The sequence below is a fragment of the Kogia breviceps genome, chromosome 3, assembly GCF_026419965.1.
Source record: "Kogia breviceps isolate mKogBre1 chromosome 3, mKogBre1 haplotype 1, whole genome shotgun sequence".
NCBI classification, from domain to species: domain Eukaryota; kingdom Metazoa; phylum Chordata; class Mammalia; order Artiodactyla; family Physeteridae; genus Kogia; species Kogia breviceps.
The window spans coordinates 84,710,312-84,991,286 of NC_081312.1; the positions used below are offsets into that span (position 1 = coordinate 84,710,312).

Here is a 280,975-nt window from a genome sequence, read left to right on the forward strand (position 1 = left end):
GGGTTCGTGCCCCGGTCCGGGAAAATCCCACATGCCGCGGAGCGGCTGGGCCCGTGAGCCGTGGCCACTGAGCCTGCGCGTCCGGAGCCTGTGCTCCGCGACGGGAGAGGCCACAACGGTGAGAGGCCCGCGTACCGCAAAAAAAATAAAAATAAAAGATCAAATCTTGGCTTTGCAGTTTTCCAGTTTACTAGTCCTTGATTATATCTTTATTTTGTCTGTCCTACTATTTTTAGGTTTATTTTGCTGTTCTTTTTCCAACTTCTTGCGATGGTAGATATCTAGCTCAATTTTTAGTCTTCTTTTCTACTATGTACTTAAGACTACATATTTCCTTTTTAAAATTATTTATTTATTTGTTTGTTTGTTTGGCTGTACCGGGTCTTAGTTGTGACACACGGGATCTTCATTGCCGCTTGCGAGATCTTTGTTGTGGCATGCCGGATTTTTTAATTGCGGCATGCGAACTCTTAGTTGTGGCATGTGGGATCCAGTTCCCTGACCAGGGATCAAATCCAGGCCCCCTGCATTGGGAGCGTGGAGTTTTAGCCACTGGACCGCCAGGGAAGTCCGTATATATTGATTTCTAAGTAACATTTTTGTTATCACTTAGCTCTTCTACATGATGTTTTAAATATATATTATGTTTCTATATCATATTAATATATACCATATATTTGTCTTTTGTGGTCAGTAAGAAAAAGAGATCACTATTGTACTTCATAACAGAACTCAGTCCCAAGGTTACAGATTGGACTTGGAAAACAGATGAAATTTTGAAGGTGGGTGTTTCCACAAGTGAAGAATACCTAAATTGACTTGCAATACTGATATATTTGCTCTTAAAATATTCATATCGGGCTTCCCTGGTGGCGCAGTGGTTGAGAGTCCGCCTGCCGATGCAGGGGACACGGGTTCGTGCCGCAGTCCGGGAGGATCCCACGTGCCGCGGAGCAGCTGGGCCCGTGAGCCATGGCCGCTGCGCCTGCGCGTCCGGAGCCTGTGCTCCGCAACGAGAGAGGCCACAAGAATGAGAGGCCCGCGTACCGCAAAAAAAAAAAAAAAAAAAAAATGTTCATATCTTCAGTTTCAAAGTTTATGAAAATGAACAATGAATAACGTATCAGACTGAGCCCAGAGCCCAGGTAGGACCTATATAGCTGAGAGTAATTACACTCACAGCTGAGGAAAGTCAAGATGTTTAGACTGAAAATGGTATAAATCCCAAGTGGCACAAATATATATATATGTATATATATATATATGTATGTGTATATATATATGTATATATATATATGTATATCTATATATTCCAACTCTTTAAAAATATTTCACTAGAGGGAATTCCCTGGCGGTCCAGTGGTTAAGACTCTGCACTTCCAGTGCAGGGGGCATGAGTTGGATCCCTGGTCAGGTAACTGAGATCCCACATGCCGTGGTGCACCCACAAAAAAAAAAAAAAAATTCACTAGAAATATTTAACAAGGGCAAAAAAGTAATAAGGTAGAAAATTTTAATCACTACGGTATCACTTCCTTGGAAAGAACCTCAAAATCCAGAGCATCTGATGCTCAGATTTGCAAGTACACGAATTACCTTTACTGGAACTCAGCAAGATATTTTGACTCACACTAACCAAATTCACAAGAGATTTTTTTCATAGCAGCTATTATCCAGTGTAACATACACCATCCCAGAAGACCTTAATGGTTATTAACAAAATGTTAAGTTTATGTTTCCATGTACTTCAGTGTAAACTGCTGAGGAGGAAAATTTTTTTCTCTACCCTGCTAGGTTTGTTAGCAAGACAGTAATAAGGAAGGGCTGGGGTTAAAGCAGAGTATGTCATACCTTGCAGAAGTAGAATACCATACCAGGCAATAACAGAAATTGTAACATGTACTGGACAAGCTTAAGTTAAGAACCAGAGTGTGAATTTCAGAAACCTCCTTGTTTTCTCTTTACTGATGATTGGGAGGAAGGAGAACTATGGCCTCCTAGGTTTTCATGTGGAACAAAGAATGGGTCTCACTAATTAATGATTTTAAAAGGTCAAAGAGGGCTTCCATGGTGGTGCAGTGGTTAAGAAACCCACAGGGGACACAAGTTTGAGCCCTGGTCCCGGAAGATCCCACATGCCACGGAGCAACTAAGCCTGTGCGCCACAACTACTGAGCCTGCACTCCAGAGCCCACGAGCTACAACTATTGGGCCCACATGCCACAACTACTGAAGCCCATGCACCTAGAGCCCATGCTCCGCAACAAGAGAAGCCACTGCAATGAGAAGCCTGCACACCACAACGAAGAGTAGCCCTGGCTCGCCGCAGTTAGAGAAAGCCCATGCACAGCAACAAAGACCCAATGGGGCCAAAAATAAATAATAAAATAAAATAAATAAATTTATTTTTTAAAAAATCAAAGAATGCAGGAATTATTATTGGGCAAGAGAAGTAATCATAGCAGATACAATAAATCAGTCACAAAATCTGCCAGTTCCATATCAAAGGTAAAGACCAGCCATAAGCACATCCTTGAGCTGTTTTTGCAGAATCTAAACCCCCTTGAACACTCAGCCACTAAACTAACTGGAGCTTAAGGATTGATTACGCTGACCTTTGCTGACCCTCTTGACTTCACTCAACTAGGTGCCTGGATTTTGTTAACCTAGAGTAAACTTTGCCTCATTTTAAGACTAAAATGTCCACCCCAAGGTCAGCGATTGCTACCATTTTTTAACATGCAAGTATGTTTGAACATGTTGTGCTGCTCAACTAGAACTCCACCTCTATGTGGAAGATCACACTCACCTTTTCATGAATATGCATGCACCCTTAGCTTAACACTTCCCTGATCTTGCTGTGCTGGGAGACAGTGTTTTGAGAGCTATCTCCCTGTCTCCTTAGTTGTCACAAGTAAAAAACACCTCTGCTTTGATCAGAAGTACTTGGCTTGTTCATTGGCTATGCACCCCAAGCCACAGACCCATTGAGGCTGGTAACAATTTCTGGCGACGCTGGTGGGTCCTGATCAGGGACTAGGGTGGCCGGCCACACTGGGGTGAAGCAGTTGGTGGGGGCAACTCCTCCAAGGCTTACCTCCGCTACTGATCAGGCCGCCTGGGGTCTCTTGGTCGGTCAGAGGTCTCCTTGGTACCTACCAGCTCAGAGACTGCTCACAGGCTGATCTCTGTGGGTGGAGTACCCACCTGAACAACTATTCAGTGCCAGCAGACTTCAGAGGGTGAGTAGAATTCAGAACTGGTGCTATAATTAAGTGCAAGTGTTGGGATAATTTCACTTTTGATTAAAGCAGAATTTCAGGAACGTGCAATTGGGGTTTCAGGTGGGACAAATTAAACCTTGGGTTTCTGTAACTCTGGGAGATTGTGTTCTTCCTGGTAAGGAACCAGAAACCTCTGTGAGTGGGAACTTTGTTCCTACTGCTCTGGGGTGTTGCATTCCTCCTGTGGGAGAGTAGAGACCTCTGGGTTTAGAAGCCATGTTTTCTGTGACTTGGGGATGTTAAGTTCATTTTTTAATAAACAAGCGACCTCTGGGTTCAGGGAACACAGACCTGGATAGGGTCCCTATCAAGTTTCTGGGACACTGGAGACTGGGCAACTTGTCGCAGTTTTTGGGGGATCAACAGAAAACTTGCCACGACTTAGGAGTTGCCACCTGAGATCAGTTGGGCCAGTTACTCAACCACATCAGGTTTTTTGTTTGTTTTAATTTATTTATTTTGGGCTGCGTTGGGTCTTCGTTGCTGCGCGCGGACTTTCTAGTTGCGGGGAGCGGGGGCTACTCTTCGTTGCGGTGCGGGGGCTACTCTTCGTTGCGGTGCGCGGGCTTCTCATTGCGGTGGCTTTTCTTGTTGTGGAGCACGGGCTCTAGGGCGCGCAGGCTTCAGTAGTTGTGGTACACGGGCTCAGTAGTTGTAGCTCGCAGGCTCTAGAGCGCAGGCTCGGTAGTTGTGGCACACGGGCTTAGTTGCTCCATGGCATGTGGGATCCTCCTGGACCAGGGCTTGAACCCGTCTCCCCCGCATTGGCAGGCGGATTCTTAACCCCTGTGCCACCAGGTAAGTCCCCCACATCAGGTTTTTCTTTTCTTTTCTTTTTTTGGTTGCGTTGGGCCTTTCTCTAGTTGATGTGTGCGGGCTTTCTTCAGTTGCGGTGAGCAGGGGCTACTCTTCGTTACGGTGCGCGGTCTTCTCATTGAGGTGGCTTCTCTTGTGGAGCATGGGCTCTAGGCATGTGGGCTTCAGTAGTTGTGGCTCATAGGCTCTAGAGCGCAGGCTCAGTAGTTGTGGCGCACAGGCTTAGTTGCTCCGTGGCATGTGGGATCTTCCCGGATGAGGGATCGAACCTGTGTCCCCTGCCTTGGCAGGCGAATTCTTAACCACTGCGCCACCAGAGAAGTCCCAGGTTTTTCAATCAGGAGGATGAGAGGTGGGAAACTACTTTCAGACTCGTGAGGAACAGACTCTGATGTCTGTAAATTGTAACAGTCAGCCCCTGAGAATGACTGCTTCCCTGTGGTACATCAGAATGGGAAACATTTCTGTTGCCAATTGTAGTCTGTTGAGATGTATTATAAGTAATTGTAAATCTTTTGGGTAACAAACCATGACAAACAGATAGTGATCTTCTGTAATGTTGTCTGGCCCCAATGCTTATTAGGAAGCCAAGACAAATGACCAGAGAATGGATCTCCCAATCACAATATCATCCTATAGTTAGTTCTTTACTGCAAAAGGTTAGAAAAATGGGTCGAAATGCCACATATACAGTGCTTTATGGCCCTTTGTAAAGTGACAGCAATACAAAAGCCAGGAAGCATTGGGAAACCGATTCTGCCAATCATAGAGGGCCTATATATCAGAGGGCCCTGTAGATTCAGGACTTCCCATGGGAAGGGCCCAACCTTTGTACCACCCCCTTACCCGGCACCTCTTTTTTTTTTTTTTCTTTTGGCCACGCCACCATGCGGCTTGTGGTATCCTATTTCCCTGACCAGGGATTGAACCCGTGCCCCCTGCAGTGGAAGTGCCAAGTCCTAACCACTGGACTGCCATGGAATTCCCTACCGGGTCCCTCTTAACGGGTCCCTCTTAACGGGTACCAACCCCTGACCCTGTTCCGCCTTCCCTGTCAGCACCACCTCCTGCAGAAGTGAAGAAGGACCTGACCGTTCCATCTCAAGATTTTTGCCTGCCCCTTCATCCTGGGCCCTCTGTTTCAGGGGGAACCACCTAAAGTGGGGCTAATTATCAACTTGGGGTTTCTGTTTGCCGCCTTAGGCAGGACCCTAATGGTGAGGGGGGCTTACAACCATCTATGTCCCCCTCTCTACCTCAGACCTCTATAATTGGAAAGAACATACTAGAAGCCTGAGAGAGGATCCAGAGAGATTCATAGATTTAATTAGTGGAATATTGACGACTCATAACTCTAATTGGGCAGATCTTCAGTCCCTCTCAACCTCCTTACAGCTGAGGAAGACCAGTGTCCTGTCGAAGGCTGGGGAAGAGGCAGATAAGCAGCACTTAACTCAGCCAACCACCAGATCTGGAGACCAGAAGCGAAAGCAGTCCCTGCCATTGACCCTACATGGGATCCTGTGTTTCAGTGAATATGACCTGGCTTGAGAATTACCTAAGTCTCCCACTTAAGGGGATAAAGCCTTCTTGCTGGAGACCCATTAATTGGGGAAAAGTCATAAATATTCAGCAAGAGGCTGAAAACCCATCAGCATTCCTAGAGAGGACTAGAAAATATCTCCAACAGTATACAGCTCTTGATCTAGATGCCCCTGAGAGTAACCCAGTGGTCAATACTTATTATATCTCAGAGTGCCCCCAACATATGAAGGAAGCTGCAGAAAGTAGCAATGGGCCCAAACTCCCAGCTGGTATAGACATTGCTTTTGGGGTGTTCAACAACCGAGATATGGCTGAGGAAGAAAAGGGGGACAAGAAGCTGAAAAGGCAAGGCACCCTCCCGGCTGTTGCTCTCCAGTTCACCTCAGATAAGCCATGGGCATCGGATGGACCAATGTGGGTGAGTAACCCTGGCCCCCACTGAGGGACCAAAGTGGGGCCACCTGTGAAGTTGGGGCCCAATCAATGTGCTTTCTATAAGAAGGAAGGGCATTTGAAGAGGGAATGTCCTGACCATCCTCAGAGCAGGAGGGCCACAGAAATCCCAAAGCTCATGATACCCCAAGTAGAGGAGGACTGACAGGGCCTTATAAACCTGATAATATATAATCCCAACCTCCCCAAAGGAGCACCAGGTTGTCTTAGAACTAGAGGGGAGAAAGTAGAATTTTTAATAGATACTGGAGTCACTTAACGCAGTCTGGACCACCCTGAGAGGAAGACTGTCCAAATGGGAGTATACTATTAAAGAGGTATTAGGCAACTTTACTAGGAGGTTATTTTTAGAACCATTAACATGCAAAATAGGACCCTCCACACTACTGGACTCCTTCCTATATGTCCCAGAGTGTCCCATCCCTCTGTTGGGATGGGACCTGCTCTCAAAGTTAAAAGCCTCTGTAAGTGTTGACCTAATGGAAAGGCATATCTCTCAGTGGGGAAAAACAGCTTTTACTATCCCTGGGAGAGGATATAAGAAAGTCTGAGAACGTACCCGCCCACATCTTAGAGAAGGTGAACCCAGCTGTATGGGCTCAGGGTTGAGTCGGAAGAGCTAAAAATATACAGCTGATTAGGATCATCTTAAGGAATTCTGATCAATATCCTCGAGGAAAGCAGTATCCCCTTAAGCCTGAGGCAATCAAGGATGAGTTACATAGGACTGAGTGAACTGGTGAATATGGTTGTAATATTTATGATTTTGTCTGAAATATTACTGGCTTTTAATCTGTGTTTTCCAGATATAAGGAAACATTTCCACTTAAGCTAATTGTGATTGACAGCAACTTGGTAAATTATACCTATGTAAGCAGAATTGAAACACTTTTCTTTCTACCTAATCCCTCCAGAAACTGGAAACTCTTAGGTTCCCAGCAGCCTGTCAGGTGAACAAGGAAGGTCACCTCCCAACAGGTGCAGAAATCTCAAGGTATTTTGTGACTTCAAGAAGAGTGGAATTCATCCAAATCTGTAGATATCATAGGCAGAATCTGTGGCAAGCTCTTGATGTGGCTTTTCTGGCCTTGAGAGGCCTTTTAAAGATTCAATCTGAGATTCCTTATGAAAAGTTCCAGCACAGCTAATTGAAAAGACCCTATATAATCAGTTAGACTTATGTAAATAATCAGGCCAACTTTATTGAAATTAGATTTATGTAGCAAACAAATTAGTCTTAATTTGGCTATACTGTTTTCCATAGTGGCTGTACCAACTTACATTCCCACTGAATGTAGGAGGGTTCCCAACTGTAAAGTTTAATTAAATTATTAAAAGTACACTCTAAGTTTGTTTCTAAAGCTTATCACAGCAGTCTATCTTTAGATGAAGATCAGATGCCCAAGACCTGCAACCAGGAGATTAGGCATCTATCTCCAATCTAGATAAAAGGATCCTTACCAGGTACCCTTAACTAGCTCATGTGCAGTGAAACTGAAGGGAACTGACTCTTGAGTTCATATTTCCCACTTAAGAAAGGCCTCTGCACTGGACTGGTCTATAGAAAGAACTGCTGACCCCAAACAACATCCACACCAGGATGACAAGAAGACAGCAACAATGGTAGGCAGCTGACCCAAGAATCTGGACTAGGCCTGTAAGACCCATCCTACTAATTTAATCAAACTCTTTAACAAATGTTTGTAACTGCCTATTAATATTGAAAGTTATTGTTTTATTTCTAACCATACTGGTGGCCCCAATGTTTAGAATGGAAAGAAAATTCTCTAGTGAAGTTGTCACAAAGCCTAACTACTCATGACATGTATCATTGCTTGCTTTAAGTCTACTGTTAAAAGCACATGTACAATGTTTGTGTAACAATTAGGTATAATTGATAAATGTATAGCCTATAAAAAGTTTTCCCATTAGCATACCTCTGAGCTTGTTCTCTGTGGTCTGATTAGTTTTCCCCCAAAGTGGATAACTAGGCAAATATCTATATAAACAAAAAGGAGACCTAGCACTGAGTGACATGATGGACCAGGGTGAGGCAGCAACCTCACTGGCACTGAAGGACAAATATTTTGATCTAGACAAAGATTTGCAAACAAAAGGGGAAATGATAGAAGAAATCTTCACACTGAAGTATGGGTAAGTCATTCTGGCTAATACATAATTAACCTGAACTTTATGCTGACCAGAACCGCCTGTTTTGTGACCTATCAAACATGTATCATATAACTGCTTTGACCACTAAGGAGGGAAATCATTTGAAAATCCAGATGGAGTAGCTGTAGTTCAGGCATCCAAGGTGGAGCTGGATGGCCATTGTGAATGTGATTTTTATTCTTTTTTTCTTTTTGCCTTGCCACATGGCATGTGGGATCTTAGTTCCCCAACCAGGGATTGAACCTGTGCCCCCTGCAGTGGGAGTCTTAACCACTGGACCATCAGGGAATTCACCAATTTTTATTCATTTTTGTTTGTTTGTTTTTGTTTTTTGGATGTGATTTTTAGACACATTCCTGTATTGCTGTATTTTCTGAACTGTGTCAAGGACACTCACTGGTTCTCAAGACAGTGTCTGCTGGCAGTTGCTAGCTGGAGACCATCCTTGTGGTCTCCTCTTGTAACTATTAAATTTTTTCTTATTTTGGAAATAGTAACAAATGAGACAGTTCAAGCCATAGCCTCCCAGCAGAAGACACTAGATTCTTTTTTTTTTTAATATTTTGTTTCCTGTTCTAAGTTTTTCCTCCACAATTTAAATTAGCTAGAGCACTTTTATTTATTTATTTGTTTTGTTTTTGTTTTGTGTGTACGTGTGTGTGTTTATGTGTGTGGTACACGGGCCTCTCACTGTTGTGGCCTCTCCCGTTGCGGAGCACAGGCTCCGGACGCGCAGGCTCAGCGGCCATGGCTCACGGGCCCAGCCGCTCTGCAGCATGTGGGATCCTCCCAGACCGGGGCACGAACCCGTGTCCCCTGCATCGGCAGGCAGACTCTCAACCACTGCACTACCAGGGAAGCCTGACACTAGATTCTTTAGGCAGAGTAGTACTGGACAATAAAATTGCTTTAGATTTTAACAGAAAAAGGAGACATATGTGTTGTGGCCAATAGCTCCTGTTATGTGTATGTTAATAACACATCAGAAGTTAAAGCCTCCTTAAATAACATTAGGAAACTGGTTACCTGGCTACAAGTCTCCCCAGAAGTGACAGGTCAGACTGGTTTTCAGGCTTATTCTCCTGAATTCCTCAAAGAATGAGATCTACTTTTCAAAGTTTATTAAAGTTCAGGTTGTCACTCCTCCTCCTACTTCTAACTGGGACTATTACACTAAAATGGTGGACCAAGGAACTAATATCTTCATCATGCAAGACTAGGTTCCAAGACCTGGAACTTGGGAATATTTCCATCTTGGTGTCCATTCCACAGCTGAGGCAGGACTACACCCCATTTTAGTAGGAAGTATCCAGAGTGGTTATTGCCCCATTCCTTCGAAGATGTGGGGAAGGTTAAAACAGGAGTGGAGATTGAAACTGAGTCCCCCTAAAACTGAGTTCCACTGCCAAGTTTATGATTAACCTCTCTATCTAAAACTATTCCCTTTTTTGTCATGCCCCTGTTACCCTCAGGATTGAGGAGTATCAAAGAAATGGGGGGATTAAAACTGAGCAGGTTATGACATAGTATGAGTGTGTTTCATGTTTGGTAATTGCAATCATTATTGCTTTTGTTGTGGTCATCCATTTACAATGTTTGGTGTCAGTCTATTTATCTCTTGTAAAAATAAAATACAGCGTGTGTGTGTGAAAAAAAAATCCATATATATATATATATATATAGGCTTCTCCCCTACCTCTTCTGGGCAGTTTATTCAGAGGTACTGAGTGGCTGTCTCTCAAGCTATAGTCCACAATAAGACCCTGAATAAAACTTAAACTCAGAACTCTCAAAAACAAAACAAAAAAAACTGAGCAGGACCCTGTGAGGCCCTCCTAGGTACAAAAGCCCCTTGAGTCCCCCATTTCTGATTTGTAGAAAAAGACTATGCTTTCTCTGAATCCCAAACAGCAGACTCAAGCAGTTACTAATTAGGGGAATGCAGAAGCACAGGAAAAGCAGTCAAGAAACAATAGTTCAGTGATAAAACAGAGTCCTAGTTCTTCCTCAAGGGATAACAATATGTTGACTATATTTGAGTTGTTATGCAGAAACTAAGGCCCCCTGCCCAGGTGGAAATGGTGACTATGTGCTGACCACAAGTGTGTAGACCCCAGACTGATTAGAACCAGGTTGATGATTGAGATTTCTGAAACACCACCTTGTTACCTTACCACCAACCAGTCAGAAGAAAGTCTATGACCTGATCATGCATGCTGCAACCCTTACCCCAAGTGTTGCCTTTAGAAACACTTTCCTGAGGGACTTACCTGGTGGTCCATTGGTTAAGACTCTGCCCTTCCAGTGCAAGGGATGTGAGTTCGATCCCTAGTTGGGGAACTAAGATCCCACATGCCAAAAAAACCAAAAAACAAAAAGCCCCACACTTCCCTGTTTGGGTCTTTTGAGCATGAGTTACCTGTTCTCCTTCCTTGGTGCCTTGCGATAAACACTGTTCCTTCCTTCACCACACCCCAGTGTCAGTAAATTGACTTTGCTGCACAGCAGGCAAGTGGACCCTAGTTTGGTTTGGTAACAATAGTACCTCATATAAACGGATACATACATTTTAAATTCATAGGTGTGTTAACCAAGGTTCAGCTGGGCTGTTTTCATGGGAAAACTGGATGCCTATGAGTTTACTGGCTGAGACATTGATTGAAATTCACATCTGATTGAATCTTAAGAAATCATAGCAAAACTGTATTCAGCTGAATCTTGGGGAAATATACTTGTTGAAAGGTGTTTTTTATTCACAACGCATGTCTGCTGCCCAAGAACTCCTTCCATTTTGTCAGAGTACTAGGACATTGAATTAGTAAGGAGGAAATGAGATTGCTTGATATACATCACCTATATAGTATTCTGATTTATTTTAAATGCTTAACCTGAATCTAATCATGAGGAAGTAAATAAACAAATCCGGATTCTCTGGACAACTGGCTTTAACTCTTTAATAAAAAGTGTCAACGTTGTTGACCTAAAACACACTGCCAGATATTTTTCCAGCAAAAATGGGTTTATTCTGGATCAGCAGAGAACTGCAGTTCAAGATTTGCAACCATGGTGGGCCACATGCAAGTCCCCACACTATAAGGGAAGGAGAACACATTTATAGAGAGGAAAAGGAAGCCGGGAGGGCTGCAGTAAACAAGGAGTTCATGGCTTTTTGTTGGCTGAGTCCTTGCCAGGAAAGAAGAGGAGTCTTCTGCTTTTTGCTGGGCTCTGCTATCAATGCAAGGTTTGAGAGCTCCCCCTTCTGGTCTCCTGACTCTACTTAACTGAGTTTTCTGTTTATTAATTTTTTTAAATGTCATGAAATCAAAACAAAAAGGCAGGGGAATTCTCCTAGAACACAGGAGACTAAAGAGCCTTTGGAAAGGCAATGCCTGATCCCTGATTGAAGTCTGTATTTTTAAAAAAATTCATAGGGCTTCCCTGGTGGCGCACTGGTTGGGAGTCCGCCTGCCGATGCAGGGGACATGGGTTCGTGCCCCGGGCCGGGAGGATCCCGCATGCCGCGGAGCGGCTGGGCCCGTGAGCCATGGCCGCTGAGCCTGCGCATCCGGAGCCTGTGCTCCGCAACGGGAGAGGCCACAACAGTGAGAGGCCCGCGTACCGCAAAACAAACAAAATTCATGAAGGATATTTTGGGGACACTTGGAAATTTGATTATTAACTATATATTAGATAATATTCTTTTATCAATGTTAAATTTCTTGACTGTGATAATAGTATTATGTAGGAGAATGTCCTTATTAGGAAATACATGTCTGCAACTTACTTTCAAATGGCTTTTTAAAAGTATATATGTGGGCGGGACTTTCCTGGCAGTCAAGCGGTTAATACTCCCTGCTTCCACTGTAGGGGGCGCAGGTTCCATCCCTGGTCTTCAAAATAAGATCCCGCATACCGTGCGGTGCGGCCAAAAATTTTAAAAATATATGTATATGTGGGTATGTGTATATATGCATGTGAGAGGAAACAGAGAAAACAAATACAGCAACATGTGCATAGGTGTTTAAATGCACCGTTCTTTCAACATTTCTGTAAGCTTTTTTCTTTGGCAAACAAATGGCATGCGAGATCTTAATTCCCCAACCAGGGATCCAAGCCTGCCCCTGCAGTGAAAGTGCAGGAGTCTTAACCACTGGACCACCAGGGAATTTCGAGGCTTTAATTTATTTTTATTTCTTTTTTGAAGTATGGTTGACTTACATAGCCACTGTGTTATTCATTTATTTATTTTTTGGCCACACTGTGCTGCATGCAGGATCCTAGTTCTCCAACCAGGGATTGAACCCATGCCCCCTGCATTGGGAGCTCGGAGTCTTAAACACTGGACCACCAGGGAAGTCCCTTCCCAGGCTTTAATTTTTTCAAAATGAAAAATTGCAAATGAAAAGAGGTTTGCTTGGTGGCCAAGTAACTAGAGGTAGTATAGTTCTGAGAGAGGTTTCATCCAGGCTTTAGGGAAGCCTGATGAATCGCTTTTGTTCCATAAGGAAGTATATCTTCCTGCAACTGTTTCTGATGCCAAATTTTGTTTCTTTCCTCCCTAGACTATGCCAAATTCTTGCTGGTGATGTATCCCCATCCTTAAAAATTTTTCCAAAATGAAAAATTGTATTTTGTTTATTTTTAAAAATCAGACTTAAATCTGTATTATTTTTAATTTTTGAGTGGGTAATACATTCATATGGCCCAAAATTTTTAAAGTACTGAAAGGAAAGTAAACATGTCTCTTTTAGTCAGCCCCCAGACACCCAGTTTCCCTTCTTGGAGACAACTAATGTTACCAGATTCTTGTCCATCATTTCAAAGCTATCTTGAATACAAAAGCAAACATGTATGTAAGTAGGAATGAGTGTGTAAATATATATTTCTTCTCTCCTTCTTTTTACACAAATAGCACAGCAATACACACTGTCCTTCACTTTGCCTTTTTCACTTAACGACATATCTTGATAGGTTCAGATCAATACATAAAGAGATTTCAACCCATATTTTTCCTTTTTATTAAATCATAATCCACTGGATGGATGTACGATATCTCTATTGATAAACATGTAGGTTGTTTATCACCTTTTGCTACTGCAAACTATGCTGAAACTTTGCATACGTGTAAGTTTATCTACAGGATATTTTCCTAGAAATGGAGCTGTTGGGTCAAAGTCTAGTTGCATTTGTAACCTTAATAGATGTCACCAAATTGCCCTTTAAAATAGTCAAATCAATCCTACTAGCAATGAGTGCCACAAACTTGCTAATACAGTACATTCCAAACTTTTTGGTGGTATCTCAGTATGGTTTTAATTTATATTTCTCTCATTATATATGAGGTTGAGCTTCTTTATATATGCTTTAGAGGAATTTTTATGTCCTTTTCTGGGTACTGTTGATAATCTTTGCCCACTTTTCTGAGTTATCTTTCTCATTGACTTGTAGAATGTCTTCAAATATAAAAGAACTCATTGTGATATAGGTTGCCAAATTTCCCTCCTGTTTGTTGGTTTATTTGACTTTATTTATGATGGGTTTTGCCACTTAGAAATTTAAAGATATATAGTGATGAAATAAAATTCATATTTTAAGGCAAGACAAAAATTTAAACATAAAATTTTTCTCTGCCCTTTTGGGCCTCCAGTGTGCATTGTGCATCTGTATTATGTATTAACCAGTCCCCAACAGCAGAAATACCTGCTTAACCATAAAGATCAATTTTTCTTTTTCTGGCAACAGCCATATAATCCTTAGAAGAAATCATTCCTTTCTCAATCCTGTAAGGGATCATGATGAACCACTACCCACATTGTATGTGTAGACGTCTTTGGTGAACTTAATGAATAGAGATTGGTCCAGAACAGACTGTGTCAGATGACCTGGGGAGATACTGGGAGATACTAATGGAAATTCTTAGCTTAAATATTTACTTACTTTATTAATGTTACTAGCTATATTACTTGTGTTCTGCCTGTTTTACAAGATTATTGTTTTTTGCACTACCAAATGTGTGACTAAGCCTTCAGTAAAATAATAATTACTAGGGAACTTGAAACGATTGACCAAATATATAGGTCTATAAGAGCAATGATTGTAATAGTGTTAACTCTAGATATGGGAAGAAGCCATTTCCCGGACCATAACAGACTAGTAAGACAGGCAGTCCAGAGGCTTTGGGCTACTGTTAATAGGGCTGAGTCCCGTAATAGCACAATGAGTGGCCTATCAATGAAATCCTCGCCTGACCTGAGAATGAGTATTCCTAGTGCTGTGGGACAAATTGGTCATGAAATGCCTCTCATCCTTGGTCGAAATTAAGACACAAAGGGAGTGTTTTGTAAGATAAAGAATGGTGGTCAGGGACTTCCCTGGTGGTCCAATGGTTAAGAATCTGTCTTGCAATGCAGGGTATGCCGGTTGAAGCCCTGGTCGGGGAACTAAGATCCCACATGCCGCAGGGCAACTAAGCCTGCGCACCACAACTAGAGAGCCCAAGTGCTGCAACTACAGAGCCCACACGCTCTCTGGAGCCCATGGGCCACAACTAGAGAGAAGCCTGTGCGCCGCAATGAAGAGCCCACGCTCCACAATGAAAGATCTTGTGTGCCACAACTAAGAACCGATGCAGCCAAAAAATAAATAAATAAATAATTTTTTTTTTTTTTTAAAGAATGTTGGCCACCACCCAGTTCTATAAGATTTCAGTCGTTAGCAGTGCAGTCACTGACCTACAGTACACCCGAAAAAGGAATTCAGGGCAAAGAGCAGGACGAGGCATTTCCTGCTCTGGGAAAACTGGCAGAACTGGCCCTCAGAAAGATATTTTCAGGAGAAAATTTTATGAACCCAGTTTCTTGCATCTTCCCATACTTAGAAAAGCACTAACACCATTAACTAAGATATCCATTCCTTTCAAATAGCAGTAACCTTCTACAAAGATGTGTGCTTGTTTGCACATACCCCTTTGTTAAAATCACGTACATACTGGCCTCCCCCTTTACTTCTTTGGAACAGCCCTCAGAGCTTCTGAAAGACTGTCTCCTGGGTTATAATCTTCAGCTTAGCTCAAATAAAATTTTCTGTTTCTTTCTTAGACTATTGATTTTCCATCGACAATAGTCAAATGTTTCAATATTTTCCTTTATAGCTTTTGTAAGGCCCATGGTTTCTCTTAGAACTTTTATGGTTTAACACTTTATATCTTTGATCCATTTAGAAATTTATCCTAACATAAAGTATGAGATAAGGATCAAAATTAATTTTTTCAGATGGCTATGTGGTTATCCCAACACCATTTAATAAACCCTCTATATTTTTTCCCTCTGATTCAAAATTCCTCTTTTATCATATACTAAATTTCTCTGTATATTCATATCTATAACTGAGAGTGATAGACAGAACAATAGGCCCCCAAAGATGTCCACATCCTTTAAAAAAAATTATTTATTTATTTGGCTGCACCGGGTCTTCGCTGTGGCATGCGGGATCTTTTAGTTGTGGCATGCAGGATCCAGTTCCCTGTCCAGGGATTGAACCCGGGCCCACTGCATTGGGAGCATGGAAGCATAACAACTGGACCGCCAGGGAAGTCCCAAGATGTCCACATCCTAATTCCTGAAAACTGTGAATGTTACCTTACATGGCAATAGGGACTTTGCAGATGTTTTGAAGGATCTTGACATTGGGAGAGTATCCTGGATTAGCTGGGTGGGACCAGTGTAATCACAGGATCCTCATAAGAGGGAATCAGGATGTCAGAGTCAGAGAAGGAGATGTGATGAGGGAAGCCAAGGTCAAAGTGATTGTTGGCTTTGAAGATGGAAGAAGGGGCCTCAAAGCAAAGAATGCAGATGCCTCTAAAAACTGGAAAAAGCAAGGAAATAGACTCTTTCCTAGGACCTCCAGAAGGAACACAATTCTGCCAACACCTTGATTTTAGCCCAGTAAACTCAGAATTTAGGATTTCTGACTTCCAGAATTGTAAGATAATACATCTTTGTTGTTTTAAGCCACTAAATTTGTGGTAATTTGTTACTAGCAGTGATAGGAAACTATGACACTGGGATAACTAGTCTGTGCCATTGACCTATCTTTTTAGCACAAGTACATTTTAATTATTGTAATTTTATAAGTTGTTTTAATAGCTGGTCAGTTCAGGCCCTTTTATTTCAGGATTTTCATGGCTCTTCTTGCTTTTTATTTTACCATATAAACGTGAGAACTAGCTTGTTCAGTTCCAAAATAAAAACCTTGTTGGTATTTTTACTGAGATCATGTTGTATTAAATTTAAAGATCAACTAATGGAGGCCTGCTATCTTTAAGATGTTGAGTCTTGAACGTCCCTGGTGTTCAGTAGTTAAGAATCCCCCTGCCAATGCAGGGGACACAGGTTCAAGCCCTGCTCCAGGAAGATCCCACATGCAGCGGAACAACTAAGCTTGTGCGCCACAACTACTGAGCCTGTGCTTTAGAGTCCATGAGCCACAACTACTGAGCCTGCGTGCCACAACTACTGAAGCCTGCATGCCTAGAGCCTGTGCTCTGCAACGAGAAGCCACCACAATGAGAAGCCCATGCACTGCAACCAATAGTAGCCCCCACTCGCCACAACTAGAGAAAGCCCGCGCATAGCAACGAAGACCCAGTGCAGCCAAATAATTAATTAATTAATTAATTAAAAAAGAAAGATGTTGAGTCTTCCATTACAAGTAGATAGTATGCTTTTCTGTTTTGTGTCCTTCTTGAATATCTTTTTAATTTATTTTTTTAAATTTTTTAAATTTTTGGCTGCGTTGGGTCTTTATGGGTTTTGTTGTTACTTTGAATGGGATCTTTTTTTCTATTACATTATCTGGTTATTGTTAGCACTTAATAAAGCTCTGATCCTTTTATATTTTGTAATTAGCTACACTAATGTACTCCCTTATTGTCCCTTAAACTATCCAGGTATATAATCATATCTGTAAATCTTTTCCAAGATTTGCATCTTTTATTATTTGCTTTTTATCTTTTATTATTTCATTCTTTTGTTATTGCACTTAGTAGCACTTTTTGCACAGTAAATAATAGTAGCAATAGATAATTTTGTTCTTGATTTTAATGAAAGTGTATCTAACATTTCATTAGCAAAGAGATGATGGCAGCTTGTTTGGGATATCTGTATCTATATATTACTGATCATGTTAAGCAAATATCTAATTCCTTTTTACCGTTTTTTCCCCTTAATCAGGAATTTATGTTGAATTTTATTGGATATGTAGGGGAGCAAAACTTGGCACACCAAAATGTCTCTTTGGTTTGTGGGTTATTTCCAGTTGAAAACAATCAAGGCCCAATCAAGGTCAGGAAATAACTTTGACCTTCCCCCTAATTGCCTAAAACAAGTCCACTCTGTGTTCCATTGTCTCTGCATGACCAAACAAACATTTATTTGCCAAACGTTTGCTTTTCTATCTGCTTGTGAATTGCCTTCCTCTCTTTTGAAGTCGTAAACCACTACCCCCAACATCCTCTTTTGTCCTTACTGAAGACAGTATTTAAGGTGAGGGTTTCTGCTGTTTTGAGGAGTAATTCAGTTTTGCTGGGTCACTCCCAGGTATACATGTTATTCAAATTTTGTTTGATTTTCTTGTCTTACATCAATTTAATTCTTAGATCAGCCAGAAGAACTTAGGAGGGTAGAGGAAAATTTCTTCCTCCCTGACAGATGCTTTTCCAAAATGATGAAATTAACCATTTGGTTTTTCTCCTTGACCTATTAATATAGCCAATTATAACTGACTTCCTAATATTGAATCGTCCTTGCACTACTCAAATAGATCACTTGGATGTGACACAGGGTTTCCCTTTCTGGATTTCCCTTTCTATACTCCAGGGTGACTATACTGATGAGATCACTTTTTCTTGAGACGAATTATCAAATTTCTGCTGATTAAGTTTTGGTCTTATTAGAAGTTGCCTCCTTGAGATTTCAGATAGGTCACTTACATTGTAACTTAGGATATATTCAAAACTTTTCAATTACACATTTATAAGTATTCTCATGGATTGCTAATTTAACTGATATCAAGAAATCTATTTTGTCTCATTTCCGACTTCTTAGTGGGTTGTCTTGGAGGAAAAGACATATTTGTTTAAGCAGAAAAAAATGGGAGATCATTGGAACATAGGGGTATTCTCACGGACCTCAAGAGCATTAAGTGCTGCTGGGCCCCTGAGAAATTGGAAAGATATGGAAAGCAGTCAGAATTCAAAACTGTTTCTTTCTCTATGACTCTCTCCCACTTTTAGTCTCTAAACTTCTTAATCTTTCCGCAGATGGGGTTTCTCTGGTTTGACATCCACACAAACAAAGGCATTCCATTTTAATGAAAGGTCAAAGTCATGTGTCTTCACTCAGCCAAGAGGGGCTGTGGGTTTGCAGGTGCTCTCAGGAGGAAAGTATGTGAAGAATAGGAGGTGAAAGTGGGTATCTCTGGTATGGAAGGCAGTTCACTATTATCCCCAGGTATCATCTATAACCACTAAGTTAGGTTGATTCTACCTCCAGAATGCTTCCTGAATCTGTTCTCTCTGTCACTGCTCTAGCTCAGGCCTTCCTCTCTTGCCTGAAATATTGCAAGAGCTTCCTAACAGTTTTTGTAGTCTTTACTCTCACTCTCCTGAAATCTACCCTTCAATGCCACAAGGTAACAGTGTGAGAATTAAATAAAAATTTTACGAATTTTAAAGCACTCCACAAATATAAAGTGGTGGGGAACAAAAAAACAGGTCTAAGCACATCACTCATCAGGTTAAAAACTTTGTTATTTCCCCATTACCTAAAGAATAAAGGCCAAAGCTCTATAATGGTCTTAAGCCTCTTCATAACCTGAAATAAACGTAATTTAACAGTCACAGCACCTGTTACGATCCTTCTTCTGCCTCATCAGACAACAGTATTCCTTGACCACACTGTTAATTTCCATACCCATGCTGCTCTATCCGCTTACAATGTTTTCCATCTCCTCTTCTTCGCCCAGGAAACCCTACCCAACCTTTAGAACCGTAATCAACTTTTAACCACGATAAGATTTACATTCTCAAAATCAATGTCTCCTTCCTCTGGAGTCCCTCAAATCTCCAGTAAAGTACCACAGCTGTACTGATATTTCAGTCCTTTCTTCCTCTCCTCCATTAGCTCTCTGTTCCAGCCTCATCCATCTACTCAAGCGTCCTCAGCTCCACCACCTACAAGGGCCTAGAAAGCCCCTGGCTCCAGAATTTGACTGAGTCGGATGTTCAAAGCAACCTGAAGGGCCAAATACCCCAGTTCAGATGCTTAAGAAACAAATCACGAGATCCGAAAACGCTAGCTATTCCCTACAGGTGGTGAGGAGCTAAAGCTGCGTCGCCCTCCCGCGGTGCATACTGGGAGATGTAGTCTCGGGCCGGCCTACTACCTCTTGGGAGTTGTAGTCCCCGATCTGGTAAAGGGAAGAAGGACGCAACTTCCAAATTTTGAGTTAGTCCTAAGGGAGAAAAACAAGAGGGGAACCTAAAACATCCTGCGAAGTCCAGTTCTTTCGGCTTATCTTGGCCTCACGAGTAGCCGAAGTGGCGGGGAGGCGGACCCCAGAAGGGAGGGGAGACGTTACGTTGACGCAGGCGTGACCCTGCCCAATAGGATTTGGCGGGATTTCCGAAAGCGGCAGATGGAGAGGGCGCTTCCGCCTGAGACCGAGGCCTGAAAAGAGCTGAGACGCGCACGTCCCAGGAACGCAATTAGGAGCTGAAATTCGCCTGGGTTTCGTGCAGAAGGCCGGAGCAAGGGCGTAGAGAAGTGGGGCGCAGGTGAGAGGGTCTGCAGTCCGTCCGGGGTCGGGCGTGCGCGGGTCCGGCGGACTGTAGTCGGAGCGCGCAGCCCGCCCAGGCGAGTTACGCTGCAGGCGGAGGTGAGTGTGAGGCGCAGACCCGGCCCCTTGCCACCTCGTAAGCCAGACCCGTACCCAGACCCATACTTGGGCCCCAGCTCCCTCAGCGGGCTTAGGGGCCCCTCCACGCCAAGTGAGAAGCTCGGATATGGCGGGGCGGGGCGGAGCAGGGATGTGCCCGGGCTCGTCCGACCCTCGGAGCTCATTGTGGCGAAAATAGAAACGCATTCTAGAGCTGGGAGGAACCTTACCGGCCTTCACTTGCAATATCCACTTTAAGGGCGTGGGCGAGGAAGCCCAAGATCCAGAGAGGTGTAGTGACTTAAAAGTCACAGCTCTTAAGCCAGAGCCAGGGTTTCCGGATTTTTGGTTAGTGCCCTTTCCATTACACAAAGTTTGGCTTACAAAGTACCCACCTCCAGTTGTCAATAAGGTATTTGCGTTTTTTAATGCGGAAGACAGTTCAAGTGATGCCTAGGGAATGATCTCTAGTGAGATTTGTTGTTTTTTCTTAACTTCTGAAGTGAAGTGTAATATACAAATAGAAAAATGCACAGATCAAAAGTGTTTACAGCTCCATGAATCATTACAAAATGAATATATCTGTGTAATCACCACTCAGGTCAAGAAATAGAATGCTGTTAGCACCCCAGAAGCCTCCCTTGTGCCCCATTCTCTAATACTCTCCCATCTCCCCAGAGGTAACCACAGTGTTGACTACTAACACCATTGTCTAATTTTGCCCGTTGTTGAATTTTGTATAAAGGAAGACTATATATTTTTGTGTCTGCCTTTGCTCAACATTTTGTCTGCAGGTTTGTAAATGTCTTTGCATTTAGCAGTTCTTTCTTGTTCCTATGTTGTATTCCTTATTCATTACACCTGTGGCGGATATTGGGATTGTTTCTAGTTTAACTTGTATGAGAAAGGCTGCTGAGAAAGAATATTTCTGCATACATTTTGGTGCACACGTGTATGCTTTTCAGTGGGTTAATAATAGAGTAGTGAGGGCTTCCCTGGTGGCGCAGTGGTTGAGAGTCCGCCTGCCGATGCAGGAGACATGGGTTCGTGCCCCGGTCTGGGAAGATCCCACATGCCGCGGAGCGGCTAGGCCCGTGAACCATGGGCAATGAGCCTGCGCGTCCGGAGCCTGTGCCCCGCAACGGGAGAGGCCACAACAGTGAGAGGCCGTCATACCGCAAAAAAAAAAAAAAAAAAAAAAAAGAGTAGTGAAATTCCTGGGTGATAGCATTTGCCTGTCTTCACCTTCCATATTTAATACCAGTTTTCTAAAATTGTCCAATTTACACTCAAACCAGCAGTGAATGAGTGTTTAGTTGTTCCACACGTTTGCTAATACTTAGTATTGTCGATCTTTTAAATTTTAGCTATTACCTTGTGGGTTTTTTGTTTTTTAATTATTTAATTATTTATTTCTATTTGGCTGTGTTGGGTCTGCGTTTCTGTGCGAGGGCTTTCTCTAGTTGCTGCAAGTGGGGGCCACTCTTCATCGCGGTGCGCGGGCCTCTCACTGTCGCAGCCTCTCTTGTTGCAGAGCACAGGCTCCAGACGCGCAGGCTCAGTAGTTGTGGCTCACGGGCCTAGTTTCTCCGCGGCATGCGGGATCTTCCCAGACCAGGGCTCGAACCCGTGTCCCCTGCATTGGCAGGCAGATTCTCAACCACTGTGCCACCAGGGAAGCCCTACCTTGTGGTTTTAATTTTAATTTTCCTGATCATTAATGAAGTTGAGCATTTGTTGATATGTTTATTAGCCATTTGGGTATCTTCTGTTGTGCAGTGCTTGTTCATATCTCTTGCCTATTTTTCTGTTGGGTTGTTTGTCTTGCTGATTTGAAGGAATTCTTTATATATTCTGGTTACCAGTTATATTTGTGGTAAATATTTTCTCCCCTCACTATCATTTGACTTCATACTCACAATGTTGTCTTTTGATGAATAGAAATTCTAAATTTAAATACAGTCTAGTTTTTCAGTCCTCTGCTTTTTGGTTATTGCTGTATGAATACAGTTCAAGCCATCTTTTTCATAAATTATGAAGGAAGACACTTAAATTTAAGCTACATTCAGGTGATTCTGATATTTGGAATTATCATAAACTCACATTATGCCAAACATGCCATCTAAGAGCTACACCTGAACCAATCAAGAACAAATGGTTATCTTCTGTCAGGTTTCTAAGAATGGAGATTTCTTCTTTTTTTTTTTTTTTTTTTTTTTAAATTTTATTTATTTATTTTTGGCTGCGTTGGGTCTTTGTTGCTGCACACAGCCTTTCTCTAGTTGTGGCGAGCGGGGGCTGCTCTTCATTGTAGTGCGTGGGCTTCTCACTGTGGTGGCTTCTCGTTGTGGAGCCTGGGCTCTAGGTGCGCAAGCTTCAGTAATTGTGGCATGCAGGCTCAGTAGTTTTGGCACACATGCTTCGTTGCTCTATGGCATGTGGGATCTTCCCAGACCAGGACTCGAACCCGTGTCCTCTGCATTGGCAGGCGGATTCTTAACCACTGTGCCACCAGGGAAGCCCTTATCTGTTGTCTTTTGAGTTAAATTTATCTTGCTTGTTAAATTGTCCAGATTGTTTTGGTGTGATTTAAGTACATTTATTCTTGTGGCCATCAAGACTTGTTTGCTTTTACTAATACCTCATAATAGAAATCTTTTTGTTCTTCATTCTTTTCAACCTGAGCAGTCTTAACTCTATCAAAATAATCTGACTTTTGGTATAGGCCTTATATTTATATGGAAGATTTCAAACTGAGCAGGGTAATTCCATGTTATTTATTCATTTGTGCATTCAGTGAGGTCTGGAATTGATTAAAATGGTGATCTTTATGGGACTTCCTGGTGGTCCCGTGGTTAAGACTGTGCTTTTAATGCAGGGAGTGCGGGTTTGATCCCTTATTGGGGAATTAAGATCCCACATGCCGCACAGCCCCCTGCCAAAAAAATGGTGATCTTTAAATTTCATACACTTCTATTAGAAGTAAACTGTGTGACTACAAACCATCCTTGCCTAAGGTGGGATTACTTCTCTTAGTCCATTGTTTCTCTATCAGGAATGGAGGCTTCTGGCAATTATTCTGTACCTTTGTTTCACTCCTGTCCCACCACCCCAAAACCCTGCTTTCTGGAAGGGAACAATGGAACTGAAACAGTTTAACCTTTCATCGATTTTTTTTTTTTTTTAAGTAGAGTTCTGGAAAGTCTGCATTACTTGCCAAATATTTACCAAACACCTAAGATTTACCTAAGATTTATAATGTATCTGGGGTGTATACAAATAAATGAGACTTGGCCCCTATCCTTAAATATGAAGCAGGGGAACAGAGGGATATAGTTGATCTAATTAAGCTGTTCATCTTTTTTTTTTTTTTTTTAATTTTATTTTTTGGCTGCGTTGGGTCTCCGTTGCTGCACGCAGGCTTCTCTTGTGCAGAGCATGGGCTCTAGGTGCGTGGCCTTCAGTAGTTGCGGCACATGGGCTCTAGGGCACCCGAGCTACAGTAGTTGTGGTGACAGGCTTAGTTGCTTCACGGCATGTGGGATGTTCCCGGACCAGGGATGGAACCCGTGTCCTCTGCATTGGCAGGTGGATTCTTAACCACTGGACCACCAGGGGAGTCCAAGCTGTTCTACTCTAAGAAGCAAGATAGTCGTGGCTCCTCCTAAAGTCTTTCTGATACAGCTATCTAGGTGGAAGGGAAGGCTGGTGAGAGATCTTTTTTCTTTTTCCTGCCATGGGTATGTCAGTGATTAAGCCAAAAGCCTAGCAAGTAATTCTTAAACAGATTTATTGTAAAACTATGTTTGCATCTCTGTACTTTCTCTAGTGTCCTTCCTGATGGCCATCTGTACTTTTCAGTATTGAACACTAAGTAATGGCTATGCAGATGCAGCTTGAAGCAAATGCAGATACTTCAGTGGAAGAAGAGAGCTTTGGCCCACAACCTATTTCTCGATTAGAGGTATGTGGTTGGTTGCTAATTTTAGAATTATAATGCTGGACAAGATTGTTCTACCTATTGGGAGAAATCACAACCTTTACATTAACCACTGGTTTACTACTTAAGGTCAAAATCCAAATTAGAGTTTTCAGGAAGGTTGTCAAGGATTCTGTGGAAAGGCTTAAGACAGTTGCTAAACACATCTGGCCAGATCTCTTTTTTTGTCAAGAATTCTTCTACTACATTATCATTTTTCTTTCTTAGAGCTGGATGTCAGAAACTAAGAAGCCCTATGATCCCATGGTAGAGTCTCTGCTGTTTGTACTAAGTATGAAATTACTGTCCAGGGTATTACAGTGGCCTGGGCCAGCTATGCAGGAAGGGGAGAGGAACAATGTCTCTCCACTGACCTCGATCTGTACTGAAGTTACTAGGAAGACAGCTGTCATAGGCAGAGAGAAGGACTTGGATTACATTGTGAGAGTTCAAGACTCTGCACAAGAACATCAAGCACCAGAGCTGGGGCCTTGCACTATTTCTGTGCATTGTACAAAAGCCCCAGGGTGAGTGCAGTTGACTTGGGCTAAAAGAAGCAGGAGAAAATGCTGAGAAAGCCTTCATTCTTCTGTCTTTTTATGCATATTCCTCCCATTGCCCCCTAAGCTTCCACTCTCTGGAAGTTAACTTAAACAGGTTTGAGATAAACATTGGAAAATTCAGAGTCATAACTTTTGGTTTCAGTGAGCATCCTTATGCCTACACATGTGTATTGCTTTTTGCTTAAATGTTAATAACAGACCAGTTTCTATGGGCACGTACTATTCTCTCCCCTCTCCCAAACCTTCCCTGACTCCCAGATACATACACATTCTCCTAATAATTCATGCTGTCCTAGAAGTCATGGTTTTGGTGGCTAATAAAATCAAAGCTGACTTTGTATATAGGGAGAAAGAAGTGCCTTTGGGTGGTTTGTTTTTGAGAAGTGGTATATAAATCCCTGACCAAAAGTAGTTTTCTCCATCTTTAATATCAGTTGTTAAAACAGAGCTTTCCAGTCATTGTGCTACAAAAAGGTTATGCTAAGATATGCTTCCCTTAGCTCTGGGGCAGTCTTAGCTGTTTATCCCAGCTTAGTGTAAAACATATTTATGTGTGCTTGATGTGGAAAACATTGGGAAATGTTTAAAGTGGGCTTTTAGGGCCCAGGGTGTCAAAGTTCATTTAGAATCCTAGTCATAAAAGGTTTAGAGTTACAGGTTTAATCCAATTCATGACTAGAGTCTTTTAATATACATAGTGCTAGTTTAAAACTACTGGTTTTGCTCTCCAGAAAGTGGGCATAGAGGGAACCTACCTCAACATAATAAAGGCCATATATGACAAACCCACAGCAAACATCATTCTCAATGGTGAAAAACTGAAATTATTTCCTGTAAGATCAGGAACAAGACAAGGATGTCCACTCTTGCCACTATTATTCAACATAGTTTTGGAAGTCCTAGCCACGGCAGTCAGAGAAGAAAAAGAAATAAAAGGAATGCAAATTGGATAAGAAGAAGTAAAACTGTCACTGTTTGCAGGTGACATGGTACTATACATAGAGAATCCTAAAGATGCCACCAGAAAACTACTAGAGCTAATCAATGAATTTGGTAAAGTTGCAGGATACAAAAGTTATGCACAGAAATCTCTTGCATTCCTATGCACTAACAATGAAAGATCAGAAAGAGAAATTAAGGAAACAATCCCATTCACCATTGCAACAAAAAGAATAAAATACCTAGGAATAAACCTACCTGAGGAGGTAAAAGACCTCTACTCAGAAAACTATAAGACACTGATGAAAGAAATCAAAGATGACACAAACAGATGGAGAGACATACCATGTTCTTGGATTGGAAGAATCAATATTATGAAAATGACTATACTACCCAAAGTAATCTACAGATATAATGCAATCCCTATCAAATTACCAGTGGCATTTTTTACAGAACTAGAACAAAAAATCTTAAAATTTGTATGGAGACACAAAAGACCCCGAATAGCCAAAGCAGTCTTGAGGGAAAAAAACGGAGCTGGAGGAATCAGACTCCCTGACTTCAGACTATACTACAAAGCTACAGTAATCAAGACAATATGGTACCGGCATAAAAACAGAAATATAGATCAATGGAACAGGATAGAAAGCCCAGAGATAAACCCACGCACCTATGGTCAACTAATCTATGACAAAGGAGGCAAGGATATACAGTGGAGGAAAGACAGTCTCTTCAATAATCAGTGCTGGGAAAAATGGACAGCTACATGTAAAAGATTGAAATTAAAACACTCCCTAACACCATACACAAAAATAAACTCAAACTGGATTAGAGACCTAAATGTAAGACCGGACACTATAAAAAACTCTTAGAGGAAAACATAGGAAGAACACTCTTTGACATAAATCACAGCAAGATCTTTTTTGATCCACCTCCTAGAGTAATGGAAATAAAAACAAAAATAAACAAATGGAACCTAATGAAACTTAAAAGCTTTTGCAAAGCAAAGGAAGCTACAAACAGGACGAAAAGACAATCCTCAAAATGGGAGAAAATATTTGCAAACGAATCAACAGACAAAGGATTAATCTCCAAAATATATAAACAGCTCATGCAGCTCAGTTTTTTTTTTTTTTTTGCGGTACGCGGGCCTCTCACTGGCGTGGCCTCTCCCGTTGCGGAGCGCAGGCTCCGGACGCACAGGCTCAGTGGCCATGGCCCACGGGCCCAGCCGCTCCGCGGCATGTGGGATCCTCCCGGACCGGGGCACGAACCCGCGTCCCCTGAATCAGCAGGCGGACTCCCAACCACTGCGCCACCAGGGAAGCCCCAGCTCAATATTTTAAAAAAACAACCCAATCCAAAAATGGCAGAAGACCTAAATAGACATTTCTCCAGAGAAGACATACAGATGGCCAAAAAGCACATGAAAAGCTGCTCAATATCACTAATTATTAGAAAAATGGAAATCAAAACTACAATGAGGTATCACCTCACACTGGTTAGAATAGGCGTCATCAGAAAATCTACAAACAACAAATGCTGGAGAGGGTGTGGAGAAAAGGGAACCCTCTTGCACTGTTGGTGGGAATGTAAATTGATACAGCCACTATGGAGAACAGTATGGAGGTTCCTTAAAAAACTAAGAATAGGGCTTCCCTGGTGGCGCAGTGGTTGAGAGTCCGCCTGCCGATGCAGGGGACATGGGTTCGTGCCCCGGTCCGGGAGGATCCCACATGCCGCGGAGCAGCTGGGCCCGTGGGCCATGGCCGCTGAGCCTGCGCGTCCGGAGCCTGTGCTCCGCGACAGGAGAGGCCACAGCAATGAGAGGCCCGCGTACCGCAAAAAAAAAAAAAAAAAAAAAAAAACTAAGAATAGAATTACCATATGATCCAGCAATCCCACTACTGGGCATATACCCAGAGAAAACCGTAATTCTAAAAGACACATGCACCCCAAAGTTCGTTGCAGCACTATTTACAATAGCCAGGTCATGGAAGCAACCTAAATGCCCATCAGCAGATGAATGGATAAAGAATATGTGGGGGCTTCCCTGGTGGCACAGTGGTTAGGAATCTGCCTGCCAACGCAGGGGACACGGATTCGAGCCCTGGTCTGGGAAGATCCCACATGCCACGGAGCAACTGAGCCCATGCGCCCCAATTACTGAGCCTGCACTCTAGAGCCCATGAGCCACAACTACTGAGCCCATGTGCCACAACTACTGAAGCCTGTGTGCCTAGAGCCCTGCTCCACAACAAGAGAAGCCATGAGGAACCTGCGCACTACAACAAAGAGTAGCCCCCGCTCGCCGCAACCAGAGAAAAGCTCACGCACAGCAACGAAGACCCATCGCAGCCAAAGATAAAAGAATATCTTTTAATTTAAAAAAAAGAAAAAGATGTACATATATACCATGGAATATTACTCGGCCATAAAAAGGAATGAAATTGGGTCATTTGTAGAGACATGGATGGATCCTAGAGACTGTCATACAGGTATAGAGAACAAACATGGACACCAAAGAGGGAAAGTGGTGGTGGTGGTGGGATGAATTGGGAGATTCGGATTGACATATATACACTAATATGTATAAAATAGATAACTAATAAGAACCTGCTGTATAAAAAATAAATAAAATTCAAAAACCCACTGGTTTTGATAATGGATAGGTTGATAATTTGTTTTTAAATACCTCACATTTTAGGTCATACTTTTCAAAGCTTTTGCATATAATATCACAGTTAAAAAGAGCTCTGTGAAATAGGTAGGACAAATAACCACATTGGATAGATAAGGGAACCAAAGCTTAAATTTATCCATGGTTTTCTTCACTTGCAGCAATGTGGCATACACGCCAATGATGTGAAGAAATTGGAAGAAGCTGGATTCCATACTGTGGAGGCTGTTGCCTATGCACCAAAGAAGGAACTAATAAATATTAAGGGGATTAGTGAAGCCAAAGCTGATAAAATTCTGGTAAGTACTGTTTATGTGACCGAGGGAGGCAGTAGTGGTACGAAAGGGTGTTCAGTGAAAGGCTACGGTCTTCCTCCTTCCACCCGTCCTGTGTCACCCTCTTCCCCTTTCCAGAAGTGACTGCATTACCAGTTGATTATCTTTGTATGTGCCTCCTTGCATAAATTGGGAATTTTCTTAGGGAATTGCAGTATCACGGGTTATGATATAAATACTTCTAAAGTGACTACCAGTTTGCACTCCCACCAGCAGTGAGTGGTATGTACCTTATCGTTCTGGATATTATGATTTCATGCCCTAGAAATATACTCATTAGTATGCAGCCACAAAAAATAGTTTTGAAGAATATCCATTGACATAGGAAAATATTACTGATATAAGAAAGCAGGTTAACAAAACATGTTTGTGTGCATATATGTTTTTGTTTTTAAAAATGTATGTTTTAATATATGTATAGCACATACACTGGGGGTAGATACACTAAAATATCAACATTGTTTCTGGATGGTGAGAATGTGAGCAATTTTTATTTTTGCCTCAATTTTCTGAAGTTTCTACAGTTTCTATGATAAACATGTATTACTTTAAATAGAAAAGCTGTTTTTATTGCTTGAATATTAAAGTCATGTTAATTAGGCTTTCAGGGTGTATAATCTGTTAGTCAACTAGTCATAAGCAAGATTCTTTAATAAGAAAAAAATGTGATTATGAATCATACGCTTGTTTTTTTTAACCTAAATAAATGACATAAAAGTGATTTCACTGGCTTAACCTAAATGAGGTAGTAACTTAATAACCCTTTATATTATATAGCACTTTAACTTTTTTAAACCTTTTTTTAATTGAATTTTTATTTTACATTGGTGTATAGTTGATTTACAATGTTGTGTTAGTTTCAGGTGTACAGCTAAGTGATTCATATACATATATCCACTCTTTCATATTCTTTTTCCATATAGGTTATTATAGAATATTGAGTAGAGTTCCCTTATAGCACTTTAACTTTGAAATCCCATTCCTTTCATATATACAGTATTCTCACTTAGTCTTCATAATGACACTGGGAAAGATAGGACCAGTATTATCTCTGTCTTACAGATAAGGAAACTTAGGCACAGTGATTCAATTATTTATCCAAAGTCATGCAGTTAATCACAGAACTAAGACTAGAATCCAATTATTTTCATCCTGATATACTGTGATCCTTTCTCATTTCTCTCCAAAGTCTTATGGCTACTATTCATTTTTCTTGCTTCATATATTCATTTAGCACTCATAATACCTTGTGATTACATTTTATTTTATGCACTTATCCTTTGGTATTTACAGGCTATACCTTGGAGATGATAGCAGGTTAGGTTCCAGACCACCATAATAAAGCAAATATTGCAGTAAAGTGCCACGAATTTTGTTGTTTCCCAGTGCATATAAGTTGTGTTTATACTGTTCTGTAGTCTGTTAAGTATACAATAGTATTATGTCTACAAAAACAATGTACATACCTTAATTTAAAAATACTTCATTACTAGAAAATGCTAACCATCATCTGAGCCTTCAGTGATTTGTAATCTTTTTGCTGGTGAGGGTCTTGCCTCCATGTCAGTGGCTGCTGACTGATCTGGGTGGTGGTTGCTGAAGGCTGGCGGGGGTTGCAGCAATTTCTTAAAATAAGACAACAGTGAAGTTTGCCATGTAGATTGACTCTTCCTTTCAGGAATGATTTCTCTGTAATATGCAGTGCTATTTGATAGCATTTTACCCACAGTAGAAATTTTTCCAAAACTGGTATCAGTCCACTCAGACCCTGGCACTGCTTTATCAACCAAGTTTATGTCATGTTCTAAATCTTTTGTTGTCATTTCACCAGGGTCTTCACAGCATCTTTACAAGGAGTAGATTCTATATTAAGAAACCTCTCTTTGCTTATCCATAAGAAGAAACTCCTCATCCATGAAAGTTTTATCATGAGTTTGCAGCATTTCAGCCACACCTTCAGGCTCTACTTCTCATTCTTTTGTTACCAACCAGGGTTCTTGGCCTTCTTAATCAATGGAAATTGATCAGAGGCCAGACAAGAAATTCAGGCAAGGCTTTATTGGGGCTCCTGCTGCAGCAGGGGTGAGCAAGAACAAACAACAGGTTCCTTTGCTTGCTGGATCCCTGATTGGGGGAGAGCTTGTTCTTTACGTGGGGTGAGGGTAGGGGTGTGTCCAGGCATCGGGCTGGAGGAGTGGCTTCGGTGGTTTGCCCATCCCTTAGTCCGTGTTTCGTGTAGGGGGCATGGCAGTACCTTCCTTTTGCTCCAGGCTCTTCAGAAGTGACAGTTGGGTTTTTTGGTCTCTTTGTATGTTTTGTCCAGAATTTGCCCTAATTGCGCATGCAGACAGTTATTTTTTGTCCCATACAGTTTCTTTGTATTTTGTTGCTCAAGGAGAGGTGTGTCCAGGTGCAAGCATTGCAGCACTGCACCAAAGGGTCCCAGGTCCCAGCCTGTTTCACTTTTGTTATTTCTACCACATCTGTATTTACTTCCTCTGTTGAAGTCTTGAACCTGTTAGAGTCACCCATGAGGGTGACAATCAACTTCTTCCAGACTCCTGTTTAATGATATTTTGATCTTTTCCCATGAACCACGAATGTTGTTGTTGTTTATATATACCCTTTTTTTTTTTTTTTTGCATTACACGAGCCTCTCACTGTTGTGGTCTCTCCCTTTGCGGAGCACAGGCCCAGCGGCCATGGCTCACGGGCCCAGCCGCTCTGCAGCATGTGGGATCTTCCCAGACGGGGGCGTGAACCCGTGTCCCCTGCATTGGCAGGCGGACTCGCAACCACTGCGCCACCAGGGAAGCCCTACACTTTTTTTTTTAACGAATGTTCTTAATGGCATCTAGAATAGTGAATCCTTTTCAAAAGGTTTTTAACTGACTTTGCCCAGATCCATCAGAGGAATCACTCTCTATGGCTACTATAGCCTTAAGTATTTCTTAATTAGTAAGACTTGAAAGGTGAAATTACTCCTTGATCCAGAGGGTGCAGAATGGATGTTGTGTTAGCAGGCATGAAAACAACATTAAATCTCATTGTACATCTCCATCAGAGCTCCTGGGTGACCTGGTACATTGTCAATGAGCAGTAAAATTTGAAAGGAATCTTTTTTCTAAGCAGTAGGTCTCAGAGTGGGTTTAAGATATTCAGTAAACCATGTTGTAAACCGATGTGCCATCATCCAGACTTTGTAATTGCATTTATAGAGCACAAGCAGAATAGATTTAGCATAATTCTTAAGGGCCCTAGGATTTTCAGAATGGTAAATGAACATTGGCTTCAACTTAAAGTCACCAGTGGCATTAGCCCCTAAAAAGAGAGTCAACTGGTCCATTGAAACTTTGAAGCCAGGCATTGACTTCTGTAGCTATGAAAGTCCTCAATGGCTTCTTCCAATGTAAGACCATTTTATCTACATTGAAAGTCTGTTGTTTAGCTTAGCCAGATTCATTCATTATCTTAGCTAGATCTTGTGGACAACTTGCTGCAGCTTCTACATCAGCATTTGCTGCTTCACCTTGCTCTTGAATGTTATGGAGATGGCTTCTTTCCTTAAACCTCATGAACCAACCTCTGCTAGCTTCACACTTTTCTTCTGCGGCTTCCTCACCTCCCTCAGCCTTCACTGAATTGAAGAGAGTGGGGCCTTGCTCTGGATTAGGCTTTGGCTAAAGGGAATGTTGTGGCTGCTTTGATCTTCTACCCAAACTACTAAAATTTTTTCCATGTCAGTAGTAAGGCTGTTTCTCTTTCTTACCATTTATGTGTTCACTGGAGTAGCACTTTTAATTTCCTACAAGAACTTCCTTTGCATTCACAACTTGGCTAAGGGTTTGGCACAGGATGCCCCGCTTTCAGCCTATTTCAGCTTTCAACGTGCCTTCCTCACCAAGCTTAATCATTTCTAGTTTTTTATTTAAAGTGAGAGATGTGCAACTTCACTTAGAGGCCACTGTAGGGTTATTAATTGGCCTAATTTCAATATTGTTGTGTCTCCAGGAATAGGGAGGCCTGAGGAGAGGGAGAGATGGGGAAATTGCCAGTGGGTGGAGCAGTCAGAACACACACAACATTTATCAATTAAGTTCAGTCTTATATAGGCGTGGTTTGGGGCACCCCAAAACAATTATAGTAACATCAAAGACCACTGACCACAGATCACCATTACAAATGTAATAATAATGAAAAAGTTTGAAATAATGTGAGAATTACCAAAATGTGACACAGAGACATGAAGAGAGCAAATGCTTTTGGAAAAATGGTGTATATAGACTTCCTCAACACAGGGTTGCCACAAACCTTCAATTTGTAAAATGCAGTATCTGTGAAGCACAATAAAATGAAGGGCAATAAAATGAAGTACGCTTGTATGTTGTTACAGAGTTTGATTATCTTTACTCTTGGAGTTTTCTGTAGTGTAAAGCAAGTATTTAATTTATAAAATTATATATTTATAGTTTGTGTTGACTACTGTTATAGTTATACAGAAATTTTCTATGAAAAATAATCTTCAAATGCTAAAGAATCCTCAAAAAATGCATCCTACAGCTTCAGTGCATGTAGTTCTGCCACATAACCTAGTCAGATGGACAATATCTGACATTTATTTAATATCTCATACAATAATATATATACAACCCAGTAAATTGTTTTATTGTGTATTATACTAAGAGCTTTGAATTTTTAAGCACTGTTATTTTATAGTATTAATTCAGTGGGCTCAAAAATTATAAGTAATTCTTACAGGCTCCGGACGCACAGGCTCAGCGGCCATGGCTCACGGGCCCAGCCGCTCCACGGCATATGGGATCTTCCCGGACCGGGGCACGAACCCGTGTCCCCTGCATCGGCAGGCGGATTCTCAACCACTGCGCCACCAGGGAAGCCCCTATAAGTAATTCTTAATTTAAACCCTTAAAGATGTTGCCATCCATGAAGTATGAAGTTGTCATTTATTGGATTGCTCAAATAAATAAATTTGTTGAAGTGGTGACTTAATTGAATAAGTAAGAATTCTGAATACCTAATAATTCTTTGAAAGATTGTGATATTAAGCCAGTAGGTGTCCCTAAAGTCTATATGTTGTTGATTACTGGGCATCAGTTTTTGTGACTGAACAAATCCTGACCTTTACTTATGCCTTGTCAGACATAAAAAACTCCGTGTCAGACATTGAAAACTCCTACAGATAAGACAGATGAAAGCAAGCTTATTATATAAACAAAGAAGTCAAGTTCTGCCAGATTAGGCAGTTGGCATGGTTTTTACATCAAATTTCAATTTGGTTATAATCTGTTCCTTTAAGAGCTCATAGACTAGAAAATGTCAGGGTTAAAATGACAAGAAGGGAAAACATCTTCTATCAGTTTGGTTTTTTTCCTTCACTTTTTTTAATTTTTATTTTTTTTGCGGTACGAGGGCGTCTCCTGTTGTGGAGCACAGGCTCCGGACTCGCAGGCTCAGTGGCCATGGCTCACGGGCCCAGCCGCTCCGCGGCATGTGGGATCTTCCCGGACCAGGGCACGAACCCGTGTCCCCTGCATCGGCAGGCGGATTCTCAACCACTGTGCCACCAGGGAAGCCCTTTCCTTCACATTTTTGATTAAAATTTTTGAACTTACTGCAAAGTTGAAAGATTGTTACAATGAACACTTAATTTATCCACCACCTAGACACTGCTGTTAACATTTTAATATACTTGCTTTATCATCTGTTTATCTCTCTATCCAGCCATTAGTCCATCTGGGATTTTTTTTATGCTTTTCGAAGACAGTTGTAGATGTCAGTACATTTCCCCCTAAATATTTTAGCATATATTAACTAGAGTTAAATATTGGTTTATAGTTCTTCTCCCCTCTCTTTAGTATTTTTATTTTCTAATTTTCATTCATCCTGAAGATTAGTAAAAGTTATAGGAAAAAAAGAAGGAAAGAAAATTCTCAAAGAAATAATACAAGATTTCCCCGAGCTAAAGGGAAGCAGGAGTCTAAGGCCCCACACACAGAGTGTCAAAGATGCACACCTAGACTCCTCAGTGTGAAATTTTCAGTATACCAATTATAAGGAGAAGATTCTGAAAGATTTCATAGAGAACAATGTAAGTGACCTCTAAAGGAACAAAAATCAAAAAGATAGCACATTTCTTATTAGAAATCTGGATGGTAGAAGCTAGTAGAGCAGTGCCTTCAAAATTCTGAGGGTAAATAATTTTAAACCTAGAATTGTTTGTGGCAATATTATTCACCCAGTGTTAGGGCAGAATACAACATTTTCAGAAATACAAGAATTCAGAACATTTTTCTCTCATCCTATTCTTTCTTAGGAAGTTACTTGAGGATATACTTTACTAAAATGAGGGCAGGAAACATAGGATCTAGGTTGAAGAGACTCCAACTCAAATAGTCAGTGAAGGAAAGCCCAGGACAGTAGATAGCCCGGAGAGCAGATAGACCTGTTTGCAGAATAAAAGGATATCTTCAGGGGAAAAAAGGATTAGCAGAATACATAGTAAGATTGAGAGGTTGGAAAATTTGAGAAATGATAAAGTCAGAGAATACTAGAGAAAGAAAGACATGCCTCAGATATAAAATCAAGGTAAAATGGAGCATGATTTTGAAACTAGTGGCATATAAAAAAGAATTCATTTGAATTTGACAGAAACCTTTGAGAGACATCGGTTGTTAACATTGGAACCTTAGTGAAAGAATTGTATTTCCAGCACACCATGTGGTTCTGCAATAACTATAATATAAACATTGTAAGGAGTTTTCAAGTGAAGTATTAAGCATATAGAGAAGTTTAGAGAAAAATGCAAACCCACGATTCAGCTGTTTATTGGTTTTTTTCCCTTTGTGGAAAGTTTTAAAGTTACAAGTTTAATCTCTACTTGCTATATAGATCTATCCAGATTTTCTCCTCCCTCCCTCCCTACCTCCCTTCCTTCCTTCCTTCTGACTCAAACAATTTATTTTAGTGAATTTAGATTCAAGCTCAGCTAATCATTTGGGGCCTGGACTTGGATTCTTTTTTCTACTTCAGTGAGTTTTGATAGTTTGTGTCTTTCTAGGGATTTCTGTATTTCTTACAAGTTAGCTAATCTGTTGGCATATATTTATTTTTGTAATGTTTGTAGGAATGTCCCTTCTTTCATTTCTGATTTTAGTGATTTGAGTCTTTTTTAATCAATTTTGCTTGTTTCTTCAAGGAACCGACTTCTGGTTTCAATGATTTTTCTCTATTGTATTTCTATTCTCTATTTCACTAGTTTCTACTCAAATTTTATCTTCTTCCTTCTTGCTTTATGTTTAGTTTGCTCTTTCTTCAGTAACTTAAGGTGGGAAGGTTAGGTTACTGATTTAAGATCTCTCTAATATAGGCATTTACAGCTATAAATCTCCCTTTAAGCACTGCTTTTGCTGCATCCCATAAGTTTCGGTATGTTTTGTTTTCATTTTCATTCATCTCAATGAATTTACTAAATTCCCTTGTGATTTCTTTGATTCATTGGTTATTTAGGAATGTAATGTTCAATTTCCATGTATTTGTGAATGCATTTATTTTTATTTTTTACTTATTATTTTTTATAAATTTATTTATTTTTGGCTGCATTGGGTCTTCGTTGCTGTGTGCAGGCTTTCTCTAGTTGCAGCGAGCGGGGGCTACTCTTCTTTGCAGTGCATGGGCTTCTCATTGCAGTGGCTCTTGTTGTGGAGCATGGGCTCTAGTCGCCCCGGCTTCAGTAGTTGTGGCTCGTGGGCTCTAGAGCGCAGGCTCAATAGTTGTGGCACATGGTCTTAATTGCTCCGCAGCATATGGGATCTTTCCACACCAGGGCTCAAACCCATTTCCCCTGCATCAGCAGGCAGATTCTTAACCATTGTGCCACCAGGGAAGTCCCCCTATTTAAAAATTTTGGTATCAGCCTATAGACTGATCATTAATGATTTATCATTGACTACAAAGTAGGATTAAATGTTCTCAACCTTGACAGGGTAAAAGAAAATGTACAGCTGACAGAGATGGAAAAGTAGGTGTGGAGGGAGCAAAAATCAAGGACAAATGTCCTCATTTAACAAAGTAGAAAGTTAAGAGATACATTCTGTGGTTGATAGAACAGGAAATGAAAGTTTAAATATGTAGGACTTTGTACTGTATTGTTGGGCAAAGTACATATGTGTTGGTTGGTCTATCATAGTTTTTTATTTTTAACTACATGAATGTATTGGCAATTTAAAAATTAATCTTCTTGGAGTCTCTAAATTAATTCATCCTTTATTTGCCAGAGAGATAAAATAATCCTAGAACTAGAACTACTAGTATTTTGATAACTTTTTTAAAAAATTTATTTATTTATTTTATTTATTTATTTTTGGCTGCATTGGGTCTTCATTGCTGCGCGTGGGCTTTCTCTAGTTGCGGCAAGTGGGGGGCTACTCTTCACAGCGGTGCGTGGGCTTCTCATTGCAGTGCCTTCTCTTGTTGCAGTGCACAGGCTCTAGGTGCGTGGGCTTCAGTAGTTGTGGCATGTGGGCTCAGTAGTTGTGGCTCGCAGGCTCTAGAGCGCAGGCTCAGTAGTTGTGGCGCATGGGCCCAGTTGCTCCGTGGCATGTGGGATCTTCCCGGACCAGGACTTGAACCTGTGTCCCCTGCATTGGCAGGCGGTTCCTTAACCACTGCACCACCAGAGAAGCCTGATAACTTTTTAAAGAGAGATCATTCTGGAAATTTTCTTAGATGTTATCTCTTCCCACTGTATGCCTGGTTTTACTAAGCTTATTTCATCAATTTGGCATTTCTTATTTTTCCCCAGACTGAGGCAGCTAAATTAGTTCCAATGGGTTTCACCACTGCAACTGAGTTCCACCAAAGGCGGTCTGAGATCATACAGATTACTACTGGCTCCAAAGAGCTTGACAAACTACTTCAAGGTATAGTAATCCTTTATCCTATGCTGTGAACTGCAGTTAGCAAAGTATCCAGGTTATAGAACATAACTAAATAAAATATTTGGGTTGGGTTTATGTGTTAGATAGAATTAAGAAATAAAGAGAAGTATTCACATTAAAGAAGGAAGACCGCTGAAGGGTGGTACTTGACTTGAAAAATACTAAAATTATCTGCCAATTAAATAATCTAATCTCCATTTAATATTGCATTCTGAGAGTAAGCTCCCTCTGCCTAAAGAAATAATTATAACCTTTTATCTACCACAAGGTAGAAAATCTGATGACTGGTTAAAACACTCCATGCTTGAATACTACATTGTAGTATCAGTACATTGTAGTGCACACTAACCTTCAGGACTTTATGGAAAGCTGTAAAGTTTTTGAACTTTTGAAAGCACTGCTGTCCTAAATTTTTGCAAAGTTAGATTTGGTCCTTGTTGCTTCCCCAAATATTCGATCATTCAAGTTTCCTTTTTTTTAGGGCACAAAATAGCATGGGTTCAGGAATCACACTCAAATTTGAGCGTTTGCTTTCTCTCCTGTTCCCCCTCTCAGCATTTACTGGCTGTATTACATGGTGCAAACTACTTATTGTGTTCTACGCCTCGGTTTTCTTATCTTCATAATGAGGACAAAAAGACTTTCTACCGGCACTTCCCTGGTGGCACAGTGGTTAAGAATCTGCCTGCCAATGCAGTGGACATGGGTTCAAACCCTCGTCCAGGAAGATCCCACATGCCGTGGAGCAGCTAAGCCCATGGGCCACAACTACTGAGCCTGCGCTCTAGAGCCCATGAGCCACAACTACTGAGCACCCGCGCCTAGATCCCATGCTCCACAGAGAAGCCACTGCAATGAGAAGCCCACACACCACAATGAAGAGTAGCCCCTGCTCGCCACAACTAGAGAAAGCCCATGCACAGCAACGAAGACCCAATACAGCCATAAATAAATAAATTTATTTTTTAAAAAAAAGACTGCCTACCTTATAAGTTACTGGAATTAAATGAATTGATATATATATATAAATAGTGCCAGATACACAAGAGACATTTGGTAAACATTAGATATTATTTATAATTTATTTTTTTTAATGACTGCTTATTGACTTGTGATGGCATAGTTCTTTTTTTTTTAAATTTATTATTTATCTTTGGCTGCATTGGATCTTTGTTGCTGCGCATGGCTTTCTCTAGTTGCATCAAGCGGGAACTTCATTGCGGTGCACGGGCTTCTCGTTGCGGTGGCTTCTCTTGTTGAGGAGCTCGGGCTCTAGGCACGCGGGCTTCAGTAGTTGTGGCTCGTGGGCTCCAGAGTGCAGGCTCAGTAGTTGTGGCACACAGGCTTAGTTGCTCCGTGGCATGTGGGATCTTCCCGGACCAGGGCTCGAACCCATGTCCCCTGCATTGGCAGGCAGATACTTAACCACTGCACCACCAGGGAAGTGTGGCATAGTTCTGTATATTGATTTGTGGTGATAGTGAAATGAAGCTACAGATGTGATAAAATTGCATAGAACTACACACACACAAATGAGTGCATATATACCTAGAGAAATCTGAATAAGCTCTGTGGATTGTATCCATGTCAGTTTTCTGATATTGATACTGTATTATAGTTATGTAAAACGTTAACATTGGGGGAGGCTGGGTGAAGAATTCATGGGCCCTCTCTACATTTCTTTGAAATTTTCTATGAATCTAGAATTATTTCAAAATAAAATATTTTTTAAATTACTGCTTGTTGAAAATTGGGTTTCTAAATTATATAAACGTCTTTCTGATGAGCTCCTAGGACATTCTTTTTTTTATAAATATAAGTTTATTTATTTATTTTTGGCTGCATTGGGTCTTCCTTGCTGCGTGTGGGCTTTCTCTAGTTGGCGGTGAGCGGAGGCTACTCTTCATTGCAGTACGTGGGGTTCTCATTGCTGTGGCTTCTCGTTGCGGAGCATCTGCTCTAGGCACACAGGCTTCAGTAGTTGTGGCATGCAGGCTCAGTAGTTGTGGCTTGTGGGCTCTAGAGTGCAGGTTTAGTAGTTGTGGCGCACAGGCTTAGTTGCTCTGCAGCATGTGGGGTCTTCGCAGACCAGGGATCAAACCCATGTCCCCTGCACTGGCAGGTGGATTCTTGACCACTGCGCCACCAGGGAAGTCCCCCTAGGACATTCTATGATTATTGTTTCTAAATATTTGGATTGTGCTAAGAGGTGTTTCTTATTGCTCTTCTATTAGGAGGAATTGAGACTGGATCCATCACAGAGATGTTTGGAGAATTCCGAACTGGGAAGACCCAGATCTGTCATACGTTGGCTGTAACATGCCAGGTGAGCTGTTGGGGCTCTAACTAATCAGATCAGCAAGAATGTGTTGATTCCTATTATTAGCAAGCATCTGTTAGCATGGACAAAAAATGCACTTTCTCTGTTTTCAAGAATGCTATAGCTAGGGGAACTTCCTGGGCCATCCAGTGGTTAAAACTCTGTGCTTCCACTGCAAGGTTCAATTCCTGGTTGGGGAACTAAGATCCTGCATGCCACATGGCTCGGCCAAAAAAGAAAAAAAAAAAAAAAAGAATACTATAGCTAGTTAAAAGATAGACTGCTACTGCAAGACTTCCACAGCGTAGAAACTTTCAGATTATTAATTTCACATACTTTTTTTTTTTTTTTGCTGTACGCGAGCCTCCCACTGTTGTGGCCTCTCCCGTTGTGGAACACAGGCTCCAGACGCTCAGGCTCAGCGGCCATGGCTCATGGGCCCATGGGCATGTGGGATCCTCCCAGACCGGGGCACGAACCTGTGTCCCCTGCATTGGCAGGTGGACTCTCAACCACTGCGCCACCAGGGAAGCCCTCACATACTTTCTTACCAACCACTAGGCCTCCCCTGGCTTCACCTGCCCTCTTCACTAGTTTATATTGTATGATTCATCATTAAATGATTCATTAAAGCCATTCCTTTACAGATACCCTCAGATTTACATCCCCCATCTGAAGAGATGCCATTCCTAGATAAACCCTATCTGTCTTTTCAGTGCCTGTTCCCAAGTAGCTGATCATACTGGAGAAAAATCCTAACATAAAGGTGATTGGCGTCACTTTAAATTCAAGATGACAGACTTTAAGTTAACATTCAGTACTGCTTGGCAGACCTACTGAATTTCTCCTCTGAAAAAGGTTGAATTCAGGCAAACTTTTTCCCACTCAGTAGGACAGTTATCTCTTATTTTGTCCTTTCTTCTCAAACTTTCATGCTTCTCTTCAGCCCTCACTCTTAGCCAAATGACCTAACCTGTTCTTCACATCAAAACTATAAAACCCACCTACCTTTTTTTAAAAATTGATTTTATGAAGTATAGTTGATTTACAATGTTTTGTTAATTTCTGCTGTATAGCAAATTGATTCAGTTATACTAATATATACATTCTTTTTCATATTATTTTACATTATGGTTTATCACAGGATATTCTTTTTTTAATATTTATTTATTATTAATTTTTATTTTCTTTTTCTTTTTGGCTGTGTTGGGTCTTAGTTGTGTCACACAGGATCTCTTCATTGAGGCATGCGGGATCTTTTGTTGCGGCACGCGGGCTTCTCTCTAGTTGTTGTGCACGGGCTCCAGGGTGCACATGGGTTCTGTAGTTTGTGGCACATGGGCTCTCTCATTGAGGCACGCTAGCTCAGTAGTTGTGGGAGGCGGGCTTAGTTGCCCCGCGGCATGTGAGATCTTAGTTCCCTGACCAGGGATCAAACCCATGTCCCCTTCATTGGAAGGTGGATTCTTTACCACTGGACCACCAGGGAAGTCCCTATCACAGGGTACTGACTGTAGTTCCCTGTGCTATAGAATAGGACCTTGTTGCTTATCCATTCTATATATAATAATTTGCATCTGCTAATCCTAAACTCCCACTCCATCTCCCCCCACCGCCACCCCTCCATTGCTCCCTTCCAGCAACCAGAAGTTGGTTCTCTATGTCTGTGAGTCTATTTCTGTTTCATAGATACGTTCATTTGTGTCATATTTTAGGTTCCACATGTAAGTGATATCATATGGTATGTCTTTCTCTTTCTGACTTATTTCACTTAGTATGATAATCTCCAGGTCCATCCATGTTGCTGCAAATGACAATAAAAAATACCCCTCAGCCCAACAATGTATTGCTTTGGTAAACTGTAAAAAGGATTTCAGAGAGAGAGATAGTTTTATGGAAAGATGAGTTCAAAGTTAGAGATGGTGGGTTTGAGGTGTTTTGAACAAAATAGCATTACAGATCTTCCTTGACATATGATGGGGTAACATCCTGATAAACCCATCGTAAGTTGAAAGTCATAGGTCACAAATGCATTTAATACACCTAACCTACTGAACATTGTAACTTAGCCCAGCCTACCTTAAACATGCTCAGAGCACTTACAGTAGCCTGCAGTTGGGCAAAATCATCTAATACAAAGCCTATTTTATAATAAAGTATTGAATATCTCATATGTAGTTTATTGAATACTATACTGAAAGTGAAAAACAGATGGTTACAAGTGTACCAGCTGTTTACCCTTCGGCTCAGGCAGCTGACTGGGAGCACAGCACACTGCTGCTGCCCAGCGTCACGAAAGTATTGTACAGCATATCACTAGCCTGGGAAAAGATGGAAATTCAAATTTTGAAGTGTGGTTTCTATTGAATTTGTATCACTGTCGCACCATGGTAAAGTTGAAAAATTGTAAGTCGAGCCATAGTTAACTTGGGGACTATCTGTATTTGAATCTAGATAGATTATACTCACTTCTCCCATGGGCAAACTGACTGGTGGAGTTGGAGGATAACTGAAAAGAAATCTGCCTCCTTTTATCATTATGACAGAGGGGGCTTCCTAGTATCTTTCCATTCAATGTGAGTTCTTGTCATCTCAACAAAATAACAGTCATTGTTGGAACTCATTTATAAATTTAAACATCAAATATAAACTGTTCTGTTTTGTGTTTTTTTCCCTTATAAAACAAGTTATGAACTATCCTTCATAATTTATTCTGTATTTAAATAGCACTTTATAAAAATGTTTATTACATCATTGTAATGCAGTGCTATAGTTAAAGATGGTATGTGCCATAAAAAAATATGGATTTTGTTAGGATCCTGTGTCTTGGGTAGGGTTCACATTTTACTGAAACACATATATCTGCAGAGGCTAATATTATGAGACTGATTTTCTGAAGTTACCCAAGAAAATCTGTCTCCTCATTTTTTCATGTTACAGGTATGTCCATCAGTCAATACTTCTGTCTTGAAGTGGTAAATGCCATTTCTTTCTCTCTTTCTTTCTTTCTTTCTTTCTTTCTTTCTTTCTTTCTTTCTTTCTTTCTTTCTTTCTTTCTTTCTTTCTTTTTCTTTCCTTCCTTCCTTCCTTCCTTCCTCCCTTCCTCCTTTCCTTTCCTTTCCTTTCCCTGCCTTTCCTTTCCTTTCCTTTCCTTTCCTTTCCTTTCCACACCAGGTCGTAGTTGTGGCATGTGAACTCTTAGTTGCAGCATGCATGCAGGATCTAGTTCCCTGACCAGGGATCGAAGCTGGGCTCCTTGCATTGGGAGCACAGAGTCTTACCCATTGGACCACTAGGGAAGTCCTGCCATTTCTTGAGATAGGAAAATATTTTGGTTCTTCATGAATAAAAGTTTATCTAATAGCTAGAGGCCCAACTTGATGGTCTCCTGTTTTTCTCATTATTTTCCCTTCTCACTTGTCATTTTAATTGTGTTTCTCTCCTCAGTTGCTCTGATCTTTTCATTGCAACCAAAATGTCACCATATGACAGCCACGTTAGGATTCCAGTATCAAGTAGACCTAAGCCATGTTGGCTCCATCTCATACATAACTCCTAGTAGAAAAAGAGTTAGGGGGATAGGAGAACTTTTAGGATAAGAAGCGAAGCAATGAGAAGAGGAAGAGTGGTATAGTAAGCTGTAGAAGCTATAGCTTATTGCCCAAAGCACCATTAGAAAATTGTTAGCTAAAGGGAAATAGGAATGTTTAAAATATCACCCAGACATGGGTCATTTGACATGATATGTGACCTTTTTAAATAGAAATGATTTCCCCATGTTGTTTTGGGTTTTTTTAATCTTAGGGTTTTTTTAGTTGTTATATTTATTTTATTTTTGGTTGTGTTGGGTCTTTGTTGCTGCGCGCAGGCTTTCTCTAGTTGTGTTGAGTGGGGGCTACTCTTCGTTGCAGTGTGTGGGCTTCTCATTGCAGTGGCTTCTCTTGTTGTGGAGCACAGGCTCTAGGCGCAGGCTTCAGTAGCTGTGGCTCAGGGGCTCTAGAGCGCAGGCTCAGTAGTTGTGGCTCATGGGCTTAGTTGCTTCACGGCATGTGGGATCTTCCCGGACCGGGGCTTGAACCCCTGTCACCTGCATTGGCAGGTGGATTCTTAACCACTGCACCACCAGGGAAGCCCCTCAACCCATGTTGTTTTGACAGGGATTCATGTGGAATACATATTTAAAGTATAGTACACAATATAGTTGCCATGGCAACTCAGCCTATCACGCTGATGCTCTTAAGTTGTACAAACAGACTCCTATATTGGAAATGTTTATTAAGTTGTCAGATAATGCCTATTAATAAACTGAAGCAAAATTCTAAAATAAACATATCCTCTGGGACTCCCTGGTGGTGCAGTGGTTGAGAATCTGCCTGCCGATACAGGGGACAGGGGTTCATGCTCCAGTCTGGGAAGATCCCATATGCCGCGGAGCGGCTGGGCCCGTGAGCCATGGCCGCTGAGCCTGTGCGTCCGGAGCCTGTGCTCCACAACAGGAGAGGCCACAACAGTGAGAGGCCCACGTACCACAAAAAAAAAAAAAAAAAAAAATCCTCTCTATAAAAATAACTGAATATTCACAGTTGGCTGAATAACTACAGATCTTTGATATTTTTTTCAGAGAAAAACAATTCTAATTCATTAATAATAGAAAGGATTACACGTCACCAGCCTAAGAGCTGGAACCAGAGGTATAGAAAGGACGTTAAATTACTATTTAAATCTAAACATTATCACCTCACATTTTTTCAGGTTTTCTCAACTTCATGAAGTAAAACCTCACTATTAGATCTCTGTCTAATAGTGAAGTTATATAAAGTTGGGAGCCATACTTAGGTTATAAAAATGAATAGCCCATGCTTGTTCAAAGTTCTAGAATAATTTTAAAATTCTGAGAAGACAGTGTAACATAAGTGCCAATTTTAAATGCACATGCCCTTGACAGAAAATGTATCTTACAGAACTTTTCACATATAGTCAAGAATAAATGTGTAAAGAATTTACACCATAAAATGGTGAAAGTTCAAAACAACTTGCATCACTACAAAATAGGAAGAAGAGTTAAATTATGGTACTAAGCAGGTATTAAAAATAGCTACTTTGGTGGTGTCCCAGCCCAGTAACACAAGATGGCTGAAGTGGCACTGGGAGGGTGAGGTGGAGGAGACAAAATGCACTGGGGTGCAGAGCATATAGTCCATCCCCTTGTGACTGGCCCAGCAATACCCTGGGACCATGTCCACTTCTCTGCTGTCAGTCAGCCTACCAATGCCATGCCCAGCCACTCATGGCCTCCCTTCTGCCCAAGGAGGTCTATTTAGCTGGAAAAGAACTCCCTCTCATGCTAGCACTAAAGATACAAGAAAGTGAGAGAAGGGAGAACTTCATTCATCTTAATTCCTGGGGACTTAGCCCCATGAATGTGAAGATTTTCTCCTCCCCCCAAACTGAGGCAGCTTCTGCTTTCTGTCCTCTTGGCCAGTGGTTTTAAACATTTCCTCTATCAAGACCCCCTTTTGTTATATACATATCCTTTGCTCCTTTCATGGATTCCTAAGATTTGGAAGATTTTTATCTGCCAACTTGCATAATGATAACATAATCATTTCCCCCTTTGCAAATTAACAAAACCTTCTGTAATTGAGTATATGCTAAAATCAGTGCCCTAAGAAGTGGAGGATATCATAAGTCTTCCAAGTACATTCTGTATGTCAGGCACTGTGCTAAACAATGTACATGAATTATCTAATCTTCAAAACAGTACCATAGGGAGATTTTATCTACATTTTACAAAAAATGTAGAAACTGAGAATTAATGTTCTCAGGTTCACATAGCAAGTGGCAGAATCACATATAAAAAGTGTTTGTTTGAAAATGTATAGAAAGTGATCTGGAAGAGGACTCCTGTGGGAGATGGGAGTGATAAAGAAGAAATTTCAATTTTTTACTTTTTCTATATTGTTTGAATTTTTAATTCAAGCATGTAGTACTTTTGTAATTTTGAAAAAAATACATCTTCTCGGAAATAGGAAAAGAAAATTTTGGCGCTATCAGGCACTTAATGTAAACTGTCCTGAGGGATTTTCCTCAGAATTTAAAGGTGCATTAGGCTCCAAAGTAGATTTCAAGGGTGGAAACTACACTTTAGCAACATACACTTAAAATCTGTAGAACTCAGGGTGTCTGGCATGGGATAGGTAGCCTGAAACAGATTTCCGTGAGGAACTCATAAGACAGTTTTCATGGCATTCCTCCATTTTCTTTCATTTTTAAAAACTCTTTGTATTCTTCCTTTTACACTTTTGTTCATTTTTAACATCTGTGTGTACAGTTGGAGCAAACACCTTTTTATTCTTTCTTGCTCATACTGTAGACGTGCTAGGGATGCCCCTGGGGTATTTCCAGTCTCCCTTAGCAACCCTAAGGAATGAACTCTGTTCAATAAAGTGAAGTGTAAGTGTGGTCTGTATATGCTAAAATTAATTGGGTATTGGATCAGGGTCTCTTACTTATTAAAGCTAAGTAAATGATCTTCCAAATGTTTATTGTCTTGAGAGAATTGATCAGTCGTGTGTTGGTATACAGTCATAGAATTTTTTTTAAAAATTAGAAGTTTTTTTTTTTTAAAAAAAGAATTTTGTTACCTACTTTGGTCTATATTTCCAAGCACTCCAACTCTCGCTAGACTCTAGCCTCACGTGTTATGGGACACAATGAGCTTCATATCTACTACTAACTGTATTTCTATCAGAAGTGAATGCCTCCTCCCTACCTCTGATTGTCACTTTAAAGTGTTTTTTCCTTTTGCTTTATTGGGGGTGGGAGGAATTATAGACCCATCATGAGGAAGTTGGTCAGTTATATTAGAAGTACAATGTCATTTCCACTGTTCTTTTTCTCTCTAGCTTCCCATTGACCAAGGTGGAGGTGAAGGAAAGGCCATGTACATTGACACCGAGGGTACCTTTAGACCAGAACGGCTGCTAGCAGTGGCTGAGAGGTAGGTTACTGGATCAGATGAGAGAAATATGGCTCCATATGTCACTGTAGTGATTGCCAGGGCTAGTCTGGCTGAAGGGTGTCTCTTCTTCTCTCTTATTGCTCTGTATCCCAAAGTTATATGTGTTTCAAAAGAATAACCTTCCTTAGAGAAAAACATGCTTCTTTAGTCAAAAATCTATGAGTTGCTGTCAGACTGGATAAAAAACAAGATCCAACTATATGCTACCTTCCAGAGAACCACTTAGATTCAAAGACACAAATAGGTTGAAACTAAAAGGATGGAAAAAAGATATTGCATGCAAACAGTAACCATAAGAGGGCTGGAGTGGCTGTACTAATTTCAGACAAAATAGACTTTAAGACAAAAAAAAATCAGAGGCAAAGAGTAACGTTTTAGAACTAAAAGGTCAGTTCATCGGGAAGATATAACAAATGTAAACATATACAGACCTAATAGAGCCCCAAGATATGTGAAACACAAATTGATATAATTGAAGGGTGAAATAGACAATTCAAGCATAATCACTGGGGACTAATGCCTCACTTTCAGTAATGGATAGAACATTTATCAGGTGCCCTGATAAAGAGCATCTACAAAAAACCTACAGCTAGCATCATTTTAATGATAAAAATCTGAATATTTTCTCCATAAGATTGGTAATAAGGCAAGGATCTCCACCCTCACTACTTATGTTCCACATTGTACTGTAGATCCTAGCCAGTGCAGTCAGGCAAGAAAATGAAATAAAAGGCATCCAGATTGGAATGGAAGATGTAAACTATCTTTATTCACCAATGATATGATACTGTATGTAGAGAATCCTTAGGAAACTGCACACAAAACACTGCTAGAACTAAATTAGTTTGTCACAGGATGCAATCTCAATATGAAAAATCCATTGTACTTCTCTATACTATAAATGAACAATTCAAGAATTAAGAAAATTCCATTCACAATAGTGTCAAAAAGAATAAAATACTTAGTAATAAAACTTAACAGAAGTTCAAGACTTGTACACTAGGGACTTCCCTGGTGGTCCAGTGGTTAAGACCCCATGCTCCCAGTGCAGGGGGCCCGGGTTCAATCCCTGGTCGGGGAACTAGATCTTGCATGCCACAACTAAGACCTAGTATAGCCAAAATAAATATTAAAAAAAAAAAAGACTAGTACACTGAAAACTAACATTGCTGAGAGAAACTGAAGATCTGCATAGAGAAACATTCCACATTCACGGATTGGAAGATGCAATATTATTAAAATGGTAAGGGAGTTCCCTGGTTGCCTAGTGGTTAAGATTCTGGGCTTTCACTGCTGTGGCCCAGGTTCAGTCCCTGGTCAGGGAACTGAGATCCTTCAAGCCGAGGTGCAGCAAAAAAACAAACAAACAAAAAAAAAACTCCCCTCAAATTGACCTATAAGTTCAACACAATACCTATTGAAATTCACCAAGAGCTTTTTGCTGAAATTGACAAGGTGATTATAAATTAATATGGAAATGTCAAGGACCCAGAATAGCCAAAACATTCTTGGGAAGAAAAAAAGAATAAAATTGGAGGTCTCAGTCTTCCCAATTTTAAAACTTACTATAATCAACAGTAATCAAGACAGTGTGGTGCTGCCATAAGGATAGACATATGGATCAATGGAACAGAATTGAGAGTTCAGAAATAAACTGTTTCGGGACTTCCCTGGTGGTGCAGTGGTTGAGAATCCGCCTTCCAATGCAGGGGACACGGGTTCGATCCCTGGTCCGGGAAGATGCCACATGCCACGGAGCAACTAAGCCCATGCACCACAACTACTGAACCTGCACTCTAGAGCCCGCAAGCCACAACTACTGAGCCTGCGTGCCACAACTAGTGAAGCCCACGCACCTAGAGCCTGTGCTCCGCAACAAGAGAAGGCACCGCAATGAGAAGGCAGCGCACCACAACGAAGAGTAGCCCCTGCTCGCTGCAACTAGAGAAAGCCTGTGTTCAGCAATGAAGACCCAACACAGCCAAATAAATAAATAAATTTATAAGAAAAAAAGAAATAAACTGTTTCACTTATAGTCGATTTTTGACAAAGGTGCAAGACAATTTAGTGGAGGAAATAAGTCTTTTCAATAAATGGTGCTAATGTAGTTGGATATCCACATGCAAAAAAGATAAATTTAGACCCTTACACTGTATATGAAAGTTAACTAAAAATGGATACCATTCTGGTGATTCCTCAGAAAATTAAACATAGAATTACAATATGATTCAGGAATTCCACTTCTGGGTATATACTCAAAAGAATTGAAAGCAGGGACTCAAACAGATAGTTACACGCCAGTATTCATGGCAGCCCTGTTCACAGTAGTCAAAAGGTAGAAACAACCCAAGTATCCAACAGTTGAATGGATAAACTAAATGTCCTATATGCATACAATGGAAAATTATTCTCAAAATGGAAGGAAATGCTCACAGTATGCTACAATATGGATGAACCTTAAAAACATGCTAAGTGAAATAAGCCAGTTGCAAAAGGACAAATGTATGATTCCTCCTATATGAGGTACTTAGAGCAGTCAAATTCATAAAGACAGAAAGTGGAATGGTGGTTGCTAGGGGCAGGGGTGAGGAGAATGGGGGGTTATTGTTTAATGGGTACAGAGTTTCAGTTTGGGATGGTGAAAAAATTCTGGACATGGATGGTAGTGATGGTTGCACAACAATGGGAATGTACTTCCTGCCATTGGACTGTACACTTTAAAAAGATTAAAATGGTGAAATTTATGTTATGTATATTTACTGTATATATATATATTTTAAGAATTATAGGCCTATATTTAGCTAAAATTATAAAACTTTTAGGAAAAAACAGAAAATCTTTGTGACCTTGAAATAGGCAAAGATTTCTTAGATACAACACCAGAAAGCATAGTCTATGAAAGAAAAAAATGATAATACAGAGTCAGTTTTCATTTAATCAAAATTTGAAACTTCTGTGCTTCAAAGAGCACTATCAAGAAAATAAAAAGACAACCCAGGGCTTCCCTGGTGGCGCAGTGGTTGGGGGTCCGCCTGCCGATGCAGGGGATACGGGTTCGTGCCCCGGTCCGGGAGGGTCTCGCGTGCCGCGGAGCGGCTGGGCCCGTGAGCCATGGCCGCTGAGCCTGTGCGTCCGGAGCCTGTGCTCCGCGGCGGGAGAGGCCACAGCAGTGAGAGGCCCGCGTACCACAAAAAAAAAAAAAAAAAAAAAAAAGACAACCCAAAGAATGTGAGAAAATATTTGCAAATCATATATCTGATAAGGTTCTAGTATCAAGAATATATAAAGAACTCTCACAACCCAGCAGTAAGACACCCCAATTAAGAAATGGGCAAAGGACTTGTATAGACATTTCTCCAAAGCAGATGTAAAATGGCCAATAAGCACATGAAGAGATGCTCAACAGTATTAGTCAAGAGGAAATGCAAATTAAAACCACAGTGAGATACCACCACTAGGATGGCTGTAATGAAAAAGATAGTTAACAAGTGTCAGGGAGGATGTGAAGAAACTGGAACCCTAATATATTGCTGGTGAGAATGTAAAATTGTGCAGTCACTTTGGAAAAAAACAATGTGGCAGTTAAACATAAATTTGTCATATAGCCCAGCAATTTCACTCTGGTTATGTACCCAAGAGATATGAAAACATGTCCACAGAGACTTGTTTGTGGATGTTTATAGTATTGTTATGGTAGCCAAAACCTGGAAACAACCCAATTGTCTATCCACTGATGAATGAATAAAACTGGTTGATCCATACAATAGACCACTATTCAACAATTAAAAGGAATGAAGTACTGATACTTGTTACAGCATGGATGACCCTCAAGAAACATGCTAAATGATAGAAGCTAGACATAAAAGACCACATATGATTCCATTTATATGAAATTTCCAGAAAGAAAATCTGTAGCGGGAATTCCCTGGCAGTCCAGTGGTTAGGACTTCGTGCTTCCATTGTAGGGGCATGAGTTCGATCCCTGGTCAGGGAACTAAGATCCTGCATGCCACGAGGCAAGGCCCCCCCCAAAAAAAAAAAAAATCTAGAGAGACAGTAGATTCGTGGTTGCCTGGGACAGGGAGTAGAAACAGAAAGTAACTGCAAATAGACTTGAGAAATCTTTCTGAGTGATGGAAATGTTCTAAAACTGAATTATGAAAGTTATTGAATTTTATACTTAAAACAGGTCAATTTTATGGTATATAAATTATTTCTCAGAAAAGCTGATAAAGAATTTGTTCATTTTTCTACATCCCCTAATATAGCTTTCAAATAAACTCTCAAAACTGTTTTACGTAGTTTTCCCTTGTCTAGGGTCAAATGTGATAATTTGACCCCTATCACACATTTACTGAAACCTAGTGATTAAATGGAATTTAATTGCATGTTGAGATGTCAGATTCATATTGGAACCTGCCTGGCTAAGTTGAGGAGAATTTTCTTTTCTAATTCGTTTATAATTATAACCAAATTCTCTTTCCCAGTTTACAATTTGAGGAATCCAAGTTATCGAATGTTCACCATTGAGGCATAAAATTAGGTCGGAACAGTAATTGTAGCTCTTTGCTTCTGCTTACAAAATCCCTGTCAAGAAGAATTACTTTCTTGCGACCTGATCTTAGTTTTCTAAAGATGAGTATACTAAAATGTATCTTCCCTCCCAAAGTTGTTTTTGATGTTCTACAGAAATCACACTTTTAATTTTTAAGTATGCTGTTTTATTAGTTGAAGAGTTCTTTGGGATAAAGTCGTTAAGATTTTGTCCAGTAATATAAATGGGTGTTCATATAGGATATATGAGACAGTAGAATGTTGGCTATGAGGACTGGGACTTTGTTTTGATCACTTGCTGTATCCCCAAGCCCTTGAACAGAGCATTCATTATTTGTTAGTGAATTAATACTTATTAATTAGAGCCATGTTTATGGCTGTTTTTGTCAACTGAAAGAAAAATGTTTAAATAGAAATTTCATTAATTATTTTAATCACTATCAGGAAAAATTTTTATAACTGAGTTTCTGTTTATGTATATTGCATTTAAATTTATATTTCTGAGAAAGTTACAGGACAGGGCCTCCTCAAGATAATTAATACCTGATTTCCTTTCACAAGAGAACAACCCTCACTGATTAAGTTTTGCCATGTCTATTGAAGAATATTAACCCACATTCAGGTGACTAGCTCAGGGGGTCTAAGACTAGTCCTCAGTATAGCTGCATTAGCATCACCTGAGAAATTGTTCGAAATGCAAATCCTCTGATTCCACTCCAGATCCTACTGAATTAGAAACAATCAAGAGACTCAGGATAGGGTCCAGCAATCTGGTTTTGGTTTTGTTTTGTTTTTTTCTGGCCATGCTGCACGGCATGCCGGATCTTAGTTCCCCAACCAGGGATTGAACCCATGCCCCCTTAAGTGGAAGTGCAGAGTCTTAACCACTGGACCACCAGGGAAGTCCCCAGCAATCTGTTTTAACGAGCTCTCCATGGGATTGGGATGCTTGCTGAAGTTTGAGAACCATGGCTACAATTGCTAGCTACAGTGTCCCTACCTTTTTTGAATGTTCTTTTAAGTACTATGAAAGAGAGAATGCCAGAACCCCCTTGAGGCAATACAGCTTACTTTTTCAAACTTGTATGTTAAGAATCACCTGAGGGGGCTTCCCTGGTGGCACAGTGGTTAAGAATCCGCCTGCCAATGCAGGGGACACTGGTTCGAGCCCTGGTCCGGGAAGATCCCACATGCCCTGTAGCAACCAAGCCCGTGCGCCACAACTACTGAGCCTGCGCTCTAGAGCCCACGAGCCACAACTGCTGGAGACCGTGCTCGGCAACAAGAGAAGCCCACGCACCGCAGAGAAAAGTAGTCCCCCCATGCGCCGCAACTAGACAAAGTCCGTGCGCGGCAAGGAAGACCCAACGCAGCCAAAAAAAAAAAACACCTCAAGTGATTTATTTTTTAAATTTTTGGCTGTGTTGGGTCTTCGTTGCCACGTGCGGGCTTTCTCTAGTTGCGGCGCTTGGGGGGGCTACTCTTCTCTGCGGTGCGCGGGCTTCTCATTGTGGTGGCTTCTCTTGTTGCCGAGCACGGGCTCTAGGCGCACAGGCTTCAGCAGTTGTGGCTCGTGGGCTCAGTAGTTGCAGCACACGGGCTTAGTTGCTCCGTGGCATGTGGGGTTTTCCCGGACCAGGGCTCAAACCGGTGTCCCCTGCATTGGCAGGCAGACTCTTAACCACTGGACCACCAGGGAAGTCCTATTTGTTTTCTTTTTGAGAATAGCCATTCTTACAGGTGTGAGGTAATATATAGCTCATTGTGGATTTAATTTGCATTTCCCTTGTGATTAGTGATATTGAGCATCTTTTCATGTGCCAGGTGTTTGTTAAATACGCAAATTATCACAACTCTTCCCTGAACATTGTGATTCATTAAGTCTGGTTTAGACCTAGGAATTTTTTTTTTTTTTTTTTAACATCTTTATTGGAGTATAATTGTTTTACAATAGTGTGTTAGTTTTCCCTCTACAACAAACTAAATCAGTTATACATACACACATGCTCCCACATCTCCTCCCTCTTGCATCACCCTCTCTCCCACCCTCCCTATCCCACCCCCCCAGGCGGTCACAAAGCACAGAGGTGATCTCCCTGTGCTATGCAGCAGCTTCCCACCAGCTATCTAATTTACATTTGATAGTGTATATATGTCCCTGCCACTCCCCCACTTCGTCACAGCCCACCCCTCCCCCTCCCCATATCCTCAAGTCCATGCTCGAGTAAGTCTGTGTTTTATTCCTGTCCTACCACTAACCTCTTCATGACATTTTTTTCCCTTAGAGTCCATATATATGTGTTAGCATACGGTATTTGTTTTTCTCCTTCTGACTTACTTCACTCTGTATGACAGACTCCAGGTCCATCCACCTCATTATAAATAACTCAGTTTCATTTCTTTTTATGGCTGAGTAATATTCCATTGTATATATGTGCCACATTTTCTTTATCCATTCATCTGTTGATGGACACTTAGGTTGCTTCCATGTCCTGGCTATTGTAAATAGAGCTGCAATGAACATTTTGGTACATGAGTCTTTCTGAATTATAGTTTTCTCAGGGTATATTCCCAGTAGTGGGATTGCTGGGTCGTATGGTAGTTCTATTTGTAGTTTTTTAAGGAACCTCCATACTGTTCTCCATAGCGGCTGTATCAATTTACATTCCCACCAGCAGTGCAAGAGGGTTCCCTTTTCTCCACACCCTCTCCAGCATTTATTGTTTCTAGAGTTTTTGATGATGGCCAATCTGACCGGTGTGAGATGATATCTCATTGTAGTTTTGATTTGCATTTCTCTAATGATTAATGAGGTTGAGCATTCTTTCATGTGTTTGTTAGCAATCTGTATGTATATCTTCTTTGGAGAAATGTCTATTTAGTTCTTCTGCCCATTTTTGGATTGGGTTGTTTGTTTTTTTGTTATTGAGCTGCATGAGTTGCTTATAAATTTTGGAAATTAATCCTTTGTCAGTTGCTTCATTTGCAAATATTTTCTCCCATTCTGAGGGTTGTCTTTTGGTCTTGTTTATGGTATCCTTTGCTGTGCAAAAGCTTTTAAGTTTCATTAGGTCCCATTTGTTTATTTGTGTTTTTATTTCCATTTCTCTAGGAGATGGGTCAAAAAGGATCTTGCTGTGATTTATGTCGTATAGTGTTCTGCCTATATTTTCCTCTAAGAGTTTGATAGTGTCTAGACCTAGGAATTTTTAACAGTATTCTTATCCTTAGGAAGTTCTGGAAGCAGTAAGAGAACTTGCTTATTTCCAACCAACTTCTTCCAAGTTGTGGGAATTGAAAGTTCTATGTGCTGCTTCAGGAATGTAAGCACAGAGATCCCCATAAGTCGTCTTTGTGAACTCTATTGAGAGAAAAGCCAGGATGACTCTGTTTTCCTAGTAAATCTTCCATATTCTGACAGCAAAAGATAATCTCTGTTCCTGATAGTAGATTATATCAATGTTTCTTGAGGCAAGACTAGAAGACTTGTGCAGTACAGTACTTAGGCCTCTTCAGTCTTTTTTTCTGTCTTATAGTCATGATTTAAATAAAGAAAATTTTATCTCCTTATTTCCATTTGGTCAGGATCCCAAGGTAAATCTCTGTCCTCACTTCATTTTCTTATCTCCATGCCCAGACTCAACAAATTCATCATCATCAATCCACTTAATACAAGAGCTAAATTTCCATTCCTGTTGATAATGGTGAAGAATAGCTAGTGAAATGTCCAGGAAAGTGCAAAGACTGCATGTGCCTAATATGATGAATCAATTCATCATAAGATGTGGAAAATTCAGTTGGATAGAGTGGGATCTCCTGATATCAAGGTTCCGCTTATTGCAGTGTTATTTCAAGTGCTAGAACATTCTTTTGTTTTTCTATTTTGGGTAGGAAAAATGAGAGGAAAACTATTTACTAAAGCTAAGTCTCAGAAAAATAGGTTTGACACAGTGTATGCTTTTGTAATGATCAGAATCTACATAGAATAGACTACTTTTATTTATTATTATTTTTTTTTGTGGTACGCGGGCCTCTCACTGTTGTGGCCTCTCCCGTTGCGGAGCACAGGCTCCGGACGCGCAGGCCCAGCGGCCACGGCCCCACGGGCCCAGCCGCTCCGTGGCATGTGGGATCCCCCCGGACCGGGGCACGAACCCGTGTCCCCTGCATCGGCAGGCGGACTCTCAACCACTGCGCCACCAGGGAAGCCCGAATAGACTACTTTTAAAAGACTGATAAAATTTTAAGCATAGAAGTTTTTGGTTCTCAAGGAATTATATATAGCACACTGATTTTGTTTAAACAGATTGTCTTTTGAACTGTTACATAAGGGAGTCAGTATTATACTTTTGGACTATAATGATTTTAGGTAACATTAATATGAAAATATTACTTGAGTTAAAGTGTGATGATATATTTGGTTTGGGTTATAGATAAAAGCTGTATTTAGCAACATTTATTCAGAATGTACTAGGTATTTAAAAAAATGTGCTAGTTGGAAAGGCCTAGTCTTTTTCCCTCAAGGAATTTGTTGTCTAGTAAAAGAATGGCAGGTAGCTCCTCACAAGTGCCATAGAAAAGCCTAAATCAGGTTTTCTGGAAGTGCAGAAGAGAGAGAATCATGTCTATTTGAGAGGTGCAGGGAAGCTTTTATAAAAGTGCAGGTATTTAGTTGTCTTGATAGATGGATAAATCAAACTACCTTTGAAGAAATGGGGTCCCATTAGCATACATTTAATGAGAAGTTGTCTTACTTGGACCACCTTGAGTATTCATGTCTTAGGTAGCAGTTACAAAGGTGAGAAAATATAGATTGTTCTAAGAAAATAGGAAGTATTTTTAAATGCAAAGGGAAGAAAAATCATTATGGAGGTATAAGATGAATTAAGGTATCGCTTATTTAACCATACTAGATACATGTCACATATTCTATAACTGTAACTAGTTACTAGCAAGAAAAAAGGGGAGAATAGATGAAATATACTTATTTCTCTTAAACCTCTTACAGTTTTGAGTCCTTAGAAGGTTTTTCAGCTTAGAAGGTTTTATTCCTATACAACAACCGTTTATATATTTTTTCAATTGATCTTTGAGTGATTCATTGTTTTTGTTTCAGTCCCAGTTCTGTCATGCTGCCCTTTGTTTTTCCAGGAGACCATTGTTTCCTTATATTTGGAAATTTCTCATTCTAGTTCAGGAGTCCTCAAAGAATAAATTTGATTTATTCTGAAGTCCTGCCAGGTAGATCTACTCTAAAGCAGTTGCTGTCATCTCTTTATAGTGTCCCTGGGCTTCCTAATAGAAAGGGAATTATATTCTTTAGCTTTCTTACTATCATTTCTTACCTACCCATCCAGGTAATTTCATTGTTAGAGATGAATTTCTCATCTGCCTTAGTTCTGTGTGCAGCCTCAAAATGTTCTTTCTGGGCTTCCCTGGTGGCGCAGTGGTTGAGAATCCGCCTGCCGATGCAGGGGACACGGGTTCGTGCCCCGGTCTGGGAAGATCCCACATGCCGCGGAGCGGCTGGGCCCGTGAGCCATGGCCGCTGAGCCTGCGCGTCCGGAGCCTGTGCTCCGCAACGGGAGAGGCCACAACAGTGAGGCCCGCATACCACAAAAAAAAAAAAAAAAAAAATGTTCTTTCTTCTAGATATGGCCTCTCTGGCAGTGATGTCCTGGATAATGTAGCATATGCTCGAGGGTTCAACACAGACCACCAGACCCAGCTCCTTTATCAAGCATCAGCCATGATGGTAGAGTCCAGGTATGTGGGCAATAGAAGATACTGAATATGTTCCCAGAGCCCTTACCCTGAATCTTGTACAGGCTGTGGCCAATTTGATAGTAGCTTGAATTAGATACGGGGAGATTTACGTTTTAGTTCCTATTTTGCCATTCTTGCTTTGCCATTTAGGTCAAGTCACTTTTAAAATATGAATATATTTATAATATATAATATATAATCCACCTGAACTTGCTGGAATTTTTTACTTTGTTATAGGGTTATTCAGAAATGGATGCTGTATAAATAAATAATATATAAAAATATACATATATATATTTTATATAATATATAAAAATATATAACTTATAACTATAAATATAAAATTTCAGGGTAATGGGAAAGAGAGCAGAATCTGACATGGGCTAGAAACAGGCTTCAGAGAATCTGTTCCCTGTAGGTATGCACTGCTAATTGTAGACAGTGCCACCGCCCTCTACAGAACAGACTATTCGGGTCGAGGTGAGCTTTCAGCCAGGCAGATGCACTTGGCCAGGTTTCTGCGGATGCTTCTGCGACTTGCTGATGAGGTAAGTTGTAGGGTAGGGACAGAGAATGCCTACTTTCAGGGGCCATGAATTCTAGTAGCCTTGCTGGGAGGCCATGATACCAGGACCTGGTATCATCAAGATATCAGTTAGATATAGAGACTTCAATCATTCATTGCTTTGTGGGGGATAGGGGTGGCAGCAGTAAGTCTCTTGGAATGTCTGACCACAAAAAAATGACATTTATCCTTTCCCTGTCAGTTTGGTGTAGCAGTGGTAATCACCAACCAGGTGGTAGCCCAAGTGGATGGAGCAGCCATGTTTGCTGCAGATCCTAAAAAACCTATCGGAGGAAATATCATTGCTCATGCCTCAACAACAAGGTAAAGTGATGGGAGAGATGGCTTCATCATGGAATGTCATAGTAACTGTGCAATAAACATGAAGATAACATTTCCATTTGAACCTTGTTAACTGCTGCTATTGTGTAATTAGACACAGGAGCCCTTGCTTAACCTAATTGTCATGCTCTGGTTAGAACAGGTGTTTGCTTGTAGTTCATAAAGGAATTAAAAGCTCTCATATGTGGAAGAGTAAATATGAGCAACTGATGTCTCATTATTTTTAAAAAGGTTTCAATATGGGAAATCCACTGGGGGGCAGCAGGTGAGCAGAAATGCATTCCTCTGGATTAGAAGTGCCCTAAGGCAGCGGTCCCCAACCTTTTTGGCACCAGGGACCAGTTTTGTGGAAGACGATTTTTCCACGGACGGGTGGGGGCAGTGGGGTGGGGTGGCCAGGATGGATGGTTCAGGCAGTAGCAAGAGATGGGGAACGGCAGGTGAAGCTTCACTCACTCGCCCTCTGCTCACCTCCTGCTGTGCGGCCCGCTTCCTAACAGGCTGCGGACCAGTACTGGTCCACGGCCGGGGGGTTGGGGACCCCCGCCCTAAGGAATACAGAAAGATCCCCAAAGTCCTTCTAGGAAGTATATATGTCTAAAAAATTTTTAGATCTACCATAAGCAGGAATAGAATGTTTTAATTATAATAACTTCGGTGCTTTGGTCTGTGTCTTTGTCCCAGACTGTACCTGAGAAAAGGAAGAGGGGAGACCAGAATCTGCAAAATCTATGACTCTCCTTGTCTTCCTGAAGCTGAAGCTATGTTTGCCATCAATGCAGATGGAGTAGGAGATGCCAAGGACTGAATCGTTTCTTTTCCTGTGATAAACCTTAAGTGCCGCAGCCTAATGGAGAGTACTGCTCCCTGAGGTTCTTCACGGGCCTCTTCCTGTTGTGACTGCCCGGAAAAGGCTTCCAGGAAAACAGCTATTATATCGGCTTTTCTTATGATGTAAACACGAGACAGGTCAGTAGTCACAAGCTGATCTGAAATGTTTATTCCTTCTAGAGTATATTAATCTCTATGTGAATTCTTTGGTTTGGGGGTGTAGGTATGAAGTACCTTTGACATCATGGTGCTTTGGGGTAGACTCAGGACTAACTGCTATTGGCCAATCTTATGTCTCTAAGAGAACTAACTAAAACTGGAGAGACCTGACTTCTCTCGCTGTCTGAATAATGTTGGGGGAAAAAATGCCTAAGCTATGTGGCAAAGGGAGTGGGTCTCCTCACAGGTTTTTTTTTTTTTTTTCTGTCAGTAAAACTCTTAAATCAGAAGCAGGTAAAGTTTGTGTGTCTGAATTAGCTTATATAACAATGTTTTTTTTAGATAAGGGATATTGAGTAGGCCTGGGCTACCAGCCCTTCACCATCTACTCTTTTTTAATGCTAAGAGCAATTCAAGATAGTTCTGGAATCTAAACATTTCAGAAGCTCTTCAAGTAAGTAGATTCAATGTGGGACTGCTAATAAAGTAGTTATTTGTAGTGAATGTACTGTTTATAGGAGTTATTCTGGTACAAGCTGAATATTTCAGGATAGGGCCGTCAATAATATAGTTTTGACTCAGGGTAGGGTGATCAGTTTCTATTGCTATAAAATTGAAAATTAAAAAAAATAAATAAAATTGAAAAATTTAAAGGGAAGTCCCACATTCAGATGATTCATTTTATACTCCTTTAACCTAATAGAAGATCTCACAAGATGGCTACACCATGGCTTTCCTGTGGCCTTTGTTTTTATTCTTTAAGTTTTGTATTGTATAGGGCTGGTTCTTGCCCACATTATTCTACTTCAGGGGTTTGAGATACTCCTTCCTCTTCAAACTTCTACTCAGGATTGGTTCTAACCAACTCTTCCAGTTTCAAAGGGCCTCTCGGCTAGTATTAGGAGGAGACGCAGTACAAATCTCTGCTGTGGCCTGTGTTGATCCTACTATATGTAGGGAGATAGGAAGACATAATTTAATTCAACTTTGTTTTAAAAACAGTTCTGTTCCCTGACTTTATAGAACAGAGTACCTCCTAGGCCTTCTTTCATTTCTACATTACAGAACAAATCTGGGATGAAATAATAAAGCCACAGTAACAGATTCTGGAATGGAACTTTGGTTCTTAAATAAAAGCACCTCCATCTTTTAGTCCTATAAAGTATTTAAGTGACCTTGACCTAAAAACTTCTCAATTTTTCTTGTAGGGAGGATTTTCTTTTCAAATGGGATTAGGTTTTGTGTTATTGGCCCTGAGAGGGTCAGGGATCACCTGCTTAGTTGGACTAGGCCTTGTTAGGCTAAAAATAGGCTGCTCTTGTGTTTTACATTTAACTAAAATTTTCTCTGGAAGTATTATTAACCAGAGATCTTAAACTATTTGGTACTGTTTTTCTACTTGTCTGCAATAGCCTCATAGTAGAAAACAGTTATGGAAGTGTCAAGCAAGAATAAGGAGCTGATAACAAACATAGAAAGGGGATTATAATCACGTCTACTTAAATTTGGTTTATTTCAGGTTTGTACCAAAATATATTCCAGGCAACTCCTCAGATCTTCATTTTCACAGTCTCATAAGCCTATGCACTGCTGTCATTCCAAAAGCTGCCAGGACTCTGGAGGTCTAGTGGGCCGGCCCTTCGGCCCAGGAGTAGAGTTACAATCCACATGATAGGTTGAGAAGAGGCAATACCCATGGACTCCCCCGACCTTTTATCCTGGTAGGTTAGGGTGTGATTTTAGGACTATATACTTTGGTATTGAATATTAATCAGTGAAAAAGATTAGAAGTTCTATGTTTTGTTCCTATAGCTCTTTGGAGTTTCATCCACCTCGCCAGCAGTTGGAAGACAGCCTTCAGTGCTCTACCCACACTGTACCCTAGGGCAGGTGTTACACTAGTCTTGATTTTTCAAGAATTCACTTTACGGAGAGAGTAACAGAAACCCGGGCCTCAAGTACTTCCCCAATTTCAGATTAGGTAACGGATTAGAATAAGTTAACCAGTAGACAAATAAGAAGAAATTGGGGAATGGTGGCAGGTAGCAGTCAGACCTAGGAGTCAGGACACTCCCTTAACCAGTCTTGCTCAGTTTCCCGATCTAAGCAGAATCTAAGAGAAGAAAGACTTGCTTTTTTTCCCCAAGTCATGAAGGCCATTGAAATGTGATTATTCTCCTAAAATTACTTCCAATTCTTCCAGGTCCTTCTGGAAAGCTGAATCCTAGGGAGACAAGAGAATAAGACTAGGACTCAAAATCTAAGCCAACATTTCCAAAACCATTGGTACCTGAGAATGGGCCCTTTGCTTCCTTGCTAAACTGTTATCATAGTCTTTTTCCTACTTTCCCAGAAGAGCCTGGAACCTCCTGGAACCTATGAAATCTGCCTCCTCCCCTAGGTGAGATGTATACGAAACAGCCCACATGCAAAAGGAGGAAATAAGACCTCAGGGGAAGATATTCTTTCCTGAAAAGGTCACATAATGACTCAGTGAAGGATCCCTGTGTTAGTAAAGGTCTTAAGTATTACCTCTTTAGTGACATTTGGCAGCTCCAGGGCCAGCTTCATCCACCGTTTAGCTTCAGGGTTTTTCCCTAGTTCTCTGTAGCACTGAGAAGAGACAACAGTGAAAACCTGGGAGAAATGCCACCAGGAGACTAGAAGGGGATGAATATGTGTGCCCTCAGGAGTTCCTAGAAATATCAACACACATACGTTCATCTATGTTGAAATAAGCAGGTGAGTTTACCTTGGAAATATATATCCTTCCTGCTTTGGAAAATCCTGGCTGTAGTTCTTCAGCCTGGAGAAGGGAGAACACATTTCAGTAAGGTGTTCCAGAGTCCAGGTCAGGCTATAGTTTATTAGAGTTCCCAGTCCCTAACCTGGAGATTGATTCAGTGAATCTATATTTTTTATAAGCTTTTCTGATGGTTCTGATTTTCCCATAGAACAGGCACACATAAAACTGCCCTCTACTAGAAACCCCTTCCAATTAATGTCCTTAGGAAAAATAAGGTCACCCTGGCCTTTCTGGCTGCTGTCCACCCTTCCCTTCCTTCCCCAATACCTTTAGGAAGCTCTGGAGGGCGTCCTGCACAGTGGCACCGAGAGGACTTTCACACAAGGCTGTCGCAGTTTTTTTTTCCAGCCAGCTTAGGTGAGAGACCTGCCACCAAAAGATCAAGGTCTGACTAAAAACTTAAGTATCTTTAGGAACATTGAATGTTCTGTACTGAAAGCAAACAGGGCCAAATAGGACTGGGTCTAATCACCACTAACGTGACCGCTTAGAGGAAATAACACATGAGCCAGACCAGGCTGAGGACCCTGCTCTTCCTCGCAAGGCGATCAGTGTCTCAGGACAGTTAGTTAGGGCCCTTATGTCAAGCCCTGAAATTGAGCTCACCTGGTAGCACCACCTGCCAAGGAGAAAATATGCCATGGGGTTTTCTGGCTTGAGAGCAATGGCTTTGTCCACATGCTCCTAAGGGGAAAATATAAATATAAGCTAACATCAGATAGCAGAGTTACGAAGGGAACAGAGGCAAGTCACAGAGGCTGTAGGAACACCTTTGCAAGCAGCTAGGACAGAGCAGGGAATCTGGACTAGACCAGCACCAGGGAAGGAGAAGCCTTTCCTCACCTTGAAGCTAAAGCCACTCTGGATGCGCCTCTGGATGCCCTCATGCTCAGCCAGCTGACCACAAAGCACTGCATACCTAGGGGGAAGCAGCAGCAAGCTCAGGGACAAGGACTGAGTACCGTCCCTGCCAGTATTGGGATTCCCACCCATGGGCAATTGCACTGCCCCTGCATCCTTATCCAGAGATGAAAATATCATTTCCATCTGTACATAATTCCTCTTTTCACAGACTTGTGGTCCCAATTCATATTCTTTAGCAGATACAGTGGTAGGCTCACAATTCTCCAAAGTACCCTAGGTACAAAAAAAGGTGGGTCTTCCACAATAATGTTCTCTTACACATAATATTTAGGCAAGGTCTCAGTCCAAATTTCCCCTCATAATGAGTATAGCCATAGCTATCATAAACACTTAAGCAGGTATCTAAAAATCAGCATCAAAGTATAAGAGACCTGAGTACACTGCTTTTTGTCTCCTGAGCAGACATTAAAGAAGAAGGTCTCATTAGCCTTGGAAGGATACAGGTATATCATTGGGAAGCTGTTAGGGAATGGGATTCTCTAGGAATTTCTAATGATAGCTTGGGAACCAACAGAAGCAGAGGAAGAAAAGGCCTCCGGTTTCAGCCCTCTCCTCCACATCCTCCCTCCCAGGAGAGCAAAGGCACCCAGCTTCTTATCTTCTGCCTTCAGAAACAAAGGTCTTATTACCCCCATCCCCTCTGCATTCCTTCTAGAAGCACAGTTGACAAATGAGTGTCTAAAGGCCCAAGTTGCTTTTTTGTGTACTCACTAAATATCTGGGGGTATTTGTATCGGATACTTCCAGAGGCTCATTTCCAGTTTAGTCCAAACAGCTGTTCCCCAGGAAAAGCTAAGAAAGTATGAGGTCAATTTCCATCCTTGGGACCCCAGGAGCCCCAAGAGAGCCCACAGGGAAACAGCACCGGTGACACCCAAGAAACAGTGACCTGGCATCTGAGAAGAGGCGCTGCAACAGATGGAGAAACAGCCTCTCCCAGCTCACAATCTGAGGGCAGAGTTATGGGAAGCAGGGAGGTGGAAAAGGAACATTTTCACTAAAACCGAGGCGCTGGAACCACGCCCCCAGTACACAGGTTGGCCCTGACCCACACGGGTTGGCAGAACTTTGCCTCACATCAGACCACAAACAGGGCTGATGGTTTTGTAATATGAATGACTGCTGAACTTCTGGGGGTGAGCTCACATCTACTTTTCCTCACGCAAGCCAAGCAAAGAAGCCAAAGTCCACCACCAGCCAGGGATCGCAGCTAGGGGAATGAAGAGCTTGTGTGGGAGAGGGGAACTGCCAATGTCCCAGCCTCTCTGAGGAGCCAAGAACCCACAAGTTTTGTAGCCAGGAGTGACTAACAAAGCTACTCGTTTCTCCAAGCTTCACCAGAAAGAAAACTACTATTCCCCCTTGCCTCATCCCCAAGGCACTTCCCAAAGCAAACTCCCCTGGGTCCCTAGCTTGGGGAAGGATGGGACATATGAAAATAAAGGCCAGAGCTCCCTCTCCTGGTGCCTCTAGCAAATGCCTCTGGCCACAGTGCAGAGAAACGAAAGGGCTCTCCACTCTAACCCATGCTGGCTCTTCCTGGGACCCTGTAGGGTGTTATTACCACTGGTGACACTCAGCATTCTCATTCCCCTTCTCCAGAGCGGCCTCCGCTGCTTCTTTTCCTGTAAGACAGAGGTGATCCGGGGTTAACAAGGGCTCCCATGCACCCTTCCACGGGAAAGGCTGTGGGAAGAATGACTGCGCTAGCTCTCACCAACCCCCACCCAAATGGGACTTGTAAATATTTATGCACTTGAGCAGAATAAAGAGCTGCAAATAGCTTTTCAGGGATGACTTCTGCTTCACGTTGCTGTCCCTATCCGTCATCAGCTGCCCCAGCTCCCTTATTTTTATAATACCCACCTGATATGCTTAAAGCATTTCAAATATAAAAGGACTCAAAAGCAATCAGAAACTGTCCCCAATAGACCGTTACCCTGGGGAGTTTTTGATTTGGGGTCTGACTGAAGTTGTACATAATTTTAGGCATATGTGCGCTTTATTGAGGAGAGGGTCCACAGCTTTGATCAAATTCTCAAGAGGGGGACTTCCCTGGTGGCGCAGTTGTTAAGAATCCACTTGCCAATGCAGGGGACACGGGTTCAAGCCCTGGCCGGGGAACTAAGATCCCACGTGCCTCGGAGCAACTAAGCCCGTGTGCCACAACTACTGAAGGCTGCGCACCTACAGCCCATGCGCCACAACAACGAGTAGCCCCCGCTTGCCACAACTAGAGAAAGCCTGCATGCAGCAGTGAAGACCCAGTGCAGCCAAACAAACAAACATTAAAAAAAAAAATTCTCAACAGGATCCATGCTAGGAACATTAATCATGGCCCTAGGCCAGAACTCCTCACCAGAGCCAAATGGACTGGGATCTGCAAAGGTGAGTTTCATGTAATTCTTCCCCAAGTTTTCCAGGCACCAAAACTAACAGAAATCAAGGCCTAAACACATGTAGGCTCTTGACAAGGGTCGCCTAGAATGTCAAGGAGCTGCAGCCCTTCAGATGAGGACCATCATGCCTACACACTGGAGAAAAGAGAACACTGCAAAATGGGAAATCTGATTAGAACAGAGAGGGCTTCCATAAAAACGAATGAAATGCCACCTGTAGCAACATGAATAGACCTAGAGGTTATCATAATAAGTGAAGTAAGAGAAAGACAAATAATCATATGATATCACTTATATGTGGAATGTAAAAAAATGATAGAAATAGGGACTTCCCTGGTGGTGCAGTGGTTGGGAATCCACCTACCTATTCAAGGGACATGGGTTCGAGCCCTGGTCCGGGAAGATCCCACATGCCGAGGAGCAGCTGAGCCCACGCGCCACAACTACTGAGCCCACGTGACACAACTACTGGAGCCCACGCACCTAGAGCCTGTGCTCCGCAACAAGAGAAGCCTGCGCACCACAATGAAGAGGGGCCCCCACTCGCCCCAACTAGAGAAAGCCCACACGCAGCAACAAAGACCCACTGCAGCCAATAAATAAATGAATAAAAAAAATTTTTTTAAATGATACAAATAAACTTATTTACAAAACAGAAACAGACTCATATAGAAAACAAACTGGTTACCAAAGGGGAAAGAAGTGGGGAGGGATAAATTTTGAATTTGAGACTAACAGGTACAGACTACTAAATATTAAATAAACAAGGACCTACTGTATAGCACAGGGAACTATATTCAATATAATAACCTATAATGGAAAAGAATCTGAAAAAGTATATATATGTATAACTGAATCACTTTGCTGTACATCTGAAACACTGTAAGTCAACTATAATAAAATTTAAAAATAATTAAATTTTTTTAAATGGTGAGGACTTGGAAGACAAAAAAAGTAATGGGTTGAGGTGATAGGCTGGCTATTCTGAAATGTTTCCTCGTGTTTAAGTGATAGTAATCATGGTATAATTTTGTATATGCAACAAATACATTTAAAGAGAGCAGATGAGAACCCTATCCAAGCAGAAGAACCATACGGCTCCACCACTGAGGGACATTTTCTCTTAGGGGACTTCTCTCCGCCCCCTTCAAAGCACTATCTCACTAGGCAGATAATGGTGAAGAATGAGGCAACCAGTTCCCGCTGCCTCCTGGTGGTGCAGCTTCTAGAGAAAGAACAAAATGAAGAACTTTAGGTCCAGCAAGGTTGGTCCTAAACAGCTAGAATCCCAAAGCAGAGCCTTCAAAGATACTGCACAGTCCTCTGACCTCCAGGAGGAACAGATTTGTCCAAGGTGCTATGCTCAGGAAGCCAGACCAGACCAGTGTGGGCTTCGCTGGTCCTCTAATCACTGCCCCACCTCCACCTGTACGGTTCATGTTGGCTGTTAGTACTCAGAGATGATCAAAAGGGAAAGGAAAGGTGGTTGTTGCTACCAAGAGTGCAAAAGTCAGCCCCAAAGGCTGATCGGAATCCTCACCTGAAATTTAAGAGGGGAAGCAGAAACTTTTGAAAAGAAGCAAATGGTAATTAAGCAAGCCCCTTTTGTTACAACTTCCAGGGATTTTTTTGAAGATCTATATCAAACATTCAACTCAATTGACCTTTCTATATTGGCAGGATTCTATAACTGTTTAGAATAATGATCTTGAGGTACTGTCACTCTGCATTATCAAAGATTCAATGTCTGCAGGACGGTACTTATAAAAGTGGGAAAGCAGTTCAGTTAACTTCGGATAACAACCACAAAATCTGGAAGTCCACTGACGGTGCCTGACTCCAAGGGTGTGTAGGTAGGCAGGACACATCACCTTCCCCATAAAACCAGTCTCTTTCTAAAGTCCCAGGGTTCTCAATGACCTCATGACAGAGAAGGAGAGGCCTTGAACCTGGCACAAGTCAGATGCACCCTACACCCCCAGGTACAGATTTTGACAACAGAGTTGCTAAGTAGACCCCAGGGACTTCTAACCTAGCACTATTCTCCCAAACTGCTCCTTCTGGGCACTCACCAAACATACTCCACTCATTATATTCTTAAACACCTGCCCCACAGGCTCCATAACTGAACCAGATTCCTAAGCAACAGCAAAAAAACCTCCTCAGATTAAGAAAGGTTGTGCCCTTTGTAGTTGAATGAGAACAGAGAACTGTGCTAATATGATACAACTACAATTGACCTTGAACAACGTGGTGGTTCTGGGCACCAGCCTTCTGCCCTGTCAGAAATCCACATGTAATTTATAGTTGGGTCCAGCCACCCGTGGATTGTGGATTGAAAAAAAAAATCCGCATATGAATGGATGTGTGCTGCTCAAACCTGTTGCTCAAGGTTCAGCTGGACTCCTAGTCGTGTATACCTGTGTGACTCAAGCACCATGCCATGCAGAGAAGGAGAGATTGCTCTCTGTCTCCAGGAGGAAGCAGGGGTCTCTGGGAGCCAGTCTGTCCCTAGTGAGTAGTTGAGCCCCAGCTATACCGACAGCATGCATCTTGGTGGTTCCCCTGGGCCCCAAGCTGATGGGCTGGCTCCACCCTCAGAGTCAGTCAGTGGCCTTCCCACCAGGAACCTGTCAGCACTTACCACTTAGGGCATAGGACCTCTTCTCACCTGCCTCCTCAGCAAGCTCACACATGTCACTGTAGGCCCGGGCCAGGCGCCAGAGAAAGTCCTGCTGGCTTCCATGCTGCAAACCAAACAGAGGGATGAGGCCCCCTTCTCTCAGCTGTAGAGAACTGGGGCTTGACCTTCTCCCCACACCCTACCTTTGAGTGTGTTATAAACACTGACATCAGGCCACCCCACGTGACCTCTCACCTGCAGTTAGCTGATGACATTATCTCTAGTCAATAGATCACACAACCCACAGAGTGAGGGCATTCTGGCCTTCTAATACTGTGAGGAAGAAAGGTCAATTCCAACGTGTAATAAGGCACCACAGAGAAGTCTTGCTAACAATGAAAAATTGTGAAAATGCCCAAGAAAAGGGAAATTCTAACTTTGGGGGCATTTATAGCCAGGTGAGCATAAATTCTGGCAGTGAACCTGAGAAGGGAATTGTGGTTGAATGACCTAGTGACCTAACACTTGTCACTTGTGATGAAAACTTTAAATGGGGTAGGCAGCTGTGGCTCTGCCTCAAGGGAAATAAAAGAGGGAAAGACATTCTAGTTCTTTCCACATTTCTCCTTAAGGTGAGAGGAGGAACTCTTCTGCAGTAGCTCTACAGGAGGCAGCCGACTGCCCTGCGGCTGGCAGAGAAAGCAGCTCTGGGGCAGGCAGCACACAGGGCCGGCGCTCAGCCTCCCAGGAAGAGGATGTACAACCCTGGGTGTAGATGCAGAACTAGCCACCTCACCCTCATTTCCCTTCCCATGTCACCTCGCAGGGTCAGTGACACATTCACGGGGGACAGAGGACAGATGCAGTTGGAGCCTCACCGCCAGCCTGTTGTTGAGCAGCAGCTGCAAGCCCTCCCGCTTGCCCTGCTCGCTGCCCTGGCGTAGCTCGTCTGCCTGCTGCAGGAGGGGCAGCACATCTTCTGGGCCAGGGGAGCCTCCAGCCTCCAGGGCTTCAGGCGCCAGGCCTGCAGCCACCTCCACCTCCAGGTCCAGAGAATCCTTTCTCCCCATCGTCACGGTCTCACAGCTCACTTCATCTTCCCCGTCGTCGTCACTCTCCCTTTCAGAGTCCCGCTCATAGTCAGACTCAGCATTGGCTGTTGTGTAACTGTGGCAGAGAAATGTAAGTGACAAGGTCAAGGGAGGGATTCCTTAGCCTCAGATCCCTGGAGTCTTGCCTCCACACACAAAGAGGCAAGCTCCACGGCACTGTTGTCCAAAGCACCAACTAAGAACCATTTCCCTCCACTTAGGGGCAGGAATTAGTCCTTGAGAGAAAGCTTCCTATGGGAAGTATGGGCTGGGAAAATGATCTGGAAGGGGAAGAGTGAGCAGCTGGGGCCCTGTGACAGTCAGAGGCTAATATGAGAATCCCCTGGCTTAGCTACCACCAAGTCTGCCAGAAAATAGACAAAAAGAGAAAGCCTAGAAAGGTATGTGCCAAAGTGGCAGTAGATCTCTCAGGGTCAAGGAATTAATTTTTCCCCCTATACTTCAGTATTAGATATGATTGCTTTACTGAGCATGTATTCTTCTTATAAAGAAATAAAAGTTTAAGATTAAAAACCTTAAGATGTAGGTGGAGCTGATCTCCTGAGCTAGATGGCTCACCAGGCTAAGGGTCCGCCAATCATTTTTGCTTTATCAGCAAAATGCACCTGCCAGAACCAACATGGGTGGGTGCCAGTCTCTGCGGCCACGGGCGGCCACAGATACCCACATTTTCTTTCTCAGTTCAGTGTAAACCTCTGGTCCCAAGTCAGCAACCAAACCTAAACCACAACAGGAGTAGCCCTTGAAAACCCTGGGAACTTGCCGGGGCTGGGGAGGGGCCCTTTTGCAGCTGCAAGCAGGAAAGGAGAAAGATGCAAACAATCCCTTAGGAAGGCGTCTGTGGGGCCACTATGAGCCAGATGTCTCCTAGGGAGCCCAACCCTGATGCAGCCACTAAAGAGGAAGCCAAGTTTCTCTTGGATCTTGGCCTCCACCAGCAGCTAATTATTGTGTGTTCCCTTATTGCCAACTGCATCAGACAAAAACTGAGTAGAGCAGAAGATAAAGGCTTCCAGGGGTCACAACCAGACACCACAGAGCCCTCCAGACTGAGTGAAGGAGAAGCAAATTCCATCAAAGCCAGAAGGTTCCAAGGCACAGGGAAGATCTGTGAGTCACTTAAGGATAAGCCTTTCTCTGTCCTGGAATGAAAGGGGTAGGACCACTATGACTGGAGCAATCAGACCTGAAGGAGAGACACATACGAATAAAGTCAATACAAGACAGCCTAAGGTCAGGGGCTGAATGCTGTGAGCCTAAGTGCTGTCTTCCTCATCCGGAAAGCCAGAGATGACGAGGGGGCAGGCTCCAGAAGGCAGCAGGTAGAAACCAGACCTGATGCCCAATCCATCCTGCTGTTTCTTTATAGAGGAGCTTTCAGACTCATTTAACAAAGGGGCTCAGTTACATCTATTACAGGAACTTTTGAGGTACTTGTAGGTAACCTGTAACCTTCCTAACCTTGCTTTTTAAGAGGTTTTCCAAGTTATCTCTCCCCTCTAGCAATTTGCAGTAAAAACTTTAGAAATTAAAGGGACAAGGAAAAGTGGTATCAGATTTCACAACCAACCTGGGTGATGATGATGAGCAAGACCACACAGAGACAGCCTAGAGAAACTCGCTACCAATTCCTAGACGCAGACAATAACCTGCCCCAAACGAGAAAGTCAAATCAGCCAGATCAGCATCTACCAGTGCCCTTACCCAGCCCAGCCAGGCCCAAAGGTAAAATGAGTAAGTGGATTTCTCTGGGGTGCCAGCTTGAGTCTCATCATCTCCCACTGCAAAAAGGAGATCCCATTCCCTGTTTAGCTGAAGGCTACCTTGGCAGATCAGGAATCTCCCAGGGAGGGACCCCTGCTCTCATCCCTGCTGGGGTACAGGCATCAGCACAGTCTCTTCAGGGAGCTAGGCCAAGAGGTAGGTCCTGCAATGCTGTGATCCTGCTGGGTCCTAATGGCCAGGGAGCTCACTTGGACAAGGAAAAGGAGAGGTCAGGAGGGGCCTTGTTGCCGCCCAGAGTGAGAGCTGGTAGAGCCCTGTGAGGCAGGGAGGCTCTAGTGAGGCCGGCATGGTGAAGAGACCTTTTATTGCACCTCAGCCCCACTTCAAGGAGCTCTGCCTCACTAATCTGCAACTCCGCTGCCTTACATGCAGTGGGCTGGCAAACACTTGTTGAGTGAATACAGACATCAGCCACCTGGACTTCCATGGGCTTCCAGCCCCATCTCTTCCAAAAGAGATTTTTCACGTGCCAGAGCTCAAGGGCTGCTGTCTTGACATTCACAGCATTCTCTCACATTTCTTGGACCACCAACCCAGCCTCTGGAGAAATCCACCAGAGAAAAAGGGGTGGCACTTTTGTTCAACATGCCCGGCAGCTTTTGAGATGAGTCAGAGACTGCAGAGACCTTTGAAAAGGCCCCTTGGACCTGTGCACTCAGGAGGACACACTGTTCCCACACTGGGGCGAGGACCCAAGGCTCCCTTGAAGCAAGGAGGCCACCTCTACTCCTTGAGGAGAGCCCCCAAGTCAGTGATCAAGAACTCGGTTACAGACACACCCCCTCCTGGCAATTACTTTTCTTTCTTTCAACTCCTAAGCCCCATTAGAGGTGCTGAGCTGAGGCATTCAAAGACAACCAGGCCTGGGCCCTGACCCTGAGAGACTCTCAGTGGTGGGGCAAGATAAGACCAAGCGGAATGAGGTGATAAACGCCCAGGAAGGAGTGGCAATGAGGCTGCAGGCAGTTGCTCTTGGCTGGGATGCCTGGGAAAGCTTGCCAGAGGAGCTGTAGGGCAAGTTAGGTTTTGACAGGGAGGGAACTAAAGCTGTGTCTGGAACAATGCTCTGAAAACATGCTCACGGACCCACCCAGTGATTCTGACTCTACCACATTCAGTTGATCCCCTGGGAGCTCAAAGTTGCTATTTTATTTGGAAGAAAGAGGGAACACAGCTTTCAGTGGAGTATGTAGCCCATCAAATCGTCTTATTCTTTCATCCCTCAAAAAAGCTCTCCTTCCCCAGGGCCCACATGTTTAAAGTCATTCCAGACCCGTCATTCCAGAATTCTGGTCTCCTCCCAGAATTCTCCCTGGACCATGACCATGGCAAAATGAATGATTCACCGTGGCCACTGCTCCAGATAGCAGCCAGCTAAACCAGAGTCTTGAACCACGCACAACCATCGGCTTCCACATGCCTTAGGATCGATCATGGGGCTGAGCCTGCCAGAGCTGTAATTAAGAAAGACACCCTTCCTCTCACACCACTACAGATGGCTGGCAGCCCAGTCCTGCCCTTTATGGCCTTGGGAGCCCCAGTGAACATCCCAAGCTGTGAAGCACCTGCAAGCTTCCCTGGCTAATCACTCTGGCTCTCACTGCCCCCAGAAGTTTGTACAATTCCTAAAGATCATCACTAAGGGGTTTGAGTTATAGTATCCTGGTCTTGGGCAGAGCTGTGACCTCTCCTGTTCTACGCTGTTATAAAGTTCAAATGTCAAGTGATCGGCTTCCTTGGGTTGCACAGAGATGCTCCTTAAGTCTCAGGGCCCACTATCAACTATTTTGTCCTTTTCAATCCAGATGTGTCCATTTTTTTAAAAATTAATTTATTTATTTATGGCTGTGTTGGGTCTTGGTTGATGCACGGGGGCTTTTTCTAGTTGTGCTGAGCGGGGGCTACTCTTCGTTGCGATGCACAGCTTTTCACTGTGGTGGCTTCTCTTATTGCGGAGCATGGGCTCTAGGCATGCAGGCTTCAGTAGTTGTGGCACACTGACTCAGTAGTTGTGGCTCGCAGGCTCTAGAATGCAGGCTCAGTAGCTGTGGCACATAGGCTTAGTTGCTCCACGGCATGTGGGATCTTCCCGGACCAGGGCTCGAACCCGTGTCGCCTGAGTTGGCAGGCAGATTCTTAACCACTGTGCCACCAGGGAAGTTCCCAGATGTGTCAAATTTTAATTTCATTTTTGCCCCCTCTAACACAGCCCTCTGGAAGCATGTTTCAGCCCAGAGGTAAATTGAATAGAAAAGGGCTATGTCTTTGAGCCCTTGAGAATACAGATAATAGGGATCAGACAACCCAGGCAACAATAGTCATGAATGGAGGACCAAAGCTTTTTACCAAGACCTCACTTATTTCAAGAGGCACCTGAGCAATAGTTAAATTCAGCACAGATGCGCAATGGCAGTGACATGGAAAAAGAGAGAAATACTACTCTTAATTTTCTTAGAAAACCAGATGAGGAGAGGCAGGAGAATATAATGGTTCAAACAAGAAAACAAGGCCGAAACTTCTGAAGAAGATGTACTGAACAGACCGTACTGCTCTGAACAGGTCTTTCCTCGGCAGTGAGCCGTGGCAGCTCTTTTTTTTTTTTTAATAAATTTATTTATTTTTGGCTGCATTGGGTCTTCGTTGCTGTGTGTGACCTTTCTCTAGTTGCGGCGAGCGGGAGCTACTCTGTTGCGGTGCACAGGCTTCTCATTACGGTGGCTTCTCTCGTTGTGGAGCACTGGCTCTAGGCACACGGGCTTCAGTAGTTATGGCTCACAGGCTCTAGAGCACAGGCTCAGTAGTTGTGGCGCATGGGCTTAGTTGCTCCGCAGCATGTGGGATCTTCCCGGAACAGGGATCGAACCTGTGTCCCCTGCGTTGGCAGGTGGATTCTTAACCACTGCACCACCAAGGAAGCCCCCGAGGCAGCTCTTAATCAATGGGAAGAACTGCCTGGGGCTGCAGGCGACATGTCTTCCTGTGAAGGCCCTTCTGTGCCCTGATGACCAAGCCATGCCTCAGAAGGCAGATGAGCCTGGCTGAGCCTATGCTTAGGAGCTGTATAACCCTGGGAAAGCACGCATCAAACCTCGCTAAGCCTCAAGTCTCTGTCTGAGAAACAGGGCAAAGAACATCACCTACTTCGTAGGAACCTTGTGAGGATTAAATGAGGAAATACCTCTGAAGTGCATTGCACAGTGTCTGTCACAGAGGAAGAATAAACGGTAGTTAATACTATAAAGTGTTTTCAGCTGAAGAGGGACATGCTGCGAAGATCATCCTGAATGGCTGGTTTTAGCTTTTAGTTTCCGTGTGCATGTTTTTAGCTAAACCAGTCATTCTGACCTGACAGAAGGCTTGACTGTTCACTTCGCCAGGCTCTTCCTTGAGGAGGAAGAAAGATCATCAGAGGCCACCAAGGAGAGACCAGCCTCTAGACCTCACATAGGCCACCTGGATGACTGGACCTCACAGCAGAGAAGGGCAGATGCTGCCACCTACAGCATCGGGCACCCCAACAAAGATGTTCATTCAGACTCCATCCTTGAGACCAAAGTTTCAAAATGGCATTAGTGGTTTAAAATCAAAAAGCCCTTTGCTTGCCCAAGTTTGGGGGTTGTCCACCAGACTCCTGCCTGCGGCCCTGTCTCACACACAGTAAGGCCTATGGTCAGACCTGCTGGGCCACCAATTACTCAGGTGAGTCACCGCCCACCTGTGAAGATGGCAAAGACGCATGAGCAGGCCTCTCCCATGGAAAGAGAACTTCCTGAGGGAGGGAGAATGCTTAGTGCTTAGAGAGCTCTGTAGACCTGGCCCAGCCACTCAGTGAAGGAAACAGTCATAAAACAAAGCTTACAAAGTCCTTGTGATAACACAGGAAAATGCCCAACCAATGTTACAGGAAAACAAAAGTAAAAGATATAAAAACTACATAAAAAACAAACCTACTCAGAGGAAAATAACAGATGCAAGCACTAACCACTGTTAACATTTCAATTTATCTGGAGGACATAAGGTGGATGGTTTTTCTTTTTTCTTTTTTAGGTAAGAAGTAGTGTTTTTGTTTTTGGTGGATGGTTTTTCTTATTTCAACTGTTCTGTATTTCATTTATTTATACCCTTACCTTATTCCAAAAATTATTTACAGCAGCTTGGTGTGAATTTTCCATTATAAACATTACTTTTACAAAACGTAACCTGGCTGAAGCCACAGCTGTCTCCAGGAGAGAAGACTCACCCGCCTTCACTCTCAGCATCTGTGAACGTGGCTCCCGAGGTGGCCATAAAGTAGACAGAGCTGGAGCCGGTGGAGTCACTCCTCTCCCGGGCAAATGGGAACCTTCGCCGCCGGGCCACTTTCTGGCTCTCTTCCAGGTGGGATCTGAAAAGCAGGCTCGTTTCTAGAAGGTGCCATTGGGCCCCATCCAGCCTGCCTTTCCCCTCACCATGAGGGAGCCTCTTACTACCGCTGCTCATTAAAGAGCTAAAAGCAGAGAAAATCCTGGGTCTCTACCCTCAGAAGCAAGCAGGGCAGCTCACTGGCCCCAGCCTGCACGGCAGACCACGTTAGTCAGAACAAAGCATTTCAGCTGCTACAACAGACCATGAGGGCCCAAAAGCAGTAAGAACTTGTGCAAGGCAAGGAATCAAGCACACGGCTTCCCTGCCAATTAGGTGAGAAGCTATCAAACTGGCTTCGTCCTTAGAGATGGACAGCAAAGGCTGAAAAGCTGTAGGGACAGGGAAAAGTTGGGGAGCGGGGGACAAGGCAGTAAAGGAGGCTGCATTACTTACCGGACCTCTCCCACAATCTGCCCAGCAAGCCCCTGCAGGCTGCGCCTCAGCTCCTCCACCTCCCCCCGCAGCGCCAGCAGGCTGGTCAGCACAAACTCCAGACGGCCCAGCACCTCCTCCTGCCCTTCTCGTGGAAGGCTCGGCAGAACCGCAGCATCACCAGCCTCACCTGGAGCTGCCTGCAACAGCCTCACTGCAGGAAGGAGGACAGGAGACATTGATGCCCATGGGAGAGAGTGAGGAAAAGATCTCGCACCCAGAATTCAGGAACACTTGTTTCTCACTGGAGTTCAATTTACAAAGATCTTTGAGGCTCAGAGAGCATATGTTCACAAGTCCCAGGTAATGATTCAGAAAAAAATCAAGGTCCCAACCTCCAAACAAGAGCCCTCTGTTTCAAAAATCTTCCACACCAGGGCCCTTCAGCAGTACTGCATACCATGGCAGATCATGTAAAATGCTCGCAAGAGTGTGGTATCCAGAAGGAAGGACAGCTGTCCTGCTAGAGTAAAAGAAAACCCTTTATCTGACTATATTTCGTGCCCAAATCCCAGACAGTCAATACCACACAGCAAAATTAAAATTGAGCTCACTCAAATTCTGATCTTTCATTTTACAAAGAATGGCAAAGAAAACTCTGAGCTCCTCTCAAGAGCTTCATTTAGTATCATCAGAGAGGGGCAAGGAGAAAAGGGGAAGTTACTGAGAGAAAAGGTACACTGGGAAAAGCCCACCCAAACCCCACTGCCGAGCCCTGAATTGAGCTCTAGGTAAATGCTAACAGTAATGCTAGAAAACTGACAGCTACCTAAGGCAAGTGGACTGGAAAATGTAAAAACAGAGAAGAAACCAGTAAGGCAGGACCCCATAGTCCAAGCAAGCATAAAGCTGTTAAAGGAAATCTAGTAACAATCTAGGCCAGATTACAATACACACCCAACAGTGTTCCGGTACGGAAAGCAAGAAAGATCCCTGGGAATGTGGCCACTTTCTCCCAACCTCAGCATATGAAACACTAGAGCTAAGAAATTACAAACAAACAAAATACAAGGACAAGAAAGGAAGGACAAGCACACTTGCAACACTAGGTTACTACCTAGTGCTATAAAATGCTGACAAATTATTGCAATCTAAGGTGACAACTCTTTGAAGACTTCAAAACCTAACTTTTCCAGACCATCTGGCATTTGGTAATCAGAGGAAACACTTGTTCCCAATTAACACAGGGTGAGATGATTTGAATGCTCCTCTATCACACACACCTGGGAGGGATTTGAACCAGCCCTAGATGCTTTGCTCCAATTGAGTTAACATGGAAGTTTTTACAAAACTGAAAGCACTACCCATTTCAGCCGTGGCTGGCCCCCAGCCATATTCAGCTTCAATTGCAGAAAGTGCACTCCCAGCCCCATGCTGTGGAAAGTCCACAGGAACAGGTGACCAGGCCACTCAGGAGAAAAAGCAGCACAGCTGCCACTTACTTGCTCTGTGACAGCCTCGGAAAAGTTACACAATCTTTTTCAATATCGACTTATAAGAAGAATTTTTAAAACTTGGACTAGGTAGTCTCCAAGGTGCCTGCAAAATTTAACACCTAATTTAATACATAAGGCTCAAAAATTTTTAATTCCTACAAGACTAGTTTTTCCTTTTGCCTTCTTTTGGACTTTTCCTCTACTTATTAAACAGCTCACCCACACTAAGCAAGTGCCTTTAATATATATATAGAACTTCTGTGGCCAGAACTAAACGCGAAAGCTAAGCCTTTTCACAACATACTTTCCTGCGATTAAAGGAGAAAAACGACAGAAGAGGAAGACTGCTTTTCCTTTTCAATAAACTTTCCCCAAACGTGAAACTCTCGGGCCTCGCACCCACCCTCCTATTCCTTCCCCCGTTGTCCTGTCCCACAGGTTCTGCTAAAGGCAGCCCCGACCCCAGGCCCAGCCCTCAGCAGTCACTGAGGCCTCAAGGGACCTTCTCCTACCCTGGCGTCCAGGCTCTGAAGTCTGCATGTAGTCCAGAGAGCTGGGCTGGCTCTGGCTCTGGTTCTGGCTCCGGCTCTGGCTCCGTTTCCACCGCTGGCTGTAAAGGGCACATAGGAATCCAAGGCCCGCGGCGGTGCCTAGCAACAGTCCTAGGCCGGCGCGGGTGCCACCCAAGGCACCCAGGGTAGACATGCTGCACCTGCAGCCCGCGTGAGCCACCGAGAGCAAGCGGGCGAGGGAGGAGGGGAGAGATTAGTGAGCGCGGTCAACCCATCTCCAAGGTCGAACCCCTGGAGATAATCTCCTTGCCCAGACCCTGGGCACCCACCACCCTCACCCTAGTCCCGACCCTAAGGTTTCTGCTAGCCCCGGACCTGGCTACCGCGCGGCTCAGCCGGCCCGGACGCAGCCTCCCCTCCAACACGCCCCCTAACCCTGATTCCGGAGTCAGATTCCTGGGCCTCCAAACTCCTCCCCCAGCCTCACGACACTGCAGACCACAAACCCGCCGCCCTGGCTGCAAACCCCTGGCCTCCCCGCCGCGCCATTTGAAGGCCCCCGGCCTGCCAGGAGCTCAACTCACAATCCTACCCCGCCGCTCACTACTATGGCAGCGGCCGCCGCTTCGCGCTGTCAATGACTGTGACGTCATCAAACGGTGCCGACCGTCAGCCCCGCGCGCCGATAGGAAGGCGGGGTGAGAAGATCACCGAGGGTCCGCCTCCGGTGCAGGGTTTTTTCAGGGGGCGGGGCCACGGGCTCTACCAGAGGGGAGAAGCCTTCAGAGAGTTGGAAGGGGGAACTTAGAATGGGTTAGAAGCCGGAAAGAGAGGGAAAGCTGGGAGACCCCTTGGGCCGGATGCTAGAGCAGTAACCCCCACGGTCTGGCCAGCTGAGGTTCCATTTCCCTCCATTTACACCAGATTACTTAGTGTTCCCGGAATATGCTCCGCGTATTCACCCTTTCTAGCTTTTCGACTGCTGCCTTCTGCCTAGAATGACCCTTTCTCTACCTGGAAAACGCTACCCCCCTCCCACCTTTCCTTAACACTGGGTCATAACTCAGACTTTGTTTGATTTCAGCTTAATTTGTTTATGCATTTTTACTCAAACCATTTACTAAGCACTAGACAATAGTGACTGGAATTTCAGATTAGAACAGATAAATTGTTGGTTATCCACAAGAGGCCCCTGAATCCCCAGGGCTAGCTTCTGCCAGTTGACACCTAAAAACTTATATTGTAGATGCACACCCCATCATTTAAAAAAAAATCTTAAACCTTACATTGTCGTTATCACATTAATCAAGGACAGGGTTATAAAAACTTTTTAAATTTCCAGAATGTAAATGAAATTAATTCCTCTAATGATAATATTTTTTAACATTTGGCTGAGGCTGAAACTTGAGTTTATCTCTGATTACTTAAATTGGTTCAGATACCATTTCAGATTTTTTTGTTTGTTGTGTTTAATCTGTGTTAATCATTTTTTTCTACCTACCTGTGGCCCATAGTTCCTTCTATAATTCTATTTTACTCCTGTGATTTTATGCAACTTGTAATTTTAGAAACTAGAAAGACATGATTTTGTGCACTATGGTTCCAGTTTTATCATCAGCATTCCTTAAAAGTTAAATTTTAGTTTAGTGGGAGCTGAAATATCTAGACCAGTCCTTCCCAAATCCTTGACTAGATATTATTTGTTCACTTTTTAATTGTGTGATATTTTACATATTTAAGAGACACTTTTTTTTTTTTTTTTTTTTGTGGTACGCGGGCTTCTCACTGTCGTGGCCTCTCCCGTTGCGGAGCACAGGCTCCGGACGCGCAGCCTCAGCGGCCATGGCTCACGGGCCCAGCCGCTCCACCGCCTGTGGGATCTTCCCGGACCGGGGCACGAACCCGTGACCCCTGCATCAGCAGGCGGATTCTCAACCACTGCGCCACCAGGGAAGCCTTAAGAGATACTTTTGAGGACTTCCCTGGTGGCACAATGGTTAAGAATCCGCCTGCCAATGCAGGGGACATGGAATCAAGCCCTGGTCAGGGAACTAAGATCCCACATGCCACAGAGCAACTAAGCCCGTGTGCCACAACTACTGAAGCCCGGGTGCCTAGAGCCCGTGCTCTGCAACAAGAGAAGCTACCGCAATGAGAAGCCCGTGCACCACAACAAAGAGTAGCCCCCGCTTACCACAACTAGAGAAAGGTCACACGGAGCAATGAATACCCAACACAGCCAAAATTTAATTAATTAATAATAATAAAAGAGTACATTTGATGCATAGGTACATTGCAATAAATCAGTGAAAAGCAATGAGATACCCATCCCACCGTCTAAGGAATAGAACTTCACCAATACCTCCTACTAATTTTTAAGGACTCGGTTTGATTAGTACCTCTTGTGATACACTAAGAGATTAACTGTTGTCTTGGTGGTGAGAAAGTAATGTTTTTAAATATCTTTTCCATATTTTTCCTCATTTTTCTGAAATAAGCATGTATTTCTTTTCTAATAAGAAAAAATATTAACTTTACTTTAGAGGGAATAAAAACCCATTTCCTCTGGGAAACTTTCCCAGACCACCATCTTAGTGGAATTAATCTTTTTATCTTTCTTTGCTCTTGAGGCTTGTTTACCTCTATTACACTTTGTTCTATGATTATTTGCTTTCTAGTCTGTCTACCCCACTGGACTGCTCACTCTTCCAGGATAGAGTGCATGCCTGATTCATCCCCTATGCCTAGCAGAGCTCTAATGCAAAAGCCATCCATAAAAGTTGAATGGAGAAAAGAAGAAAATAAGGAATGACCAATATCCAGCCCCTGCCACACTGACAATGCTTTTGTTACCAAACCAGGTTTGTTTGCGCAACGTGTGGCAAGCCAAATGCTGAGACACAGAGGTTTGCGGCAGAAAAATAATTTATTCACAAGGCAGCCAAGCCAGGAGACCGGAGAACAAATCTCAGATCTGCCTCTCTGAAGGCTTGAGCTATTTATGGAATAAATAAGTAGTGTAGACTTAGGCATGGGGAAAGGTGATTAGAGGTAGGGAAAGGTGAGGTAAATGGTGTTTTGCGCAGGCGTATCTGGATTATATGCTTCCTCATGGGATGCATGTTCAAAATTGGAGGGGCTTAGTGTGATCTGAGAGTGGACTTTTGGCCCTCTTATGTCAAAAGGTTGTCATTGGACACCTGTGAGGGCCCAGCTTTAGGGTCAGTGGTCCCAACAAGTCTTAGCCAGCTTGAACTGACCAAGAGCTGATTCAAAGTTCTGAAAAAACAACTTAAGCCCCTGTTACTACAGCGACCCATACTTCAGAAGTGTTATCTGTAGGGGTGGTTAAGGAGTCTTGTGATATATTACCCAGGCTGTGGGATGCCTGGAGGGTATGAAATTAAAGAGAGGAAAAAAACAAATTAAAGCTAGCTTAATCAGTGAAGGTAGTTTACAAGCAGAGGGGTTTTTAACAAGCTGTTCCTTATCTGTTGTTCTGTAAAACAGGCTGAAGAATTTCTGCTAGTCACAAACCTCTGTTAACACTGTGGGCACAGTTTCATTTTCATAATGAAAGCTGAGCTGTAGAACAATTTCTTCTCTTTTTACAGGGAAGGGAGATCTGCCAGATAAACTGATTGTAGCAAGGGATGAGGCCAGATGGGAAAACCAAGTAGGGGAATTCATTTCCTCCTGGATATTAGAGATGTTATCTGGTGTGCATGCGTCAGGGGAATCAGCCATGGGCTGGGTGATTCTGGATGGAGCGCTCTATCTTAGGCTGCATCTTCAGACCAGTTTTGCAAATGTTAATAAATCCCTGGCAGTCTGAGATAGGCACTGCCCTCCTGTCTCCTCCCCACCCCTCAACGGCCCAGCCTGAGAGAAGAGAGTAGAGCAGACCCCAAACCCCTGTCCTGCTCTCTGCCCAGAACACGAGAGCCTTATGTACCTAGTTCTTTCAAGAGTGGTGACATATGCCTTGGGATGGTGGCCTTACCTCTTGTGTCTAACCTCTAATACGCTTGACACTTAAAAAAAATTGTTCTTATAAAATATTTAATGGCTACAAAATAATACTTATAATACATGTATAAAAATTGAGTACATTTATAACCCTTTGCATGCCCCTCCTAGTGTAAGAAAGAGAACATCATTTTTGTCTTTTAAGAACCCTGCGTTCATTGTTTTGCGTATATTGAAGAATCCTTGCATCCCTGGGATAAATCCCACTTGATCATGGTGTATGATCTTTTTAATGTGTTGTTGGATTCTGTTTGCTAGTATTTTGCTGAGGATTTTTGTGTCTATGTTCATCAGTGATATTGGTCTGTAATTTTCTTTTTTTGTGATACCTTTGTCTGGTTTTGATATCAGGGTGATGGTGGCCTTGCAGAACGTGTTTGGGAGGGTTCCTCCCTCTGCAATTTTTTGGAAGAGTTTGAGAAAGATAGGTGTTAACTCTTCTCTAAATTTCGAGAGAATTCGCCTGTGAAGCCATCTGGTCCTGGACTTTTGTTTGTTGGAAGATTTTTAATTACAGTTTCAATTTCATTACCTGTGATTGGTCTGTTTACCATATTCACAAATTAAAGAATAAGAACCAGGGGCTTCCCTGGTGGCGCAGTGGTTTGGAGTCCACCTGCCAATGCAGGGGACACGGATTCAAGTCCTGATCTGGGAAGACCCCACATTAGTTGCTGCGGAGCAACTAAGCCCATGCGCTACAACTACTGAGCCTGTGCTCTAGAGCCCGCGAGCTGCAACTTCTGAGACCATGCGCCACAACTACTGAGGCCCGTGCACCTAGAGCCCGTGCTCCACAAGAGAAGCCACCTCAGTGAAAGAAGCCCACACACCACAACGTAGAGGAGCCCCCGCTCGCCACAACTAGAGAAAGCCCACGTGCAGCAACAATAACCCAATGCAGCCAAAAATAAATAAATAAATAATTTAAAAAGAATAAAAACCATATGATCATCTCAATAGATGCAGAAAAAGCTTTTGTAAAAATTCTCCAGAAAGTGGGCATAGAGGGAACCTACCTCAACATAATAAAGGCCACACACAACAAACCCACAGCAAACATCATTCTCAATGGTGAAAAACTGAAAGCATTTCCTCTAAGATCAGGAACAAGACAAGAATGTCCACTCTCACCACTATTATTCAACATAGTATTGGAAGTCCTAGCCATGGCAATCAGAGAAGAAAAAGAAATAAAAGGAATACATATTGGGATAGAAAAAGTAAAATTCACTGTTTGCAGATGACTTGATACCATACATAGAAGATCCTAAAGATGCCACCAGAAAACTACTAGAACTAATCAATGAATTGGGTAAGGTTGCAGGATACAAAATTAATGCACAGAAATCTCTTGCATTCCTATACATTAACAACCAAAAATCAGAAAGAGAAATTAAGGAAACAATCCCATTTACCATCGCAACAAAAAGAATGAAATACCAGGCTTCCCTGGTGGCGCAGTGGTTGAGGGTCCGCCTGCCAATGCAGGGGGCGTGGGTTTGTGCCCCGGTCTGGGGGGATCCCGTGTGCCACGGAGTGGCTGGGCCCATGAGCCATGGCTGCTGGGCCTGTGCGTCCGGAGCCTGTGCTTCATGGCGGGAGAGGCCACGGCAGTGAGAGGCCCACATACCACAAAAAAAAAAAAAAGAAAAAAGAATGAAATACCTAGGAATAAACCTACCTAAGCAGGCAAAAAAACTGTACTCAGAAAACTATAAAACACTGATGAAAGAAATCAAAGATGACACAAACAGATGGAGAGATACCATGCTCCTGGATTGGAAGGACCAATATTGTGAAAATGACTATACTACCCAAAGCAATATACAAGTTCAATGCAATCCCTATCAAATTACCAATGGTATTTTTCACAGAATTAGAAATAAATTATACAATTTGTATGGAAACACAAAAGACCCCGAATAGCCAAAGCAATCTTGAGAAAGAAAAACAGAGCTGGAGGAATCAGGCTCCCTGACTTCAGACTATACTACAAAGCTACAGTAATCAAGACAATATGGTACTGGCACAAAAACAGAAATATAAATCAATGGTACAGGATAGAAAGCCCAGAGATAAACCCACGTACCTATGGTCACCTAATCTATGACAAAGGAGGCAAGAATATACAGTGGAGACAAGACAGTCTCTTCAATAAATGGTGCTGGGAAAACTGGGCAACTACATGTAAAATAATGAAATTAGAACACTACTTAACACCATACACAAAAATAAACTCAAAATGGATTAAAGACCTAAATGCAGGGACTTCCCTGGTGGCGCAGTGGTTGAGAATCTGCTCGCCAATGCAGGGTACACAAGTTCAATCCCTGGTCTGGGAAGATCCCACATGCCGCAGAGCAACTGGGCCCATGTGCCACAACTTCTGAGCCTGCACTCTGAAACCACCGAGCCACAACTACTGAAGCCTGCACGCCTAGAGCCCGTGCCCTGCAGCAAGAGAAGCCACTGCAGTGAGAAGCCCACGCACCGCAATGAAGAGTAGCCCCTACTCGCTGCAACTAGAGAAAGCCCACATGCAGCAACAAAGACCCAATGCGGCCAAAAATAAATAAATAAATAAATAAATAAAAATTTTTAAAAGACCAAATGTAAGACCAGACACCATAAACTCTTAGAGGAAAACACAGGAAAAACACTCTTTGACATAAATCACAGCAAAATCTTTTATGACCCTCCTCCTAGAGTAATGAAAATAAACACAAAAATAAACAAATGGGACCTAATGAAACTTAAAGGCTTTTGCACAGCAAAGGAAACCATACACAAGATGAAAAGACAACCCACAGAATGGGAGAAAATATTTGCAAACGAAGCAAGAGAAAGGATTAATCTCTAAAATATATAAACAGCTCATGCAGCTTAATATCAAAAAAACGAACAACCCAATCAAAAAATGGGCAGAAGACCTCAACAGACAGTTCAGCAAAGAAGATTACAGATGGCCGAGAGGCACATGAGAAGATGCTCAACATCACTAATTATTAGAGAAATACAAATCAAAACTATAGTGAGGTATCACCTCACACCAGTCTGAATGGCCATCATCAAAAAATCTACAAACAAGATTCGTGGGCATTGCTTGATGCTCAGGAATTTCAAAAGAATAAGATTAGATGATTGATGACAAGGATTTCTGCAGAAGAGCTATGCAAATAGACCTCTCAGAATGGGCACAGGGGTGGAAGATGAAATCTATCCCATGCAAAGTCTCACCAAAGGTTATTCAGAGCAGAGGAATCTCAATAATCAAATGGACAGAATGGCCCACTCTACAGATGTTGAGAACATCCCTAACCATCTGCTGCTTGTGCAATGGGTTCATGAACAAAGAGAATCTAATGTCTAAGATGAAGGTCATTCATGGGCTGAATCACATGGACTTTCCCCAACCAAAATGATCTGGTTAATACAACTCCTGAGGGCCCAAACTGCCAACAGCAGAGCCCAATACTGTGTATCTTCCCTGGTACTGCAAACCAGCCAGCTATGTGGAGAAGGATGACTATTTGTGGCTTCCTTCCATCATTGTGAGGCTGTGATACCTACACAGGCATGAACTTTATTCTGAATTTGCATATGATATCCCTGCCTGTCTGCAAATTTACAAATTACTTTAATGCCCAATGATGCACTCCAAAACAATGTCTAAATCTCTTCCTAAAAAAGTGAAACATGGACTGTTGCCTATGGAATTCACTGGCCTATAACACAAAAGCAGCTGCTCTTATAAAATGAATGATAAACTGGACAACTGAAGACCCAATTTAGGAAACAGCAGGGAAATGACTTTTCGAGTTTGGAGTGCTGTCCTACAGAATAACGTTTAAGTTCTGAATCCAAAACAAATTTATATTTTGTTTCTGCCTTATCAGAATACAAGGGTCCTGGAATCATGGGGTGGCATGAGAAAGAAAGGAGGCATGGTCCATTGTATTAATTGACACCAATCACAGACTGTACCTAATGTCTCTTCTGCTCAAATGATCAGAGACTTGAGATGAACAAGATTTGAGGACACTTGCCAAAGAGATTTGGGGAAGAGATGTGGATAAGATCAACTCAGAAGACACCCAGAGCGTGAGAATATTTGCAGCCCTTGTAAATCTCACCAAAAAGGCTGGAATTGTAGGGAAGGCTCTCTGATGAACTATTTCAAACATAAAATGGTGCCATAAAAATATAATAAAAACCTGTGTACCCACTACCCAGATTATGAAATAAAACAGTACCAGTACTATTTAAGGTCCCTGGGTAACCTTCCATGATCTCACCATCCTTACTCTCTATACCCCTCCTAGATGTAACCACTGCCCTGAATTTTGTTTTTTATGTTTCCATTCATGACTTCATAAGTTTATTACACATGTACATATCAACAAAAATATGTCAATTTTCATATTTTTCCATTTTATATACATGGGAGCATACTATCTGGATCCTTCAGCAACTTATTTATTTTTTGCTCAAGATTAGGAAAAGCATCCATATTTAATTTTCAATAATGTATAATTGTCTAGTGAGTGAGTTTATTATGATTGCAGTTAGCAAATACCTTTTGAGTATTATATAAGTTGTTTCTAAATTTCTTTTTGCTATTATAAATAATTCTGTAATTTTTGTACCTGTATTCTTGTACATGGAGTTTATCTTGAGTTTTCTGTATAAGCAATTATATTGTTTGAATAAAAACACTCATTTATGAAAAAAACCCCTAAAAACAATAAATGCTGGAGAGGGTGTGGAGAAAAGGGAACCCTCTTACACTGTTGGTAGGAATATAAGTTGTTACAGCCACTGTGGAGAACAGTATGGAGGTTCCTTAAAAAACTAAAAATAGAACTACCATATGACCCAGCAATCCCACTACTGGGCACATACCCTGAGAAAACCATAATTCAAAAAGACACATGCATTCCAATGTTCATTGGAGCTCTATTTACAATAGCCAAGACATGGAAGCAACGTAAGTGTCCATCGACAGATGAATGGATAAAGAAGATGTGGCACATATATACAATGGAATATTACTCAGCCATAAAAAGAAATGAAACTGAGTTATTTGTAGTGAGATGGATGGACCTGGAGTCTGTCATACAGAGTGAAGTAAGTCAGAAAGAGAAAAACAAATATATATTAACGCATATATGTGGAATCTAGAAAAATGGTACAGATGAACCTATTTACAGAGCAGGAATAGAAAGGCAGACGTAGAGAATGGACATGTGGACATGGGGGGTGGGGAAGGGGAGGGTGGGATGAATTGGAAGATTAGGTTTGACATAAATACACTACCATGTGTAAAATAGATAGCTAGTGGGAGCCTGCTGTATAGCACAGGCAGCTCAGCTCGGTGCTCTGTGATGGCCTACTTGGGTGGGATGCAGGGGGAGAGAGGTCCAAGAGGGAGGGGATGTGTATCTGCGTATGGCTGATTCACTTCACTGTGCAGCAGAAACTAACACAACACTGTAAAGCAATTATACTCCAACCAAAAATAAAAAAACAAAACCCTGCATGTCTGTCTCCACTCCAACCCTTTCCCTTTTCTCAGAGGTAACCACTACCCTGAATATTACATTTATCATTTCCTTTTCTTTTTAATCTGACCACACATGTCTTAATCTCCAAACCATATATTGTTTAATTTTGCATATTTGTGAGCTTTAGGTAAATATAATTATTCTGTATTTTTCCAAGATTTGCTTTTTCATTCAGCATTTTCGTTGCTATAGTTTCCATTGTATGAATCAACCCAAAACTCCACTTTTGTTGGCCATAAAGACTGTTTCCAGGGCTTCCCTGGTGGTGCAGTGGTTGAGAGTCCGCCTGCCGATGCCGGGGACACGGGTTCGTGCCCCGGTCCGGGAAGATCCCACATACCGCGGAGCGGCTGGGCCCGTGAGCCTGTGCTCCGCGGCGGCAGAGGCCACAACGGTGAGAGGCCCGCGTACCGCAAAAAAAAAAAAAAAAGACTGTTTCCAGTTTTTCGCTAATTACAAACAGTGTATGAATATTCTTTTCTTTTTTTTTTTTTAATATTCTTGTATGTGTATCCTGATGCGGTCGGTGAGTTCTCCTAGGTTTATCTAGGAGAGGTTTGGTGGGTCACAGTGATGCATGTCTTAAACTTTATTAGACGATGCCAAATTGCTTTCCAAGGTGATTGTATCAGTCATAACAATTTGCAATCCCAACAGTAATGTTTCAATTGTTAGACATCTTCACCAATACATGATGCTTACACATTTTTATTTTTGCAGATCTGTAAAGCAGTATCTCACTGGTTTAATATGCATTTCTGGGATGTCTAATGATATTGAACATCATGTTATAAGTTTATTGGCCATTTCCACTCTCTCTTTTGAAAAGTGCCTATCTGAGTCATTTGCCCATGTTTCTTCTATTGATTTATCTTTTTCTCCCTGATTTGTAAGAGTTCTTTATATGTTCTGGGCATTAATCGTTTGTCAGTTTAACAAACCCTTTGTTAATCTTGAACATGTCTTATCTTTCTAGCTAAACTGTTAGTCCTGGAGGTTGAGGATAGGGATAGAGAGTACAGAAAAATAAATTACAACTTCCTATTTTCCTTATACCTTTCTCCACATGGGTCAAAGTGCTGGAGGCACAGAGCGTGCCCTTCAGTGAAGTGAAGATTTTTCAAGAGCCTGGGAGGGAAGGTTACAAGCTGGCTTTGTTTTGCTTTCTTTTCCTTTTTCATTTTTTGCTCCAAGTATTTTATTGGGGTATAGTTGTTTTACAATGTTGTGTTAGTTTCTACCGTACCCGTACATTGGAGTTCCCTGTGCTATACAGCAGGTTCTTGTTAGTTATCTATTTTATTTAATGTATGCATGTCAATTCCAGTCTCCCAATTCATCCCACAGTCTTGCTTTTTTTTTTTTTTTTTTTCAGTACGCGGGCCTCTCACTGTTGTGGCCTCTCCCGTTGCGGAGCACAGGCTCCTGACGCGCAGGCTCAGTGGCCATGGCTCACGGGCCCAGCCACTCCGCGGCATGTGGGATCTTCCCGGACCGGGGCACGAACCCGTGTCCCCTGCATCGGCAGGCGGACTCTCAACCACTGCGCCACCAGGGAAGCCCTTGCTTTCTTTTTAAAGAACCAATCACAACAAGGCAGATAAAGAATGTTGAGTTGTCAGATTTTGATACATTCAGGCGCGGACGCGTGGAGGTGAACTCGCTGCATTCTCTTTGGTGGCTGGTGCGCGGAAGTTTCTTTTGCCCCCAGGTGTTGCCTTGTGAGCTCTTAGACACGTGCGCTGAGTCTCTCCGGCTTCGCCGTTAGCTCTCTGAACCGATGGCCAGATTCCGTTGGTTTAAGTCTCTCCAGGCCTGGCACTCAGCCAAGCGCTCAATTCCTTTACTGTTTTACCTACAAGGCCACAGAAATGCACGGTTCCGCCGCTGTACTAGGAATTACGGTCGGGAAGGCGAGAAAGCGCAGTGCACCGAGAGGTCTCCTGCCTGTCTCCCGCGCGCTGAAGGAATCTTTGGAGAATGTGTCTTGGGGCCGGGAAGTGGGGATCCGCTAAACATTTTAGAGGCGTCCCCGGGTGGGGTGGGCAGGAGCTTGGGAGGCCTCAGTGGGGTAGCCGTTTGCACCCTGCTCTGCTTCACAGGGGAGGGGGCGGGGACCAGGAGGACTTTGGAACCTGTTACTGAAGGTGTTGTAGTAACAGGGCGCAAAGTCAAGACACGCGCAGGGCGCCACGACCCGCCGCAGCCGGCAGAGCCCGGCGGGCCACCCCGGTCTCCAGTCTGGGGCTGGGGTAGCGACACCCCGCCCCACCCCCACCCCCGCGCCCAACACAGATCCCGCCTCGCCTCCGGACAACCCGTGAAAGCGGCGGCGGGCACCAAGGGTCCCAGGGCGCTGCCCTAGTGTTGGGGGCGGGTCTCGAATCGCCGAGCTCCGGGGCGGGTCACGGGCGCCAGCTCCTGATTGGCCGGCCGAGGCGGTAACGGGCCAGGAGCTGCTGGATTGGCGCAGCCGGAGGCCAGAGCAGGAGTAACTGGACTCCAGGCGGCCGGTCGCAGTCCCGGAGCCCGAGGGGCTGGCGTCTGCGCCGGGCCCAAAGTCTAGGGAGAGATCCTGACCGGGACGCGCGCACCATGCCCTACCTGCTCATCAGCACCCAGATCCGCATGGTGAGTACCCGCTGGCCATCCCTGGGAGTTGGCGTTCGGCCCCGGTCAGGGGTGGGGGAGCGCTGCAGACCGCATCTCGGCGCCTCCCTCCCGGGCGACGCCCGCGGGTGGCCGGACCCGGAAGCCGCCCAGAACACGCCCCCCTGGGCGGCCGGGAGGGAGGCTGGGTCTTGGACTCAGCCTGATCCAGGGACTCGGAGAGCTCTGGCGGCCCGGCGACTACAGCGCCGCGAAGGGGGCCAGGTGAGTGCGTCCCCACCACCCAGCGAGCTCCGGGCGCCTGTGGCTCCGGTCCTTCCTGCCTTCGGGAGGTCGGAGCCTTCGGGAGGGACCCAGGAAGTCCTGGTCTCACATGTGCAGCACCCACTGCCCCACACAGAGCCACTCCGCCGGAGTGGGGAGTGGGAGTGGACTAACCTGAGGGAGAGGGTTGTTAAAGAAAAGGATGTGCTAAGACGCCAAGACCCCTGTGCCGAGTGGCCCACTAGCTGCACCCTTAGGCACTTCCAGGAAGAGCTCTCCTGAGACCTTAGAAAAGGAAGAGAAGAACCCGAGACAGCCCATGGGGTTAGAGATGGGAGAACACCATTCAACAGTGAGAAACCACGCCCCTTTCCCTGGGCACAGTTTCCTCTGCAAAAAGAAGGTGCTGGTTGCTCCATGAGTCCCCATTTGGCTTCAGAATAATATGACCGAGTCCCCAACCTGGGTAGCAGGATGCTCCTCTGCCCCTTCCCACTCCCCAGTGCTTGGGTGATCCATCAGAGAGTACACAGCTCCCTTGGGATGCAGGAAATAACAGATGGGCTCACCACTGGGCAGGAGAGGTCTTGGCAGTGCCACAGGGCAGTGGTTTAAGAACCAGTCAGCTGTGCAGTTGTTACAATGTAGACTCCTGGACCCCTTCCCAGACTTCCGGAAGCACTCTGGAAGCCTGGGGCTTGGGAATTCAGTGCTCCTCAAGCAATTTAAAAAACTAACAGTTTCATTGATGTATTATAATACATATCACCACAGAATTCACCAAAGTGTACAATTCAATGGTGATGGGGTTTTTTTGGTTGTTTTTTTGTTTTTTAGCTTGCTCAGAGTTGTGCATCCATCACCATAGGCAATTTTAGAACATTCGTATCACCTTAAAAAGAAACCCTGTACCCATACCCTGTCCTTAGCAGTCACTCCTCATTTCCCCTGGGCCCCTCAGCCCTAGGTAACCACCCGTCTACTTTTCGTTGTAATATGTGGTCTTTGGCCTCTTTCACTTACGTGATGTTTTCAAGGTTCATCCATATTGTAGCACACATCAATACTCGTTCCTTTTTATTGTCAAATAAAACTCCATTGAATGGCTATACCACATTTTATTTATCCACCGATCAGTTGACAAACATTTAGGTTGTTTCCACTTTCTGGTTATTATGAATAATGCTACTGTGAACATTCGTGTGCAAGTTTTTGTGTGGATATGTTCTCATTTCTCTGTTCTCCAGGTGATTCTGATACACAGATATAGGCGGTGGTGCCTGGCGTGAAGGTGTCAGTAGCTGGGCATTGCCCAGCCGGGCCTAGAGGGTGCAGGGAGGCCCCACATGGCTCAGCCTGATCCCTGATGGACTCCACCCCTTCCCAGCTTGTGTTTAGCCCCCAAGATTCCTTTCATCTCCCTCCAGTCTTTAACTGAAGCGGGCTCAGAGCCAGCAGGCAGGGGAGGAAGGAGAGGCGAGACCACGCATCCCTACCTGGCAGCCAGCCAAGCAGCCACTGTGACTTACCTTGCAGGAGGTGGGCCCCACCATGGTGGGCGATGAGCACTCCGATCCAGAACTGATGCGGCATCTGGGGGCCTCCAAAAGAAGCGTCCTGGGAAACAACTTGTAAGTAGTAGCATTCCTAAGGATCTTCTCCTTGCCAGCCCCTAGACCTGTCTCTGTTCCTTTTACACAACAGGACAATGCCACTGCCTAGCCTCAGGACCCCTCTGCCTGCATCCTGGTGATCTGTCCTCTGTAGGCTTTCTCTGAGAGCTTTCCCACTGGCCCTCCCTTCACAAGGGAGCCCCTGGACAAAGTCCCAGGACAGAATCCGGTTCCCTGAGTATAGGGCTCTGCAAGTGGACTGCTCCTTGCCCTGCCCTCTCATCTCTAAACTGGATCCCATCAAGGCAAAGACAAGCACAGAGAAAGGCTTCTGTCTTGAAGGGATGGCTAAGTAACAAAGCTCAGCCCTAGAAACAGGGAGAAGGGAGCCTGGGTCCTGCTTCTAGTTCAGGTGCTGCCTGGGGACTTAGCCACTTCCCTTGGCATCCTTCACACCAGCCCCAAGTCTAAACAGTGATTAATGCTTCCTTTTCTGCCCCTCACCCTTTCCTGCCATAGGCAGGGAGAACTCTGGCTACACAGGCTCAAACTCCTGAGAAGGGTCACCAGAGTGCACCCCAGTTAAAAGAAGGGAAAGACGTGAGCTGGCCGTAGCCCCCTGGTCAGGGTTGGAGGGCAGAAGCCAACCCCATCCCTTTGCCATAAGGCTTTTGTCTCTGAGATGCCCAGCCTGGGGCTTCAGCCCTTTATCTACCTGATGGCCCTTCAGAATCAATTAACCCTGAAAAAAGGGAAACCAAGCATTCTCCATCCTAGGGAGTGGCACTCAAGAGCCAGGAGCTCTTGGAGGCCAAACTTATTGCTCCATGACTGCAGGACAACCAGGCAGCAAGAGGGCAGAGGCCTGGAGGAGGGTGCCAGGGAGAGCAGGCAGCTCCTGCTGAATGGGCAGTGGCCCAGGGCACATGGAGCTGTTGTCAGACTCATGCCGGTTCTACTCTCTGGATGACATCGGGAAAGCTGCTTTACTCCTCTCTTTTCTCACTTATAAAATGAGAACAGTAACAGTACCTCCCTTAGGTTGTTGGGAGGAATAAATGAGATGATGCAAAGAGCTTAGTAGATGAGGGGCAGGGAATGTGTACTCAGCCTGGCACCCAGAAGGCACCCAGCAAACGTCAGTCCCTGTTAGGAGTATTCCTGACCAGGCCTAGTCTGCAGCAGATACTAGCTTGGTACACGGGGCTGTGCTGTGTACCCCCTCACGCCACCCTCCTTCTCTTCACAGTTGTGAGTACTACGTCAATGACCCTCCTCGAATAGTCCTTGACAAGCTGGAGCGCAGGGGCTTCCGTGTGCTGAGCATGACAGGGGTGGGCCAGACGTTGGTGTGGTGCCTGCACAAGGAGTGACCCTCCCATGCTGAGGAGCCGCAGTCACCCCTTCTCTGGAATGGTTGCCATGGGCCCCAACTCCAGGACCCTGCCTCACTCACCGCCACGCCCATTCTTCCCAAGTCATCATTTTCCTCGGCCCAATACCACTGGGCAATGAACGGCCTTCTCTGAAACCTGCCTCAGCCAGTGGGGAGGCAGGGGCCCTGGCCCTGGTGCCCCCAGCTGCCCCTCCAGCTTCAGGCCTGGCGTGGGCCCTGGAGGAGGCTGTGTTCTGTGGCAGGCTGAGGAGCTGGCAAGAGCCAGGCTGCCCCTGGCAGGGAGCATGGCTCCAGGACTGGGCGCGTGGGTCCTACGTAGCTAGTCCAAGCCAGCAAAGGACCGTGATGAGCAGTTGCTCCTCTGCTCTGCTGGCCACTGACTCTCACCGCGTGGAGCGCCTCCCTGGGGTCTGCCCACTCCCTGGGAGGGAGAGCCAGGCCTGGGTGGAGCCCTCCGAGGCAGAACCCAGAAACCAGGGCCACGCTTGGGCAGGCATACACCCTATACCTATGTATGCAATAGAGGTAGACTCTTTAAAAAAAAAAAAAAAAAAAGTTTATTGGTGATGTTTAAGAAAAGGGCTGTGGGATGGGAGGGCTGGAGGCAGGAAGCTAGGAGGCTACGTGGGCTGCCCAGCCTGGTCTTCCTGCTGCATCTGGGCGATCAGCTGCTGCCTCTCAGCTGCCTGGCGCATGCGCATCATGACGAGACTCTCATAGTCCCTCTCAGACCGCACCGAACCCTGGGGGGACAGAGGGAGGACACGAAGTCATCAGGGTGGCGGGGCACAGCCCCACAGATTCCAGACTCGGAGGACAGGGCCTAGGCAGAGTCACCGCCAAGAGTCAAGGAGGGAGGATGCCCAGGAAGGGAAGGACCCTGGAACATCCTGCAATCCCAACTCACCCAAGTTCCTTCAGGGCAAGCAGGCCTTTGGCCCCAGGCCAGCTTCTCAGCTGGCTCCCGTTCAGCCCATCTCAAGCAGCTATCACCCCACCCCGCCTCCCCTTTCCCAGGTTCTTCACATCTACAGTCAGCTCAGGTGAATCACTTCCTCATGCTCTAGCCAGGCCCTCATCTCCCTTCATTTCCTCCACCCCATGGCTTCTGCTTCTCACAAGCTACCAGTGAAGGGGGGTTGTCAGAGGCTTAGAAATACACTCCACTCTGCCAAGTGGAGGTGAGAGCACTGACCCCTCCCAGCTGCCCACCCTCCCTGTGGTCTGGCTCCTGCTGAAGATGCACAGGGAGTCCTACCCTAGACACAGCCTCACTCAGCCCCACCCTAGAAGGAGAGAGAAACAAGCATGAGGCCAGCTTGCCTCCTAAAAATACACACCAGGGCTCCTGGAGGGCAGGGACCGTGGCTTTTTCTTTTATGATCTTGCCCGCACAGTGTGGGGGACTGAACAGTCCAATATTTTCATAATCAAAAGAATAATAAACGACCACCTCAGTGGGCCAAGGCTGTGGGGTGGAGAGGCAGCTCTACAGGAGAGCCCTGAGCCACCAACGCCATGCCCTGATAAGGTCTCCCTCCGTGCAGCTGAAGCTGCATGAAGAAGTATGAAGCCCACTAGAGTTGGCACAGAAGGGAGCCAGGCCAGGGGGGCTGCACAGTAGAGAGCTGCTGAGGCCTGTTTCGCAGTACCCCAAGCTGATGCACCTTCATGGAACAGGCCAGGAAAAAAGTTCGGTTGTCAGTGACCCAGGAAATTAGAAGGGAGTGGCTGGGGTTAAGATGCCAGGCCCTGGCCAACTGATTTGGAGTCAGGGGCGTAGAGAACCCGGAAGCGTTACCCAGCCCAGATCCCCCTGCTCTTCTCAACAGCCCCACGCCTCCTCCTCTCTCCCAGGCCTCCACAGCTCCTTAGGAGAACTGCCCTCCCAGCCAGGCCCAGCCCCTTCCCCAGAGGCAGGACCCCAAATGAGGCCCAGGCAGCCCCACAGGAAGGCAGGACACTGGCTCTCAAATGTCCTTTCCTTCCCTGAGGCTATCTGGGAAAATCGAGGAAGGCTGAGGAAATGGAGCAGCCAGGCTTGCTGTCAGGCCAAGAGGAGGGCAATTCTCCCCTCCCCAAGGTAATGCTGCTCTGCTGAGAAAACTTGAAGTCACCCTTGGCATGCCCCGAGCCTGGCCCTGGGAGGAGCCAGCCCTATAGGCACAGGACTGCTTCCCGTTAACACACCCTCTGCCTCCTTCCTTCCCCCATCCCTGCAGGCTCTGCTAATGAGGGCCTGTCACCGGGGCCCCAGGGCTGAGTCACCCACACCAGCGACAGGCCTCTTCCTTCCCCAGCAGTCATTCCACACACCTGCCTTTCAATTAGCTCCCACCTCCTGGAGCTCCTCACCCCACACCCACGAGGGCTGGGGCACCAGGCCTCCCTGAAAGGGTGCAGGGCATTGGGCTGTGGAGGAAGAGGCGGCAGCGTGGTGACGTGGTGACACACAAAGCAGGGCTGCGCCTGACGGTCCCCAGAGGAATGTTACGCTCCCCGGTGACCCAGGGCGTTGCCACCGCCCCAATCCCTGCCTGCGGATGCTGCAAATACCTCAGAGCATGAGACCAGCCTCCCACCTGACTGAGTCAGCCGAAGACAACAACACGTCTCCACAGACATGCACTGGCACAAACAGCCAAGCCACTAATCAGCCTGGGAGCCAGCAGCGGAGAGGCCAGCCTCTGGCAGGGCCAGGGAGAGGGCAAGGAGCCACCCCGGATCGCGCCGCAGCTGCCCCCGCTCCGGCTCCACGGAGTGGAGTGCTGTTTCTTCCTCCTGGGGTTTTTCCACTGCCCTATCAAGTAACCAGGCCACTCCTGTCCCTCTGGGAAACTCCCGTCGCCAGCAACTCAGCTTTTTCGGCTCTCCTGGACACGCGGCCGAAGGTCCCCGCTGAGCAGAAACCCGGAGGCCTCTGCTTTTGCCAGCAAAGGCGGCCTCCCTGATTCTCGCCGTTCACTGCTCCAGCGGGACCAGATGGCCCCCAACTGCCCTTGAACCGGGCTTCTGAGGTACCAGGCTTGTCTGCTGGCTCCCCAGGGCCCCATGGAGATCTGGCGGAAAGGCTCCTTTCGCAGCGCCTCCTTCTTCAAGCGGCTGAGCCTGTGGCGGCCGCGGAGACTGCGGCGACAGGGCAGCATGCTCAGCCAGGCCAGCACGGCTGGAGGGGACCACGAGGAGTACAGCAACCGAGAGGTCGTCCGGGAGCTGCGAGGGAGGCCAGATGGCCGGCGCCTGCCACTGTGGGGGGACGAGCAGCCCCGGGCCACCCTGCTGGCCCCGCCCAAACCCCCTCGCCTCTACCGAGAAAGCTCCAGCTGCCCCAACATCCCGGAGTCCTCGTCCACCTGTGCCGCAACCTATTCTGCCACCCTGCCCTCCATGTTCTCCCTGGCGGACGGCCTCCACCAATACTCCGACGAGGACCTTTTGGACACGCCCCCCTTCCAGAGGACACCTGCTCCGGACGTCAGTGATCCCTTCTTCTCCTTCAAAGTGGACCTGGGGATTTCACTTCTTGAGGAAGTTCTACAGATGCTGAGGGACCAATTTCCCAGTGAGCCGAGCTTCTGAATGGGGGGAGGGTGGGCAGATGTGGGTGAAAGAGCCAGAAGCCTGGGGACCCAGAGAAGGAGGGGAGAGTCGTGGATTAAGGTATGGATAGGAATCCAGGTCCCTGCCTTCCCTCTGGGTCCTGAACAGTTCTCTGAGTCACCCCAGAGTGGAGGGACAGAGGTACAGAGGCAAGCTGAAAATGTGAGGGGGGCACCTGCTGGCAGAAGCCCTGAAGGCAGCTAGCTAGGCTGGGAAAGGGAGGCCACGCCTGCAACCACAGAGACCAGGCAGAGGCCAGCAGAGAGGGAGGGAGGCATAAGGGGTGAGTCCAGGAGTGGAGGATGCACAGACTGGGCACGACAGATGGGTGCCCTGCGCCAGCTCCCTCTGAAGCCACTGTCAACAGAACGAGGTTACAGGACAGGTCTGGGCAAAAGTGGTCCAATCCAGGCTGGAGTGGAAAGTGGGAGACCTAAGGGGAGAGGGATGAAACAAGCGTGACCTTGTACAGTATGGTAACCACTAGCTGCACGTGGCTGTTTAATTGAAATTAAATACAATTTAAAATTCAGCCCTCAGTCACACTAGCCACATTTCAGGTGCTCAACAGTTACATATGACTAACAGCTACCACACTGGACAGAGCAGAGTGAACGTTAACATCACTGGAGAAAAGTTCTACTGGGCAGCACGGGCCTAGACCATGGCCTGGGGCCTGGTGTGGGGAGGGGGAAGCATATGGGGCCTGCAAGGGACGGGAGGGGCTGACAGAGTAGGAAGAGTGAGGCAGGTAGAGATACACAGTGTAACTCTGGAAAAATGCCAAACAAATCACTAGCAGAAAAGGGGGCATGAGAGACTCAAAGTGCCAGTACAGCTGCCCAGAGCACGAGCACTCCCTGGTGCCCAAGGAAGGAGGCTCTGGGGACGCCAGGCACAGACAGATTGCGAAAGGGGGCTGTGGGGAGTTCCCAGAATTATTAGTGATGGGAGCCCTTGGGAAATGCAACAAAAAACAGTGGCAGGTTTCCCTCCTTCCTGCGCCCATGAGAATATGGGAGGGAGGACTGGATCAGGGACAGACACGAAGCTCAGAGCTGTTACAATGAAGAGGCAAGCTGGTCTCTAGAATCCTCACCAGGACTGAGGAACTTTGCTTTGCTCAAAACCTCTGACGACGGGGGGGGGTGGGGGGTGGGGGGGACACACGACTCTGACGACGGGACTACAACCCCACCCTGAGGCCTGGCCAAAAGACTTGGAGCCAGAGCCCGGTTGGTCGCATGTGCTTCTGACACCCCAGGCCTTTCCGGGTGTGGCAGAGGGGGAAGTGAAGCCTGGACACACAGCGCCTCCACAACCCAAACCTGTGGCCTCCCCCTTCCCTCCTCTTGTGTGGCTGCGCTGAACTGAAAGCCCCCGTGGGATGGTGATAAAGAGAGCTCTTTGTAACACAGCCTATGGAGTGCCGTCTGGGGCCGTGAAATGCTGGGCCTTAACTGTGGGGAAACGGTCTCTAAAGAAGAGTCCTGAGTCAAGCTCAGACCAGGTCCTTTGCTTCCTCTGTCCAGGGTCTGTGACACACTCCAGAGAGCTCGTCATCCTTACCGCCAGGTGAGGGGCGTGGTAGCGTGGTGCCTGAGGCAATGGGAGCAGAGCCCTTGCTGACCCGAGGAGGGGCATTCTTCCCCACAGAGGGACTGGAACATATCAGCCTGAGGCTCTCACACAGACACCCGGGCACTTCAGAGAAGGGAGAGAGAGCTCTTGTCCCACCTAAGTGGGGGCAAGTGTAACCAGGGCTTTGTGTGTGTGTATACGTGTGTGGTGGGGAGCAGAACATAAGCCTTCATGGAGCTGTCAGGACTAAGAGCCGGTGCTGGGGGTGTGTCAGCTCAAGCGCGTGCTTTACCACAAGTCGGGCACCAGGCAGCACCTCAGTGTCGGCAGGGTAGCCAGTGTTATTTCTAAAGAGGAGATATTGCCTCTTGACATTAAGTCCCCATCTGGGACAGCCATGGACACACCTGGAAGGAAGCTGGGGAAGGAAGCAGCCACCCTCATCACCGGCCCCTCCCCTGAAGCACCAGGTCATCTCAGTGCCAAACGCTTCACATTGTAACCAAGTAACCCGCAGGCCAGGACAATGCCTTTGGGTGATGATGAGAGACCCAAAGGGGACCAGAACATGGAAAATAAGGTCTAAGAGGTCTGCACAGGGTGGGCCCCACTGGCACTCAGAGAGGAAAGGGGATCAGCAAGAAATCTCAGTCCTGCTTGGATTGGCGGACCTGCCAATCTCTCCATATTCCTGATGACTAGGATTTGCGAGGAAAGGGCCCTGAGAAGAGCCCAAACAGGAAGAGGCGCCCCGAAGCCTGAGTAGGCCCGGCTGCGTGAGGCCTGGCTCCTTACCTGGGACAGTCCTGGGTGGTTAGGGCCCATTGTGCTCTGGGGTCGTCCCTCCAACCAGGAAATCTTCAGAGGGTTATCGACTAGGCCCACTTCATTCTGGACAGCCAGCTCCTGTCAAATACGGCATCCAGTCCTGGTCCCATCACTCCAGTCAGCTACAAAGTGGCTCTCTCTACCCCCGCAGAAAGAACCAGAACCAGCACTCTCACCCTCCAAGCAAAGCACAGCAAACTTCACACAATGGTGTGCTGAAGCTCTGACCTTCCTTGTGTGCCACATGAGCTTTCTGACTGGGGAATGGGGGAAGGGGAGAAGGCAGTGCGAGGGCTCCAACCTGGAGGCATGCTGGCTTCCAGGGGAAGGTGGAGGGTGTGGAGCCAGGCAGCAGGAAATAAAGCCATCCCCGGAATATTCTCCTGTCTATTCCTTCACTCACTGTGCCTCTACTCCTGGGAGCTGGAGGGGCTCTGGGGAATCTTGGCTCTGAGCTGGCCCAGAGATGCCCTGGGAGTGTGGACACCTAAGCTCAGAGGGCCCACAGAACTGGATTCCTCCCCTGGAACGGCAGGGCTGTCAGTAGCCCCCAAAGCCCCACATAGTACTCACCGCAGCCCTGATGGTTGCAAACTCCACCACGGCGGTGCCTGCCTTCTTACTGGACAGTACCAGGTTGAGCACCTCTCCGTACTGTGAGGATAAGGGGGTCCTGGTAAGCATGGCTCAGCCTTCAGGATGGCCCAGCTCACACCAGAGACAAGCCTGGGCCACCCAGAGGCCACTAGGCCATTTTTAGCTGGGGTATAACCTCTCATTGCTAGGTTCCCAGAAAGGGGAGATCAGAGATGGGAAAGAAAGGTTCTCCCGCCCCTCGGGAATGCAGAGGACAGCAAAGGAGAGCTTGGCAGACGTGGGAATTTAGACCAGCAGAGACGCACAGCTGCCTCAGCAACTGAAGGAGGTGAAGAGGATGGGGCTTTGGTGCCAGACAACAGCCTCCTCTCTCCCCACACACGCAGCCAAGCCCTTTGCTTCTAAGGATGGCAAGGGAGGGGGCACATGGCAACATGAGTGACTGGAGGGCCATGGCCTGGGGAGAAGGTCTATGACAGAAAAAAAGGCAGCTAGAGGGCTTCCCTGGTGGCGCAGTGGTTGGGAGTCCGCCTGCTGATGCAGGGGATGCGGGTTTGTGCCCTGGTCTGGGAGGATCCCGCATGCTGCGGAGCAGCTGGGCCCGTGAGCCATGGCCGCTGGACCTGCGCGTCCGGAGCCTGTGCTCCGCAACAGGAGAGGCCACAACAGTGAGAGGCCCGTGTACCAAAAAAAAAAAGGCAGGTAGAGATGGGAAGAAGGTTAGGCCTGGAGATTCTGGGGTTTGGGCTAAGGTGGGGCTTAAGGAAGGGGGAGGGAAGCTTAAGCTGGGGAAGGAAGCAGCCACCCTCATCACCGGCCCCTTCCCTGAAGCCCCACCTGAGGCCCCACCTGAGATGATGGGTTAGGGGGAAGTCAGCAGGGCAGACCTTTTGAAAAAGCCGCAGGAGGACATCTCTGGAATAGCCACCTTGTGACTTGGCCTCCTTCTTGCTCTTCCACTTGAGCTGAAAAGACAGCAGTGGGCGTCACCATTAAACACTGACTTCTCAACAGAACCAGACACTACACCTGAGCTTTACAGTCTGAGCAGACACCCCCCCTTCAAAGCACTGGTAATCTAGGGAGCAACCCCAAAATGCATTCCCCTTGAAAACCGACAGGCAGGTGGCCTGCTCACCCACAGCTACGCTTCCAGCCCTATAAGATGCTCTCCTTCGAGGGCCTCAGAGAGGGCTGCCCTGCAGCCTTCAGGGCTAAGAGCAGCCTTTCACGGCCAGCTCTGAGAGGCCATCCTGATGCCCATGCAGTGGGAAGATGGAAGGATGGGATGTGGGTAGTTGTGTGGCTCCCAGAGATCCAGCGTCCCTGCCAGAAGCACCTGTGCCCATGGAAGCATCTGTTCTGCTGAGAGGAGATGGTGTAAGGTGGCCTATAGATCCTCAGGGCTCACCTTTAGCTTGGGGGTTCCTTTGCTTTCAGGATTTTCTGCCATTCCTAGAAAATTTAGGAAAATTAGCAAGGTAGAATATGATGGAGTCAGAGGTTCTCTCTCCCAAAGGAGACACAGCCCAGGGCCAAAGGACCTAGAAAAGATCACTCCTGACCAAGGGCAGTATTTGCCCCGCCCTGCTGTGGAGCCTGGTAGGGCAAGTAGAGGCAATCCCACCCCAACCCTGAGGAGCTGTCACCTTGGGACAGCTGCCCAGCTGCCTGCTGAAGGCCATGGTCAGCACTCTGCCAACAAAGGGCTATGAACCCCTACGGGGGGCAGAAGGTAGAGGTACAGACCACACAATTCTACTGAAACAAAGTACCCCAGGGCATTCCCTGCCCCGCCCTGGTGATCTGCTCCAAAATAGAGCCAGCTCTGCTTGGGACTAAGATAAATGGGGCCAGGAGATCTCAGGTAGAGTGAAAATCTAATAGGCCTCAGAGAACTGGTAAGAAGAGACAGGTGGCATGTGTCCAAGTGGGGTGCCCAGGGGGTTCCAGCAGGTGGAAACTTCCAGAACAACTTCCCTGAGCAGCCAGTGTGGCCACTCTGGGCATCAAGAGCTGCCTCAGAGGGGGAGGCAGGTTTGGGGGACGGACTCTCACCTCTCAACCTCTGTTCCCGTTCCTGGCGTATCTGCTCCTGGATCACCCTCTGCTGCTCCTCCAGCTGTCGGGAACCCTCTTCTCGCAGGCGTTTGATCTGCAGAGTGGGAGTTGGGGAGGGTGACAGTTCTGTGCAGATCCAATTCCAGGTTGGCTCACCTTGCAAAGGTCCCTGGGACATTCCACCTACAAGCTAGGCTCAGCAACCTGCAGGTGGGACAGATTACCCAGATCCCACAGAAGAAAGTGGAAATGGCATGCCCTCTCCAGCCACGGCAACCCCTTTGCTCCACCAGCCTCCTCCCCCTGCAGATGGCCGCAGTGCCTGGACGCTCACCTCTTGCTCTAGTGTCCCGGTGCTCCGGCTCTCCTCCTCCTCCTCCTCCTCATTGCCGCCTTGGGCCTGGGCCTGCCGCTCCCGGGCCTCCAGGTCTATGAACAAGTGTTGAATGACCCAATGTCTGGTCTAAGCAGTTTCTACATGGCCCCAGCCTACCAGGCTCTGGCTGCTTCCCCAAAGTCTCACACAGCATGAACCTATACAGTAACTCTGGCCCCTCCCTCAACACCTATGTGCTCCCAAATTAACTTCCATTGAGAAAAGTCCTAACAAGGAAGAGAATAGGATCCAGCTGAGTGGCTGGGGTCTGGAAAAGTCAAAGCAGCTCACGCTGACCAAGCTGCTTCTCCAAACAGTGAACAAGGTGTGAATGGGTGCTTATGTCAGCAGCCCAGGGCCACGGGTCAGGGCTGCCAGTGGGTGGAGCTCCTGGACTCTGTTCCTGTGGTTTGGCACCACAGCCTGACCTGCGACCTTGCCATGGCTTTGATGCTCTTCCCACCAGTGAGCTTGAGTTCCCACAGAATCTTCTTTTTTTTTTTTTTGATGCGTTAGGTCTTTGTTGTTCTGTGCAGGCTTTCTCTAGTTGTGGTGAGCGGGGGCTACTCTTTGTTGCGGTGCGCAGGCTTCTCATTGCGGTGGCTTCTCTCGTTGCGGAGCGCGGGCTCTAGGTGTGTGGGCTTCAGTAGTTGCAGCACGTGGGCTCTAGAGCGCAGGCTCAGTAGTTGTGACGCATGGGCTTTGTTGCTCTGCGGTATGTGGGATCTTCCTGGACTAGGGATTGAACCCGTGTCCCCTGCATTGGCAGATGGATTCTTAACCACCGCGCCACCAGGGAAGTCCCACGACGGAATCTTCTACCTCCCCCCTCAACTCACATTTACCAAGCCTCACTGTGGACCTGGCTACAATGGCTCCTACAGGGATGGCAGCCTCCATTCAAGAACATCACCCCAGGTCCTGGAGCCTTCCCACCTTCCAAGAGAAACCTGCTTGTGGCCCTGTTCCAGGCCAGCTGCTGTGACAAATGCTTCTTTCAGGTCTCAGACTCACCACTTTGTTTTCTGTTCACTTTACTTACCTAAACTCTTCAGGTTTGTTTGTTTTTGATGGATGTACTGGGATGGTATAGGTACATAATAAATATATGGATGTGAAGCAGGCAAGAGGAAGGGGAGAAAAATCGAGTAAAGAATGCTTGGACCAATCTTATGGGGGTGATGAAAATGTTCTAAAATTGATTTAGAGTCATAGTTGCACCATTTGGTAAATTTACTAAAAATCACTGAATTGTTCACTTGAAATGGGTGGACGATATGATATACAAAATATATGTTAATAAAGTTGTTTTTTAAAAGACAAACGCCTGGATCTCTTTGGATCCTTCTGAGAGGATTTCACAGAGTGAAAGCTCTGTGCAGAGCTGGGACGAATGAAAAAGATCCAAGACAGCATGGCCAACAAGGACACTGACTGTACTCATGTTGTGTGGGTTCAAATCCTGGCTCCAGCAAGTTCTTATCCTTTTGGTGCCTTAGCCTCTTTTGTCTATAAAAAGTGGGTTTCATAACACCCAGCTCCTTGGATAGTTGTAATAATTAAAAGAGGCAGTAAAACATCTGTCACCAGTGCTTAGCTAATAGCACACCTAGTCACTGTTATTATTCCTAAGACTGTCCTTTAGGAGCCACCCCTGAGAACAGGGTTCTGCCCAGAGCCGGGGCCGCAAAGCTCTGAGTTGCTGGAACTGAAGCTGCAGGAGGAAAGGTGGGGGAGCTGCAGGAAAGCGGTCCAGGGAAACTGCAGGCTACCAGCACCACGATGTCACCTACCAAGCTTCACTTTCTTCCTTCTCTCATCAAGTTTCTGGGTTCTCTCTGCTGCCTGCTTCTTGGCTTTCCTGACCTTGTCATATGCAGCCTAGCAGAAGAAAGGAACACGGAGGAGGAGTCAGCCAGGGAACACACACAGAGCCCAGCCACCTCCCTGGCCCTGCCGCTAGCCCTAGAGCCATCAGGAGGCAGTCTGGTGACAGGGTCTCCAGGCTAGGACAGCAAGGACTGTGACACATGGCCAAGTATAGAGGATGAAGCACACAGTGGTCTATAAATGTGGAGTAATTTAGATAGAGAAGGATGAGCTTACCCTGGCAGCAGCATCGGTCAGTACCTCCAAGGCCTGAGAAAGCTGATGGAAGAGTTCAGCTAAACATAGGGATCAAAAAAGAGAGAAGAGAAAAGTAAAGTTAGACTTGATGATGGTGTGCTCCCTCAAAAGAGCACCTCAAAAAAGCCACAGGCTGCTAGAAAAGCAGACATCAGCAGATGATGGACTAGCAAGGAAAGGTGAGCGCATCAGCAATTGACCAGATGCTCCTAACATGCGAAGTGCAGCCTTGGAGCCCAGCGCCCAAAGCCAGGCTGTGTGCATTGGCCTCCCACGGCACTCACACCACGCCCAGGTGGGTTGGCCTCCTTCTCCACATGCCTAGGAGAGGCTCACCTGCTCTGGGATTATCCGGATTTTTGTCTGGGTGGCAGGAGAGGGCCTTCTGCCTATATGCCTTCTTCATCTGGAAGAGTCAAGATTTGGTTATTTACTCTCTTACCCCAGGACAGAAAGGAAAACATTGTTAAAGTGATAAGGGAAATCCAGGGAGTACTCTCCATCGCTAAAAGAAAGGCTGCCACACTGAAACAGTCACCTCACAACCACAGAGGACACCTGCAGTGGAGGCAAAGGCCGTGGAGGGAGCTGACCACTGCCCTGCAGCAGAGGGGCTGGGCCTGCTTCCTCCTGAGCACCCAGTCTTACCACTGTGGATGTCAGAGGGCTCCTGGCAGGGGGCAGATGTCCCTATAGCCACCTGGAAACAGGCACTCTCACACACTCATGGTGTAATGTAATATAAACCAGGGCAACCTTTCTGGAGGGAAATTTAGCCATCAAAATTTAAAATGTACTTTCCCTTTGACTTACTCTGGAATTTGGACTTGTAGAAGCATGCCAAAATAAATATGCAAGGATGTCCACTAAAGCATAGTTTATATTAGCCCCAAAGTGGAGCCAACCAAAATCTCCAACAACGGAGAGACCCATTAAAAAAATTACCATAGACATGTGCTGTCTAGAAAGGTCTTCAAGTCCTCATCACAAGAAAAAAAAATCATAACAATGTATGGTAACAAATAGCAAATCATTATGTTGTACAAAATGTGCCAATTATACCTCAACTTAAAAAAAAGAAAGAAATATCTTCAAGGTAGGGTACATGAAAAAAAACAAGGCTTAGTATATACAATGATCATTTTGGGGTTGAAAATAAACAAGAATATAAAAGAAATGTAAATAGTTAGAGACACTCGGGCATGTGCACAGCCCTTGTTTTCTCTTCTTTCTTCAAAGCAATCATATGAAACTTGTGGTTTCCTTTGGAAAGAAGCTGAAAGTGGAGGGGAAGGAAACATTTACTTCTCATTTTATACTTTTCTGTAGTTCAAATTTTCAAACCTTAAACAAGTCTTACTTTATTATCTTTTTTATTGATAACAGGGGTTACCTTGGTGGCGAGGCTATGGTCCTTTTTTAGTTTTTATCTTTGCACCTCTCTGTATTAAAAAGAAAGTGTTTTATTTCTTACATTAGTAAAAATAAGCAAACATAGCCACCAAGATTCTCATTTATATATTCCCCACACATAAGGGAAAGCAGAATACAAAATCCCAGAAGCTACCCTCTGCTTCCTGAGGCCTTGCTCTCAGTTCTGCCTGCACACCTTACCTACTGCTCAAACCTCCTGGGAGGAGCCTCTAGACCAGAACCTCTACCAGTAGCTAAGAAGACTGGCTTCCCAGGCTTCCCAGAGGGAACCAATAAACACTTCTATCCAAAGTGTGCTAAATAAGGGGCTTTGGAGTCAAGCAGCCAGCGCCTCCAGGGGAGGGCCTGCGGGCAGGTGCCTAACTCCACTCCCACCTCCAGAGCTAACGAGGGCCAGGAGCCACCTAGCCCAGGACCTCTGGGGTGTGCTGCCACCTGCTGGGCCATGGCTAAAACCACACCTTCACCTGCCAGGGCAACCAAGCCCATCTAGCTCTCCTGGCTGAGCCTGAAGAAGCAGGAACTACTCCCAGGACAGGCTTTGAGCCGAGAGGGTGTAGAAGTGCTTCCCTGCTCCCCAACCTTCCCAACTGCCCACCTACATTCACCTCCCACCGCAACTTAGGTCTTCACCATTAAAAAGAAATGACAACAATAACAAAATCTAGCTGTTTTCACTATTAAGAAATAATAATAAGGGAAGGGGAGGTGATAGTTTTATATATAGTCTCACACTTGGAATGTCATCTTTACTCTTTAGGCACCTTATCATTCATCTTTTCTCCCTTTTACTCTTTCTTTTCCTTTCTCCATTATGCCCAGGGCCTTATTTCCTTTTATTTTAAACCAAGCCTTTATTATATATTCTTTATATTTAAGGGTCCTTTAATTGTTTTTTCAAAAAGTAAAACAATACAAAAAATATATAAAGAGAGAGCTAAAAAGCTAATGTTCTGGGCTTCCCTGGTGGCGCAGTGGTTGAGAATCCGCCTGCCGATGCAGGGGACACGGGTTCGTGCCCGGGTCCAGGAAGATCCCACATGCCGCAGAGCGGCTGGGCCCGTGAGCCATGGCCACTGAGCCTGTGCGTCCGGAGCCTGCGCTCCACAATGGGAGAGGCCACAACAGTGAGAGGCCCACGTACCACACACACACACACAAAAAAAGCTAATGTTCTTTCCCCATTTCCCCAGCCCTCTCTCCAAGGTTCCAGTGTTAACTGGATGGTGGGTGTCCTTCTAAACCTTCCCCCTTGATCATTCCAACAAATGATTTGGGGTCTTGTTTTGGGGTCTTTGTGGTCTTGTTTCTGTCTCTCCACCCCAACCTCTCTCTCTCTGATCCCAGGCCCTTTCTCTGAACTGGTTTAGAGGAAGAGGAAGGGAGAAGAGGGTGTCTATTGCCTCAATTTGTAACACCGCCCTCGGAATGAGCTTCCTCAGGACCAGGATTAGCAGGCGTGCACTGATACTGGAGGATTTTGTGGAAGATGGTTTCTTTTATATCATGGGGCTCTTTTAAAGAGTTACATTTTCTTTTTTGTAAATCTAAGAGGGACAGTAAAAGGGAGAGAGGAGCTAAGAAGGAATAGAATGAAAGAAAAATAAAAGAAGCATGGGGGTGCTGGGTAGTAGTACATTCTTCATTTTCTTTCTTTTTTAAAAGAATACTTTACAGATTTTTATTCTAAAGGAATGATATTAAATATTATTTTGTGTTTTATAATTCATTTTAGATGTTCTATATCAGAAGATTGGTGTGGTTTTTTTTCACTTAAACAGGAAAACAAAACTGTTCAAAAAAAACCCTTATTATATAATAATGGGAAATACTCTACATATATTAATTTGCTTCCTTATCAATTCTCTTTCCAGAATGTGTTCCTTTGACATATGTCTTTAACAGTCTCATCAGACTTTATTTGAAGCAATAGTACAACTGGACCTAGGTCACCTCACTCCCTGGCTGGGTGGACTCCCCATCTTACCCCCACCCCTCCAGCCTCCCACACTCCCAACATCTACAACCAAACACAACTGCTCCTATCAACTTGATGTATCCTGGACCCCTATTCCCTCAAGGCCTGACTGGGCCTCTATTTCCAAATCACCCTTTAAAGGTGTAAGGGGTTGAACATTCTGTGTCTCAAGAACCTATTGGAAAAATTTACCAGTCTCATGAGTAGGGGGAGAGGTGAGGCCAGAAGGTCAAGGTCAGGCTGGTATTCATTTTTAGAGAGGAATGTCTAAGGATAGGAGGGGAGCTCTCCCAGAGCCCTTCAGTACAGCACCGAATCTACCCCACCTCCCAGGTCCACTCATGGAGCAGCTAGGATATGGAGGGGCTGAGCTGGAGCTGGGGATACAGAGGAAAATCAGGAATTTCCCTGACACTGAAGAGAAAGGACACTGCTTAGCAAGGAAGATGGCTATGAAAACAATGAATTACACTGAGGTTGTAAAATGCCTGTAAGAGAGGGCCCTAAGAATGGAAAGAAAGAGAAAAGAGTGGCTAATTTTAGCCCTGAGGGCCTCACAGAGGAGGCAATATCTGAGCTGGATCTGAAAGGTGAGTAACAGTTCTCCAAGCAGAGCCAGAAAGGGCATTCAAGACAGAGGATATGGAAGAGCCCAACTTCTCTTCAAGCCCCAGACAAGCTTAGAGAAGAAATATGTTTTCCTTTACTAAGGAATAAGTATGGAGAACAGAAAAAGACATGAAAAAGGAGAGACATGGTTGCAATAAAACATGGGAATAAAAATAATGTTTTTGTCAAAGAATATTTTGGTTAATTAAAAAAAAAATTCAACCAAAGTAAAGTAATAGAAGAAAACCAGGAAAAGAATAAATTCATACCAACAAGTTTTAATGCACAAACTTGGGGTGAAGAAATGCTAGGGAATGAGAGCATACATGTAGGCAAAGAAATGCAAACTGGGCCAAGCAGAGGAGAAAAAGATTAAAGTTAACTCAGGTATGATACTCAAAGTACAAGAAAGTTAATGTGATTCATAAGGTATGTGTGATTCATAAAACAGAGAGTAGAACAATTAGAAGGGAAAGCCCCACAGTGCATATGAGCAGGGCCAGATGTGGAGAGCCTTCTGAGTTCAAAGTAATGAACCAGGATGAATGACTGAGGAGGCATTTGGGGTCTCCAAACCCAAAGAACTTGAACCTCAAAGTTCTCTGTGAGCTAATCAAAGTTTATCATAAAGCACAAAGGCAAGATTAATGGAACATATAAGCATGGCCAAAAAACAAATAGTAATAAATGTAAAAATTCAATGTATAGTAAAAAGTATTACTAAAATCCAATACACTGAGTGAAAAAAAAAAGGTTTTAGCTCTTCATCTCAAACCATACGCCAAAATAATTCCAGATAGATAAAAAAACTAAATATAAAAAAAGACACTAAAAGAACCTAAAGAAAGAAAATGATGGTAAAGAAAGAAAATGATGGGATTTTTAATCTGCTTTTAGGATGGGGAAGAAATTCCTAAGCATTAAAACAAGGGAAGGAATCACACATGCATGCACACACACATGCACACTTACACAAAATGAATGGATTTACAAATGAAAAAATTTTAATTTCTCTAAGTAAAAAACCACAGACAAAATTAAAAGATGAGGGAAATGATAACAGAAAGAAGTATCTGCATGAAATATGACACACAACACAGTCTTCACTATGTAAAGAAATCATGCAGAAAAAGACAAGCAAGAAAAAGACAAACTACAAGAAAATAGAAAGAACATGAAGAGACAATTCATAGAATATAAATGGTTAACAACATGAAAAATGTGCACAGCAAAGGAAACAATAAACAAAATGAAAACCCTCAGAATGGGAGAAAATATTTGCAAACGAAGCAACTGACGAGGGATTAATCCCCAAAATATACAAACAGCTCATGCAGCTCAATATCAAAAAAACAAATGACCCAATCAAAAAATGGGCAGGGGCTTCCCTGGGGGCGCAGTGGTTGAGAGTCCGCCTGCCGATGCAGGGGACACGGGTTCGTGCCCCGGTCCGGGAAGATCTCACATGCTGCAGAGTGGCTAGGCCCATGAGCCATGGCCACTGAGCCTGCGCGTCCAGAGCCTGTGCTTCACAACGGGAGAGGTCACAACAGTGAGAGGCCCACGTACGGCAAAAAAAAAAAACCAAAAAACTACAATAAGGTATCACCTCACATTGGTCAAAATGGCCATCATAAAAAAATCTACAAACAATAAATGCTGGAGAGGGTGTGAAGAAAAGGGAACCCTCTTACACTGTTGGTGGGGATGTAAATTGGTACAACCACTATGGAGAACAACATGGAGGCTCCTTAAAAAACTAAAAATAGAGCTACCATATGACCCAGCAATCCCACTCCTAGGCATATATCCAGAGAAAACCATAATTCGAAAGGATGCATGCACCCCAATGTTCATTGCAGCACTATTTACAATAGCAAGGACACAGAAGCAACCTAAATGTGCATCGACAGAGGAACTGCTAAAGAAGATTTGGTACATATATACAATGGAATATTACTCAGCCATAAAAGGAATGAAATAGTGCCATTTGCAGAGATGTGGATGGACCTAGAGATTGTCATATAGAGTGAAGTAAGTCAGAAAGAGAAAAGTAAATATTGTGTAATATCCCTTGTATGTGGAATCTAGAAAAATGGTAGAGATGAATTTATTTGCAAAGCAGAAATAGAGTCACAGATGTAGGGAATAAAGTAGGGAAAGGAAGGGTGGGATGAATTACAAGATTGACATATATACACTACTATGTATAAAATAGATAACTAATGAAAACCTACTGTGTAGCACAGTGAACTCTACTCAATGCTCTGTGGTGACCTAAATGGGAAGGAAATCTAAAAAAGAGTAGATATATATATGTATGACTGATTCACTTTGCTGTACAGCAAGAAACTAACATAACATTGTAAAGCAACTATACTCCAATAAAAATTAATTAAAAAGAAAAACATGAGGGACTTCCCTGGTGGCACAGTGGTTAAGAATCCGCCTGCCAATGCAGGGGACACAAGTTCAATCCCGGGCCCAGGAAGATCCCACATGCTGCGGAGCAACTAAGCCTATGTGCCACAACTACTGAGCCTGCGTGCCACAACTACTGAGGCCCACACGCCTAGAGTCTGTGCTCTGCAACAAGAGAAGCCACCTCAATGAGAAGCCCATGCACCACAATGAAGAGTAGCCCCTGCTCACCGCAACTAGAGAAAGCCTGAGCACAGCAACAAAGACCCAATGCAGCCTAAATAAATAAATAAATAAATAAATTTTAAAAATAAAATAAAATAATGGTTAAAAATACATGAAAAATTTTCAGCCTCACATGCAAAACTTAAGCCCTTTTCACCTCTCAGTTGACAACAAGGAAAAAAAGGATGGTATTTAATGTTGGTGGCTTTGTGGTGAATATGTAAATTGACACCATGAGCCTGGTTTTTCTTTTTTAAGGGGGGGCTGTACTGCATGGCTTGCAGGATCTTAGTTCCCTGACCAGGAATCGAACCCATGCCCCCTGCAGCGGAAACACGGAGCCCTACCACTGGACTACCAGGGAATTCCCAACACAATGATTCTGGAAAGCAATCAGGCACTATATATCAGGAAGCTTTGAAAAGTGCAGACCCTTTGATTCAGCAAGGCCTCTTCTAAGAGCCTATTCTTTTTTTTTTGGGGGGGGGGGTATGCGGGCCTCTCATTGTTGTGGCCTCTCCCGTTGTGGAGCACAGGCTCTGGACGCGCAGGCTCAGCGGCCATGGCTCATGGGACCAGACACCCCCCAGCATGAGGGATCTTCCCAGACTGGGGCACGAACCTGTGTCCCCTGCATCAGCAGGCAGACACTCAACCACTGCGCCACCAGGGAAGCCCTAACAGCCTATTCTAAAAGAAATACTTAGAAATTTATACAGTATTTACAAACATTGCTGTTCATTTATAGCACTATTTATAAAAGAGAAAGTCAGAAATCATCTACTTTCCAAAACGACAAAAATGGTAGCTAGCACTTACCACATAGCAAGCTGTCTGAAGTGCTTTACTTATAGTAACTTACTTAACTTTTAACACATCCCTATAAGGTAGAAATTATTATCATCCTCATTTTACAAAGGAGGAAATTGTGATATAATGAGGCGTTCATTATGATACTGAAAATGCATTCAATGAAAAACCATGCAATCATTATTTCAGACAATAGTTGCTCTACTCTAGCCATACACCATAGAAAAAACTGTGGCTACCACCCCACCCATGCCATCAAAGGCCAAATAGGGAGTCTAGACTTCCACCCTTACCAGCTGTAACAAAGCACCCCAAACCTTTGCCAGGGTGGTGTCAGAGAAGGCCAAGAAGGGAGTACACCCTCACCAGATGAAAATATAAAATATCCCTGAAAGAGAGGGTTATAGTTGACATTTAGTTTTCACAATGAGCTTGTATTACTTTTCACATGAAGAAAAAGACTGTTAAAAATAATAATAATTAAATTCTCCAATCAAGTGACAGAGTGGCTGGGACTTCCCTGGTGGCCCAGTGGTAAAGAATCTGCCTTACAATGCAGGGGACGCAGGTTTAATCCCTAGTCAGGGAACTAAAATCTCACATGCTGCCGGGCAACTAAGCCCAAGTGCCACAACTACTGAGCTTATGTGCCTTAACTGGAGCCTGTGTGCCACAAACTATAGAGCCCACGCTCTGTGGAACCCGCATGCCACAACTACAGAGCCCACCTGTCCTGGAGCCTGCATGCCACAACTAGAGAAGAGAAAATCCACATGCCACAACTACAGAGAAGCCCACGCACCACAACAAAAAGGCTGCACACTGCAATGAAAGATCCCGCATGCCTCAATGAAGATCCTGTGTGCCACAACTAAGATCCGATGCAGCCAAAAACAAACAAACAAACCCCAAGACCCATCTATATGCTGCCTACAAGAGACTCACTTCAGATGTAAGGACACACACAGACTGAAAGTGAAGGGATGGAAAAAGATATTTCATGCAAATGAAAACCAAAAAAAGCTGGGGCAGCTAAACTTATATCAGACAAAATAGGTTTTAAGACAAAGACTGTAATAAGAGACAAAGAAGGTCATTACATAATGATAAAGGAGTCAACCCATCAGGAGGATATAACATTTGTAAATATTTATGCACGCAACACAGTAGCACTGAAATATATAAAGTAAATATTAACAGACCTAAAGGGAAACATAGACAGCAATACAATGATAGTAGAGGATCTTAATACCCCTTTTTTGTCAATGGATAGATCATCCAGACAGCATATCAATAAGGAAACATCGACCTTAAATGACACATTAGTTCAGATGGACTTAACAGACATATATATAACACTCCACCCAAAAGCAACAGAATAGGGGCTTCCCTGGTGGCGTAGTGGTTAAGAATCCACCTGCCAATGCAGGGGACACAGGTTTGAGCCCTGGTCTGGGAAGATCCCACATGCCACAGAGCAACTAAGCCCATGCACCACAACTACTGAGCCTGCACTCTAGAGCATGTGAGCCCAAACTACTGAGCCTGCATGCTACAACTACTGAAGCCCACATGCCTAGAGCCCATGCTCTGCAACAAGAGAAGCCACTGCAATGAGTAGCCCCCGCTTGCCACAACTAGAGGAAGCCCACACACAGCAACAAAGACCCAATGCAGTCAAAAATAAATTAATTAATTAAAAGAAAAAAAAAGCAACAGAATACACATTCTTCTCAAGCACACATGGAACATTCTGCAGGACAGATCATATATTAAGCCACAAAACAAGTCAATAAATTTAAGAAGACTGAAATCATATCGAGCATCTTTTCTGACCACAATGGCATGAAACTAGAAATCAATTACAAGAAGGGAGCTGGAAAATTCGAATATGTGGAAATTAAACAACATGCTACCAAACAACCAATGGTTCAAAGAAAGATCAATGAAAGCAAGATGTTTTTTTTTGAAAAGATAACAAGACAGACGAACTTTTAGCTAGACTCCCCAAGAAAAAAGAGAGGACTCAAATAAATAAAATCAGAAATGAAAGATGAGCCATTATAATTGACATCACAGAAATACAAAGGATCATGAGACTACTCTGAACAATTATATGCCAAAAAATTGGACAACCTAGAAGAAATGGATAAATTCACAGAAACATACAACCTACCAAGACTGTATAATGAAGAAACATAAAATCTGAACAGACCAATTGACAGTAAGGAGATTGAATCAGCAAATAAAAATCTCCCAATAAACAAAAGTTCAGGACCAGACAGCTTCACTGGTGAATTCTACCAAACATTTAAAGAAGAATTAGGGACTTCCCTGGTGGCGCAGTGGTTAAGAATCTGCCTGCCAATGCAGGGGACATGGGTTCAATCTCTGGTCCAGGAAGATCCCACATGCCACAGAGCAGCTAAGCCCGCGTGCCACAACTACTGAGCCTGCACTCTAGAGTCCATGAGCCACAACTACTGAGCCCGTATGCCACAACTACTGAAGCCTGTGTGCCTAGAGCCCATGTTCCACAAGAGAAGCCACCTCAATGAGAAGCCCGCACACTGCAACGAAGAGCAGCCCCAACTCACCACAACTAAGGAAAGCCCGCGCACAGCAACGAAGACCGAAGACAGCCAAAAATTTAAAAATTAAAATTAAAAAAAAATTTTGTTTAAATAAATTTTTTAAAGTTTTTTAAAAAATAAAGAAGAATTAATACTAATCCTTCTCACTCTTGCAAAGAATAGAAGAGGAGGATACATTTCCAAACTACCTTTGCATGGCCAGCATTATTGCCCTGATACCAAAACCAGACAAGGATGCCACAAGAAAAGAAAATTATAGGCCAACACCCCTGATGAACACTGATGCAAAAATTGTCAACAACATATTAGCAAACAGAATTAAACAATAATATGTACATTAAAGGAGCATACACAATGATCAAGTGGGATTTATTCTAGGGATGCAAGGATAGTTCAACATCCACAAATCAATTAATGTGATACATTATATTAACAAAATGAAAAATAAACATCTTATGATCATCTCAAGAGATGCAGAAAAGGCATTTGACAAAATTCAACATCCATTTATGAAAAAAACTCTCAACAAAGTGGGTATAGAGGGAATATACTTCAACTTAATAAAGGCCATATATGACAAGTCCACAGCTAATATCATACTCCATGGTGAAAAGCTGAAAGCTTTTCCTCTAAGAATCAGAAACAAGACAAGGATGCCTACTCTACCCTCTTTCATTCACCATAGTACTGGAAGTCCTAGCCAGAGCAATTAGGCAAGGAAAAGAAATAAAAGGCATCCAAATCAAAAAGGAAGAAGTAAAACTGTCATTATTTGCAGATGACATATTATATATATAGAAAACCCTAAAGAGTCCACCAAAAAAACTGTTAGAATAAAAGAATTCAGGGCTTCCCTGGTGGCGCAGTGGTTGAGAGTCCGCCTGCCATGCAGGGGACACGGGTTTGGGCCCCGGTCCAGGAAGATCCCGCATGCCGCGGAGCAGCTGGGCCATGGCCGCTGAGCCTGTGCGTCCGGAGCCTGTGCTCTGCAGCCGGAGAGGCCACAACAGTGAGAGGCCCGCGTACCACAAAAAAAAAAAAAAAAAAAAAAAAAAAAGAATCCAGTAAAGTGGCAGGATACAAAATCAATACACAAAAGTCTCTTGCATTTCTAGGCACTAACAATGGATGATCAGAAAGAGAAATTAACAAAACAATCCCATTTACAATTTCATCCAAAGGAATAAAATACCTAAAAACAAATTTAGCCAAGGAGGTGAAAGATCTGTACACTGAAAACAAAAAGACAATGATTAAAGAAGTAGAAGAAGACCAAATAAGAGGAAAGACATTCCATGCTCATGGTGTGGAAGAATTAATATTGTTTAAATGTCTTTACTAACCAAAGCAATCTATGGATTCAATGCAATCCCTATCAAAATTCCAATGGCATTTTCACAGGAAAAAATTTAAAAATCCTAAAATTTGTATGGACCCACAAAAGACCCCAAATAGGCAAAGCAATCTTGAGAAAGAAGAACAAAGCTAGAGGCATCACATGTCCTGATTTCAAACTATTTACAAAGTTACAGTAATCAAAACTGTATGGTATTGGCATAGAAACAGACACCTTGATCAATGGAACAGAATAGCCCAGAAAATAAACCCACAAATACAGTCATACAACAAAGGAGCCAAGACTATATCATGGGGAAAGGACAAAGAAGCCAAGAATATGCAATGGGAAAAGAACAGTCTCTTCAATAAATGGTGTTGCAGGGAGGGGAGGGATAAATTAGGAGCTTGGGATTAACATACACACACTGCTGTATATAAAATAGATAACCAACAAGGACCTACTGTATAGCACAGGGAACTCTACTCAGTATTCTGTAATAACCTATATGGGTAAAGAATCTGAAAAGGAATGAATATATGTATATGTATAACTGAATCACTTTGCTGTACACCTGAAACTAACACAACATTGTAAATCAGCTATACTCCAATAAAAAATTTTCCCCAATAAAATTTTTTTTTTTAATGGTGTTGGGGAAACTGCATTCCCCATTTTGCACTTTGCCACATGCAAAAGAATGAAACTGGATCGCTATCTTACACCATACACAAAAATTAACTCAAAATGGATTAAAGACTTGAATGTAAGACCTGAAATTATAAAACTCCAAAAAGAAAACATAGGGAGTAAGCTCCTTAACATTGGTCCTGGCAATGATTTTTTTGGGGATTTGAGAGCAAAAGCAAAAGCAACAAAAGCAAAAAATAAACAAGTGGAACTACATCAAACTAAAAAGCTTCTGCACAAAAAAGGAAACCATCAACAAAATGAAAAGGCAAATAATGGAATGGGAGAAAATACTTGCAAATCATATATCTGATAAGGGGTTAATATCCAAAATATATAAAGAACTCATACAATTCAATAGCAAACAAACAAACAAAAAACCCAATCTGATTAATAAATGGGCAGAGGATCTGAACAGACATTTTTCCAAAGATATACATATGGCCGACAGGTACATGAAAAGGTGCTCAACACCACTATCCATCAGGCAAATGCAAATCAAAACCACAACAAGATACTACCTTACACCTGTTAGAATAGCTATTATCAAAAAGACAAGAATAAGTGTTGGTAAGGATGTGGAGAACAGGGAACTCACGTGCACTATTAGTGCAGCCACTATGAAAAACTGTATAGAGGTTCCTCAAAAAATTACAAATAGAACTACTGGGAATTCCCTGATAGTCCAGTGGTTAGAACTCTGAACCTTCACTGCCAACAGCCTGGATGGATCCCTGGTAACAGAACTAAGATCCCACAAGCCACACAGCATGGCCTCAATAAATAAAGAAATAAATATTTTAAAATAAAAAATAGAACTACCAAATGATCCAGCAATTCCACTTCTGGGTATTTATCCAAAAGATAAAGTTAGTGAAAACACTAACTTGAAAATATAATGCACCCCATGTTCAATGCAGCATTATTTACAGTAGCCAAGACATGGAAACAACCTAAGTGTCTAATGATGGATGAATGGATAAAGAAGATGTGACATTATACATATACACACACACACACACACACACACACACACATACACACACAGATAGATAGATATACTCATTCAGCCATAAAAAAGGAAATCTTTCCATTAGTGACAATATGGATGGACCTTGAGGGCATTATGCTGAGTGAAATGAGAAAGACAAATATCATATGATCTTATTTACATGTGGAATCTAAAAAACAAACAAACAAGAAACAACTCATAAATACAGAGAACAGATTGGTGGTTGCTAGAGGCAGGCAGTTGGGGGAGGGTGGGGGGAGCAAAATGTCAAAATGTACAGACTCCCAGTTATAAAATAAATAAGCCATGGGGATGTAATGTACAGCATGGCAACTACAGTTAATACTGTACTGTTTATTTGAAAGTTACTAAGAGAATAGATCTTAAAAGTTCTTATCACAAGAAAAAACAAATTTTAACTATGTACAGTGATGGGTGTAATTTACCTAGACTTATTGTGCTGATCATTTCACAATATATACATCAAACATATCAAATCATTATGTTGTATACCTGAAACTAATATGTTGTATGTCAATTATATCTAGAAAAAGAGGGGACTTCCCTGGTGGCACAGTGGTTAAGAATCCGCCTGCCACTGCAGGGGACATGGGTTCGAGACCTGGTCCGGGAAGATCCCACGTGCCGCGGAGCAACTAAGCTCGTGCGCCACAACTACTGAGTCTGTGCTCTAGGGCCCATGAGCCACGACTACTGAAGCCCACGTGCCACAACTACTGAAGCCCCAGTGCCAAGAGCCCGTGCTCCACAACAAGAGAAGCCACAGCAATGAGGAGCCCACACACCACAACGAAGAGGAGCCCCGGCTCGCCGCAACTAGAGAAAGCCCGTGCACAGCAACAAAGACCCAACACAGCCAAAAATAAATAATAAATGAATTTATTTTAAAAAATTAAAAAACAAAACGCAAAAAACCAGGGATGTTGAGCTACTTTCAACTATTCTAAGCTAGGAAGTAGCATGGTTCACTGAAAGAAAGAAGGCTCTGGAGTCTAACATGTGTTTTCAAATTTTGAATCTTCCGCATACTCCTAGCGTGACCTTGGGCAAATTACTGGATCTCACTCAGCCTTAGGGTCTTCAACTACAAAGTGTGGGAAGTATCCCCTACACACAGGGCTGTTGTGAGGATTAAAGAAAATAACTCATGTGAAGTACGTAACAAAAACCAGGCACTCAATATAAGGTCCAAACCTCTTGTTTATCCACTCCTGGGAGGGAGGTAAATTGTGACACCAGACCAGGACAATGCCAACCTGACAGGAATTCCAGGGATGGACACGGGTCCACAATGGGCCCAGGTGAGTCCAGTACGAATTCTTGAGGTGTACAAGGCTGGTTTCAGGTCTTCTGGGGGCAGTTCTAAAATTCTATCCTTGGTTAGCCCCCAGGGGCTCTGAACTACTCTCATTCAAACTGTAGGGGGTATGGGTAGGTAGCCTGAGATCTTCCAGAGTGGCCATGAACCAAAACCCAGCTGGCCTAAGAATGCTGGCCAAGTGTGTCTGTCCTGATTAACTAGTTATTACTATGTTTAGCTGCTAAGCCTGCCCTGGGCAAGGCCCACTGCTGGGTTTTAGCCTCGAAGGCCAGTTCTGACTTTGAACTGGTTGGCCTGGAGTTTGGTGTTTTGTGTTACAAATAGGACTCCCAGCTTTGCCTAGCCCTCCTGGAGTGACTGGTGCCTGAAGAATTTCTCATCATGTAAACACAAATCTCCTACAGCAGGCCTTTGAAAAGCTTCCGTGTCAATATTGTTTATTACGAACTTTCTACCTTATTAGCAGCTCAAGAGGCTGGATTCAGGGCAAAAAGATGCAACAATATTTTTCTTAACTATGATAAGTTGGGAAGGAAGAGGAACTTCCAGAAGAACTAAAAATAGAAGGACCCTACATGTAATGATGTGAGAGAAAGACAGGACCATCTAATCCCAGGTATTCGGGTTGGCAGCTCCTCTATGAAATCGAGTCTGCAAGTGCTGGGACACCTAGGCAAGGTTGAAGCAGCCACTGGAAGGTGCCAAAAGCTACTGAATTGTCTTAACACTTGCAGTTTTCCTTCTTTACCTATAGGTTTCTCCTAAATCCCCAGGTTTCCCTAGCACTTGGAAACATTCATTTGCATTTCCTGAGACTTCACAGAAAAGAGCTAGGTGACAGTTGAGGGGCTTCTCACCCAATGCCCCCTGCCCAGACCATAGTTTTTCAGAGGACCAGGCTGTCTCCAAGGCTCAGCCCCAGAATAACAGAGATCTCAGATGAACATAAGCTCCACAAGGACTTTAAACTCCAATTTGCAGAAGTGTGGTCTCCCTCCTGATGTCTTTCTAAAATATTATTCCCTTTCCCCATCCTAGGACACTACTTGAATTTAATCTGTCTTCCATATCTCAGGATCATCATTCAGAACAGAAAATACTAAACAGTACAACATGTTCAGATGCTACTGAGGGCAGAGACAGGCTTTCCCTACGCTTCCTTAGGTGGTAATGATCTTAAATTCTACTTTTTATAGTTTCTCTATCTCCTCCCCAGTCAGCCTCTACTAGACTATGCCAGATGCCAGCCTGTCTCTGGAAGTGCTTATAATCTGCTGTTTCTTTTCTGGTATGGTCTGGAAAAACAGATAAACTGGTTATGATTGTGCCTCAAATGAGAGCATATGGGTACAGGAAATTATGGGGGTTCTTATGAATAAAGGGAATGTGCTTTAGGGGGCAGGGAGTTTTGCCTATCCCCAGGAGCCAGAACTGTGCACTGGACAGCACCCGGTACTCAGTAGGCACACAGTAAATATTTATTGAATAAAAGGGGCAAAGGTCCATTTGTTCTCAACCAAACACAATTAGGAAGCCTCAACTATGTCAATTACTTCAGGCCTACTGAAGAGCAGAAGGAAGTGAGTGCTATCCCAACCCTAGGAGACCTTCCCACACTATTTCATAATTTCCCCTTCTACCTGCTAACACTTCCTTTTGAGAAACTAAGCCTGGAAAAGGGAAGAAATCACTATAGCAGACTGATAAGAGAACCAGTGGGAACTAAATGTTATCTCCCCAGAGCCCACATCACAGAGGGGAATAATAAGTCATGAATTAGCAGCCACTCACCCAGCCCTTCCCGGGGCCCCATAACTGGTTTCACCACTCACAGCAACCTGAGCCCAGAGCAGGGAAAGGAGCCTGGAGCTGGGTCTCCCGCCATCTCCACTGCTTGGCGCCAGGCACACAACAGGGCCTCTGACAATCCACTTGCCTTCAGTTTCACCTCTTATAAGGAATGAACTCCTGACTCACACAAAAAAGCCAAGCACTAAGGGGTCCAATAAATATAAAATAGCCATCATTAAACTTAAAAGAAAGGTGCCCTACAAAGAAGAGATCATTATTTTTTAAAAGGCTGCTATCCTTTCTTATAATAAAACTTGGAGCCAGGTAAGCAGTACAAGTAATTAGCCCAGTTCTCAAAGCCAGACTCATAGGTCAGACTCAGATACGGAGGACACACAGGGAGGTCACTCTATGTGACAACAGTACTGAATGAACAAACCATGCCAGTGAATCAGCTACGAAGCCATTACAGGTCCAGTTCCAAGAATGGGAACAGTCAGTAATCTAGGCCTTGGCAGTAATTTCTCCCTAAGCCTGGGGGAGGCAGACAGTTCCCCAACCCTGTACTAGCCACATCACCAGAGGTTATGTGACTGCCTGATGTCACAGGCAGGAAGTAAACCACAGAGCTCTAGGCACTTACCTGGAAGTCCCCTCTGCCTAAAAGATTGGCCACTTTCATTCCTTACAGCCTGTGGTCCACACTGCAACAGCACTACATAGAAATTCCCAAATTCCTGTGGAAACTGGACTGCTCCAAAAGCTCTGAGCAAACAGGGTGCCAGCCACCCCTCAGACCAGCACCCTTAGTTCAACATTCCCAAAATGTGGGCCTGCTGGTGGTAACGAGATGCTGGGGACACCTGGACCTCACACCAACATCTCTTGTAGTCTGCTAACCATGGCCCACAGTCCAGACTCAGGACAGTGATCTGTGCAGCCTGAACCAACTGAGACCATGCACAAGTCCTGGGCTGCTTCTCCCCATATGTTGGCCCTATGCACCCTAAAGGATCTGGATCCCCAGCTCATCCCTGAGGTCACTCTTCTGGTCCTCGCACTCCTTGGACTCTCACCTCTGGGTCCCCCTTTAGCACTCCCAGTATCCCTTCCTGGGCCTCAACCCCTTACCTGCCCTCCTTCTCAGCCCACTTCCCCAAGCCAGCTATCCACCGGGAGCACAGTCTACAGCCCTCCTCCTCCTCCGATGCCCCCTTCTCTCAGGCCCCACCTCTCCCTCCCACCCTTACCCTAAGCAGGCTTACATCATGCTCAGACTCACCTGCATTCTTCTATCAGGTTGGAGATTCGCACCCCTCAGATCTGTCAGATACCCTGGGTCTGGCGGCCCCTCACCTTTCCCCACAGCCTGCTGTCACTCTTAACCCCTGGAGACCTGGGTCCCTACCCCCAAAGCCACTCTCCTCTGCCCAGGTACAGAACTCTTTCTCTCTGGGCCCTGGTACTCCCTACATCTCATTCTTTTTTCCCCTTAACGCACTGGTTTCCTTTATAAACAAATTATATTAGTAAAAAGAAGTGAGTCCATTTAAAGAAAAATAATAATAACCAAATAACAGTATTCAGGAACAGCAAAAATAGGGAAAGCAGCTATGCAAATGGTGAATATTTTGAATTCTACCTTAGCTGAAATGAAAACTCCACTGTGGTAGTTTTTTTTTTTTTTTTTTTTTTCCGGTATGCGGGCCTCTCACTGTTGTGGCCTCTCTCCCATTGCGGAGCATAGGCTCCGGACGCACAGGCTCAGCCACTCCGTGACATGTGGGATCTTCCCAGACCGGGGCACGAACCCGTGTCCCCTGCATCGGCAGGCAGACTCTCAACCACTGCGCCGCCAGGGAAGCCCGCACTGTGGTAGTTTTAACACAAATTTTAACATACTTCCTCAAGTTGTCCGGGTCGGCTTAATACCCTTCGAGCTCACCCAGGTCGTTCAGCTTTACTCACAGAGTCAAATCTCTGTGTCACAGATGGGAACACAAGGCTTTCTGGGGCCCACAGACCCATCTCTTGTTACCCTAATTGCTCCTGAGGTGTGGGTCATGGAAAACAGCTCTGAAATAGGAGTAGAAAATGAAGGTTTGGGCAGGAGCTCTGCATTTACTAGCCACCTTATGCTGGGCAAATCAAACTCTGTCAGTGTCAGTCTTCTTACCTACAAATTGGGGCTAATAGTCCTTGCGTACCTCACACTCTTGGTTTTTTTTGTTTTTTCTAAATTTATTTATTTTTGGCTGCATTGGGTCTTCATTGCTGCAGACAGGCTTTCTCTAGTTGCGGCGAGCGGGGACTACTCTTTGTTGCTGTGCGTCGGCTTCTCACTGCGGTGGCTTCTCTTGCTGAGGAGCACGGGCTCTAGGTGCATGAGCTTCAGTAGTTGTGGCACACGGGGTCAGTAGTTATGGCTCACAGGCTCTAGAGCGCAGGCTCAGCAGTTGTGGCGCACGGGCTTAGCTGCTCCACAACATGTGGGATCTTCCCGGACCAGGACTGGAACCCGTGTCCCCTGCATTGGCAGGTGTTCTTAACCACTGTGCCAATAGGGAAGCCCCACACTCTTGGTTTTTTTTTTAAGTTATGTATTATTTTTATGTATGTATTTTATGTATTCTTTTTTAAAAAAAATATTTTATTTATTTTTGGCTAGGATGGGTCTTTGTTGCTGCGCGTGGGCTTTCTCTAGCTGTGGTGAGCGGCGGCTACTCTTCATTGTGGTGTGCGGGCTTCTCATTGCAGTGGCTTCTCTTGTTGCAGAGCACAGGCTCTAGGCGCGTGGGCTTCAGTAGCTGCAGCACACAGGCTCAGTAGTTGTGGCGAGCAGGCTCTAGAGCACCAGCTCAGTAGTTGTGGTGCACGGGCTTAGTTGCTCCATGGCATGTGGGATCTTCCTGGACCAGGGCTCGAACCCATGTGCCCTGCATTGGTAGGCAGATTCTTAACCACTGCACCACCAAGAAAGTCCTCACAGGCTTGTTTTGAAGATCACATCAAATGAGATAATTTATGTGAAAGCACTTTGGTGTCATGTAAATGTGAGGTATTATCTTGAATGCTAATGAATAGCTTACAGCTTACAAACACAAATGAATCATTCCTTTTGACTTAACAGGCAGCCAAGTAACTTCAAAAATTCAGAGTTTCAGCCAGACAGACAAACCCAGGAATGAGTTAACCATCAGAGAAATACAGAGAGGACTTGGAGGCCTGGCTCCTGACCACCCAGCGCTGGTCAGGCCGTTGGTGAATGAACGACAGCTGTCAAGTGAAACCAGGCTCACTGCCCAACCCTGAGGCCTCAGTGCCAGGTCTGGAGGTAAAAGACTTTGACAAAGGCTCCCACTGGAGACAGTGGACTGAGTCAGGCTCACCTCAAATCCAGAAATGGCCCCCAGATGCCCACAGAATCAAGTCCAACCACCCTAGGGCCTAGAGGCCCAGACACACCAAATTTTTCAGATTCAACTCCTGCCACACCCTCAACAGACCCTAGGCAATGTCCTATTCCTTGTCATGCCAGGCACTTTGACTTCTATCCCTTCATGCCATTCCTTCAAGTCCGCCTCTGTCCTCAAAAACTTATTCCTTTTAAATCTGTAAGAAACAATGTCAGTGTATCACATTCTAGGGTATAACAGAAATAAGTGATTTAAATAAAGGTATTAGGGCTTCCCTGGTGGCACAGTGGTTAAGAATCCTCCTGCCAATGCGGGCAGGGGACATGGGTTTGAGCCCTGGTCCGGGAAGATCCCACATGCCACGCAGCAACTAAGCCTGTGCACCACAATTACTGAGCCTGCACTCTAGAGCCTGCGAGCCACAACTACTGAGCCCGTGTGCCTAGAGCCCATGCTCTGCAACAAGAGAAGCCACCTCAGTGAGAAGCCTGCACACCACAACGAAGAGTAGCCCCTGCTCGCCGCAACTAGAGAAAGCCCACACAGCAACGGAGACCCAATGCAGCCAAAAATAAATTAAATAAATAAAAATAAAGTTCACTTTAAAAAATAAATAAATAAAGGTATTAGCGAAAAGGTAAAACAGCCTTTTCCTAAAAGCAATAATAAAATATAAACTGAAAAGGTCAATATTAAGTTTCCATGGTAGTTTTCCTGGTAAATACATTTAAAACTCTAGTCTTCAAACAGTTGATCAAAATGCATTTTCAAGTTTCACCAAGTAATACCTGCCAAGATACAGTGACTTATGTACCCTTCAAAGGGCATCAAATGAAAGGCAAGGCTGCTATAGACAGGAGAGAAATACATGTGTCAACTGCAGAGCAGTGGAAGCAACATTAAACTGGGGCTCCAGTCTGACCCAACACTCACTCACTGGGTGATGTCAGCAAGCTCCATAGCCTCTTTGGACCTCCATCCTCCTGTCTATAAAATGAAGAGAGTAAATGACCATGATGATCCCCTTTATTTATTTATTTATTTATTTATTTATGGCTGTGTTGGGCCTTCGTTTCTATGCGAGGGCTTTCTTTAGTTGTGGCGAGCGGGGGCCACTCTTCATCTCAGTGCACGGGCCTCTCACTGTCACGGCCTCTCTTGTTGCGGAACACACGCTCCAGATGCGCAGGCTCAGTAGGTGTGGCTCATGGGCCCAGTTGCTCTGCGGCATGTGGGATCTTCCCAGATCACCAGACCAGGGCTTGAACCCGTGTCCCCTGCATTGGCAGGCAGATTCTCAACCACTGTGCCACCAGGGAAGCCCCGATGATCCCTTTTAACCCTGCTGTGATATATTCTTTTCTCCTCTCAAGGTCTTGCACCTCCTCAGGGGAAGTCTTCCATGATCCTGCCAATCATATGAATCTTGTCTTCCTCTTTATTCTGACAGCATTTTCCTTATATACTTTTATTCCACCTCTTTCACTCTACCTCAAAATTCATTGTTTACTATATTGTGTGAGCTGTCAGAAAGGAGAAGTGATGTCTTCTTCAGCTCTGAAGTCCCACCATGCCTACACAGTCCCTTTTCCATGGTGACATACTCCATTCATTTGTAGATCTGAACTGAATAGTGAACTCTGCTTATCCTGAATTTTGTTCTACCTGATGCCCCACCTCCTTTCTACCCTGACCACTGCCTTGGTCGAGAATCACTGGTGTAATGTGAGGTGAATCAGCACTGGTCTATCAGGACTGGAATGAGTGAGAAGTTGTGAGAGTGGAGGGCAAACTTAGACATGAGTTTGGGAGATGTGCATTGGACATTAGCACTTACGGTGTAAGGAAGGTGGAGCAACAATGATAATAGCATGAGGGAACTTGCAGTGAGTCTGTACCAAATGCCTTGCCAAGTGCTTTGCCTGGACTGAGCCTCATAACAACGCCAGCGAAGAGGGACTGCCACCATTCCCATTTCACAGACATGGAAACCAAGGCACACAGAGGTTAAATAGTTGCTCAAGGTCACAAACTAGGTAAGTCATGGAGCCAACATCCAGGCAGTCTGCATCTGAAGTCCACTTTCTTAACTGTCACTGGTGATAAGTACAAAGATGATTATAAAGGCACATTTAGAATTCCCAACATTGCTCAAGGCTCTGTATTATGATTTCCATCCACTCTCAACACACGGTAGATGTAACAAACAACGACTCTTGGCCTTACTTGTTAAGATTAGTTATAAAAGCTGTCACTGTCTGCATGAGTTACACTCTCTAGGAAATCACCATCTAATTAGAAAGCATCACCTTCTAGAATTATCAACTTTGACCTCTGCATTTCAAAATGATGGACCACAAAAGCAAGAGACAGAGAGGCTGGAAACAGACACGATGGGGTAACCCTCCAGGAACTGCTCTCTTCACATTTGTATCCCTAGCGCCAGGCTCTGAGACAGGCACACAGTAGGTAGGCACTTAAAAGTTTGTGGGGCTTCCCTGGTGGCGCAGTGGTTGAGAATCCGCCTGCCGATGCAGGAGACACGGGTTCGTGCCCTGGTCCGGGAAGATCCCACATGCCGCGGAGCAACTAAGCCCGTGAGCCATGGCCGCTAGGCCTGCGTGTCCGGAGCCTGTGCTCCGCAACGGGAGAGGCCACAACAGTGAGAGGCCCGCATACCGCAAAAAAAAAAAAAAAAAAAAAAAAGTTTGTGGAATCGAATGGTGTTTGTGGGAAATGTTTCTACCCTCCTCGAAAACACAGATGAAGAAAGAGAAAGAAAAACAAAAGAGGCAGGGAGGACACTGTAAAGTCTGATTTAATGAACTGTGGGACCTGCTGTGTGTGTGTGTGTGTGTGTGTGTGTGTGTGTGTGTGTGCGCGCGCGCGCGCGCGCGCGTGTGCACGCAAGGCACTGGGCACACAGCATGCTGTTTTCGAGAGCCAGGATGGGAGCTGCCAGCTGAGAGATGGGGCAATCTCCTGCCTACCCAGTGGGAGTATAAGATGGCACCACTTTTCTGAAAGATAATTTTGAAAAAGCTTTTAAATACATTTACTTTTGGTAAATATATTTGATTGGTCTAGTAATTTCACGTTGCCGCAAACTATAACTGCATAAGAAAGTAATAATACATATTCAATCATTCAGCAAGGATTGACTGAACACCTATCAAGGGCTAGGCATTATTCTAGGTGCTAGAGACATAGCAGTAAACAAAAAAGAGTAAGTCTCTTCCTTACTGGATTTTTTACATTCTAATGGGGGAGACCAATGGTAAGCAAATGGGCATGTAATACAATGTGTAGTAATTAGATGCACGACTTCTGAAAGGCTTTGAAAGGGTAGGGGGTGATATTTGAATGGAAATCTGAATAAGGTGTGGGAGTAAGATATACAACTACCAGGAAAGAGACGTTCTAAACAGAAGGACTAGCAAATGTAAAGGCCCTGAAGCAGGAATGTGTTAGGTGAGTTTGAAAAAATATCACTGGAGGCCTCTTTCATATCCATTAGGATGCTTATTACCCAAAACACCGAAAATAACAAGTGGTGGGAAGAATGTGGAGAAATTGGAACTACTGAGCATTTCTTGTAGAAATGTGCAATGGTGCAGCTGCTGTGGAAGGCAGTATGGCAGTTCCTCAAAACATTAAACATAGAATTACCATATGAGCCAGCAATTACACTGTGGGATATATACCCAAAAGAACTGAAAGCAGGACTCGAACAGATATTCATACACTCATGTGCCTAATAGTACCATTCACAACAACTAAAAGGTTGAAACAACCCAAATGTCCATCAAAAGATGAATAGATAAACAGAATGTGTATATACATATGGTGAAATATTATTCAGCCTTAAAAAGGAAGGAAATTCTGATCCATTAAACAAAATGGATGAAACCTGAAAACATTACATTAAGTGAAATAAGCCAGATATAAAAAAACACATATTATATATTTGCATGTTCATTTATATGAGGTACATAAAATAGTCAAGTTCATAGAGAAGAAAGGTAAAATAGTAGTTACCAGGGGCTGAGGGGAGAAGAGAATAGGGAGTTAATGTTTAAAGGTATGGAACTTCAGTTTGGGATGATGGAAAAGTTCTGGAGATGGATAGTGGTGATGGTTGCATATCAATGTAAATGTACTTAATGCCACTGAATTGTACACTAAAAAAAAGGTTTAAATGGAAAATTTTATGTATGTATATTTCACCACAATTTTAAAAAAATTATAGGACTGATGTGGCTGGAGCCCAGTGAGCAAGGGAAGAGTGGTAGGGAACATGCAAGAGAGGCATTGAGGGCCCCAAGGGCCAGGGAGGGCCTTCAGGCTTCATTCTAAGACTGATGAGAAGCCCCTGGGGAGCTGGGAGCAGAGGTAACACAATCTGATTTACCATCTAAAGGCTCACTCCGGCTGCTGTGTGAAGAGGCTCAAGGGGCAAGAACAGAACTAGGAAAAGGATTAGAAGGCCATTGCAGTCACCTTAATAATCCCTGAGATTAATTCAGAATCTCTTCAAGGTTTGCAAGTTGCATTAATCCATGACCTACTCTTCATCTTGGCAGGCTCTAGGGCCCGGCCCTGTCCTGTGTGTGTGCGCACATACACGGACACAGGCACATGTGCATTAGCACATAAGAATCTGGGACTTACTGCCTGAGATTCTAGGAGGAGATTGGATTCCTGGGGCGTTATCCTCTCCCCCGGAGCACTTCCACGCCAAACCTGGGTCCTCAACTCAAAGCTTTCACAAGAAAATGATACCTTGCCCCACCTGTCTCCCTTAGGGCTGGATGGGGAACAAAAACGTCTACCTTTGGGACTTGCTGACTCTCTAAATTCCCATATGTTCTTCTTTGTTTTTATTCTGTTTTGGTTGATTGTTTTTATCGTAAAACATATATAAAATAAAATATATATTAACATAAAAGTTACCATTTTAACCGTTTTTTTGTGTGTGTGTGGTACGCGGGCCTCTCACTGTTGTGGCCTCTCCCATTGCGGAGCGCAGGCTCCGGACGCACAGGCTCAGCGGCCATGGCTCACGGCCCCAGCCGCTCTGCAGCATGTGGGATCTTCCCGGACCGGGGCACGAACCTGTGTCCCCTGCATCAGCAGGCGGATTCTCAACCACTGCGCCACCAGGGAAGCCCCCATTTTAACCGTTTTTAAGTGTATGGTTCTATGACATTAAGTACATTAATATTGTGCAACCATTACCGCCGTTAAGTCTCCAGGACGTTTTTCAATCTTGTAAAGCTGAAACTCTGTACCATTTAAACACTAACTCCTCATTCCACACTCACTCTTCTGCCCCCAGAAACTACCACTCTACTTTGTCTCTGTGAATCTGACTACTCTTCGGAATCTTGTACAAGAGGAACCATATAATATTTGTCCATTTGTGACTAGCTTATTTCACTCAACATCATACCCTCAAATTTCATCCATATTGTAGCATGTGTCAGAATGTCCTTCCTTTTCAAGGATGAATAATATTCCATTGTATGTATATACCACATTTTGTTTAACGATTCATTTGTTGATGGCCACTTTGGCTGCTCCCACCTTTTGGCTATTGTGAATTATGCCACTATGAACATGGGTGTACAGATATCTGTTTGAGGGACTTCCCTGGTGGTGCAGTGGTTAAGAATCCACTTGCCGGGCTTCCCTGGTGGCACAGTGGTTGGTAGTCTGCCTGCCGATGCGGGGGACGTGGGTTTGTGTCCCGGTCCAGGAGGATCCCACATGCCGCGAAGCGCCTGGGCCCATGGGCCATGGCCGCTAGGCCTGTGTGTCCGGAGCCTGTGCTCCGCGGCGGGAAAGGCCACAGCGGTGAGAGGCCCGCGTACCACAAAAAAAAAAAAAAGAATCTGCTTGCCAATTCAGGGAAGATCCCACATGCCGCAGAGCAACTAGGCCCGTGCGCCACAACTACTGAGCCTGCGCTCTAGAGCCTGCAAACCACAACTACTGAGCCTGCGTGCCTAGAGCCCATGCTCCAGAACAAGAGAAGCCCACACATTGCAGCAAGAAGCCCACACACCACAGCGAACAGCAGCCCCTGCTCTCCACAACCAGAGAAAGCCCGTGTGCAGCAACTAAGACCCAACACAGCCAAAAGTAAATAAAATAAATTTTAAAAAATATCTGTTTGAGTCCCTACTTTCATTTCTTTTGGGTATATACCCAGAAGTGAAATTGCTGGATCATATGGTAATTCAATGTTTAATTTTCTGAGAAATTGTCACACTGTTTTCCACAGCAGCTGCACTACAAGCAATGTACAAGGGTTCTAATTTCTCCACATCCTCACCAACACTAGCAACTTTCTGTTTTTGTTTTTCTTTAATAGCCATCCTAACGGGTATGAAGTGGTATCTCACTGTGGTTTTGATTTGCGTTTATCTAATGGCCAGTGGTATTGAGCGTCTTTTCATGTATTTATTGGTCATTTATGTATCTTTGAAGAAATGTCTATTCAAGTCTTTTGCCTATTTTTTAATTGAGTTATTCGGTTTTTTGTTGTTGAGTTGTGGTTGTTTTTTTAAAATCGTTTTAACATGAAAAACCATTCTCAGCTCATGGCTCATTAAAAAACCAGGTCATGGGCCATTCAACCCCTGAAATCATAGTTTGCCCAACTCCCTCATTTTACATTTGAGGAAAGTCAGGCTCTGAATGAGGCCCCAGATCTCCTGATTCTCAAGCCAAGTTGTTCCAGTGGGCTCTTAGCTGCTACTTCCTTCATTCAACAAATATTTATTGAGAGCCTACTCTGTGCCAGTCACCCTGCTCCTCAGAGCTAAGAGTACACAGGGGAGTGAGGCATAAGATAAATAATCACACAAATGAATATATACTTGTAAAGTGATATAAGTGCTGGAAAGGAGAAGTGGCTGCTATGAAAGAACAATAGAAAGGCCTCTCTGAGGAAGTGCCATTTAAGCTGAGTTCTGACGGCCAAGTAAAAGTAACCCAGGTTATGGGCTTCCCTGGTGGCGCAGTGGTTGAGAATCCGCCTGCCGATGCAGGAGACACGGGTTCGTGCCCTGGTCCGGGAAGATCCCACATGCCGCGGAGCAACTAAGCCGTGAGCCATGGCCACCAGGCCTGCGCATCCGGAGCCTGTGCTCCGCAACGGGAGAGGCCACAACAGTGAGAGGCCCGCATACCGCAAAAAAAAAAAAAAAAAAAAAAAAAAAAAAAAAAAAAAAGTAACCCAGGTTAATAGAAGGGGAGGAAGAGCATTCTCGGCAGAGGGAAAAGGATGTAAGAAGGGGTAAGAAATTCTATTGCATGTTTTATTAAAAGTGCAATAGGGTTTTAAAGGAGCACCAAGATTATTCCATTTTCTGTGAGTAGAACAGATTGGAAGAGTGCAACAGAGTGGAATAGAATAGACTGGAAGCAGGGAAATGAGTTGGTAGGCCACTCTAATCATTCAGATGCAAGTTGATGGGCATTTGTGCTGGAGCGGTGGTGGTGCAGACAGAGATTAATGAACAGGTTTGGAGATTATTTGAGAAGTGAATTCATTAGGACCTGGTGATGGACTAGATGCAAGAGTGAGAGGATAGGGAGGTATCAAGAATGACTCCAGGGGACTTCCCTGGTGGTCCAGTGGTAAAAAATCCGCCTTCCAATGCAGGGGACGCAGGTTCGATCCCTCGTCAGGGAACTAAGATCCCATATGCCGCAGGGCAGCAAAGCCCGCGCGTCACGACTACTGAGCTCGCGCACCTCAACGAGTTGCAACTACAGAGCCCAAGCGCTCTGGACCCCGCGCACCACAACTAGAGAGAGAAAACCCTCACACCACAACTAGAGAGAAAGCCCATGTGCCACAACTAGAGAGAAAACCCACGCATCTCAATGAAAGATCCCACACTCCTCAGCGAAGACCTCACGTGCCACAACTCAGACCCAACGCAGCCAAAAAAAACAAATAAAATAAATATTTTTAAAATTCTTTAAAAAAAAGTCTTCTCACCTATCCTTATCTCACCTGAGTGAAAACTGAATCCCAACCTCACTGTGCTGCTTAGACCTTGGCCTCTTGCCTAGACAACAGCCCCACCTGACCCCCTAGTGGCAGCTCCTCTACCCACCCCCTACTTGTGTCCTTTCTGCACACTGATGTTGAATATTTTCTTTAAAATCTGATTATGTCACTTCTATGATTAATATATACATCAGTGGCTCGTAATTGCCTTCTTCAGGAGTTCACAACTTCGAGGTTCCAACACACTGGCTAGATCTGGTGTGAAGTGTCCAAAGTAATTTCTCACTATTAACGAAGTACTAATTAAACAATTTACAAATGTAGAACACTTAGAATAGTGTCCAGCACATAGTAAGTATTATATAGGTGTTAGGCATTATTAATAGTGAAAATTTAAGACTTATGAGATAGGTGTAACAGATGCTTTTGGTGCTGTATATACATCCCCATGGCCCACTTCTGATTTCAGCTGCAGCTGCAGGGAACAGTTCTGTACAGGCTGACAGTATCCCCCCTCAAGGGCCCTATGGGTCTCCTGCTTTTCTGCCCCAGAGCTTCCTCTTCTCACAAGCTACGCCGATGAGCAGAGCAGCCTGGAGGTACAGGGGCATCTGCAGGCATTAATTCCTATCTGGTGACTTATCTGCCTCCCCTTCCTACACTGCTACAGCTACCACCATAATCCAGGGGAAAGTAACAGAAATCTTAATTACAGCTTGATCAGTGTCCCACTCCCTGACACATCTATCAACGCCTTCCTGTGAAACTCTAGGTCATCTGCCTTATCCTTCTGATCCTCCTGCTTTTGGCCCACTAGCACACGTAAGAGGGCAACACCTGAGCATCTACTACTTGAAAAGAGTCAAAGGGCTGGGATGTAAAAAGAAAACAGAGATGGCAGAGTCATAGGTCACACTGCCACGGAGGGTATGAAAAAGGAATGGAGGAGCCTTGAGACCTGGCCTTTCTTACGCCCTAGGCTCTAAGCAGAGTTAAATCAGCCAGCAAGAGAGAGACAATGAAGCTCCCCCAGCCACAGCTTAGACAGAAGCGGAATCGGAGGCTGACACTGCGCCGGCGCAGAAAGTAGGCTAGGGTTTTCTCACAGGCTCACCCGCGGCCTCTTCTAGACAAGGGCCACGGGGAGAGCACGGTACAGTTCCCCGCGCTAGAAGACTCCCTCTCGTGCCCCCTCTTCCTCGTGAGGTCCTCAGACCATTCAGGAAAGGTCTGGGAGCCCACCTGAGGCCGTCGGGCCGCCCCTCGTTCCCCACTCAGGGTCCGGCCGAACGTGGAAAGCCGGTGGTGCCAGCCTCGGGCGAGGCGCCAAGACGGGGAAGCCCGCCAGGTCGCTCGGGATCCGCCCTCCTCACCCCAGTTCTCACCTCTTTGTCCGTCGCCTTCTCCTCGATACCTAATAACGCGTACAGGTCCATCTGTAAGAGCTCCTTGGTCACCGCCATGGTGCTAACCGTGACTGGATTAGTACTACAAGTCCCAAGAGCCTAAGCGTGTGGGGATTCCCGGGGACTATCGACCCCAAGCCTGATGAAGGCGCTTAGCCCCCTGGGAAATGTCGTGATCTGAACTAGGCTTGACTGCCTCTGAGGGAAGCGGGCACTATTGAATGAACTACGACTCCCAGCAGCCCTCGCGTCCGCCGCTGATGCTCTCGGGCTGGGGTGACTGTAGTGATTCTCCAGTTGGAGGCCTTGGCTGGCCCGCGCGAGTGGGCGTGGAGACTAAGGGCGGGGGTGCGTGAAGGTGTAAGGGATCCTGGATAAGAGCCGCAAGAGCTCGGCTCCGCTGACCTTGCTGCGCCGCGCCGGCAACCGGGATGGAGAGTAGGTGCTACGGCTGCGCTGTCAAGTTCACTCTCTTCAGGAAGGAGGCGAGTCTTCTCTCCCCGGGGGCTAGAGAGCTAGGGAGGACGCGGAGTAGAGGGAAATGCACAGGACTTGTAGTCCGCAGGCTTGTTTTTACGGGCCCTCTCCAGCTGTGTGGTTTTGATGAAGTCACTGAGCCTCAGTTTCCATTTGTATAAAGTGGGGCTAACACTCCCTCGCTTTCGGGGTTGGTGTGAGGGTCCAGTGAGGTGCTGGAGGTGAGAGTTCCCCATAAACTGTAAATTGGGCTCCTGTCATTTTTGGAAAGCTAGGCTTTTCTGTCTGCCAAGTGTAGGATCCGGCTGTTTCCTTCCCTCCACCATGCTTCTCCACAGCCTACTCTCCATCACACCATGCCCTTTACTCTCTCTGTTCTGAAACCGTCACTAGCAAGCAGCATGCCCTTCCCCGGTTTCTTGAGTTAGATTACCGCCCTTTCTCCTGCCCCAGGGCACCATGGCAAAGTCTCACTTGTCCTCAGGCCAGACCTGCCAAGTTTCCCTGGTAAACTGCAGGCTTCCTCAGCCTCAGTTGTGACCAGGAGATAGGAACCAGATAGGATGAATGACTAGCAGGTAGGGAAGCAGATCCATGTAGCACTTAGAAACCTGGGTTTTGGAGTCAAAGTGGTCAGGATCCAAATTTGAGCTCTGCTGTCATTCATGAGGTGACCTTGGTTTGGGCAAGTCATGTAACCTCTCTGACCCCGTTTAAAATAGGAATAATGATGGTAGTCATCAGGATTAAGTAAGATAGTGTGTATAAATTGTGAGGATTAAATCAGGTGATGAACGTTAAGTACTGAGTTTAGTGCCTGGCACACAGTAAATGCTTAATAAATGGAGACTACTGTTACCATCCCATCCTGAGTCAAGCCTCCTTTCATCTCTGCTAGACCAGAGACGGCATGGGCTCTGCACTGTTTCTCCTTTTTGAAGAGTCAGTGACCTGAAGCATGGGGCTTTGCCTATTTGTCTTTTACACTGCAGTGTCAGGGAATTGAAGACAGAGTAGAAAGCATGGGAATTTTGCATGAAGCTTTACGAGATTTGAATAGAAGACTGAAGACTGAGGAATCGCTTTACTAACCTCCACCCCTGTCTCTCCCCAGTCCTTAAGGGCCCCACTCCTCATCCTCCTCCCAGCAGCTGGTCACAACTCCAGTGTCTGCTCTCTGTGTGTGTTCGGAGAGTCCCAGGGAGGAGGCTGTAGGGGCAGGTGAGAGGTTAGACCCCTTGCTTCATGTTTCTTGTAGTACGGCTGTAAGAACTGTGGCCGGGCCTTCTGTTCCGGCTGCCTTAGCTTCAGTGCAGCGGTTCCCCGGGCTGGAAACACCCAACAGAAAGTCTGCAAGCAGTGCCATGAGGTTCTGACCAGGTGAGAAGCCAATATGGTCGAGGGTTCAGCCAAGCATGGCAGCAGGCAGATGGCCAGGCCTCACAGCCTTGTGCTCTATGTCTAGAGGTCAGCCCAGGAAGTGTTTGGGGTGGGGGACACTGATAGGCAGATGGCAGGTGACTTCTGATACCAGATTTCTTCTCTATAGAGGATCTTCTCCTGCCAATGCCTCCAAGTGGTCACCACCTCAGAATTATAAGAAGTAAGTGCTAAAGGGACAGAGACAAATGGGGATGGGGAAAGGACAAGGGAGCCATAGGGCAGGAGTCTCTTCCCAGCCTACAGATCAAATGAGCACAGGATAAGGAAAATATCTACCTCTCAGGCTCCTGACTGCCCTCCTGGGCTCAGAAAGCAGCTCACCAGTCCTTTCCCCAGAAAAGATTCTTGGTAGACCTCGCCCTCTCATCTGGACTCACCCATCGGTCAGCTGGGTTGGGCTACAGGGTGACATAAGCAAGCACCACAGAAAATTGTCCGTTGGAGGCCTCCCTAGCTGCCTGGAAATGATTTGAATGGGAAACAGTGAGTGCCTTCACCCCTCCCTTCTGCATTCTTTAAGAGCCTCTGTCTCATATCCTGCCAGGCGTGTGGCAGCCTTGGAAGCCAAGCAGAAGCCCAACATTCCCCAGAGCCATGGACTGACCCAGCAAGACCAAGTCATTGCTGAGCGCCTAGCACGGCTTCGCCAGGAGAACAAGCCCAGTGAGTGGGGGCGGACAGGGTGGAAAAGACATTATTCAGGACTCGTGGGACTAGGATTCCTCTGGATCTTACAACGCTTCTCTATGCCAATTGCAGAGTCAGTGCCCTCGCAGGCGGAGATAGAAGCCAGGCTAGTTGCACTGAGGGATGCACCTCAGGGTTCCATCCCTTCCACCCAGGAGATGGAGGCACGGCTTGCTGCACTGCAGGGCAGAGTTCCACCTTCTCAGACCCCCCAGCTGGTGAGTGCTGTGGCTTTGGAGGGATGGAGGTCCTGGGATGAGGACCCAGCAGAAGCCCAGATATGTGTATGCTTAGATACTTTGCAGGAGTACCTCTTGCTCCTGAGGCCTGCTGCTAGACCAAGGAACCAGGGACAGGCAGCAGGATTGGGTGGGGCAGGAAAGAGTGGCCCCTTGGTCCTGCTGGGGACTGCCAGACCTACTTGATTACGTGGGCTCTGGAATTGTCCCCTATCCCTGAGCTTTGGGAACTCCTCAGCATCCACCCCTGACCTAAACTGTTCTGAGACTTATGGTGCGGCTTCCTGCCTACGCTGCTCCCCACTGAGGTTCCCTCCTCTGAGCAGGCACATCAGCCACCAGACACCAGGACCCAGGCCCGGCAGGCACAGGATCTGTTGACAGAGCTAGCAGCGGAGGTGGCTATTGATGAGAGCTGGGAACAAGGAGGCCCAGGTATCTTCTCCACCTGGCTCCCCCAGGGACCTGCCCCTGACTCTTTCCCCAGTGGGGAGAGGCTCTGCTGCCCACGCTCTGAGAGGTGAATATCAGTCAGAGAACAGTCAGCATTACAAAGGCTACCATTTATTGAGTGTTTACTCCAGTGGGAGCCAGTGTAAGCCTAGTGGATAAGCGTGTGGGCTTTAGGCTCAGACAGTGATTCCCTTTTCTGCCACTTACTAGCTGTGTGACCCTTGGCACGTTACTTGACCTAAGTCTCGCTTTCCTCATCTGTAAAATGGAGGAATGTGTGGTAAAATCTACCTCACAGGGAAGTCATGAGGAGGAAATGAGCTAATCCAGTAGTGCTTGGGACCCTGCCTGGCTCATAGTAAATGCTTAGTGAATGTTCTCTACAATGATGATGATGATGATAAGGAGGAGGAGGAGGCTATTTACATTTAGTTGAAATTAAATAAAATTTAAGATTCAGTTCCTCAGTCGTACCAGCCACATTTCAAGTGCTCTGTAGCCACAAGTGGCTCATGGCTACAATCTTGGACAGCACAAATACAGACCATGATATGGAATGATCCCATCATCTTAAAAAATTCTTTTGGACACTGCTGTTCAAAAGCTTCAAAGCAGTGGTTCTCAACCATGGATGATTTTCCCTCCAGGGCCCATTTGGCATGTCTACAGACTTTTAGGGTGTCACAACTCAGAGGGTACCACTGGCATCTAGTGAGCAGAGGCTAAGGATGCTGCTAAACATCGTACATACACAGGACAGCCCCGCAACAAAGAATTACAGGCAGCCTCAGAGATATTGCGGGTTCAGTTGAATACCACTGCAATAAAGTGAGTCACAAATTTTTTGGTTTCCTGGTGCATGTAAAAATTATGTACATGATACTGTAGTCTATTAAGTGTACAATAGCATGTTTAGAAAAACAATGTACATACCTTAATTTTAAAATATTTTATTGCTAACCATCATCTGACAACATAGGGCTGCCACAAACCTTCAATTTGTTAAAAAAAAAAAAAAAAGCAGTATCTGTGAAGCGCAATAAAACAAGGTATGCCTGTATCCTGTCCAAAATGTCAATAGAACCAAGATTAAGAAACCCTGCTTTAGAGATACAATCTCACTGAATAGCCTCAGTAATCCTATAATAACTGTTATTATCCGTATTTAATAAATGAGGAAACTGAGGCCTGGTGAGCTTAAGGAACTTGACCAAGGTCACACAGCTATTAAGTAGCAAAGCTGGGACTTGAACCCAAAGCTGTCTGACTTCAAACATCTTACTCTGAAACTCTGAGCTAAAGGGGACCACGTCAGAGCCACACCCACTATGGTAAAATTCTTCCTGCCTAGTGACGTTCAAGACCTCAGCTTCCCTCATGTCCTCTCTGCACTGCTCCCTGGAAGTGCTGATTCCAGCCTGTAAGGCAGAGAGCCTGGCTGGATCTTGACCTCCCCATATCCTGCTCCTTTTGGGCAGTGATTCTCATACTATGGGGCACCCACCCTAAGGGCAGCATATTAAAATATCAGGTGGGTGGGGATGGATATAATTGAAAAAGGAATGTCTAAGATTACTAGTTTTTTACATTTGGGATAATGGAGGAAATACTAATTTTATTTGTAATATAAACCACAGGAGCTATTGTTGAACAAAAAGCTGATAATCTGTGGGTTTTTTTAAAACATTGAGAAACGGGCTCAGTGGTTTCTGATGAGACATCCTGAAATGTCTGCCTCCCTGAATGCATCACTCTTTCCAGCCGCCTCTATCCAGAACGACCTCAACCAGGGGGGCCCAGGGGCCCAGAGCACCAGCTGCAAGGGACAGGCCACCTGGTCCCTGGAGGAGGAGAAGAGGAGGCTGCTGGCTGAGGCAGCAGTCGCGCTTCAGGAGGAGAACACAAGGCAGGAGCAGATCCTGGCCCTCGCCAAGCGCCTGGCTGTGCTGCAGGGACGGGACCCCAATAGAGGTAGAGTCTGGGGAGCAGCCACTCATTCATGTCCACTGGGCAGTCCTCCCCACTCTCACCCTCAGGCCAAACTGCACAGTGGCTGTACTCCCTGCCAGGCTGAGTTAGGGGCTGTGGGTCCCTGTGCCCAGGGGTCTGTTGAGCTCCACCCAGAACCACAAGGAAGGTGCTGGGGCAAAGCAGTGGATGAGGAACAAGTGGCAGCCATCAGGGGGCAGGGGACCCTGGGTCCCTTCAGGTACGGAGCCTCTGTTCATGCCCTCCAGCCCGGCATGGTGGGGCAGGGTCTGATCAGAGTGGCTGCAAAGGCTGCTCAGTTCTGGAACACATGCCACTGGAAAACAAACCTCTTCTGGGGGCAGAAGTACAGTCAGTCACTCAGGTGAGCTCTCAACCTCACTCCTCTTCCCCTGCTCCTGTCTCTCCCTCTTCAAGTGACCCTACAGGACTACCGCCTTCCAGACAGTGATGATGAAGAGGATGAGGAGACAGCCATCCAGAGAGTCCTTCAGCAGGTCGGCCCTACCTCACCCACCCGACCACCCCTTGTCCTGTCCCTGCCACACTGCCCCACCACCCACCTGGCCCCAATCACTCTGCCTCCGCTCTGGGGCTCGATGGCTAGTCACTGTGCAGCTCCTGTTCTAGCTGGGCCCCCCTGCCTCTGTGACACAGACCTGCCCCTGGGCCCTTGAGATGGGGTATCAGCAGCCACAGACAACATAAAGGAAGATGGGTTGAGAGCTAAGGCCACAGAGCACAGAAATACTGTGTGTTGGCGAGGCTGCCTGGAGCAGGGAGCTGTACCTCTTTGCCCTGTCCACAGCTCACTGAAGAAGCTGCCCTGGATGAGGCAAGTGGCTTTAACATCCCTGCAGAGCCAACTCTCCGACCCCAAGCCCAATCCTGCAGGGCAGAGCCTGAGGTGAGGAAAACCCCAGACACAGACCCCCGGGCAGCCACCACAGCCTCCCTCCCTGCCTGGCCGACTGTTCCTCCAGCCGCCCTCTTAGACCCCATCGGGTACCTTATGTCCCCCATTCCTCCCTGGTCTCCAAAGGTCCAGGCCATGGCTGCCAGGCCTGAGGCTGAGGAAGAGGAGCTCCCCTGGTGCTGCATCTGCAATGAGGATGCCACCCTGCGCTGTGCTAGCTGTGACGGAGACCTCTACTGTGTCCGCTGCTTCCGGTGGGTGCAGGTGGAATGTTCTTTGGGGCTGGGAGAGTTGCAGGGCCGCCTGTGATCCCTGACCTCTATCTATGCTCCACAGGGAAGGCCATGATGCCTTTGAACTTAAAGAGCACCAGACATCTGCCTACCACCCCCAGCATAAAAGCCGAGAGCACTGAGTCCTCCCGGGAAGGCCATCCTACAGGCAATCACACAAGCTGGGGCGCCCTCCAGGGCATCTGATGGGAGAACATGTCAAGCTAGACTGCTTATGAATGCACCCTTTCCTGAGCCTCCGTCCCTGGAAGGAGGAAGGATGCTCCATTGGAGACGATGACTGGAGGAGCCAGAGAGAAGGCAGAAGTCTGGGCCTGCAGCACTGAAGTCTGGACTAGGAGTGAGAGGCATGATGGGGAAAGACCAGCCTGAATCCAGGGAGGAGCCTTGAAACTTGCTCAGGGGTCCAGGGCCCTCCACTGGCACTTAGAGCATTTAATAAAGTATGTTGATTCATTGGACCCAGCATCTTTTATCTATAGAACCCTGTGGGCCCTGAGCCTAGGCCTTGGAGAGGTGGCAAGAGCAGAGTAGGCTGTAAGTCCAGTCCTGTAGAGTGAGGAAAAGACTTGAGCCATCCTGCAAGCTTCTGCAAGCAGGAACAGTCCCACCCATCCTGGTGGCCTCATACGCAGTAGGCATGAATATTCATACTACTGAACTGAACTGAACTGTGCATCCTGCTCTGGGCAGCCCAGCCTAGACCCCAGGCCCCACCACACTCAAACACTGCATGCACAAGCAGTGAATGCATACCCTGCTTCCTGCCTTACTCCCAAAGGATGCCACCTCCAGGGCTCCTGTCCCAACCTACGTGCTATTCAGACCCAGTGTCTGTTCCCACCAACTTCCTTCTGACCTGATCCCTGGCCTCTGAGCCTATACCCTTTACACACCTCTGCTTAGCCCCTGCTTTTTCTCTTTCAGCCTCTGGCTTGGAGCTGGTTCAAGAAAGAGTCCTCAGCCTGAGGTCTCCTGAATCATTTAGTGAGGGAAGAGGGTTTAGCTTTCCCTGAGGCCCCCAAACCCAGCTAGTTTTTTTTCTGTTACCTCTCCTATGGGTCTTTGTCACTTGGGTTCCTATTGGTGATGTCAGGATGTTGTGTCTCAGCCAGGTGCCTTCTGCTTGGCCTCCAGGCCTTGCTTGATGGTGATTTCTCTGACACAGAACTGTGACCTTTATCTTTGAATTCTCAAGCCCTGGGTGGGTGGATGGATGGATGGAGGGACAGATGAGTGAGGTATGTGGATACAGCCTAGTGACTCAGGATGCTGGCCTTATAACTTCAGTCCCTCCCTCCTCCATCCCTCAGCACAGATATGCTCCACACTCCCATTCAGCTGGGGCTCCTGAAGGTTTTATTCACTCGGCTGCCGAGGAAAGCACTGGGCCATAGCCATGACTGGCTCCCAGAAAGCCCAGCTGACAGGAATTAGCTGTGACTGCACATACACAGGGGTGTCCAAATGTCCCTCCTCACTCTCCATGTTCCTTGTCTGTGTCCCAAGGAGCTGTTTCCCTCAGCCCAGGATCCAGGGGTTCAGGGCAGACCTGGCAGTGCTGAAGCTGATGAAGGTAGTCTCACAAGGCTTATTTCTGAGGCCGACTGAGTCTCTGAAGTTTCTTGAGTTGACTGAGCAGCTCAGAGATAAAAGGCTGAGAAAGAAACGGGTGAGTTCAAGGCATGGGGTCACACCCACCCACCACACTGCTCTCCCTAGTCTCCATCTGACCCCATCGCTTCAGAGTCAGGGAAGGGGAGAAGGACCCAGGACCAAGCTTTCCTCTTGGCTAACTGCCGTCCCACTGGGCCTCCTCTTACCCGCAGATTAACAGAGCATCCCTTACCTCTGTGGGGCGGGGGCAGTTTTGGAGAATAGCCTGATGGAAGAAAGCAGAGAGTGGGTCCCCGAGCCACAGCACTTTGTCACGAGTCCCCAGTCAGTCTCCCAGGAATTCTCCCCTCTGAATTGCAGAACCTGGGTTCTTGGGCTCCCCTTGGTCCAAGCCCAGCTCCATCCCCCAACCCCTGGGCCTGGGGCCTGGCCCCCCATTCTACCTCCAACTGAGTCTTCTGTTCCTCTGTGGATAGTTCCATGAGAGCCTCCAGGTCGATCTCAGGCTCAGGAGTTGGTTGATCCTGTTTGGGAATCACACGGGGCTCAGAGGAGCCTGGCTAGCTGGTGCTGGGGTGACAGTTAACTGTCAGGGGTTCACCCATCTCCCACCCTATTTCCCATGTTTAGTTCCTCTCCTCACCTTACTCAAACCACCCCATTCATCCTTTTATTCAACAGTTACTGAATAACTACTATGTTCTACCTGAAACAGTCTAGGGTTCTTTAAAAAGAGTATCTGTTTAATTTCAATAGTTATAAACATTGTTAGTAGGGATGCAAAATGGTGCAGATGCTTTGGAAAATAATTTGGCAGTTCCTTAAAATGTTAAATATAGAGTTATCATCTGACCCAACAATTCCACTCCTAGGTCTATTCTCAAGAGAAGTGAAAACATACTTCCACATATGTCCATATGAATGTTCACAGCAGCATTATTCATATTCAAATGTCCATCAACTGGTGAATGGATAAATAAAATATGATGTAGCCATGCAATATTTTTCAGCAATAAGAAGGAACAAAGTAGTGATTCATGCCACAACATGGATTAACCTTGAAAACATGTTAGTGAAAGAAGCCAGTTACAAAAGGCTTCATATTATATGATTCTATTTGTATGAAATGTCCAGAAGAGGTAAATCTATAGGGACACAAAGTGGATTAGTGGTTGCCTAACGCTGGGAGTGGTGGTGGTAGGGAATGGGGTGTGACCACTAGCGGGTACAGGGTTTCTGTTATAGATTATAAAATGTTCCAAAATAAGGGTCGTCCCTGGTGGTGCAGTGGTTAAGAATCCGCCTGCCAACGCAGGGGACATGGGTTTGAGCCCTGGTCCAGGAAGATCCCACATGCCACGGAGCAACTAAGCCCATGCGCCACAACTACTGAAGCCCACACATGTAGAGCCCATGCTCCAGAACAAGAGAAGCCACCGGAGTGAGAAGCCTGTGCACCGCAAGAAAGAGTAGTCCCCGCTCGCTGCAACTAGAGAAAGCCCACACGCAGCAGCGAAGATCCAATGCAGCCAAAAAATAATTAATTAATTAATTTTTAAAAATAATTTAAAAATTAAAAATAGAACTACCATATAACCCAGCAATTTCACTTCTGGATATTTATCCAAAGAAAATGAAAACACTAATTCAAAAAGATATTTACACCCCCAGACTTCCCTGGTGGCGCAGTGGTTAAGAATCTGCCTGCCAATTCAGGGGACATGGGTTCGAGCCCTGGTCTGGAAAGATCCCACATGCCGCGCAGCAACTAAGCCTGTGCGCCATAGCTACTGAGCCTGTGCTCTGGAGCATGCGAGCCACATCTACTGAGCCTGCGTGCTGCAACTTCTGAAGCCCACGTGCCTACAGCCCGTGCTCTGTAACAAGAGAAGTCACTGCAATGAGAAGCCTGTGCACTGCAACAAAGAGTAGCCCCCGCTCGCCACAACAAGAGAAAGCCCGAGTGCAGCAACGAAGACCCAACGCAGTCAAAAATAAATTAATTAATTTAAAAAAAAAGAGAGAGAGATATACACCCCCATTTTCACTGCAGCATTATTTGCAATAGCCAAGATAGGGAAACCACCCAAGTGTCCATGGATGGGTGAATGGATAAAGAAGATGTGGTGTACGTATATACACTGGAATACTATTCAGCCATCAATTAAAAAAAAGAAATCCTGCCCTGTGCAACAACATGGATGGACCTTGAGAGTATTTCACTGAGTGAAATAAATCAAAGAAAAACAAATACTGTATGATCTCACTTATGTGTGGAATTAAAAAAACAAAACAAAAAATGAACTCATAGATACAGAGAACAGATTGGTGGTTGCCAGAGGCAGGGGTAGGGGTAGGCAAAATGGATAAAGCCGATCAAAAGGTACAAACGTCCAGATATAAAATAATAAGTCCTAGGGATCTAATGTACAGCATGATGACTAGAATTAATAATATTGTACTACATATTTGAAAGTTGCTAAAAGAGTAAATCCTAAAAGTCCTCCTCACAAGAAAACAAAATATTTCTGGAACTGTGTATGATGACAGATGTTAACTAGGCTTATTATGGTGATCATTTTGCAATATACACAAATATCAAATCATTATGTTGTACACCTGAAAAAAATGTCAATTACACTTTAATAAAAATGCTTTTTAAAAATTTAAGATGTAGGGGCTTCCCTGGTGGCGCAGTGGTTGAGAGTCCGCCTGCCGATGCAGGGGACACGGGTTCGTGCCCCGGTCTGGGAAGATCCCACATGCCATGGAGTGGCTGGGCCCGTGAGCCATGGCCGCTGGGCCTGCGCGTCTGGAGCCTGTGCTCCGCAACAAGAGAAGCCACCGCAGTGAGAAGCCCATGCACCACAACAAAGAGTAGCCCCTGCTCACCACAACTAGAGAAAGCCCATGTGCAGCAACAAAGACCCAAAGCAGCCAAAATAAGTTAATTAATTTTTTTTTTTTTAAGTAAATGCTGGGACTTCCTGTCAGTCCAGTGGTTAAGACACCATGCTTCCATTGCAGGGCGCACAGGTTTGATCCATGGTTGGTAAACCAAGATCCCACATGCCACACAGTATGGCCAAATAAAAAAATAATAATAAATAACAAATAATAAAATAAACTTGTTTTTAAAAAAATTCCCTCTCTGTTTAAAAAAAAAACCAAAAACAAGTAAGTGCTATTTGAAGAACATTTTGGATGGTGGAAATGTTCCATATCTTGAAGGGGTAGTGGTTATATATGGCAAAGTGCATTCAAATGTACACTTCAAAAACAGGCAAATTTTGTTGTCTGCCATTAGACTTCAGTAAAGTTGATTTAGAAAAGAAAGAAAGGGCTTCCCTGGTGGCTCAGTGGTTAAGAATCCACCTGCCAATGCAGAGGACACAGGTTCAAGCCCTGGTCAGGGAAGATCCCACATGCTGTGGAGTGGCTAAGTCTGTGCACCACAACTACTGAGCCTGCACTCTAGAGCCCGCGAGCCACAACTACTGTGGCCCGTGCACCTGGAGCCTGTGCTCCGCGAAGAAAGAAGCCACCGTGATGAAAGCCCACGCACAGCAACAAAGACCCAGTGCAGCCATAAATTAATTAATTAATTAAAAAATATTTTTTAAAAAAAAGAAAAGAAAGAGAAAAGATGCCTCACCCTATCATTCCTTCCACTGCCAATGGGTAACCACTGTTAACAGTTTTGGTCCTTCTATACCATTTTAAAAATAAACAGTGCTAGGGTTCTAAGTTACTTCTTTCACCCTAAATTCTAGACTTTCCCCTTTGCTTCCTTGGTTTCTAGCTCATCTGATTTAGCATTCATTCATTAAATGCATATTTATTGAGAGCACGCTATGCACCAAGCATTGTGATGGGGCCATAACAGCAAAGACAGACAGACATGATCTTGCCCTTGAAAAGCTTATAGTCTCCTGAGGGATACAAACAAGTCAAATGGCAGTTATAATACAGGGCAATAAGCACTCTGATGAGACACTATGGTAGCACATGGAAGGGGAACCTAACCAAGCCTGGGGTTTAGGAAGGCTTCCAGGAAGAGGTGACCTCTAATCTGAGACCTGAAGGCTGAACAGGAGCTAACAAGATGTTTATACTTCTGATGATGGAGTAACAGGGACTGGATTTATTCTCTCAACATAAGTAACTAGAAAACTGGACAAAAATATATGAAAAGTGTTTTCAGACTTTACACAACAGGTAACTCAGCACTACCTGGGAAAGAAAGGAAATAAAAGAGATAAATTCTATAATTGTCCTGGATTTCTTCCTGGAGGCAATTTCCAGACCACAGAGCAGAGAGGGAAATCCCAAGCAGAGCACAGTGGTCATACTAAATTGATATGACAGATACTGGAATTCGGGGTTGAGGTGGCTGGAAGTTGCCAGAGTTCTGCAGAGGAGGGAGTTATGAAGAAAGAGACCTCCAGAAATCTGCATAAGGGTTCTCCTGAGTCTTTGCTGAACACAAGATATACATTCACAGTGTAAAACTTCACAAAGCCAGGTACCATGAGGCACTGTGGGCACAGAGATAAACACTTCCCAGACCTCACACAGAGGACTGACACAAATCAATTTCCACTCAGTCAGAGTGGACAGTCATCACCGATCATACAGGAATTCAGGAGAGACCTCAGGAGGGCCCTGCTTTACTTGGGGGGTAAATTATTTCCTAGATTAAAGGCTACTCTATACTCACCCCAACAGAACTTAAAAACAAGCTTCAGAAGGATCAAACTGAACCGCAAGTAGCTAAACTGCATCCTAGGACAAACACTCTAAAGGAAGAAAAAAAATCCAACAACGTAAAATTCACAATGTCCAGCATCCAATCAAAAATCACTAGTCACAGGGCTTCCCTAGTGGCGCAGTCGTTAAGAATCCTCCTGCCAATGCAGGGGACACGGGTTCAATCCCTGGTCCGGGAAGATCCCACATGCCATGGAGCAACTACACCCATGCATCACAACTATTGTGCCCACACTCTAGAGCCTGCAAGCCACAACTACTGAAGCCTGTGTGCCACAACTACTGAAGACTGCGCACCTAGAGCCTGTGCTCCACAACAAGAGAAGCCACCACAATGAGAAGACTGCACACCGCAACGAAGAGTAGGCCCCACTCGCTGCAACTAGAGAAAGCCTGCGCACAGCAACGGAAGACCCAATGCAGCCAATTAATTAATTAATTAATTAATTAAAAATAAATCTATTTTAAAAATCACTAATCATGCCAAGAAGCAGGACATGTGACCTATAAGCAGGAGAAAAAATCAATTAATAGAAGCAGATCAGATATGACAGAGATGATGGAATTATCAAATGAGGAAAACATGAATATAGTAAAGAGAGAAATGGAAGACATGAGAAAGAACCAAGTGAAGCATCTAGAGATGAAAAATAAAATATTTTAAAGAAAAATTTTACTGAATGGAATTAACAACATATTTGACACTACAGAAAAAAATACCATTTAAACTTGAAGAAATAGCAAAAGAAACTAGACAAAATGAAGCATAGAGAGAAAAAAACTGGTAGAAAAGAAAAGAACAGCATAGAGTTTTGGTGACCTGTAGGACCATATCAAGTGGTCTAACATACGTGTAATTGGAATCCCAGAAGGTGGATGCTGGGGCCAAATAATAAAAATACATTCTAATGATTAGAACTCCACCTCTAAAAAAGGATTAGTCCTGCTCCCAAAACCATTTTATATAATTTATGACATTAACTATACGTATATTGAACATAGGGTATGTATATCACTGAGAGTCAGATTGTCACTGCAGTCTGGTATTGAGAATATGGGCTCAAATCATAATACAAAATATTATTTCCCCCAAGTATTTTTTGAATTCTCAGAAAATGAGCAGATATATCAAACAACTCTGACTGAGGTGAACAAGTGTGGTCATCTTGTGACTCTGTATTACATGTGGTGGTTTCCTGACAGATGCTGCCTGATTTGACCCCGTTTTTTGCTCCACTCCATACTCTGTCCCCTTACTCCTGATCTCTCTGCTATAGAAAACAGCAATCGAGTAAAGTTCAGAGATGAGCTAACAAATGTTTGTTTCACGTTTCATTGACCATATATATATAAGTATATATATATATGTATATATATATATATACTTATACACACACACACACACACACATATATATATATATATATATATATATATATATATATATATACTGTTTTTTTTTCCTTTGGCCTCACTGCTTGTGAGATCTTAGTTCCCTGACCAGGGATCGACCCTGGGCCCATGGCAGTGAAAGCTCCGAGTCCTAACCACTGGACCGCCAGGGAATTCCTAACTACATTTTTTAAGTTGTAAGTTTAATAGATTGTTTCTTAAAATGCCATCACATCAAAAGGGATGCATCAAAATGCATGGTATCATGTAAGCTATAGGAAAGGAATGTTTCAAAACTCTAGGGTGGTCAAACGTGTCCCCTGCTGATGTGTACACTAGATTTAGCCCCAAGATGGTGACTGGTGACTTTGCCAAGAGGTCTCAATAGAGTGGTGGGAACAGAAGTCAGAATCCAGTGGTTTGAATGGTGATAGGAAAGGAAAAAGTAAGTAAAGCCTCTGAGTTGGTACAAATCCTTTAAGGAGCCTTTTAAAGGAGATAGGAAATAGGGGATGGTAACAAAAGGGCGGCATATTGTTAAACAAGAGTCTCCTTAAAATAGGAGAAACTCATGAGTGTTTAAATGTCTGCTTAGAAGCCAAATCTATACTCCATTTCTGGACAACAGGAGCTCCAGGCCCCCAAGTCAGTTTGTTTTGTTGAACACAGACTTGGCTTTTCACAAGACCCTAAAGCAGGCTGCACACCCAGTGAGAAGAGGTGGAGTCCTCCAACAAAGGAAGATTGGGTCCCACTAAACTAAACTAAACAAATAGTGATGCAACCCACTCCTGGAACCATTCCCAGTGGTGCTACCCAAGGTGGGCATGTGGTGGGGAGTCCCAGTGGGTGGAGAGGGGATCTATGAAGGAAGAACTGAGGCAGGGTAAGCCTGGAGACTGGGTTGCCTCAATCTCTGCCCAAGATGACCATCCACCTGGGGCTTCCCCAGCCACTTGCCTGCTTCCTGCTGAAAAGGGCAGGGGTCAGAAGAGGAACTGCCACCTGGCACCTTTGGACAATTGCCATGACAACTGTAGACCAGGTATTTTATTACAATCATTGCCTGGGAGTGGTCCTCCCACATGTCCTGTTTTCCAATGGTATAAGCTCATTATTTTACAGCTTTTCACCTGCCTTGATCTCTGCCCTGAGGTGTATGAGATATGAGACTTTTTATGTAAGGGCACAACAGTCTGAAATTGAAACTGATCCAGAGAGGGAGGGTACTGGCAGGAATGAGGGCAGTGGAGATGTCCTGCAAGGTGAGAGTACACATAGGCCAAGAAAGTTTGCCTCTCCTGCTCCCAGTTCTAGGGTATCTCTCTCCCCTCTGCGAGTGGCCCAGGATGCTGCCAGGGACACCGTCAACACCTGGACCAAACCAACACATGACACGGTGAGACTCACAAGACAGACTGGGCCACATGCATCACTCTTCCCCTCCCCCAACCACAGGACCACTGACACAGCCCTTACCTGGAAGAATCACAAGCCCTTGCTGCCCCCAAAAGAAAAGACAGGACCTGAGTAAGGAAGGAGAGAAACAAGGACCATGGCATGTGGACAAGGAGGACTCTGGTCTCTGGCTTGGTGCGTGGCTCTTGCCAGCCACACGCTACAATCAGCAGTGGAGCTTATGAAAAAGACCAGTGCCTGGGCCCCTCCCTAGTAGACTGAAATTCAGTTGAAATGCAGCTGGGGCATCAGATTATTACTGAAGTACTTCAGGTGTGGAGAACCACTAGCAGCTTGAATAAACGCTCAGGCACTACAGGCAGAGTCCCAGCTGCAGCTCCTGTTCCCTGGGCTTCCTAGTGGTGTGACCTTGGGCTAGTTACTCAACATTTCTAAGCCTCCATTTCCTCCACGGTAAACCGTACCTACCTAATGGACTTGTGGGGAGGGCTGCATGAAATAACACAAGTCAGGTGCTGGGCACTGTGTCTAGTGCAGAGTTAAGTGCTCAAAATGTTATTCTTGTTGGAGCAGCATTTGTTACTACACTAGGATCCCAATTAGGAGGTATCTAGGTAAAAAAAAAAAGGACTGCTCTCAGGCTTCCCTGGTGGCGCAGCGGTTGAGAATCCGCCTGCCGATGCAGGGGACATAGGTTCATGTCCTGGTCTGGGAAGATGCCACGTGCCGCGGAGTGGCTGGGCCCATGAGCCATGGCCGCTGAGCCTGCGCGTCTGGAGCCTGTGCTCCGCAATGGGAGAGGCCACAACAGTGAGAGGCCCGCGTACTGCAAAAAGCCAAGCCTAGGTCAGGTGCTGGTATTAGCGTTCACTATTGGTCACTTTGACATTCTAGTCCAGCACTATCTGTTCTGAGAAGATGGAAATGTTCTGTATCTGTGCTGGCAACTTGGTAGCCACTAGCCACCTGGATGTATGGGGCACTTGAAATGTGGCTAGTGTGACTGAAGAACTGAACTTTTAATTTAATTTTCATCAGTTTAAAGTTAAATAGCTACACATGGCTGACAGCTACAGGAATGAACAATGTCGCTCTAGACGTATATGTGTGTTGAGGTTGAAAGTAAATAAAGACATAAAATAAAGAAAAATAACCCCTCTACTATCTCATCTGAGCCTCAAAAAGTCCTATGAAAGTGATATGACAGGCATTGATAGCCCCATTTTATAGATTAGGAAACTAAGTCTCAGGGATGTTAAAAGACCTGCCCCAGATTATGTAGAGAGTGAGAGGCAGAGCCCAGACCAGAGGGAGGCAGATTGCAGGACTGCAAACACATGCTTCACCTGTGGGGAAAAACTGTCTCCATGGGAGCATCTCTCATCTGCCCTCCAGCTCCTCCTGAGCCCTCAGAGCAGTCTCTCTCCCAGTCCCCCAGCCTGCAGTGTCTTACCCACCTGGAAGAGATCCTGAACCTGGGCGTCCATCCACTGCTCCATCTCCAGCCAGCTCTGGAGCTGCCCCCAGTCATACTTCACCGTCAGCCGGCTGAGTTTCCGGGACCTGGACGCTTTGGAGGGGTCGGACTGGGACTTTGAGTCTGTGGATGACGTCCTCCTCCTGCCAGAAGCCCACTGGACCTTCTTACTTGGATTCTCCTTGTCCAGGTTGGGAGATGTGCAGGAAGCAGGGCTTGAAGACAGCATGGAAGGATTAGTTTGGTCAAGGAGCTGGGAAAAACTTCCAGTCAGAGCAAGAGAGCCAGGGAATGAGGAGAAAGAACAGAGGGCGAGGCCAGCAGGGAAGAAAGGAAGGCGGGCAGGAGGGAGGGCCAAGGCTCCTGGAGTGGTGGGGGTCAAAGATCAACAGGCCTTTGTCTAGTGCTGGGAATGCCAGTCTTTTGGCTCCTGGCTGCTGGTGAGTGGCACTCCTGAGCCATGCCCTGGCCTCCCTTTCTGCAGCTGCTGGGACCGAGTGATATACCAAGCAAAGGTCAAGAGGATGCCATGCCTCTGGAGGAGGAAGAGGCCCTTGGGTCCTGAGGGGTGGGGGGCTCTGACCTGAGTCATACTCACCTGAGAGCCTTCAGCATCCCACTTTCCTGGTCTAGATCCACCTGGGCCCCCAGAAGCTGCAGTCCCATGGATCCTGCAGGAGTGGGGTCCCTGGCTGGCAAGGGCTTCTGCTCAGAGTGGTGCTGCTGATGGCAGAGTCACCTCAGGGATAATTAGAGGGGTAGTTATCTCTGGCCATAATGGGGTCAGTATCCTCTTGTGTCTGAGTGTGAGCTGCCTACGGATGTGAGGGAAGAGGCACTACCCTGGCCCTGTGTGTTTGCAAAGGCGAGCTTGTCTCCCAAGCCCACTCCCCAGGGGCAACTGCTTAGGAAGCCATGTTTATCATCACATGACCCTCCCCTGACTCACGTCCTTCCTGACGCAGAGGAACCCTGCAGACCTAACATTTACCCAGGTGTCAAGGACTATTACTTCTAGGCCTACTTGCATTCTAAAGGAAGGGTGTTTTTGGACTTCCCTGGTGGCACAGTGGTTAAGAATCCGCCTGCCGAGGCAGGGGACATGGGTTTGAGCTCTGGTCCGGGAAGATCCTACATGCCGTGGAGCAACTAAGCCCGCATGCCACAACTACTGACCCGTGTGTCACAACTATTGAAGCTTGCTTGCCTAGAGCCCGTGCTCCACAACAAGAGAAGCCACTGCAATAAGTCCACACACTGCAACAAAGAGTAGCTGCCACTCGCCACAACTAGAGAAAGCCTGCACACAGCAACAAAGACCCAACGCAGCCAAAAATCAATAAATTAAAACATAAATAAATAAAGGAAGGGTGTTTTTGTTTGTTTAGTCTTTTGTAACAAAAATTTCAAAACTTTTTAGAAAAGTTACACAACAGAATACTACTATAATTTTTTTTTTTAATGAACAGCTCAGAAGGACAAATGAAAAATGAAAGTGTCTCCCTTCTCCCCAGTTCCACTCCCTAGAGGGAACCCAACCAACAGCTTCTGTTTTTAGTTCTCCTGAGATCACCATTAACCCTTTGTGTAATATCATAAATTTGTCCATTTTAGACAGTATCTCTTCTCTCCTCAGTATGAACCATGAGAGATTTAACTCCCTCACTCATGCTCCCCTTTCCTTTGCACATTCTAATTTTTGTTTATGTATTTCTTTTTTTTTTCCTTTTATGTATTTCTTTTTAGGTCTTGTAGTGGTTGCCTTTATGATTCTGAGTTTCTGTTTCCAAAGTATCAACTTCATACACTGACTCCTAAAAGAGAGTTTTAGACACAGGCCAATGGATGAGTCTTTAATGATGAAATTTTAGGCCCTAAGTTAACAGGGTGAGGGAGATGTTTGAGGGCTGGAGGCCAGGATGGTAGCCTGGAAAAGCCCAGGCTTCAGAGGAAGGCTGACAGATCCCAGTTCAAACCCAGCTTTGCCCTGCATTGGTTTAATAATCAAGTTTCACAACCTGAGTCTGTTTTCTCATCTGCAAAATGGGGTTTTGGAGAGGATTAAATGAGATGATGTATGTAAACATTCAGCCTGATATCCAAAACAGAGTCCCTTCTCAATAGACATCCCTTCCCTTCCTTTCTTTGCCTTCTCATCCTCCCTGCCTTCCTAGTGAGGCTCTGTCCGTCAAAGGCTGGCTCTGGAATTTCTCTGCAGTGGCTTCCTTCCTGGTCCTCTTTGGAAGAAGGTGGCAATGAGAAGGGGGTAGGGAGGCCTCTAAACTACAGCCTGTAGACTCAGCTCTTACCTTGATGACCTGTTACATTCTGTGATAGGCATTATTATGGCTGTCCCCTCCCTCTTCTGTTTCTGTCTTCTGAAGCGTTTGGGAGCCCTTTCAGGAAAAGGAACCAGATTAGAAGAGTCTATGGATTTTGTTGATTCATTAACTCATTCATTTAACAAAGATTTTATGAGCTCTTCTTGTAGGCCAACTATTATACTCAGTACTGGCGATTGGTGATCCAAAAGAGATACAGTCTCTGTTTTCATGGAACTTACAGTCTAGTGTAAAAAAAAACAAACATTAACCAACTAATCAAATAGATGTAAAACTGCAACTGTATTTAATGAACTGAAGAAAAGGTAAGAGGAGATATGGAATGTCCAGTGTGGGTGTGACCTAGCAAGTAGTAACATTTGGACTGAGTTCTGAAGGATGAGTAGGAGTTAACTAGGTACAGGGCCCAACAGGAGTGGAATTGGCAGAAGGCACAGCATATGCAAAGGCCCTGTGACAGGAGTTAGAGGGTGAGTACAAGGGACTAGAGAAGGTCAATGGAGATGGAACAAAGAGATGAGGGAAGCAAAAGCGAACCATGAGACAGACAGGGTGGAGGTATCTACATAGGGCCCTGTCAACCATGTTAAGGAGTTTTGTCTCTATCCTAAGAGCGTTGGGAATAACTGCAAAATCTTAAGCAAGGGTGGTTGGGTAGACTGACGAGTTCAGATTTAAATTTCCAAAATATCACCTTAGCTATTGAATACAGAGAGGATCAGAGGGCACAGAAGTCCTGGAGGTCAGTTGGGAGGCCATTGCTGTAGCTTGACTAGGGGAGGTAGCATTGGTGATAGTGAGAAGTGGACAGATTGGAGAGCTATTTAGGGGGTAATATTTAACAGAACTTGGTGATGGATTCGAATATGCAAACTTCATGAATGCCTACACAGGAACACAGACAGGTTCATGCATGGGGCCTCTCTGAGCATATTTACTCATCTGTAAACTGGGGGTTGGTGAGATTCTGCATGAGCACACAACATGGCACCAGTGAAGCTCGATGGTACACAAACGAGTTATGCCCATTATTTATAGTGTAAGCCTCCTTATTTACATTCTTCCATCTCAGCATTGACCTGCAAGTGTCACTATTCATCAGTAAGTTTGCCCAAGATAAGGGAACTCAAGTTTCAAGATAAGATGTGAAGAAAAACCACCAGGACCACAGGGTCATATCAGGGTGGGGAAATAAAGAAGGTGCAGGCCTGGGCAGAGGCAAGGGTGTCTGCCCTGCTCTCCTGGCCTGGCCTGGGTCCAGTGGTGGGATAAAATAAGCAGCAGGCAGACCCCATCAGAACTAGACAGGATTTTTGTTTTTATTTTTATTTTTAAATTTTTCAGCCACATCGCGCAGCACGTGAGATCTTTCTTCCCCCACCAGGTATCAAACCCGTGCCCCCTGCAGCAGAAGTCTTAACCACTGGACCACCAGGTAAGTCCTTAAACATTTTTATGATAAAAGAAAAGCATGTTCATTTTAGAAACATTTCTAAATTTTCTAAAACATTTAAAAATTCCCATAATCCTACCACACAAAACCACCACTGCTAGCATTCTGGCAAGTCTCTTTCTATTCTCTTTTTTTTTTTTAATGATTTTTTAAAAAATTTTATTTATTTTTGGCTGCTTTGGGTCTTTGTTGCTGCACGTGGGCTTTCTCTAGTTGCGGTGAGCAGGAGCATTCATTGTGGTGCACAGGCTTCTCATTGTGGGCGTCTCTTGTTGCAGAGCATAGGCTCTAGGAACACGGGCTTCAGTAGTTGCAGCATGTGGGCTTCAGTAGTTGTGGCTCACTGGCTTAGTTGCTCCGTGGCATGTGGGATCTTCCCGCACCAGGGCTCGAACCCATGTCCCCTGCATTGGTAGGCGGATTCTTAACCACCGCACTACCAGGCTATGCATATATATTTAACATAGTTGAGAAAATGATATATAATACATAATTATTTAGAAAACTTTAAAAACTATCATTATTATTCAAGAAATAAGTTTTACAGAAACAGACTCACAGATATAACAGACTTGTGGTTGCCAAGGGGAAGTGGGTGTGGGAGAGGAATGGACTGGGAGTATGGGGTTAGTAGATGCAAGCTATTACATATAGAATGGATAAACAACAAGATCCCACTGTATAGCACAGGGAACTATATTCAATATCCTGGGATAAACCATAATGGAAAAGAATATAAAAAAGAATGTATGGGCTTCCCTGGTGGCGCAGTGGTTAAGAATCTGCCTGGCAATGCAGGGGACAGGGGTTCGAGCCCTGGTCTGGGAAGATCCCACATGCCACGGAGCACATAAGCTGGTGAGCCACAACTACTGAGCCTGTGCGTCTAGAGCCTGTGCCCCACAAGAGAAGCCACGACAATGAGAAGCCCATGCACCGTGATGAAGAGTAGACCCCGCTTGCCGCAACTAGAGAAAGCCTGTGCACAGAAACAAAGACCCAACACAGCCATAAATAAATAAATAAATTTATTTTTTTTAAAAAAAGAATATATATATGTGTATAACTGAGTCACTTTACTGTACAGCAGAAATTAACACAACATTGTAAATCAACTATCAACTATACTTTAGGGACTTCCCTAGTGGTCCAGTGGTTAAGAATCCACCTTCCAATGCAGGGGACACTGCAGGTTCAATACCTGATCGGGGAACTAAGATCCCACATGCTGTGGGTCAACTAAGCCTGTGCACTCCATGCGCCACAACTAGAGAAGCCTGTGCACCACAACGAAGAACCCACACACCGCAACGAAGACCCTACTGCAGCCAAATAAATAAATAAATATATATTTTAATTTATTTATTTTATTTATTTTTGGCTGAGTTGGGTCTTTGTTGCTGCACGCAGGCTTTCTCTAGTTGCGGTGAGCAGCAGCTACTCTGTTGTGGTGCGCGGGCTTCTCATTGTGGTGGCTTCTCTTGTTGCAGAGCACGGGCTCTAGGAGCGCAGGCTTCAGTAGTTGCGGCACGCAGGCTCAGTAGTTGCGGTGCACAAGTTTAGTAGCTCCGCAGCATGTGGTATCATCCCCGACCAGGGATCTAACCCGTGTCCCCTGCATTGGCAGGCAGATTCTCAACCACTGCGCTACCAGGGAAGCCCCAAATAAATATTAAAAGAAAAACAAACCTATCGGGACTTCCCTGGTGGCACATTGGTTAAGGCTCCAAGCAGGGGGCCCAGGTTCAATCCCTGGTCAGGGAAATAGCTGCCAGGTGCATGCCACAACTAAGGAGCTGGCGAGCCACACCTAAGGAGCTCACTTGCCACAGCTAAGACCCGTCCCAACCAACCAAATAAATAAATAAATAAAATGTTTTTAAAAAAAACTATCAATACTTCAATAAAAAAAGTTTTTAAAAAGACATGTTCATTGTAGAAAATTCTAAAATATAGATATAAGAAGTATAAACGATATGTTTGGTGTATTTTCCACTTTTTATATAGTTACTTATTTTCAATTTTCACGAAACTGGATCATTTTGTAACATGTGTGCTATTTTGTAACTTATATTTTGAATACTCTTTGTGTCATTAAGTAATTTTATACACATCTTTTTTCAACACTGCAGATTTTCTCAAAATTTGGACCATGACTCAGAGTAAGAAATTCGTTTAACCTCGTGACACACACACATACAAACACGAAATGAAAATTTCTTATGAAGCAAAACTTACCTTTATTTTTTCAAGTGCTGACGGCAAGTCACTTTGCTTTCAAGACTCACTAATAGTTTCCAACCGGTTCTGTTAGAGGCAATTCCATGATCTAGTACTCAATGCCCTGCTGTTAGATATATAGATTGCTACCAATTTTTTTGCCATTACAAATATTGCTGCTCTGAACGTCCTTGTAACTATTCCTTTTTTTCGCATCGCATGCTTCCCACCCTCACTCCCCCCTCCCACACTTTAGCAGATTTTCTAGAGGCAGAACTACAAGGACAAAGGAAGTGTGAACTTGTAGGGGAATTTGATGTTATGGCCATATTAGCTCCCTGAAAGGTTGTACCAAATAAACTGTTTATAGTTTGATATCCTAATTTTTTTAGTATGTTAGTTTTATATTGCTGCATAACAAATTATCCCCAAATTTATCAGCTTAAAACAGTAGGCATTTATTATATCACTGTTTTAGTTGGTGGCTTAGCTGGCTTTTCTGGCTTAGGGATTCTCAGAAGGGTGCAAGCCAGGTGCAGGCCAGGGCTGTTGGCCAGACATCTGTTCCCTGCCATGTGGAGCTCTCTAGAGGGCTACTCACCACATGGCAGCTGGTTTCCACAAGAGCCAGAGCACTGAGGGGTGGGGCGGGGTGGTGGTGGTGGATAGGCAAGATTTTGGTTGTCAAATAACCCTTTATTATTTTTCTTCGCAGTGTTTAACTAGCTGGGCATACCACTGCACCACTGTGGATGTCATCTATGATGTCGTGAGGGTGGCAGCCATCAACATTGCAGCCCACAGACTGGATGGCCCCCAGGATCTCTTCAATGTTCCCAGAGAGTTCTTTAGCTAAAGATTGATGCTGCATCTGCCGGGCAATGCTGACAATCTCATCAAAAGTCAAAAGTCCACTGTACTTAATGTTTTTCTGCTTCTTCCTTTCTCTTGGTGATTCCTTGAGGGCTTTGATGATCAGGGCAGAGGCAGAAGGTATCACCTCAGTCTGGGCCTGTTGGTTCTGAATGGTCAGCTTCACTGTAATCCTCAGACCCTTCCAATCACCAGTTGCCTTGGCGATGTCATCACCAACTTTTTTTGGAGACAGACCCAGGGGGCCAATCTTGGGGGCCAGGGCAGACGTGGCACCGACTGCCCCACCGGTGCACCTCAGGTACACGACTTTGATCTCGTTGGGGTCGAACTTAGGCAGGATGGTGGACGCAGCTGTTGTCGGATTTGGGACGACCAAAGAAAGTTGCACCTTGGCCTCCTCCGATCCAAAAGCCAAAAGCAAGTCACAGTCTTTTTGCAACCTAATCTAGGATGTGACATCCCATGGCTTTTGCTGTATTCTATTCATCAGAAGCCAATCACTAGGTCCAACCGTGCTGAAGGGGAGGAGATTACACACACAACAGCATGAATACCAGCAGGTGTGGACCACTGGTGACCATTTAGAAGCTATCAAACACGCTGAAATATTGTGAGCATTTAAAAAAAAATTTCCCAAGCAGCTATTTCACTTTTTAAATATTTATTTATTTATTTATTTGCTGCTCTGGGTCTTCACTGCAGCACATGGGCTTCTCTAGTTGTGGTGCATGGGCTTAGTTGCGGTATGTGGGATTTTAGCTCCACCACCAGGGATTGAACCCGGGCCCCCTGCCTTGGGAGCAAGTAGTCTTAACCGCTGGACCACCAGGGAAGTCCCATGAGCATTTTGGACATTAGCAAAATTCTTCAAAAATTCCCCTTTGAGGGAATTCCCTGGCAGTTCAGTGGTTAGGACTCTGTGCTTTCACTACCAAGAGCCTGGGTTTGATCCCTGATCGGGGAACAAAGATCCCACAAGCCTCAAGGAGTAGCCAAAAAAAAAAAAAAAAAATTCCCCTTTTAGGGCTGCAGCAGTATGTATCTGAGGGGCCTTGTCGAACCAGTGACAGCAGTCTTGCCTTGAAAAATAGTAATGACTATTTCAAGGGTCATTACTTTCCCCAAAATTCCTTATCAAAAATCCTTGGGCTTCCCTGGTGGCACAGTAGTTGGGAATCTGCCTGCCAATACAGGGGACACGGGTTCGAGCCCTGGCCCGGGAAGGTCCCACGTGCCACAGAGCAATAAAGCCCGTGAGCCACAACTACTGAGCCTGCGCTCTAGAGCCCACAAGGCACAACTACTGAGCCCACCTGCCACAACTACTGAAGCCCACGCGCCTAGAGCCTGTGCTCTGCAACAAGAGAAGCCACTTCAATGAGAAGCCCATGCACCACAACGAAGAGTGGCCCCTGCTCCCCACAACTAGAGAAAGCCTGCGCACAGCACACAGCAAAGAAGACCCAACGCAGCCAAAAATAAATAAATTAATTAATTTTTAAAAAATCCTTGACTCTGCATTATCAAGGGAATTAGAAGGCTTTTATTTAGATAATTAAAACTAAAATTTATAAAATGTATTTATAATCATTAGATAATTAAAACTAAAATTTGTTCTGCAAATACATTATCCTTCTGTTTCAGTTATTATTGCCGCAAAACAGTTACCCAAAAACTGGGTTCGCCTCTTGGTGGGTGTTGAGCCAACAGATACGATCAAGCCAAAGACTGGGAAAAGGAAGGATTCATTATTACTTGCAGTAAGTAAGGAGAACACCAGGGATCTTTCCCAAAGCAGCCTCTCACCGAACAGCAAAACTGGAAGTTCTGAGCTAAGGGTACATGCATATTCATGAAGAGGCTTGAGCAGAGGAGAATTCAGCATAGAATTATGGCAAAGGTTGACAGAGTCCAAGTCTTGGTGGATTGAAGTCAGGAGGGTCAACATCATCATTCCGTCCTCCACCTGGGTGGGGGCCTTAGTTCCTGCTGAACTCAAAGACATATAATTGTGTATTGAATATATCCCTTGAGGAGGAACTAGGACTCTGCTTTATCACTGCACTATTGTTTGACTGCCTTCTCTGTTCTGACATTCCTTTGTTCCCTCAAGATCCTTGTTACTGAGACCTGTTTGAGGGCAAGCATTGTGGCCAGGCTTAGATCACAAAATGGCTTCTCTCTATTTTAAAAATTTGTCCTTGTAGCGCAGCTTTGGGATCTTAGTTCCCTGACCAGGGATCGAACTGAGGCCCCTGGCAGTGAAAGCCTGGAATCCTAACCACTGCACTGCCAGGGACTTCCCCTCAAATGGCTTCTCTTAAGTCAAGAATGCCATTCCTGATTCTCTTTCTCCAGGGACCCGCTAACCTAACTGCTTACGAAATCACACCAAAATTTAAAGGCTTAAAACAAACACATTTGCTCACAATTCTGCAACTTGAGCAGGGCTTCACAGGTGTAGCTAATCTCTGTTGGTACGAGTTGACTAGGGTAAGGATGCAGGATGGCTTCATGAAGCTAGTCAGCTGAGGTGACTGTGAGATAGCCAGATCCCTCTCTCTCCCTTCTCAGTCTCTCATCCTCCAGGGTCTTGCTCTCTTCCCGTGGCCTCTCTCTTCCTCAGGGTAGTCAAACTTTACATCACAACTGGTTCTAAGTGGGGAAAATGCAAGCCACAAGGCTGAGGCCTGAAAGTCATGTGGCACCACTTCTGCTCTGTCCAGAGATAACTTACCCAGACAGCTCTCCTTGGGCCTGCAATGTACAATTAGAAAACAATATCATCTGGAAATGATTTGCAGCAAGTCAGGTCAGAATCACAGAAAGGACCCAAGATTGGCATTCAAGAGACCTGAAGTCTGCAAGTGGCCTCTGCCAAATACTATCTCTGTGTCTCTGAACAAATCAAGGACAAATCTCTGGGCCTCAGTTTCCTATATGTAAGGTAAAGGGCTTTAACTAAGGTCCCCAGTACCTCTGACGCTCTCTACCTCTCCACAAACCAAACTTTATGAATCCATCCAGAGGATAGCTGGTTCTGTATACACTGCTAAAGAGGGTCTTGGGGGTCACTGAGGATCTGAACAGGTGAAGGACAGATAAAGGCAGGGCTGGAGTGTTACCGAGTCCAAGCTCACTCTGCTGACCAAACAACAGGCCAATATATCAGGAGACCAGCTGTTGAGGCAAGGAATACGACTTTATTTGGAAAACAGGCAGACCGAGAAGATGGTGGACTAGGGTCCCCAAAAAACCATCTTATCGGGCTTCCCTGGTGGTGCAGAGATTGAGAGTCTGCCTGCCAATGCAGAGGACACGGGTTCGTGCCCGGTCCGGTAAGATCCCACATGCCGCGGAAAGGCCACAACAGTGAGAGGCCGGCGAACTGCAAAAAAAAAAAAAAAAAAAAAAAAAAAATCTTATCTGGGTCTGGATGCCAGTTTCTTTTATAGAACAGAGAGGGGGAGGAGGTGAGGAAGTAAAGTAAAAAGGCCATTTATCTTGCAAAACATCTCCTCTGGTGGCCTGCAACAGGGAGGGGATGTGTTAATTTCTTCTTTGCAGCCATTCACAGGTGGGCAGGGTCAGATCGTCTCCTTGTGAGCTGAACAAAGGCACTTTAGTTTAACATTCAGGCACAGGGGCAGGGTTCCCTAAGGCAGGCCATTATGTATGATTACAATAAAAAAAACAATGAAAAGCAAAGGTTAAATTCAAAGAAACAAATCCAACATGGAATCAAAAGTGGCTCTTTGCTGGGGCTTCCCTGGTGGCGCAGTGGTTAAGAATCTCCCTGCCATTGCTGGAGACACGGGTTCCAACCCTGGTCTGGGAAGATCTCACATGACGTGGAGCAACTCAGCCCATGTGCCACAACTACTGAGCTCACGTGGCACAACTACTGAAGCCCGTGAGCCTAGAGCCCATGCTCCGCAACGAGAAGCCACAATAAGCATGCACACCACAATGAAGAGTAGCCCACACTCTCCACAACTAGAGAAGGCCCGCGCACACCAATGAAGACCCAGTGCAGCCTAAAATAAATGTTATTTTTTAGAAAAAAGAAAAGGCAGGGGGCACAGATGACTCCAAAGTGACTGGGACAGTGAGATCAGGAGAGAATATGGAGAGAGAAGCATTTTGGGGCTAAATATGATCATTTTGGAGGTTGTGATGGTGTAGTTTTCTCTTCACCATCGAAGCATTCCATGCTCACTGAAGGAAACTTCGGAAATAATTTTTAAGCTAGGAAGAAGAAAATGTTACTTCGAATTCCCATCATTCAAATGCCATCACTTTCACCACTTTGGTGGACTATCTTAGTCTTTTCTTTTTTTTTTTGCGGTACGCGGGCCTCTCACTGTTGTGGCCTCTCCCGTTGCGGAGCACAGGCTCCGGACGCGCAGGCTCAGCGGCCATGGCTCATGGGCCTAGCCGCTCCGCGGCATGTGGGATCATCCCAGACCGGGCACGAACCTGTGTCCCCTGCATCCGCAGGCGGACTCTCAACCACTGTGCCACCAGGGAAGCCCTATCTTAGTCTTTTTTTCCCTCGTGTGTAGGTTTTGTCTTCTGGATGTAAGAAGCAGCATAAGGTAGTGAGAAAAGCGTAGTTTTTGATGTCAGAGAGACTTGAGATAAAATTCTGGCTCTGTCACTTTTTTCAGGTGGCAAATGTTTTATCTGTATTAACTCATTTAACCCTCATACTAACCCTGTGAAGCCCCACTTCACATACAAGGAGGCTAAGGCACAAAGGGGCTAAATAAGTTGCCAAAGTCTACAACTGATAGTAAGTGGCAGATGAAAGAGTTAAACCCAGCAGTCTTGAGTCTGAAGCCCACAAGCTGAACCCCTACACAGTCTTGCCTCCCACTCTTCACTGCGTGACTTTGATGGAGTTTAGTGAGCCTCTCTGCAAAGCAGAAACTATTCTCAGAGCTGTTGTGGGAATCAGAGATCACAGATGTCGAGTGTCTGGCACACAGGAGGCATCTCAAATGGGGGCGGATCATCACTTGAAAGTTTGTGTTTCAGGCGAGTTGAATCTGAGGTGAGGGTAGAATTTCCATATGAAGTCAGAATTGCAAATGCAGTAAAGCAGTGTTTAGGTGCTGAAGCAACAGACTTGGTCTTCCTGGACTCCAATCCCTGCTCTGCCACCTAACTGCCACGTGACCTGACAAGTTCATTCACCTGTCTGAGCCTGTCTGCTCATCTGTAAAAGGGGAATAAAAATAGTACCTACTTTCTTGGTTTGTTTTGAGTATATGGGGCAATGCGTGGAAAATACATAGGGTTTGGGCATTGTCAGGGCTTAACAGATGTAGGTTTTTGTGACAGTGTATATGATGGAATGGAAGTAATATGTAATGGTGTAATGGAAGTAATGATTAATCTGAAGTAATATTACCATAAGGTAACAGTCTCCTGTGTTAGGATTCTTGTATGCATAAGGTATTGACGGAGGCAGGAATCAAACCTCAACAAAATCCTTTCTTTCCAGTAACTGCACAATCATATGCTTCATTCCTGGTGTACCATCATTGCTCTATGTTCCCCACTGTGCCTGGGGCACTGGAAAAACCCAGAAAAATCCAGAGAAGGGAGACAGACCTCAGATTCCTACCTCCAACACTCATAATGTGGGCAGAAAGGGAATGCTGCAGTTTAGCCAGGAAAATGATTGAAGGGTTGGCTGCAGGACCTAGTAGGTAAAGCTGCTCTAGATAAGAAAGTAGGAAGACAGTTCCCATTGGGCTGGGGTTTGTTAAGTCATAATGAGAAGGTGTGGAATCTCTTTTGGGGAAAAGCATTAATAGGACCAATCTTGCTCTGTAAAGAATGGACTTTAGGGCTTCCCTGGTGGCGCAGTGGTTGAGAATCCGCCTGCGGATGCAGGGGACACGGGTTCGTGCCCTGGTCCGGGAAGATCCCACATGCCATGGAGCAGCTGGGCCCGTGAGCCATGACCGCTGAGCCTGCGCATCCGGAGCCTGTGCTCCGCAACGGGAGAGGCCACAACAGTGAGAGGCCCGCGTACCACCAAAAAAAAAAAAAAAAAAAAAGGACTTTAGGGGCTTCCCTGGTGGTGCAGTGGTTAAGAATCTGCCTGCCAATGCAGGGGACACGGGTTCGAGCCCTGGTCCGGGAAGATCCCACATGCCGTGGAGCAACTAAGCCCGTGTGCCACAACTACTGAGCCTGTGCTCTAGAGCCCAGCCTGTGCTCTAGAGCCCACGAGCCACAACTACTGAAGCCCGCGCACCTAAAGCCCATGCTCCGCAACAGGAGAGGCCACTGCAATGAGAAGCCCATGCGCCGCAAGAAGAGTAGCCCCTGCTCACCGCAACTAGAGAAAGCCCGCACACAGCAGCGAAGACCCAACACAGCCAAAAATTTAAAAAATTTAAAAAAACACCCGGCTGACCCGGTGTCTCCTCCTCCGTCCCCTCCCCTCCCTCAGGTCCCTATCACCCTCAGAGCTCAGGGGCACAAACTGTGAAGGTGACCCCCATGGGGAGGAGAGCGACGGTCCCTCCCCGGGGCCCACCTCTCCCAGGCCCAGGACTTTAGGAGGAGTTCTTCTCTCAGGAAATGCAATGAGCCTGGCTTCAAGGAGTCCATGGCTCTGTGAAGGTCATTAACTCAGCTACTTTGCTAAGCTGAAATTTCTAGCTTCCAAGGATGTTATTTCACTGAAAGAAAGCAGCCAGCTACTGACCAGGAGCACCCCATGTGGTGAGAGAGGAGAGGGATTCTGTTGAGAAGGGATCAATCCACCAAGGAGGCTAACAGGGACTCAGCTCCGACAGTGAACTGAATGTAAACGTTAGTACAAGATGAGGAAGGGCCTCAAACCAAAAGGAACCACTGCAGATCACGCAGGGAAGCCTGGCCACTGGAAATCTCCTGTTTCTCACTCTGACAGAAAGGAGGGCTTCCCGAGCTGGCAAAGGTGGTGACCACGGAGCAGGCATCTTGGATTCCAGTTACCAAAGGTACAGCCACGAAGTTTCTGGGATCTCTTCCTGCCACAAGATGGAAATGATTTCCCGAGGGCTAACGACGACAGCGAGATCTTTTGCATAGGACTTTCCCCCATTTCTTCTCCGCCAGCCCCTTTCCAAGCGCCTCAGGCCTGGGTCTGGGAATGCCGGCCCGGACCGGAAAGGGAGGCCGGAGGCAGCCGCCCCAGAGCGCCCGACCCACCCTCGGGTGCCTGACTTCGCTGAAGCGTCTTCCTGACCTGTCCGGGCCTCCGGGAATAGGGGTGTACTTCTGGGGTGCGGGGAACCCCGCGAGGCTGAACTCGGTGGATCCAGCGGCCCGGGGCAGGGCGCCCCGGCCTCTGAGCCCCTTTGGGCACAAGGCTGAGGGAGAAGGGCCGGGAATCCCGGGGATGCGGATAGGCGGTCCGGAAGCTGGGGCTGGACAGGCGCACCGGGCGTGGGCGGAGCCGGCGGCGCTGGGGTTAATGTCCGCCCCGCCCCGGCCGCGCTGACTCAGTTTTACCAGAAACTAGGGGGGAGGAGGTGGCCGATTCCCAGCGCACCAGACACCGGGGCGGAAGCTGCGGCCCGAGCCGCGCAGGAAGCCGGGACCGTAACCTCGGCTGGCCCGGCCCCACCCCACTCACCTGAGCAGGTAACTAGGGCCGAGGTGAGCGAGGAGGAGGTGAAGCGGGTTCTGAGCATGTTTGGCCCTTTGTTCTCTGCTCGTGCGTGTGGCCGGGTACGTAAGCTCCTTAGACGTCCGTCTGGCCGTCCGTAGGGCGGTCGGGTCACCGGAGTGTGCGTGGGAGGACTGGGCCCGCGTGCCCCTCTCTACTCCCGAGGTGCTCGGTGCTTCCCGGTCCTCCCCTTCACTTCCTCCCGGCCCGCCCGCCTACCTTGAACTCTCCCGGCTGATCCGGTGTCTCCTCCTCCGTCCCCTACCCTCCCTCAGGTCGCTATCATCCTCGGAGCTCAGGGGCACGCACTGTGAAGGTGACCCCCGTGGGGAGGAGGGCGACGGTCCCTGGAGGGATGATGGCCGGGGCCCACCTCTCCCAGGCCCGCATCCCAGCGGTCGCCGTGTGGCTCCTTTGCGCGCTTGGCCTCCTGGGCACCGAGGCCGGGCCGCCGCCCGTGACCCCCGGTCTGCTCACGGCCGACAACTGCCTGGACCGCTTTACCCCCGGGGTGCCTGCCTTCGTGCTCGACACCGACGCCTCGGTGAGAAACGGCGCCACCTTCCTGCGCTCCCTCACCGTGCGCCGCGGCCGGGACTGCGTGCACGCCTGCTGCAGCTCCAACGACTGCAATCTGGCGCTGGTGGAGTTGCAGCCCGACGGCGGGGAGGACGCCATCTCCTCCTGCTTCCTCATCAACTGCCTCTACGAGCAGAACTTCGTGTGCAAGTTCGCGCCCAGGGAGGGCTTCATCAACTACCTCACGCGGGAGGTTTACCGCTCCTACCTCGAGCTGCGGACCCAGAGCTTCGGAGGTAAGGACGAGGGTGCCAGGATTCGGGGAGACAGAGAAGGGACTGGTTATGGAGTCCTGCGCGAGGCATCAGAACGCAGTTAGGAGGAGAGCCCCATTCGACCCCAACTCCTCTTTAGAAGTAGGCGATACAAACAGTAAATAAAGGACAGGCTACAGGAGTGGGGAGGGCTAACAGTTACCCTAGAGCCCAGACTGGCTCCTGAATTCAGGATGTTGAGTGGGTTGGTGCTCTGGGTTGTGTGTACAGGAGAGAGGACGCAGCTTCTCCGGACTCTCACTTCTGGCCCCAATAGGCCAAGTAAGGGAGTTAGCGGTCTGGAGGCCACCTGGTGACTAGATAGATAGAAGATATGCCTGGAGCCTTGGCGGAGCGCTGTCCTAGGCACCTTGGTGCCCTGTCAAATGAACCTGGTGAAGGATAGGTTCCTTCTCCACTGCTGGGCTTGGGATTGGTTATAGCATCTCTCTGTACTCTTCCCCCCACGAGCTGATTTTTTGGTGGGCTGGGGGAAACTGCCAGGCCCCCAGAGTCTAAAGAACAAGCCCAGTCTGGGGGTGACCAACTGGGGAGGGGGCGGTATTGAGGGCGCAGTAGCCTAGAGGCTCTGGGGTGGGGATGAGGAGGATTGCTGGGTGAGTCAGCCCACTGGTATGTATACCTGGTAGGGAAGAGAAGTCAGCTGTGCATGCGTGCTGCGTGCGTGTGTGAGAAGAGATGTCAGCTGTCCAGGCAAGTGTGTGTCTGTGTGTGTGTGTGTTTGTGTAAGACAGGCAGGGCTCTCCCTGCTTAGGATCTGTTAACCAAGCTGTCTGCTCACCTTGTTTACTTCTAGAATAAGGGCAAAATCAGGCCCAGGGCTCCTTCTCTTTCCTCCTGGGACTGAGCAGTTAGCTGGGATCAGGGCCCCTCCAGAGACCTTCATTCCCCATTCTCTCCACCTGCTGTTCTGGCCAGGTGGGGCTTTGGGGCAGGGATGGGTCACTCTGATAACCTCTGTTAGCTCTCTACAGTTTGCTGATTGCTATGCCACTCAGCCTCTCACTTAGGCATCATGACAACCACCTCTGAAAAGGGTGCTATTAGTAGTCATCCATCCCACTTTTAGATTAGGAAACTGACTCCCATGTTAAATAATTTGCCCAGGATAACACTGCCCACAAATGGGAGGCCTGGGACTCAACCCCAGGCAGGACCTCCAAAAGTCCTGTGCTGTTCCTCACACAAGACCACCTTTCTGGTAGAAACCTGTCTCTGATCCAGGACAGCTCAGTGGACAACAGAACCAGAGACTGGGGAGCCCAGGGGCTAGGATTGGACTGGAGCTGGGTGGTCTCAGTTCTGGAAAGCAGAAAAGGGACTTTCCTCTCCAGCCTTTCCTCTTCTCCCTATCCTTCCAATAGCTCTGGATGTCTGAGGAGAGGTAGGGTGGAGATTCCGGGAGGGGGACACTGTCTCTGGGCCAGGCTGGGCCACTGAGTCCCATTGGGCCAGGGCCTGAGCCTGTTCCACAAGGAAGCAGCAGAGTGTAGGTGGTGATGACTATAATTGATCTGAGCTGCCTGCCCTCCCTGCTCTGCCAGGACCCCTCACTGTAGGGCTAGCGCCTGAAACTCTGGGGTCTGGTCAGGAAGCTGAGCTGGATGGGGATTTCCTGGGGCCTGTGGGGAGCTAGGTAGAGCTTGGACTTGGTGTGGGCCCCAGGCCATTTCAGGGCACCTCAGCGTTTTGGGGAGTGGGGGATGCCATGTGCATGTCAAGGAGTCCATTCTCAGCTGAGTCCCATTAGAGAGGTTGGAAGTACAAAGAGGGTACAAAGAGGGTCAAGCCACTGTGGCATCCTGGAGGCTAGGCTAGGGTAGACCGAGGCAGGCAAAGTGGGCAAGTGCTCAGGGCTTCTAAAACCTTTCATTTACTGGGGAGAGTCCTCCCCAGGGTGGGTTGATCTGTTCCTCCTTTCCCGGCCTATGGCCAGGCCAGTCCAGTCCAGTCCAGATTGCTGGGGCCTCCTGAGCACCCTGCTCTTTCCTCCTCTCCCCTTCCCCCTCTTTCCCTATGAGGAGTGGCTTAGAAGGTGGAGTCTGTGTTTCTCTTGAGAGTCCTGAGGTCTGGCAGCTGGGGGAGGGGCTGGCTTTATTGCTACTCTGGCCCTTTGCTCTCTTTCAGGATGGGAAAAAGGGAGTGGTAGGGCAGGGCATCTGCCTCTTGCTACTGGGGGCTGGGGCTTGGAGAGGACCAGCTGTGTGTGTGGGTGGACATTGCTGATTTGGCCCAAGGTCTGCCGTGCCACTCAGCTTGCCACTTCCACCCTGGTGGCCAGTCGGGCTAGCCTATCTTTCTGCTAGTAGACTTCCAAGTAGTCTGTCTTCTTTCCCCTTTGCGACTGCTGATTACTTTCTGAAAAATGCAAGGAGGGAGGAACGGGCTCCTCCCAGCTCACTGCCCCCTTGGCTTGGCCTCTCACCTCAGGGCCTGGGGACGGCCCCTGTTGGGCCCTTAAGCCACTGGGCTGGGGCTTCGTTCCAAACAGGTACTTTCCTGCTCTCTCGGTCTTATTTCCCCTCAACCGAGGTTCCCTTTTCTCATTCCCTTAGCCCTCTGCACCATTTGATGTGTTCCTCTGTGGAAGTTCTCCCCTCCCATCCCTTTGCTGTCACTGTGTGTCCTGGTCTTCTCACCTCTGGGACCACCCTCTGAGAGTTCCCTGTTGGCTCTGCTTTCTCTGCCTCATCAAAGAGGAATCTCTGACTCAGCCTCCTACCAGCTGTTCTTATCTCTTTACCTTCTCTTCTTTGAACTCTTAACACTGGATGTAACCCTCTGCAGAGCCTCTGTGGAGGGCAGTGGGGCAATACCCACCCAAAGTGTAAATGCACATAACCCTCAACACGACTCCACTTGCAGGAACTCATCCTGTGGCTATGCTTAAACATGTGTAAAACAATTTACCAGGCAATCAGTCACTGTACCATTGTTTATAAGAGCAAAGAATTGGAAACAATCTCAGTGTGTGTCAACACATCCTATAATTGGATACTGTGGTGCTGTTTTAATCATCATAATAAACCCTGAGGTAGCAAGGATTAGTCCTTCATAGGGAGGGAGGAAAGAAGGAAGGAAGGAAGGAGGAAAGGAAGGAAGGAGGGAGGGAGGAAAGAAAGACCTACATCAAGAGAGACTGATGGACTGGTTAAATGTGTTGTAAATTTTGGTTCATTCATCCAATAAGTACTATGCAACAACAAAAAAAGGGAAGAAGAAGAAGTTCTTTATATATTACTATGACGGATTTCCAGTATATATTAAGGGAAAAGAAAGATGAAGAACTAGCATGCTTGTGAATATTCTGTACACTCTCTTGATACTCACACATATACACACACCTAAACTAGTAATTGAGAATGCCTCTGGAGAGAGGAACCTGGGGGTTTAAGAATTGGGGACTTAATTCTTACTACCCTTTTATATTTTTTGCATATTTCATCATGTACATGTATTACCTAAGCTAAAAACAAAAACAAAACCCAAAGATTATAAAGATTATTTTAAAAAATCACACTTCTAAACACATATGGCCTGCAGCATGGTGTTTTGATGTTTTGGAGAGAGCATGAATCAGACCAGGGTTCAAACCCCAGCTCTGCCGTTTTGAAACTGAGCCACCCTGGGCAAGTCATTTAACCTCTCTGGTGTCAATTTGCTTATCTGGAAAGAGGGGCGAGAATGTAGCTGTGGCAGGATCTGTCCAGCCCAGCCGGTCTCCTTAATGTCCACCAAACCAGTCTTGCAAATTCCTGACTCCTTGCTTTGGCTTATCATGTTTTCTGCTGTCATCAACAACACTGAACATTCTTCCCCACAACCAAACAAATAAAAACTAAAGGATCAAAAAATCCTTTCTCCCTTCTTCACAAAGCCTTGCCTTTTTCCTCTAGCTTGCTATGGTCTTTCCCTTCTCTAAACATCCACTTCCTTTTCTTGTACATGTATCACACATGTGATACATGTGTTGTTGTCATCTTGTTGGGTCTTTCTCCCATTTTGCTTCCTTTTGTTGGGTCTTACCTGCCTCACTGGACCGTAGTACTCTCAAGGGCAGTGTGTCCATTTCCTAGGTCTGCTGTGCCATGTCACTACACCCTGGGTGACTGAAGACACTAGAAATGTACTGTCTCACCGTTCTAGAGGCCAGAAGTCCAAACTCAAGGTGTCAGTAGGGCCACACTCGCTCTGAAGACCCTGGTTGGGGGAGGGTATGGTTGCCTTGCATCCCCTTGTAACTGGAGGCAGAGTCTGTCCGAGGTGGCAGAGGCATCCTGCTCCTGTGCCAATCATGGTGGGACACCAAGCGTTGACGTGGTGCTGCCCGGGGCTCTGCTCAAGGTCTCTGTCCAGATGGGCTTCTTAGCAGTGATATGGGCTGCAGAGCGAGGGGTGATGGTGTTAATTACACATTGACTTATTTGGCTTTTCAAAAGTATCGTTACTCTTAACTTTTTAAAGCAATTAGCACAAGTACCTGTTTATTGTAGAAAACAGGAAAAGTCCCCCTTCCAAATATACGTGCATATATTGATATATATATATATATATAGTGTATATATATATATTGTATACGTATATTGATATATAGATATATATATCAATATATTGATATACTGATATATATCTATATATTTTTTTCTTTTTTTCCTAAATGGGATCAGATGGCAGTGCTGTTTAGTTATTTGCTTCAGAAAGTTGATTTTACAACATAAAAATGTCTTAAGTATAATATATCTAAACAGAGGGCAAGAAGATGGTATAGTTGTGAAATCGCATCTGTGTCTCAGGCAGGCTGCTGAGTCCTAGGTTGGTCTAGACCTATAAGGCACCAGCCCCCCACTCCAGGAGAGATCCTGTCCATTCAGTGAGAGTTGACCTTACCTCACCTTCCTCACAGGGTCCCGGATCCCCAAGGCCTGGGAAGGCACAGACTTGAAGATACAGCCACAGGAACCCCTGGTGCTGAAGGGTGTGGAGAACACAGATTGGCACCTACTGCAGGGTGACACAGACGTCAGGGTAGAGGTGCGACCCTGGGCTGGCTCCCTGACCCCCACCTCAGCTCTCCAGGGCCCCCTTTCTGGGGCCGTAGGCCAAACTGCGGCTCCAGATGGGGTGGGGTGGATAGAAGCTGAGGATCCATTTAATACCAAGTCCCTCGGCTCCCCGCAGTGGGGCATTGGGGCTGACTGGGAGGACCTGGGGCCAACCAGGGGCATCAAGGGGTCCCAGCCTGATGGCCACTCCTGTGTTTAGAGGAATGATCCAGACCAGGTGAAGCTGTGGGGACTCAAGGAAGGCAGCTACCTGTTCCAGCTGACGGTGGCTGGTTCAGACCAGCCAGAGAGCACATCCAACATCACAGTCACCGTGCTGTCCCCCAAGCAGACAGAAGGTGAGGAAGGGGGGCAGGGAGGCAGACCCAGGACTCACCCACCCCCTGCACCCTGCTCCGGCTCTGTTGATCGGCCCTCGGAGCTCCCTCACCAGCTTTCCATCCCCCAGAATATTGCCTCGCCTCCAGCAAGGTGGGCCGCTGCCGTGGATCCTTCCCCCGCTGGTACTACGACCCCACAGAACAGATCTGCAAGAGTTTCGTTTATGGAGGTTGTCTGGGCAACAAGAACAACTACCTTCGGGAAGAAGAGTGCAAGTTCGCCTGCCGCAATGTGCAAGGTGGGCCTTTGTGAAGCAGTGTTGGGGCTCAGGTGACATTCCCCCAGGGTAGGTGTTCTCTCGTCAAGGGTCAGGGAGGTGGGCGTGGGAATCCCCTGTCTGCAGGTCCCCTATCAGCTCATTCCTGCTGGGGCCTGGCCCTGCCTCCTCTCACTTCTCTGTTTTTCTCTCCCAGGCCCCTCAGTGGAAAGGCATCATCCAGGTGAGCTTTGCTCCTGTCCCTATTCCCCTCACCCCTGCTAGCTTTCCAGCCTCTGTCAAGTCCAGGCCCCTGACCACACTGCCCTGGCCCAACAACCCATTCCTACCATCAAGATGAAGGCCCACGAGTGCCCCAGCCCTTGCAGCCCAGGATCCTCCTATCAGCTTCCGCCCGTTTTGTGTGTAGGAGGGTATAAGGGACAGGGGTGGAAAGGGAACCGGGGTTGTGTCATGATGCCACCTTGGGGTAGAGAGGGCCAGGTAGATGATGGACTCTTGGTATTTGCTGGCCGATGCTTGAGCCTGACTTCACCGTCCACCCCGTCCCGCCCCCACCCAGTGTGCTCTGGTACCTGTCACTCCAGCAAGTTCCGCTGCAGTGATGGCTGCTGCATTGACAGCTTCCTGGAGTGTGATGACACTCCCGACTGCCCTGACGCCTCTGATGAGGCCATCTGTGAAAAATGTGAGGCCTGGGGGATGGAGGGCGGTGGGTGCAGCAGGGGAGACTCACCCCACAGCTCTGGGAGACGCTTGTCAGGTCTGCGCCTCTGATCTTTCGTCTTTGCAGATACCAGAGGCTTCGATAAACTTCAGAGGATCCATTTCCCCAGAGACAAAGGTGAGCTCCTGCCCAGGTCCCCTGGGTCAGGGCTAGCACTGCTATCCTCACTCATCCCATCAATGGGCCGAAGGCCTGCTGTGTGTACCAGGCTGTGGGCAGAAAGCTGGGTAGGGGGTGTCCTGGACTTTCCTTCTATGTTTCCCAAGCATCATACATCCTCTTAACACATTCAGAAATTTAGCCATGCCTGCATATCACTGAGATGTTACTGATTTAACTTAATGTATTAAAAAGGAAATTTCATGTCACTACCGTAAATGAAAAGCCACTATTACATGCCACGATCTGAGACTGACTATTAAAATAAGTATAATAGGGGCTTCCCTGGTGGCGCAGTGGTTAAGAATCTGCCTGCCAATGCAGGGGACACGGATTCGATCCCTGGTCCGGGAAGATCCCACATGCCGTGGAGCAACTAAGCCCGTGTGCCACAACAAGAGAAGCCACTGCAATGAGAAGCCCACACACTGCCACGAAGAGTAGCCCCCACTCAACCGCAACTAGAGAAAGCCCGCGCACAGCAATGAAGACCCAACGCAGCCAAAAATAAAAATAAATAAAATTATTTTAAATAAATAAAATAAGTATGATAAAATGTGGTAATAAATCTTAGCTGGACATTGTTGTCTGCCAAGACTCAGACCCTTAGCCTTCTTTGTTAAAAGGTAGACTATCCAGTGCTAGAGAGAAAACCAAGACCTTAATAGAATTGGGAATGCTGAAAGAAAATTGAAAAATAATTATATGAGTCAGTCTAGGGTGATTCTGGGCCTAAGTTTACTCTCCTGTATTTATCTTCCTTGCAACATTTTAGATGAGCCAGATATTTCTGGGGCCCCCAGGCCCTCATTGAGTCACAGCCATCCTCAACATGAGGAGGAGGTTCAGGAGGTGGTAGGCAGCAATGATGTGGAGCCTGGTGGTGGCAGGGAGGCCCCGTGGACACTCACCCCTTTGCCTGCTCCTTACTCCCCAGGCCACTGCGTGGACCTGCCAGACACAGGCCTCTGCTTGGAGAGCATCCCCCGCTGGTACTACAACCCGTTCACTGAACGCTGCGCCCGCTTTACCTATGGCGGTTGCTATGGCAACAAGAACAACTTTGAGGAGGAGGAGCAGTGCCTTGAGTCCTGTCGTGGCATCTCCAGTGAGCAGGGCAGTGGGGGGGCGGAAGATGGGGAGGGGAAAGGCTTAGCTAGAGCATTTGGCTCTGTCCCAAGGCCTGGGCTGGTCACACCTCGTCCTCAGAGCACCTGGAGTAGGGGTGGGAAAGGATGGCACTGGGTCTGGGGCACTGCTGAAGAGCAGCTGTGTCTTTGAACCCTTCGTATTGATTTGTCTCTCCACGACCCCCGCCCTGATCATTTTGTAGAGAAGGATGTGTTTGGTCTGCGGCGGGAAAGCCCCATTCCCAACACAGGTAAGCCCCCATCTGCCCTGTCACCACTGAGTACGTATCAACTCAAGGATCAACTCACACAATTGGTTGTGACTGCCTAAGCCAGCGTTGAGAAGGATCCTGAGGTTGGCTAAAGGGACAGAGTGCCATGATCAATAGTGATATCTGCCAGGGGCAAGGGAGAGAAGCATAAGAATGCATGCCAAGTGTGTGTGCCGTCAGCATCCCGGGCCTTTCCCCACACTACCTGCAAGTAGAGCACCCTGGAGCCGGGACCGGAAGCCCATCAGAATCCCTAGCTGCTCACATGCCCGAGGGCCTTCCACGACCGGCATCCATTTGCCTCCTCCCTTCCATACAGAGTGGGGGTGGGCGTCAGAACTGAGCAGGCCCTGGGAGCACCTCATTCAGCTCCTTCTTCCCCCAGGCTCCGTGGAGGTGGCCATTGCAGTGCTCCTGGGCACCTGCATCGTGGTGGTGGTAGCCGTCCTGGGTTACTGCTTCTTCAAGAACCAGAGGAAGGGCTTCCACAGACACCGCCACCACCACCCCCCACCCTCTACCCCCACCAGCTCCAAGGTATCCACCACTGAGGACATGGAGCATCTGGTCTACTACCAAACAACCCAACCCCTCTGAGCCTGGGGCTCTAGAGGGCTCTCTCGTCAGTTCTCACCGGCCCTGCTTCCTTCTTGCCAAGATGGAGGCCTGGGCTGAGGAAGACTTTGGGACCAGACTCCTCCAGCCTGTTTCCCAGGCTGATCTGCCTCTAGGACCAGGGCTCCAGACCCTCTTGGAGGTGTCTCAGCTAAGCTCAGGCTACTTGTTCCTGAGAAAGCTCAAGGGTCTGCAAGGAGCAGAAAACCTCTGAGCCAGGAGTCCCACGCATGGTTGGACCCGTCTGCCTAGGACTTCAGAGGAAGCTGGAATTTTGCTTCCTGTTCAGAGCTGCCTGCCCCCATCCCATGACCTTGGGAAGGAGCCTGGGGTGGCATCAGAGGCTGGAGGCCCCAACTCCGTCCTCCAGAGCTGCCCCTCCCACCCTGCAAAGTCCAGGGCTGGGGTCGGGGGGAGGAGGTCCCTGTATATTCTGTGTTGTACAGAGCTGCTTTCTGTTTATTTAATGCCATGGCGGGTGGGTGAGAAGAGTGGAAAGCGGCTCTCTGGCTGCTGCCGCCTCTTCCCCTTCCCCGCGGAGTGAACCCCAACCTGGCCTGGCCTGGCACACACAGCCAGATCCTTGGCACCCCCCAGGGCCCTGCAACATCACACTCCCTCCTGCTCCCCTACTTCCCACCAGCCCCAGTCCACCCACAGTGTAATAAAGTGATTTGTCCTGTGAGTCTCCTGCCTCTGCTCTGTGGGCCAGAAGAGGAACAGAGCTGCAGGGGAGATGGGACTGCCCCGTCCTACCGGTTCAGGCTTTGGTCACCCTGTTTAGCAGGTTTTCCCGCCCTTCCCGAAACTGTCCTAGCCCCAGCCCCTGAGGGTGGGGAGAAGTGCCAAGTCTGACCGCCATGGGGTGGGGAGGCGAGAAAGGGCCGTGGGAATAGGGGGCCTAGGGAGGCCACGGAGCACTGTTTCTTCCGGGTTTGAGCCTGCAGTGTGTAGTGGAGGATGGGGTGGCAGGGGACGATGCATAGGCTTGAACCCTGGTTCTTTTTTTTTTTTTCCCCCCACGCGGCCTTTGGGAACCTTAGTTCCCTGACCTGGGATGGAACCCAGGCCCCCTGCAGTGGAATCACGGAGACCTAAACACTGGACCGCCAGGGAAGTCCCCCGAACCCTATCTCTGCTCCCTTTGGTGTGGGTACAGGGGTCCCATGTGGCCACCCACAGAAGCCTCTGCTTCTTTACCGGAGTGTAGTTGATCCCCAGGGTCTGAGGGACAGAGGAGGAAGGAGCCTTTAGCTGAGGTGCTTCTCTCCAACCCACACCCCTGCATTTGTTTGAGCTACCTGCCTCTTGGTGCCGCCCCCCCCCAAATAATCCCTTTAATTCATTTCTTCATTTTCTATTTTAACAAAAATTTTTTTTTTTTTTTTTTGCCACATCACACGACATGTGGGATCTTAGTTCCCCAACCGGGGATCTAACCTGTGCCCCCTACAGTCAAGGCACAGAGTCTGGACCAGCCGGGGAAGCCCCCATTTCTTCATTTATTCAACAAATTATTGAGCTCCTATGTGCCAGGCACCATGAGTCATTAGAAATTTGGTTGTAAGATAAGCACATAGGAAGTACTATGTAAGCGCTTTACATATCTCAAGTGATTGCCTCAGCACACAACCCTGGGATGAAGGTACTATTATTATCCTCATTTTACAGGTGAGGAAACTGACTCAGCAAAGTTCAGTTCCTAAGGTCCTAGAGCTGGTAGCAGAGGACTGATTTAAACCCTTACATTATGGCTCCAGAGTCTAGCCTTACAAAAGAGACACTTTTAAATTGTGATAAATGCTATACAGAAAAATCAAACGGCAGTGTGAGAGGTTGGGGGCTACTTTTAAAGGATTGAAGGGCAACCTAGGTGAATGTCCATATTTGAGTCCTAAGTGCACGGCTCAATGAATTTCTGTAACTGAACACACCCAGGAGCCAAGCACTCAGATCAAGAAGCAGAACCTTATTAGCAGCCCAGGATGGGCCTACTTTTGATGGGTAACTTTCTCACACCTTTGTGTTCGTGTACCTGTTGTCCTCATCCTGGACCACCTCCCCCTTTCTCATCTTTCAACCTAAACTCGAGTTCTCATTCCTGAAATCCTGCATACACACGGCTGGGGGGCACTCCCTACTCTACATCCCTGTGTCGGCTAACAGGACCTTCAGCACATAGCGCCCCCTTTTCCTTTCCATTTACTTATCTGTCTTCCCACTGGGTTGTGGGCTCCTGGAGACACAGATGATATCTTAAGTCACCTCTGGGTCTCCAGCACCCCACACCCCCTCTATGACCTTAGTAAATGGTAGTAGTTCAATAAACATGGAATAGATGGCAGGGGATGGGTCCCATTACGGTCCTGTGGCTATTCCTATTTCATCAGGCACTGTATGTTTTTTTTGGCCGAGACACGCAGCTTGTGGGATTTTAGATCCCCAGCTAGGGATTGAACCTAGGCCCTCGGCACTGAGAGCACAGAGTCCTAACCACTGAACAACCAGGGAATTCCCAGACACAGTATTTTTGCTTCCTACCTTGCCAGCCACTCATCCATCCTTCAGAACTCGAAATGGGCTCTATTCCTCTTCTGGTCTCCCCAGCACTGGGAACAACTTTCATTATCCCTTGGTTCTCTATGAGCACTTCCGGGCTGAGGTCAATTCTGTATCCCAATGCCTAGAAGAGTAATCAACACATAATAAAAGGTTAATAAGTATTTGTTGGGCCAAAGGGAGCATCCTCCTCTTAGGGAGAGGTGGAGATGAAGTGAGATGATGGCAGACAAAGCACTTTCCCTAGGAAGAGCTGCTGGGAGGGAGGGGGGCAGGGCTGAGTCAGCTGGGTGACAGGAGGTGGGAGCGCGGAGGAGCCGCTAGGGGGCGCGCTCACCATTGCTGGGCGCTGTCTTTGCTGCAAGGGTTGGATCCAGAGTACACGGTCCCAGGCAGGTGTCAGGTGTGGAGCAATAAAAGCTGAGACGCAGTGCCTGTTCTTCTGCAGCTTACACTCTGGAGTGCAGGCGGAAGGAATGCAAATACTGTAACAAAACAATATGGCCCCCAAACTACTGAGATGTCCCCAGCTGTTCTCTGCTCCATCCCCAGCCAAATGACTCCCTTTCTCAGGACTTTCATGCCTCCCAGGACTTCCCTGGTGGTCCAGTGGGTGAGACTCCGCACTCCCAATGCAGGGGGCCCGGGTTCGATCCCTGGTCGGGGAAATAAGATCCCACATGCGTGGGGCAACTAAGCCTGCATGCTCTAGAGCCCGCATGCCACACCTAGAGAGCCCGTGTGCCACACTACTGAGCCCGAGTGCTCTGGAGCACCCATGTCACAACTAGAGAGCCCCGCACGCCACAACTCCAGAGGCCGCGTGCTGCAACTACTGAGCCCGAGTGCTCTAGAGCCTGCACACCACAACTAGAGAGAAGCCCATATGCGGCAACGAAGACCCAGCGTGCTGCAACTAAGACCCGATGCAGCCAAATAAATAAATAAATATTAAAAAAAAAAAAAAAAGACCTGGCACAGCCTAAATAAATAAGAACTGTCATGCCTCCTTTCTTTCCATAGGCAGTTGCCTCCACCTCAAATGCCTCTTTACCCCATGGAAAGCTCCTACTTACCTCGTGACCCAGCTCAAAAAGCCTTTGCTGTTTCACAGCTGCCCTCTCCATTCTCTCACAGCTCTGTTGCATACACATGACCCACGTTAGCATAAGTCTACCCTCATAGGGACAAGGCTCGTCGGGGGCAGGGATGGGGACTGGGTCTTATTTATCTCAGTATCAACTGTGCTAGGATCTGCTTGTGCATACAAGGTATCCCACAAATGGCTGTTGAATAAAACAGAGGCTGATCAAGCCATGGAAATTAAGAAAGAGGTTGAGAAATGGCTTCATGAAGTAGGTATAAAATGAGATGAGCAGGTGGGTGTGGGTGTTCCAGGTACAGCAAAATCATAGTGAGCAAAAGCTGGGCAGGGAAGATCATGGGTCTTGTTTTGACTGGGGTCCAGCAAGCTGCTCAGTTTGTCTCAGGCCTTGAGAGGAAAAGCTGGGAGGCTGGTGGGTAGAGGTCACATTGGTGGGCACTTGGGGATTTGAACAGAGGGACAGGGGAAGGGGTAATCCAAACTCGGCTTTAAGGAGTGTAGAGGTAAACAGGCCATATCACTAGAGGTCACAACACAGGGAGAGGGGAAGGAGGAGGAAGCCACACCAAGTAAATCAGGGAGAGTAACCTATGTGAAGTACACAGTAGATGTGCAGTAAAGGCTAGTTGGCAAGATCGCATGCTGACAGCCAGTTGGGCTGTGACCCAAACAGTGGTTTAATTAGTTACTAATGTTTAAAGAGCCAGGAAAGTTTTTTTTTTTTTTTTTAATCCCATATCTCTAGCTTCTTGTGAAAACTTGGGAGACTGGCAATGGGGGGGCCCACATTCCTCCAGCAATTTAGGTCTTAGGTCCTCCTGAGCGCCTCAGGCCCTAACCCTCCCCATCCACCCTGCCACTCCCAAGGTTAGGTGCTTGCCTGGGCCCTCCAGGCATTCAACCTTGGGCCTCCCATCATCTTATCCCTTATAACCCATCCCCCTTTCCTCATATGGGGGAGTTTTATTCAAAACCTATTGGTCCCAACAGTTCAAATAAACACGGACAAAACTGGGTTGTTTCTCCCAAACCCATCCCTGCCCACTTAAACAAAAAGCCCTGAATGAGGAGTGGTTTGCCCTATTGCACAAGACCACTTCCTTCCCCGCTACCGCAGCTAGACTGAAGCCTGGGAAGGCACTGCTCAGCTCCCCCAGCACCCCACTCCAAGGGTTGTGGTCAATGGCACCACCTAGAAACCCCAAACCCGGAAGACTGCCTCAGCCCTGGGAGTGGCCCAGACTCCCCTGCAGGCTCTCCTTCCCCACCTGCAGTAGCTCCTGGGGTTCCATCAGCTGAGCCCAGAACCAAGAACAAGAAAATAGACTGGGAAGGAAACTGAGAAGCCCCCTGTCATGAGGCTAAAAAAAAAAAAACCACTTTTTTTACACAAAACTGGAAAAAAGATATTTACCCAAATGTCCACAGTGTTCTCTTGTCATTGATAAAATTACAGGTGGTTTTTACTGTCTTCTTTTTGTTGACCTGCATTTAAAAAATTTTCTACAATAAATATTTATTGCTTTTGTAATATGAAAAAGGTGTTTTTTGAAGAAGTATTGAGATCTATTTCAGAAAGAAACAAATCATCAGACGAGGAGGCTCCCAGGTGGGATAGAGACCATGGAGCTGGAAAAGGAGAGATAGCATCCTAAGCTCTGGGGAAGGGAGAAGCTCTGAGACCTGGTGACAGACTGGTTCATGAAGAGGGAGAAGCGGAGTCAGTGGGGCCTTCAGGTTTTCTGTCCTGGGAGCCTGGCAGTGCCACCAATAGAAACAGGGCTGAGGGGAGGGGGGCAGCTTCAGGAGAACCAGGCAGAGGGTGAGGGATCATCAGGTACCAGATGGAGGCTAGTTTTATTGATTTTATTGCAGGTTACTTAGTTTTTGTTTGCTTTTGTCTAGCCTTACTGGGGAGGGATTTAAAGGCAGTTTAAAAGCATCTATAAACTATGAGATAACCTGAGTATAAAGTAGGACCAAGATTTTTTTAAAAAGAAGAAGAAGGAACATAAAATAGGGCTAGGAACAGGGCAAAAACACATGTGTCTTGTGGTCTTTGGGCCACACACTTAGCTCTGTGTCCCAGCTTTGGGTGCATCCTGGTGAGGCCCCCGACACTCTGGAGGTGAGCACGTGGGCTTGGTGAAGGGAAAGAGCCATGTGAGCGTGAAACGGAGGAGTGGGGAGATTACTGGAAGAGGGAGAGAGCGGACCCAGAGAGGAGAGCGGAAAGTGAGGACAGAGGCTCTTCTTGGAGGAAGAGGAAGCAGAGGAGGATTAGTTGGAGGGGCGGTGGGAGACCCAGGAAGAGAGAGGCTCAAAGGCGAGGGGTTTCAAAGCCTGCCAGGGTCAGGAAAGGAGGATGCTGGGAATGAGGAGCCAGCTGACCGTCATGAATGGTTGAGGAGCCAGGTGGGAACCTAGCGGGGCAGGGGGCAGAGTTGGGTTGGAGACTGTTGTAGAAGTGGGGAAGGGAAGGAGAGCTGTGGGTAAGGAGAGGCCCATGCTGCATTTCAGGCCTGGAGGGAGAGGTTGAAGGTACAGTGACAATGGAACACTGACGGAGTACAAAGGAATACATTGCTGCCCTACCAGCTCACTTGGGGCTGTCTTCCCAGTGGATTTTCTCTGACCCACATACCCTCTCTTGCTTGATCCTCTTTGCAACCAGTTTATGACCTCAGGTTAACCAGGGTTAGTCTGTGGCCCCCAGAAACCCCATAGTGGTCTATGAAAAGCAAAGGACTTGGACTAGATGGTGAGATTCTTTCTATCCCAAAATTATGGTTACAAGTTACAGGCTCTAGGACCCCCTGAATCCACAGTTGGGGGAGGCTGTCAGAGCCAAGCTGTTGAGGCCCAGAGAGGGGCAGTGACTTGCCCACAGTCACACAGCCGGTGGTTGGGGACAGAGTGGACTGGGAGGCCTGAGTCCCAAACTTTTTGCTCTGACGTCTCATCTTCTTCAGACAACCAGACTCTTGGGTTCAGTTTCTGTCCTTTCTCTGGAAATGGGACAAAGGAGCCAAGAACCAGGCCAAGAAGCTGTCAGGGCTGTTCCCAAACCTCAGGAGGCTGGGATCCCAAGGTCCACACCCAGGTAAACACAGGCCAGCGCTGATACCTCTCGCTTGGCTCTTGATAGTTTCCTCCAAATCAGTTCCCCACTATTATCTTGCTTATCCCTGCAGGCCCCCTGGGAGCCAAGGAGGGGCAGAGAGTACCAGCCCCACTTCACAACCGGGAGAAACTCAGACAAGGAAGAAGGCAATAATTTGCCCAAAGTCGCCCTGCGCCCTGCGAGTCAGGGATAGGACTGGAATAGGAGAACCTGTGGGAGGGATGGTCCAGCGGTTAAGACTCCATGCTCCCCATGCAGGGGGCCTGGGTCCCATCCCTGGTCAGGGAACTAGATCCCGCATGCCAAAACTAAGACCCTGCATGCCGCAGGTAAAAGATCCTGAACGTGGCAACAAAGATCCCATGTGCTGCAACTAAGACCCGGGGCAGCCAAATAAATAAATAAATAAATATTTTTTTAAAGAAAGGAGAACCCATGGGAGGTGGGGTGGTCAACAGAGCACATGGCCTGTTGGGCAGGGGTGGAATGGTGCTATAGGGAGAAAAATGCACACAGCCTCAGGACTCGAGGGTCCCCTGTCTCACCAGGAGAGTGATCTCGCCATCCCAGGAGGGAGACCTCTGAGGACAGGCTCTGCTTGCTCCCCACCCGGTGCGGGGTCCTGGGGGTGGGGAATGGAAGATGGGCAGAGCCAGCGGAACATGGTCACAGAGAATACAGATCTGAGGGAGAAACTAAACATGGGTCAGGCTACTTGCTTCTCTGCCAGATTCAAGGGGCCCCAGGGAATCCCTATGCAGCACAGCACCCAAGGCTCCCCTGCTGGCCCTCACTGCCAAGGGGCCAGGGAGTCATCTGGACACCCGGGGACAGAAGCAGATTGGTGCAGGCAGGGGTCAAGGAAGCCACAGAGCTGGCCAGTTAAGGAGGCCGGTGACTGGCTCTGCCTTCCAGAGGGGTTATGTGTAGGGTGATCATAAACCCAGGTTGTCAACAGAGTTTGCATACAATCTCAAAACTATCCTGAGTCTGACAATGAATTCCATTGTCATGCCAATTAGGGGACAAATCTGTCCAGTGGAGGAAGCCTTGCGAACATTCCACTAGGAGGGCAGGCCTGGTTCAATGCTAATATCTCTCCTCACATCCCACTTCCAGCCCTGTTTCCCCCTGCCCCGCTCCCGAGCCTAGGAAAATTTAATCTGTCCCCTAAACTATGCCTCCTAGCGCTGCCCTCTGAGAGATCCATTTCTAGGGGGCAGAACCCCCCAGGTGACACACCAGAAAGAAGCCTGGACCCAGGGTCAGGACCCAGGTGCAAGGCCCATCTGCTTCACCTTGGTCGTGTGGCTCTGTGCTTCAGTCTCCTCATCTGAAAATTGGAGGTAATTAGAGCCGTCTGGCCCATCTTGAAGATCGGTTGTAAGAATGGAAGGCGATAATGGAGGAGACCAGGCTGCCTAAGGTTTGCCACGTACAGGGACAGAAAGCAGTGGTTTCCTGGGACTGGGAAGTCGCTCCCTACTGTTGCCATAGCGTGACTAATGTGGCTCCTCGGCTGGCTGAGTTCCGCTCACCGGAGGATTTGGCCCAGGCCCAAGGAGGGCGCTGACAGTGCAGCCCTGCTGGGAGCTGGGTTTCCTGGCAGCCAGGCACAGTGGGCAGGTCTGACCTGTGAGAGCCTGGTTCCCGCCTGGGGCATGGGCTGGTTGCAAAAGGGGCCAGTGCTCCTGACGCAGATTGCTCTCGGTCTCACTCACTCTCCCAGGCTGGTTCCCAGGAAAATGAGGAGCTCAGAGGGTGTGTCACCTCTACCCTGGGCACCACTCTGCTCCCAGGGGGAAAGCAAGCCAGGCCCAGCTCCCTCAGGTGTGCACACACTTACACACCAGCCTAGCATGCATGCCCAGAACAAAGATGCACGTGGAGAGAGACCCCCTCACACAGATCCACACAGAACTGAACCTGGGCACACACAGACACATAGACATACAGCCCCCAAGAAACGAGGCCCAACCTAGATGTGCACCCACAGGCACAGAGACCAACTCACACACCCAGACACACACATAGAGTTGTGTATAATACACACTCCTAAGGGCAAACATTGTGTGGATACACAGACGTACACGTTCAGAGCTATACACATCTCACCTAGACACCCACATTTACAGACATGGATACCCAGACTTGCACATATATGGAATGATTCAGAGGTTTGCGCAAAGGTAATACCCACTTGAAATACACAAGAGCAAAAACGGGGACACAGAGGAATGTACATGAACACCAGTATGTTACATATACACACCTTGTCATCATTTAGTATTTATTGAACACCCACAATCTGCTAGTCATGCACCAACAGAAAGAGCCCCCCATGAGTCACGCAGACACAGAAACTCATGTTCCCTCATAAGTGCCACTTGGGATTATATGGGGGCCCTGTCTCCAGGCCAAAGATGAAGGACATTTTTTTCTGTAGATGGTCACCAACCCCTGGTGGAAAAAATAATCTACTGTGGATATAGTCTCATTTATAAAAGAAAAAAACTATTTAAAGGAAAACAACCTAAATGCCCCCAAATGGGGATCTAGTTGAAGAAATTATGGTCAGGATGAAATAGTAAACAAACATACTTATATGGTTACGGATTCTGGTCAGAGTTAATAATGACGTGAAAAAAAGGTTAAAATTTTAAACAAAAAGAAACACCCCAAAATACAAAATTGTATATACAGCATAATCACAAGAAATATTTCCAAAATATGCATAGAAGAAAAGACTGAAAGGAATTACATCAAAATCTTATTACTGGGCTTCCCTGGTGGTGCAGCGGTTAACAATCCGCCTGCCAATGCAGGGGACACAAGTTCAAGCCCTGGTCCAGGAAGATCCCACGTGCCGCGGAGCAACTAAGCCCGTGGACCACAACTACTGAGCCTGCTCTCTAGAGCCCGTGCTCTGCAACAAAAGAAGCCACCGCAATGAGAAACCCGCGCACCGCAATGAAGAGTAGCTTGCGCCCGCGTGCAGCAACGAAGACCCAATGCAGCCAAAAATAAGTAAATAAAATTTTTTAAAAAAGACTATTAGTACATTTTCAAAGTAAATAAAATTTTTTAAAAAAGACTATTAGTACATTTTCAAAGTAAATAAAATTTTTAAAGAAAGACTATTAGTACATTTTCAATCTTCTAGTTCTTCAGATTTTCTAATTTTTCTATAAGCATTTATTATGGAAAAAGAAAATAGACGTTTTAAAAAATCAGCTAAGAGTTGGTTACAGAGATATTAAAAATAATTTACATTAGTTAAGCACTAATTTAAGACTGTATATGTAAGAAACATACACTTTTATCCATTTAATCTAATCAATGTTCCTTTAAATTTAGATTCAAGAGCAGAGATAGCAGGGGAAAAGAGGCAAATGAAAGAGAGATAAAGAGGTAAAAACAGTCCCAGAAAAGTAGAGAGAGGCCACATTATAGAGAGAAACAGAAGCAGAATGAGACAATGGTTTTGGAACCAGAGATAAATCCCTTTTGCTCTGCTCGCGCTTGGGCCCCTGTGCCTCAGAGGGCCTTTCCAGCAAGCCATTGCTCTTTAGGGCTCTCTTCAGGCCTCAGTGACACAAACCTGGAGATGAACTTTATCCTCAGGATCCCCTGCAGGGCTCACTGCTTGCCTCTTTTATCTTAGGCACTTAATGGCCAGCAGCAAACACTACCTGAGCTCAAGACCCTGTGGGAGCACATAGGCATGAGTGGGACTTTTTCTCTGTTTAGCTGGAGAGATGTAGCCTGAGCAAGTGACCAAATTCAGTGTCCCTTCAATGTGCCAAGAGAGCAGTGCGGACAGTAATACAGGTCCTGGAGAAGGGGAGTATTGATTGGAAGATGGTTAAAGGAGAAACAGGGCATCTGGGGGATTGCAGGGGGTGGGGGGAGGTGGGGGAACTTTCTAGAGGATTTGGCAAAAGCAGAGACTTGGAGTCAGAAGTAAAAAGTTATTGGGGATCAGGGAGTGGGGATCACTGGGACAAGATGGGCTTCTCCGGGTTGGTGTCAGATTTGAGGTCCTGAGTGTTGAAATGAGAAGCTGGGAGTTCATTGCAGGCAACGAGAGGCAGTAACAGTCTTGAGGCAGGGAGGTGCCAGAGGATAAGGAAGCAGCGCTATGGGGACTGGAGTGGGAAGTGGCAGTGGCAGAGATGTAGGAGCGAGGCTGACAAGGCTCAGCGACCCAGCAGGAGAGGAGACATAGTGACATGGATGTGCTGGTACCATCAGAGAATTAGGGAAGAAGCTGGAGGTGAGGCGGCCCAAAGATCACCTGATGAGCCTTCCTCCCCTGACCCATGGCACCTCTAAGTCCCCTTGGAGCAGTTTGAAAACCTCTAATACAGAGTCTTCAGTGTTTCATTTTGCAATGAGGAAACTGAGGCACAGAGAAGGAAAAAAAAAATTGCCTAAGGTCATGGTTGATGCTAGAGCCTGAACTTGAACCAGGAAGGGAGTGTGTCGGGCTGGGTTGAGGTAATGACAGGCCACGGAGCAGGGGTGTGAGACGCCCATCAAGACCTGGCTGCAGTGGTGCAGCTCAGCACCTCCACCTGAAGGGGCAACGGGACAAAAGGAGCCAGGTGGCTGGAGTTCTGGGGGGGTGGGCCCAGATGGGACAGAAGCTGGACAGTCTTGGCTAAAACTAAACTTGAGGATTATCTGAGGTTTCACTTGGCTAGGATTTCTGTCCCTCAGCCATACTTTTTCACACACACAACTTCCTGCAGAGGGAGCTGCGCAGGGACAGAGTGCTCACCTAGCCCATTAGTTGCCTAGCTGGTGTTCCAGGTGTCCCAGGAAATACCTCTCCACACGAATAACACTTACCCACGTACCTACTCTGGAGTTTGCAAAGTGCTCTTGTAGCCACTTAGTAATAATATCTCACTTGTGATATTACCGTTTTTCTCTGAGCCTCTTTCCTTATGGGTAAAATAAAGTGGTGCTCCCCCCCCACAAAAAAAAATGTGCCCATTAAAGTTCCTTCCACCTCCAATTCCAGGGAATGTTCTCTGGATCCCTGCTCCTCTCCAAGTCCTCAATCAATGAATGCTCACTCTCAAAGGATTTCTGGGACCAATCTTCTATTTAAGTTGTTGACAGCTGGCATCCTGACCTTCACTGGGTCCTTATGTGGACTTTGAGTGCTAAGGCTGAAGACTGGGTCCAACCAACCCAAGTCCAAGAAGTCTGGCCAGTGGCTGAGGTTTAAGCTGTATATGGGGGTCCCTTCATGCTCAGGGTCTGAACCAGAGGGCCACCCCAACCTGGGACCCTGGGCCCTGTGGACTGTTGGAAGGATCAGAGCAGGAAGGATAGAAGGCTCGGGATTGCCCCAGAGCCCAGCGCTGAGCACTGTGCTCTAGAAGGGAGGGGGAGAGGGGAGGGGCACCACCCGCCTGGTGAGGTCATGGGAAAGCAGCTCTGGCGCTGACACCTGGGGAAACCCGTTTCCAGGCTGCTTCCCACGCTAGCTTTCCTGGGAAACAGCTAAGCCCCAAGCGGGCAGCCCCCAACGTGCCCCCCCAGTCCAGTTCCCATCACACTGTCCCATCTAGTCCAGCCCGCACCTTTCGATCTAGCCTCATTCCTTTGGTACCCAACCTGCCTCCATCCAAACTGTTGGGCCTTGAGGGACCAATGTGCTGACCGCTGCAGGAATTGACACAGAGACAGCAGCTTCAGAAACTTAAGGCTTTATTTGCAGACTCCACACTGCCTTATCTTCTAGGTTGTGACCTTGGAGAAAGCCCCTTCTTCCTTCAGGCTCCAATTTGTAGCTCCTCCCCCTCCTCTTGCTGGGCCTTGTCTTTCACTTCCTGCCCCACTCCTGGCCTAGCCAGTTTGGGCAGTGCCTAGGGAGCACTGAGACCCAGTTCTTCCCAGGGACCAGCCCTACCCTCCCTGGCCTTGGGGGTTGAGGACAGCCCAGGTGGCAGCCTTGCTCCTCAACTGCCCCACTTCTCTGCTCTCCTTCTTTCTCTTCTTCCTTCCAAGCCTAGCCCTCTCGTCTGCCTCCTCCTCCCCAGCCTGCCTCCAGTCCCAAGGCTCCAAGCCTTTACTTTCGGATCCCTCTCAATCTCTCACTGACCTCTGTCTTACCCAATCCATCCTAAACTTCTCTCCGATTCAGGGCCGGATGCCTTCCAGCCCTCCAAGATGCCCAGCTGTTCCCCAGGTTCTTCCTCACCCCTGTGCCAAGGAGCAGGTGGGGACCACCAGGAGTGGTCCTAATTCAGCCAGATTGACCTGAGGGCCCATGATAAGAAACTGGGTATTGGATCCCAAACTGCTTGGAGGCAGCTGACACTGTTAGGATCATCCCATGAAAATCAAAGTACTGGGATTTCTCTGTACTTGACAAATCAAAGTCAGAGAAATCCACAGAAATCCAAGTCAGAGCCTTCCCTCCTCCAGGCCCTAGGCTCACCCTGGCACATAAGAGTGGTCAGTTGGAGAATGTGTTACCACAGTGTTCAGATGGGAACTGAGTCCCATGGAGGTGACCTGGCCCTGCCAGCAGGTCCCTCAAAGGTCCCGTGCCCCAGGTTCTAGAAGTCTGTGGCCATTGGCCTACTGATCATTTTGCTGCTACAGCTCTTCAAACAAAGCAGAAGAACTTCTTCCAGCGGCAGCGGGAGAGGGTGCGCACACCTTTGGCGTTCAGTTTCTTCTCCAGCCGGGCTTTGTGCTCAATGGCACTGAGAATGGCCAAGTCAAACACCTCCTTCAAGTTCTTCTGCGTCAAGGCAGAGCACTCCAGGTAGCAGCAGGCCCGGATCTTCTCGGCCAGGCCCTGAGCCTGGGGTTGAGGCACGGGGCCTTTCCGGCCTCCCTGGTCCAGCTGAATCAGTACATTGACATCGTCCCTCAGGTCGGCCTGGGTGCCCACCAGCAGCACGGGCGCCTGGGGGTTGTGAGTGCGGATCTCTGGCAGCCATTTCTCTGTGATGTTTTGGAAGGAGCTGGGCTGCACCACGCTGAAGCAGGCCAGGAAGACATCCGTGTCCGGGTAGCAGAGGGAGCGAAGGCGATCAAAGTCTTCCTGGGATGGAAAGGCCAGGCCATTAGTAGGCTTATTCCCTGCCCCTGGACGCGGGAATCCGCTTGTCACCTGAGGTTGGAGACTGAGACTCGTAACTAAGGGCCCAAGGCCTTCTCCATTCCTGATGGATCTGGGGTCCTCCCAGCCTCCAGCCCACCTCACCCCAGACCAGCAGAGGCCGCTCCCGAGTCTTCTCACCTGTCCCGCTGTGTCCCAGAGCTCAATGCGCACCGGGGCTCCGTCAACCAGGACTTGCACTGCAGAGGAGGGGCAGCGGAAAGTCTGTTAGAGCGTTCTGGATCCCAACAGGCCTCACCAGCGCCACCTCGGGGCCTGCTCCCGTCAGCCTCCCTGGCGGTTTCCGTGCACTCGCGCCTCGGCGCCAGCCCCAGCCCCCGGTTCACAACCCGACCTCCGGCCACGCGGCCGCCGGGGCCGTTTAACTTACCGGAGAAAGTGTCCAGCGCTGTGGGCCGGTAGCGCGCGGGGTACCCATTGCAGGTGTAGCTGACGATGAGGCTGCTCTTGCCCACGGCGCCGTCGCCCACCAGCACGCACTTGATGCCCAGCTCTGGGGACGCGCTGCCCCGCCGTGACGGAGGGGTCGGGGCCCGGAGCGGGGACGACTCGGCCTCGCTTAGCTCCCGCGGGGGCATGGCCCGCTCCGGGGACAGCCGGGGACCAGGCTCCGCTGTTCTCGGTGAAGCAGGGTCCGTAGGTTACCTCTGACTGAATCTGCCGAGACCCGGCTCAACCGCCAGCAGCTACCCGCGGGTATATGTGGGGGGCCCCGCCTACCTCATCTACATATCCAGTGCGGCCTCGGGCCCCGCCCACCCTCCAGGCCTCCTCCAGGACCTCCCTCTGCAGCGCACCGCAAGAGGTCACGCAATGTCTCACACCCGGACGAAGAGAGGCAGGCCAAAAACTGACCCTCGGAGAATCACACAGGTACGAGGACAAAGACTCGCCCAAATGAGGCAGATCTAGGTATCTTGGCAGAGAAAGATATCCAGGATTTATTGTTAGGAGGAAGAAGCAAATTGCAGAACACATAATGCAGCATGTTCAAATTATATCTTTGTTCAAATTAAAACAAAAAAACTAGACATATGTTTGTAAGAGAAAAAAAGTCTGGATAATAATTTTACTAATTAATGAATTAATTTTTTTAAATATAGAGATCATGAAGAGGCAAAAGATAAACTCAGGCGTGAACTCAGCAGGCAGGAATGTAACGACCCCCTTCCACCAAGAGCTTCCTCTAGACTCAGCCTGAAGGCAGGCTTTAAACACCTTCACTCTACTCCTCTAAAGGAACTCAGGGTGCTGGAGAAGCTAGCTGGGGAGTATCTTCAAGGACAGTCCTCCAATTGAATATTTTCTAAATCCCCAAAGTTCCTAATATTATCTTCATCATCATCATCATCAAAAGCACATAGTAATTACCTATTTGCTGATGCTGTTCTGGGCCGCCCACTGTCCTTGCCTTAGAAGGAGTTTACAGACAGAGACATGATATCCCAGGTAGCACTAAGAAGGTCACCAAGAGAGCAAGTGAAAAATAGCCTGATGCTAATTTCATCTCTTTATTGCAGCCATACCAAGTGACACCAGGCCCAGAATCTTTTCTCTGAATTCCAAGCCTGTACAAAGATCTCAGCCTACACAAAGATCATTGAAAACACCTCATTCATGAGTTGAAGGGAGAGTGTTGGGAGGTGGATAGGGCAGTGAATATGAAAGAAAAGAGATAATCCAATTTCTCAAACAGTTGGTAGTATAAAAATCGCTAAGTCAAAATCTCTAAATCTCTTGAAAAAAGTCTCAGGACCCCTGGTTTTTATTTATTTTTCTTTTTTTCCACCACTGTTGGTCAAAAGTTGAGGACAACTAGAACATTGCTGATTTAACCATTTAAAGCTTGACTGTGGGGAAATGTTAGGATCCCTAGTATCCACTTCTGCATCCCAATGTCTACATCCTACATTCCCTATGTCCGAGTGTCTGGGGATGCGAATAACCCCTAATTATAGCCCCCAATGACTTCTCAGACATATCCACATAAGTTTATTCATCTAGCAAGTGAAAGAAGCCTCAAAGTGTTGTCTTGCCATTGTATCACCCAGGAGGTCTAAAAGCTATTCTTTTTACTCTCCTGGAAAGGGAGGCAAGAATGGGGATTTGAAAAGACCTAGACATCAAGAGACGTGTCCCAGTATTCCTAGTTCTTCAGCTCATTAGCTGTGTGATTCCTGAGAAATCACTTGCTCCATCTCAGCTATAAAATGCCAGGTGAAGCATATTTATTTCTTAAAGTCCTTCTGGTGCTAGCAATCTGTTATTCAGGGAACCTGGGGAAGTTGCCTCAGCTCAGGGGTCTGGGAGAAAGTTAACACACACACACATACACACCCAACACAACACAACACATACACACGCTCTTCTTCACAGCACTATTGTCCTTTTACCCAAGCTTTAATAGTTTTATTGTAGCTGAAATTTAAGGGTAATCCTGTTTAGTTCTTTCTGCAGGTAGAAGGGGTATAAATAATACACAAATACACAAATGGGGGGAGGTATCAGCTGGCTATGGTTAAAGCCCTAACTTGGCCTGCAACAGGGCATTCTTCACTGGCCCCTTGGGTGGGGACACTTTCTAACCTAGGTCACTCTGTAGGAGCTGGTTTAGGGACAGTCTTGTCAGCAAGAGGGGGAGGGAGGAGACAACCTGGGGAGCTGGTGAGTCATCTATTTCTCAGCTAAGGGCTTGTAATTCTGGCTGCTGCTGCTTGGGAGAGTCCCCTTGCCAGGGTGGCTTGAGTCTTATTCCTGCCCACCTGATGGATTGTCTGTCCCAACTTCCAGTCAGATGCACATTTGCTAAGACTAAAACGTCACATTGACTTTCTCCTTGGGGAAATGATTGATTTTAGGATTGGAATAGGAAATATACAAGATGAGCCTGGAACATTTTGTAGCACAGAAATTAAGGAAGTGCTAAACAAACAAAACAACAGGAAGGTGGAGATAAGTTAGAGGACACAGGGGCCAACTGAAAGAGCTTCCAAAAGCCAAATCTGGGACAATTGGAGTGACAAAATAAACCAGTAGGGCTTCCCTGGTGGCGCAGTGGTTGAGAATCCGCCTGCCGATGCAGGGGACACGGGTTCGTGCCCTGGTCCGGGAAGATCCCACATGCCGCGGAGCGGCTGGACCCGTGAGCCATGGCCGCTGAGCCTGCGCGTCCGGAGCCTGTGCTCCGCAACGGGAGAGGCCACGACAGTGAGAGGCCCGCGTACCACAAAAAATAATAATAATAAATAAATAAATAAATAAATAAATAAATAAACCAGTACTGGATTATAACCCCAAGTATAAAATAAAAAGCTGCAAGTCTATTCTGATATAAATGATTGAATACATAAATAAATGGGGGATAATAGCCAAATCTCCTGTGAAGAATTCCAAATAATGTATGTAGATACTCCACCCTGAAGGAGGAGTGTAAACGAGCACTCTTGTGGGCTGTGCATAGTGATTTCCTTGCAAAGAGGACAGTCTGAAAGGGTGGGGAAATAAATAACTTTACAGTGGAGAATCCTGACAAACACTCCCTCAAGCAGGTGATCAAGATTAAGATCAACATTGATAAGTCAAGTTGATAGTATGAACCCTTGATGTGATGTGATGAGAATGACATTTTACCTCTGAAGAACTCCAGCCTAATCATGAGAAAAACATCGGAAAAGTTCCAACTGAGAGACATTCTACACAATGCTGGCCCAGTACTCCTCAAAACTGTCAAGATCATCAAAAACAAGGAAAGTCTGAAAAACTGCCACAGCCAAGAGGAGCCTAAGGAGACATGACAATTAAATGTAATGTGGTATCCTGGGTGGGATCTTGGAAGAAAAAGAGGACATTAGGTAAAAACCAAGGAATTCTGAATAAAATATGAACTTTAGTTAATAATACTATACCAATGCTGGTTCATTAATTGTGACAAACGTATACCATACAATGTAAGATATTTATAATGGGGGAAACTCGGTGTGAGATACAGGGAAACCCTGTGCTATCTTGTCAATTTTTCTGTAAATCTAAACTGTTCCAAAATAAAGTATACTAAAAAACAGAAAAACTGAGCCTCCCTGGTGATGCAGTGGTTAAAAATCCACCTGCTAATGCAGGAGACACGGGTTCGAGCCCTGGTCTAGGAAGATCCCACATGCTGCAGAGCAACTAAGCCTGTGCACCACAGCTACTGAGCCTGTGCTCTGGAGCCAGTGAGCCACAACTACTGAGCCCCTGTGCCACAACTACTGAAGCCCACGTGCCTGGAGCCTGTGGTCTGCAACAAGAGAAGCCACCGCAATGAGAAGCCCGCGCACCACAACAAAGAGTAGCCCCACTTGCTGCAACTAGAGAAAGCCCGCGCGCAGCAACAAAGACCCAACACAGCCAAAAATAAATGATAAATAAATTTTAAAAATTAAAAAAAAAACTAATAAAGAAAAGTATGGTACTGGAACAAAAACAGACACATTGATCAATGGAACAGAGTATATAGAGCCCAGAAATAAACCCTTGCTTATACAATCAATCTACAACAAAGGAGGCAAGAATATACAATGGGGAAAAGACAAGCTTTTCCAAAATGCTGTTGGGAACACTTTCTCACACCATATACAAAATATACTCACAATGGATTAAGACTTAAATATAAGACCTAAACCATAAAACTCCTAGAAGAAAACATGGGCAGTATGCTCTTTGACATAGGTCTTAGTAATATTTTTTTGGATCTGTCTCCTGGAAAGGGAAACAAAAGCAAAAATAAACAAATGGGACTACATCGAACTAAAAAGCTTTTTCACATTGAGAGAAACTATCCACAAAACAAAAAGACAGCCTATTGAATGGGAGAAGATATTTGCAAACAATATATTCGATAAGGGGTTAATATCCAAAATATACAAAGAACTCATACAATTCAACGAAGAAAAAAACCAAAACAAAACAACCCAATTAAAAAATGGGCAGAGTACCTGAATAGACATTTTTCTGAAGAAGACACATGGACGGCCAACAGGCACAAGAAAAGATGCTCAACATCACTCATCATAAGGAAGATACAAATTAAAAGCACAATTGTCAGAATGGCTATCATCAAAAAGACAACAAATAACAAATGTTGGTGAGAATGTGGAGAAAAGAGAACACTTGTGAATTATCAGTTGGATTATAAATTGATGCAGCCACTATGGAAAACAGTATGGAGGTTCCCCCCCAAATTAAAAAAAAACTACCATATGATCCAGCAATTTCACTTCTGGGTATTTACCTGAAGAAAACAAAAACAATAATTCAAAAAGATATATGCACTCCAATGTTCATTGCAGCATTATTTACAGTAGCCAAGATATGGAAACCACCTAAGTGTCCATTGATAGATGAATGGATAAAGATATGGTATATATGTACAAAGGAATATTACTCAGCCATAAAAAGTGAAACCTCGCCATTTGTCACAACATGGATGGATCTACAGGGTATTATGCTAAGTGAAATAAGTCAGACAGAGAAAGACGAATGCTGTATGACCTCACTTATATGTAGAATCTAAAAAACAAAACAAAACGAAATAGGGACTTCCCTGGTAGTCCAGTGGCTAAGACTCCACACTCCCAATGCAGGGGGCCTGAGTTCAATCCCTGGTCAGGGAACTAGATCCCACATGCCGCAGCTAAGACCCAGTGCAGCCAAATAAATAAATATTTTTAAAAATAACAAAAAAAAAAATAACAAGAGAGTCATAATTAAAGAGAACAAACAGGTGGATGCCAGAAGGGAGGAGGGTGGCAGGGAGTGAAATGCTGAGGGGATTAAGAGGTACAAACCTCCAGTTATAAAATAAATAAGCCATGAGGATGTAATATACAGCATAACGAATATGGTCAATAATATTGGAATAACTGTGTGGCAACAGACGGTTACTAGAATTATGGTGATCATTTCCTAACATATGCAAATGTCAAATCACTATGTAGTACATCTGAAACTGATGTAATATTGTATGTCAGCTGTATCAAAAAAACCCAAAAACCTAAGCCCTAAGTTAAAAAAAATTAGCTAGCTTGGGGAGAGTATAAGATTAATAAAATAGTTTTAATTAGCAGAAAAACAAAACAAAACAAAAACAAAACTAAAACGTGGTCCTGCCGTTGAATCACGGCAGTCATAACATTTTGTTTCCAAAGTGTCCAACACAAGGTGTATGGAGCTTTAGACTTGTAAAAGTGCTTTAGTTTGCCCTATCTCACATGATACCCAAGTGCAATTGCTGGGGTGTGTGAGGGGTGTTGGGGGGAGTATACAGGGGCCCAGAGAAGTTAGGGGACTAGCCTCAAGATCAAAGAAGCTAGTAAGTGGCAGACAGTCTCAGAACCAGCAATCCACAGGTTTACACTCAGGTATGGTCAAATTCTTAGGCATTTTTGTTAAGCCCATATCTTATTTAAAATTACTGCATACATTGGAATACCTACAGCAAAACCTCAACTCAATAAGAATAAATGAAAAGAAATATACCCGTACCTCACCATCGTGATTTTCCTATTGCTGAAAAAGGGGTTAACGAAAAAGAAAGAGTTTATTCAAAAAGTTCAACGCACAGGCTCTTTGTGAGTGAAATGCACCTCATGTAGTCTTTTTCTATTTCTTCTGCATACTCTACTCCAAAGCCTCCGAATCAGGCCTGCTACTCAGAAGGAGCCAGAGACTCAATGGGCAGGTCAGAAAGCTTTGAAATAAAAAGAGGATGCACGAAAAAGAATTTTATATCTAACACTTAATTTCTTTGTCCACCATACTTCAATAAACCTGGGAAGAACACTACTTATTTACCAACATACTGATGATAATATAATAATTAGACTGCACACTCACCAAGCTTTCCAGTTAATTAATTGGGATTTTCTCTATTCGGTGTACTTGTGTCCTGGGAGAGAGTTGGCGGCAAAGTCAGCGGCCTGGGCTGAGTCAGACTCCTGGTGCTGGGAACAGGATCTTGCTAGCCAGCCCTCCAGCCCCTCCATGCCATCTGTCTCTAGGATCAGGCTGCCTCTGGGGCTTCGGCCCTGCCCTCCCCACTCCCCAACATCCAGCCTTACTTAGCCTTTGCTTCTCCCTGTCTTTCTCTTCACCCTGTCTCCATCTACCTGATCCCAACTGCTACTGCCCCCCTCAGACAACTCTTTCCTGCCCAGACTTTGCACTCAAGCCTTGGCCAGTATTGTTTTCTTTTTCTTTTCTTTTTTTTAACTGCCTTCAGGAGTTGCCAGCTAAAAACTTTCATGTAAAAGAACTCCCCTCTCCTTTCATTAACAGAGTTCCCCTTCTAACTTCCTTATTTCTGATCACGTAGCACAATTCTCTCAAGCTAATGAATTGGAAGGAGTTGGAGCCGAACAGTCTCCAAACCTCCCAATGCACTTGGACTCCCTCCTCTCCCTCCTCCTCTGTCCTCAGTCCTTTTCGTGAAGTACTTGACGCCCCTCTTCCTTTTGGCATCCCTTGCCCAAAGAACCACCTCCTGCCTGCCTCCCTGGCTTTGTTTTGCTCATTTCTAGTGCGCTCAATCTTCCTAAGACAAGTTTATTCTGTCACCCTCCCACTAAAAAACCTATTGTGAATCCCTGTTTGCCATCAGATAGACTGTACAAGTCCCTGCTGGCATCCCACAGCCTCTAATTACAGTACACCCCCAGGATGGGATAAATAGCCACCGAAGTAATCCTTAAGAGAACTTCCAATGATGTAGAAAATGTTAAAAATAATGTTAAATGATACAGAATTATATAAACAGTTTGAGCCCAAGTATTTTTTTTAAGTGTACAGTTAGAATAAAAGAGAGTCCTATATGAAGGACATAGACCAAAATGTGGAGAGTCATTGCCATTGGGTGGGAAGCCTGATATATAATGAACACTAAACACATGTTAGCAATTAATATTATGTTGCTTTATTGTCATTTTCTCTCCTTTTTCTATAATGAACATGTTATTTTACACCAAAAACAGTTACTGGGCTTTCCTGGTGGCGCAGTGGTTAAGAATCCACCTGCCAATGCAGGGGAAACGGGTTTGATCCCTGGTCCGGGAAGATTCCACATGCCACGAAGCAACTAAGCCCGTGCGCCACAACTACTGAGCCTGCGCTCTAGAGCCCGTGAACAACAACTACTGAAGCCCGTGCGCCTAGAGCCCATGCTCCGCAACAAGAGAACCCACCGGAATGGGAAGCCCGCGCACCGCAACGAAGAGTAGTCCCTGCTCACCGCAACGATAGAGAAAGCCCGTGCACAGCAATGAAGACCCAACACAGCCAAAAATAAATAACTTTTTAAAAGTTACTGAAATTAAAAAATATATTTGTCGTATATTTAGAAAAAAAGAAGAAAAGCACCAACATGTCAGTGACTACCTCTGAATGGCAGAATTATGAAGTTTGTTCTCATTCATTCCTTCATTCCATGAGGTTCTTTTTGAACCCACTGTGGGGCAGGCACTGTGGAAAGTGCTGAGTGTACGTGGATGAACAAAACAGGCCTCATCTCTTCCCCCACCTTGCTCTACCCTACATTAACCTCCCTTCTCTAAACTCATTGTCTGTTTCTCTCACTTTGAGAACATTATGTGTTTCCTGTGTGCATATCATATACTTCAGGCAGCTGGGAACAGGGAAGGTCTCATATAACTTCTGGCTCTTACTGCCCCAGTCCAGTGGCATCCCATTTAGGAGGAGCTTATTAACTCTTTGTGGAATGAATAAATGAATGGTGAGGCATGATTTGCCACATGATAAAGAGACTGATAAGCAGGCAGCCCCACCTTCCCTGATGTCACAAGCACTTGTCCAAATGGCCAAGCCCTGGGTTCAGTCAAATCCTCAGTTACTTCTCCTCAAAGACTGGCTCCACTGGCCCAAAGCCTCCTCTTGAATAGAAGTTGGGGCCTGAGACCACCGAGGTCCACTCAGCTCCCTGGGGTTAACAATACAGTATGTGTTTTCCTTTGATGATGAGGATGATCATTATGAACATTAGCAACTTTACAAAAAGAGGACCCAATAAACAAGCATTCAATTAACAATGATATCCAAATTCTCTTCTTGGCATTGCTTATATAAATTTGCATTTTACATAGTTTTAATCAGGGATGATATTTACATTGTTTAAAAACTGGTATGGCTGCAGAGAGATGCTAGTCCTTGTGCTGGAGCAGCTTTTTAGAAGATCTTTAGTGTGCCTGATATTAACCCTTTAGTGGCTGGCTCCTGGGGAAGAGTGATGGGGAGGGCCACACTGAGGGAAGTGGATTTTTTTTATTTTTTGGCCACATCGTTGCGGCACATGAGCTCTAGAGCACATGAACTTAGCTGCATCATGCATGTGGGATCTTCGTTCCCCGACCAGGGATCGAACCTGCGTCCCCTGCCTTGGAAGGCAGATTCTTAACCACTGGAGCACCAGGGAAGTCCTGGAAGTGGATATTTTAACAACTGGTGTGGCCACATCGGTATGTACCTGCTGAACTTCATCAGTCTGGTTGGGTTTGGAGTGAGTGTGAACCAAGCAAAGAGGGCTTGGAAACAGCCTGAAGAAACAGCAAGAATCAGGCGCAGAAGGGAAAGAGTCTGGAACTAAAACTAGCTCAGCCTGGCCAAGGAAGAGAGTGGTGAGAAATGAGCTGGAGAGGGAGGCAGGAGCCCAATACAGGTCACATCACAGCTTTTCTTTTCCTTCGGGGTTATTTCACTGGGGAACAGCTAGCCTAGGGTGACCAGGACTAGGGGGTATCCTGGGACACAGAACTTTCAGTGCTAAACCCAGGAGGGCTGGTCTCCCTAACTAGATCTCTTTTTCCTCCTGTTAGTAGGTCCAGCCTCCTCTTCAGAAAGACCAGAGCAGTTGAAACTAGAAACAGAGCAGGATTTTCCAAACCAACGTGAAATCACCTTTCACTATTTTTTGTAAAAGTGCTGATAGAAAGGTACTGGGTTTTGTTCACATTTAAGTTTGTATAAAGCTAGTATTTCTCAATCAATTTCCTTTCCCTGCCTTTATTGCAAATTATGCTTTTGTTAACAAGAGACAAGATAGCTTGATGGTTAAGAGCGTGGGCTCTAGGCCGAAGCACCTGGGTTGGTATCCGGGTTGTGTCCCTTAATAACCGTTGTCTTTTCTGGAACTCAGTTTCCTTGTCTGTAAAATGGATTGATTAAAATAGTACCTGCTTCATAGAATGTTGTGAGGATTAAATGAATTATGGAGAATGCTCAGAATAGTGCCGGTACAGAGAGAATGCTCTGCAGGGGTGCACTAGTGTTATAATTATCTTCCTCTGGGACAGGGCAAGTTTTTTCAGATGAAGTCATAGCTCCACCTGAGACTGAACAACACAAATTTATCAGATAAGGTAGACTTGGAATTTTTTCTTCTGTGACCCAGATAGGGAACACAAAAAGTCATCATTCTAATACACTGGTATTGTTATTATATTTATAGGTGAGGAAACTGAGTCTCCATTGAAGTTAAGTGACTTGCCCAAGGCCTCACGGCTAAGACAGAGCCAGGATCGCAGAACCCCGTCTGTTGCTCCACCATCACCCCCTTTTCAGTCCTCCTCTTAAGAATGGTGGGCTACGGGGACTTCCCTGGTGGTCCAGCGGGTAAGACTCTGTGCTCCCAATGCAGGGGGCCCAGGTTTCATCCCTGGTCGGGGAACTAGATCCTGCATGCATGCCACAACTAAGAGTTCACATGCTGCGAAGAAGATCAAGTGTGCCACAACTAAGACCCAGCACAGCCTAAATAAATAAATAAATAAATCTTAGAAAAAAAAGAGTCATGGGCTACACCATCAACGGACATGGTTTAGGAAGACATGATATATGTATACACACACATGCACGCGCGCACACACACACACACACACACACAAATGGAATATTACTCAGCCATAAAATAGAATGAAATATTGCCATTTGCAGCAGCAAATGGATGGACCTAGAGAATATTATACTTGGTGAAGTAAGTCAGACAAAGACAAATATTATTATGAAATCACTTATATGTAGAATCTAAAAAATAGTACAAATGAATCTATATACAAAACAGAAACAGACTTATGGACATAGAAAACAAACTTACAGTTACCAAAAGCGAAGGGGGGGAGGGATAAATTATGAGTATGGGATTAGCAGATACAAACTACTACACATAAAATAGATAGGCAACAAGGATTTACTGTATAGCACAGGGAAATATATTCAATATCTTCTAATAACCTATAATGGAAAGTAATCTGAAGAAAAAACATATATAACTGAATCACTTTGCTGTACACCTGAAACTAACCCAATATTGTAAACCAACTATACTTCAATTTTTAAAAATATATTAAAAAAAATAATTATGTGCTACAAAGCACGTTATCTATTGTTTTATTTTCTTTTGTCTTATAAACTCTAATATCCATTCTGACATTTGGGCAGAGATCTTTTGATTTTTTTAATTTTAATTTTAATTTTTTAATTTTTAATTTTATTTTATTTTTTTGTGGTACTCGGGCCTCTCACTGCTGTGGCCTCTCCCATTGCGGAGCACAGGCTCCAGACGCACAGGCTCAGTGGCCATGGTTCACGGGCCCAGCTACTCCGCAGCATGTGGGATCCTCCCAGACCGGGGCACGAATCTGTGTCCCCTGCATTGGCAGGCGGATTCTCAAGCACTGCGCCACCAGGGAAGCCCTAATTTTTATTTATTTATTTATTTATTTATTTATTTTTTAATTTTTATTTTTTTTTCGGTACGCGGGCCTCTCACTGCTGTGGCCTCTCCCTTTGCGAAGCACAGGCTCCGGACACGCAGGCTCAGCGGCTATGGCCCACGGGCCCAGCCGCTCCGCGGCATGTGGGATCCTCCCAGACCGGGGCACGAACCCGCGTCCCCTGCATCGGCAGGCGGACTCCCAACCACTGCGCCACCAGGGAAGCCCCCTAATTTTTATTTTTTAAAAAATTATTTATTTATCTGTCTATTTTGGTTGCACCAGGTCTTAGTTGTGGCATGCGGGATCTTTAGTTGCGGCATGCAGACTCTCTTAGGTGCAGCATACATGTGGGATCTAGCTCCCCAACCAGGGATCGAACCCGGAACCCCTGCATTGGAAGCGCAGAGTCTTACCCACTGGACCACCAGGGAAGTCCCATGGGCAGAAATCTTTTTAAAATTTGATATCGCAATCAACTCTATTGAGATAACATTTACATCTAAAATGCACCCATTTTTTTTTCTTTTTTTTTTTTCTTGTTATTACTTTTGTTTTTTGACAAACCCTTGTGTCGAGGGCTGACTTTCAATAGATCGCAGCGAGGGAGCTGCTCTGCTACGTACGAAAACCTGACCCAGAAGCAGGTCGTCTACGAATGGTTTAGCACCAGGTTCCCCATGAACGTGCGGTGCGTGACGGTAAAATGCACCCATTTTAAGTGTATAATTTACTGAGGTTTGACCAAAGTATCCACCTACATAATCAACACGACCACAATCAATATACATTTCCATCTCCCCTAAAAAGTTCCTTCTTGCTCCTTTCTAGTCAATCCTCCACCCCCATGCCAGGTCCTAGGCAAACACTGATCAGCTTTCTGTTACTAAGGTTTAGTTTTTGCCTGTTTTAGAATTTCAAATAAACAGAAACATGCTCTGTGTACTCTCTTATGTCTTACTTCTTACACTCGGCCCGTTTTTGAGTTTCATTCATGCTTTTGTATGTAAGGCTAGTTTGTTCTTTTTTATTGCTGAATAGCATTCCATTGTATGGATGTACCACTATTTGTTTATTCCTTCTCTTTTTTTTTTTTTTTGCGGTATGTGGGCCTCTCGCTGTTCGGGTCTCTCGCTGTTCTGGCCTCTCCTGCCACGGAACACAGGCTCTGGACGCACAGGCTCAGTGGCCATGGCTCATGGGCCCAGCTGCTCCGTGGCATGTGGGATCCTCCCAGACTGGGGCATGAACCCGTGTTCCCTGCATCAGCAGGCAGACTCTCAACCACTGCGCCACCAGGGAAGCCCCTGTTTATTCTCTTATTGGCAGACATTAAAAAAAATAAATTTATTTATTTTTTGGCTGCGTTGGGTCTTCGTTGCTGTGCGTGGGCTTCTCATTGCAGTGGCTTCTCTTGTTGCAGGACATGGCTTCTAGGCACGAGGGCTTCAGTAGTTGTGGCGCACAGGCTTAGTTGCTCTGCGGCATGTGGGATCTTCCCGGACCAGGGATCAAACCCATGTCCCCTGCATTGGCAGGAGAATTCTTCTTCTTATTTTTTTTTTGCGTTATGCGGGCCTCTCACCGTTGTGGGCTCTCCCGTTGCGGAGCACAGGCTCCGGACGTGCAGGCTCAGCGGCCATGGCTCATGGGCCCAGCCGCTCAGCAGCACGTGGGATCTTCCCGGACCGGGGCACGAACCCGTGTCCCCTGCATCGGCAGGCAGATTCTCAACCACTGAGCCACCAGGGAAGCCCGGCAGGAGGATTCTTAACCACTGCACCACCAGGGAAGTCCCTCTTATTGAAAGACATTTGAGTTGTTTCCAGTTTGGGGCTATTATTAATAAAGCTGCTATAGACATTCGTGTCCAAATCTTCGTGTGGACATATGTTTTCTTTCTCTCAGGTAAATACCCAGGTATGGAACTGCTGGGTCATAAAGTCAGTGCACGTTAAGTGGCTGTGAGTGGTCACACCATTTTATATTCCCACCAGCAATGGGTTCCAGTTGCTTCACAGCCTCACAACACTACATATTGGTGGTCTTTTTGAACAGTTTGGATTTTACTGTTGTTGTTGTGTTGTTACTCTTGTTCTTAATGTAAAAATCTCATTACTTTTAAAAGTTTGAAAGCAGTTTCTGCAAGAGGCCACGTGGATGAGTACAGAGGCAAGTTTTATTCAGACATATGCAGTGTGACGGCATGATGTAAATGCACATTAACATGTCAAGTCATGCATTAACTCAGCAGGCACTCCCCAAGTACTTACAGTGTGTCAGGTCTTATGATCTAAAAGGTTGGAGGCAGGATGAGGGCTGGTTGTTAGATTTTATTGGGTTTCACATAATCAGAGAAGGCTTCCTGGCTGAGGCATATTTTGAAATGTATCCTAGACTAAGGGTTAGGTAAGGAGCATAGAAACTGGCTTGGAGGCAGTGCCCTGAAAACCATTATTCCCTGGGCGCTGTCCCCAAGTGTCTCTCAATGGACTGTGAGAAGGGTTTGGCTTTCAGAGAACTACAGACTGTTAGAGATGGTCTAGTTCTACCCTCACCGTTTACAACTGAGGAAATGAGAGGAGTTCAGAGGGGCCGGGTGACTCGTTCAGCAGCATCCAGCAGAGTTAGCTTCCATATCCTGAGAAGAAGGGGGTCTGGAGAAACAGCCCAGGAGGGTGGTGGTGGGGAGGGCAACGGTCAGCCTGGGAGGGGTTCCTGGAGAGGTGGTGCTGGTCCAAAGCATGCATCCCACCAAGACTCCAAGACTCCCTAAAAGTATATAAAACTGTAGGTACTGACAACTAAAACTGTTCATCTTAAGACCACATAGCTAGTTTGTTGTAGAGGGAAAACTAACACACTATTGTAAAACAATTATACTCCAATAAAGATGTTAAAAAAAATAAAATAAAATAAAATGCAAAAAAAAAAAAAAAAAAAAAAAAAAAGACCACATAGCTGCAGAGAACGCCACTTGTAGCATACTGTGAATAGTAACGCTTAAATAAAACTATGACCTCATTCTTTTACATATACACATTGAAATCTAGAATACCAAAGGATGGGCTTCCCTGGTGGCGCAGTCTTTGAGAGTCCGCCTGCTGATGCAGAGAACACGGGTTTGTGCCCCGGTCCAGGAAGATCCCGCATGCTGCGGAGCCGCTGGGCCCATGAGCCGTGGCCGCTGAATCTGCGCGTCTGGAGCCTGTGCTCCGCAACGGGAGAGGCCACAACAGTGAGAGGCCCGTATACCACAAAAAAAATAAAAATAAAAAATAAAATACCAAAGGAGTTTGATATTCTAACACATCCATTTAAAATAATGTGAATAAGCTCTACTTTAACAGTTGGAAAGTTTATGTTATTTATTTTCTCTTTCAGTGCTCCCAATCTTACTGTAACGTACGTTAAGATTGAAAGTTTTATTGGTACCTTATCCTAATTGGGTGTAATTAGCATATACATTTTTTAACATTATAATGTTATATATCTGGTGACTTTGAGGCTCTAAGTCTTAACATTGTTTTCTTTTGAATTAATTATTATAATTATTCAACTCATCAAAACATAAATATATTACACATTTTGATATAGTTACACATAAAAAGTAAAATTATACAAGAAATACATTTTTTGATGAGATGCATCAGGCTTTTTTGGTTTTGTTTTCAATCAGTTTATGCATTCATGGATAGAATGCTTGAATGCAACAAAGTTCAGCATCAATTCTCTTACCTTTTTGTTTTATTTCGTTTAATGTAAGTGCAGAGAGACCTTGTTCACATACATCTTTAGACAGGAATGGAAGGAGGTTTGGTATAGCAATGTTACTTGATTATTTGACTCCCTTCCAAATTATATGCCAAAAATGTTAGCAATTATTTTTAATGATGTTTTATTTATTTATTTATTTTGGCTGTGTTGGGTCTTCGTTGCTGTGCGCAGGGCTTTCTCTAGTTGTGGCTAACGGGCGCTACTCTTCATTGTGGTGTGTGGGCTTCTTGTTGCGGTGGCTTCTCTTGTTACAGAGCACCGGCTCTAGGTGCGCTGGCTTCAGTAGTTGTGGCTTGAGGGCTCTAGAGCGCAGGCTCAGTAGTTGTGGTACACGGGCTTAGTTGCTCCACAGCTTGTGGGATCTTCCCAGACCAGGGCTTGAACCCGTGTCCCCTGCATTGGCAGGCGGATTCTTAACCACTGTATCACCAGGGAAGTCCCTGTTAGCAATTTTTTTTCAGTTAGCTAAAGCTTGATTAGGTCCTCAAATGGTATTCGAATTAGCGAATTAGAAACCATTCAATACTTTCTTGTCACCTGGTCTTTATTCTCTTTGTGGGAACACCAACAATAATTCCAGTGGTCTCTTTGCTGGGCTCCTGGCAGATTTTTATGCCCTGAAGCAATGTACCATGGGGTGGGGTGGTTTCCATTTCACCATCCTGGTGGGTGAGTGGTGCACTTTTCTTCTGAAGAGTTAGGAGCAGGGGAGGTAGAAGGGGATATGACCTCGCTCCCAGGGGCCTTCTCCTGCTGGTCACTTTTGGCCCAGGGACACTCTGGACACTTATTCCCTTACAACTATTTGGTGTGCTCTCCTTGGGACCTGTGAACCCCACTGTGAGGACAGCTGACCTGAGGATGCCTTCATTTCCCATGGCCCGTGAGCCATGGCCGCTGAGCCTGCGCGTCCGGAGCCTGTGCTCCGCAACGGGAGAGGCCACAGCAGTGAGAGGCCCGCGTACCGCAAAAAAAAAAAAATTAAATTTATAAACAAATTCATAAATCTCCCACACAGAAGAATTCCAAATGATTTGTACTTCACCCTCAAGTGAGCATAAATCTCCACTCCTTAAGTCTTGTCTGTGCATAGTAACTTCCTTCCAAAGAGTACAGTCTGGAAAGGAGGGGAAGAGTAACTTCACAGTGGAGAAACCTGACAAACCTCAGTCAGGGGATCAAGGTCAACATCAACAGTGATAAGTCATGTTGATGATATGTACCCTTGATATGATGTGATGATAATGGTACTTTACCTCTCAAAACCCCACAACCCCAGTCTAATCACGAAAAAAAGATATCAGACAAATTCCAATAGAGAGCATCCTACCTACCCAGTGTTCCTCAAAATTGTCAAGGTCACCTAAAACAAGGAAAGTCTGAAAAACTGCCACAGTCAAGAAGAGCCTAAGGAGACATGATGACTAAATACAAAGTCATATCCTGGATGGGATACTGGAACAGAAAGAAGATATTAAGTAAAAACTAAGGAAATCTGATTAAAGTATGGACTTTAGTTAAAAATAATGTATCAACTTTGGTTCACGAATTTTAACAAATGTACCATACTAATGGAAGATGTTTATAAGGGAAACGATGTGAAGTTTATGGAAACTCCATTATCTTCTCACTTTTTCTATAAATGTAAAACCGTTCTAAAAAAAGAAAATCTCAACAACGACAACAACAAAATCTCTTTTAAAAAAACTAATTACTGGGCTTCCCTGGTGGCACAGTGGTTAAGAATCCACCTGCCAATGCAGGGGACACGGGTTCGAGCCCTGGTTCGGGAGGATCCCACATGCCGTGGAGTAACTAAGCCCGTGTGCCACAACTACTGAGGCTGCGCTCTAGAGCCTGTGCTCCACAACAAGAGAAGCCACTGCAATGAGAAGACCATGCACCGTAACAAAGTGTATCCCTCTATCGCCACAACTAGAGGAAGCCCCTGCATAGCAACGAAGACCTAACGCAACCAGAAATAAATTAAAACAAACAAACAACTACTTTGCAGCAACATGGATGGACCTAGAGATTATCATACTAAGTGAAGTAAATCAGAGAAAGACAAGTATCATATGATACCAGTTATATGTGGAATCTAAAAAGATGATACAAATGAACTTACTTACAAAACAGAAACAGAGTCACAGGCATAGAAAACAAATTTATGGTTACCAAAGGGGAAATGTAGGGGGGAGGGAAAAATTAGGAATTTGGGATTAACATATACACACTACTATGTATTAAATAGATAAACAACAAGGACCTACTATATAGCACAGGGAACTCTACTCAATACATGGGAAAAGAATCTGAGAAAAAAATATGTATAACTGAATCACTTTGCTGTACACCTGAAACTAACACAACATTGTAAACTGACTATACTTCAATTAAAAAAAAAATCAGATCTACTATCAGCCTAAGGCTTCCTAGTCAGAAACAGTGTCAGACACTCTGAAGTAGAATAAAGAATGTAGACTATTTTTGGGGAATTCCCTGGTGGTCCAGTGATTAGGACTCCAGGGGCACAGGTTCAATCCTTGGTCAGAGAACTAACATCCCACAGGCCGCAGGGCCAAAAAAAAGGAATGTAGACTGTTTTTCAATGAAAAGAAAAAACAAACGAATTACTCTCTTAAGTCAATTAAATCATTTCTTTTGGTCCAAGTCTTCATTCAGTCAACAATTACTACTATAGTTAACTTGTATTGAGCGACTTGCATAGTATCCTATAATACAGTGCTACAAGTTAGATTTTTCTCCTTTTACAGATTAGAAACTGCAGCATGAGAAAGCTCATTCATGCAGTTGTTTAATAAACAATTAGTTAGTGAATTCCTCACAGGTGCTGGGTCTCTTGGCGTAAATACCTGCAGGTGCCTCAAGTGCAACCATCCAGACTGAGCTCAAGCATGTGACCTCTGCTCCACCCCCACCCCACCCCCAGCTCCTCCTCCTCCCAAACTTGTTACTGCACCATCTGCCAGGTGTCTCAAGAGCAGTCCTGCACTGGCCTCCTCCCTGGCCTCCCTCCTCCCAGTGTTTAACTTGACACTGAGCTCAGTGGCCCTTCCTCAGAAATGTCTCCTCAGAGCTCATCCTCTCTGATGTGGACTCCACCCAAGACTCCACCCATCTTTCCAGAACCCACATCAGATGGTTTCATCCCCAGCCAAAACCTTCTGATGGCCATTCAATAGCTTTCACAATGTGGCTACAACCGGTACCATTTCTCCCACTGCCCTACTCCCAATGCTCCAGCTCCCCCCACACCCACCTGCAACATCACACTATTTGCAGGTCTTTGCTCTTGGTTTTCTTGAGACCTGCTTAATGTTTTCCCTTTTTTACCCTTGGAAATCATACATGCACTTCAAGTCTTAACTCAAATTCATCAGCTTTCATACACCAGTCTTCTCCCTCCCTGGCCCAGCAGTCAGCCCTTACCTGTCTCATGGCAACTACTACTTGGGTTTTGAGGGGTCAGAGCTGGTGGATCTGTATCTCCAGCTGTGAGTTCCCTAAGGCATCTCTGTATTCTAGTGCTCAGGAATGTTTGAGTTATTCCCCTCAGTCAGTTTGTTATGTAAAAGCAAAATGCCCGTGCTTCATAATTAGGTGCCAGTAGAGATCTATGCAAGGAAAGCCATGGCAGTTATGAGGGAGAAGTTGTGGTCCGGAGAGCCTTCATGGAGAAGGTGGACTTGAGAGTCCACTGTCAGATTAAAGCCACATTTAGAGTTTATCGAGCACGTGCTCTATGTTGGATTGTGCTATCACAAGGAGCTTTCACCTAGATCACCTCATTTACTCTTCAACACAGACTTACTAGGTATCATTATATCTATTTCCGTAGATGAGGAGACCAAAGCTAAGAGCATCAAATGCACATAGTGTCACAGCTACTGAGTGACTGGGCAGGAATAAGAAGGCTGGTCTCTGACTCTTACTCCAAAGTCCAGCCTAACATTAAAGAATGAGTATGTGGGGGGAAAACTGCTGTAATCAACTCAACAGAGAGTACGTACTGAATCTGTAGCAAGCAAGCCCCACTTAGGCCCCACCCCATACATCCCAGAGAGCAGTGGAACCAAGAGGGAGACTCTGGGGACAGTGAGGAGGTGGCTGGAAGGATGCTATGTCCCTGAGACACCCCTCCTATGCTAACCACTCCATGCAGGGGGGACACTTTCTCTGCACAGTCCAGACCTGAGGATCCAGTTGTATGCCCCTTCCCTCAGCTTGTACTGGCATCATGGAGAGTGTGGTGGTAAACCCTTCAGCATCTGCTTGGATTTGAATATTGCCTCCTGGCTTCCCCACTTCCTGGCCACATGACCCTGGACAAATTGCTCCACCATGTTGAATTTCAGTTTCCGGTTTCATAATGTGGGGAAAAGAGCAGTGCCTATTTCACAGCATTAGTGTGAAGGTAAGATGAAATAACAATGAATATTAGGAACTTAGTGTGGTGCTTGGCAAATCGTCGGTAACTCAGAAAAGGTATTTCTGGTTATTTGACCTCTGTCTGGACCTATTTGTATTTCCCTAAATGCAGCCGGCAGGTGATCTGGGGTGGGGTGGAGCTTAACGCGCGCAAGCAGCTCCCAAGCTGGGATCACTATTCCCAGGGCGGAAACCTCCCTACCTCCCAGCTCGGGCACCCTCCCTCTTCGGACCTAGCCTGCCTCGAAGGGCCCCTGGCGGTACAGCCGCGTCGTGGCCACAGGTTTCGCGCGGGGGAAGCCAACCTGGGAGCAGCGAGAAGTTATGTTGGACCGCGAACCAGGCCGGGGCCACTGCAGGCCCAGAGCCTTCGGTGAGGGCTGGTGAGGGTCCAGTCCTCTGCGCCTATCAGGAAAGTTCGGCAAGAGAAGCATAACCACACATGTACGGTGCACACCTGAACGCTTTTGAGAATACAGGAGGCGCGCTTAGTCATTACTCTCGGGCTACCGGTTAAAGCCAGGACACTGGTGACCCTGGCCTAGAACCTTCACTTTAGCAAGGCAGCAAGGCCCATGGGCCCCAGAAGGGAACAGACTCCGTCTGGGTCGCCTAGGCCGGTGGAAGAGGGAAACTCAACGGCAGTTGCACCCAAACACTCGCTGTTCCGCCGCTCTGGATTCCCCACCCACCTCCAACATCTCTTGTCTCTCGTTCATGCCAGGCTTTTCAGGCATTTCTTACCTGCTCCTGCGTGCTCCCACAGCGCTGTGGCCATGTTCCTGGGTACACGTCACAAGCATGGCTTCCTGCTGGCCAAGCCACCAGCTCTGCCACTTTCTGGAACTGGTGGGCCCCTAGATGTGGGAGAAAAGAGGCCAGTGTCTTGTGAAGGTAGGATTAACATGGCGATTAGACTGAAGAACAGGAGGTTCTCTTGGGGACCTAGGGCAACGGGCTGTTTGTTTACTTATTAAAAAATTTATTTATTTTTTTAAATTTTTGGCAGCACTGGGTCTTCGTTGCTGTGCACGGGCTTTCTCTAGTTGCAGCAAGTGGGGGCTACTCTTCCTTGCAGTATGCGGGCTTCTTATTGTGGTGGCTTCCCTTGCTGAAGAGCAAGGGCTCTAGAGCGCAGGCTCAGTAGTTGTGGCGCATGGTCTTAGTTGCTCCGTGGCATGTATGATCTTGCCGGACCAGGGATCGAACCTGTGTCCTCTGCGTTGGCAGGCAGATTCTTAACAACGGCGCTACCAGGGAAGTCCCCAACAGGCTGTTTTAAAAGGTGGGAGTGGGAGCTGGACAGAGAGGATGAGGAGTCTTCTGAGGGAGAGAAGCCTGGGCCTAAAAGGTGCTGGGGACCCGCTCCTTGTCTGGGGCTGGATTGTGCTGGGCGGGTGGGGGAAGGGGGTTTGAGAAAGCTGGGATTGCCTCCTGGTGTCAAAGCCTGGAACTGCAGCAGGGTCCAGAAGGGAGGGGCTTGTGTTCAGCGGGGCCCACCCACCACCCAGCTCGTCTACAGCTCGGACATGTGCAACGCTCCCCCACCCGACTCCCCTCGAGAGCGGGATAGGCCTTGCCCAGCTCCCCCCCCAACCACCACCCCAGCCCCGCCCTCCCGCCGCAGTCCTCACCGCACCTCCCAGGGGCCGGCCTCGCGACGTTCCTGCGGGAGCAAACGTGGGCTTCTGAGAACCCGGAAGTTACGTTATAGGCGCGCGTCCCCGGGGCGGGAGTCAGCTGAGCTGCTCGGGCGAGGTTGGGATCACCTGAGATCGGCTAGGGGGAGCCGGTGATCTCGTGGGGCCGGGAGTTGGGTGCAGTACTGCGCCAGATTCAAGGGGGAGAGCTCCCCGGTCTTCTCGCTCTATAAGGCGAGAGTGAGAAGATTCTCAGGATTTTGAAGAGGAGTCGGCGGCGGCGGCGGATTGCCAGGATCTGTCAGATCCCTGTAGAGACTGGGGAGTCGCAGCTTCCAATCCGGGGAGACGGGGATCCCTGGGGGGAGCCCTGTTGTAAATCCCTGGGCCCAAGACGGAGGACCCACAGGCCGGGCACCATGGCGTCTATCCTGGATGAATACGAGGACTCCCTCTCCCGCTCGGCCGTCTTGCAGTCCGGCTGCCCCAGCGTCGGCATCCCCCACTCGGGTAAGGGAAGTGGGGGCGCCGCTGCACCTCTTAGCTCTCCTGGCATCTGCAAGAGAGGAGCGGAGGGGGTGGCTCCAGGAGCTCGGGTTCATCTCCTGGCCGTGCAGTCTGGGTCTAGGCCCTTGATTCTCCTCAGGCTCTCATGGCCCCCAGCTGGTGGATGGTCGAAGATTGAAAGAGCAGCAAGAGCAGCCGCGTGATCTAGGCCCTGCCACTAGAGTCCTTCTAAGAGGGAACTGGGACTCAGATAAGGAAGTGTCTTGCTTAGAGGGCCGCAGTTGGGAAAACTGAGAATAGGCTCAGATGAGAATAGGCTTCATCTGATTCAGTGTTTTTCCCACCAGGCCCCTTCTGGAGGTGAGAGGAAGAGAGTGGGCAAAGAACTGGTGAAATGGGAGTGTCGTAGGGGAAGGAGGGATGGTCCTAGAGGGAACTTTGTCACTGAACAGGGGAAAATGAAGTACTTTAGGCTTTTGCTAGAGCTGTGTGCAGCTGGGCATTGAGGGGAAATTTTTGTAGAAAGTAGTACAGAGTTGGCAGAGGTGTCTGAAGCTCTGGAATATTTTGAGCAGTGGTAAAGAGTAAGAGTAAAGACTAGAGAGAAAGCACCAGCAGTTTGTTAACCAACTGATTGGAAGCATTCCCCAAGGATCCGCCCGCCCTCATTCTTCTGGAGACTCACTGAGAGTATTACTGCATGGGCAAGGAGGAGGGGAGAGAGTGGAACTAGACTACTTTAGTTGAGCTGGGATTGCTTGGCCAAAGATTGATAAGGGAGAACACCCAACCCTTCCCCGCCCACCCCATTACCACTGGGAGCAGGTATATCATGGTGTAACAGCATCCCAAGGGTTCAAAGAATCAACCCCTCCCTGCTTTCAGAGGTGTGGGAAGAGCTCAGAACCCCTAATGTAGCCTAGGACTAATGTAGAAGTGCTTAGCAAACTGCTTGATATATTGGTATTCAGGTGTTGGCTAACCAAGGTCCCGGAGTAGCAATATGTTGGGAAGGTGGAGAGGAATATGTTGCCCTTCCTCCCTTTGTTCCATAGCTAACCTTTCCTTGGGTCCTCACCTAGGATATGTGAATGCCCAGCTAGAGAAGGAAGTGCCCATTTTCACGAGGCAGCGCATTGACTTTACCCCTTCTGAGCGTATCACCAGTCTTGTCGTCTCCTGCAATCAGCTCTGCATGAGCCTGGGCAAGGATACACTACTCCGGTAAGTGAGGACCCAAAAGGTTTAAGAGTAGGGAGTGGATTGGTGGTATTTTGGAACTACTGACTGACCGGGCCTTTTTTCCACTCTGGGCAGGTTAAACAGTGGATTTGGAATTTTCAGTAAATATCCTATCCCTTCCTAAAGAGAACCAGTGTAGGGTAGTAGATCCAGACTCTGAGCTCAGCTCTCCCACTTAACAGTGATGGAATCTTGAGCAAGTCACCCAGTCTTTCTGAACACATCCCTTCATCTGTTAAAGACAGTACGAATCCACAAGTTAGTCATGTAGATAAGCGGAACGGTCTAGAGTCCTGAAATAAATCCACTATAAATGGAAATAAAATATCTCAATAAAACTGGAAATAGTATAAGTAAATGGAACTAATATATGACAAAGGTGTCAGCAAAATTGTTTAACTATCCAGAATAACCATCTGGGATGAAACAGAGCTAAACCTCTGTATCATAAAAATGAATTCTAAGTGGAATAATTATTTGAATATAAAAAATAGTGTGAATATCTAAAGAATATTTAATAAATTTCTGTGTTCTTAGGCTGAAGAGAGACCTTCTTACTCAAGCTAGAAAATCCAGAATCCACAAGGGAAAAGGTAGATAGATTTGACCACGTAGTGATTGCTGTTATGACAAAATAAAAAAGCATATGAAGCAGGTCAGGACAAAAGATGGTGGGAAAATAATGTTTTTCTACATATGACTGAATACTTACATTCCTGTTCCTTAAAAAGCCCTTAGAGGGCTTCCCTGGTGGTGCAGTGGTTGAGAATCCGCCTGCCGATGCAGGGGACACGGGTTCGTGTCCCGGTCCGGGAAGATCCCACGTGCCGCAGGGCGGCTGGGCCTGTGAGCCATGGCCACGGAGCCTGTGCTCCACAACGGGAGAGGCCACAGCAGTGAGATGCCCGAGTACCACACACACACAAAAAAAAAGCCCTTAGAAATTAATAAGAAAAAGACAGTCCAGGGAATTCCCTCGTGGTCTAGTGGTTAGGATTTGGTGCTTTCACTGCTGGGGCCCAGGTTCAGTCCCTGGCTGGGGAACTAAGATCCCGCAAGCTGTGAGGTGCAGCCAAAAAAAAAAAAGAAAAAAGACAGTTCATCAGAAAAGGGAGGGTAAACAAGATAAACAAGCAGTTCACAGAAGAGGAACTCCAAATTTTCCAGTAAACATCTGAAAATAATTTTCAACCTGTGGGAAATGCAAATCAAAATCACAGTAAGATACCATTTTTTTTTAACCTATCAGATTAGCAAAAATTTTAAACAGTAATATATGATGCTGGTGAACATACACAGAGATGGACTCTCATACATTGCTGGAAAGAGTATAAATTGCCACCATCTTTTGGAAAAATAATCTGGCAATGTCTGTTAAACACTGAAATATCTATAACTTTGACCTGGCAATCCCACTTTGGGGAATACATACCATAGAAAGAAAAGTGTCAGTTTGCAAAGGTATAGATACAAGGATGTTGATTCCAGCAGTATTTGTGGTAGGAAAAACTGGACCTAAGCTGCATATCCATCAATAGGAAAATGATTAAGTTATAGTTCACCCATAGAAGGGAATATTATGCAGTTATTAAAACAATGAGTTAGCTGTGTCTGACCCAGTGGGATGTTCATGAAATATCATTAAGTGAGAAAAGCAAATTATAAATTAATTTGCATACACACATATATGCAATGTGAAAACATTTTTGTAAAAACTGATAAAATAAGCTTGTTTATTTTATGAACATGGAGAAAGATGTTTATACTATGAACATGGAGAAAGATGTTAACATCAGTTTTTTCCATTGGGAATAATAGGAGTTTGGGAAGAAAATCATTAACTTTTTCTTCATACACTCTTGTATTGATTCTTGAGTTAGAATGAGCATATAATTTGAAAAGAATTTAATAAGGGAAAATACCTTAAATAGGAAATAATCTTAAGGGAGCACCCCTGAAGGTTATTGTGAAGGTTAATTGAGGTCATACTAGCTTAAGCTCTTGGTATGGTGCTCGGTATATAGAAAGTGCTCAGTAACCAATAGCTACTATTTGTTGTTCCCTTTTTACCCCAGCATTCTGGGATACCCCTGCCTATCTTTTTAGATGCACTGGAGGTATGTTGAACAGAAGGAAAAGACTTCTGCTTAGTGACTTCTCAGAATGAAGTGGGGGTGTTCTCGGAGCTGAGCATTCTTAAGGAGGACCCCATATATGTTTCAGAGTTCCCTTGGGATTGTATTCAGAATTTTGTGTGTGTATGTAGATTTCAGGGAAGAAAGGCTGTGCCTTTCATCAGATTATAAAGAGGTCTGTGATTCAACAGAAGGATCTGCCCTTCTCTGGAGTGAGGCTGTGACTCTTGTCCCAACAGCATTGACTTAGGCAAAGCAAATGAACCCAACCACATGGAGCTGGGGCGCAAGGATGATGCGAAAGTTCACAAGATGTTCCTGGACCCTACTGGTAAGTGGTGGTAGAATTCTGAGATGAGGGGTAGGGGGTGGGGGGTGTTGAGGGTAGGTCACTGCCTGGGTGGGTGGGATCTGAGGGTGGAATTGGCAGCATCCTCTAGGGTGCCATGCTCTCCCCCATTCCAGGCTCTCACCTGCTGATCGCTCTGAGCAGCACTGAGGTCCTCTACGTGAACCGTAATGGACAGAAAGTTCGGCCCCTGGCACGCTGGAAGGGGCAGCTGGTGGAGAGTGTGGGCTGGAACAAGGCCCTGGGTACCGAGAGCAGCACAGGCCCCATCCTGGTTGGCACTGCCCAAGGCCAGATCTTTGAAGCAGAGCTCTCGGCCAGCGAGGGTGGGCTTTTCGGCCCTGCCCCGGATCTCTACTTCCGTCCGTTGTATGTGCTAAATGAAGAAGGGGGCCCAGCACCTGTGTGCTCCCTCGAGGCGGAGCGGGGCCCTGAAGGGCGTGGCTTTGTCATCGCCACCACTCGGCAGCGCCTCTTCCAGTTCATAGGCCGAGCAGCCGAGGGAGCTGAGGCCCAAGGCTTCTCGGGGCTCTTTGCTGCCTACACTGACCATCCACCCCCATTCCGTGAGTTCCCCAGCAGTCTGGGCTACAGTGAGTTGGCTTTCTACACCCCCAAGTTGCGCTCTGCGCCCCGGGCCTTCGCCTGGATGATGGGGGATGGCGTGTTGTATGGCTCGTTGGACTGCGGGCGTCCCGACTCCCTGCTGAGCGAGGAGCGGGTCTGGGAGTACCCAGAGGGGGTGGGTCCTGGGGCCAGCCCACCCCTGGCCATCGTCCTGACCCAGTTCCACTTCCTGCTGCTGCTGGTGGACCGGGTGGAGGCGGTGTGCACGCTGACGGGGCAGGTGGTGCTGCGGGACCACTTCCTGGAGAAGTTTGGGCCACTGAAGCACATGGTGAAGGACTCCTCCACGGGCCACCTGTGGGCCCACACCGAGCGGGCCGTCTTCCGCTACCAGGTACAGCGGGAGGCCCGGGATGTCTGGCGCACCTACCTGGACATGAACCGCTTCGACCTGGCCAAAGAGTATTGTCGAGAGCGGCCTGACTGCCTGGACACGGTCCTGGCCCGGGAGGCCGACTTCTGCTTCCGCCAGCATCGTTACCTGGAGAGTGCCCGCTGCTACGCCCTGACTCAGAGCTACTTTGAGGAGATTGCCCTCAAGTTCTTGGAGGCCCACCAGGAGGAGGCGCTGGCCGAGTTCCTGCAGCGAAAACTGGCCAGTTTGAAGCCTGCTGAGCGCACCCAGGCCACGCTGCTTACTGCCTGGCTGACGGAGCTCTACCTGAGCCGACTCGGGGCCCTGCAGGGTGACCCTGAGGCCCTGAACCTCTACCGGGAAACCCGGGAGCGTTTCCGCACCTTCCTAAGCAGCCCCCGCCACAAGGAGTGGCTCTTCGCCAGCCGGGCCTCCATCCATGAGCTGCTCGCCAGCCACGGGGACACAGAGCACATGGTATACTTTGCTGTGATCATGCAGGACTACGAGCGCGTGGTGGCATACCACTGCCAGCATGAGGCCTACGAGGAGGCCCTGGCCGTGCTGGCCCGCCACCGTGACCCCCAGCTCTTCTACAAGTTCTCACCCATCCTCATCCGTCACATCCCTCGCCAGCTGGTGGACGCCTGGATTGAGCTGGGCAGCCGGCTGGATGCCCGGCAGCTCATCCCTGCCCTGGTGAACTACAGCCAGGGTGGCGAGGCCCAGCAGGTGAGCCAGGCCATCCGGTACATGGAGTTCTGCGTGAACGTGCTGGGCGAGACTGAGCAGGCCATTCACAATTACCTGCTGTCGCTCTATGCCCGAGGCCAGCCAGCCTCGCTGCTGGCCTACCTCGAGCAGGCCGGGGCCAGCCCGCACCGGGTGCATTATGACCTCAAGTACGCGCTGCGGCTCTGTGCTGAGCATGGCCACCACCATGCTTGCGTCCATGTCTACAAGGTCCTGGAGCTGTATGAGGAGGCTGTGGACCTGGCCCTGCAGGTGAGCCAATGAGCCTTGACCATGTCCCGGAGAGGGGCCTGGAGAGCAGTAGCTTCAGGTGCTGAAGGGTCGGAGGGACACTGTGGCTAGGGGGTGCTGGCTTCTCTCCCAGAGAGGAACTATAGTACAGAGGTTAAGAACACAGACTCAAGTCAGGGTTTGAATTCTGGTTCTGCCTCTTACTAAGTTGTGTGACATCAGGCTGGTTTCTGAACCTCTCTTTGCCTCAGATTATTCAGACGCAAAATGGGGATGATGTTATAGTACTTCCCTCACAGGTAAGTTCTGCATACCTGCTAGCCACAACTGCAGAAGGGGAAAGTACTGAGTTGCATTGCTCAAATCATGAATTATCACCTGCGTAGGATCGTGTAAAGTGCTATTTAAAATTCGAGGGAATTCCCTGGCGGTCCAGTGGTTAGGACTCTGCACTTTCACTACCAAGGGCGTGGGTTTGATCCCTGGTCGGGGAACCCACAAGCCATGCAGTGAGGCCAAAAAAAAAAAAAGGAATTCCTGGGTCTGAACCCAGGGCTTACTGAATCAAAATGTCTGTGGGTGGAGCCCAGAAATCTGTATTTTGGATATGCTTCCCAGGTGATTTGTAAATTCACTAAAATTGCAGGCCCACCATCATAAGTAGCATTTGCGTAGCTCTGACAGAGGCAGACCCATTACTGAGACAGGTTGCTTCCCAGCCCCGAGAAGCCCCGTCTCACTTGCTGCCAGGAGTGCTGGGCCTCTGTCTTTCCCACAGACCGTGTCCTGAGTGGGACCTGACCCTAACACTCTCAGCCTCCCTACAGGTGGACGTGGACCTGGCCAAGCAGTGTGCTGACCTGCCCGAGGAAGATGAGGAGCTGCGCAAGAAGCTGTGGCTGAAGATTGCTCGGCATGTGGTGCAGGAGGAGGAGGATGTGCAGACGGCCATGGCCTGCCTGGCCAGCTGCCCCCTGCTCAAGATCGAGGACGTGCTGCCTTTCTTCCCTGACTTCGTCACCATCGACCACTTCAAGGAGGCGATCTGCAGCTCGCTGAAGGCTTACAACCACCACATCCAAGAGCTGCAGCAGGAGATGGAAGAGGCCACAGCCAGCGCCCAGCGCATCCGGCGAGACCTGCAGGAGCTGCGGGGCCGCTATGGCACCGTGGAGCCCCAGGACAAATGTGCCACCTGCGACTTCCCCCTGCTCAACCGCCCTTTTTACCTCTTCCTCTGTGGCCACATGTTCCACGCTGACTGCCTGCTGCAGGCCGTGCGGCCTGGCCTGCCGGCCTACAAGCAGGCTCGGCTTGAGGAGCTACAGCGAAAGCTGGGCACTGCTCCACCCCCTGCCAAGGGCTCTGCCCGGGCTAAGGAGGCCGAGGGGGGCGCTGCCACTGGGGGGCCCAGCCGGGAACAGCTCAAGGCTGACCTGGATGAACTGGTGGCCGCTGAGTGCGTGTACTGTGGGGAGCTGATGATCCGCTCTATTGACCGGCCCTTCATCGACCCTCAGCGCTACGAGGAGGAGCACCTCAGTTGGTTGTAGGAATGTGTCAACCCCGATAGGCGGGCAGGCGGTCGGGGGCTGTCCCTTCTTGGGAAGGCCACAGCGTCACCTGTCCTTGGTCTCCTGGAGGCTGCTGGGCTGGGACTGTGGTGGGGGCAGTGGAATTATAGCTGTTGTCCTCGAGGAGTGAGCTATGATTGCATTCTGCCAGCTGCCCGTGCTGTTCTTCAGGGCTGCCTTAGAGCTGCTGTTTTGCCAGGCCATCAGCCTGCTTCCCAACAGAGGGCCTTAGCCTGGAGAAGTCAGAATTCTGACCCCATTACCATCCCCCCTGCATCTAACAGCTCTTTCTTCCTTTTCCCTCCTCACACACGTCATGTTCTCTTTCTGGAGCACTACCTACCATTATTCCTTTTCAGTCTGTGGCTCTTCTTCCTCAGAAGCCCTCTCTTCTGTTGGCTTCTAGGTCCCAGAGGTGAAAAGACAACCCCTCCAAATCCTGGGCATGGGGTGGGGGGAAAGGTGGTGCCGATGGTGGGCATGCTCTTGTGCACACTGTCTGGGGCTCCAGTGTGAAGGGTACCCTGGGGCAGAGGGCCTTACGGAGGACAGTGGGAGATGGTGATGGGGTGGAGAGCATTAAACTGTCTGCGCTGGTGACTGTGGAGTTGATGGCTTTGTGTTGATGCTGGGCAGAGTGGTGTGTGAGTGATCTCCAAGAGGGGCCAGGGTGTCACGGGGAAGCTGCCAGGGCCCTGCATGTTCAACCTTGGCCCTTGCTCCTTTTCCTGGAGATGTGCAGGATGATTTTGCCATTTTCTGCTCACTTCTCTGCCTTCCACTGTATGCATTCTGACTCCAGGCTTCGGTTGGGAATTAGGGCCCACCCTCCCAAGTCTAGGAGCAGGGACTGTTCTTCCCTTTGGCCAGCAGGTGGTGTTGCTCCCCACAGAACCCTCCACACTCAGGCAGCAGGGGGCGCTGATTTCTCAAGTCACTTTCTCCACTGGTCCTTCCTTGGTCTATTCCCTCCCTAGTTGTTCCCAAGAGTTTTCTGGTAATTGCCGCTGCCTAACCATAAATCTAAGCCCCTCATTCTTCCTCCCTCCACTGGCGCTTACGCATGCTAGATTTTGTTTGCCCCTCTCTTGGCCAGCCTGCATGCATCCCTGCATTCTCAACTTCTGCCCAGTTTTGATACTGCCCTACCACTGTCTGGCATTTAACCATGATTTTTTTTTTGTTTTTGGCCAAGCTGTGTGGCATGTGGGATCTTAGTTCCCCGACCAGGAATCAAACCTGTGCCCCCTGCATTGGAAGCGCATAGTCTTAATCACTGGACCGCCAGGGAAGTTAACCATAATGTTGAGGTCCAACATGGAGGCGAGACTACCACTGCCACCATCCATTGCATTTGGCAGATATGTTTTCTCCCCATCTATCTCCTTTGACCTGCCCATCCCACCAGCTTACAGTTCTTTAGTTGTGGCTTGAGGCTAAGCCCTAGGGAGTTCTGAAGCAGGGCCTTCCTGTGACATCAGCTGAGCACCCTTTGCTCCATGGACTGGTGTTCACAGTCCACTGCCCAGGCTTATGGGTGTGGTCTATCAGCTGCCCAGACTGAAACAGAATACCTGGGGTCAGGTCACCTGGCTAGTGACTGCAGGTTTCTCTCTTGCCCCTGCAGCCTAATCCTCTTCCAAGACTTTTATCTTCTGCAGCCCTGGGAGAATCTTGCCCTGCTTATTCTTCTCCAGCCACTAGAACAACGGGGTCTCTTCAGGGCCCCTGCCAAGGGATAGGGCCAGAAGCTGCCCATCTTTGATGAGCCTCAGACTCCCCATCTTGCCCCAGAAGCCAGAGTGGAAGCAAATGGGGGGTAGGGTCCCACTGGGTGAATAGAGGGCATCCTAATCCTGTTCTGTTTCCCCCGTTCCAGGAAGATTTGGAGGGCTCCTGCTCCCATGTGGCCTAAGGCTCCCGTCACACCTAGACATGCCCAGTAGAGGGTTCAGGGTCATATTCCCCACTGTCAGTGAGTACTACGTATAAACCTTGGCCCACCACTGCTGGCATGGTCACTTGCTTACTTGGAACAGCTTGGGGCTTCTGTCATTGCACATAATGGGTGCCTAATACATGTTAGTTAAACAGACACTGCCCTATTGCTCCCTCCTCCCAGAGGACTTGGCTAAGACAGCTTGGGACACCCCTGCCCCTTCTGTCCTATCTTAAGTCTGCCCATCTGGTCCTAGGCTGCTTCCTCTTTCCTGGAAAAAGACTCCAGTCTTCTCTGGCACTGACAGAATGGGGTTCCGTTGAGTCAGGGCAACGGGAAGCCACAGCTCTTAGATCCCTGGAAACCAAGCAAGGCCTGGAGTGGAGGGGAGAGAGACGGCCCTCGGGGCCTTGGCCCTAAGCCTGGGGGAGGGCCAGGAGGGGGTGGGGTGGGGGAGCAGCTACGTGGGTAGGGGCCAAGATGAATGAGCTGCTCCTGGAGCGGTCACTGGAAATAGGAGGAGTGGCCACAGGCAGTGACGCTGGGATCAGGGCAGGAGGCCTGTAAACAAGGAAGCCACCTGGGGGAGATGCAGGGCGGCCACTGGTCCTGGGGAGCAGGTGCTTCCTGAGGCCCGCCCTTGAGAGGGCCCTAGGGGGCCGCCTGGCCGAGTCAGCGGTGGGCACTAGGGGGCGCTGTCTACTGGCTTCCTGAATTCTCCGGCGCCTTTCCTCCGCTCCAGGGGGGAGTGGCCCCCGGAGGGTGTGCCCGCCCTACGTCTGAGGCCCGGGTGACCCGCTCGCCGCCCTTCTCCTGTCCCCGGGGCAGACTGGCCAAAGGCACCAACCCTGGCAGGGAGGGCGCAGGGCTCAGAGCCTGGCCAGCCTGGGTGTGAGCTCATTCCCCCGGGACCACCAACTCCCGCAGTTCCTGCGCAGCGCCCCACTGCCCCGAACTCGGGTCACAGGCCGGGCACCCCAACCCCATTGGTTGTGAGGGGGCCTCCAGGCTCCAGGCTGCCCTTGGCGCTGGCCCCCCTGGCGCCAGGGAAACAAAAGGTTAGGGGGCCGAGAGGGAGTTATCGGGCCCCGCCACTACCACCGGGGGAGGGAGAAGGGGAGGGGGCCACGAGGGGCGCACCTCCTCCGCACTGCCCCAGCTCTGCAGATTCTTCGAGACACTTTCACAGGCGGAAATTCCCAGAGGTCAGAGGAGGGAAACGGTTAATTCCTTTTATTCAATGGGTCCCCCCCTACACGCCTCCCCCCAACTTCCTCCCTCCACTTCCCGCCCCCCCCTGTGTGAACAGGAAGTGGAGAGGAAAAGGCTCTGAGCAGAGCAGCTGGGAGCAGGAGGCAGGGAGTGGGCGGCAGGCTTGGTGCCAGCCCTGCCCCTCACGGTTACTTGCTGGAGGGCCAGACCCACTGTGGCCTGGGAAAGAACCTGCAGTCCCGCTGGCGGGTGGCAGCAGAGCCGGGAAACAGCCTTGTGTCAGAGCCCCCTTCCCTCAGCCTGCTTCCAGGTCAGAGGCTGCTGCACTGAGGGCGCAAAGCATCCTCTGCCCAAGACCCAGCTGCCCTTGCCACTGCAGCCCCACCCCCACTGGAGGCTGGGCATCCCGAGGCTGGCAGGCATCTCTTCAGGCAGCCGCCAGCCCTGGCAGTGGCTCCAGCCACTCAGCCCCTTGGCCCTGCCAGTTCTTTGAAGCTCATGCAGCGCTTCCTGTTTGGGGCAGGCGATGCCAGGGCCCCTCCCCCACCATTGTTCTGTAGAGACCATAGGTCCATCTGTTGCCCCATGGTGGGGCCCCTAGGGAGTGCCACAGGGGAGCAGCCCCACAAAGGACCCTGCTGGCAGCTTTACTTACATGGAGCGAGGCTGGGCCCTGCAGCAGGTTGAGGGTGAATGGTGGTCAGAGTCAGGCCCGGGTTCTAGTCCTTGGGCCACCTTCAGCTTTCTCCTCCACCTGGACCATGGAGATGACGATATTCAGGGAGCTATACATGCTGAAGCCACCAGGAGAGGGACACCATTCTTATGCCCAGCTTCCAAAAGGGAAAACTGAGGCAGAGGGACAAACTTTGGGTGGGGATGGGCCATAAGAAGGGCACAAAGTAGGGTTCTTCTTTCAAGGGGATTAGCCCCTGCTCACTGAATGCCCCCTATAGGGTGCTTTCCTCTCCCTGAGCAGCTTTGCCTTTACTCAGCTTTCACCTTGAAGTAGCCCTTGAGCTGAGCAGTAGAAGCCATGAGGTCATGGGAGGTTAGGGTGGCCCTAGGTTGGTGACCAGCAACGGATGTCCACTGAGAACAAGCCCGGGCAGGCCTGGCAGAAAAGGAGAAAGGGGCATTGGTTTGGCTCCCAGGAAGGTGGGTGCTACTTCTGGTTTCTAGGCTCCCGTGGCCAAAGGTCTATTTGTGTTTCCCAGGTGGAGAGGCAGGTGCCGTGTATCTCCAGCTCACCTCCTCTGCCGAGGCCTGGTCTCATGGCTCTGACCTTGACGTGCTTCCTCCCACAGGGTTAGGACCCCAGACATGGTCTACTCCATTTCCCTCACCAGATCCTCTGGCTTCTCTCCCCAGCCTGGGACCTGAAACTGCCTAGATCACAGCTCCCGGAAGGTCAGAGCTGCAGAGACCTCGGATCGAGGCCATAGAGTGCTGTGGGACCTTTATTCAAATAAAAACATCCCTTATGGATGTCCAATACCTGAAATTGATATGCTGAGCATCCCTGGTGGGAGCTGGGCTGGCAGAGGGTGGGGAACACCTTATTCACTGTCGTTTCCTCCTCCATCCCAATTTCTATGAGATGCCAGGATGCCCAGGAACCAAGTTTGAAAACCACTGAGCTGCTGATCCCACCTCCTGATTTTACAGATGCTGAAGAGAAATTTGTGGCTGACATGAGGCTCCATCCAGGATTCGGTCCCTTCTCCATGAGATTCAGCATCGGTCAGCAACGATCCCACGTCCCCTGGGAGCCAGACACGGTCCTAGACCCTTCATTGTGCTTGCTTTCCATCTCCAGTCAAGTGGGTTGAGCTGAGGGACAGGGAGGTGATCTGGAAAGAGCAGTCTCTGCTCTGTCATTACCAGCTGTCAGTTTAATCACACCCTCAGAACCTCCATTTCTTCACCTGTAAAATGTGAATAAACACAGCAGACCTTGAGAGGCTCACATGAACTTTAGGGAGAGCAGTGCAGCACATCTGTGGTTAGCCCGGGGCCTGGCACCCACACATCCCTGATGGCTTGCTTCTCCTCCACTTTACTCTGTGCCTGTTCCTCTAGGGCTGGGACCCTGTGAGCCCTATCATGGTTCTCTCCTCACAAACCCCTCTGATCTCCTCGTGGGAAATCAGAGTGGAATTGGAAGAAAGAGGCTTACTTGAGAAGGTTTTTCTGGTTTCTCAAAAGGTGGTCGTTCTGGGGAAGAGAGGTTCAGGATGAGTATGAGAGAGGAAGCACTCAGGCATATAGAATGTGGCCACTGAGGTGGGACAGGGGTGCTACCTTGGGGGACAGGGTCCTGGTTTCCTGGAGGAGAGAGGGCACTACTCCAGCTCCAGGGGACAGTTAGGAGAGGCTGAGGGGACTGGTCGAGGCGTGGCTCCTCTGCCAGCCTGACTTTATGGTCCAGCCCAGAGCTTGCACAACAGCCTGGCTGGCTGGCACTCCCCTGAGAGCCTCAGGAAGTCCCCCTTGTCCCCCCCTTGACCTTTGACCCTTTGGGCCTGCTGCAGGCCAGAATTCCAGGCAGCTGTCCTCCCTTTTACCTTCTGTTCCTGGCCATTTCCCTTTAAGGCTGGAACTCAGAGACACCCCAGACCCCCACCTTACAGCTCATCTTTTCACATGCTCTCAGTACAGACCAGCTGGAGCCTCCCCTAGGGCAGCTCCCTCTGTGAGCCAGTGGGGACCCTTGGCCACAAGCCAGCAGGATCCTTGGAGTCCCAAGGGCCCAAGCCTTATAGGAGAGCCCCCCAACAAGTGCTCCTGAACTCCAGACATCCACCCAGGTGCCGTGCCCAACTTTATCCCTGTCTCAAAGTCCAGGTGGTGAAGCCAGCAACAGCAGACAGAGCCCCTCCTCCTCTGCCGCCATCCTCTGAGCAAAGTCAGAAGAGCCCTTGATACTGTTCCACATTAAACCATGCTGCGCCTCACGGCACTCGACTACGCAATCAAATAATTCCCTTTGGTTTTTCTAGTGGACTTTTTGCTTTTATTTTTTAGCGTTTCTCGGCCTTTTTTTTTTTTTTTTTTAAGCAATCAGTCTAAATTTGTCATCGCACATCCCCCATTTCCGCCCCCAATGGCCTCCTTTTCATCCCCTGGAATCTGGAAACCATATGTGTGGGCAGAAAGCCCCCAGCATCCCCCGCAGGCACCCTGGCTCGTCTTGACCTCCTCAGGGGCAGCCTGTTAGCTGCGGGAGAGTCTAGGATCCAGGCTGGGGCTGGAAAGGGAGTTTCTCTTTGGACGTTCCCAGCTCAAGCCATGGAGAAGCCGTGTGGTCTAGTGGTTAGGGCTGGAACACACGGGTTCTGTCCCCAGCAATCTCTTTGACTAACGCTAGAAGCCTGGGAAAGTCCCCTTGGTACCCACGGGACTCAGTTTCCCCACGAGCTGAGAGGCTCAGACCTTCACCTGCTAGCTCATCTCCTATCTGCCTTGGTAAAAGAGTTTTTGATCCAAAACTTTTGCTCTGTCACTTACAAGCTGTGTGACCTTGATAAATGGCTTAATCTTTCTGAACCTCAATTTCCTCATCTATAAATTAGAGATTATTATTCTGCCTATCTCCGGTTTTAGAGCTAAATAAGAAAACATACTCTCAAGGGCCTAGTGTCAGGCATGCTGTAAATAAGAAGCTCAATAAACAGTAGTTGTTATTGTTAACAATAAGTAGACATACATAATGAGATGGGAGTGTGTTCTCAGCAGGCACTGCTCTGAGGCCCAATCTGCCCCTGCCTCTCCTGCTTAGGCTGCCTGTCTGGACCTTCCTCGGGCCTCCTCTGGCTCTAGAAGGGGCAGGGATGCGTTACCAGTAGCTATGGATCAGGGCCGAGGCCCTGCTGCTCTTCCCTGTCTCCATGACAACCCCAGCCCCTCCCCTCCTTCCTTCCTCGGGAGCTTTCTGTTTACTGTAAACAGCTGCCCCAGCTCTGCCCTAGCTGATCCCGCCCAGGGCCAGCCAGACCCTCTCTGAACTGGGCACTGGTTTGATGTGTGAAGGTCTGGGCACAGCGTCTGGGCTCCACACAGCCTTGAACAGGCTCTTCTTTGCCACCTTGACTGGAGGGGAAGGAGGGAGCGGAAGAGCCTGTCACCTCAGACTAGGCCAGCCACAGCCTCAGAGACAAGGAGCAGATAGAGTGTAATTGAGGAGGACCGTGCTGAGAGAGCCTGGTAGAGAGACCTCTGGCTTGGCCTTGGACTGACCTGGGTTCAAATCCTCACCTGGATTTGCTCACTGTGTGACTTCAGGCTGATCATTTAACTTCTCTAAATTTCACTCCGTTTATTGATTTGTAAAATGGAGATTATAACACCTTCCTCAGAGGATTGGTTGCTATGTAGATTGGTGATAATGCATGTACATTATCACAGGCATGTTGCTAGCATTGATGGTGGCTGGATTTATTATTTATTATTTCACCTCTCAGATGCTCTCATGCTCAGGGACCTTGCATGAGTCCGCCGCCTCACACGCTTCAATCACACTAGCCTGCAAGCATGTGTATGTATACATGCAGCAAATGCATACAAACCAGGTAATGAAATGAAACTCACAAGTGTCTGAGGCACAGGAGAATCTTCATGAAAGTGGAGGAAGAGTCTAGCTGTTTCCTAAGCCATTACTTGGGCCTAAGTGAGCCGACACTGGAGCTCGGACATCTGTGTGTACCACCATCACCAGGTCGCCACAACTGTCTAATTCTTTCTCCAAACAGCCACCAGGATCACACCCACCCTCCTTGCCCAGCTGACCACAGTGCAGGAAGACAGGGAATGCTGTTAGGGTATGGCTCCCCTTTCCTGGGGATCAAGCTTTCAGGGCAAGCTGTCTGGGACATGAGGCTCCTGGCTCCCAGCTCCCGAGGGACTCACATTTGTTCCTTTGACTCTCCAGCACCTTTGGAAGTACCAGCCAGTTAGCGGAGCCTTAAAGGGTGAGATTCAGACCTGCCATTCCCCTTACTACCAGAACCAGGAAAGGCTAGGGTTAGGCAGGGGCATTCATTGATTTGAGTCATTCCCCACAGGCCCATGAGTAAGAGTGGCTCTGGATTTCCAGGCCCTACTCCCCACCAAGATGCCTGTCGGGGTCTTCCAAGACTGCGTCCCTGTTGGTCCCAGGTGCAGTCCTGGGGTTCCGCCTTGGGCTTGGCTCCTTCCGGATAAGGGGGTAGCAGCTGGGGAGGCTTGTGGGCTTAGCTGACTCTGCTGCCCTCACACCCCTTTCGCTAAACTGGGCCTAACTCTGGAGTTTCTGTCCTCACCCGGGCATGGGCTGCATGAGAAAGGAGAGGAGCCCCCAGCACTAAGTCAGCCCCGTGGACAGGGCTGGAAATCCCCCACTTCTTACCTTGGCCGGTTGAGGAAACAGCCTCCCGGCAGAGGGCCGCCTCCCGCCAGGGACTTTTCTCCTGGGGGTGACACAGCATACAGGGCAGCTGCAGGGACCCCAGCCACATTTCAGCCAGCCTGGGGTGAGGGGAGCAGCACACAGGACCACTCTCTCCCTTGTGGGAAGCCTGGCAGCCAAAGGTCCTAGAACCCAACTGGGACATAGGCAGGCCCGAGAGGGTAGGCAGGGAGAAGGGAGGCCGCAGGGGTAGTGATGGCCCAGAAAGTCCACGCTGCTGGTGACATCTGGGAGTCTGACTGGGCCTGAGTGGTTCTGCATCCAGAGCTCACCAGCCCCTCCTCCGTAGCTCCCTTCCCTCACCCAGCACCCAATCTGAAACAGGCTTCTGATAGGCTATAAAGCCCTCACTGATCTCCCAGGGTGGTGGTCTCCAAACCTTTTTGATTATGAATATTTATGTATAGATTAAACACTATAGTCAAAACACATATTAAATATTATTAAAGTTCAGTTTACTTTTTAGATAAACAATGAATCTAAATTGAAATTCTCCTATTTCCTCCAGCCCCCAGACAGATGGTCTTGCTCACTCCTGCAGGCAGCCCACTGAAGAGCCCACCACACTGAGAGGTGAAGGTAGGACAGCCCCTCTCAGAGCTCACCATCCACTTTGCAGGAGGGTACAGGGTTGAGGGGGGGCTAGTTTTCTTAATACATTTGCAAACCACAGACAATAGAGTAACTCACAGCTGAAGCCCTTCTATTTGCTGTTGTTGTGAACTTTAAAAGAAACTTGGGGATTTCCTTGGTGGTCCAGTGGCTAAGACCCTGCGCTCCCAGTGCAGGGGGTCTGGGTTCGATCCCTGGTCAGGGAACTAGATCGATCCCACATGCCATAACTAAGAGTTTGCATGCTGCAAGTAGAGATCCTGTCTGCCGCAACTGAAGATCCTGCGTGGGGTGACGAAGACCCCATATGTTGCAACTAAGACCTGGCACAGCCAAATAATAAATAAATAAATAAATAAAAGAAGCAATTGACTGGCTTCAAAAAAATTAAAAAAAAAAAAAAAAAAAAAAGAAAGAAAGAAAAGAAATTTGGTCATCTTAGGTAAGACCCTATTGCTGCAGTCGTGGTTACGCTGCAGCTACCCACCCCAAAGGCCCAGGCAGCCTGTCCCTAGAACCACAGCACCTGATGTAGAAAGTGAGTGTTCATCAAGGAAGAATGCAGAGACCCAGGATGTGTGTGTGTGTTGTGTGTGCATACACGTGCATGCGCGCCTGGGATGTGCCATTCAGACAGAACCTGCCCCCTTGCAGTTGCAGGGTGGCCTGCTCTTTCTGCCCCACTAGAGGGGAGGCAAGCCCAGGACCCTCTCCCTGCCCTTGGATATGTGGCCCAGCCCATGGATCAGCCCTCTTAGCAGGGAGCAGGGGCCCCTGAGGCAGAGGATAGGGGCCTGACTTTTCTGCCAAGGCCAGAGTTGTCACTGGCTCCAACTGGCCTGGCTGGCTCTGGGGCCAGAGCTTCCTCCTTCATTCAAAAGCCCAGCCCTGTAAGGGTGGCAGAGAGGGAGGGTGAAGGGAGGGCTCAACCTCTAGCCCCCTCCCCCCTCACTGACAGCTGTAATCTGCTTGGGAAAATCTCTTTTTTTTCCGCACAGGAAAAAATATTAGTTGTCCCGATAACAAGGAAAACAAAATCCAGCGCAGGGCATCAGAGACTTCCTGAGGCGGGAAACAATGTCCAGGGAGCTCAGTGGAGAAGCCCGAGCTGGAAGGCTGAGGGGGAGCTGAGAGAGGACACTGGTCCAGGCCTATCCGGCCAGCGGGGGAGGGGGATGACAGATCGAGGAACTTGGAAAAAAGATTTCCCCCCCAAAACCTTGAAGTCTGGGCTGTTGAGCTATATCCGGGAAATGATTCAGGACCGGTGCACGTCCCTAAACGGGATCAGGCCCCATCAGCTCAGGTGCTCTGAGTCTACCTCTCTTCCCTCCCAGTCCCCAGCCTGTTCTCCTGGGTGCTGTCCCCCCCATCTGGGGGGCTGGGGATGAGGCAGGAGGGTCCCTTTCTGGGCACCTGGAGTGCCCATGGGCATCCCATGGGTGCGCCTCTCCCAGTCTTCTTGCCTTGTCTGCTCACAGCTGCTTCCCTGGGTAACTTTCCATTGGGGGTGGGGGGTTTCAAGAAGGGGAGGACTTCTCCAAAGGCCCCATCCCCAGGCCTAGGGGACTCTGTTGCCCATTTCCCTCTCGGCCCAGGGCACCTGTACCATTTGGTCCAGTGGGTGTGGCCTCTGAGCACTATAGGCTCTGGGGATGGGCGTGCTCCCAGCGAGCAGTAGTTCTGACTCTGACTGCACACTGGGTCACTTAGAGGCTTTTGGAAAATACCAGTGCCTCCTAGGCCTCATCCCAGACCAATTATATCAGAATCTCTAGGGAGCTGCTCAGGTGATTCTTTTTTTTTTTTTTTTTTAAATATTTATTTATTTATTTTGGCCGTGCTGGGTCTTCGTTGCGGCACGCAGGATCTTCGTTGTGGCATGTGGGATCTGTTTTTAGTTGCGGCATGTGAACTCTTAGCTGTGGCATGTGGGATCTAGTTCCCTGACCAGGGATCGAACCCGGGCCCCCTGCATTGGGAGCGCGGAGTCTTACCCAGTGGACCACCAGGGAAGTCCCTGCTCAGATGATTCTTGTGTGCTTCATGGAGTGGGGGGTTCTTGAGAACGTCCCGCTCCATGAACCTGTGACCCTCTGGTCACTTGCTGGCTGGTCCCCTTCACCTCTGGCATCAGCACTGGCCTCTCAGTTTCAGATTGGAGCCCCTCAGAATTTACCACCTAGCCCGTGGCCTCCAGAGGTGCCTGCAGAGTTCCCTGACCAGCTGGAGGCCAGCTGTCCAGCCCAATAGCAGGTTTTGGGTTACCCCACCCCCTCTCTCTGCTCCTTTTTCTTCCCCCTGGGCAATGACGCTTGGGGCCTTGGTTCTCAGCCAATAAGAGTGTGACCAGAAACCTACCCACAGCTTAATTACAGCTCCATTCACTGGCCATAGGCTGGCCACGGTCCACACTCAACCTGCCCAGCTCTCCCACTCAGCATGCCCCACTCCCCACAGCCTGTAGCCCAGGCAAGCCCAGCGCAGCTCCTCCCCACATCCCAGGGTTATCTCCAGCTTTGTTCTCAGCAGGACCCGAGATTCCTTCCCCCACAATGCCCTTAGCCCTTGCTCTGTACAAAATTTAGGGTCCTCAGGGAGATCTAGGCTCTGAGCCTTTGTGGCTTTCCCCAAAGGCTGAGGGTGCCCCACCAGAGTGCTGCTGCTGTGCCGTGCCACATACTGAGCTTACATGGGCTTACTCTGAAGTCAGACTATTCCTGGTTCTTTTTTTTAAAATTTTCCTGGTTCATTTTTGATTGTTCATAAGCATGTTCCAGTCTCCTACGTGCTATGTCTATAGGGGGATACGTACACGCAGGAGCCACAGTCCCTCCCCTCAAAGGCCTTCTCAATACGGAGGGAAGGACTAATGAGCTATCACAAGGTAGTACCATTTGAATTCCTTGAAACCTCAGGAATTCCCCACCAGCACAGTGCCTGGAGTATTTTGGATACTCCAGAAATGTTTGTTGAATGAATATTTGTTTCTTAAGTAGAGCACAGTATGTCCCTCCCCTAGCAGTACACATAAAAGGAGATATCTCAGGGGTCAGGGATAAGATGGCGTTCCAGTTACATCAAATGGAGGCAAGTGGAGGATAGAATGAGCTGGGGCCTGGGGCCTGGCTGAAGAGAACTCACTAGGGTCCTTTTTTGTTCCTGGCCAGGTTTTTACCAACTGAGGGGCTTGCAGGTCCCCAAGGTCTGTCCAGAGGGCCAGTGGGTTACCAGTCCCTCTACTCAAGTTGTCTTGCCCACCTGGAGAATCACCAAAGATCCTGAGAGGCAGGACCACAGAGCAGGCTTCTCCCTTCTCCTAAGGGGGCCTTCTTGGCCTGAGATTCCCAGGGGTCTCCCCTTTCCCTCTGGAAGAGACCATCCCAGCTCCCAGCCTTCATCACAGCATTTTCCAAACAGGTGGAGGATGCTGTGGACAAGTGACCACCTGGCTACAGGAGAGGGGAAGCCCCATTGCTTGTCCCTGGGGCTTCATCCTCCCCAGGGGGAAACGGTTGGCCAAGAAGCCACTGCCTGCTCCCCAGAAGCTAAGGATCTGACCCCTGGCCTGGGCAGTGGGCAGCAGGCTTCAGGAGCTTGGGGTGAGGGGGCTTAGAAGGGAGGGGCTCCAGTCCCAGCTGCCTAGCTTTGGGTACTAACAGGCCACGCTGGGGGCAACCGAGATTGGGGGGGAGCACCACCACCTGCTTTTCCTTGTTTTGTTTTCAGGGCACTAATTACTGTGCTGAGCTCTGAGCTGCCTAATGAGGCCGTTTGGATTTCCTGTTGTTCTGGCTTCCCAAGACCCTTAAAGGGCCAGCATCACTCTAGGAGCGTGCCGGGTGGGACACCAAGTGCTCTGGTGAGGGCCAGCACAGAGGGGCTATCCCTAGGCTTGGCCTGAATGCCAAGGGCAGTGAGAGGGGCTGGTCCAGTACTTCCCAGCCGCCCTCACGCCCTCCAAGAGGACCTGCTCAGAAGTGCCCGCACCGGAAGCAGGAGCTTCAGAACTGTGTAGCCTGGCCAGAGCATGTGATTGGGGGGAGGGGGAGGCAAGGAGGCCAGGGCTGAGGAAGAAAGGCTGGTGATGTCACCAGTGCCCAGACTGTGAGAACCACTGCAGCACCAGGCAGGAGGGAAACGCCATGACGTCCTGTTCCCTCCTCACCCTGGAAAATAAACACTTGTTGTCTGAGTGGCCAGCGCCACTTCCGAAGGGGCAGGCTGGCTGGGCTAGAGGCTCAGAAATGGGACTGAGCCCAGCTTTGAGCAAAGGCCTTTGCCCAAGATGCATGCAGAAAGGCCTGTGGGTCAGGCCGCCCCGAACTCAGCACCTCTACAGCACACCACCCAAACGGGGCTTACCGGGCGCATTCGCCCCCTCTGCACCTTAGGGCTCATCTTTACACATGAACGAGCTGAGAACAGCTACCGGATGCCAGGGAACCCCTTTCCACACTTGCCGGGGTGGGGGGTGCTGCAGACGGACTGGCAAGGCAGGTGTGGGTGGGGGACGTATGCCTCCTGAGTCTCCCTCAGATGTGAGTCACAGCCTAGGCCCTAGGACCTGTCCTAGGTGCCTCTCAGGCTGTCCCGAACTGTGGGTCCCCTGGGCCTCAGGAGGCCTGGCCTGCAGCGCCCTCCCCCACAGACGGGGTGACGACATTGTTGTTCTTATACGGGGCCTTCCGCCTGGAGTTCCGGCTCCGCTAAATGGTGGGAATGAGGGTCCCAGGGACAAAGCCAGCCTGGTTCCCGCAGCCACCTCAGAATGGACGGAATCCCCATTGTGTGCGGGCGCCCTGTGCCCGCCCTCCCCTTGCCCGCGCCGGACATGCCAACAAACAGCTCATTGAGCCCGGGGGAGGGGCGCAGGAGACAACAATGTCCCCCAGCGGGCCAGGGCAGTGAGCTCAGCTGGGGGTGGGGGCTGCCATGGAGGCTGGAGGGCGATGATCTCAGCCTGGGGAGGGCTGGCCTGTGAGACAGGCTGACCCTGGCCTGGCCGCCCCGGTGAGGCTGAGAAGGGCTGACGGGGCTGGCCTCGCCCTTGCTGCCCCACCCCCGGGCCAAGCTGGGAACTGACCAGTGCTTCTCACGCTTAAACTGCCCCCACCGAGGGCACCCAACAGGCACAGCAGGGGGGCCCACAGGACCCAGCAAGCCACCCCAGACCCGAGAGGCTGGTGGACCCTCCCTCTAGCGGTGCCAATCCAGAAGCCCCTCAGCAAGGCCCAAACAGAGCTCTCCCACACCACCAGCCCACACTGGCCACAGCAGGACTTTTGGATTAGGAAGTGAATGCACTTTCTACACCTAGAACCATCTAAAGAGCAGGCAACAGCCTGAAGAGGGAGGGAGGGTCCTATCTCTGGAGGTATTCAAGCCCTTGGCTATAGAATATGGGGTTGGTCTAGGTACCCTCGAGAGCTCAGCTCACCCTGAGTTTCTAGGTGTAAGGCCCCAGCTCATTCCCTTGAGACACCTCTGGATTCCCTTTGTGCGTTTCAGGCCCGAGGTTGGATGAACCTAGGCCTGATCCTATCCTTTATCCTCTTCCAGTCAGGCTGCCAGGCAGGGCCTCAGGACTCTGAGGGAAAGAGTAGGAAAGTGGTGGTGGTGGGGAATGGGTGTGGAGAGAGGTATGGCCAAAGCAGCCCCCACTCAGTACAGGAGCCAGGGAAGCCCTGAGGCTGGTCGTGTTTGCAGGGCTCTATCTGGAAAGACAGGGGTGGAAGAAGAGAGTGGCTGCTGGCAAGGAAAAGTGTGGGGCCTGTCCCAGCAGGTCCTCAGGGGTCTGGCATTCCCAGGTGCCCAGCCATCTCAAGGACAGGACCCAGGCTTTGGTGTATACCTGGCCACCAGCCACAGATTCAGAAGGCTCCTAGCTGCCTCTGGCCTTCCCTCTGTACCTCCCTGCTCCAGACCACCCTGCACCCCACTGCCAGATGGTGGCTGAACACCCTCCTCGGCTCAAGAACCCACAGGTTCCCTAAAGCCCATCAATCGAGTCCACATTCATCTGTCTGATGGATCTCCATACCCTACCTGTCTAAGCTCACGTCCAACCCAGCACATGCAAAGTCTGCTCCAGCTATACCTACTTCATTTCCACTCTGATCCTTTTCCTGTCTCCATTCCGCCTGCCAGGAATGCCCTCTCTTCTCTTTTTCTAAGTTCTGCTCTTTCTTCCAGGTCCAGTGCCTTCCCCTCACTCGCCACAAAGCCTCCCCCATCCCTCTCTGAACCCTGGTTCTGCAGATCATCACATTCTTTTTCACGACCCTCGATTTTACCTCCACGTCCCATTAGGAGCTGAATCGGATGTTCCTTTTGGCCTCACTGACCTTAGCCCAGTGCTAGGCACGTGGTCCACCTCATTCACAACTGGTTGACTAATGGACCAAACTCTGGGTATGCATGTGGCCACACACACAGGCCCTGACCCAGGAAAACTAACCATGGAGGTGCACAGAGCCATGCCCCACATGGAATGCATCTTTTGACTGCATTCCCTTCTTCTGATGGCAGTTTGATAGACCCACCCCAGGTCTCCCCAGCTTCCTCCTTACCTGGAGAGAAGGGTTCTGGTAACGGGGGTAAGGGATCAAGCCTCTTAGGAGAGGAGGGGAAGCAAGAGACGGGGGAGTTGGCCATGGCCACAGGGCAACACAGGGATCTCAGTGGCAGAATGACTCCAGCAATGGGAATGTTCACGATGCCTGAGCAGCACTCATGAGAGTGGGGTGAATGGGCACAAAACCGGGTTGAAGGCTGTCTGTTTCTAAACTTACAGAGACAGCTGAGACTGTTGCTGAAGCCCCTGGTGTTGGAAACCCTGAGTATTCATTTTTGCTCTGGAAATTCTCTGTGAGCTCCTACACCTGAAATGAAGCCTGTCCCTTTGCTGCAAAGTTAGCATGGCTGGACAGCTCCACAGGGCTTGTTCTGAGAGCAGCAACCAGAGGGCTGGGGGCAGGAGAGTCAAAGTGACATGGACTCACCGTGGCCTAACACTGCCCCAAAACCCCTCGGGGCTGAGAGGAGGCCCAGGTCCTGGTGCCTATCAGGGCTCTCTGGATTTCTTCCTTGGGGACGGTCTAGACATAAGGAGAATCCTCTGGGTTGGAGGTCCTTTGCTAATCACAGGCAAGGCAAGTTACTCATTAGCAAGCATCAACGTGCAATTCTCATCAACTCCAGGGGAGCGTTCAACTTGGATTAACAACTGGAATACATAGTGTAGACACTGTCACAGGAAGTTCTCCCATATGTCTAACCTAAATCCTTCCTGCCACAGCTGAAGCCCATTTCCCCTCATTTTGACTGTGTTGGGAGTCGGAGACAGCTGGTCACCATTCTCTGCTTAAGACCCATCACCTACTTGACCATGGCAATCAGATTCCTCCTCAGCCTTCCTCAGGGAACAGTAACCTGCCTGCTCAGGCAGCTATCACAGAGCTGGCATGTGTCCCCGGTTTCTTTCTCTGTGCATGAGAGTATTGAAGCACAGCACTTCCTGGTTCTGCCCTGACCCTTCCTCCCAGGGAGGCTGCAGGGGACCATGGCCCATCTGAGTAATCCCCACTCCCAGGTTCTGGGGCTGCAGAGAGGGAGAAGTGTGGCCCCCATCCGCTATCTCTTATTTGCTTCAGGTCCTGGGTGGCAGCTGGGATCAGAGATCAGAGGTTGTGTGGAGAAATGAGGACAGGTCAGAGTTTCTTCCAGGAGATGAGGTGTTCAGCGGAGGAAGGTGAAGTGCACGCAAGGACCCAGAGACATGGAGGGGTCAGGTGCGGTGCTGGGCCTGGATGCTAAAGGGAGGCCAGAGCAGAAGAGGGGAGTGAAGGCTGAGCAGGCAGGTGGGGCTGGAGAGAGCTTCCCACCTGTCAGAGTTTACAGAGAAGAGAGGTTTCAGGGACAGGTGAGCTGTATGCTGGGGAGGGGACAAGCACAGAGGACAGTGGAAGCTAGCACAGTCAGGGCAGAGGATGAGTGGATGAGAAGGAAGAAAATCCTTGGGGTAGAGAAACCAGTCCATGATGGAGGACTGAGGGGGTGCCTGAACCTTTACTTTCAACTCAGGCTCCGCTCCCCCACCCCACCCTGTCCTTCAGTATGGCTGGCAGAAGGTTCTCTTTTGGCCCCATCGCTCTCAGCAATGCCTTTGCCCTGTGCCCTCTGTTCTCTAGCCCTGTAAGCCCTCTCAGAGTCCCCTCTGTCCTGAGAGACTGGGGCAGGAGGCAAGGGCAGGCTGGGCAAGGCCTGCAGCCTGAGGGTCTCCACACAGAGGCCTCCCTGAGCCTTCTCTCCCTTCCCCTGGGCCTCCCTCCCCACTTGCTAGGGTGGGGACAGGAAGGAGCTAGGGAAGGGGAAGCCAGGGGCTCTGGGAAAGTTGCCGTGGAGGTTGCCCTAAACCCCGGACTCCTCTGTGGCTGGAAATACCCGCTGCGTGGCTCCTGGCCGTAGCTTTCCAGGTTTCCCCTGGGTTTGGCAAATGAAGCTGAGGAGGCTGCCGGGTCACCACCAATGAAGGCCCTTGCTTCCAGCCAGCAGGTCTCTACCCTGCCCCTCCACACTCGCCTTCTTTCCTTCTAACCAGCACACAGGAGGCCTAGGGAGCACTTCCTTCCTACACAGTTGAAAGAGGCTTCTCGGGTCAGGGGCCCTCAGCTGCTTTTCTCTTGGGCCCATGGTCTCTTCAGGCCAAAGTTGTCCTCACTGAGAAGGAGAGGGTTCAGTCCACAGCAGCTGCCTCAGCCTCAGGCACCATAAGCACCGGCCTTCTGAGAAGGTAAAGGAGACAGAGTATAGGGCTAGCCTAGGCCCTCAGGCTCCTGGGAGCCTGGCAGAGAGAAGGTGGGAAGCTTTCCTGATCTCATGAGAAGGCAGAGCAGGCACTCTGACTCATGTTTAATGGTCTCACCCACTTGGACATCCTTTCCTTGGGACATTTGGGTCATCAGTCATGAGCCATAAGCCAGTGGACAGCCCAGCCCAGTCTGTGTGCCCTCTTGGTGACATGGGGAAGGCTGAGACCCCTGAGCTGCCAGGAGCCTCAATGACCAGGGCAGTTCAGAAGTTGACTTCTCCTCCTACACGCCTCTGCTCTGAAACATCACCGTGAAGGAGGAAGGGTGCCAGCTTGAGACCTACATTTGGCCCTGGCTGGAGGGTCATCTGGCCATGGGTAATTGGTTCTTCCAAACCATCTCTTATCCAAACCCATTCTCAAAACTCCAGTCTTCTCCTTCCAGTTGAGAACCGTGTCACAGCCTCTTCCCACAAAAGGCCCTTCACAGGGCCTTTAATAGTGGAGGTTTTCCAGTGCCCATCTCCTTTCCATGCCCCACCTAGCTTTCCTCTCTTTGTTTCCACCCTCTGCTCCTTTGCCTCATCCTTTATAACTGTTTGCCTTCAGCTCTCCTTTTTCCTTTCTTTCTTCCTGGAACTCATTTGCAAATGCATAATCAGTCACCCTCCCAGGTGGCTATCATTATTATCCCCATTGCACATATGAGAAAACTGAGGTGTAGAGCTATAGTTAAATTACAAGTCCAAGACTCTAGGGTTGGGAAGTGCCAAGAGCCAGGTTTATGTCATGCTTATTCACTCGACTCAAGCAGAGGGTGGGGAGAGGCCCTATTCCATCTCAACCCTCCTGGGCTGCCTCGTGGAGATTCTTCAGAACTCAGTGGCTATCAGCACCCATGCCCCAGGTGCTACCCCTTCCTCCCTCTCACAGGGGCTCTCACATCTTATCATCAGCTACCGCATTCTCTTCCCCCTGTGAAGCCCCCAAATGAGTCTTCACGGCCACCACCAAGTCATCATCTTCCTCTCTCCTCCACCAGCCTCAGGCCTGTCCTATGGGGAAGCCACTCTGTCCCGCGGGAAAGACCCAGAGCAGGCAGTTCCTTGTAAGGACTCCAGAGAGAGGTGAACGCGGCCCGGCGGGGCGCCGCCTGCCGAGCGGGAATCCCGGCCCTAACCGCTGGCGCCCCTCGAGAGGAGGGGCGAGGGCGGAGGTGGTTCTGCGGCGGCATCTGTCCCAGGCGGGCGGGAAGCTGCTGCATTAAATTGTAAAATCGATTTATTGACCGGCAGGTGCGAGCAGCGGCAGATGGAGAGTAGCGCTGCTGGGGCGCATCTGCGGGGAGCGGCGGCATCGATCCTGGCCCCCCTCCGAAACCCGTCGGTCCCTGGTCCTTTCACGTCGGCTCGCTCCCAACTGCAGGGCCAAGGTCCGCGAAGCTGCGGCGCCCGAGCGGCTAGGGTAGCCCGCTGCGCGCCCCCCCCTCCCCCGCCCGCCCTCGCCTGGCCTCAGGGCCCGGGCTGCGCCCCCACGGCTGCCAGGCCCTGCCAGCCCCACTGCCCCAGTTGGCATGCGGCGGGCCTGGCTGACGCGTGGCAGCGCCCTGCGGCAGATGAGGCACGCGCCGGCCTCATTTCAATGTGAATGGATCGAACGGAGCAGCCATGTGGCAGCAACAGTTTGCAAATCTCCCCGCCTTCTGTGCAGCTCCCCGCCGCCGCTCCCTGCACGTGGCCCCTTCCCCGCAGCGACCGCAGCGGCGCCCCTCAAGGCTTAAGCGCCCCGCCCTAGCCAGGCTAGCTCCTCCTCCCCTGGCCTGCCCGGCGGGCGCACTAGCCCGGCCCCTGTCGCGCTCCTACCTGGGTGCAGTTCGTCCCGCGGAGAACGCTGTCGGGGGGTCGGGGCGCAAAAGAGCGCTGGAGGCCGGGAAGATGCGACGGCAGCCCTGGGGAGGGCGCGTAGGCTACCAAGTGGGGGAGGGGCCCCGAGGCTCTGCTCGGCCCGAGTCGCACCCTAATCACCAGGGGTCAGCTTGGGTGCAAGGCTGCGAGACAACCTTTGCGCCTCCGGGCCCCAGGTGCGGGTTCTGCCTGCTGGGGGGCTGTATGCAGCGGCCAAACGGAGAGGACGGCCGAAGCCGAAGGCCCCTAGGGCGGAGGCTGTGGGCCTGCCTGAAGCCAGGCCTCGACCCTGTGGCTCCAGACGCTGGGCAGTGTTGCGGGTGCTTGTGGGGATGAGGATCTGTGGACCATCAGAAGGCCCACAGTCAGTCCGGGAGAGCCCAGGTTGGTGGGACCTTGCAATCATGCCCCCTCTCCAGGGCGTGGCCGAGCGTCTGCGGAGGCGCAGGGTCGTCAGACGTCCACGTGGGTCCAACCCCCCTGGGATTTGCGGCCTCTGATAGCTTCACAGCCTCATGTTCCTGGGGGTCCCCAGAACACGTGTTGGGTCTTTCCTTCCACAAGTCATACGTGGGAGAAAAGTGGAGGAGCCCCAGTTGTGGAGCCTTCGCATTTCTATTCCCTGCCTGCAAAGCGACCCTCTCCTGCTTGGCAAATGTGGGCAAAGCTGGACCCCAGCAGGTTGGAGCGCTAGTGTGTAGTCAGAGCCAAGGGCGGCGGCCTAGAGTCCTAGGGGGAGTAAATGAACTGGGACAGCACTGCGTAGCAAATAGGTGCTTCATGAATGCCTTTTGATGGTGAAGGGAATTTAACCCTTTCACCCTACAGGTCAGAGGATTTCTATCTCTGGGATCCCTTTCAAGAATTCTTGACTCTGAGGGTAATGATGATACTTTTGTTGGGTCCTTGACTGTTTGCAAAGCCTTTTGGGCACCTCAGTCCGGATGTGTGTGAGGGATACAGAGTGTTCCAGATCTACCAAAATTGAGCGAGATGTCTCCTGGGGGACTGATGTCTCCCTTGAGGGTCAGGCAAGAGCCAGATCCAGAAAAGGAGCGAATTTTTATGAACTCCCAGGCCAGGATTTGGGGGTGGAAGCGGACAGAACTAGGTAGGGCTGGATGCCAACTCAGAGGAAAGCGAGGGGCACTCTTTGGCACCCTAGGCAGGACTAAGGAAGGGATCCGTAGAGGATGGGCAGAGAACCCACTGGTCAGGATCGCTGGGAGGCAAGTCCTGGGCTCCTCCTCCCTCGGGCCTGGGGACTCCGCCTGTCCATAACCTACATTAACTCTGGAGCGCAGCCTGGGCCCATCTGCCGGCCCCCGCCCCACCTCGGTTCCCCACGCCAACCCGTTCGCGCCAGATGGTGGCTGGGAGGGGTGGCCGTGCGTGGGGGACCCCGGAGCCCGTCTCCTCACCTCACCCCTCCCCCAACCCACGCTCCCAACCTCTTGTTTCTCATGCTTTTCTCCCTCAATCCTTCACCACCACCAAGTTAAAAAAAAAAAAAAAATCAGACCATGCTCGGCCTAGGCAGCTGTTGGACTCCGCGCCGTGCCCCCCGCCCCCCGGCAAGACTCCCCCGGGCCCGCGCCGCGTCCCTGCTCCCCCCAGCGCCGATCTTATCGCCCGACGACAGCCATCGCTGTGCGGGCGGGCTGACAGCTGAAGCCACAAGGCCCCCGCCGCCCTCAGCGTCGCGGAGAGAGACCGCTCCTCTGCACCCCCGTCACTGAGAGAAGCCGGCCCTCCCCGGTCTAAAGCCTCCGGGGATCACGCCGGTTCCGGGAAAGCAGCTGCACTGCCGCCGCTCGGAGAAGTGGGGCCACCCGGGGGAGCCGAGAAGGCGAGACGGGTGAAGCCGCCTGAAACCCATACGAGTCCGCGCGCTTCCAGTTCCACCCTACATTTTGCCCCATGAGGAGAGGAGTCGGGTCTGCCCGGCCTCAGCCCCTGGACTCTCTGGTGGCTCGAGCCAACTCTGCAGTCAGGAGAGTTCCTCCCTGCCCCAACGGAGCGACAGGACGCGGGCCGAGGCTTGAGGCTGTTGGAGGGGGAGAAGGTGGGCTCTGGAGCTGAGGCTAAATCCAGGTGAGGAGAGGCGCTGAAGGCGGGGCCAGACCCTTATTACCATACAGCTGAGGATGCGCCCCCCTTCTTCTACCTCGGGGACCACGCCCTCCTACCCCCAGCACGGGTACCACGCGTCTGGGGACTGGCACGCGCGGAGCCCAGGCGGGAGGCAGAAGGGAGGAGGCACGCGCTGGACACGCCCCCCATAACTGGGGAGGGAGATGCCCACCTGGTGGAGGGGCCGAGCCCCCGAGTCTTAGATGCTTGGCCCCTCGCCTAGCACGGAGTGGCCACAGAGAGGTTAATGCGTCCTCTGGCTTCCCTGCTGCGCGCGGGAGGGGGGGCGGGGGGGTGGACGCTCACAGGTTGGGGGCCGACGACGCTAGGGCTCCCGAAGTTCCGGGAAGGTGAAGGAGACCGGAGTCCTTTAGCACTGGTTTCGCTTTCTGAGCTTAAGTTCTCTTTACCTGCTCGAGGGCTGCAGGTAACTAACGCCGGCTGTGGTCACACGGCCGACGGGGACTCCCCCGTGTCTCCGCCCCCACGACCATCCGGGAACCACTCGCTCACCTCCCGCCCCATTCCCCCTGGTCCTCCCCCTGTCCTCCCACAGCCGGGGTCTCGGCCTGTATCCACACGATTGCGGAGAACCGGTCACCCCGGCACGCGCTGAGCTGGGGGACCCAGGGGCTGAGAGCGGCACAGAGGGGCGGGGACCTGTGCCTGACTGGCTGGCTGGGAGGGGGGAAGGCGGGGGCGGAGGCCCCCTCCGGGCGGCGCTGGGGCTGTAGCAGCTAGAGGCCCGAGGGGAGGGGAGAGTGACCACGAGTCTGAGTGACAGGCGGGTGAAGAGAGGAGCCAATATATATAAGGAAAGCTCCCGAGAGCGCAGGTTTCAGTAGCGGCGCTGAGCGCAGGCTGGGAACGCGAGGCCAAGAGCTGCAGCTCAAGCCGCCTCAGTGCAGTGTACCCGGACACTAGCCTGCTTACAGCCCCAGGATTAGCCCGAGGACACGTCCTCAGCGCGGCCGCCACCCAGCCGCCCTCACCTGGATTACCTACCGCGGCAGTTGGAGCGGAGCTAGCGAGAAGGAGAGGCGGGAGTAAAACCCCGAGCGGAGCCTGGCTTTTCAGGGACCCCTCCGGGGCTGGACGCGCGGGAAAGGTTCACAACCGGCGGGTGGAGAGATCGACGCCCCAGGGAATGGCAGCCGCAACCCGTAGCGCCTCTGGCTGGGCGCTACTGCTGCTGGTGGCACTTTGGCAGGAGGTAACTTCCCGCGCCCCCTCCGACCCCTCCCACCGTGCCCTGGGCCTCAGCCCCTGGCGTCCACCGAGCTGACCGCTCTCCTTCTTCCTTCCCTCGGTCCCTGTGCAATAGCGCGCGGCCGGATCGGGAGTCTTCCAGCTGCAGCTGCAGGAGTTTGCCAACGAGCGCGGCGTACTCGCCAGCGGGCGGCCGTGCGAACCCGGCTGCCGGACCTTCTTCCGCGTCTGCCTTAAGCACTTCCAGGCGGTCGTCTTGCCCGGGCCCTGCACCTTCGGCAGCGTCTCCACACCTGTGCTGGGCACCAACTCCTTCGCCGTCGGCGACGACAGTAGCGGCGGGGGACGCAACCCTCTCCAACTGCCCTTCAATTTCACCTGGCCGGTGAGCACAGCCTGGGCGCCCCGGGAGGTCACGAAAGCCGAGAGAAGGGGTTTCCCTGGGACCAAAGCCTTCTCCCTAGATTGCCTCGCTCCCCTCCAAAAAAAAGGGGAGGCACTCTCTTCTGATCCTTCTTTCCGACTCTTTCCTGGGACCTCACCCTCCTGTAGGCTCTCACCAGTCTCTCTCTTCCCAGTTCTACGCTCTATCTTCTCCCAGCGCTAGGGATACGATTTTCATCACCTACAACCCCGGCGCGTGCTCCATCTCAGAAAGACTCCCGCGTACATTCCCTCATCCCTCAACCCTCCTCCTACCGGGGGTTCTCTCGCCTTCCTAGCTTGCGGGCAACGCTGAGCGCAGACCCGTTACATAGAGCCAGGCGCAGTAACTGTATCCTGCAATTAGATTAATTAAACCGGCTGCCGAAAGGCACCCCCACCATCCCCTGTTCATCTCGCTCTCTCTGTCTTTCCCCGCCTCCTCCTTTCCGTTCCCAGGGTACCTTCTCACTCATCATTGAAGCTTGGCACGCGCCAGGAGACGACCTGCGGCCAGGTGAGTAGCTCGCTCCGCGGCCACAGGGGGGCGACACGGCGCAGCGCCGAAAGAGTTAATCTGTAATAGGCGGGGGAAGTGCGGGGTGGGGGCGTGGGGGGCAGGACGCTTAGCTAGGCCGGGAGCTGCGCCCCGCGCTGGACGCTCGGATTCCGCCCGCTGCCTGGACTCTGAGCACAATTGCGTTTCCTGCGGGTTATTTTTGGCGTGGGAACGCGGGGAGCACGGCGGTGAGAAAGGCCGAAGCTGCCAGCGCCGCTGACGGGCCCCTTCCTGTATTTTACACCTTTCTCGAATTCCGCTCCTTTGGAAAGGGAATAATGGCTTTGGGATGTTGTTCTGACACAGAGGAAAAGGATATTTCAGCAGCACAACAATTCTCACTTTGCAAAGGAAAAAGAAAAGCATTACCCATCTCTGAGGGCAGAACCCCTGAATGGGCAGCAGAGGACCCCTTGCTCCCAGGGTCCTCGAAGGCCTGGAGAGCTTTTCTTTTTTCTCACCCCACCCCCCGCATTTTGACCTCTTTTCCTCTTTCCCCTGCCTATCTGCCTCCAGAACATTGGGATATCTTAACATCCTTCTATTGTCCCCTTTTTGAATGGTATCAGGCCCTCTGCACATGCACACACAGAGCAGCTAAGCAGTGGGACACTTGGGTTCCTCTGGCCTGCGTTTGCTGGCAGGTGGGGTCATCTGGACAACTGGTTTGATCCAGCAGTTGCTGGCACTCTTGGGGACTGGCTGCCCTTCCTTGACCTGGCCCTCTGCCCCTTCAGAGGCCTTGCCACCAGACGCGCTCATCAGCAAGATCGCCATCCAGGGCTCCCTAGCTGTGGGCCAGAACTGGTTACCGGATGAGCAGACCAGCCCTCTCACAAGGCTGCGCTACTCTTACCGGGTCATCTGCAGTGACAACTACTATGGGGACAGCTGCTCACGGCTATGCAAGAAGCGCAATGACCACTTCGGCCACTACGTGTGCCAGCCAGATGGCAGCCTGTCCTGCCTGCCCGGCTGGACTGGGGAGTACTGCGAACAGCGTAAGCAGCCAAGCTCCCACCTGCCTGGAGGGGGGTCCCCGGAACAAACACAGTGGCATCTTTTCGGCTGCAGCCTGCCTCCCTTGGAGAGCGGGTCTGGGCTGTCCACAAACTGGGCCTCAGTAACAGCTGGGGATGCTTAGGATGGGCTTGGACTCTGCCCTCCCTCTTCTTAGTGCTCCTCCCCATCGTGCTAAAGCCCACAAAGACCCCATAATTGCATTCCATCCAGCCTGGATTCTCCTTCCCTGTGCCATCATTTCTCTTTAAGACATCCATGGCTCCTCTGGGAAGCCAGGAATGGGAAGTGAGCCCAGGAGAGCTGGGGGGCACCCCCAGGGCCAGGAGAGGGAGAGTGGGACTTCAGAGTCTTTGTCATCCCACCCTCACCCAGTGCCGCTTTCTCTCCTCAGCTGTCTGTCTTGCGGGCTGTCATGAACAGAATGGCTACTGCAGCAAGCCAGCAGAGTGCATGTGAGTAGCGGACAGGAAGCAGTGACGGGGGAGCCGTCCCCTGTCCAGGCCCTCACCTCACCCTCAGCTTCTCTTTTGTTCTACAGCTGCCGCCCAGGCTGGCAGGGCCGCCTGTGCAACGAATGCATCCCCCACAACGGCTGTCGCCATGGCACCTGCAGCACCCCCTGGCAATGCACTTGTGATGAGGGGTGGGGAGGCCTATTCTGTGACCAAGGTGAGTCAGGGCAAAGAAAGAGGACGGAGAGCTGGGCAGGGCATGGGAACCAGAGTTGTCACCTGGACCTCTCCTACTCGATGACTGCTGAGTCGGCTTTCCCATTATCCTTCAAGGAGCTTGGGATTGTAAGGATCTTAACAACTGGCTTAGAACCAGATGGTGGGTCCTTCTTCCTTAGGTGCTGGGGAGGAAGGGTGGCTGGAGAAGCCAGGAGGGTGACAAGTTGGCAGCCTGAAGGTTGCACTCATAAATTCCAGCAAGGCCGGAGAGAGGGATGCCAGGCTCAGTTCCTCTTTCTACCTTGTAGTTACCTATTAACCCCCTAAGTGTTTGCTTACCTACCAGGGCTGTTTGAGCAGCTCTCCCCTAAACAGCTGTCTGGTGGGGTGTGCCCACTGGCTGCCCTGAGGCTGTGGGTGAGCTGGGCCTCTGGGCGGAGTGACATCTAACCGCCTTCTCGGTGGGGCAGAAACAGCCTCCCTTGTTTTCCCCAGTAGCACTTGCCAGGCAGCTGCCCAAGCCCACACTGTCTTCCTGGTGTTCAGGGGGCTGGTCACACTCCTGGCTGTACTGGGGTCTGCCAGCCCCAATGATGGGGGGAGGGGGCCTTTTTTCCTTCATCCTCATAGCCAGCTGCAGCGCCCATGCCTCCCATTTTCAGGGTCAAATGGGGTGGCTGCTGCCATGGAGACACCAGCACAGGCCTGGGTAGGGTGGGCAGGACGCTTGCCAGGATAGAAAGGACTTGTCTGGGCCCTGACTTGCTGGCAACAAGGGGCTTGGAATTCAGCCCCTGTATTCTTTGTATGTGTGTGTCACTTTCTCCCCACTGCAACACACACACACACACCTGGTTCCTGCCCTCTCTCTTTCCTCTCCACACACACACACACACACACACACACACACACACACACACACACACACACCTGGTTCCTGCCCTCTCTCTTTCCTTTACACACACACACACACACACACACACACACACACACACACCTGGTTCCTGCCCTCTCTCTTTCCTCTGCCCACATTTGCTCCCAGGTGACACAGTCATATACTCATCTTATTCAAACAGAGCCCTTACAGTCCCTGTATTTGCTCTGTCTGGTTCTCCTTCCCTGTCCTTCCCAAATAAGACAACAAATACTTATATTTCAAAATACCCTCGTAAAACATTTCGCTTTAAAAAACGCCTGGCAACCACTTATCGTGGCTCTCGCCTCCCCTCTACTCTTTCCACCTGTTAAAATTGTAGCCCCTTTCCAGGCTTACCTCAGCTGCCCCTCCTCCACGAAGCCTTTTCTGACTTCCTCCTCAACATGTGGCCTTGCTGTGCCTCTTCTTTACCCTTATTCTCCCCTGGCTGCAGTGCTTGTGAGCTTACCTTTGGGCAGTTAACTGTGTTTTTTCAACTTTGATGGATTGCACTCCTCAGATGTGGTTCTAGGTGCTTCAATATATCCGATTTCACTGGGGGAAGAGGAAGGGTATTCGGGCCTGGAAGACTTTGAGGTGAAGCCTCTGGGCCAAACGTGGACAGTGAACTTGCACTCCAAGGAGCCTGGAGGTTGGGACCACTCTTTGGCTCTGCTCAGCCGGCCGGTTCCTGTCTCCGCAGATCTCAACTACTGCACCCATCATTCCCCGTGCAAGAATGGGGCAACGTGCTCCAACAGTGGCCAGCGGAGCTATACCTGCACCTGTCGCCCAGGCTACACTGGCGTGGACTGTGAGCTGGAACTCAGCGAGTGTGACAGCAACCCCTGTCGCAATGGAGGCAGCTGTAAGGTGAGGCGTAGGCCAACGCAGGAAGGCAGAGTTCTGGCCAGGCGGCGCCCAGGCATCCCCACCCCAGGCGGCCCATGGATGTGCACCCGTGGGCAGGCATTGTGGGCAGGTGGGGCCTAGCCCTCCGCCAGGGATCCCTGCCCGCAAGGGTCTGACTTTGGCCCCCTTCTGCTCTCTTTCCAGGACCAGGAGGACAGCTACCACTGCCTGTGTCCCCCGGGCTACTATGGCCTGCACTGCGAACACAGCACCTTGAGTTGTGCCGACTCTCCCTGCTTCAATGGGGGCTCCTGTCGGGAGCGCAACCAGGGGACCAGCTATGCCTGTGAATGTCCCCCCAACTTCACTGGCTCCAACTGCGAGAAAAAAGTGGACAGGTGTACCAGCAATCCGTGTGCCAATGGTGCGTCCTGTTGCCTTGCTAACCTGGTGGACTGGCCCTGGGGCCGAGAGAACTTTCTGGTGAGGGAGGGTCAAGAGAGGAGAGAGGCTTTGTCTGTCACTCTGGGCGGGCTGAGACGGATCCCCATCTGTTCTGGATGGTGAAGAGCTTGCTTGATCATCTGGGTGGCTTTGGAAGAGGAGCAGGTTAGCAGTGGGTGCAGGCCTTTGGAGATGGAACAGTGGGCACCCTGCCTGGCTTCCATTCCTATTCCCATGTCCTGACCTGGCTGGGGTGGCCTCTGACCCTCCCCAGGAAGTCCTGGGCTAGAGAGAGGGACCTTGGAGGCCTCGTGTCCCTCCTTGAAAGAGGCTAGCACCGTGAGGGCCCTGCTCCTGGAGGCCTCACCTCACCCCATGGCTACAGTGAGCCTGGCACAGCATAAGGCGTCTGGAATGTTCAGCATTTTGGGGGGCACCAAGCATGTTGGTTATCTTTGTCTCCTTGGTCTTCTGGTGACCCTCTGTGAGGCAGGCAGACAGCACCATGCAGGAGAGAAGCCTTAGGAGCTTGAGAGGTACTGGAAGGGCTAAGATGGAACCTGCTCTCTGGCTAATCACTTAGTTAACTCCCTGGAGCCAGTTTCTTCATCACTGAATGGGAAAATATAGAACCCGTCCTCTGTCTTTCATGTTGTGAAGATTAAATGAAACAATAATAGATCTATTTGAGCATTTACTGTACACCAGGCATGTGCTCCTGCCTTCATGTATCACCTTACCTGACCTTCAGAGATCTCCTATAGAGGAGACAGCATTCTACTCCAATTTAACAAATGAGGAAATGAGGCTTAGAAATAAAATAAAGCAACAGGTGCCAAATCCCCAGCTAGAGAGAGATAGCTGAGATTCAAACCCAAGCATACCTGTTCGATTCAACTGTAAAGCTCTGTAAGATGCTGGTAGTTCTTATACACGAGCCCACTGCGGCGTAGAGGACCAGGTTCACCCTCAACTGCAGGTCTCCTGACTCTTTGTGCAGAGCTCTTTGTAGTGGGATCTGTGAACGCTGGCCGAGTTCCTGGATGACCTCGGTTCCCGGGATGGGGCATCCTCTGCCCCCGGGCGGGGGGGTGGTCCAAGGAGGTTGCTGACTTGTGGCCCATGTGTACCCACAGGGGGCCAGTGCCTGAACCGAGGTCCAAACCGCATGTGCCGCTGCCGTCCTGGATTCACAGGCGCCCACTGTGAAATCCACATCAGCGACTGTGCTCGCAGCCCTTGTGTCCACGGCGGCACTTGCCGCAACCTGGAGAACGGGTTCGCGTGCACCTGCCCTGCTGGCTTCTCTGGCCGGCGCTGCGAGGTGCGGATGCCCACCGACGCCTGTGCCTCGGGACCCTGCTTCAACGGGGCCACCTGCTACGCTGGCCTCCCCCCGGACAACTTCGTCTGCAACTGCCCCTACGGCTTTGTGGGCAGCCGCTGCGAGTTCCCCATGAGCATGCCCCCCAGCTTCCCCTGGGTGGCCGTCTCCCTGGGCGTGGGACTGGTGGTGCTGCTGGTGCTACTGTGCATGGTGGCAGTGGCGGTGCGGCAGCTGCGGCTCAGGCGGCCCGACGACGGCAGCAGGGAGGCCATGAACAACCTGTCGGACTTCCAGAAGGACAACCTGATCCCCGCCGCCCAACTCAAGAACACAAACCAGAAGAAGGAGCTGGAAGTGGACTGTGGCCTGGACAAGTCCAACTGTGGCAAACAACAGAACCACACATTGGACTATAATCTGGCCCCAGGGCCCTTGGGGCGGGGGATCCTGCCCGGGAAGTATCCCCACAGTGACAAGAGCTTAGGGGAGAAGGCGCCACTGTGGACACACAGGTGAGCAGCATCCGGACGCCCAGGGCTCACCAGTGACCCCTTCACGGTACTGCCTGGGCTCCCCCAGGACAGGTGGGAGGCTAGCACCAGGTCCTTGACTGCTTTTAAGCAAACAGGGGCTCTTGCTGCTGACAGGAGGATCCTCCGACAAGATTTCTGCCAGGCTCCCTTTGTCCCTCCTTCCCATTCACTCGTTCATTCATTCACAAACGTCAAGTGTCCACACTGTGTCACTTGTGACCCCCATCTTCCCATGGCATGGCTTGCCTCCAGTGGCAAACTGGCCTTTTCCAGGCCTGAGACCCTCTGGGAAGGTTGGGGTCCTGTGGCTCTCTTAAGGCCTGTAGCTAACTGCCCACCAGGCTAGCACTGGGCATCCCCAGTCCCCGTGTCTTCTCCCAGAGCCACCTCTGCCAGTTCCCTTTGGCTCTCCAGGGTCCAGGTTAGCGCCCCACCTCCCTCCAGCCCTCTCTCCATCTCTCCCTCACCGGCCTGTCTTGTGTTCCCTCAGTGAAAAGCCAGAGTGTCGGATATCAGCGATATGCTCCCCCAGGGACTCCATGTACCAGTCTGTGTGTTTGATATCAGAAGAGAGGAACGAATGTGTCATTGCCACAGAGGTGAGTGCTAGGCTCTCCTTCCCTTCTAGCATGTTCCCTCCTGCCTTTAGGGGATGAGAAAGTGGTCCGGTTACTCTTGACCTTAGTGGCCGCTCCTGAAGGGTGGGTCAGAACCCCTCCTTGGCAGGCTGGGTTCAGTGGCTCTCGGATCCCTGCTGGCCTCGTTGCCACAGAGGGTGTGAAACAGGAGCCGTGGTGGTGAGCTAGCCTGGTCTCTTCCTGCTGTGTTAGTGCTGGGCTGGGCGGCCATGGCACCCGGCCAGCTCCCAGGCGCTGCTTCCCAGCTGCTGGTGGGTGAGGGTGGTTGCCTTGTGCCCCTCCTGCCCCTGCTCACTGGCTTCCTTCACTGGCCCACCTCATGAGCACAGTCTTCCAGGCATGTGTATGTGTTGGGGCAGAAGACTGGGAGAGCTTTCCCACCTCCTCTTCACCCCACCTGCCTCACTGGCTTCTCTCAGGGAGGCCCAGGGCAGCCATGGAGGGAGTGCTTGTACCCCAGGGTAACCCACTTTCCTGCTCTCCACATGCTCCCTAGGTATAAGGCAGGAGCCTCCCCAGGATATCCCAGCTTTGCCCCAGCAGCTGGACCTTCCTTCTGCATTGTTTACATTGCATCCTGGATGGGACATTTTTAATATGCAACGTGCTGCTCTCAGGAGGAAGAGGGAATGGCATGAACTGGACAGACTGTGAACTTGCCAAGAGATGCAGTACCCTTCCACATCTTTGGGTGTCTGTCTGGCATCAGATTGGCAGCCACGCCAGCCAGGGGAACAGAGGAGAGGAGAGGTGCCACTTGGACCTGCCCTGCCAGCAGTGGCCTTCAGAGGGCTCCTTTGGGGCTCTGGCCTATTTTCCAGAGAGAGAGGCAGTGGCCCCATGGGGCCCGGAGCTGCTGTGGCCTCCACTGGCATCTGTGTTTCCAAAAGTGCCTTGGCCCAGGCTCCATGGCGACAGCTGGGTCCAAATCAGAGAGGAGAGAGGAGGCCAGTAAGGGCAGGGCCGTCTGTGGGCCAGGAAACCATCTGGTGCAGCTCTTGGCAGGAGTGTCCCTGCAGGTGAGGTGAGCGCCCTGAGAGGAGCGGGAGGAGCATTTTCTGCCCCGTGCCTCCAACCGCTGCATGTGGGCTTTGCTCCTAACACCATCCCTGCCTCTCCCTGGCCCAGGCTCTCTGGGGAAGGATACTGGTAAGCCTTACCTGGCTTCCACAGCCTCTGGCCCTGGGTGCCTTGGGCTCCTGTGAGCAGATAGGTGGAGGGCCTGCCCCTCTTCCCAGCCAGAGGCAACAGGCCTAACTGGGGAGCTCAGGGCAGTGATGATGGAAATTCCAGTGAGGGAGAAATTGGGTGCTGTCGCCACCTAGGACCTTTCCTCCCTCAAGCCCATTCCTAAGGCCTCGAGCCTGGGCTCTGCCCACACCCACTACTGCCCCCAGACTACCCTTGAAGCCGATCTTCAGAAATCAATAATATGAGTTTTTATTTTGTTTGTTTTTTTTGTAGTTTATTTTGGAGTCTAGTATTTCGATAATTTAAGAATCAGAAGCACTGACCTTTCTACATTTTATAACATTATTTTGTATATAATGTGTATTTATAATATGGAACAGATGTGTACAGGAGTTTAGTACTTCTTGGGTCCTGTCTTTGTGATGGCAGAGTGGGAATCCTCTGACTCCCCTTCTCATATCGCTGCGGGCTGCCCCCCCCTGCACCCCTGGCACCTGGGTGCACTTGGACTTGGCCTGCTGTGCTCTAGGCCCTTGTCCTCTTCTAGTTCTTGGGGAACCTAGCCTCACCCATTTAGTCCCCAGCCTGGGCCAGCCTCCTCTGTCTTATGGCTTGAGGTTGGCTGCAGCCCCCGTTCCCCCTCATGCTCCCACCATTCCTTGGGGGTTATGCCCCCTGACCTGAATCTATCCCCCTTTTCTCTCTTCAAGTCTGAAAAAGCTTATGGACACCCTAGTCAGCCTGGGGGATACAGGAATTTGAGGGAAGGAGACAAACCTGCCTGTTTTCCTCTTTTCAAAAGGATTCTCTTGTCAGAGAGTGGGCTCTTCCTCCTGCTATTGCAGGGTTGTAGATGGACTGGCACCCTGCTCATTTTTAAGCCCCGGCAGGGCACTGGTCTTTGTGCCAGGGGGATCTGCCTCAGGTCTGTCCTCCTTGCAGCTGGGCAAGAGAGCTGGCTCTGGGCGCCTGGTCTGCCCGGAGCTGCTAGAGTTGATTGAAGACTGTAGAGAGGGGAGGAGGAGGAAGAAGAGGGAGGCTTCCCTGAGCCCCGGTTTCTCTGGTTGAGGCACTACTGAGAGAGTTTCCAGTCTGTACTTCATGGCTAGCTTCCTCTAAGGAGTAAGATGGTCCCTAGGGTGACACAGTCTTCTCTCTACAGCCACAAAAATACCCCATGGAGAGCAAGTGATGAAACAATGAGCCATCGACAAAAAGCTGAGCAGATGCTCCCAGCTCTCAGCCCATCCAGTAAAGCAAAAGAGACCCAGCAGATGCCCTCAGTGGAGTCCAAGTATATGCAGCGCTACTTGCCTCCCTCTTCCTTTCTCCCTGACACATAGAGCATGCCCGCCCCTAATCTGGGTGCTTATGCCAGAGACAAGGGAGCAAGAGACCTAGGCTCATCCACACTCACCCAAGTGCACACGTTCCATGCCTCACCCATTGCTCTCTGTTCCCCTCACTGCACACACAGGGTATCAAACAGGAAAGCATTCAGGGAACCGTTCCCACAGCCTAAGCCGGCAGCAGGGGGAAGAACAACACGACCTCACTCTTCCTGCCCAAAATGAAACAGGAAAGCAGCTCCCGGGCCCTGGGGGGCGGGGGAAACTGGGCTGGGACACGAAGGCGAGATGACGAGGCTCCCATGTGGGGGACAGGTAGGACACCCGCGGGCCTGCACGTCCACACCACCAGGCTGTGCTGGGCTGCACGGGCTGCCAGCTCCTCAGAGAAGAGAGCCCTGAAGGGGAGCTGGCTGGCTAAACCAACTCACCGGCTGTGATACCATGCCAGCTTTCTGGGAAAAGAGGGGATCCCTTCATGGACTTGGTCCGGGCAGCTCCAACCTGTAGCTTGTGCCAGGTTCCACCTCTAGTGACATGGCAAAAACTGGGCCAGGCACTTGGGGTGTGAACAGGCCACAGTGGAAGCCCTTCTCTCTCCAGGATTTCCAGGTCACTCCCTGAGGGTCCAGCCCCTTCTCAGGTAAGGTACCCAAGACTTTCCTGATGGAGGGTTCAGGTGTACAGGAGAGGTCCTAGGCTTGGCAGAAACAAGGCCAGATGAAGGCTCTAGACTCACTGTGAAGTGCTCTCCCTGGCTTAGCAAATACCCACATTTAATCTGCACTGGTATTTCATAAAAGAATTCAGAGCATAGCAGTTTCTTAGCCTGGAAGCAGTGCCCTGTCTAAAGGACAAGTCTGACCCCACGGTGACCGCCAACTCTGAGGACAGCTGCTTTTCCAGAGCCCACTGGCTGGTAACCACCTGGATATCACTGTGGGGCGTGAGGCAGGGACAGGTTGTGAAGAATGCCTTTATGCTGCTGGCTCAGCTAGGGATCCCTCTCCTGCCTCAGGGCCAGACTGGTCAGGGGATAGAAAAAAAAAGACAGTGGTTCCTACCTCCTCCCATCCCGGGCTAGATAAGGCCACTAGGTCACTAAACTCAGGTCGCGCGGACTCTCCACCTCTCACGGGGACCCACAGGGCTCTCCCCTCCCTGCTGCTTTCCCCGCCTCTCCCCGCGAGTCCACAGGATGGCGACCCAGCCCTCCACCCCACGTGGCCCGCCGCATTCCGGGAAGGGATGGAAGTGATTCACTCAGGGAACTGTGAGTGTCCCTTCCCGGGGAGAGGATGCGCCTGGGAGGTCCCAGCGGCCTCCTTCAGGCGGCCGCGCCCTCCCTCGCGCCCAGGGCGCACGGCACGGCCGGATCCCGGCGGGCCTGGAACCCCCAGCGGCGGCGGAAGAGGCAAGTGCGACGCGCTGGTCCGGGTCAGCCCTCCACCTGCCGTCGCCCCGGGCGCCCCGGAGGTCCCGCGGCTCCCCGCCCCCGCCGAGCTCTTTGTTACAGCCCGACTTCCTGTTTGCGGCCTCCCGACCCCGGCTCACTTCCCGGGCCGGGAAGCCGCCGAAGGCCGCGAGTTTCTCGGAGACTCCGCGCCCGCTCGGCTCCGCCTCCTGCAGCCCCGAATCCCGCCCCCGGCCTGGGAACCTGCCCCGGACCGCTGCCACGGGAAGCCGGCGTCCCTGGCGGGCCAGCGGGCGGGAGTGCCTGGGCCCCGTTGCCCAGCACCAGGGGGCGCTGCGCGGCCGCGGGGCGGCTCCAGGACCAGGGCCGCAGTCACCCCGCAAGGCACGGGGTCAGCCCTTCTTGGCCCTGGGGGCCACCGGGACGATCCGGAGAGGGAGCAGCCGGACGCGAGTTCAGTGATAGTCTTTGTCGCGCAGAGCTCTCTCCGGCCCCCGGGCCCCTAAGCACAGGGAGTAAACTGGAGAAAGCTCAGAGCGATGCTTCCCCCTAAATATGTTAGAGGGTGTCCAGAGAAGCGGCCCATTACCAAACTCTGAGCTGTCGGTGCAGCCAGAGCCTTCCCCACCTCGCGGTCCTCTGCGCCCTCCCATCCCAGCCCGCACCTTGAATGGAAGAGAGCCGGGTTTGAGTTGGGAGGCTGAAGCTCCCTTCCAGCACCACCTCTCATTGCCAGGTGACCGGGGACAAGTCCATCCATTTCTTCATTCCTTCCACACTGATTGAGCACCTTTTATATGTCAGGCATTGGCGATGTAACATGGTCTCTGCCCAAGGAAGCTGGCCTTCTAGTTAATTATCTTTAACCTCTCAGAGGATCATAATACTTCTTGCACATTACTATGAGGTTGAAGTGAGTTAGTGTATGAAAAACTATTTGTGAGTAACGAGTCCCCCCCACAGGTTGTTTAATCCTTAAATTTATGGCAGCAAACCACTTTCGGGAGCTTTCACAATCCAGCTCACAGGATGGGGGTGGGCTAGAGAGGAGCTTGGAGTCTGGCTGGATGGATAGTCCCAGCAGTAGCCCTAGGACCAAGAAGGCAGCTGAGATGCCAGCTTGCCTCCACCATTTCTTCTCTTTGTGTCCCTGTCTTTAAGGAGCACCACTAGTCTAGGTCAACCTCCTCTGATGTGGGTAGTAGTGGAAGGGAGACCCAGGCTGTGGGAAGTGACAACAGGACCCCAAGTCCTCAAGAGTTCCCGTCCCCTTGGAGATCCGCTACAAGTGGCTTTTGGCCCTAGTGGGCTCAGCACGTTCCCTTCATCCCCAAAGACCCTCTCAGGCCATGACGCAGGGTCCAAAAAAAGCCAGCTGCGGCTATGGTCAGACACTGGGTAACTAGCATCTCAGGAGTCTGGATTTAGCAACAGGTCGGCTCTGGGCCCAAGGCTGTCCTGTGTCATGGCACCCCCTGCAGGGCAGAGCCAAAGCCCTGCCAGACATGGCCAGCTGTCTATCTCCAGTGATCCCTCCTCCTGACTCAGGTTGGAGGCAAAGAAGGCCCTGGGGGTAGGCAGACAGGTGCGTGCCACTGCACCTGTCGGAGGATTGTTTTCCCTTTCCCACAGGGGCAGATGTCTGGGCCAGGGCCGTCCTACTATGCCTGGACTGTTCAGTTTCACCTCCACCAGTGACTCCCTTCACTCAGGGCGTCCTCTTCTAACTCTCTGATAAAAGAGATCCAAAAGGTCCTGGGATCTGCCCATTTGCAGTAGGCCCCTGGGGATGGTATCCTAGCTGCTGTCATTTAAGGGGCTTTACCTCCTTGGCTCTCAGAGTCTGCCTCCACAGTCAGGCCCATTTTGTGCAGTCATACTTCTCCACTTGGGCTGTTTTTCTAGGTTCTCTTCTAAAGCCAGGTACACTCCAGCATTTCTGTGGGGTCTGATGTTTGACTTTGACTCCATGGGTCTCCCCTCTGTGCAGCCCTGTCACTCCACTGAAGTGTTCCCCTCTGCAGTTCTCAGCCCTGAGACAGCCACTTCCTGCCCACACAGACTATGCCTTTCTTTCTCCCTGGAATTGGGAGAGGGGCCCCACCATCCCAATGCTCTGTTGGAGCCCTGGCCCCTCGCCTTCCAGGAACAGGCCTGAGGTCAGGGCACCCTATCAGCTGTGTCTTCCTCCCTCCTCGGCAACTAGAAATGGGCAAGGAGCCATATTTTCCCACTATCCCATGCACCCCTCTGCTAGGACGTGAGTGAACCCTTACAGTCCCTGCTTTTGTGGGCAGGGGACCAAGTAGTCTTCCCCCACTTGGCTCTGGACAGCAGAGCAGCTGTCTTCTCTTCTCTCCCTCTTCTGAGGTGGACTGTATCAATGCATTCAGCTACTCCTTCCCATACTTTTGCCAGAGAATTGGTGAGACCTACGTCCCTTTTGCACATGGGCCAAGGACCTGAGGATACATTTATTTCTCAGTGGTTTGCAGGAGATACAGCCCCTCATAGATGGGGATTGTTTTATTTATTTGTTTGTTTATTTTAGCAACCCCCCAAGCATACAAAGAAAATCCCTCTCTTTGCTCAAGCAACTATTCTATTAATAGTATGCTTGGATTTCTTTACACTAACAATGAAATATCAGAAAGTGAAAGTTAAAAAAAATCCTCTTTAAAATTGTGTTAAAAAAATACCTAGGAATTGGACTTCCCTGGTGGTGCAGTGCTTAGGAATCCACCTGCCAACGCAGGGGATACAGGTTCGAGCCCTGGTCTGGGAAGATCCCACATGCCACGGAACAACTAAGCCCGTGTGCCACAACTAACTGAGCCTGTGATCTATAGCCCGTGTGCCACAACTACTGCAGCCCATACACCTAGAGCCCGTGCTCTGCAACAAGAGAAGCCATCGCAGTGAGAAGTCCACGCACTGCAACGAAGAGTAGCCCCTGCTCGCTGCAACTAGAGAAAGCCTGTGCACAACAATGAAGACCCAACACAGCAAAAAATTTTAAAAAAATAAATAAAAATAAGGTACTTAAAAAAAATACCTAGGAATAAACTTAACTAAGGAGGTGAAAGACCTATATGCTGAAAACTATAAAACATTGATAAAGGAAACTGAAGATAATTCAAAGAAATGGAAAGATATTCTGTGCTCTTGGATTGGAAGAATTAATATTGTTAAAATGGCCATCCTACCCAAAGCAATCTATAGATTTAATGCGCTCCCTATCAAAATAACATTTTTCACAGAACTAGAACAAATAATCCTAAAATTTATATGGAATCACAAAAGACCCAGAATTGCCAAAGCAATCCTGAGGAAAAAGAAAAAAGCTGAAGGCATAACCCTCCCAGACTTCAAACAATACTACAAAGCTACAGTAATCAAAATGGCGTGGTATAGGCACAAAAACAGACATGTAGGTCAGTGGAACAGAAAAGAGGGCCCAGAAATAAACCCACACACCTACGGTCAATTAATGTATGACAAAGGAGGCAAGAATATACATTGGAGAAAAGACAGTCTTTCAGTGAGTGGTGTTGGGAAGGCTGGACAACTACATATAAATCAATGAAATCAGGGACTTCCCTGGTGGTCCAGTGGTTAAGTATCCACCCTCCAATGCAGGGTATGCAGGTTCAATCTCTGGTTGGGGAACTAGATCCCACATGCCATGGAGCAACTAAGCCTGCATGCTCTAGAGCCCATGTACCACAACTAGAGAGTCCGCATGCCGCAACTACTGAGCCCATGTGCTCTGGAGCCTGCGTGCCGTGACTAGAGAGAAGCCCATGTGCCGCAATGAAGATCTCACAATTAAGACCTGATGCAGCCAAATAAATAAATATATATTTTTTAAATCAATGAAATTAGAATACTCCTTCACACCATATACAAAAATAAACTCAAAATGGTTTAAACACCTAAATATAAAACATGGGGGCTTCCCTGGTGGCGCAGTGGTTGACAGTCCGCCTGCCGATGCAGGGGACATGGGTTCACGCCCCAGTCTGGGAAGATCTCACTTGCCGCAGAGTGGCTAGGCCCATGAGCCATGGCCGCTGAGCCTGCGCGTCCGGAGCCTGTGCTCTGCAACGGGAGAGGCCACAACAGTGACATGCCCACGTACCACAAAAACAAAAAAATGAAAAAACATGGCATCATAAAACTAGAAGAGAACATAGGCAAAACGTTCTCAGACATAAATGATAGCAATATTTTCTTAGATCAAGTCTCCAAAGGCAAAAGAAATAAAAGCAAACATAAACAAATGGGACCTAATCAAACTTAAAAGCTTTTGCAGGGACTTCCCTGGTGGCGTAGTGGTTAAGATCTGCCTGCCAGTGCAGGGGACATGGGTTCAATCCCTGGTCTGGGAAGATCCCACATGCCGCGGAGCAACTAAGCCCATGCTCCACAACTACTGAAGCCTGCATGCCACAACTACTGAAGCCCATAAGCCTACAGCCCGTGCTCCGCAACAAGAGAAGCCACCAAAATGAGAAGGCCACACGCCACAACTACTGAAGCCCATGAGCCTAGAGCCTGTGCTCCGCAACAAGAGAAGCCACCACAACAAGAAGCCCACGCACTGCAACAAAGAGTAGTCCCTGCTCACCGCAACTAGGGAAAGCCTGCACACAGCAAAGAAGACCCAACACAGCCAAAAAAATAATAATAATAATTATAAAAAGCTTTTGCATAGCAAAGGAAACCATCAACAAAACAAAAAGACAACCTATGGAATGGGAGAAAATATTTGCAAACAGTGCAACTGACAAAGGGTTAATATCCAAAATATACAAACAGCTCATATAACACAATATCAAGAAACCAAACGACCCAAACAATAAATGGGCAGAAGACCTAAACAGACATTTTTCCAAAGAAAATATACAGATGGCCAACAAGCACATGAAAAGATGCTCAACGTCACTAATTATTAGAGAAATGCAAATCAAAACCACAATGAGGTATCACTTCACACCGGTCAGAATGGCCATCATCAAAAAGTCTACAAATAAATGCTGGAGAGGGTGTGGAGCAAAGGAAACCCTCTTACACTGTGGGTGGCAATGTTAATTGGTGCAGCCACTATGGAAAACAGTATGGAAGTTCCTTAAAAAACTAAAAATAGAGCTACCATATGATCCAGCAATCCCACTCCTGGGCATATATCCGGAAAAAAACGAAAACTGTAATTCGAAAGGATACATGCACTCCAATGTTCATAGCAGCTCTATTTATAATAGCTAAGACATGGAAACAACCCAAATGCCCATCAACAGACAACTGGTTTAAGAAGATGTGAGATATATACATATATATAACACAATGGCATAATAGCCATAAAGAGAATGAAATATTGCCATTTGCAGCAACATGGATGGACCTAGAGATTATCATACTAAGTAAGTCAGAGAAAGACATATTATATGATATCACTTATATGTGGAATATAAAAAATAATATAAATGAATCTATATACAAAACAGGAACAGACTCACAGACATAGAAAACAAACTTATGGTTACCTAAGGGGAAAGAAGAGAAATTAGGAGTATGGGATTAAAAGCTACAAACTACTATACATAAAATAGGTAACCAACAAGGATTTACTGTATAGCACAAAGAACTATATTCAGTATCTTGTAATAACCTATAATGGAAAATAATCTGGTATATGTATATATACATAAATAAAACTGAATCACTTTGTTGTATGCCTGAAACTAATACAATATTGCAAATTAACTATACTTCAATTAAAAAACTAGTGTGCTCGGGGCACACTATCACCTATTCTGCCTTTTAAAAACTCTCATTTAACATCCTATTTACAGGTACAATTTGTGAATTGTATGGTAAGAATGGAGGGTGAGAGAGCTGGAGGTTTCCACTACTGAATCAAAAATACTTACCCTGGGGGACTACCCTGGTGGTCTAGTGGTTAAGAATCTGCCTGCCAATGCAGGGGACGCGAGTTTGATCCCTGGTCCGGGAACTCAGATCCCACATGCTGCAGGGCAACTGAGCCCACATGCAGCAACTACTGAGCACTCAAGCCACAACTAGAGAGAAGCCTGCATGCCGCAACGAAAGACCCTGCGTGCTGCGACTAAGACCCAATGCAGCCAAAAATAAATATTTAAAAAAGAAATTGAATAAAATGTTTAATACTAAAAAAAAAATACCCTGGTCACTTTCCTGACCCACTCAGTTCTTCTGAGCTGTGTCAGACTGAGAGGTCGGGCAAAGGAAAACACGCTCTTCTGTGCATCTCCTCCACTCTCAATCCCCTACCAGCACTACTTCATTTCTGATACCAGACCTGGGGGTTTTCCACACAGCAAGCAATTCTGCAACACCAGCTGGGTGTCCTACAATTTAATGCAAGCCTGGCACTATCTGCCTGGAGATAGCATCAGATCCCACAGATCAATCCCACAAGACTGCCCCCACTTCAGATGCCGATTGCAAGTCCAGGTGTTACCTGTCCTTCTAACTGAATGGCTGTAGATCACAGGTTCCTATGACCCTCTCTTTGGGTTAGATTAATTTGCTAGAGTGGATCACAGAACTCAGGAACACAGTTTACTACTAGAGTACCTGCTTATTAAAAATGATATAACAAAACCCAAATATATACTTATTATATATCACCATATCACCATAGACCATGATTATACCCTGGATAAAATGGAAAGTGAAAAATTTGGAGTAAAAATAATATGGAGCAACATGTATTGAGTGCTCACACATACCAGGTGCTGGCTAAGGTTCTATTTCCTTCAATCCTCATCAGAACCTACAAAGTAGGTACTGTTATTCCCAATTTGACAGTTAAGAAAACTGAGGACCAGAGACAGGGTGCCTGGGGTCTCCCAGATGGTATATGGTGGAACTAGGCTCAAATCTGGACAAGCTGGGCTTAGAGCCCATGTCTGAGAAGGTTTTCATCCCTCTGGAATCAGCAGCTTCATGAAGCAACTTCATCATTTAGCTTAATAAATTCGCATGATCCCCTGGGTCCTAAAATGCACCCTTCCCTTGTTTCAGACAGTGGTTCCCACTAAAACCAGGAGTTGATTACAGTGACTAGAATGAGGAGGAGGCACAGATCATAAGGAAATTAGAAGTGACCACCTGAAGGAACAAAAGGAAAGATTAATTTGGGAAAGTTTCACAGAAGGAAGACGCCATGTGTACATCATATGCAAATCATGTGCAACTCTGCAAGGTGGAAATGATACTCTCTTATCTCTTGTGAGCTGGTACCTCTGTGGGCATGACATCTGCAGCCCCTCCCTGAGGGGATTTTAGGAGGAAAGATGGGATGGTTGCTGCTGATGTTGGAGAGGAACTGGCTGAGATGGGTGGTTTACTGCCTGGGAGCGTCCCACTGGGAGGTAAGGAGATAGATGTTGGCAAGGATAAGCAAGGAATGGGAACAGGTGAGACAAGTTCCTGGGAAGGTGGCCAAGACCTCAGGGCCAACTTTTGTGCAGATTCCTATTTTGAGAGGGTCAAGGTTGAGCCCTTGTCTCGCAGGATTCCTCCTCCTCCAAACCCCAGGGTGCCCTGGCCTTTTCCAAGAGCTTTACTTCTTCTACCTACCTTTGCAGAGAACCTTCCATGAGCCATGACTGTGTTGGTTCCCCTGGGCTTCAAAGATGAAGTCTGCCCTCTGGGAGCTCTCAAGTTCGTGTGAGGTAGGATGTCAAATGCTCATCAACAAAGAGGCTCTGGGGTTGGACTGCCTGCCTTGGGGCCGAGGCTATACAACTTGCTGCTGCCTCACTGTGGCAGGTTACCTAAATTTCCTTTGTTCCAGTCTGCTCATCTGTGAAATGATATTTACCTCACAGAGCAGCAGAGAAGTTTATAATTAGAATGGATGTAAAAGCACTTAGCAAACTGCCTAGCTCATGGTAAGCACTCAATAAATGTTTCTGTTATAAGCATGAAGTGGAAGGGACAGAAGTGAGGTAAGGGGTCTGGGAGCATAGAGGAAGGAGTACCTAACTTTGCCTGGAGCAAGGGCTGGTTACTGATGCCTCACCAAAGGAGTTATTTAAACCTGGGGCTTTGGTCTAGTTCGGAGGAAGTCAGAGAATGGGCATTTGAAGATGTTGCCTAGGTGATTCTGATATGCTATCTGCCTCTGAGCCACCAAGAACCATTAACTACTCTTCAAAAGTAACTCTATTGTTAAAAATTACATTTCATAAGCCTTGCAAAATAGAGAAATCACCATACCCCAATCCATCTATCATTAGTATATGATGCCCTGTCTTTTCCCTCATGAATCTTGTTTTTGTTGTTTTAATCTTTTTTAAAAAAAAATAATTTATTTATTTTTGGCTGCATTGGATCTTCGTTGCTGCACGAGGGCTTTTCTCTAGTTGCGGCGAGTGGGGGCTACTCTTCGTTGTAATGTGCGTGCTTCTCATTGCGGTGGCTTCTCTGGTCGCAGAGCACAGGTTCTAGGCACTTGGGCTTCAGTAGTGGTGGCACACAGGCTCAGCAGTTGTGGCTCGCAGGCTCAGTAGTTGTGGCTCACGTGCCTAGTTGATCCGCGGCATGTGGGATCTTCCCGGACTGGGGCACGAACCGGTGTCCCCTGAATTGGCAGGCGGATTCTTAACCACTGCGCCACCAGAGAAGCCCTGGATTTTTACTTTAAACTGTTTTTCCTAAATATAAGTGGTTTATGTTCTCTTAAAAAATTCCCAGTCTGAATTGGTATAAAAAAGAAAGTGCAAGTCTCAGTAGTCCTACTACTCAGAGATAATCACTGAGCATTTTTACGTGTTCTTCTAGATTTTTTTTTTTTTTCGGAAATAAACATATATATACCTTTTTTTTTTTTTTTTTTTTTTTTTTTTTTGCGGTACGCGGGCCTCTTACTGTTGTGGCCTCTCCCGGCCTCTCCCGTTGCGGAGCACAGGCTCCGGACACGCAGGCTCAGCAGCCATGGCTCACGGGCCTAGCCGGTCCGCGGCATGTGGGATCTTCCCGGACCGGGGCACGAACCCATGTCCCCTGCATCGGCAGGCAGACTCGCAACCACTGCGCCACCAGGGAAGCCCCACATATATACTTTTTAAGTTTAAAAAGTTATTTTAGGTTATTTTATAACCTGTTTTTCACTTATATATGCATCGTAGATAGGTTTCCAAGTCAATAAGTATAGTCATACATAATTGTTTCTAATGACTCTACAGATTTAATTTTATGTCTGTATCAAATTTATGTAACTAATCATCATGCAGGATTTTAAAGTCATGTATACATGTGTGTGTGTGTACTTCTCCACCATGTGGATAATTTACTTAAACATTTAGCTATTTTTGGATATTTAAGTAGCTTTTCTTTTGTTTTGGCTATAATAAGTAACAATGCATTGAAAAATCTTGAGGAATATGGCTTTTCCCATATTTTCAGTAATTTCATGGAGTGGAAGTATTGGGTCAAAGGGCAGGGACATTTTATGATTCTTGATTTGTATCATCAAGCTGCTTTTTCAAAGGGTTGTTTGTGCCAATTCAGATACTTTCAGCAATGTGTTAGTACCAGTTTCTCACCTCCCACCCCACTATCAAAGGTGGTAGATGGAGGGGGGATATTTTCCCTAAGCAGCAAAGGAGGTGGACTAAAGGAGACAGGATAGAGAGAGGAGAAGAGGGGAGAGTGAACATGGGGAATGGAGGGAAGGAGAAAGGAATAACCAGAAACAACCATTTGCCTGTAATTTTTTCCAGTGGGAAAAGTAATTCATGCTCCTTGTAAAAGACCCAAACTTTTCCAAAAATATTTACATTTAATATGGAAGTCCTCCTCTGGTGACAGGCTCTGCTAACAGTTTATGTGTATTATTCCATATTATTTCTTTTACTAATATTAATGTATTACTTGTTTTTAAAGATCTAGCTTCATACTATACACAACATAGTGAAACATTCCTGGAGATTATATCTTAGGCACCTTTGGAATGATTACCTTAAGTGTGCAGATAATTTTTAGTTTAAATATCTAATTAGAATCAAATGAGAAGCAATACTGCCCCTTTTCCCTGCCAGAGAGCTCTCCCTGTTCCTCATCAGCAGTTCCCTGACCTCAGCAGCAGTCCCTCGGAGCCAGTTCTGCGAGGTTCAGTTCAGCAGGCCTTCTGCTGCCTCTGTTTCCCTTTCCCCTGGCCGCTGCTTAGGGGGTCAACCCCAGGCGACCTGCGGACCTTCTGTGGGTTGGGAAGCCAGTGGCCAAGGGCGAAGGCCGGTAGCTGCTCACAGCCCTCTGGGTGCCTTAATTGGGCCCTCCTTGCTCTCCACTCCCAGAACCTCCGTGCCTAAGATTAACCCAACCATTGTTACAAAACTCTCCTGTCAGGGCAGAACTAAACCCATCGCCTTGGGGCAGGACTGACCTGACTCTCCTGTCTTTATGGCTTCTCTCCGCATTCTCTCCGCTGGTCGGGACACCACTGCCAAAGTGACAACGGCAGTTCCAAGCGCTCTGACTGGCTTTTCCCAGAACCTATTTGGGCTCAGGAAGTCCCACACCTGGCCTGGGGCGTAGCCTTCACGTAACCCGTAAGCTCTGACTGCCCAGTCTGACTCAGTCTCTCAGCTTCCGCAGAACACCTTGTCAGCCCCGTGACTGAGTTTCTCCATTTGCTCACGCGCGCCAACAGCGTGAGGCACCTGTGCCGAAGGCGGAGGTGCCTCGGACAGCTTCTCCAGAGTATGTGCTCCCAGGCGAAACCCCAGAGACGGGTATTTACGCCGCCCAGAGTCCTCCTTCTGGACGGGCTGGTAAAGGGGTGGCAGTGACTCGGCCAGGTGCATTGGCAGGACTGCTTGAGAGACACCCTCCTGGGGCCGGCCCGCCAAGGTTCTTGAAGGGCCCAGGCCGTAAAGGGGCTGATGAGGAGACGACCGGTGCCCTCGTCCGTGCCCACTGCCGGCCGCCTGACGCAATCTGGGGCGTCCTTGCTGCACGTCTGAGCTGGGGAAACCTCCCCAGCCGTTGCATCGCTCCGCCAGGTTTGCTACAGAGGTGGAGCCGAACCAATCAGCGGGCGCGCTGGGCCTGGCGCAGGACGCGCAGTTACCCATTCAGGGGGCGGCGCGGTTAACCTGGCAGCAAGTTCCTAAGGTGATTGGCCAAAAAGGAATTTGCCCCGCCCCAATGACCGCGGCAGCTGGACGCGGTGGGTGGGGCTTCCCGGCCGGAGGGTTTAAAGGGGACCTCGGACCGGGCAGCGCAGCTGGAGCAGCCAAGCGGTGCCAGGCAAGGTGGGTACATCCGTGGTCCTTCCGTGCTCGCGCCAGAGACCAGCCCCGGAGGCCGCCCGGGCCCGTCCCTGTGTCCGGCACCATGAAGCAGGAGTCTGCAGCCCAGAACACCCCGCCCGCCTCACCGCCCCCCTCGCAGCTCCCCCAGGACGACTGCGACCCCCAAGCGTTGTGGATTTTCGGGTACGGCTCCCTGGTGTGGAGGCCCGACTTCGCCTACAGCGACAGCCGTGTGGGCTTCGTGCGTGGCTACAGCCGCCGCTTCTGGCAGGGAGACACCTTCCATCGGGGCAGCGACAAGATGGTGAGCATCTGCCCATGCCTGGGTGAATGACGGGGGTGGGGACAGGATAGTGGGCACCGCGCTTGTGCCCTGGAATGTCAGGGTCTATCTGGGCAGACGGTAACTCCGTCCCGATGGGGGAAATATGTAAACCTTGCTTACATATTTTGGCTTAAATTTGTGTGCCCAGTGGGTCACTGTGTGATGGCTATAGCCTGATCCTGTGGGTCACCGTGTTGATGAAATTTCTGATTATCAATCTGGGCCACTGCCATGTGTCTACTTCTGTTACATCTATGCATCATCCCCCTGGATGAGTGGGGCTCTCTAAGGCCTGGGACAGAAGGGTTACTAAGAGTTTTCTCTACCAATGATGGCAGAGCTCATTTCTAATTTTTTTTCAAAATCTCTCTTCCCTCCCCAGCCTGGTCGTGTGGTGACCCTCCTTGAAGATCGTGAGGTAAGTGCCAGAGTCAAGAAAGAGACCCAGCATGGAGGGGTGCAGACAGACAGAGCTTGTGGATCCTTGGCTGCAGGCTAGATTAGATGCCCCACTGGCTGAGGGGAAGGGTGGGTCTAGCTAAATGCTTCTCCTAAGAATCACCTGAGGATCTTGTTAAAATACAGATTTTAATAAGATTTAGAGTGGCCTGAAACTCATTCCTAACAAGCTTACAGGTGATGCCATTGTTTCTCAGACCATACTCTGAGTAGGATTTCTGTTCTTTCTGGGGCTAGATCACCTTACCAACCTGTGTTAAAGGAGAATGAGGGCTTGATATATTGCTACTAGAGTGCTCATCAGCGCTCTGCCCACCTCCCTTACAAGCACAGTACTGGGGTGGGACCAGAAGGAGCTGTGTGACTGACCCCAGTGCCCATGTTTTCTCCTAGGGCTGCACTTGGGGTGTGGCGTACCAGGTGCAAGGTGAGCAGGTGAATGAGGCCCTGAAGTACCTGAATGTGCGGGAGGCAGTGCTTGGCAGCTATGATACCAAGGAGGTCACCTTCTACCCTCAAGATACCCCTGACCAACCACTCAAGGCATTGGCCTACGTGGCCACCCCGCAGAACCCTGGTTACCTGGGCCCTGCGCCTGAGGAGGCCATCGCTACGCAGATCCTGGCCTGCCGAGGCTTCTCTGGCCACAACCTTGAGTACTTGCTGCGCCTGGCAGACTTCATGCAGCTCTGTGGGCCCCAGGCACAGGACGAGCACCTAGCAGCCATCGTGGATGCTGTAGGCACCATGCTGCCCTGCTTCTGCCCCACTGAGCAGGCTTTGGCACTGGTCTGAGGGGCTGAGCCCCTACACGGACACAGGGGCCAGGTCCCCACTCCAGTGCACACAGACAGACTTGATATAGCTGGAGCCCACTGAGAAGACTTGGTGGGCAGACAGGGGCCTCTCTTAAGCCCCTGCCTGTCCGCCAGCCCCCAGATCTCCTACCTGACACTGACTTACTACTTGAAAGTTTATTTATTGCACCATGTTGGTGTGGTGGGCAGGGTGGGGGGCCTGCCCCAGATATAGGGGACCTGCTGAGCGGTGCCCCACCCCAGGCGCCTGACCAGATTCCCCCCAGTGCTGCTACTATCCCCATACTACCCAGGCCTCCACCTCCCCAGGGAGCCTCCAAGAGCCTTGACCCTCTGCCCCCGACTCCAGACCAACCATTCCCTAGCCCCAGAAACAACACCCGCCAAAGGTCCCAGCTTGCTGGTGAGGGTAGGAGGGAGTGAGGAGAGGGGGCCCTACAAGAACTGAGGCCCCTGCCAGCCCTGCTCATGCCCCAGGTCCCCAGGGCAGAGCTGGATCTGGAGGCCAGACACAGCTGCTGAGGCTGGGCCTAGGCCTCTTACCTATTTGGCTTTGTTTCCCTGTCCTTCTGTCTGTCTGTCTGGGCCACTCCTGTCTGTCTGTCGGTCTATTTCTGGGGAGCTCATTGGTATAGGCCCTGGCACCTTCCCAGTCTGTCCCATACTATAATCCATAAACTGATCTCATTATCGGTGCTGTGCTGGAATGTGGTTCTTTCTTCAGATGGGGGTTTGGGGTGAGTGAGGTGCTGAAGCCCTGGAAGGTTCATAAGAGGGGAAAGGGCTCCCTCTTCATCCCCAGGCCTCTGTCCCAGAGAGGGGGCGGCTGAGCAGGCAGGACTACCAGGTTACATCGCTCCTGTGATCACGATTCATGTCTTAGTGCACACAAAGAATGCCCCCGCTGAGGCATGCAAATTCAGCCTGGGCAGCTCTACTTGGCAGCCCTATGAGGAGTCCTTGCCACCGACTTGGTACCCTGTGTCTCCTCCCAGCTGCCTTGAAGGGGCTGCCGGGCTTGCAGTTCAGACCAAGTCTTCCTCCAGTTGCAGGGTCAGCAGCTGCCTCTTCCTGACAGTGAGGCTAGACCTCTGGTTTCCTGCTAAAGGAGCCATGTGTGTTAATGGAGCTTAAAGGGTAAGGTGATGATAACTTGTGAGACCATGCTGACAGTGCAGGCCTAGAGGACCTGGTGGCCCTTTGACTTCTGAGGTGCAGGTGCTCATTCTTGCCTCCTGGGCCTGTGGTGTGGGCTGTGCCTTCTCCATTACCCTGACCCACCAGGACTCAAGCCCATGATGGGATGAGTTGCCGGGCACCCTCTGGATTGCTGCTTGTTCACCATCTGCCTGCCCCTGGCTACTCTTCCCTCACCCTGGCCCTCCAGGTGCAAAGCCCAGCCCCCAAGGTCTCAGTCTGGCCCTGGGCTCCTCAACTGGGAGTGGCCCCTCAGTGGATTCAACCTTCACTCCTGGACCTGCAGAATGGGTGCAGGGCCCAGACAAGGCTTTTGCAGCAGTAGAGCCTGGCTCCAATCCAGCCCACCCCTCACTTGCTCAGTGACCTCCAGAAAAGTATTCAGCCTCTGAGACTCAGTTTACACTGGGATGCTGTGTGGTGTGTGTTGCTGCCCTTCTTGTTGTGGCTGGTGCCCTGGTTTGGTCTGGGTGTCCCCAGCAGGGTCAGCTCCGACCAAGCTGGATGGCCCTTGTGCCTGGGGAGGGTGCCCATGTGTTGGCAGCCTCATGTCTTGGCCATTGATGGGAAAAGTATGGAGTCCAAACAGGTTCTTCTGGGAGCTCGGTCAGGACAACACATCCGGAGGAGGCAGCGGGTGGCAGGGAGCCCTGGACCTGCCTCCTATGCCAGGGTAGGGCCAGACAGCCAGTCTGGGTGCTCAGCAGAGCCATGCTCTATATGAATGGTGCTGGGGGTTTGGAAGGTTGCTTGCCAGCTGCACATGGGCTCGCATACTTCAAGCCATTCATTCAGCAGGTATTTACTAAGCTGCTGCTACATGCCAGGCACTGATCTAGGCAGTGGGGATAGAGCAGAGAAGAAATCCTCCTCCTCAAGGAACTTTGAATCGTGACCATTCAGCATGAAAAGTGTCATGGTGGGAATAGGGCACTCAGCTTAGAAAGGGCTCTTGACCCTGAGGTGTTGAGGGAGGTCAGGGTAGCTTTCCAGGGGAGGGAATGATGGGGCTGAGAGGGGGTCTCTAGTGAACAGAGGCACGGAACAACTTGTACCAGAGGGGGGTGCAAGGTCAGACCAGCTGGGACAGAGTGGCATGGGGCAGGGGACATGGGGCGGGACAGGTGGCAGGACCTCATCCTGCTGGGCTGCTCTGGTGAGCTGTGCTGTGGAGGAGGCATTCCTCCTGGGTCGCTGGGGGCCCCTGTGGATTCTGAGTGGGGAAGAGACTGCTTAAAAAGGAATACTGGCTGCTGTGTCAGATTTGAGGAGGAAGGTCAAAGGCCAGGGAGAGGGAAGGTGGCCTGAGCTGAGGGGTGCAGTGGGAATGGACAGGAGGATGGATGTGAGAGCAGTTTAGGGAGTGAGGTCGGCAGGATTGGTTGTGGCTGGTTGATGAGGAGAGTGAGGAAGAGGGTAGAGGGCCAGGGTTCCTGGTGCAGAGGCAGAGTTGGAAAGGGTACGGGTGGAGATCTGCCCTGTGTGAGAGTGTTTGCCCTGTGGGGGCCTGTGGGGCAGTGGCATCCACATGGATGTTCAGGAGCAGCTGGATATGTGGGTCTGGGACTCAGGAGAGTACTACGGGCTGGAGTTAGAGGTTTGGGAGCCACACCCATCAAGACGATCCTCAAAGCCCTGGGAGTGGAGAGAAAAGAGAACGAGGCCCAGTCTAACCCTGAGGCCCCCCCAGCCCTGGTGGGGTGAGCGAAGCAGGAAGAGTTGGGAACAAGCAGCTGGAGAGGCAGGAAGAGAAACAGGAGAGCGTGGTTTTTTGAGAGCCAGGGTCACGCTGCTGAGATGCTAAGGAAGATGACACAGGAGTGTCCACTGGATGAAATGCCAGGCAGTCCTCAGTGGTCTCAGTGAGAGCAGTTTCAGGATCAGTGGTGGGAAACCACAGGGTAGGGCTGAGAAGCTAGTGGGAGGGAAGTAGCTCTCAAGAAAGTTGGCTGCTAAGAGGAGAGAGAAGCAAAGGGGTAACTGAAGGTGTGGGGAGGGCATAGGAGCCTCAGGACCCCAAGAGCTTTTGTTGATGTGTGATATAGCTATTGACAACAGTTAGTGTATTAGGAATTGAGAAGTTTTAAACGTATTTATCAATTAAATTTAAAAAAATCCATTATATGTTAACATATTTCAAAGGAAAAATGATTCTATTTTCCAGAACAAATTTAGTGAAAGGAGTGGCATTGTTTTATATTTTTAATGCCTGACTTTAATAGAAGCAGTTGGATTCTCAGCTGTTTCTGCATTCCTTCTGTTGCAAATTCATATATAGTTCTGGAAAACTCCATTGTACACTTGGAGTCCATTCTTGGAGGAAGTGTTAGACTTTATCTTGTAGGGAAGTTGAGTTCTGTGGTGATGTTTTTATTTTTTCATGTGTTTTTCCTCCCACAGAAGGGTCTTTGTTTGTTTTTGTTCTTTTTGTTTTGTCTGCTTGTCAAGCAGACAAGTGTTGTGTTCAGATCTGGGCTTAAGGAGGCTTGTGCTGGTGGCAGGGGAAAGCCGCAGATGGGCAGGTGCTGGGGAGGCATGAACTAACAGCAGGAGCAGGGAATGTGGGGACATCACCTGGCAGCCAGTTGAAAAATGGGGGACAGGCAGGAGGGAGCAGACTGGGGAACCCCAGGGTTTTGCCGAGAGGGGGCATAAACAGTTCAGGGCATGTGGGCAAACATCACTCCGGCCTCTGAGCACCTTTCTAGGGCTGACAGGCTCTTAGGGGTTCTCCAGGTTGCCCCCCACTGGGTTCCAGGAAGGACCACGTTCCTCTGAGGGCTGTCGTTCCCCTGAAGACAGTGGTGGCAGAGAACCAAAGGCTGTGGGGAGATGGACCTCAAAAGGGGGAGACCCTGTCTTTCCCCAGGCCTGGCTCTGAGGAGGGTCAGGGTGCTCCAGGGCCAGGTTGGGGGGTCCTGTCACAAGGAGCGTGTCCCTGAGGGCCAGAGTCAAAGCAGGAGGGCCAGCCTCCTGCCCCACAGCTAGGATGACCATATATCCCAGTGTGCCCAGGACGGGCCTGGTTTACTCCTGTTGTCCTGAGGTAATTATTACTTTCACTCTCAAAAGCCTCGAGGTTTGGAGTGTTTAAATGGCATGGTGTCTGTGGAAACTGGGATGGAGCAGGATTGTTTTTTTTTTGGGCTGTGCCATGCGTCATGCAGGGTCTCAGTTACCCGACCAGGGATCGAACCCCACCCCTGACCCCTGCGGTAGAAGCATGGAGTCTTTACCACTGGACTGCCAGGGAAGTCCCCAAGCAGGATTGCTTTATCTGGCGCCTGTCAGAAGAGGCTGACCAAAGCCCCTGACCACACCTGCTCTCTGTCCTCCTTGCACTGTTCCTGGACCCTCAACCCCTGCCCAGGGGCCCGTGGAGGCCGCTCTCCTCTGCCCTTCCCGGGTGCCCTTGGAGAGTCCCGCCAGGCCTGCCCTTCCCGGTTCAGGCCCGTCAGGGGCATTGCCCTGGGCCGTGAGGGAGAGCAGACACACCCTGAAGGCTCCGACACCGCGCCGCTCTCCTGTCACCGGCCCAACCCCTCCAAGAAGGAGAGGGCACCGCACGCGTCCGCGCCCTCCTCCTGCTGTGCCCACCCCTCCCGCTTCATCCGGGGACCCTGCCCCGCAGGCGCCCCTCCGGCTCGGCGGTTCCCCGGTCCTTCCCGACCCCCAGGAAGGTAGAGCCCGGGGTGAGCGCTCCCCTCACCAAACCTTAAACGTGGGCCCAGTCTCCTTCCTCAAACCTTCAGGTGTTCCATTGTCTTACCGGACCTTGGGGCTCCCTGTCCCGTTGTACCTCCCCGTCCCTAATGCTCACCCTCTTTCCCTGGATGACAGTCATGCCCTCAAAAGTGATCCGCCTTCCCCAGTTTGGTGCCCTCCTGGATATTTATTTCCTACAAAATGTAAAATGCAACTCTGGCCCGGTGCCTGCTCTCCCCTCCCGCCTCAGCCTCGCGCTCCCCCCGCCACGCCCCTCCATCCCGCCGCCTGCCTGCTGCCTCCTCCCACCTCGGGCTACTTTTGGTCACCAAGGCTTTGCTCCTACTCTTTTCCCCCTGCTAACCACTTTGCCCAACCCTCTCACATCCTTCCGAACTCAGCGCCGGCCTTGTGCCTGCAGAAGCTGCTGTGGACCTGGGCTGGGGCTGGCTGGTGCCCCACCTCGTGCCCATGCCCCCGCCCCCCTACTCCCGTTTTGAGCCCAGCACGTTGTATTGACGTGATCTGCTTGCAGATCTGTCCCCACTAGGCTCAGCACGCCCCCCTTTCCCCCAGGGCAGGAACTGAATGTCGCCCAGCTCATAGCCCAGCTCTGGGGCCCCACGGGAACTCGGGGGACCTATGGGGAACCGGGTTTAATGAGACACCCCTTCTGAACGCAATGTCACGCTTCCCCTTGGAGGAAAAGGACCCCGTGAAAACCTGTCACCACCAAGGGAGAGTGCCAAGCCACCTCCTCGGGCTAATATTCAAAGTGAGTGTTTCTGTGCACAGCCCAGGAATGTGGGACTGGGAGCCACCGGGGAGAGGGCAGACCCAGCACGCGCCTGACTGGGGCAGTACTGACCCACCCTGGGCTGCCCCCTCTCAGCCCCTCTGTTGGTCTGAGAGAGGTCAGGCCCTAAACACACACCAGAGGAAGGGCCGCCCTTTGGCAGGCATGTCAGGGGCAGGGTTGGTGCCCTCACTAGTCCTCCCTGCTCTGGGCACTAAGCTGGAGGGCTGTTCGTGCCTGTTGCATGGGGTGGTGCTTCCTGTCCCCACGGGAGGGAAGCCAGACCCTCCTGGGAACAACCTGAGGGTGCTGGTGACTGGGGGAAGAAGGGGACAGTAATGTACCCACCTGCGGCTTCCCCCCTGATGCAGTCAAAGACTCCTGCCAGGCACAGCCCCTCCTGGGGCTGTCATGTCCACGCCAGGTCAGGAGGGTGGCTCTGGCTGGGAGGATGCTGAGTCCGTGGTGGTGAAAGCTGCTCACGTGGGGTACCCAAGTCATCCATCCGCAGGAGTAGGTCCTCACCCATGGAGGTTTCCATAGGAAGGGAGACCAAGTTCCTGCTCACAGGCTACTTGTATGGACCTGACAAAAGCCTGCAAAATGCCTGCAACGTGCAGGGTGACTTCTTGCTTTGTCTTGCACCCTCCATTCCCCCACCCTGAAAGCCTCTTCCCTGCCAGCTCTGGCCTGGCTAATTCATCACTCAGACTTCAGCGCTCAGTTGAGATGTCCCTCCTCTGGGAAGCCTTCCCTGAACCTTCTCTACCCGACCACCAAGGCCTGGCTTTGGGGCCCTGCTACTCATCTCTGACATCTCTGCTTTTTATCTTGCAGATCTGATGGCACTGTGTTCCTTGTTGGCCTCCCCAGTGGACTGTGGGCCCTTGAGGTGCTTCCCAGAGCCTTCACACAGTAGGTGCTCACATTGTGTTTGTTGAACGAAAGCCCACACACTCAGCAAGAAGCAGGCACTGGCGAGGGGAGGATGGGGACGGCGGAGGGCATTCTGTGTTCTCTCCTTACAAAAGGGACTATGCAACAGAGGTGGGTGGGGCTGGGGGTGTGCAGGGGAGGGGAAGAGGCAGACCTACCATGACTACCCCCACCCCAAATCTGCCAGGGCTTCATACCCTGATCAGGACATTGAACTGCTGTTCAGATGCAAAGAACGAGCACTGGGCTGGGATCCAGAGGTTCCAGTCCTGTTTTAAGCCTGTGTCTTAGACAAGGCACTTTTCTTCTCTCTGGGCCTCCGTCTCCTCAAATGTGAAATGAAGAGCTGCACCAGAAACCTGCTCCCATCCAGTTCCAGTGGCTCCTTTTTTTTCAGGAGGGACATGAGCTTGAGGTTGGAGGGACTGAGCTCAAGAACCAGGGCTCTATGTACCCTGTGAGTCCTTGGCCAGGTTATTTAATATCTCTGAGCTGTAATTTCTTCATCTTTAAAGCAGGAATGATAATCATAACTATCTCTTAGATTCTTGGGATTAGATGTGCTATCAGGTGAAAGACCCTTATATACTTTATTTATTTTAAAATATTTATTTATTTATTTAGTTTGGTTGTGCCAGGTCTTAGTTGCAGCATGTGGACCCTTAGTTGCGGCATGTGGACTCTTAGTTGTGGCATGTGGACTCTTAGTTGCGGCATGCATGCGGGATCTAGTTCCCCAACCAGGGATCGAACCCAGGCCCCCTGCATTGGCGGCACGGAGTATTACCCACTGGATCACCAGGGAAGTCCCTATGTACTTTAAAGCACTATGTGAATGTTGGTCATTGTTTAACACTATTATTTTTCACCAGCACCTAATTAGTTACTGGATTATCTCTAACCTCACTAGAGTGTAAGCTCCACGAGGGTCAGAGCCAGCACCTCCCTGTTCATTGCTGTGTCTTTGGTGCCCAGCACTGAGGCTGGCTTATCTCAGGCCCTCAAAAAATATTTGCTGGCCAAATAAATGGATAAATGAAGTTGGCTGAATGACTGTATGAATGAACTCTATTCACTTAGCAGAGCACTGAGGGCAAATCAGGTTCATGGGTAGAGGGAGAAAGGGAAAAGGGGGTAGAAGCAGAGGAGGAAGGGGGTGCTCCCTGCGCTACCCCACTCTGCTGTGTTGGGGAGGGTGGGTGAAGAAAGGCAGGAGGGGAAATGACAGAAAAAAGGGGCCATGAGAACAAGGCCACACAATTCTGCTGGGTGCCTTGCAGGTGGCCTCTCCAGATGAGCCCTCTCTCTGGTCAATGCCCACCTCCACCTCTCACAGCTCCTGCCCTGCCAGCAAGTGGGGAAAGGGAGGAGAAAGGAGGACTGACTGAAAGCCAGGCCATTGTGGTTTGTTTACCAATAGCACAGTCCTCCTGGGTCATGATACAGCTAGCAGCATCTGACCCAGCTAAATATATCTCCTCTGCTGGCCTGGACCACACAGCCAGCTCCTGAAGGCCAGGGACCACCCGCTCTTCCCTCTGGCTTGGGCCCTGGGCCTCCTCCTGACCTTTGAGCTCTGTGTCCCGAGGGAGCCAATGGCTAATCAGGTCCCAAACCAAATGCAATTGCTGGCTGAACCCAGGAGGGCAGTTTCATTTGGACAGACTCAGAGGACTTAGGGGGAGAAAATCCAAAATTTCCAGCAATAAGACAACCAAATGGCCCATCTACCTTCCATGGCATATTTGAGTAATTATGAATGTTTAGGAAGAATATTTATTAATGTTCAGAAAACATTTTACTCTTTTTATAGTATTCCTTAACATTAGTGTGTAAGTGAAAAAAAAAGCATACAAAGTTAGACACATAGTATGAATACAATCATGTATTTTAAAAGCATAGAAATATGTCTGGAAGGAATTACCAGAAACTGTCAACACAGTTTGCCTCCCAGGAGGGGAATTGGGGGCCAGGGGAGGGGATGGAAGAAAGGCTTTTTATTCTTATGCCCTTTTGTATGTTTTTGATTTTGAACTGTGCAAATTTATTACTTATTCATAAGTCAGTCAAATATGTAATAAAATGCAGATCTGAAAAAGAAAAGGCCTGGGCACAAAGAGGCTCTGGACATACCCTCAGAGGTTAAGAGCACTGATTTGGGTGGTGGGCCATGCAGGGTGCTCCCTTTTCTACCCAGAGGAAAAGCTGGCCCCAGGCCCAGGTAAACCAGAACACCAGGCTTGCAAACTGGAGCAGATATTGATGCTCAGAAAAGACATACCTGCCTTAAAATATCTCTCCATAGTGTCTGAAATTCCAGCCCATGCCTTTCCCTGAAGTACAGCTTCTCTAAAGTCCTCTTGAAATTATTAAGGTGTATTGGGGGGATGCTACCATTTTATCATGAGAACTGAATTGAAATCAGAAGACACATTGTAAGAAAGCTTTTGTTGTGGGAAATATCTTACTTTCTTCTTGCTTTTGAGTGTTTTCTAAATTTCCCTTAAAAGCATACTTCTTGGACTTCCCTGGTGGCACAGTGGTTAAGAATCCGCCTGCCAGTGCAGGGGACATGGGTTCGATCCGTGGTCTGGGAAGATCACACATGCCGCGGAGCAACTAAGCTCGTGAGCCACAGCTACTGAGCCTGTGCTCTAGAGCACGCGAGCCACAACTACTGAGCCCGCGTTCTGCAACTACTGAAGCCCATGCGCCTAGAGCCCGTGCTCCGCAACAAGAGAAGCCACCACAGTGAGAAGCCTGCACACTGCAACAAAGAGTAGCCCCCTCTTGCCCCAGCTAGAGAAAGCCCACGTGAAGCAAGAAGACCCAACTCAGCCACAAAACACCCCACACTTCTGTTCTTAAAGTGCTTATTATAATTATATATCAAATAATACATGATCATAGTAGAAAGTTTGGAAAATACAGAATCGTATAAAGAATTAAAATTCATTCATAATTCATCCATCCAGGAAAGTTTGCTTCCTTCTATTCCTCTTTCTTACTACTCTCTTAAAAAACCTACATATATACATATGTAGGTAAAAAATAAACTTTATCAGTTATTTTGTGTCCTACTTTTTCACCTAAGATTAAATTGTGAGCATTTTTTCCTATGTCATCAGATATTCTTTTTTTTTTTTTTTGCGGTACGTGGGCCTCCCACTGTTGTGGCCTCTCCCGTTGCGGAGCACAGGCTCTGGACGCACAGGCCCAGCCGCTCCGCGGCATGTGGGATCTTCCTGGACCGGGGCACGAACCCGTGTCCCCTGCATCCGCAGGCGGATTCTCAACCACTGCGCCACCAGGGAAGCCCATCATCAGATATTCTTAAAGATATGATTTTTAATGGCCACCTAATAATTCAACATAGTGATGTACAAAATTTATTTAACCAATCCTATAGTTTCCATTTGGGTTGTTTCCAATTTTTTGCTAGGTTCAGTTATGCTGCCATGAAACCTTTGTTTTAGTTGCGTATAACAGAAAATCCAGTTCCAATGGGCTCAAGCCAAGGACTTATTGGTGAAACTCAAAAGTTATGAGGAACGGAACTTCTGACAAGGCTCAGTCTGGGCTCCTGCTCCATCACCCAAGGTTCAAAGTTGAGAAGGCTTGCCCTACAGCAAACTTGATTATTCCCTGAAAATAGATCGCTGAAACTAGAGTGGCTGGGTCAAAGGCATGGATATTTTTAAAATTCCTGACACAGATTGTCAGATTGTCCTACACAAGGTCCTAACACTTTACATTCCCACCCTGGATCTGGGTGTGTGAGGCCTAAAGCTTATACAATTTGGGAAATCCCTCTTTAAGAAAAAGAACACAAAATTAAGCACAAAAGTGAATATTTAGAATAGAAAAAGAAAAAGCTTACAAATACCTCAAAAATCATAAAATAACATTATTACTTATCAATAGATTGAAACATATGAAACTGCCATATTTGTAGATTAAAAAGCAATTTTATGTTGTTCAACCTAAAACTTTTCCTGTACATTTTTGGCTGCATCTTCTTTTTTTTCTTAACAACTTCATTGAAATATAATTCATGTATCATACGATTCACCTTTTAAAGTGTACAATTCAATGGCTTTTACTACATATTCACAGAGATATGCAGCTATCACCACAATCAATTTTATAACATTTTTATTAGTCCACAAAGAAACCTCACACCCTTTACTTCTTTTTTTTTTTTTTTTGCGGTACGCAGGCCTCTCACTGTTGTGGCCCCTCCTGTTTTGGAGCACAGGCTCTGGACACGCAGGCCCAGCAGCCATGGCTCACGGGTCCAGCCGCTCCGCGGCATGTGGGATCCTCCCGGACCGGGGCACGAACCCATGTCCCCTGCATTGGCAGGCGGGCTCTCAACCACTGCGCCACCAGGGAAGCCCCTCCTTTACTTCTTATTACTCAATCCCCCAACCCTGTGCAACCACTAATTTACTTTCTGTCTCTATAGATTTGCCCATTCTGGACATTTCATAATCATATAATACCTGGTCTTTTGGTGTTTGGATTCTTTCATTTAACATGTTTCCAAGCTTCCTCCTATTTGTAGCACAAATCAGTACTTCATTCCTTTTTATTGCTGAATAATATTCCATTGTATGGATATACCACATTTTATCTGTCCATTCATCAGTTGATGGACATTTGCATTGTTTCCGCCTTTTGACTCTTGTGAATACTGCTATGAAGATTCATGTCTAAGTTTTTTTGTAGACATATGTTTTCATTTTTCTTGGGTATACCTGTAAGTGGAATTGCTGGGTCATATTATTAGGGTTCTCCAGAGATACAAAACCAATAGGATAGATAGATAGATAGATAGATAGATAGATAGATAGATAGATAGATAGATAAATAGATAGATAGATAGAAATTGGTTCATGTGACTATGGAGGCTGACAGGTCCCAAGGTCTGCAGACCTGCAGGATGAGTCTGCAAGCTGGAGAACCAGGAGAGCCAGTGGTGTAGTTTGGTCCAAAGGCTAGCAGGAAGAGCTGCTGTTTCAATTCCAGCTTGAAGGCAGGAGAAACCCAATGTTCCAGTTCGAAGGCAGTCAGGCCAGAGGACTTCTCTCTTACTGGAGGGAGCATCAGCCATTTTATTCTATTCAGGTCTTCAACAGATTGGAGGAGGCCCACTAGCATTAGGGAGAGCAATCTGCTTTACTCAGTCTACTGACTTAAGTATTAATCTGATCCAAAAAAACTCACAGAAACACCCAGAATAATGTTTGACCAAATGTCTAGATACTCTGTGGCCCACTTAAGTTGATACATAAAATTAACCATCACAGTAACAGTATATGTTTAACTTTTTCAGGGACTGCCAAACTGTTTTCCCAGGCACCTGCAGCATTTTACATTACCACCAGCAATGAATGACTGCAAGTTCTCCATATGCTCGTTAACACTTACTATTACCGTTTTTAAAAAAATAAATTTATTTATTTATTCATTTATTTAATTTTTTGCTGCATTGGGTCTGTGCTGCTGCACACAGGCCTTCTCTAGTTGCTGAGAACGGGGGGCCTTTGAGATTACACAGTTGGTTTTCCTTGCTCTCACTGAACCCTGATGATGGACTACATTTGCTTACATTGCCTTCAGATTGCCTACAGCTCTTCCTTGGCAGAACTGTTCCTAGGTATTTAAGTTAATCAACACATTTTTTTGGTTTTTAACAAAAGAGAGAGTAAAATAAAATCCATAAGCTTTAGTGAACTGGTTCAAACCAGAACACACCTATCTAGAACACTGGGCTTATCCAGAACTCAGGTACTGGAGCCCAGCAGAGGCCAGAGGCATGCAATGAAGCTCAATCACTTTATTCCTAGGAGACCCTGCAGTTCGTCCTTCGGAGTACTTTTCTCTGGTTCAGAAGTTCTGAATCAGGATAAATGGTTTTCAAACCCCCAAGAATTTGGAAAAGGTAAGTTAGAAGAGGGAGGTAAGTTAGATATCAGCACAAAAACACTAAGGGGACACAGGTCCTATTCAAAGCAGACTTGAGACGCATACCAGTGTAGCTGCCCATGTGTTTAGCATCCGGCACTCGGTAGTCACAGCGCAGGGGCCTGAGCACCAGATGCTCATGTGACCCAGGTTCTCAGGAAAGGTTAAGTTATGTTCAGTAGGGTCTGTTTAAGCTGTGATATTCATAAAATCTCTTAAGAAGAGTCCTAACCAAGATAAATTCTGGTGCTTCAAAGGGTTAAATATCAGCTCTCTGAAAGACTTAAGCTATTCAGAAAGATTCTGCATGATAGAGTTCATGCTGCCCTTTCCAAATCCACGGGGCTGAGGACAAATTGAGACCACTGAAGCCGCGTGGTCCTTACAACACACTGGATTCAACCCCTAACCCCCGACATACCCCACTGCCCTCCTCAGACATTCCCAGGCAAGTGACTTCAAGGGTGCAAGGCATGAAGCTGCCTGGGGTCTTCCAGGACCTCTCACCTGGGAAATGTGAAGGGAGCCCCTTCCCTCTTCCCTGATGGCAGGAACAGCTGCAGGTAGGCCTGATTCAGGGGCTTGGGGTTGTGTGGTGGTAATGGAGGGCATGAGACATTCTGAGTGCCCCGGGCGTTCTCCCAGAAAGCGGCTCTCAGGACCATCAGCTGGGCTGGGGGAGCTTAGAAAACTCCCCACCGTCTCCTGCAACTGTGACCCTCTGTGCCCCTGCTTCCTTTTCCCTTCAGATTCTGTGCAGCCTAATCCAGTCCAGGTCAGACCCAGAGAGGTCATCCCAGCCCTTGCTCCAGGCATTCATTCTTGGGCTTTGGGTCCCAGGACCTCAAAATCCCAAAGGGCAGGAGAGGAGAGAGGCATGGGCCCTGCAGGGGTGCCCACTAGGGCCTGTTCCCTGGCGTTTGGGAAGAAACTCTTACCTCTCTAAGAGAGAGCCTCTCACTCAGGAATCCTTGTTTCTCTTAACCAAGGTGCCAGGAACTGTAGACCAGCGACTCTGAGAACTGTGAAAAAGATCTTGAGCTTTGTAACTCCCTATGTCCAGTTCTGCTTTTACCTGGTGTCTTTGTTTTGATGAGCAAGAAAACATTTAATATAAAAAAAAAGCAAGATGCTCATTTTTGACAGCAGTTAGGAGAGGACCAGGAGTACATCCCCCAGCAGCTTGCCGTAAACAGGGGAAACTGGAATGAGAGTGGATGGTGGCTGTTTTAAAGAGGAAGGGGAAGCCAGCTGAGTCTCAGGACCTGAAGCAAGGAAGAAATGGGAGCACAGGAAGAGTTCAGGGGCCTGGTGACAAGGGAGGTGCCCAGCTTCCTCAGGGACCCAGGAAGTGGGCCTCAGGCTTGTCCTCCCTCCTCTTTCCCTTTCCTTCTACCTCCCCCTACACCCAGCCCTGGGGACCGTCACCAGGGATTGGCATCTCCGTAGTCCAGCCATGGCACTGTTTGCCCCAGACACTTCCAGGATGACAAAAGGGGTTGTTTCCATGAGGGCTGACATAGCTCAAGCTCCTGCTACCCCAGAGCCCTTAGGAGCCTCCACGCAGGGGCCCCCCCTCCAGGCAGATGCCTTCTTAGCAGCACCATTTGCTACCGTACCTGGGCACACACAGTTTTAAGACAGCCAGAGGCCCTGCTTTCTCTAGAACAGAGCCTGCCCTCCCTATGCCCTCCACATCCAAGTGGTTTGAAGGCACCATGAAGATGGCTGATTTGGGCAGCTAGCAGTGGCCACAGCTGCCTCCCAAACTGCATGGCTTCCCACACTCTGGCAGTCTCGGAGAAGAATGGGAGACCTGCCAAACTTCACCATGCCCCTGAAAAGGGCTTAGGAATTAGTTCAGAAAGCTGACTGGCCCTGAGGAGTCTGGTGGTCACGAGAAGGAGACACACGCAGCAGAGAAAATAGTGAGTCCGGGGATCATAGACCCTCCAGCAATTTAAAGAGGCTACAACTTGGTGTAGGCTACACAGGACAGAGGGGCAGCAGCAGGTCAGAGATCTTCTCTCATACCTAACATGTTAACAGAGGTCTACCCAGGGGAAAAAGGCGATGGAGAAAATCATGAATAGATAGGTTTAAAATGAAGAAAGTGAGAAAACATGTATGGGACCTAATTTTCCTGGAAATGTTAGTTTTTCATTTTCTTTCATTAGGTGGATTGAGTAACCTAAAAAATCAAGTTGTATTTCCTGCACAGAGCTTCCTGGCTGGAGTGGGGGCATACAAGCAGAGATCAGAGTTTATTCTGACTGACATGGCTGGAGGGTGCCCAAGGCCTTGTTATGCCGGGTGTGGTCCAAGGCGAAGCAGCCATCACCTGAGGTGTGTTAGAGATTCAGTTTCAGGTCTCACCCTAGACCTTCTGAAATTCAACCTGCATTTTAAGAAGATCCGAGGTGATTCATATGTATACTAAAGTTTGATAAGCATTACTTAAAGGGATGATTCAGAAGTTTCAAAAAAAAAAATTAACAAACTTAGTTTAACTCCACACAAATCTTTAGCTGGCAGTAAAAGCAGAGCTGCTCTGTTTAATTTGGGTGGCCCAAATCCCTTTTTGTTTATCACTCACAACAGCCCTTGAGGCACATCTGGGGATCTCTAAAACTCCAGGTCCAGGGAGTCTCCAGAGACTCCTGAGTGCTTCAACAAAGCCCTAGGCATGGAAACTGTGATAGTAAGCCCAGTGCAGACTCCACATTTCCAGGGCTGCTCATGGGGCAGCCCACAATCTTAAAATCTACTTACCTAGGGCCCCAGAGCTGGCTAATGTGGCAAGGGAAACCTGGTGGAAAAGATGGCCTCACTGTGATCCAGTGAGATCTGCACTGGAGGACTGGACCTCCAGGCTCCCTGAGGGACACTCCTTTTAGCAGGCAGGAGCCCTCCCCAGTTTTTTTCTATGTTAAGGGACTGGCTCTTTGGGTTCATAGGTGAGAGCTGTCCA

At 47.8% G+C, this 280,975-nt stretch overlaps 12 protein-coding genes and 1 pseudogene across 34 annotated transcripts; 8 read left to right on the plus strand and 5 right to left on the minus strand.

Annotated features, from left to right (window-relative positions):
- Positions 1 to 19,937: 19,937 nt before the first annotated feature.
- On the plus strand, positions 19,938 to 60,376 carry RAD51 (RAD51 recombinase). Of its 3 annotated transcripts, none has more exons than XM_067028985.1 (10): positions 19,938 to 20,106; positions 24,037 to 24,171; positions 28,530 to 28,667; positions 37,525 to 37,642; positions 39,895 to 39,986; positions 46,886 to 46,980; positions 57,208 to 57,321; positions 57,740 to 57,869; positions 58,089 to 58,210; positions 58,913 to 60,321. In XM_067028985.1, exons 2-10 carry the CDS (start codon positions 24,085 to 24,087, stop codon positions 59,034 to 59,036), a joined length of 1,020 nt encoding a protein of 339 aa, XP_066885086.1. In that variant the 5' UTR covers positions 19,938 to 20,106; positions 24,037 to 24,084; the 3' UTR covers positions 59,037 to 60,321. The 3 variants fall into 3 exon arrangements, with proteins under 3 accessions (XP_066885086.1, XP_066885087.1, XP_058914050.1); XM_067028986.1 differs by having other exon boundaries at positions 19,966 to 20,106; positions 24,069 to 24,171; positions 58,913 to 60,328; XM_059058067.2 differs by having other exon boundaries at positions 19,984 to 20,207; positions 58,913 to 60,376.
- Positions 60,377 to 60,696: 320 nt separating this feature from the next.
- On the minus strand, positions 60,697 to 89,981 carry RMDN3 (regulator of microtubule dynamics 3). 6 transcript variants are annotated; one of them, XM_067028981.1, is made up of 13 exons: positions 89,852 to 89,981; positions 77,652 to 77,851; positions 75,665 to 75,857; positions 75,108 to 75,251; positions 68,849 to 69,137; positions 67,992 to 68,094; positions 64,513 to 64,573; positions 62,868 to 62,943; positions 62,631 to 62,708; positions 62,292 to 62,390; positions 61,971 to 62,024; positions 61,751 to 61,831; positions 60,697 to 61,442 (listed from the first exon to the last, which is right to left on the minus strand). In XM_067028981.1, the coding sequence occupies exons 1-13, from the start codon at positions 89,875 to 89,877 to the stop codon at positions 61,389 to 61,391; spliced, it is 1,458 nt and encodes a 485-aa protein (XP_066885082.1). In that variant the 5' UTR covers positions 89,878 to 89,981; the 3' UTR covers positions 60,697 to 61,388. The 6 variants fall into 6 exon arrangements, with proteins under 6 accessions (XP_066885082.1, XP_066885083.1, XP_058914045.1 ...); XM_067028982.1 differs by having other exon boundaries at positions 68,019 to 68,094; positions 89,852 to 89,962; XM_059058062.2 differs by lacking the exon at positions 89,852 to 89,981 and adding an exon at positions 78,236 to 78,413.
- Positions 89,736 to 93,666, plus strand: GCHFR (GTP cyclohydrolase I feedback regulator). Of its 2 annotated transcripts, none has more exons than XM_067028988.1 (3): positions 89,736 to 90,121; positions 91,658 to 91,752; positions 92,984 to 93,666. In XM_067028988.1, the coding sequence occupies exons 1-3, from the start codon at positions 89,843 to 89,845 to the stop codon at positions 93,105 to 93,107; spliced, it is 498 nt and encodes a 165-aa protein (XP_066885089.1). In that variant the 5' UTR covers positions 89,736 to 89,842; the 3' UTR covers positions 93,108 to 93,666. The 2 variants fall into 2 exon arrangements, with proteins under 2 accessions (XP_066885089.1, XP_058914079.1); XM_059058096.2 differs by having other exon boundaries at positions 89,736 to 89,878.
- Positions 93,664 to 133,477, minus strand: DNAJC17 (DnaJ heat shock protein family (Hsp40) member C17). Of its 2 annotated transcripts, XM_059058072.2 has the most exons (11): positions 133,370 to 133,477; positions 104,637 to 104,706; positions 104,280 to 104,338; positions 103,967 to 104,054; positions 102,132 to 102,226; positions 101,795 to 101,891; positions 101,148 to 101,191; positions 100,624 to 100,701; positions 99,713 to 99,793; positions 99,107 to 99,217; positions 93,664 to 93,873 (listed from the first exon to the last, which is right to left on the minus strand). In XM_059058072.2, exons 1-11 carry the CDS (start codon positions 133,445 to 133,447, stop codon positions 93,751 to 93,753), a joined length of 924 nt encoding a protein of 307 aa, XP_058914055.1. In that variant the 5' UTR covers positions 133,448 to 133,477; the 3' UTR covers positions 93,664 to 93,750. The 2 variants fall into 2 exon arrangements, with proteins under 2 accessions (XP_058914055.1, XP_058914054.1); XM_059058071.2 differs by lacking the exon at positions 93,664 to 93,873 and having other exon boundaries at positions 98,806 to 99,217.
- C3H15orf62 (chromosome 3 C15orf62 homolog) lies at positions 95,748 to 103,487 on the plus strand. 2 transcript variants are annotated; one of them, XM_059058077.2, is made up of 2 exons: positions 95,748 to 96,692; positions 102,943 to 103,487. In XM_059058077.2, exons 1-2 carry the CDS (start codon positions 96,182 to 96,184, stop codon positions 103,242 to 103,244), a joined length of 813 nt encoding a protein of 270 aa, XP_058914060.1. In that variant the 5' UTR covers positions 95,748 to 96,181; the 3' UTR covers positions 103,245 to 103,487. The 2 variants fall into 2 exon arrangements, with proteins under 2 accessions (XP_058914060.1, XP_066885088.1); XM_067028987.1 differs by lacking the exon at positions 102,943 to 103,487 and adding an exon at positions 98,263 to 98,399 and having other exon boundaries at positions 96,101 to 96,692.
- Positions 133,478 to 133,712: 235 nt separating the features above from the next.
- On the plus strand, positions 133,713 to 140,348 carry ZFYVE19 (zinc finger FYVE-type containing 19). Its single transcript, XM_059058102.2, has 11 exons — positions 133,713 to 133,875; positions 135,126 to 135,247; positions 135,417 to 135,470; positions 135,855 to 135,973; positions 136,070 to 136,215; positions 136,563 to 136,671; positions 138,451 to 138,660; positions 139,096 to 139,175; positions 139,487 to 139,585; positions 139,721 to 139,848; positions 139,931 to 140,348. Exons 1-11 carry the CDS (start codon positions 133,822 to 133,824, stop codon positions 140,007 to 140,009), a joined length of 1,200 nt encoding a protein of 399 aa, XP_058914085.1. The 5' UTR covers positions 133,713 to 133,821; the 3' UTR covers positions 140,010 to 140,348.
- An 887-nt stretch (positions 140,349 to 141,235) lies between these two features.
- Positions 141,236 to 152,925, minus strand: PPP1R14D (protein phosphatase 1 regulatory inhibitor subunit 14D). 3 transcript variants are annotated; one of them, XM_067028998.1, is made up of 7 exons: positions 152,872 to 152,925; positions 151,161 to 151,233; positions 150,543 to 150,777; positions 149,146 to 149,192; positions 141,948 to 142,028; positions 141,737 to 141,769; positions 141,236 to 141,544 (listed from the first exon to the last, which is right to left on the minus strand). In XM_067028998.1, the coding sequence occupies exons 2-7, from the start codon at positions 151,226 to 151,228 to the stop codon at positions 141,409 to 141,411; spliced, it is 600 nt and encodes a 199-aa protein (XP_066885099.1). In that variant the 5' UTR covers positions 151,229 to 151,233; positions 152,872 to 152,925; the 3' UTR covers positions 141,236 to 141,408. The 3 variants fall into 3 exon arrangements, with proteins under 3 accessions (XP_066885099.1, XP_066885100.1, XP_058914077.1); XM_067028999.1 differs by lacking the exons at positions 151,161 to 151,233; positions 152,872 to 152,925 and having other exon boundaries at positions 150,543 to 150,791; XM_059058094.2 differs by lacking the exons at positions 149,146 to 149,192; positions 151,161 to 151,233; positions 152,872 to 152,925 and having other exon boundaries at positions 150,543 to 150,791.
- A 3,675-nt stretch (positions 152,926 to 156,600) lies between these two features.
- LOC131753137 (large ribosomal subunit protein uL11-like) lies at positions 156,601 to 157,927 on the minus strand (annotated as a pseudogene).
- A 6,889-nt stretch (positions 157,928 to 164,816) lies between these two features.
- On the plus strand, positions 164,817 to 175,231 carry SPINT1 (serine peptidase inhibitor, Kunitz type 1). Of its 6 annotated transcripts, none has more exons than XM_067028990.1 (11): positions 164,899 to 165,190; positions 165,404 to 165,943; positions 170,886 to 171,013; positions 171,245 to 171,383; positions 171,494 to 171,664; positions 171,840 to 171,866; positions 172,206 to 172,331; positions 172,437 to 172,487; positions 173,467 to 173,637; positions 173,863 to 173,910; positions 174,317 to 175,231. In XM_067028990.1, the coding sequence occupies exons 2-11, from the start codon at positions 165,484 to 165,486 to the stop codon at positions 174,526 to 174,528; spliced, it is 1,533 nt and encodes a 510-aa protein (XP_066885091.1). In that variant the 5' UTR covers positions 164,899 to 165,190; positions 165,404 to 165,483; the 3' UTR covers positions 174,529 to 175,231. The 6 variants fall into 6 exon arrangements, with proteins under 6 accessions (XP_066885093.1, XP_066885091.1, XP_066885092.1 ...); XM_067028991.1 differs by having other exon boundaries at positions 164,899 to 165,118; XM_059058056.2 differs by having other exon boundaries at positions 164,900 to 165,103.
- Positions 175,232 to 187,041: 11,810 nt separating this feature from the next.
- Positions 187,042 to 210,665, minus strand: RHOV (ras homolog family member V). Of its 3 annotated transcripts, none has more exons than XM_067028995.1 (5): positions 210,109 to 210,665; positions 209,214 to 209,326; positions 188,855 to 189,097; positions 188,605 to 188,663; positions 187,042 to 188,406 (listed from the first exon to the last, which is right to left on the minus strand). In XM_067028995.1, exons 2-5 carry the CDS (start codon positions 209,245 to 209,247, stop codon positions 187,963 to 187,965), a joined length of 780 nt encoding a protein of 259 aa, XP_066885096.1. In that variant the 5' UTR covers positions 209,248 to 209,326; positions 210,109 to 210,665; the 3' UTR covers positions 187,042 to 187,962. The 3 variants fall into 3 exon arrangements, with proteins under 3 accessions (XP_066885096.1, XP_066885097.1, XP_066885098.1); XM_067028996.1 differs by lacking the exon at positions 210,109 to 210,665 and adding an exon at positions 209,679 to 209,940; XM_067028997.1 differs by lacking the exons at positions 209,214 to 209,326; positions 210,109 to 210,665 and adding an exon at positions 189,205 to 189,266.
- VPS18 (VPS18 core subunit of CORVET and HOPS complexes) lies at positions 210,095 to 218,482 on the plus strand. Of its 3 annotated transcripts, XM_067028989.1 has the most exons (6): positions 210,133 to 210,619; positions 211,699 to 211,840; positions 212,396 to 212,451; positions 214,233 to 214,324; positions 214,459 to 216,329; positions 217,136 to 218,482. In XM_067028989.1, the coding sequence occupies exons 4-6, from the start codon at positions 214,267 to 214,269 to the stop codon at positions 217,859 to 217,861; spliced, it is 2,655 nt and encodes an 884-aa protein (XP_066885090.1). In that variant the 5' UTR covers positions 210,133 to 210,619; positions 211,699 to 211,840; positions 212,396 to 212,451; positions 214,233 to 214,266; the 3' UTR covers positions 217,862 to 218,482. The 3 variants fall into 3 exon arrangements, with proteins under 3 accessions (XP_058913990.1, XP_058913992.1, XP_066885090.1); XM_059058007.2 differs by lacking the exon at positions 212,396 to 212,451 and having other exon boundaries at positions 210,095 to 210,619; XM_059058009.2 differs by lacking the exons at positions 211,699 to 211,840; positions 212,396 to 212,451 and having other exon boundaries at positions 210,132 to 210,619.
- Positions 218,483 to 240,246: 21,764 nt separating this feature from the next.
- On the plus strand, positions 240,247 to 249,987 carry DLL4 (delta like canonical Notch ligand 4). Its single transcript, XM_059058044.2, has 11 exons — positions 240,247 to 241,153; positions 241,265 to 241,534; positions 242,032 to 242,089; positions 242,869 to 243,132; positions 243,546 to 243,606; positions 243,693 to 243,823; positions 245,445 to 245,614; positions 245,798 to 246,017; positions 247,174 to 247,876; positions 248,388 to 248,496; positions 249,032 to 249,987. Exons 1-11 carry the CDS (start codon positions 241,088 to 241,090, stop codon positions 249,035 to 249,037), a joined length of 2,058 nt encoding a protein of 685 aa, XP_058914027.1. The 5' UTR covers positions 240,247 to 241,087; the 3' UTR covers positions 249,038 to 249,987.
- Positions 249,988 to 263,241: 13,254 nt separating this feature from the next.
- CHAC1 (ChaC glutathione specific gamma-glutamylcyclotransferase 1) lies at positions 263,242 to 271,995 on the plus strand. Of its 2 annotated transcripts, XM_067029001.1 has the most exons (4): positions 263,710 to 264,102; positions 264,506 to 264,541; positions 264,976 to 265,320; positions 271,936 to 271,995. In XM_067029001.1, exons 1-4 carry the CDS (start codon positions 263,881 to 263,883, stop codon positions 271,939 to 271,941), a joined length of 609 nt encoding a protein of 202 aa, XP_066885102.1. In that variant the 5' UTR covers positions 263,710 to 263,880; the 3' UTR covers positions 271,942 to 271,995. The 2 variants fall into 2 exon arrangements, with proteins under 2 accessions (XP_058914058.2, XP_066885102.1); XM_059058075.2 differs by lacking the exon at positions 271,936 to 271,995 and having other exon boundaries at positions 263,242 to 264,102; positions 264,976 to 266,095.
- Positions 271,996 to 280,975: the final 8,980 nt, after the last annotated feature.

Excerpts from the sequence above, each read along its gene's own strand:
- GCHFR (XM_067028988.1), top strand. The coding sequence starts at position 89,843 with ATGCCCTACCTGCTCATCAGCACCCAGATCCGCATGGTGAGTACCCGC. Across the intron at positions 90,122-91,657 it reads AGCGCCGCGAAGGGGGCCAG|GAGGTGGGCCCCACCATGGT; the intron begins GTGAGTGCGTCC and ends CTTACCTTGCAG. Across the intron at positions 91,753-92,983 it reads AGCGTCCTGGGAAACAACTT|TTGTGAGTACTACGTCAATG; the intron begins GTAAGTAGTAGC and ends TTCTCTTCACAG.
- RAD51 (XM_067028985.1), top strand. The coding sequence starts at position 24,085 with ATGGCTATGCAGATGCAGCTTGAAGCAAATGCAGATACTTCAGTGGAA. Across the intron at positions 24,172-28,529 it reads AACCTATTTCTCGATTAGAG|CAATGTGGCATACACGCCAA; the intron begins GTATGTGGTTGG and ends CTTCACTTGCAG. Across the intron at positions 58,211-58,912 it reads GCTCATGCCTCAACAACAAG|ACTGTACCTGAGAAAAGGAA; the intron begins GTAAAGTGATGG and ends TCTTTGTCCCAG.
- CHAC1 (XM_059058075.2), top strand. The coding sequence starts at position 263,692 with ATGACCGCGGCAGCTGGACGCGGTGGGTGGGGCTTCCCGGCCGGAGGG. Across the intron at positions 264,103-264,505 it reads ATCGGGGCAGCGACAAGATG|CCTGGTCGTGTGGTGACCCT; the intron begins GTGAGCATCTGC and ends TTCCCTCCCCAG. Across the intron at positions 264,542-264,975 it reads CCCTCCTTGAAGATCGTGAG|GGCTGCACTTGGGGTGTGGC; the intron begins GTAAGTGCCAGA and ends GTTTTCTCCTAG.
- PPP1R14D (XM_067028998.1), bottom strand. The coding sequence starts at position 151,228 with ATGGGACTGCAGCTTCTGGGGGCCCAGGTGGATCTAGACCAGGAAAGT. Across the intron at positions 149,193-150,542 it reads AGGTTCAGGATCTCTTCCAG|GTCCTGTCTTTTCTTTTGGG; the intron begins GTGGGTAAGACA and ends TTCCTTACTCAG. Across the intron at positions 141,545-141,736 it reads ACTGCCCCCGCCCCACAGAG|CCTTTTATCTCTGAGCTGCT; the intron begins GTAAGGGATGCT and ends TTTCTTTCTCAG.
- ZFYVE19 (XM_059058102.2), top strand. The coding sequence starts at position 133,822 with ATGGAGAGTAGGTGCTACGGCTGCGCTGTCAAGTTCACTCTCTTCAGG. Across the intron at positions 136,216-136,562 it reads CTTCTCAGACCCCCCAGCTG|GCACATCAGCCACCAGACAC; the intron begins GTGAGTGCTGTG and ends TCCTCTGAGCAG. Across the intron at positions 138,661-139,095 it reads GGGACGGGACCCCAATAGAG|TGACCCTACAGGACTACCGC; the intron begins GTAGAGTCTGGG and ends TCCCTCTTCAAG.
- DNAJC17 (XM_059058071.2), bottom strand. The coding sequence starts at position 133,447 with ATGGCGGTGACCAAGGAGCTCTTACAGATGGACCTGTACGCGTTATTA. Across the intron at positions 104,055-104,279 it reads TGACCGATGCTGCTGCCAGG|GCTGCATATGACAAGGTCAG; the intron begins GTAAGCTCATCC and ends TTCTTCTGCTAG. Across the intron at positions 101,192-101,794 it reads ACGGGAACAGAGGTTGAGAG|GAATGGCAGAAAATCCTGAA; the intron begins GTGAGAGTCCGT and ends TAAATTTTCTAG.
- RHOV (XM_067028995.1), bottom strand. The coding sequence starts at position 209,247 with ATGGCCACAGCGCTGTGGGAGCACGCAGGAGCAG. Across the intron at positions 188,664-188,854 it reads AGCGCTGGACACTTTCTCCG|TGCAAGTCCTGGTTGACGGA; the intron begins GTAAGTTAAACG and ends CCTCCTCTGCAG. Across the intron at positions 188,407-188,604 it reads TCTGGGACACAGCGGGACAG|GAAGACTTTGATCGCCTTCG; the intron begins GTGAGAAGACTC and ends TTTCCATCCCAG.
- VPS18 (XM_059058007.2), top strand. The coding sequence starts at position 210,529 with ATGGCGTCTATCCTGGATGAATACGAGGACTCCCTCTCCCGCTCGGCC. Across the intron at positions 210,620-211,698 it reads CGTCGGCATCCCCCACTCGG|GATATGTGAATGCCCAGCTA; the intron begins GTAAGGGAAGTG and ends GTCCTCACCTAG. Across the intron at positions 211,841-214,232 it reads GGCAAGGATACACTACTCCG|CATTGACTTAGGCAAAGCAA; the intron begins GTAAGTGAGGAC and ends TTGTCCCAACAG.
- C3H15orf62 (XM_059058077.2), top strand. The coding sequence starts at position 96,182 with ATGGAGATCTGGCGGAAAGGCTCCTTTCGCAGCGCCTCCTTCTTCAAG. Across the intron at positions 96,693-102,942 it reads GCTGAGGGACCAATTTCCCA|ATGGATTCTTAACCACCGCG; the intron begins GTGAGCCGAGCT and ends CTGCATTGGCAG.
- RMDN3 (XM_067028981.1), bottom strand. The coding sequence starts at position 89,877 with ATGCGGATCTGGGTGCTGATGAGCAG. Across the intron at positions 69,138-75,107 it reads GATGCTGAGAGTGAAGGCGG|TTACACAACAGCCAATGCTG; the intron begins GTGAGTCTTCTC and ends TCTCTGCCACAG. Across the intron at positions 62,025-62,291 it reads CCCTCCAGAGCTTCCTAAAG|GCTGAAGAACTACAGCCAGG; the intron begins GTATTGGGGAAG and ends TCCCTTCTCCAG.
- SPINT1 (XM_067028990.1), top strand. The coding sequence starts at position 165,484 with ATGATGGCCGGGGCCCACCTCTCCCAGGCCCGCATCCCAGCGGTCGCC. Across the intron at positions 173,638-173,862 it reads GTCCTGTCGTGGCATCTCCA|AGAAGGATGTGTTTGGTCTG; the intron begins GTGAGCAGGGCA and ends ATCATTTTGTAG. Across the intron at positions 173,911-174,316 it reads AAGCCCCATTCCCAACACAG|GCTCCGTGGAGGTGGCCATT; the intron begins GTAAGCCCCCAT and ends TTCTTCCCCCAG.
- DLL4 (XM_059058044.2), top strand. The coding sequence starts at position 241,088 with ATGGCAGCCGCAACCCGTAGCGCCTCTGGCTGGGCGCTACTGCTGCTG. Across the intron at positions 241,535-242,031 it reads CCTTCAATTTCACCTGGCCG|GGTACCTTCTCACTCATCAT; the intron begins GTGAGCACAGCC and ends TTCCGTTCCCAG. Across the intron at positions 242,090-242,868 it reads AGGAGACGACCTGCGGCCAG|AGGCCTTGCCACCAGACGCG; the intron begins GTGAGTAGCTCG and ends CTGCCCCTTCAG.